General features: G+C 45.2%; 1 protein-coding gene across 2 annotated transcripts; it reads right to left on the minus strand.

Moving 5' to 3' along the window:
* Positions 1–57,803: 57,803 nt before the first annotated feature.
* WDR31 (WD repeat domain 31) lies at positions 57,804–227,759 on the minus strand. 2 transcript variants are annotated; one of them, XM_078642128.1, is made up of 10 exons: positions 227,581–227,759; positions 192,127–192,273; positions 191,525–191,654; positions 188,192–188,266; positions 173,350–173,494; positions 144,099–144,199; positions 123,779–123,846; positions 111,378–111,519; positions 105,924–106,086; positions 57,804–63,308 (listed from the first exon to the last, which is right to left on the minus strand). In XM_078642128.1, the coding sequence occupies exons 2-10, from the start codon at positions 192,171–192,173 to the stop codon at positions 63,148–63,150; spliced, it is 1,032 nt and encodes a 343-aa protein (XP_078498254.1). In that variant the 5' UTR covers positions 192,174–192,273; positions 227,581–227,759; the 3' UTR covers positions 57,804–63,147. The 2 variants fall into 2 exon arrangements, with proteins under 2 accessions (XP_078498254.1, XP_078498255.1); XM_078642129.1 differs by having other exon boundaries at positions 227,568–227,745.
* Positions 227,760–288,358: the final 60,599 nt, after the last annotated feature.

Below are 288,358 nucleotides of genomic sequence, written 5' to 3' on the forward strand. Positions count from 1 at the left end.
TCATCTGACTCAATATCAATTAAGGGAGATTGGGTAGATGAGTCTATTCCCAAAGAAGCTCTCCTGCCAATGTTAATTTTTTCTACAACTTGTACCAAGTAGTTCTCAATAGAATTGCTAGGAGTGAGTAACTTTTTAGGAGGCATGATACTCTTTACACACAGCCAAAGGTAAGGACTTACGATGGAATGTGTCGAGATGATGATGTGCACAAAAACGTCGAAATACGGACAACAAACCAAGGGACTAGGCCCAACCCAACCGTGGCCAACCTCGGACGGCCTCAGACGGCCCGCCCTTTGTCCGGGCTTCGTCCGGGCGTCCCGCTCGCGTCCCGCGAAGCGGGTGTCAGCGGCGCTTTTGTGCGCCTCCTGGCGCCCTCGCGTCGCTGGAAAGCGCGCCGCCACGTAGGCTGCCGGGAATTGAAGTCCCGGAGCGGCGGCGCGTGTAGGCTGTTAGCTGGTGACTCTCGGCGGTGGCGGCTTGACTCCGTGTGCCCCCGCAGCCCCAAAGAAATGCTCCTGGCTTGTAGCGGCGTCAGCAGGTAAGTGTGCAAAGGCTCCCCCACTCCGCCGGTGTCAGCGGCGCTTTTGTGCGCCTCCTGGCGCCCTCGCGTCGCTGGAAAGCGTGCCGCCGCGTAGGCTGCCGGGAATTGAAGTCCCGGAGCGGCGGCGCGTGTAGGCTGTTAGCTGGTGACTCTCGGCGGTGGCGGCTTGACTCCGTGTGCCCCCGCAGCCCCAAAGAAATGCTCCTGGCTTGTAGCGGCGTCAGCAGGTAAGTGTGCAAAGGCTCAATAATCATATAATATTTCACTTGTAAGTTTGTTATTCCTATCTGGGTCTCGCTGTGTTATAAAAGACAGGACTGAATAAATACAATACTTGTCTCAGAGTATATAGCAGGTAAAGTCAATTTCACTGCTAATGAGACTTGATCCAATAGCGTTAGTGCAGAATTGATTTTTCATTCCCAAGTTCTTTATTTTCACAGGAGAAGGAGCGAGGTCTAATGAGGCAGGCTAGTCGGGAAATTACAAAACTCTGGGCGTTTTAGGGAGCACAAAATCTTCAAACTCACATTGATGTTGAAGGAGTTTCTGGCCATCCAGCCCTGAATACAAGACGGACAATCATGTAGTTTGCTTGTTACAGAAGCTGGATCACCCTCATGCTCAACCACTATTTGGATATTGTCTGCAGAAAGAAAAAAATTGAATCCAAAATATTCAATCATATGGACAAGGGGCAGCACGTACAAGATAACGAGCAGTGGGGAGAGTATAGATCCATGGGGGTACACTACATTAGCAGGGTCTTTCCGAGGACTCTAAGGGTGTCCAGACTACTTTGGAGACTCTGTGATAGAAAATTGCTGTCTAAGACCTGTACAGCAATATCGACATGGGAAAGTCTTATGTTATTACAGACAAAAATGAAATCTGACTAACAGAAAAATAAAACCTGTTAAAATGTCATTGGCTTCGCAGCTACTTCCTACCTTTGATGGATCAATCGCTTAAATGATGAGTCAAGGAGGAGTCCCGGGGGTGAAACTGGACGCACATCTCACCATAGGTCAACCCATTAATAAGGTCCAATTAACTTCATCCTATCTTACTAGAGAAGGGTTAAACACCTATCTAACCTTCCCTGCCAGCTGCAAGGCCTTTTTTATTATGGAAGTGTATATTAATTTAATACCAGATTACACAAAGTTCTGGCCCCAAAATGTCCAACGCGTCATTACTAAAAGTGCAAAGAAGGCATAGTTCTTTTTTATTTGTACTCACTGAATATCCACAATTTAGATGTTTTGAGGCTGCTTCACAAAGGCAAAGTAGAGTACATATAGGAATACCACAGGAGCACTACTTCATAAACTCCAAAACGCCTTTGTGAATTGGCCCATCAGTTTGGGCATCATAAAAGAACTGCTGGCCAGACTGCAAGTAACTCAAATTGTAGGGTTCCAGACAGAAGAATGAGGTATGTCACCATGTCTCCAGTGCCAGAAAACACCTGCATTAGCTACTGTTTGAGAACTATACTCTACACAAAAATGTATTCATTGATTTATCCACTTAAATCTAAGAAAAATAACGTTTTCAGCAAACAAATAATATGTGGTGGTCCACAAATAAGAGAATCGCGTTCCCATCCCCCTACCAGTTGCCTGCTATGGAAGGCCTAGGCTAATTTGTCAGGATGCAATACATTGGAACTCTTTACCAGAACCACAGACCAGAGCCTTCCTTAGACAAGTCCAAAGCCGGCCTAGGAACTGTCTTGTTTGAGTATATGGTTCCCTGTTTGGTCTTCACTCTAATATTTTGACCAGTGTCTAGTGATGAGCTAACCTAGGGCACTATACATCTTAACACCCTCAGTGGTTATTAAACAGCGTAGCACATGGGAGTGCCCTTCATCAGTCTGTATGTTGTTTTACTGTCTGGGCTTCTGCTTTGTGCAGCTTTTATAGGTGTGCGATGGGTTGTTGATTGCAGTAACTGGGAGATGTGACATCAGAGTTCATTATGTTGGGTAGGTGTTGAAGCCTTTCATTTGGTAGACACAATCACACTGGAATTGTGTCAATTAGAGTTGCCTACTTTGGGATCTTAGCCAATTAGCTAATTCAGATGTTTTTCGGTTTGTATGTGTTGGCACTACCCAATTTGTGTTTTTTCGTGTGACAAAGACGTAGGGGCGGTGGGTATTGATTTACCACCTAGTCTTGGGTGATGGTATTTTTGAGTGTTGATTTCACCTGTTCCAGGGGTGATTTGTTCACGTGTAATTGTCCTGTAGTTACACAGCTGCTCTTTGTGCTGGCACTACTTCTGCCAGCGCAAACCCACACAGCGTAAACACCACTGCCGCAATATGGCTGATGGCTTTTGAGGTTGTTCTTAAATTGTCAGCACTGACACTGTCGGCTCAAAAAGCAAGAAACTTTACAATCTGGGCAGGCACTGTTTGTTTACGACATTCCCATTTGCACATGTTGAGAATACTGCCAACCTCTAAATGAGGCCACAACGTTTTATGGCTGTGAATGTAATTTACCACTGCCGAAAACTTTTGTGAATGAAATCCCAATGCTCTTGTGCAAGGTCTGAAGAACTGCAGAAGTGGGAAACAGGTGAACTTTGGGTTAAAAAGGTGCATGAATGAATGAACTGTCTCCCTACGCGTCACATTATTCCCCTTCAAAAAATAATAAATTGAAGGCAGATATAATTCCCTTTTTTTTTATTTTGTTGCAAACAATGTAACTATTGTATCCACAGTGTGTTTCTTTTTGCCACGAGAAGCCGGTGCCCTTGCGGTGTTCTCGGGGTGTCCTCTCCGCAGCCCCTGGGGCTGCCAGATACGGATTGGGGAGATGATTTATGGCCGTGTGCCCTTTCTGTCACAGGGAGCTGGCGCTGTGTGTTTGCAGTTGAAGTTGCTATGTGAGTCTGGGGGGGGCGGCGGGGGGAGGCGGCACAATGGGAGGCAGGCTCGCTTCCGACTACTGGAGCCTCGAAAGAAAACTTTCGGCTGCACGCTGGTTACCAAGCGCGAGACAACTCACAACAGTCCGGCTGCGTGCGCGAGCGCAGGCAGGGCGGCTGGCAGGAGGAAGAGGAGGCAGGTGCCCAGCGAGGCGGAAGACGTGCCAAGAGTCAGAACTGGACTGGACCTGCAGCACATGAAGTCCAAGGGGCTGGGCTGCATGGGCAGGCTGCTGGCACCTCTGCCATGCTGCGGCTGTTGGCAGGTGTCCTGCAGGCGGCCTGCTGTCAGCTGGAAATGTCTCATGTGAACACAACTGGTATCAATGGATCCCTCTTTTAGGCCACTAGAGACAGCGGGATGTGGACCTAATAATATGTGGTGTTCAATGGCTCTTGGATTTGGCCAAGTGACCTGCAGATACAATAGCAAGTGCTGGAGGTGGCTCTTGGAAAGACATTTGCCATCATAAACCGGCCATGGATTTTGGGCTTGTCGCTCTGCATCAAGCAGGGCTGGAGGAGACCGGCCACGAAGTTCAGGTGGTTGGGCTGGTGGCCCAAGGGGTGGCAGGGGACCCGGCGCACCAAGCGGACCCAGAACAGCCTCCCGATTGCCCTGGACCACAAGGGGTTCAACAGGAAGATCAGCTGGAGGAAGAGCCCAGGGTTATCCCGGAATGCCCCATCTGCTATCTGACCTATGATAATGTATTCAAAACTCCCAAGCGCCTCGGCTGTGCACACACCTTCTGCCTGGAGTGCCTTGCCAGGATGTGCCTCTTCTTGAAACAGCTGCAGATGTTCCAGTGCCCCCTCTGTCGGGCCGAGCAGGTCATCCCTCAAGGTGGAGTGCCCAAGCTTCCAGTGAATGTGGACATTTTGGCCGAGCTTGATCCTGGGACCCAGATCCCTCAGGAAGTCTGGTTGGATGGACATAAGCTTTGCTGCACCAGAGACCAGGCCTCACAGCAAGGGCAAGCATCAGACACTTTGGTCACAGTTCAGCTAATAAGCAATCCGAGCTCCCAGAATGCTGGGCCCGAAGGGCTAGTTGGTGTGGGCCACGACACCCGGGTGTACTGGTGCCGCGCCTCTTACAAGGCGATATGGAGTATGTGCTTTCTGATCTGCACTCTGTTTGTTCTATTTTTTTGCATCATATTTATACCCATGTACGTCAAACAGAAATGATGTAGCTATCTGGCTTAGTTGCTAGTGTACATCTGGTGCTTCACGGACAAGGTGGCGGTGCTTGTTGTACTCGCCCATGCACTAATCAAACTTGGTACAAACTTTGTGAAGCCAACAACATTCTGGCCCACTGGGAGGCTTGAGACTCGTGCTATATAATATAAACCATAGGGAAGACAATGGGAAAGGGAGGGAAGAGTACTGGAAAATATGGTAGGGAACTACCTAGAGTTCCTGGAGGCATCACAAATATAAATGTGTACCATACATGTTACAGGATGCGATGTTGTTGCAAAGGGAAGTACAGATCTTCATCTTAAAAAAATCAAAAATAAATGAAACAAGTTATGTATGTTAGGCCCTCTGCTTCTTCTCATACATTCTCCAAACGCTTGCTTTGATATTTTCTTGTGCGTCCTGACTATTGAAACATTACTGCTTGTCTCACTCTCCACTCTTAGCAGCCATAACTGCACTCATTTGTCTGTTTGGTGACTGTCTGTCGCCTTGGCCTGAGTGGTAGTAGTAAAGTACTTTATTGGTATTGTGGTGTTGGACAGCCAGGGCCCGTGCAGGTAAGAGTGGTGGGGCCGAGTGGGGGAGGGGGTGATTTCGATGGACGATGACGAGAGAAATGATTTATTTATTTTATTTTCCCTTGACCATTAAATCCCCTCCTCCCCCTCAACCTGGCCCCCACCGCTCTTATCTGCATGGGCTGCGACTGGTGTTGGGGCAACAACATGTATATTATATGAACATAAGAGCAAGAAAACAGGTGTAGCTACCAATGGGGCAGCAGGTGCAGTGGCAGTGGTGACCAGGGATGTGAGAGGCCTACTCCACTCCAACTGTAGTTAATGTTTATTACAATACCAGAGGGCTGGGCCAATTTTTCTTGCTTACTGTGGGCTCATGGCATCCTTGCTGCATCACTCTAAGAGAGAACACATACATAGTCATATGTAAAATAAAATACTCCTTACCTTACAGAATCAGAATAGTGCAAGTCACTGATGAGTCTAGTGACCAAATAGAAGATCAGAGCTGATGGCTGCTATATTACAAGCTCACAGACCTCTGAGGCGGCTTACAATGTCATTGTGATGTATGGTGGGGGTTATTTTAGTCCTTATAATACATGGCCAAACGATCACTCTCCTTTCAACCCTCTATTAAACTTCTTGGTCTCTGTTCCTTTTAATGTGATTATTTCTCTAATGAGAGATATACAGATTCCATATTAAACCTCTGCTCCAAAACTAAGTACACTAATATACACTTTGTATGTTGTTGCACACATGTCAAAAGAATTTGCTGACAGTCATTGTTAAAGCCAGCTCAGTGATTTAAAAAGTTCATGTAACATGGGAACAGGTTCCTGCTCTCCTTTACTAAGCTCCCACAGTGCAATAAATACACACCACTATATATGACTCTTTTCAGCCAATGAGTGAAAGAGCTATACTAACCATAATGTGCTTTAATGTTCGCATTGTCATTGAATTTTAGGAGTGCAGTAATAATATATTGTAGATGGAAGTAGAAGATACTGCTATTTGTAAAACGTAGTACCTCTCTTTGAAATTAGTTTATACATTTTTTAGAAGTACTTGGTATTTGTTTTGAAGTTCTCAAAAATTCATAAATTCTACCTTACTTTTTTTTGTTGTGGCCAATATGGTCATTCCTCCCCCCTGGGATTGGCTGTGATGTTGCCGCTATGTTTCTATGGTTCCTCCACATAAGCCACATTTCTGGCTTTTGAGGTACATTTAATCACTTTCGGAAAAGGCTTGAACTTCCAACGTAGCTAAATAAGAGAGTGTTCATTTCCAGTTGGTGTTTAATGCCAATCAACCAATCAGCTTCCACGATATCAGAAAGCCTTCCAATCCCAGAACTAATATTTCACCAGACTACACATCAATTTTATTTCTAAATTTACAGCAAAGCCATCAAATTTGGAAAAGCAAAGGGAGAGTGGCCCTTGTATAAATATGAAATTGTGTGCCATCTGGCAATCATGTTTACTCTATCTGCAACCAAAAACCGCATCCACAGTACATAACAGATAATTGGGCAGTAAGGTCCAGTACATCCGTCAAGGTGTTCTTTGGGCATAATAAGTCCAAGTGGCTTGTAAATGTCACCAGGATCCCATGATGGTTTTGTTCAACCACAATGCGTGTTAACCATTGTGTAATTTTAGGTGACATACTAATTTCGTGTATTTAAAGTTAAAAATATGTTTTTTTAAGCAGTGAAATGTTTATGGAAACCCTAAGTCAAATTCGAGACTACAGTGTTTGGTTGTCTTTGGTAAAAGATGAGAACATGTTTAAAGACGTACAAAAGGTGAGATTTTAGCAATGAATTGGTTTGCTGCATTAATACACACATACAGAATGTGAGAGGTTTTGAAGATTCTCTTAGCAGGTAACAAATGGTTCAGTTACAATTAGAATGTTCAATTTTTGTTTAGCTTTCTGAAGAAGGCACTGATGAAACAAAAGTTCTTGTCTGATTAATCCCCTGAAACCCACCTGACACCCTTCGGTAATGCAATATCTCAAAAACTACGGAATAGAACTACATCAAAGCTAAGAAAATGCACTGAGTAAAGTTCTAGTCTCATGCCAAAGTGTGGTGCAATTTATTCTGTGGTGTTTGCTTTCGTGCAAAGCAACATTTCTTATAGGAGATAACATTGAAAATGCAACTTTTTTTCCCTTCTAAATTCCTCCTACGGTTAGATCCGAAACCTTCACATGCCACTATGTAGCCACTTACACTAAGTGATTGTAAGGTTTTATTCAAATTCCGGAAATGTGCAAAAGTTAGAAGCACATTACAAATTAATTAAAAACATGCACTTTCAATGGAAACGATGATTAACCACAACCACTGATTTGCTACATATTAGAATCAGTGTCATAACTGTTTAGTTATTATGGTTCAGCCTCAGTGGCCTCCCTGGGCAACCAACACTATTGACATTCTGCCACATATGCACACACAGACGTGCCTCCCACCATGGTGTGCCTGCCCATTGTCTACCCCCACTGCACACCTCCTCCTAAGTTGTGTAATTATGTGTTCACCCTTTTTGCTTCTTAAACCTCCTCTGAGTGCAGGCCCTAATGGGAAGAGAAGAGTTTGGCTGACAGCAGATCCGTGCAGTGAGAATTGATGGCTTCTGCTTAGCAGTGATTATGTACTGAGATAATTGAGGCTAAGCCTTGAATTGTTCTCTGAGAGTCCTCACTTCCTCCTCCTAAAAGAGGTGTCTCCTTTCTGAGAACTGTGCTGCCATGGAGCTGCAGATACATAGATAGTGACAGAATGATGGTTGGGGGGAAACATCTGCCTTTATTACGGATGTAACTGACGAACCTATCCACCACTCAAATACTTTCATATTTCACTATACTAATTCAACACTAATTCTTCTTGGGTTCTGGAGTAGTGTGCTATTCGCTGAAAAAACGCTTTGACGCCTCGTCAGGGGTAGTAAGCGCTATATAAATGCAATTACAATACAATGTGGAGATGGACATAGAAGTGCAGAATGCACTCACTCAGGGCCTGGTGTACAGAACACTTTGCAAATCACATGGTTTGCAACAGCAGAAGAGTCTTTTGCTATGTACCAAGTGAAAGAAGTCTTTCTGACCTGCAAGGGGTTCTGCAACTCATTAAGAATCACAGCAAGGAGGGGGTGTGAGGGCAGCATCTCCCCAAACTGTGATTCACAATTGCATGCGTCAATGGTTTGCTACCGCACCTAATCTGATAATGAAGCCCGAGTGGGGAAGTGTATGATTTGGAGAGGGGAACCTGGCTCCCCGGGGGCAGCTTCTCCTTTGTTGCCAGGCTACCACTGCAGGCTAGCCTAAAGTCTTTCCAAACTGTCTTTCTTTTTTTTAAAATATAAAACAGCGCCTGCTTTTTTTAAAAAAAAATAAAAAAAAGGATTCCTCATGGGAACATGAATGGAGTCCTGGTTCCCTTGCAGGTCACCACCCCTGTTTCTGTAGCCAGTCGTGCGGCCTGCCTAAAAAATATAAAAAATATTCATTAGAGAAGTCATTTTGTGACCCACTGAGAATGGGTATTTTACAATTAAACCTATTGGTAAATAGGGTGCAAAGGACGGCAGATCACACAACATCAGTACGCAATTAACACCCTCTACGTGCCACCTGAATACACTTGCATCATGACGCCACAATTCTTTTTATTTAGTGTTTGTGACTTCATTTGCATAATGTGCTATAACTCAGGATACATGATTGGTCAGGACTCCAGAAAGTAGACTTCAGAAGTGCGACGACAAATTGTGTGACCTTCTGGTGCAAATTGCCCACCTGATAAATACCTGTACTGTATTTGTATTTACCAGGTGTGTAATTTGCATCTCATTCTACTTTACATATGTTGCACAGATACGTTATTTGCAAGGATCATTTGTTTCAAGTTTGACCATGTGAAGATCGACAGGGCAAGAAATCCCTGGATACTTTGCTTGAGCAAACTGAGTTATAACTGACCTATAACTCGCGCCCTGGCCATGCACTGCTTATGACCTCAAATATTACATCAATCATGGCATGCTGAGTGGCATCATTGATGACAGCACTGAGGACAACTGAAATGACATAATTGATGACAACACTGTGCATAGAGGCATGGGGCGCAATCTGAAACCCCTCTTGTGAAGGCTGGATTTTTTTTTTTCTGACAGCGCTTAGAGACCTGCTGGTGATAATGTGCTTGATAAATAAAAATTGACATAACATAACATAACATGGCAGCGACACAAGTTATAGTTAGTTGAAATAACTATAACTGGGAAATGTACTTGCTGGCTAGGGAAAGTGAGATGGAAGTAAGGGAAAAGCGACATTAAAACGAAATACATCACTAGACGAAAAGAAAGATGGCGAGGTGAGGAAAAAGCAACAAAAAAAATGACAGAAGGAAAGAAAGGGGGAAAAAGCAATCAAGAAAAAGAGCATGGACAAGACCGAAAGAAAGATTGAGATGGAAAGGAGAGCAAAACAGAAGAAAAATGAAATAGAGGAAAACTAGAAATAAAGGAAGAAATCAACATGTATTTTTAGTGAGGTGGGATACTAATAAATGAAGAAAGAAAAACTAAATCAGAGACAATGGAGGAATATCAAAAAGGAAGGGAAGATGGAAGGATATCAAAAGAACGCTGGGTAAAACAGAAAAAGCAAACAAGGTACTCATGGGCAAGGTAGAACAGAAAAACCAAACAAGGTAGTCATAGACAAGAATGTGGATGGGTAGGATGGATTGAGACAGAGAACAAGAGAAGGTGAGAAAGCCATAGGAGAGGTGAGAAGAACACTATTAACACAATTGAAAAAAGCTCAAGCAGGAGGCCAAAGATGTGCATTAGTGGGACAAAAACAGTAGTTTGGGGGCAATAAAAGGGAACAAGAGATATACATGTAAAAGATAGGTAGAAATTCAGGTGAGGGAGAAACTTGGACAATGGAGGTGGGAGAAACTGAGATACAGAGGTGACTGAATGGTAGAGAGAGGAAGTGACAGGAAAAAGAGATTGAGGTGACAGTGACCTAATGGAGATTGAGGTGTGTTTTCTAGGTAGCACAGTGGCTCTAGCATACGATGGCTATCTCTAGCATCCAACAGACCTTTTAATCACTGTAATGGGCCTCAGTGGCATATTATATATATCGTTGGCATCTCACAGGCATTCTTGGTATTATTGTAGATCTGCCATAGTTGACCTCCTTGGAATTGTGTGGGCACTGGAGGTATTATCGAGGCTCTGGTATAAGTAACACTTCTTTGCATATTAAAGGCTTTCGTGGTCTTATGGTGGCCTTGGCATATGGTGCTCTCTTTATCACATTGTGGGCTTCCTAGGTAAAATGATAGCCGTGTCCATCATAATAGTGGTTCTTGCAAATATGGTCATTTCTGATCTATATACAGCATCTGTGGTATTGCGGTGATCCTACCAGTCATAATGGCGACCAGGCATCTAGTTGTTACTGAAGTCTTCAGATGGGCATTCTCGAATAAGATGAACCTTCTTGACAGGAGGTGGCATTGCCTAGTATGTATTATGAATCTATGGCCTTTGATTGTGATACATGGGCATGTGAGGCACATTCTGTCATTGTGGGGTAGTAGTACATGTGAATACTTGATGAAATGACAAGTTGGCATTTTCAGACCACACTTGTGGGGTTTACAAAAAAATGAAAAGCTGGTATATAGGTGACAAAAAGATATTTTAACAAATGTACTAGATTTTGTTTAGGGGAATTGAGCTTATTCTCCTAAAATGATAAGCTGGCAACTGATAACAAAATGTGTTATTTTCAGAGAATGTCAAGCTGAAGTTTGGAGCAAAAATATTGCATTTCCACAGTATACCCAAATATGATATTTGAACCATAATTATTGCTGAGCTGGGGAAATGCAATGCTGTTGGTGAAGAGGACACATGCTGCTATGACTGTTATAACCTGATTCAGATGATTCCTAACATAAAAGGGGCAGTAGGAAGGAGAGAGAGAACACCACCCTGGGGACCACCCTCCCAACAGATTTATACCATTACTGAAATGCCCCGGAATGATCTCAACAGAAACCAATATACCTCAAGAACTCCCCTATAGTTGTATAGGGTTGTAGCTCACATTGATATAGACTTATATCAATGTGAGATGGAGCCCTTTGATGAAGCATGACACCCTTCAGGTGGGTAAGGGCTTTCATCCTACAGAGGGAAGAACACTTCTCATTCATCCACCCACCACATACTGAAGTTTGATACATCTTGGTTTCTGCACAGACCATTCCGGGGCTTTCTAGTAATGGCACTGATTCTTATGGTGGCCTGGAATCATGTATAATACATGAGATTATGAACTCGTTGTATAAAAATGCATCTCTAATTTCTTTATAATCAACGACTTGTGGCGCACACAGTCGCTGATTAAAAATAAATTACATCAGAACTCAATTGTGATAGCTTATTACAGTCGAGTTCTGACCTCACATCGCCTTCTGTCAGAGACAGCAGCCAAAGGGCACGGCAGGTCAGGACAGGGAGCACAATTGAAGCAGCTGTTAAAAGCAACAACATTTTTGCTTTTCTTTCTTCAGCTTTATGTGTTTTTTAACTCTACAGAGCCAAGTCGAAAGTAGATATTCATGGCATCATGTTTATTTTTTGCACACCCTGGGATATTAAAGAAAAGTTCGAATCTTTCTGCATATTCTGCTGTGCCTTTTTAAAACAAAAATAAGACTTCTATTCAACTGCTTCTAATATTTCCTTACAACAACAACCTTCTTTCATGTGTTTAATTTTGCACTAGGGATTCTATTTTAACTCTTATGTTTGCAAATATGCTCTCTCTTTCAAATGAAAGAGCTATGTGCCGAGGATTCAAGTGGTTTGTGGAAAAGGTGATGGCATGGCCATGTATTATAAGGGATAAAGTACCCCCTGCCATACATGATAAGGATATTGCAAGTCATCTCAGAGTTCCATAACCTCATAAAGGAACCCCTCTGTGACTAGCAATATCCTTATAATTTACAGTAGGGAGTACTTTAGCCCATATATATAATTCATGGGAGCCTACAATCCCTATATAAAAGTCTGTCTTTAATTTCCTTATTACAGGCGATATGTGACACATCTAGTCCCTTGTAATAATTAAATAACGTAGCCGCTCAACTGTAATAAGTTATTACAGTTGAGTTCTAACGTCACAATAAGGGCTGTTACAGCCAGCCGCCAGTGTCAAAGGCTGGTCACAGAGCAAAATTATAGCTGCTGTTTAAGCAACAAAAACAGGAACTACATTTTCCTTCTTCTGATATGGTTTTCTCAAATATTAAAAGCAGTTAGAAGAAAGGAAATATTTATGGCATTGTGTTCATTTTTCCCCCACGCAATAGGTATTGCAGGAAAGATAAAAGCTCAGCATGTATCAACACAGTATGTTTTAATCTAATTCACATGAAACTGACCCTAATATCTTTTGGAAAAACCTACTAGACTATGAGCTTAATTTCACAGTACGCAGTCTGCCAGGAGCATGAAACAGCAAGAGCTAAGGATTAAAGTGTTTTGTGTGAACGGTAATGGTCTGACCATGTGTTATAAGGAATAAAATACCACTGGCCGTGCATTTAAATGAGTTTGGTGACCTTATTAATGAACTTTGCTTTTGGTCACTTTTATATGTTCATGGAACTCCTTGGTTACCATCAATATCCTTATAATGTACAGTTAGGGATCATTTATCTCATATATATTGATACAGTTATTCATGACATTATCTTCATTATTTTTGCCTCAGGACACAACCCATGACATTTTAAACTGAAGCTGACTGGACCTCTGTAAGATCTTTGTAAAGTATGCAGTAGTGTGACCTTCAGCCTACTGACAAACAGGATAAGATTTGTATAAATATTTTGTATTCCCTTTCTATTAAATTTTTAGGCAGGCGTGGAAATGTAAGAAACATTTTGGTAAATGGTAAATGAAAGGAGGTGGAAGTTTGAAAAGAAACAATATAAATCTTATTCTTTTGTTTAATTTTTTTCACAATTATTTCATGCATGTCTATTCAGAAAAAAAGCATTTTGGCCAAATTCTTTAAAAAATGTCCTGTGCAATGCACCACATGGCCCTATTTATTTTCACTGATGTTTCTGTTGGGGATGGCAGCCCTCCTTCAACTCCGGAGCTCTCCCAGGAAAGTTGCCATTCAATGTCCAAAGAAGAGGTTTTCCATTTTTCTAGCAACCATCTTGAAGTAAAGTAAACAAGAAGAAAGCATTCTGAAACCTCGGAAATTTTTACTTCCTATACCGTCTGTGCAGCCCCTGTGGTGTGTGTGTGTGGGGGGGTCCTTCCTCACATTCTGCAGGGATGGCCCATCATTTTGCGCCACGCCACTGATCATGGGCGGGCACCAGAGACACTCCAGTGTGGGGGTGTTTGGGAGACCAGCTGTACGAAGTGAACTCAATTTGAGTAAGGTGTCCTCAGGGCAGCAAACAGGTCCGGTCATCAGTGGAGCAGGTTCGCAGTCACTGCCACAGCCCACACTGGCACGTGTTGACAGCACAAGCCTCAACTTGCCGCGCTCAATGGGGCGAAGTACAGGAGTAGGGAATGTGCTGTGAATATCCTGTCTTTAAAAAGAATACAATTGTGTGAGCCAGAACATTTGGTTTTAAAGCAACAGACACTTGCAGAGAAACCAGCAGTATTAATTTATGACAACGGTCTGTGTGCAGTCATTTTTATTTTTTTGCACCTGGGGTTAGTATAAACATATATGCAACCTTAAGGATGGGGGAGTGGATCATCCCATTTCAGCCATTGGTTAACTTCATTGTGAGTGATGTTATTCTACTCTTTCACAAGGAACACATCCACTTGCAATTTTGTTTCTTTAGTGCGAGGGTCTTCTACGTAATATGCGTTTATAAAACGAAACAATATTTTTGATTTTAGCTAATATTTTTTTAATGTTGGTGTCTGCCCAGAATCTCCCACATCGATAATGTATTTAAAAAAACATGACAAACCAAAATAAGACCTATTGGCTTTGTCAATGCTTGTTTCAAATGAATATAGAAGATGTGTAATACATACCTGCATTTAGTCTATGCAAGTGAAAATAATCTTGTCCCAATAAAACATATTATCTGGAACATTTACTAATAAATACACTTTCAATTATCTATTACTACAATGCAGAGGTCAAGTCAAGGCAACTTCATTCGGTTTCTATAACCCTCCCACCCCGCACACAAAAGGAAAGAACACAAACATTAATTCCACATGAACACATTCATTAAAAACTAATAGATCCAAAACATTGAAACTGATGAGCTCCTAAAAGTATTAGAAATATACAAACACAGTGCAAACTTCCTGTTTACTCAGCTCTTACGTTAAATAACTCCCATTGCTTTCCTCTGGTACCTCAGGCAACATTTTTCTTTTAAAAAAGGCTTGATAAATGCCCTTCTCTCCATACCCACAAATGTACAAAAACATGAAAAATTCAGGGTACTCTATTTTGAACACCTATCACATGGGCAAGGAATTAACTATCTACCCCAGTCATTTTACTCTGGAACGCGACTAGTCAGTGTACCAAATTAAGTCTAAATCCCATTAGGAGAAATCTATGGCCATTATTTGTCATGATCTCAAGATACTACTGCAGCCCGCCCCTATCATAATAGAAAAATAGCCAGCTGTGCTGCATTTAATTTCCTTGTTATTACCACAACACCATGTAGTAGGCTTGAGAAAACAATGCTTATGTCACAGAATGTTCTTTTTATTTACAGATCCAAGATGCATTGGTAAGTTTAAAAAAGTAGCTTTTTTAAAACAGTGTGAAAGCACTTAAAAAAATGTATTGAATGGGTAGGGTAGCGTGTTTTGTGGCGGCTTGTGGAGGAGAAACAATATGGCAATGGAAGAAAAGCAACACGAGGAAGAGAACATGGGACATAGTGAGAAACACAGACCACTGACAAAATATCGAGATGGAAAATATCGACCTACAGGAATATCGATGCAGAAATATCGAAGGCAAGAATATCGACATCCTATCTACAACATGGTAAGCACAAAAATATAGAAAAAAATATATAGATGTTATAAATATCGTTTTTTTCTGTAAAAAAATAAATGTAAAATAAAGTAAATAACACTAATAAATAAAATAAACATAATTAAAAATATCTAATGTTTAAAATAATAAATACATATCTAATAATACATTAATTAAACATATACAGAAAATATATATTATATACATACTGAACAATAAGTTGTAATAATTATTTTAATAATTTATAAATTAATATAAAATATTATAAATTAAAAATACATTTACAAACATAAAACAAAAACATAAATAACAAGTAAAGAATTAGGTTTAATAAAATAAAAAAATTAAATATACCTTTAATATTTTTAAAAATAATTATATACTACATATAATCTAAATTTATACAAATAAAATTAAATAGCTAAATAAATAAAAATACTATTCAAAATCCATAAGTAAACAAAATACAGTAATAAAAATGTTGGATAGCATAGAACTTAACATTACCATTCCCACTCCAGAGAGCGCAACAGTAGAGAAACCGTCGTATAGCGTAGAGGTAAAAATTACTATTCCAACTCCAGAGAGTGCAACAGTAGGGAAAACATTGGATAGCGTAGGGGTAAAATTTACTATTCCAACTCCAAAAAGTGCAACAGTAGGGAAAGCATTGGATAGTGTAGGTGTAAAAATTACTATTCCAACTCCAAAAAGTGCACCAGTAGGGAAAGCGTTGGATAGCGTAGGGGTAACAATTAGTATTCCAACTCCAGAGAGTGCAACAGTAGGGTAAGCGTTGGATAGCGTAGGGGTAAAAATTACTATTCCAACTCCAAAAAGTGCAACAGTAAGGAAAGCGTTGGATAGCATAGGGGTACAAATTACTATTCCAACTCCAGAGAGTGCAACAGTAGGAACGCGTTGGATAGCGTAGGGGTAAAAATTACTATTCCAACTCCAGAGAGTGCAACAGTAGGGAAAACATTGGATAGCGTAGGAGTAAAAAAGACTATTCCAACTCCAGAGAGTGCAACAGTAGAGAAAGTGTTGGATAGCATAGGGGTAAAAATTACTATTCCCTCTCCAGAGAGTGCAACAGTAGGGAAAGCATTGGATAGCGTTGAAGTTAAATATAACATACTTATAAATAATAAATAAAATAATTAAAAATTAAATTTTTAAATAACTCTACATAATTTGCAAATACCCACTAATAATTACTAAAAACATAATTACAATTGAATAATGAATTAACAGAAAATTTACAATAAATATCAATAAATATTAATTAATAAATAAAAATTACCAAATAATAAATATTGAACACTAAAATATTTTTCAAAACAAAAAACATATTGATAATTAAAAATTGATTAACAAATAAAAAATGGTAAACAAGAAATTTATTATTTTTAAATAAAAAACATTTTGTTATGAAAAATTAATTACCAATGAATAAAATAAATTTCCAATTAATAAAAAGTAATTAACAATAAAAAATATCAATTACCAATTGTAAAAAATTAATTACCAATTAAAAGAATTAATTTCCAATTAAAAAATGTAATTACCAATTACAAACCTTAATTACCAATTAAAAAAATTAATTGCCAATTACAAAATGTCATTACCAATTACAAACCTTAATTACAAAAAAAAAAAAATATTTAGCAAATAAAATAATTAATTACCAATTAATAAATCATTAGAAATAAAAAAATTATCAATACCAATAAAAAATAAATAATTACTTCATTACAATTAAATTACTTCCCACCCAATTCCCCTATAAACTCACAACCCGCTACAGAACTTAAACGCAAAAATTAATTAAAATTAATTTACAATTACTAAAAATTAATAATTAATTTACTATATTTAAATTACTTCCCACCCTATTCCCCTATAAACCCACAACCCGCTCTAGTACTAAAACATAAAATTAACTTAAAAATAAATTTTTTAATATACACAAAATAGTGCACACATAATTTAAAACAAATAACATACATAAAAAACATACATATAACACATACATATAAAATACATAATAGAATACATAACAAAAAACAAACATCGATATTAGTAACATCGAAATTAGTAACATAGATATAATTGATATCGATATAACTAACTTCGATATTACTTACATCGATATCAAAAAAATCGATATTACTTACCTTAGGGTCGATATTCTGTCCAACGATATTCTTGACCTCGATATTCTTCACCTTCGATATTTTCAAGTCGATATTAATGTAGGTTGATAAATAGGAATCGATATTTTGACTGTGCACCGAGAAACACATGGTAAAATAGTGCAATGTGGAACGGGGGCGGAGCACACCAGTGAGAGAGTAACATGAGTGGGGGTGGGGGAAGAAAGCATATGGGTGAGGGAGAACAACAAAGAGTGGGGGGGAGAAAAACACATGAGCGTGAAAGCTGCAAAACACATACTCTCTCATTGAGTGTGTGAACAAAAAGAAATAAAGTAGTTCCCCAAAAGCAAGCAGGGAAAGCATAGGAACTATGCTCCAGGGTGGGACAAATACAAGATTGACTCACCGGGACATATAAATCCATCGAATAAGAAGCAGGCAAATGAGAGTGACAGTAAAGCCAAGCAATGGTAAGCAATGGGTGGGCTGCAAGACCCTGTATATTTAGGTAAGCCCAAAATGTGTCTTTGAGTACGAAGCAACTTGCTCTATTTGGAAGGCTGAACCTAAACTAAAGTATAGCATAAACCTTATATACATACCCTCTGAATGTGATATGCTATTTATTACAAACGGTGATGAAGTTGAGGGGCATGATGAGTCTCTTTCCCACCCAAGTGTATATATGTCTTTGGCCGGGTGTCAAAGGTTCTGGGTGCAGTGCCTTTCCATTAAACCAACTTGACACAAACTTCAGTCATAAACCGTGACCTCTGGATGCAGAACCTCGCCATTGCTAAGCCCTGCGCTACCCACATCAGCTGTGCTCTGCATTTAGCCCATGTGACCACAGTGCTCACTGTGCACAGCCTGTAATCATATGCAGTTGTACGGTGCTGTTCCTTTTTGTTCACAATACAGAAATGATACGTAAATTGAAAATTGAATTGAAATTGATACGTAAATATATTTTTTGCAACTTTTGCTGATATGCCAGTGGTTTTGAATCTGCAGGCCAAGAACCAAAGATCCACAATTTTAATCTTAGTGAAAAATGTCATCTTACTGGATCTGCAAATCTGCTCGCTTAACTGCCTTTTATTCTGTAATGGTTTCAGCATCAACAATTTCCACATGTACTATCCTGAGATGTAGTCCCAGTGCAGAAGATCTGATGCAATGTGTATACACCGATCAATGACTAAGGGCACACTACTTGGTCTTATTGCTCTCTTAAGCCCACATAGCATCCATCTTGAAATACCACTTACAATATATAGTTGAATAATTTTCATGTTAGCTCATCTCTTGTCAACATGTTCTTGCATCTCATTTACCAAATGCTGTGAGCACCCAGTTTAAGAAGTGTCTGGGTCAATTTTATGCATCAAATATCTTTGCTGATTGTTCAGATTGTCTCTACATCAACTCTTTGATTAGTATTACTCGAAGCAACTCTGATTAGCAATAATTCCCATACCTAATCTACTTCCAACTACGTACAGTCGCACCTCTGTTGGTTCACCAATTAATATAATGCAAGAAACTTATTTTAAAATTAACTTTCAAATCCTTATTTTTTCTGCTTGCCCCTGTTTCTCAATGCCATCCATCTTTAACCCCTTACATACACTTACAATCCACCAACTCACATTCTTCACACTTTCACAGCTGTTCTTATGCCTTCTTAAGTAGTTTTAAAATTCACAGCAGGAAGTGGCCATATGTGGAGAAGTGTGGCTCACTGGTTAGAGCGGCAGACTCTGAAGCAGAGAACAGGCCCGGGACCAGGGTTCAAGTCCCGACGCGGCAGGGTCTTGAGCTCAATGTCCGCGGACTCGATAATTCTCGCCTCGGCGCCTACTTTAATCATGGGTCCCACGCTGCAACTCTGGGCAATAGCTTGCTTAATCTCCACAACGGCCCCAACAACACTGGGATGCCTGGCTTCACCTTGGAGGTGCCCAGGAGGGGCTTCTCACAGGGAGAGCCAGGAAGGGTTCCACAGCGTTATACAGCGCCGGGACTCCCCGTTGGGGCAGCTGTGCGCTTTACAAAATACACTACATTTACATTTACATATGTCTCTTGTTTACCCACATTTCCTAACCCTATTCTCAAAGCATTTCACAATCCCCCCTCTATCAACTACCTTCAAGCCTGCTAAGTATCTCATAGCTAAATATCTCATCCATATCAAAACAGAGAAATAGCACACCCCACCCATCTAGTCACCCTTTTCTTTTTCCTTCCCCCTGCATTCACGCTAATTAAACCTTACTTGCAGAGACATGCATCTGAGATGCTGACCTGATCACCCATAACAATCTTGACATTCTCTTTGCTACCTGGCTTACACCCACATCAACACATGTATTCGATGAACTCAAGTCTGACAATGACTCTATCAACTACCAACCACATCCATACAACAATGGAAGTGTCCTCCCTCATAGGGTCTCCATGCAGGGTCTCCGTGGAAGCTACAACTCCCACCTTTTCCTCCTCTTTTGAACTGTCTCCACCACATTTCATCTTAGTATCATTCTCCCTGCAATAATCAACACTTAGAGCATGATTGAAGGTTAATTGGGATACCTCTCTAATCAATCACAAGAGATTTAGCTTTTCCAGACCTGGAATGACTGGGTCTGACAATACCAGACCTGGTTTTACTGGGCGTGAATCCACACCTGGTAAAAACCATGGTACCTCTAGAATGGTACTGCCTGTAGAAGCACAGCCGGAACCATGCAGCACCCCTTTGCCAATGCAGTGGATGCATGCAAAGCTCCCCCAACACCCCAGGAATGTGTTGAGGCCCTGTTGCATCCACCATTCCTTCCCAACATGCAGAAAACTGCTTTTATTAAGACATTCCATACAAATAAACCAAACATTGACAACTACTTCCTGGCACTCCTTCAAACTATTTGCAACACTGTATACTTATATACTTGCTTAATAAACGACTTCCTATGATAATCTTCTTCCATCATCCTTCATTAAATCACTGAATCCTGAGGTACAGACACATATCTTAAACATCACTAACCCCTCACGTCCTACAGGCACCTTCCCATTATCATTGAAGACTGGAAAAATGTGCCTCTTACTTAAAAAACTACCAGCCTTCTCCCCATTGCATGCCTTCTCTTCATTGGAAACTACTTGAAAGAGCAGTGGCTAACCACCTTAACCCCTTAGCTGCGGCGGCTATTTCGCCGCAGTGCTAAGGGGGAAGGGGGGCCGCGCGGCGCTCGCGTACTCGTGACGGAACCGCTCCGTCATGGCCCTCGGGTGAGCTGTGCTTATGACGGAACGGTTCCGTCACGGCCCCGCCCGCCTAATAGAACGCGAACGGTTCCGTCACGAGCACGCAAGGGGTTAAAGAGAACATTACTCTTCACAGCCTTCTTCAACCCTATAAAACACTGCCACCATCTAGGTTGTAGAAGACCATCTATTCTTGTAGTTACCTGATAAAGGTGGCCCTTATCTCCTGGTATTGATTGACCTCTCAACAGCCTTTGATACAACCAACCATGAGATTATAGCTGAATCTATCCATGAAAGGGCATCTCTGACACCATTTTACGATGTTCCAACTAATACGTTGACTCTCCTCAGTGCTGATATCCTTAAGTTTAGATCCTGTCTAGACTTCATGTACCTTGATGCAGTTAGTATATCTTGAGCCCAAACTGAGTGTGTTCATCAAAAGGCCACTACAGTAAGCAAAGACCGCTTTGTTCCAGCCTAGATTACTACGAAAAATTCAGTCCTTCCATCCTGGTCTTTCTGCACCCCCTTTGACATTAATTAAAGCAGTTTTGTACACAGTAACTCACTAAATAAATAACAAAAGAAAACCAAAGCATATCTCCCCCAGCTAAACACATTTAACCTGGTTCCCTCGCCAAGCTGCATGATGCATGATGCATGATGCACTCCACCTCAGAAAAACCATATTACTTGGCAACCATAATCAATGAGCTAGCAGGTAGAAACACTCCTTGAAGCTCATCTCTTGTCATGTTGGAAATCCAAAAGCCTCACAAAGAACCTGGAGTGGGCGACAAATTCCGCTCTGCCTCTGGAGTTTGCAAAGCTTTGTCCACTCTGCGTTCTGCTTGGAATGCGGAGTTCTGGGAAAACTCTGCCAACTGCTACGTGGCTGAGTTTCTTCTTGCACGTGGCTCGCAACATTAAGTTGGTGAGCGCGAGTGAGAAGTTTCACCCGCAAGCGCGATTTTTAGGTGCTAGAACCGCCACTGTTCACGTTGAGAAAGCTGCCGCTCAAGTAGAAAATGTACTCAAGCGACATAAAGAAGCAACGCCCTCTGGTGTGCCGCATTGTGCTGTTCATGCTGATTTTACAGCGCGGAACAAGCTCCAGGTGATAAAAATTAGCTTGCTGGATTGCGCCCCTTCGTGGGAGTCTGCGGAATCTTGCGGAGTTTTTGTGTTACTCCACGGAATTCACAGAGTGAAACTCTGTGACTTCCGTCTACCCCTACAAAGAACACACTGGCCAACAGGACCAAAACTATTTCCCTTGGCTCCCCAGACTTTCCACTTATTGATACCATTTAGAAAAGACCAATCTCTTTACATTATTTCCTTCTGTCTCTAAACGTTATCTTCCTCGTGTGCCTTCCGTCTGAGATAATCTCTGTCATTCACTGTGTATTTGCACTGCATCTACTTTGTTATAAGCACACCCTTATTTCTCTCATATGGGATATGAATTATGTTTGGGAAGCACTGCTCTTTGTAGCCCTTAGGAACACAGTCCATGCACTATAAATATCTCCAACAAAATAAATAAAAGTGAATACATAAAAACCTAACCTTATTCTTAATTGAATTGAAATAAGATGAAATTACATAATTAAAATTAATGCTAATCTGAACACTATTTCTGTATTAATTTTAATTTTGAATTCAATAAAATAAAAATCTACTTTACTAATCCTTTTAACTAACCCTTAGTTAATCCCAACACTATTCCTGCATTACTTTTCATTTTAATGAAACAAAATAAAAATCTACTTTACCAATCCTTTTACCTGCCCCTTAGTTAATTTAAATGAAATTAAATCGGTACCTTAACCTACGCTAATATTAAACTTAGCCGTAAAATGTTTTATTTTAATTTATCTAAAAAAGCAATCTCATTCTAACCACCATGTTGCCCCTTAATCTAAACCTAATTGGTTTACATTAAATTAACCATAACCACTTACTTAAATTATTTTGAAATTAACCTTAGTCATATTTAATTTGAATTAACTTGTCCTTTCGATGTAGTAGAATCCTCTGTAGTTTTAATTCCAGTAATGCATTGTGACATTTATTTGGCAGTTTTTACCTTTTTTTGAGACAATGTATCAGATAAATCATCCAGAACCGGATTTAACACCCCTGTGACCTCAATGAATAGTTGCAATATTCAAAATGATCCTTCTAGAAATAAACACTATAGATGTTGTTTCTACAAATTGATACAGTGATCTAGACGTTACAGCTGACGGAAAAGTTAAAGGTCATGCCTCCATAACTGGATGCAACACAACAGTTGAGATCTGTGAAACTGCACATAATACTCCAGGTGAGTGCTCCAGAACTGGACACGAGTCTCCAGATGAGACCCCTGCAGCTGATCGAGAAGGGCAGAACAATAATTCGGTTGTCTACAGAACTAGAGAAGTACGGATTTATTTAAAACGATACAACAACGTTCCCATGTTGAAGCACTGAGACTATAACATAATTGTTCAGATGAATCCCACAGAACTGTACACAACAATCCAGGTGAGGCTTCCATCACTAGGCACAAAGCAAATATTGACAACTTCAGACTTAGACACTTTATTTGAAGGGAGGGCTTCAGATTTTGGTACAATGTTTGAGGTGAAACATGAATAACTGGACAATGCTTAAGAACAAACCCTCATAACTGTAAGCAAGAGGTTCTCCTAGACTGCACCAGCAACACCCCGCCGGCCTACCCCACCCCCGCCCAACCCAAGATGAGGTGTTCAGAACTGAACTCAGTTGCTTAGTTTAGGAGGCCATCAGAGCTACACAAAATACTCCAGGTCACATCTTTAAAACAGGAAACGAGTGCCCAAACACCAACAGTGGCAGGTGAGGTTTCCAGAATCGGACACACATTTTGAGATGAGGCATACAGAAAGACATTTCTTTAAGTGAGAGACATCTGGAACGGTTTATCCTGCCTTATATAGGGCTTATACAACTACAAACAATACTTCAAGTGAGGTTTACAAAGCCAACAGAATAGGGCCTCCACAACGGGACACTGTAGCTCAACAATTCTTAAACTACCTCAATAGACTCATAACCCCTTGATCTCTTACCTTTTGCTTCAGCTTTAAGGAACTGAATTCATAGGGCTGGTGATGGTGGAAGATACTTTGGGGCTTATTTATGAAAACTGTTGCATCGCTGCGTGAAAACAGCGATGCAACAGTTTTCACTGCACCCTCCTAGTAACACAATGGATGCACCGTATTTACTGTACAGCACTCTATGTTGCAAGGAGTGACAGATGCGTCAGGAATCCTGACGTATCTGTCGGCGCAAAAGTCACGCATTGCTGGAGTAGTGTCGCAAGCAAGTGGCAACTTTGGCAATGCATGGGGGAGGTCTAACCTTAATGCACTGCACCACTATTATGCCTGCCATAAGGCAGGCGTAAGGTTTTGACGCAGTGGCGTCCTAATAGTGGCACAGTGAAATCTTATGGATTTCACTACGCCACTTCTACAAGGCTCACTTTCAGGGAAACGCCCATCCTGCATACAGTATACCTGACATAGGTATAATGTGCGCAGGGCTTTACAAAGTGACGCATCTGTCTAGATGCGTCACTTTGTAAATATGCTGAAACGTGGCGCATATGTTACGCAGCCGCTGCATCACAAAAAGTGATGCAACAGTGGCACAAAAGTATCGTAAGGGGCTCATAAATAAGCCCCCTTGAACGCGAATTCTGGCTTGTCTTGAACAGCAGTGAGCAGGGCATTAAGACAGCTTTCTCTCCATTGTTTCTAGCTGGTTAACAATGTCGCCTGCAACCAGCCTACGCACCAGGCAGGCCCACTAAAGACAAACTTATCTTCCAGGAGATAGGTGGACCTTGCATTCCTATTCCATGGCCCATCAACAGACATTGAAGTGCCAACTAGGAGGTTCCACTGATGTCTGTAGACAGGGAACTATATTCTATTTATTTACCCTGAATAATTTGCAGAGCAGCTATAGTCCCAATAGGTAGCTCAGGTCTACACACTGCATAAAGAGCAATTACACAGAATATTATGCACTGTTCTGATCATTGAGGAATAGTCCTCATCATACATAAATTAGACAGCCAATGTGGAGACACTGTGTTGATTGCCCAATGGGCTATCTGGCTTCCTACATCAACTAGAATTGCACAGGGCACTCTGCCCTCCCCCACTGGCCAAAACGTAACCCACAATGTAAAGAAGTTAGTGGTAAGGGAGTAGCCCAAAAATTAAAATGCCCCCTACTTTGATCCATTCCTCCAATGCCACTGGGTGAGCAAAGCGAGTAAGCCCTACCCACTCCAAATGAGGTACCTTCACCACATCTTCCATGCATCTGTCCATCCTATAAGCTTTTTATGCATCCATTCATCTATCCATCTTTTCATGCTTCCATCCACCCATACTGTCATCATTACATCTATCCTCTTGTTACCATTCTGTCTATCCACCCTTTCATCAGTACAGTCTTCCATCCATCCTTCTATCCTCCCACGTAAACTTCTGGTCATCATCTATCCTTTTCCCGTTAATGCATCCATTCTTTTTAATCCATTATTTCACCCTCCTTTTATCAATTCATCCTTCGATTCATCCCGCCACCCATTCATTCGGCCTTTCACCATTCCAGCCATTCTTTCACCCACCCGAGTAAGTGTTGCTTTACACTTCCATCCATCAGTCCTTTCACCCCTGCATCCTTCTTTTCATGCCTTTGGCCCTTACTTCTTTTCACTGTATCTTTCTTCTTTTCATATGTCCTTCATTTCACTCTTATTTCCCTCACCCATCTCTCTCCCTTACTCTCAGCATGGTAGACAGTGTATTGTGGGCCAGAATGCAAGGAAGGAAACAGCTCCAGCTGCTATTTGGATAATAAAATGCAGCAATGTCTCTTTCTGGCACTTCTTTGGGTTCTTTGAGATTGATACCATTGTCCATATTTTGGAATTTTGCAAATATCGAACAAGACACACTGTTTAATTATGCATTAATGCAGGTGGAATACTTAAATAGAATTAAGGCAAGTGGACCGCATTGTTTTTTTGAGACCCAGGTTAAGACCGTGTGCATGGGTAAGACTCTGTGAAAGAGGTCCCCCAAAGCACATATTGCGCAAAAGTGCATAAACTGTAGAAGATGTAGAGTGAACTGCTTTGTAAGCATCTCACATCAATTCCAACGTACAATATAAAGGAAACACTGAGTTTTGGCAAAAGGTGAACATGCTCCAATTGTTTAGAGAAATCCTATTTAGAAGACAGTTTTGGTCCATTCACTTTGTTCTCTTTGTTAGATAGTCTGAAAAAGGTGCTTCTCATTGTAGTGTAACATTGCTCTGTAAACTCAGACACATCTTCGGCTGTAAGTCCAGTTGTTTCAATTTTTGGAAGGATTTCCACTTTGATTGTACCTGACGTAAACAGCTGCTTGGATCGGTCGTAGAAGCTTGAGAAAGAGGAGTACACCACTTGAATAATCGGCACCTGTGCCTTGACCGCCAAATGAAAGGCTCCTTTCTTGAAAGGTAGTTAGTCCACTTCTTAACTTTATCGCAGTTGTTATAGGATTATGGCTGCATAAGCCCTGATGATAGAACTGGGCCCGAGTGTGTCTTATTCGATGTACCATCACCACTAATGCTCTCAAAGAGATGACAAACTATTAAATTATTAATGCCTATGTGGCACACCAATAGATATGAAAAAGTACACAGTTGGAGTAAATCATGAACTGCCCTGCAGCTAAAAGCAACAACAGTATTTAAAAAAATTTGACTAGTTTACCCAAGTTTTATTTTTGTTAACGTATTTTATGTACATTTTTGTGAATTTATTTTCTAACTCTCATTGAGACCCAAAATGCAAGGATTCTTATTGCTAGGGCCTGTAAATGCTGAAAATATTAGTAAGTGTTATTATACATGTATGGCCAACTCACACACCCTTGTGTGGCAGTGGGACCATGTGCCAAATTTTTCTGGATTGAAACATTCCATTTCCTATCCCTTGGGTCTCATGTAGCATGATGCCTCCCAGATTAGATTCCACATGCCTCACAGTTATTATAGTTTATTTATTCGGCCAGAAGCTACTCTGGTAGCAGTTTTCCCAGGGGTTGCAGATCATGATTCCCAACGTATAGATTTGGGAGGGTCAGTTTCAGCCAGTCAGTTCACTTACAGACATTTTGAATCGTTGGTGAATGTGTAATAAATTCACATTAAAACGCTGTTTTTTGGTCTTTTCACCTGTGCTCGAAATAGTGCCTTGGAATTTATGCTTAAATGAAAAGTAACCGGACAGGGCATAACAATCAATTTGCCTTCACGTTTGATTCATTAGTGTTAATCCTATTAAGACATTGCACAATAAACCAATTTATCTATACCTCCATTACAGTGATAACATAACTAAATTCATTAAGGTGTTTGCCGTTGATACACAAACTCAAAAGAATAATCACTGTTAGTTCAAGACCCTGGCACCACCTTTAAATATACAACTTCACAGTGTTGCAAAGATTATTACTGTGGCATCTGCACTGATGATATTGGAATATTGTGCATCTGTGTATTTTTTATTTATTTATTTATTTCAGATTTGTAGAACGCATGGCTGCCCGTGAGCGTCCCAGCGCTAGTGATAGAGCAAATGAGGTTAAAAAAGGGAGATAGTTAAGGGAACAGCCACGTCTTCAGCAGTTTACGAAATGGGAGACGATTGGGCTGAGCCCGAATGTCTATAGGCAGTAGGTTCCTATTTGGAGGCGTTATATGAAAAAAGACGGCCTCCAGATCGAGCCCTATGAATCCTAGGTATTGACGTTAGGTCAAGGTGTGTGGAGCGAAGAGTTCTATTAGTTTTATAGGGCGTGACAAGATCCTTTAAAATGGGAGGGGCCGTACCGCGCAAAATTTTGTGGGTGGTGCATAGGGCCTTAAAGTGTACCCTTTCCAATATGGGCAGCCAATGAAGTGACTTGAGGGCTGGTTTGGCTGAGCAACGGTTGTGTGCCTGTAAGAAGACGGGCAGACGTATTTTGCACGACCTGAAGCTTTGCCAACACTTTGTTGGGGGCCCCAAGATATAGGGCGTTGCCGTAATCCAAACGGGACAGTATAAACAACTTTTGGGATTGAGCGGGAAGTAGGAGTAGAATTTTTCGAGAAGTGCGTAAAAGGCTGTAGCAGGTTCCGGCAGTTTTTCTGGCTTGGGTGGTAAGTGTAAGGCCTTCATCCAGCCAGATCCCCAGGCTTTTAATTTCAGACTTTGGAATTGGGTGTGGACCCATGCAAGGAGGCCACAAGGTCTCCGAGCGAAAGTGTGATTGGTTACCCAGGACCAGGATCTCCGTCTTGTCGCTGTTTAGCTTAAGATGGGATCTGTCCATCCATTTGGACATGTCCCCAAGACAGGAATAAAGATTGTTGGAAGAATAGTCCTGCTGACTTAGGTATACAACCAGCTGGGTGTCATCAGCGTAGGTTAAAACGTTAATGCCAAATGGAGAGACAATCTTTTCAAGGGGGGACATGTACACATTAAATAGGGTTGGGCTCAAAGAGGAGCCTTGGGGAACCCCACAGTGTACAGGTATTGTGTTAGAGATGAAATTACCGTCCGCCACCTGAAAAGCACGGCTATGTAAAAAAGATTTAAGCCAGGACAAAACTAAGCCAGAGATACCCAGGTCCTCCAGCCTGTGGGCCAGCGTAGAGTGGTTAACGGAGTCGAAGGCCGCACTCAGATCCAGGAGGATCACTGCCACTGATCCTCCTTAGTCTATGATCTTTCTGGCCTCTTCTACTACAGCAACCATCGTAGTCTCCGTGCTCTGGCCAGGCCTAAAGCCCGTTTGAGAGGGTTTAAGTAAACCATTCGTTTCAAGGTAGTCAGATAACTGCAGGTTAATACATTTTTCTGCTACCTTGCTAACGCCTGGCAATAAGGAAATTGGCCAAAAGTTATTTAATTCCAAGGGATCCAGGTTGGATTTTTTGATCAGTGCTTTGTTGACTGCCTTTTTCCAACTTGGAGGTACAATGCCATGGGAGAGCGAGGTGTTAATCAAGTTCACCATGTATGGGAAGATGATGGGGGCCACTAATATTAAAATATTAAATGGGGCAGGATCTAACGGCGAGCCGCTTTTAATTGAATCAAAAATAGGGGAGAGCGTGTTTGTTGTTATTTGGGCAAACCTATCCAAACTAGATTCGAGTGACTGAGGTGCTGATCTAGATGAAACTTGTGGGTCGATAGTGTCAGTGGTGTGCAGAGGAAGATGGTTAAGGATTATTTGGATCTTTGAATCAAAGAACTCAGCTAATTCATTGCAGCGGCTGGCCGGGGGATCCACAGGGGAGGGGGGACCGGGGTTTTTAAGAGTTTTTTTGCAATTTGATAGGTTTCCCTCGATGAATTAGCAGAAGATCTGATTTTTTCTTCAAAAAAAATGGATTGAGCCAATTTAATGGCCTTTTTATATTTGAGGATCATGCACTAATAGTCATGCTTCTTGAGAGGATCAAAGTCCTTCCTCCAAGCCCTTTCAGATTTTTTACAAAGCTTTTTTAGGAGTCGAACTTCCTTAGTGAACCAAGGCGAGGTGGTTTTGCCTCGAGGTTTGCAGGTGGATTTTCTCGGGAGAACTGTGTCCAATGTCTTTTCGATCCACATTGAGAACTCAGTGTCTGCTATTACAGGATCCGACTCACAAGGTGGGGGTGAAAGTTCCAACGTACACTTCCATTCTTCCGGGTCCAGTTCGACCCATGGACGTTTGATCCTACTGGGCGCTGATCTAGGGCGATAGATGGTAGGAAATCGCCAACCTAACGATATAAAAAAGTGATCCGACCATGGGACCGGGATGGGAATGAGTATTCTAAGGTCGGGAATGTTGGAAAAGATGGGGTCCAAGAGGTGCCCAAGCGTGTGAGTGGGATGGAGGCTCTGCAACTGAAGCTGGTGTGTCGCTAGGTCAATGACAATTCGGAGGCTAGCTTGTCTCCGCCATTGTCAAAATGGATATTTAAGTCCCCAAGGACCATAAAATTGGGGAGAGTAGTGGCCAACGCAAATTAGTTTTCTACAAGTGAGCTGCAGAATTGTCCTATAGCGCCTGGAGGGCGGTAGATCAAAATTCCCGACAGGGATTTACATGGAGAGACTTGAATAGTAAAGTGGACATTTTCACAGTCAGATAGAGGACTGCCCTTGAATCGGCATAAAAGATGGTCCTTACAGATTATGGCAATTCCCCCTCCCTTTCCCTTTGTTCGATCCATATGCTGGATGAGGAAGCCCGGGGGTAAAGACTTAATGATGTCTGGGTCAGAATAAGGCCCTAACCATGTTTCTGTCAGGAAGAGGATCTCTAATTGAAGGTCTTCCAAGATTATATAGATTTCTTGAGCATGTTTTGGTAGTGATCTACAATTTACTGGAGCCATGTTAAGAACAGTATCAGGGGATGGGCGGGGTTCGACGGTGACTAACCTGTAGGGGCAGTGAAGGCAGTAATTGACAGGGCAATCCCCTGTTATTGAATGTATACAGGAGTGTGGGACCTGCTGTCTCAGTTGGAGCAAAAAATCTCTGGAGTATTCAAAAGGCACATAAGAGTCTACTCTCGGGGTGCCGAGCTCTGAGCTTGGCCTGGCGCGGACGGGCGCAGACGGGCTTACCTCTGGCGCACCTCCGACACGCCATCGTCGTGCCCGCTGCGCGTACGAGTTGTGGGGGGCATTTTGTAGTGCATAATGTTATTGGTTTCAATTATTCTTTTATGTTAGGTAACAACATATATTTGCCAAAGGTAACATTTAATTTGTTTAAAACAATGGTAATGTATAAATAAACATTTTGTAAACATTTTGTAAATAGAAAAAAACAAAACAAACAACAAAAAAAAATGCAGCAATAATCTGGGTTGAGTGGGGCATCAGGCCTCTGGGTCCTAGTGTCCCAGGCCTGCAGCACCAATGGAAGCTATTTCTCTGCATGTTCCTTTCCTCTCTTTCTCTCATCATTCCAACTTTTGGGCTTCTTTTATTGTGATTAACTTTACATCCCTAACCTGTGTTATTTTTAGGTCTCGCCTGGAATTAGCATCCGAAGGATGCGTCCAGGCTGGAGACTTATAGTTGCCTGTCTCGGGGGAAGGAAGGACAAGAGGGTGTTACGAGCTTGAAAGACGGATTTGGGTGCGCGAACGCGCACGCCCAGCCCGGCGCCGTGCACGTCCCCTGCCATAGATTCCCTGAACACACACATGCACACGCAGGCAGGAAGGCACACACACACACACGCACGCGTGCGCGCACCCCTCCTACTTCCCCCCACTCACCGGCACCCCCCGCCGCACACACACACACACGCATGCACACACACATACAGAGAGAGACACCCCCCCCGCCGCCGCCGCCGCTTACATACAAGCGCCCCCCCCAGCCCCACTTACCGCCATTATAAACTCTTGCAGCCTCCACGGGGCTCTCCCTCGGGCATGGGAGCCCCGCTCTCAGGTACTCCGTGGGCGCGTGCGCGGGACTTCCGAAGCCGGAAGTCCCGCCCAAAGGAACTGGCTCTAACGCGCATGCGCAGTGACCAGATGCTCCAGCCAAAGCAGCTCTGCGCCTCCTCGCACCTGGCCCATACAATTTTTTTTTTTTTTTACATTTGTGTATCGGTCAACAATATATTGGACGCACCACGCACGTACGCCCTCCCGGGGGTGTCAGCGCTTCAATCTAGTTAAAACACGTGCTTTATTATATCTAGTGGGCCAACCTCAATCCGCGTGTTTTCTTTCACTGCTGGACAGCTGAGGCGGCAAAAGCCGCTGTACACGTGTTTAGCGCTCACGATAAACAGGTCTTCTCTTTTAGTATCTCGGAGTTCATGTGTTGAACAACCGCCCAGGTCCCCCAATGTAGATTTGAAAACGCTGGAGGCCGCTGAGTGAAGTGTAAAGCACATGAAAGAGTTTGCCCTCCCCAAGGGATAGCCCCCCACTCCCCGCAAAACTATTCACTCTTATCGACTGTGTGTAGCATCTCACCACAGCCCACCCCTCTCCCTTGAGGAGCCACTGTACCCTTCGGCGAACATCAAAATTAGCCCGTCCCGTTTCAAATCCGGCCTCTACCACCGCCTCGCGCCCTCTCACGAGGCCGTTGCTCGCCCGCGCCCCCCGGCGGCTCGCGACAGAAAGGGGGAGGAGGAGGCGGAGGAAGGAGCGAGGGAGGTGCTGCCCAGAGAGAGGTTAGACACACACAGAAAGTTTATCTCCCGCGCCAAAAGCCCCACGCTCGCCACTGTGTGAGCTTCCCGCGACCCAGAACTACGTCAGGTCGCACCAGCCGCCACCGTCATGGCTCTCAGTAACGGAGACACCACCAAGGTCAGTCAGGGAGCGGGAGCACGGGGCAAGAGATTCACACGCAGTGTTTATGAGCCGGGCCTGATGCCTCAGAAATGCCTGGATAAGGCCTGTCAACTAAGGCTGGCTTTTTATGAATGTGTCGCATTTCATTCTGAACGTCAGCGCCCACCGGTGGAGAAGGAGGGGTGTTCCGCGCGGGCACTGTCTGCTGGGGCGGGGGAGAGGGCTACGAGCCAAGGGACGTTTTTAACCGTCAGCGCGCGCGACCGGAGCGGCTCACTCTGATCTCAGACGTTGGGGGGCGGAATGGTGAGTTGTGTCCATTCACCTCCCGTCAGATCGACTGTCCCTCCCGTTGTAGAGTCCCAGGACCTGTTTCGGCCTTGCCTCCGTAATTTCGCTGCTTCTCCTGGGGTGCTGCTATCGTACTGTCGTCACCCCAAAGATCACTCAATCGGTGGTTTCTCCCACCACTTTGGCTAAAAGTTGCTTAGCTCGCGAGCCGGCGTTTAAAACCATCTTGTGAGTGGCTCGCGCGAGCCCACGCACAGCAGTGGCATGCGAGAACTGCTTCGGGAGACACATGTTTATCTGTCTCCCTGTGGATAGGTGAGCTAGTTGCTCTACCTAATCAGATGTGAAACGCAGCTTCAATTGTAGACAGGTCTTCTGGGAGACGTACTCTTTTGCAGGAAAATATCGTGACAGCGTCACGGGAAGGCATGCTACTAATATTTGACACGAGACTCTCCAGCCTCTTTGTAATGTGAGCACCGGGACCTGATGGCTCGCTTGGGATAGTGCTGCCAATACTATGAAAACTGCTTACGAGCAAGCAGCCTCGTTAAATGTGGGGGGGAATTAAAATATTATTTTCGTTTTTGGCCTTCATCCGTCATTCTTTTACTACTAGGCCAGGTGTTCTTATCTAGGGTTGCCACATGGTTGGGTAAATAATAGGGCCTGAACTGTCAAAATATATAATTTCACGCTGTGTATGTTCACCAGAAGCAGTGTTGATTGTATACATCAACACTGCTTCTGGTGAAAAAAATCAAAACAGGTTAGACTGAGGTGATATCACTCGTATAGGGGCACGGTATTGATCAAATTGCATGTCCTCAACTAAACACTTAAAGGTAGTCAAATAAAAATAAGGCTTTGGGATGTAATCAGAGGTAGGTACCTCTAGAAAAACAAATGTCATTTTCTTTGTGTATGTTCCCGGCTAAAAATAATCCCCATAGTTTTAAAGTGCTAATCGCAGGAATCCAGAACGAAATGGTAACAAAGTCAAAGGTAGCATCATTTATCCATGTCCAGACTAAGTTTGAATTTTCTTGGATAATATGTGAAGTTTATGCTAGCATTCAATCAATTCAACCCTGTAAGGGCTGGAGTGATAACAGGTGGAATAACAATTGGTAAACTCTGGCGAGTTATGGAACAATATGATTTAAATTTAAACTTTTTGAGACAACTCACACAAGCTGCTTCCTTGCTAAATTATGTTTTCAAGCAGTGTGCGTGTGAAGTCAGTCTGAAGCACGGAGCCTTTCACGAGATCGTACAGGTGGGACCGTGACTATTGACGTTTGTCTCATCAGCTGCTTCGATAACGCCATGGCAGCAAAGAAATTCCACGGACATAAAAAAAGTAACGCAGTTCCCATGACCAGCATTTTACAGTTTCTGCCATCGGCCCCCAGTAGCTCGTTTACCGGTGGTGCCGGTGAAAATTAGACTGGGTGGTAACCTGTGGTCTGCGACCCCCTTTCAGGAAGTCTGCTACTGTTTAGAAAAATAAGTATTAGATTAATAACTAACATTCACATGAATGCAATTTTTTTTTAAAGGCTGGGTAAATGTTGAATTTGAATGTGGAGGCTAAATATTCAGTTGATTCCTTAAGCTTAATTTGTGAGACCAGCACAAGGGCATACAGTGATATCGACAATTGGCTTCAATTAAAACTCTATCATGCACTAACGAAAATAAAGTTCATTAGGAATGAGAAAGGCACAATGATATGCTAGAGTCTGGCATGTTGCTTTGTCTTTTAAACCAGATTTTGAAAATATGCAACCTAAACAGCACAATAGAAATTTAGAGGTTTGTGTATTTTGTTTGAGAGTAGAAAGAACAGTTGCATGGAACTCTGGTGTTTTGGTGCTACTACTCTGATAACTCCTCTTGTTGAGGATCTGGGCGTGGATGACTATAAGCTGGCTCTGCCATTGTATGTTCAGTCCTAGGGGTCAGGGGACGATGGCTGCTGCTAGCTGTGCAGAACAACCCCCTGCCAGACCCCTGCTTAGAGGCCTGCTCAGTCTTCACTGTCGCTCCTTGCATCCCTGAATAACCTTTTACTGCAGCATTTCCGATCTGAAATAATGTGGTGAAATATGCCACCAGGGGACCTGTGACCTCAGCAGCAGGTACCACGTCCAGTATTAATGGCTTCTATTTCTGACTCAGTTGGTAGATTGAAAAGGCTCGTGTGTTTGCAGGTAAATGTTTCCTTTCTGCTCGAGAGCTGAGAATGATTCTCCCCATATAACGGTGGAAGAGAAGATATCTTTTCTGATGTATCTGCGTTACCTATCTGTTTAAAGGTTAATGCCTTTCACTTTTTACACAATGCCTTTCACTCACTAGCCCCTTCTGTTTTTAGGTTTGGCTTGAGGTCCCAAGCACTGTAAATACAACACATATGCATTACAAATGCTATAGGTGTCACATTTGCGAAAGTTAAAACTATTGGCATTGTAAATGACAAAGCTATTAATTTCGCTATTTTCAAAACCAACACATAAATAAAAACTGTGTCATTTACAATACCAATGGCTCAAACTTTCCTAATGCGAGACCTAGTGCATTGCAAATGCTTGTTTATCTTACATTTATTTTCTAAGACTTGTTTTCTGCAGCGCTCTAGACAGAATAGACTCATAAATAATTATAAGTGGCATCCCCCTCCCCCAGGCCCTTGCTTAAGCAGTGAAAGCGGGGGTTCATGACACCACTGGATAGCGGTAAAAGATATGCACCATAGATCAAGCAAAAGTGCCCATAGGTTTCTGTGGCATACTATTCCTTCTCTCAAGCATTTCTTTCAAAGAACAGAGTATTGCGGCTTTCAGAACACAGAAGGAAGGAAGATAGGTGCTCCAAACCTTACCTCGAAAAGATCTTGTACCCATGGGTCTGTGAACATTCACATGAAGTGATTTAACAGGCATTTAAACTAAAACACACACACACACCCCTCCACATGTAGAGGCAGGACCTTTTTTTTTTTACTTGAGAGACCTGTTTATCATTCATTCTTATCATGTATGTCCTCAGTTGTGTCCAAAAGAGCAGATATCCGAAGATTCAGAATAATTGTGGCTAAAACAAGCATTTTGATGCACTTCGGCTTCATGACTTTACAATTTCGAAACTGGTCAGCCAATATTTGCCCAGTAGTGACATCACTGTAGTTTCACAACAACATAGTTTACTAAATGTACAACCTGGTGCCAACATAACTCAAGGCTAAAGGTTGAAAATTAGACAATTTTGTTTTTCACCTTCATGAAGGGCATTTGCTTGGAAAATATTTTTGGTTCAGCAGTGTGAGTTAAAGGTTTGTAGTGAGCACAAGACCATCACGATTGGTGAACGAAAGAGCCCGGGCACTGTCGAAGAAACGTCTGATGGTATAACATGCTCCCTTGACAATGTGGAAGGGATGAGTGCCCATGGTCCACCTGCCCTCGGATTACCAACCTTTGAAGACCTCGGAGGCCCTTATGGCCTATGATTGTCAACGTCACAAAACTGAGAACGCTGAGGCTAATGGGCTTACGGCTGCCATAGCTCACACAGCTGATTTCCCAACTTTTTGCAGGTTAGTGGAAGAGATGGCAGTACCCGAACCAAGTGAGCAGGTATCGCGGACATTCAACAAAGAGAAACTGCTCTCTTGTAGATAGATTGCACAATGCGCCTGCAGGCTCCATTGCTAGTAGGACCCTGACCATCGACGATGAAGATATTGAGAATTAGTGATTATGCCATTGATTTAATATTTTCAAGAGCTTAACTAGAAATTACAAAATGTAGCAATCCTAAATACTTAATTAATGTCCAGATACATTCTACGAAGTCCGAACAACCAGAAATATTACTTCTGTTTAGAATGTACATTCTGTGTATAGGAGGCTATGAAAGGGGACTGACTCACTCCAGCAGAAACTTAAGAGAGACACACTAAACCACAAATCCTAGTGAGCCAATACACAGTCCATTGGAGGCGTGATACAAATGTTTGAAACAAAATCTAATTATTGTTATTAAAAACATTGGACTTTTTACTTGTTTAACAACTGCAGTAGTAGTTATTTCTAACCATAAACATTTATTTATACCAATCAAGTGTTATAGTAAAGTTAAGAGCATTTGCCTCCTCTATTTATGTATTTAAATAACTTCATAGATTTATTTTTAAGAAAAGCAGAATCTCCCTGAAGTTTCTGGAATCAGCTGCATGCTCTTCTGGCTGAAAAAACAAATCAGCTGGGAAAACTCCTTTGAAAGCATCTGTTAACAATGTACAAACATTTAATACAATCTCTTGTAAACTGTACAACAGATTGTGGAATTGCTTCTAAAACTGTTTTCAGGAAACGTATTTAGCTCCCCTGGGTAGACCACCTCAAGTTGTCTACTAAAGAGTCAACAAGATGGCAGACAATTGTCCTCTTCCCAAGGATTCTATTATATAAAAGGAAATGTTTCTTTAAAAATATGAGATCTAAACTATACACAACCATAGATGTATACAACCACACCGACATCCACACACACTCAAATGCACCTAAATACCCTAGATTCACACACACGCACTCTTAGATGAAAAGTCAAACACACATTTACAAACACACAACTAACACACCCACCTACAGACTCAAGCACACAGAAAAATACTAAACTTGCTCAAAATACAAACATAGCTAAATCTAAAACCAAACACAGCCTTGCACATACAAACGTTGCCAAACATAAAATCACAAATACATACACATAAGCACTCAACCAAACAAGCATGTACGGACAAACAGAACTAAGCATTCGCAACATACTACAAATGTTGCACATAAAAGTTAACAATCGAGCCCACTTTTCTGAGTGGTAAACACACACACACACACACACACACTATCAAGCAAACAAAAATATACACAAATAATTGCAGGTGCCCAATATGCAGACTCGGTTATATGTAAATACACACACACAGAGAAAAGAGCAGTGTGTCTGACCCCCTCGTGTTGCATAAAGTTCATCAATAGCATTTCAATCTGGTTCATAAACTTTCAGCACCACACATCTCCCTTCTCCTGGGTGTAACGTTTAAAGAACCCGGGAAGTATTTGTCAGATGTTAAAGGGCCAGGAAAAGAAATCATGGTATTTACAGCATATGGAGAATGCTTTCAAAACCAGCAGACGAGCATAACTGTTCATCGACATCTAGGCACTAGGGATCTGATCCTGTACATATGTGGAATCCTGTAGGTTATGGTACCCAGAATGGATGTTGTAAGAAACCACAGTATCTCCATCTTTTTAAAGAATGTCAGAAATTAAAAAAATATTGCTGGACTGTTCATCAGGTTCCAAGACAAGTGCTGGATTACTGCTCACCAGTGGTTCTACATAATATTTAAAACAAAACATCAACTTCAGACAGTTAAGGTTCATAATCAGTCTACCGTTTGGCTCGAAAACGCTGCACCACTTCTGGTACTTGCTCATCCCCTCCAAAGGAATATATGACGTTACAACACAAACAATTACAATGCATGCCTTTACAATGCGGTCTGTACATCGCAACTACCATTACATTGAATGATTTTAAAACGCATGCCATTACAATGCATTTTTAAAAACTACCATTACAACACATACCGTTACAACGCATACCATTACAACGCAAACTACTTTTAGGGTGACAGTGGGGTAAGTGTTGGATAGTGTAGGGGTAAAAATTACTATTCCTACTCCTGTGAGTGCAACAGTAGGGAAAGTGTTGGATAGTGTAGGGGTTAAAATTACTATTCCCATGTACCCCAAAACCCATACCCACCCTAAAACAAAAAAAATACCCGTTACTTACCTTATAATGCGCTATAATGGCATGCGTTGTAATGGCATGAGTTGTAGTGACATGCGTTGTAATGGCATTCGTTGCAATGGCATGCGATGTAAAGGCAGTTGCGTTGTAACAGCTGCGTTGTAAAGGTAGTGCGTTGTAATGCCTGTGTTGTAATGGTTGTTCCCCTCCAAAGCAGCAGAACACGATCACCTAGGACATCCCTATTGTGTCCGACTGTGGCCTTGCCTCATCTCCAGGTATGCGTTGATGGTTCAAACTGAAGCACCTCTTCAAGTGCCCCATCAGTCTCTGTGTGCAGCAGAGGTGGTTCCTCATTCACGAAGAACGTCTGCCTGGTCCAGACCTTCTGAAAACAATACTGAATACAGCATATTTTCCCAGCATTTGACCCCCCCTGCAATGAAAAACTGTTTGACAGTTCGCATGTAAGATCCACAATGGTGAGAATGTTGAGAATTATAAACTTTAGTTGAGTTGCCCATAGCCCCGCATTTGAAGCTTAGCTCCATCAACAATTCTACATCGTTCATCCAGGCATGTTCTATTCATAACCTATGCTTGCCACTCTCAAATACTCTCTCAATTCCTCACAAGTATTCAGTTTTTAGGTATTATGACAATGTAAGATAGACCACTTCCTCTTCCATTAAAAAATAGCCATCTCAGTGTCAACACGTTTACCCTAGACCGATACCCATGAATTTCCACCAGCAAGCATATTGAGGTCTTGATTTATAATACTACAAGGACAAAACAAGATAGTTTGCAAAATGACAAAGAATCAACAAGACTTAAGGAAAATGCATCATTGCTAAGGTACCTGATATTCCTCCATGTAATTTCCATTGAAATCAATGGAAACTCCATGACGAGCTGGGCTCGTCATGAGCGTCGAAGAGGTTAACAATACATGACTATAGTAAGTGCTTTTAAATCACCTCTAACTGTGGTGAGTGCACAACCCAATGAGTACCTGGCTGTTCAGAAAAATGCCAGACGTAACAGGTGATGTAAGTGCATGTTGGTTTAAGGTATCTTGAGACAGTGTTTAGAACAGCCAATGCACACGCCAACTCGAAGTCTGCAGGTGTATGTTAACAAAGAAAATGTAGTCTTTGAATCAGAGTGGGTGACAAGGGGGTGCCCTAGGGCCCTGTGAACTATCTCAGCAGAGACAAGACACACAGGTATGTTTTCATACATAAGGCTCCGATGGACATGCTATGAAGATACGGAAATACAGATATTAAACAGGTGCGGGATCTGAAGTCATAGGAGAATGTACTAACCACCTTCAAACTGCTCCAGAAATGTAAACTTTTAGGACCTCATTTATGAGGCCCCTTGCACTGCCAGAACGTCACTTTTTGTGACGTTCCGTGGGGCAGGCGCCTGCACGATATTTATCAGGCAGCACTAAGCCATTAATGCTGCCTGATAAATATCGTTACCTTTAATGCAGTTTTCTGCGTTAAAGGTGCTTGCAATGAGTGTTGCTGAGGGCGTTCCCAGCAACATCCATTGCTTTTTGACACTGCCCCATATTTATGAGAAATCGTAAATCTGCGGCAGCGTCAAAAAACTACACCTCCCAATGGGAGTTATAAGTGAGGCACAAGGAGAAATATCTTTATTTCTCTCGTTTTTTCCATTTACTATGTGTGCTGCAGCAGCACACATATAGAAAGAGGAAAAACCCCTCTTGTGATTGTTTTTGTGAAAGAAGGTTTCAGTTCCTGCACAAAAACAATCATCCCCTCAACGCAGGCACCCTTGCATCACGGTGCAAACGTGCTTGCGTTGGCGCACGGCAGCTCATTGTGCGCCGGCGCAGGGCAAAAGAACAGGAATGAATCGTATCTGATAGATCCGGCCATTCCTGCCCTTGTGCAGCAGGGCAGCGCAGCAGGAAGGCCTGTGGCGCTGCCCTATGGTAACAACTAATAAATGAGGCCCTGACTGCTGAGTCAGCTATTAAAAATGTCTCACACATGAGAGCATGGAAGGCAATTCACCAAAATGCGTAAGTGACTTTACATGCCCTTTGAACTCCACTTTCACTCACACATACATATGCTTAAACAAACACAGGCTTACACATATTCACACATACACACACACATTCTGCCAATAAACACACACATTCACGCATACACACACTTTCTTACATAAACACACTCCAAACTGCAAACATACACACAACATACAATTTAAAAGCATTTTTTTTACGTGCCTCAGCTGCTAGGGAAAGTCATATTCCTGCTATTTATACTCCTTTTTTATGAAACTAATAGCGAATAATGTAATATTATTCACTATTTGTATAATTATAAAAATGACAAAAACAAGGAGAGTGAAGGTCCTCCAAAGTCCATAAGGACGAGCTGCTGCTGTTACTGGCACACAGTTTGCCACTGCTGACGCTAGGGGTCGCAAAGGCAATGCCAGGGGTCACAAGGGGCATGGCAAGGGTCGTAGCAGCGACCCCTGGCGACCGCTAAATGACGTCCATGCATGAGAGTGAGGCTATACATACCACAGATGGCTATACATTTGGCAGCATTGGTTATCATTGAGCAAAAAGTTGTCTGCCGCTATTAGTTAAGCTAATACAATATTTTTAATATCACACATGCAGTTAGGTTCAACTGCCTATGTCTAGACCTTATTCTAAACATGTCCAGGCTTTGTAAAGGCAGATTCAACTCACTTGTCAAGAGCCCTTTGGTTCAGAATGTTCAGCTCTGAATCAGCATCAGGGGTCCTATATAGAAAAGCGACTACTACAACACCTAGTTTTGCGGGACGAATTCCAACACTGTGCCAGAATCTCTGCAAATATTCAGACCACTTCCTCGCAACGTCTAGTGCTTAAAATGGGACAAAGCCTGTTTCCCTGGGCAAGGTCCTTACCCTGCTGGCACGTCTCAGCTAGGTTCAAATAAATGTGCAGGTCATTACCACAGTAACAAAAGTCAAAGGCTTTCAGTGGAGCAGGGCCTGTGACCCATTGACTGTGTTTTTGTACACTCTTGGGCATTTCTGAGATACTCAACTAGACCTGAAGAGTTGGCAATCTGGAGTTGGCTCTACATAAGGCTAAAGAAGGGTAACATCTACTATCCAGTTTCCTGCTAGCAATGGGCCGTAATGCACAGGTAGCTGGGGGACCAGTATAGATATCTTAGCTGAGGAACTGCATCTCAATTGCCTGTCGTCAAACAGTTGATAGCAAACAAATCTACCTGTACACAAGTTGAGGGGGTCACCCTGGGAGTTGTGCTCCCACAGGGCTCAAATCGCTCTCATTGCGAAGATAGCCTTTACTGTAAACTCCAGGATGGTAGTTTTAATGATGCTAATGGTAATTGTAGTTGTGGTGCAAGAGGTGGGAATGGTGGTTGTGTAATGGGAATAGGACATGTTCCAAAGCAAACATTTACAAGGCATGCTTTTACAATGCGGTTTTTACATCACAACATCCATTACAACGCATGATTTTACAACACATGCCGTCACAACGTATTTTTATAAACTACATTTACTACGCATTCCATTACAACGCATTCCATTACAACGCATACCATTACAACGCATAATACTTTTAGGGTAACAGTGGGGTAGGTTTTGGATAGTGTAGGGGTAAAATTACTATTCCCACTCCAGAGAGTGCAACAGCAGGGTAAGTGTTGGATAGTGTAGGGGTAAAAATTACTACTCCCACTCCAGTCAGTGCAACAGTAGGGTAAATGTCGGATAGTGTAGGGGTAAACATTACTATTCCCATGTACCCCCAAACCCATACCCACAATAAAACCGAAAAACCCTCCATTACTTACCTTATAATGCGTTTTAATGGCGTGCGTTTTAATGGTATGCATTGTAATGGCATGCGTTGTAGTGAGATGCGTTGTAATACCTGCGTTGTAATGGCATGTGATGTAAATACAGTTGCGTTGTAATGACTGTGTTGTAAATATAGTACGTATTAATGAGGTGTTGTCACGGTTGTTTCCAGTGTAATAGACATGAGGTAGTAATGATGGTAATAGTGGAGGTGGTAATGGCGGAAGCAATAGTTGTGGTAATAGTGGTGGTAATTGTGGTAATAGGGTGATGATAATTCTGGTAGTAGTGAGCTACTGCATTGTCAAGAGTGACCTGCAAAATAATGCATTGGAACAGTTTTACCTTTTGATAAGTATTACAGAGTAATGGGGATATTGGGCATTCTCATTATAAAATAGGTGACCCGGTAAGCATGTCTGATTTTTGGAAACTAATTACCTGTTCTACAATGATATAAGAAGCAGTGCCAGATGACAGAGCAGAATCCAACACTGCTGTGAGCTGCAATGAAGTGCTGACTAGGAGTGCCGGTACAGCAGACGCTTGGCATCAACGGCCCACTGAAACAAGTTATAGGAGCGCTGGGCACTCAATGTGAGGGAGGAGTGTTAGTACAATAAAACACTGTCAAAGAGAGTGGGGCAGAGAGTGGGGCAGAGCAGAATCTGGGATGGTCACGAGCCATGGTAATAGGGAGGGGGATGTTGAGAAGAAGCCAAGACCATGGCCAGACTGACCATAACGGCATCAGGCATTTCCCCAGGAGGCTGAAAGGTTGGGGAGGGGGCGGTTTTGCAGCAGTGCTTCACACGTGCCTCAAAGCGTCTATTGGGGGTCCATGGGCCAAGAAGAAGTAGTTGAGGTAAAATACTATTCTCTGCCCTTACCAACTCATTTGCCTTTTTATGGCCCCAAGGCTCTGTGCCATAAAGCCCTGCCGCATGAGCCTGCACTCGGTATGCCTCATGGGCGGGGCCAATCAATCTGGCTTTTAGCAAGCTGAGGACTTCACCGGTGTTTTGGCTCAGCATGACCTCACTTTTTAGGTCCAGGAATTTATTGTTCGAAACCTATTACATGTGACCAAACTCTCTAGAACAAGCCGGATTTCCTACAATGCATGTTGTGTACTGGAGCGTAAAAGCTTCCCTAGGCGCGTGCTTGGCCTCACTCACACCCCATATGCCTGCTCCCCTTCCCCCTCCCCCCACGCCTCACACCAGACTCCCCCACCGCTCTCCATATGTTCGTTCCCTCCCACCGGCAGCCTGCGGCCATTGATCACAGTAAAGGCTTTGATCTATCTCAGACCCCTCAAAAGGGCAAACACAGGCTACGCATTCTGCTCATATCAGAGCAGCAGGAGGAAATGCCACTTTTACAGGACGATCAGGTTTAGAATAGCACCAAATATCCTCGTTTACACGCTGCTAGTGCTGTAATTCCTGCAAATTACACTTACATTTCATCGCGCTTAGAATACTAGCTTATAAGGACGATTACATGCTGGTCACGCTTAATATATCAACATATTTCCACGTTTGCATGATGATCGTGAATAGCTACATATCATGTTTACAACCTGATTATGCTTAGTTTAGCAAGATATTACAGCGCTTCGCTGCTATTAGTGCTCAGAAACCCACGTTACCGCGATTACATGCTGGTCTTGTTTAGAATAGCGCCATAATGTCAGGATTAGATGCTGATCATGCTTAGAATTGCAACATATTATCATGTTGACGTGCTGTTCCTGCTTGGAACAGCAATACTTCAATGATTACATGCTGGTAGTGCCTAGAAATCCACATTACCGTGGTTAAGCGATGATCGCGCTTAGAAAAGCATCATGTTACAACGATTACATGCTGGTCATGCTTAGAACTGAAGTACCACTTTTGCGTGATCGGAACTACAGTCGAATCAGTATATTTACTCTGTGACGCTGCTTAGAACTGAATTCTCAGATTCACACACTGACAGGTCACATGCTTATCGTGCTGAAATCTGAGTGACGACATGTTCATGGTGACTGCCAAACACCTGTTTAATAGCGCTTCTATGTCCTCTTGAACCACAATGGAGCTACAGACGCACTGGCAGTCACAGTGATATGGCCAGGGTCACACAGCAGGTCAAGCTGATGAGTGGAATGCCACTCCTTTTTACCACCAGACCACTCCACAGCCGGGGATTCTTTCACCCTTGACTGTGGTGTGATAAATAGGAATGGTCACAGTTCACCAAATGCATCATTTCTAAAAATATAAAAATCCCAGGGTTTTTATTCTCACTTAAAGCCCTGCCTCACCCTGCATCTCTGACTGCCCATAGTAATCTTGGCCTTCTAATTCACAAGAGCTTGTTTTCTGTAGTGTTTCCATCCACCCCCCCCACTCCATCGATGCATTCATCCCCCACACTCCACCCTATCCACCACACTAGCGCCCACACTCTAGCACCACCACTCTACCCGCCCACCACTCTACCCTCCAACTCCACCCTCAAAATCCACCATCCAAATCCACCATCCAAGCACTACTACTCAACGCCACAGCATCACTCAGCGCCACAGCATCACTCAACGCCACAGCATCACTCAACGCCACAACGCCACAGCATCACTCAATGCCACAGCATCACTCAGCACCACTCAACGCCAGAGCACCACTCAACACCACAGCACCACTCAACGCCACAGAACCACTCAACACCACTCAACACCACAGAACCACTCAACGCCACAGCACCACTCAACGCCACAGCACCACTCAACGCCACAGCATCACTCAGCGCCACAGAATCACTCAGCGCCACAGAATGCCACAGCACCCCATGCCACAGCACCACTCAACGCCACAGCACCACTCATCGCACAGCATCCTTCAACGCCACAGCATCACTCAACGCCACAGCATCACTCAGCACCACTCAACGCCACAGCACCACTCAACACCACAGCATCCCTCAATGCCACAGCATCATTCAACGCGACAGCATCACTCAACGTCACAGCATTACTCAACGCGCCAGCATTACTCAATGCCACAGCATCACTCAACGCCACAGCATCACTCAACGCCACAGCATCACTCAACGCCACAGCACCACTGAATGCCACAGCATCACTCAGCACCACTGAATGCCACAGCATCACTGAATGCCACAGCATCACTCAGCACCACTGAAGGCCACAGCATCACTCAGCACCACTCAACGCCACAGCATAACTCTGTGCAACCATTCAACAACAACTGGTTCTAATATGTTCTCTCAATGTTTCACGATTTATTACAAATGTAACAAAAAGATGTTAGTATTTCACTTCTGTTCTTGGTTTATCATCACAATAAAATACACTGAACATAATCTTCCCAAAAGTTATTTACAAAAGTTTAAGCTATTGCCATTATAAATTACAATAACTTTTATTTAAGTATTAATTATTAAAAAAAATAAAAGCCATTGTTATTTGTAATATTAATACATCTAAGTCATGTAAATACAACACATATTGCATTACAAATGCTATAGGTGTCACGTTTGCGAAAGTTAAAACTATTGGCATTGTAAATGACAAAGCTATTAATTTCGCTATTTTCAAAACCAACACATAAATAAAAAATGTGTCATTTACAATACCAATACTTCAAACTTTCCTAATGCGAGACCTATTGCATTGCAAATGCTTGTTAATAAGGAGACTGACCAAGTCAGCTTTGAGTCAAACCTCACTCCAAGGTAGTCTTAACGTTCTACACAATCTAAAGGAATACCATAGATTTTGAAGGAACTCTTCAGCGTAGTATTGCTCTTTAAGATCATGTTTTTTGTTTTTGTGATGTTAATCTTGAACTTCTTTATGTATTGCAATAAAATTTGAATGCCTGTAAGAGTTTATACGTGTGTATGACAGGAGTACAGCATCATCGGCAAATTGCAAGATTGCCGTTTTTTGGCCCCCTCAAACTGGCACATCAAGGTTTAGCAGCTCAGGTAACTGTCAACATCGTTGATAAAAATATTAAACAAAACTGGGGCCAGAACACAACCCTGCCTGACCCCAACATTGATATCAAAGCTATAAGTTACTTCACTGGTGGTGTTGCAGAGAGAGAGAGTCTGTGAAGGACACCCTTGGTTCTATTATTACCTTGTGGGTGCAACTCAGCAGCTTGTAGGGAATGTAGCGTACAGCAGTGTCAGAGAAAGTATGGTCAGATATGTGAGTCCAGGAGGGTTGAGGGGGAGTATGTGGTGTGAGTGGCGTGCAGTTGTTCGTTTATGATACCTCAGGTGAGTAAGGCCAGAGTGGGTAGAGGGTTAAGAGACATTGGTGCTTCTTCAATCTCAGTATCTCAGGTAGGCGGCCCACCAAGGGTCTCCAGTTCAGTAGGTGCGGGGTGGAAAGTGAGGTATGTCCTTGAGGGTAGTGGCATGATGGTGGGTGTAAAGGGGTTGGTATTGGATCTGTTGATTAACTCAGGCAGGGACCCCAGACCCTCCCGAAGGTCTTCAGTTTGTCATGTAGTTTAGATGTAGTCTGTTTGAGGATTGCCACTTTATGATCCATTCGGGTGCTTGGGGCATGTAGGTCAATACCAATAGCGTAGAACACATAGTTTTACGGCCGTTATGGCTAGATAGCAGTGGGCATGAACGTCCAAATCTATGCCATCCAATACATAAGGAAGGAAGGCCAAGTGTGCGGAGGGATGAATGTAAGAAGGATGGTGTTGTTACAGGTGCACCCATACTGCCGCCTTGGGTAGCACCACAGAATGTGGTAGATGTTCAAGACTTATGCCAACACAAGGAGATGATGGACGGAGCTCTGAAACTTTTCAGACACCCACCCCAGCCACAGATCTGGGTTGAATCCATCATCATTCTTCAGCTCACTTCGCCACCTCAGTTCAGACTCAGCTATTTCAACTCAGTCTTGACCCTGTGCCTCATGGGAACAGTTCAATTCACACTGCGAAGCCAGGTCTTCCCTCAACCGGAAACAAGCATCCTGGGACCGGTTTCTGGGTAATACCCTTCATCAGCCAGGCTAGCTTGAATCCAGTGGCAAAGTGAGCCAGGGACCCACGTCTGGGCATACCCTGCCAACTTAGGGTGAACAAAGCAAACGCAAGGAGATGATGGACGGCGCACTGAAACTTTTCAGACACTCACCCCCAGTCACAGATCTGGGTTGAATCCATTATCATTCTTCAGCTCACTTCGCCACCTCAGTTCAGAACCAGCTATATGCAAATCAGGCTTGACCCTGTGCCTCATGGGAACAGTCCAGCCCGAACTGCCAAGTCAGGTCTTCCCTGAACCAGAAACAAGCATCCTGGGACCGGGTTCTGGGTAACACCCTTCATCAGCCAGGCTAGCTTGAATCCAGTGGCAAAGTGAGCAAGAGACCCACGTCTGGGCAAACCCTGACTTATGCCACACATCTCCAGCAGTGACTATGAGTCAGTAGTTGTGTGTGGTACAGGAACTTCAGATGGGATTTCCAAAGAACTCTACCATGAGACAGAAGGTCTGCCCAGTCATCCAGAGATGGTCTTTGCCGAGGATGGTTTGACACCTGGTTCTGTAAATGCAAGGGAAGGGCCCAAATGAGCACCTTTAATAAGCATTTCATAAAGGTCAGTGACCATATCCTTATAGTCATTCCGGAGATGTAAATACTGCAGAACTGGGGAAGATAATAGTTCCACCTGGAGGGTGCCCAGCACCGACCGGAGACAATGCAATATCTGCTGATGTTTCCAGTAGTCCATTGGAGCAAGGACAGACTCCCCCGTGAGGACTGGGAATGGCTTAAGTGTGCCTTCACGAAGAAGATGATGAAGGTAACATATTGCCTTCGTATTCCAAGCAGCAAGTAAAACAGTTTACCAGCAATGTGGAGAGCCGCATTGTACCATACAAGTACTCCACTGTGTTTAGGGCATCTAAGTCCAATAGCTTGCAGGCCACTCTCCAGGCCGTGGTCCTGACGATGAGGACAAGATTGCCTCAACAGGGGGAAGGAGAGGACAGTAGGTAGCACGGTTGTGAGACATACAAAGGCCACGTGAGGCCCTGTTCAATCGGTACAGATGTCATCACAGTCGTGGGATCATGAAAGGAAGAGGCCAGCTGAGAGAGAAGAAAGGCTATAGGATAACATGTGGTATGCTCTGTCCACTTGCTGTCATGTTGGCCCAGAGTTTGGCAGCTCGCAGCCTGTGATGTCGACCACTCCAGATGTAGGACCAAATGTCTGCTTCTATACCTGAAGAATGGTATGTGGAAGCCTCAGGGCCAGCATACAGAAATATAATTGTACCTGTGTGCAACCATCATTTTTATCATATGCACTCATTCCCAGAGGGAGTGGTTTAGATGTTGCCACTTGAGAAAGTCTAGTTTGTAGCACAACATGCGGTGGAGGAAGTTGGATTCCACCATTCGCGAGAGGCCTCTGTTTATCCAGATACCAAGATATCGGAGTTCCTTGGGTACCCATGTCATGTCACGGGGGTGGAGACAGGTCCAAGAGATTCCGCAAGATAGGGGGTGGGCCTCACATTTGGTACCGTTTATTTTATAACCGGAAAGATGGGACAATCTGCAAATAATACACATGCCTGCCTCCAGTGAGTCTGGGTGGGAAAGGAGGAGAAAGATATCATCGGCTTAGAGTGACGTCTCCACCTCTGCTTCGCCTGTAGGTATCCCTTTGACCTCTTCTGAAAGACGCATAGCAATGAACAAGGGTTCAAGAGCCAGATAATTACTGCATTGTGATGTAGTATTCTTTAAAGAAGTATGTCTTCAATTTGTTCCTGAATTGAAGCAATGTTGGGGCAGGCTTGATGAATATGGAAATGCTGTTCCAGATTCTGGGGATAGAGATGGAAATGGCCTGCTGCCTTGCTTTTCATTTTTACACTTCTTAATCAGTCATCTGATGGTGTCCAGCTGTAGGTGTGCTGAGAGCCACCACAGAGGATGACTTATCCTCAAGGTAAGCATGGTGGTGATGGCCTTAATAATGATGCTGCTGTGTTTAAAGATAGTGAAGAATGGCAAGGGGAGCCAAATGATTTGCATCATAATGGAGTGATGTGATCATATTTCTTCAGACACTGAATGAGTGAGCGGCAGCATGTAAGATTCCTTTAGGGGGGGTCAATGTGAACTCTGGGAGGTCATGAAGCATTGTGTTATCACCATCCATATTCATGAATAAGAAGCTTAAACAACAGTTCTGAATGCTGATTTCTGGAAGAGATGGTTTCACTTTTCTTTAGAGGAGAGAGATGGTACCAGGCGGCCTCTGTTTTTTGGCAATACGTTGCTTGAGGTAGAGGTTGGTGTCCAGGGAGAATCCAAGGGACTTGACATTTCTTGAAAAGTTGGGGTTCAAAGCTGTCAAGGTTTATGGCTTTGAGCCAGTTTTGTACTATTACTTGCTGTGTCTTCTCAGTAAATAACAGGAGTTGTATCTTAGTGTAGTGGAGTTTCAAGTAGGCTCTGGATATCCTGGCCTGGTTGAGATGGAGGCAGTGTTTTAAGCATTGGCTGTCAAGTAGATATGTGTATTGTCAGCAAACTAGAGAGCATTTGAAGCTGTTATTTGTCACTAGAGACTCAAAGAGTTCCATGTAGAAGTTGAAGGTGACAGGGGACAATATGAAACCGTGGGGGACTTCGCAGGTGAGAGGTATTGTTTTTGCTCCGGGGATACCCAAGTGAACAAACTTGTGTCAGTTGGAAAGGAAGGAGAAGAACCAATGAAGGGCACTGCCATTGAATTGCATGTGAGGCTCCAGGGTGCGGAAGAGGGTGGGATGCTCAGCTGTGTCCAAGGCAACTGAAAGGTCAAGCACAGCAGAAGTCAGGTGTCATTACATCTATGGCATGGAGAATAGTACCTATGATTTGTAAAGGAGCCGTTTCTGAGCTGCAGCATGATCTGAAGCCAGACTGGCAGCGAAGGCAATAAAGCTCCTGCCACCCCAGCTAGCTTTTTTGATTTAGGGAACAATCACTTGTTTTGCTGCTTCAGAGCGCAAGGTTCTTCGGGGGACGTACCATTGAAACTGTTGTTTTAGGTAGTCAGGACCTCCTCCCTTTAATGCCTTCAAGACTGTGCAAAGGGCTTTAAATTGGGCCCGATGTTTCACTGGGAGCCAGTGAAGATGTCTTAGTTCCCTTTTGACTGAGACAAACCTAGGAGTACCCATCAGCAGCCTGGTTGCTGCGTTTTGTACTAATTGGAGTTTGTTCATATTTCTCTTTTGGATATTCAAGTAGAGACTATTACAGTAGTCTAAGCGTGGCTTAATACGTGCTGTAACCACTATCCTCAGTCTGACATCCGAAAGAAAGGAACTTTATTTTCCTCAGAATTCTGAGGAGAAAGAAACATGAAGAGACAAACCCACTTATTTGATCTCCAAAAGAGAGTTTATTGTCCACAATCACCCCCAGGTTCTTCCCTTTCTCAGCCGGTTCTGGAAGTGTTCCCAATTCTTTCGGCCACCAGTCCGGTGTCCAGATATTCATGTTATTAACAAAAATAATCTGTTTTTTCAGAATTATTTCTCAGGCAGTTAGACGCCATCCATCCCGAGATGGCTTTCATACAGTTGTGACATTTTATTCAGGTTTCAGATTCTTGGCCACACTGAAGGGACAAAACAATTTGTGCGATGGCTAGCATTGATGTGATCTTGGAGTTCAACAGAGCCAGCTTTTTTGACTATCTTGTCAATTAAGGGTAGGTGAGTAATAGACTGCATCTAGAGTCTAGTTATGCATGAGGTAGACAATGCAAATGTGGTCAATGGGTACAATGATATTCCTAAGTCACAGAGTTTCAGAAGAATAGTGGATACGGGCAAGACACATACACCAATGACTCAAAAGTAGGAAGTATTTACGTTAAGGGCAAAGCACCACAGGAGACGAGTGAGGGCCCAGAGTAATGGCCGTGAGGCAGGCCAGTGGAAAACAAGAATGGCAGCATCATGTCAGGAAGTGAAAAGCAAATGAAGTATGTGATAGTGTGTATCACATACCAACTGTATGTTGTAGGTGGTCTACTCTTATTGTTTGAGTGAAGGGGCAGATGATAAACATTTTGATGCTGTAGTGTGTACAACTGAAGGACTTTGCAGTAAGAAGGAAATTAATAATGTTACAAAAGTCCCTATTTGCATCTCATATATGTAGTGGTGTCTGGGGGAAGCTGAGGTATCATGTCACATGTGGTTTCAGTGCATCTGTGACATATCAAAATGCTTTGCAGACAGATGATTGCAATAGGACAATTGTGTACCTAGCGACTCATATTGCACACAGCAGCTGCATCTTGGTTGATATGGCTTGCAACATGTTTTTTTCAAGTGTGAAATGGGGCAAAACCAGTTATACCAAGGTACTGTTAAATTTCGTGGTAAGCCGCAATCTTTACAGACACTGTGAGACCTTATAGACAGAGGGTCTGATTTAGACTTTGGTGGATTGAGGGTACTTCTTTGGGATAGAGGACATTGACCATGCCATCCTGAGGGACCTCCGCCCGAGGTATCCACCAGCCCTGCAGACAACTCTTTTAATATTGAAAGGTACTGCTGTAACAGCGGTTCTTTCAATGTTGTAAAGGTTTGATGAATAGCTCCATAAAACAGGATGGCTACCCGTCAAACCTTTACAGAGTTTTCAGATTAATGCTCACTTTCCCCTGAGGCGGAAGCCGGGGGCTCTTTATACTTTCCCTCTGTTATTCCGTGCACTTTGGCTGGTAATACTGTTTTAATAACTTTATATATTTTAGATTGTGCTTCTTTATTTACCATCCGTGTTGATCCTGGTACGCGAGACTAACGTCGCTCCAGGGTTCCCCGCACTTGATTCCCCACCGGCGCAGCCGATTGAGGCGCTGACGCCGGGAGTCAGAGGGATAGACGCCATCTTAGGGGAAGGCAGGGTAGCGGTCCAGCTCTTGGATGCCTCCCACCCTCCTCTCTATGTATAAAAATAAATGGACTTCCCGTCTGCGCAGCGGGCGCGCCGATGGTGCGCCAAAGGCAAGCCCGTCTGCGCCCGTCCGCGCCTGGCCCGCGCCCAGTGCCAGTCCCCCTGCCGGTTGCTCCGATGTCAGCCTTATTAAATGGTCTAGAAGTCAGCTGCTACAGTTGAGATTAGGTACGTGTGTGCCGGCCACCCACTGTTGCCCTTGTAACCTCGAGGGGCACCCTTTTAAATGTCCTCATTGTGACTACACTCTAAACTCATGGGGAAAATGGGCCTCTCATCTTTCGAATCTGGCCAGGCGCCCTAATCACCCTTCGACACTGAAGGCGGGCTTGGTTAATTGTCGTTCTCTCCCTCGCCACGCTAGCGAGATTTGGATGTCTCTCTCTTCTCATGCCTGGGATATCCTGTTTCTCACTGAGACATGGATAAAGGACACATCTAAACCTGATATTAACCTAGCTACTCCACCAGGCTATCATTTGATGGGAATTAATCTAGTTGGTGCAAAAACAGGGGGAGGTTTGGCTATCATTTTGAAATCACATTTTAATTTGACGATCAGGAAACTCACGAAAATCGGGCTTATTGAAGCCATGTATTTTACCATCTTAGATTCAGCTTCGGTGATTCTGGCTGGCATCTTGGTATACAACCCGCCCAATGCTTCAGCCTCCTCATTAATACTACTACTGCACTTGATAGCGGATCTTTCTCTTAAACATACGCCCTTTATAGTGCTTGGCGATTTTAATCTCCATGTTGAAAATCCTTTATGCACTCAGGCTACCCACCTATTAGAAACTCTGCAGGGTCTGACCTTAACTCAACTAGTTCAGGGCCCGACTCACATAGCGGGCCATACTCTTGATCTAATGTTTTCAAATCACCCTGGGATCACAGTGCATCCCTCTCTCCCCCTTACATGGTCAGATCATTTTTTTCTGCCTTTCGACATAACTCTCCCTCCATTACCCAGTCCTGTAGCTCTTGGCAGGGAGTACGGGAGAAAATGGCACAAAGTTACCTGTGCTGCTTTGGATTCTTTATTTTCTTACCAACCAGACCCTCTAATGATCTTGATGAAAGAGTGGTCAATTTTAATTCCTCCCTTCTGCGTGCCATTGATGCTATTGCCCCTTTACAACCTATTACTTCCGCCAGATCCCGGCCATCTGCTCCTTGGTTCTCTCCTGCGCTGCGTGAGGAAAAGAGCCGCTGTAAAAAGTTAGAACGCAAATGGCGGCAAACCTATGATTCTGAGTCTAAAATTATCTACAAAACGGCTCAAAAATTTTTTCATAAACTAAAACGGTCTACCATGAGAGATTTCTACGCCCAACAAATTAAGAACGCAGAGAATTCTTCCAAAACCCTTTTTAGTATTGTTAAGGATTTTGTTAACTCCCCGGCCATGGTACCTCAGAGTACCTCTAGCCAGGCTTTATGTAATGGATTGTCGGAATACTTTCAAGATAAAATTACCAATATTACTTCTTCTTTTTCTCCTGGTATGGCCCCCCCTATTTCCAGTGACAGGGATCCTGAGAAAGTGTCTTTGTTGTCCTTCAAAGAGCTTACTATTGAGACTGCAGTGAGTCTGTTTGCCCAGTGCAAATCTGGCTCCCCTTTAGATCCTGCTAATCTGGCACCTCTGTTGATCCACCCTCTCCTTTCAATTTGGAACACTTCGCTGTGCACGGGCCAATTTCCGACGTTTTGGAAGGAGGCAATGCTAGTGCCCATTCTGAAGAAAGTGGACGCTGATCCGGGGCAATTTAGTAATTACCGTCCCATTTCTCTCCTTCCCAAACCGGCTAAAATACTGGAAAAAGCTGTTCAGAAACAACTGGCGGATTATCTAGAAGCCAACCAATTGTTACATGATTCGCAGTCAGGATTTAGAACGGGTTTTAGTACAGAGACCGCTCTTCTAGAGGTATCAGAGACGATCCGGGAGTGTGTGGATAGGGGCGAGGAGGCCATGTTGGTCCTCCTCGACATATCCGCCGCTTTCGACACGGTATCTCACGAGATACTATTGGATCGTCTGGGTCAGACTGGAATGGGAGGTGCGGTTTTGACTTGGATTGGCTCCTTTCTCAAAGGACGGACCCAGAAGGTCTTTCTTAGACCTTTTGAATCAGAGGGCAAACCTCTACTTTGTGGTGTTCCTCAGGGCTCTGCTCTGAGCCCCCTGTTTTTTAATGTGTATCTTGCTCCTCTGGCGAAGGTGGTGGAATCTTGGGGGGGGTCAGAGTGGTCTCTTATGCTGATGATACTCAGCTTGTGTTTTCTTTTAGAGATCACTCTGACACTAATTTTGTCAGCTTTCGCCATTGTCTTAGCAATATATGTTCTTGGATGACCTCTAATCATCTCAGACTTAATACTGATAAGACTGAGGTCTTATTTTTTAATCAGAAATCTACGCTACCTGCCATGTTGTGGTGGCCGACTATGCTCAATCCTCCCCCCATTCCAGTCCAAACCGTACGTAATCTGGGCTTTCAATTTGATAATGCTTTATCTTGTAAAGCTCAAATTAATAAGGTCACGGCAGCTTGCTTCGGGAAACTGCGTATGATTAGAAAGATCTTTCCGTACCTGCCCTTGGATGCCCGTAGAACAATCATCCATGCCCTGATCACCTCACACCTGGATAATGCTAATAGTCTCTATGCCGGTGCCCCCTTGTACCAAATTGAACGTATGCAGATTATACAAAATGCGGCGGCAGGATTGATCGGCAATATTCCTTATCGCCACTCTGTCGCATCCTATCGTAAGAAGCTACATTGGCTTCCTATTGCCAGTCGCATTCAGTTCAAGGTTCTGACTCTTGCTTTTCGGGCCCTCAATGGGTTGGGCCCGGGATACTTGAGAAAGAGACTCATACTATCCCAGTCGGTCAGATCCTTGAGGTCGAATAACTTGCGTCTCCTGGTTGTCCCTCGCTTTCGCCGTTCCAGAGTGGGTGGCAGAGCGTTTGGTGTAATGACAGCTAAACTCTGGAACAGTCTCCCATTAGACCTTAGGTTTATTTCCTCTGAATCACTGTTCCGGAGCAAACTGAAAACATGGTTGTTCACCTGTTCTTAAATGGTATCTCCTTTCTGAGTCTGCAATCTATAGCGCCGGGACACCCCCGTCGGGGGTAGCCGTGCGCTTTACAAGCTTCAAAAAAAATATATATATTTTTTTCAAAAACAAACTCCGAAAGCTGGAGTTTGTTTTAGAAAAAATAAATTCTAATGATCCCCACACCATGGGAGTTTCCTCGTCAGGCCGTCGGAGGAGTGTGTCGGCAACGGAGCCGGAGTAGGCTCTGTTGCCGACAGACTTTCATTTGGGAAGACCGTGAGTTTGGTGGAGAGGCTACTTTGTCGCTGTTGCAACGGACTACCCTCTCCACCAAACTCTCAATCAGTTGCAGTATTTTCATGCATAAAATCCTTATGTTCCTGTCAGTTTTCCTCTGCCTTATCTCTTACATGTATTTGTGTGCCAGTAAAGTTGCTAGTCTGATGATCATTCGGTTGTGGGTTTGTTAAAATAGTGTTTCTGCTCGAAATGGGTTTGCATTGGTGCAGAGCTGCATCAACCTCTGGCTTAGTTGGAAATGCTTGGGATGTTGCACCCGTTACCATTTATGCGTCCACTGTTCTCTTGATGTGTGTGCTCACTGGTTTGCAATCTTCATTTGCTCCTCCTATTATTTTGCTATGTTCTTTTCTCTGAAAAGATGTTTTTTTCATGCTTCTCTTTAACTGTATAACTGTATGCAACTGTGGTTATGCAAAGCAAGTGTTTGCTTTTGTACTGGATTTGCTTTAGTTGTTCCTTTGAAATGTTTATGGGCATGGTCACCAGGGGCATAGCTTGGTAAATAAAATTTGGAGGTGGTGGTGGGCTTAAGAATTCCCAACAATCACACTGGCATATATTGTTAAAATACATTATGCCACAAGCAGGGTGCACAAGAGGGACTTAAGGAGCGGCGGAAAGGGAGAGGCATGAGGATTGGTGGGGGTACTAAGTGAGAGAATGCACATTATTTTGTGAAATAACCAAACTTTTTGAAGTCTTTCCAAGCATAAAGAGGGAAAGACTGTGTGGGCGTATTTGTCTGTGTGTGTATAAAAATTCCTGGAGAAATACCCGACTAAAAGCACCTATACCCAACTATTTATTACAAAATACATTTATTAGGGAAGTATAACACCTCAAACACCCCCCCTTGAAGCTACACACCTGATGGTCACACAAATACCTTGCCTTGTTTCCTGAAAGTATTGTATTGCATTTATATAGCTCTTACTACCAATGATGAGGCATCTAAGTGCTTTTTCGGCGAGTAGGATTGGTGGTGAATTAGTAAAGTGAAATATGAAATTAATTTGAGCAGTGGATAAGTTAGTCTGTTATTTGAATTAAGAAGGATAGTGGAGGGATAGAAGCAGGAAAATGTTGGCATTTATATAGTGCTAGCTATCCCGGATAAGGTGTTTAAGCGCTTTCAGCGAGTAGCACGCTACTCTGAAACCAAAAAAGGATTAGTGGTGAATTAGTCTAGGGAAATATGAAATTAATTTAATGGTGGACATGTTAGTCTGTTATTTGGATTGAAAAGGAATAGTGGAGGGATAGAAGAGGGAAGGGTCTAAAAAGTATATAGTTTTTCAGGTTTTTGGAGTTCATAGCAGTAGGTGGGGGTTTGTGATTAGTAAAGGGGTGGTGGAGGGTGCTAGGTTCACAAAACTCATAGGGACACCCCTCTCACCTCATAACACAACCCTACTCATCTCCTGACACAACCTTCAGATCAGACAACCTCAACACTACCCCACCTACCTCATAATACAACCTCCAGAAGAGACGAGCACACAACCTCACTCACCTCCTGGCAAATCCCAGATAAGACAAGCACACAGCACAACCCCACTCACCTCATGACACAACCCCCAGATGAGCCAAGCCAAGCACACAACACAACCCCACTCACATCATAACAACCCCCAGAAGAGACAAGCACACAACACATCTCACTTCCTGGCATAACCACAGACAAGTACACAGCAGAACCCCAGACGAGACAAGCATACAACACAAACCCACTTACCTGCCACCACAAAACCCAGACGAGAATCACACAACACAACCCCACTCACTCCCAGGCGAGATTAAAGCATAGAACACAGTCCTGTTCCCTACTTCAAACAACCCTGAGGCGAGAGAATCATACAGTCCTGCCCACCTCCTGACACAACCCCCAGAAACAATCACACAACAAAACCCCACTCACCTCCTGATACAATCCACTGACATGGGCACAACACAACCCCACTCACTTCCTGACACGACCCCACTCACCTCCTGCCACATACCCAAGGCAAGACTAAAGCACACAACACAACCTCACTCACCTTCTGACACAAGCATGTTTGCTGTCTGTATGCAAAAGCAGACAATTTTGAGACTGTCACTAGTTAAGCAATTCCATAATTTAATTGAAAACTGTGAATCTATTTGTAACATTTCATTTAATGAGGCCTTTTGCCTGGTTTATTTTTATTAGCTACAAACACAATTATTTCATTAAAGATAAAAAACATATCTTGTCAAAATAGCAACAAAACATCGCCTGGCTATTTATACAACTGACATAATGAAGGGTCTTTGGAAATCTGAAATGTTAGATCAGGTCTGCCTTGGATAATTCCCTGAACGGTGTGCTAACTTAGTGAGCATGAATTAGCTACCTTCTGAGACTGAAGTTTTTGTATGGCTCAAGTGCAAACTAAAACAACACCAGGCGATGTCTGTGTGGGTATAGTGGCAGAGCGCCCACGGAAGACTTAGCTCTTTCACCAAAATGATATAATCTTATACATTATAAAAACAAAATGTATTTCACTTCATCACAAACATTTTTCAAGTGGATGGTCTACTTTAATTTTACATGGGGTGGGGGAGCTTGTAAAAATAACAGTCTACGTTTATCCCCAGAGTCCTATAGCCTGTCTTCCCTTCAGAAACTGCCCTTGTGCCAGTTCTAAACTTGCCAACCCTTCTCTGCCTCACTAGAACCACCAGATGGTCAAACCCGCCGATTACAAGGTGGATGGAAATACATATGGGGATGGTAATTGGGTGGCCTCTATCTCTGCACAGAAGTCCAGCTAGCACGAATATTTGTCTCTAGAATAGGAAATAACATTTAAATGATCATATGGAGTCCCCATGCTCCAGTCATATAGACTTTCATTTACCACTTGCTGAAAGGCAGGGTTAATGGAAGGAGCGGGGTTGGCGAGGTGAATCGTGGGTGTGGGGAGGGCATCAGGGCACAGAAGAGTCTAATGGCAGGGGTGTGCATTCCATAGTCATCCGTATCATGGTACTGGGCTGAACAGGGGTCCGAGAGCGGGCTGTACTTGCAACCAGATTATACCGGCCAGATTTTCTGAAAGGGAAAATAGGGTCCAGTGTTCCTGCACTCAGGAAATCTGGGTGCTAGAATTCCAAGCTTGCTGTAATTGGGCATATTGGTCAGTGCGTACTTTTGTAAAAGAATGAGTGCCGGAGCCCAACGCTGCTCTGCTCAGAAGACAGCGGTTGGAACCATTAAAGGAGTACGCTGAATACCAGGGCTGAGCAGTTCTGAATCCACCTCATGCCTCTTTAATCCATCCCCAGACACTCTCTGACTCTTTATCTCACTCTTGCAGGTTTCTGCTTTCACCCCTTGTGATAGTTTTTCCGTCTTTCTCTTCCTCCATCTTTACCCTTTGTATGTTTTCCCTCTCTTCCTTTCCGTAAATGAACAAAAAAGTGCTGGTCCCCAAAATTTAGGGCTTGAGTCCCCCACAGCCTTACATTAAGCACTGATAGCGGTGTACCACCCAGAAGCACTGCTCTGCTAAACCTATAATCAGGAGCCTAATTTTTAACAACAACTTACTCAAGCTTTTTTTGTAGAAAATATACGTCTGGCCTGCTTGTTCAAAACAAGTTCAACTTTTTTTCCTGTGTTCATGTCATTCTGTGTAAAAGGAACCTCCAGAACTCACTCATGCTTGGTCTGGAAGCCAAGACATATGACATACACAGCAAGTAGATATGGCAACCATAATCAAGGGGGATATGATACATAAAAGGTAAAGGGATTTAAAAACAGGGCATTTGTAACACTTGCTGTTTTTCTTTTTTGGTTCTGCATATTTCTAGCCTATGAAGTCAAATACACCTATGCTTGCAATGACTTCCCTGACACGTTTCGGCCATTTAATTCCCACCACAATGAGCCACTATGGGAAATAGAAGAAGGACAAAATGGCCTAGGCGACAATACAGATATGTAGGCAGATGTTGCTCTCCTTGCCTGGGTGCTAGAAATGCAAACGTCCTGTTTATAGTTTAATTAAGAAAATCAGTAGTACTATCGTTGATGAAACAGAATGAACCACTGGCATGATGGTATATGCCCCAACTCTAATAAATAAATATAGAAATATAAAACGGGAGGCTCTACATCTCGCTTGGAGGAAGTTCTACCCAACATGTTGTTCCGCACTGCATGACCCACATTACAAAATAACCCCCCCTGCCCCCCCCCCAATAAATTCAGTCATTTTATATTTCTGCTGTCTTCCATCTTGAAGAACTGAAAGTAAACTCATGGCAGCCTTCATCTTTCTCAATTGTCTCGATTCTGTCTATTCTCTAACTTATTATAAGTGCCAAAGGCTCATAAAATTCCAAATGTTTTATCTTCACGGTGGCCATAAGTGCAAAACATTGGTGCTAAGTCTCACAGTAACTGATGACCTGAAGAGATATTGTACAGACTCCATTTTAGGAGGAGGTCAGTCTTGTGCAGAAGTGGCAGTGTAATTCCTTTCAGTGTCTCAGTGGCTGCATGCCACTGCTATCTCTGAAGGGGTCAGGGGACTCACAATGGGTGTCACTCTAGAACCTTTGGACCGTGCAAAATCTTGCTGAGCACGAAGTCTTGTAATAAAGTGGTAGCTGTCACTAGAGCATTACATTTGGAAAGTGCTCAATCTGTCCATCGATAGGTACCGCAGGCCTACAGAGATGTTTGACCTTTTCTCTTTAGGAGAAGTGCATGCAGTCCTGCTGACTAATCCAAGTGCAGTTCAGCTGAAAGTTCTGTAATCCATCTGAAAAGTGCTCAGGTGTACACAGGGGTTTGTTTTGTTCCTGTCCAGGAGGTCTGATCCTGTTCATCAATCATATAATCCAGTCCCACTGAGATTTGCACAAATGCTCCTTTGACCAAGTTCCAATCCTACTGAGATGAAGTACTGTTCCTCAAAACACAACAGAGATGTATTATTGTCCAAGTCAAACCATTACAATTCTGCAAAGGGTTTCAGTACTGGACTTTTGATCACAATCCTATCCCAATAAAAGTGCTACTAATGTCCCCTCAGCTATGTCATAGACCGTTGAGTTTCATGACTTCATCTTCATTCATATTACAGATCTGCTGTTGACAGTTTAGTGCTCTACCATCAGAAATACATTTTGACAGTCTGAAGGAATGGACCAGTGCTGTCCCTTTAACCACATTAGTTATTGATGCCTTTTTAGCTAGATTACAGTCATGTTTAATGCTATTACTGCTGCTTTAGCCACATTACAGACTTAATGGGTTTCAGTATTGTTACTTTAACAGTATTACGGTCTGCGGCATACGAGCACAGTCCAATTACTCACACTATATAACTACTAAGAGATCAAGTACAGTCTCTGTACTCAAGTCATAGTGCTACGAAAAGTATATGTGCCACCCCTTAGCAATGTTACAGTTGTGTTGAAATTTCAAGTACTGTCCCTTTACTCAAGTCATAGTGCTACGAAGAGTATGTGCGCTATCCCTTTAGCAATATTACAGTTGCGGTGAGATTTCAAGTATTGTCTCCTAAACCATATTATAGTGTTATTAAGCAGTGCTACCAGTGTATCACTAAATATACATATATTGCATTCCAGTACTGTTGCTTTAACTGAGGAGACCTCTGGTGTACTGGTACAGCCCATCTACCAACTTTAGAGGCATTCTAGAGATCAAAGCCCAGTGCTGTGGAGAGTACAATTGCTGTTCTAGTAACAATATAACAGTGCTAATAAGTATTGTTGGTGCTGTACTATGGAACAGTCCTGCTGAAACATGTTGGTACTGTCCCTTTAACTGTATTTGAATCCTGGAAGGATTTGCCAGGACTGTCCACTTAAAAACACATTTACTCAAGGAGGTGGCAAGTTGGATGACGGAGAACTGTCTCCAACTTAATGCGGCGAAGACAGAGGTCTTAGTTCTGGGCAAGCAGGCTCATCTCTGGGGAGACCGCTGGTGGCCACCGGAGCTAGGTCAAGCCCCTATCCCTGTGACAGAAGCAAAGAACCTCGGGGTTTGGCTCGATTCCAACCTGACCTTCATCCCCCACACAAAAAAAGTGGCCGGCACCTGTTTTGGTGTCCTTCAGAGCCTTAGACCCATTTTTAAATTTTTTGATGCTCCTACAAGGCAACTCATTGTCCAAGCTACAATGCTCTCTAGATTGGACTACGCCAGCTCGCTTCTTCTGGGCGTTAACCAAGCTGAACTGACACGCCTCCAGCGCGTGCAAAACGCGGCTGCCAGAATGTTGGTAGGCTTGCCTAAATTCTGTTCTGCCAGACGTACCATCTATGACCTACATTGGCTGCCCGTCGGACAGAGGATTAAGTTCAAAGCCCTGTGCCTGGTTTTTAAGATCTTAAAGGCTTCTTCCCCCCCCATTCTCGCACAGGCAATCTCCTACTATACTCCTTCTAGAGTTCTACGTTCAACGGGTCAATTCCTGGCCTTGGTCCCCCGCTTCAGGAAAACCAGAATTGGTGGACGCTCCTTTGGCGTCCTGGCAGCAAGTCTGTGGAACACCCTGCCCGTTGACATTCGTGCCTTACCGGATCTATTGTCTTTTAGAAGAGCTATCAAGACCTTTTTGTTCCCATCACTTTAATTCTGTCCCCTCGCTTATCTGGTCTTTCTATCTGGTTGTGTTATTTTTCTACATAGCGCCGGGACGCCACTTCGCTGTGGCAGCTGAGCGCTCTACAAAATTTATAACATAACATAACATTTACAAAATCCAACGATTTACACAATCCTGTTCATCTAAAAAATCGTAAAAATCATACTTAAAAAACGGAAACAATGGTAATTCGAACAAGTCAAGTGCAAAAAATATGCCCTCTGATTCCAGTCCTTTGATTTGCTTTCACAGTGAAATGTGGGGCCCAGACAGGAAAGGACTGGACACCTAGAACTTCGGAGTACTGAGGGGGGAAGAAGATGTAGCATTGCAGTTAGAGCTGTCGACTTCGAAGCTAGGGAACTGTGTTCGAGTCTCGGCAACAACGCTCAACATTCTGTGATTCTGGGCAAATCACTTAATCTTCCAGAGCCTAACAAAAATGAATGTGTCCGTCTGTAAGGAAACTGGTGCTCATGTAAAGCGCTCTGATACCCGATGTCTCGGGTCTATTTCGCGCTATATAAAACTCTTTAAAAAGGAAAAAAAAAGGGTACCAGAACCTTTCCAAACTGTAGATGTGCGACTCACTGGAGCCTTAGTGGTCCATTGTCACTGTTATATACACTGCTCTCAGTGATACACCCAAGTGGTCAAGAATTGAGTAGCGAGTATATGATATGGCTCACAAGACGATTTGGCTACCACTACGTCTGAGGCCTACTCAACTTTCTGGACTTTCACCCAGCAGTTCACAGTAATGATGGACCGAAGAAATGGTGGCCTCCCATGTTTTTTGCCAAGGTATACAAACTTTGCTCTTTAGAATTTGGCTATGTGGCGGAGCTCAGGTCCTTTTGCATTCTCCAAGTGGAGGGAGTGGATTCCTGTGTTGAAGCTGGCGCAGAGAATGGAGGTCTTGTCGCAGACAGCCAGGGAGGCAAGAGGCCCAGAGCCATCCAGAAACAATGTGTTCAAGCAAGCTGAGGAAAGAAACATGCAGTTAGTGTGTCATCTTTCTGTATCTTGCGTCTTTCCTCAAGAACAAAGTACAGTTAGGATAAAATACAAAACTCATTTTGGCTAGAACCTAGCCCAGAGACTTTTAATGTGAGGCTCACATGGTTTTCATTGCTTTTCATTGACGGATCTTCAAAATAAGTCACATCTACCTTGTGCAGGTCTAACTCGTTCTCCAAAAAATTGGAACCAATCTCAGTATCACTACACTAGTCTTAAGTCAACTTTTGCTAGGCATGCACAGTTTATTGCTTCTTCATTTACTAATTCCTTCTTAAGGGCAGGTAAATTAGAACGCGGATTCCCTGACTCTGTATCTCACCAACGGAGTAGTTGTCACACGTCACAAAATTATTCTTTTATAAAGACATCAAGATAAATGTAACATAAGAGGGGTAGAGGGCTTATGAAATTCTATGGCTCGTTTGTTCTTGGATTTAGAGGTACAGCTTTCCAAAATAAACCTAAGTCTCAGTATTTGTCTCCTTCAGTTCTGTACCCGCACATCGAATGCCATTGAATTAAACTATCAAAACAATGCTAACAGGGATAGGAAAAATCTATCGTTGGACACTGTTACAGAGGTGATGGTTTGCAAGACTGGTGTGACACATTTTGTAATCCTTCCTATGTGGGTAGGGGAAACAGCGTTTAGAACGCTGTTGTTACCCTGCAGGTTGTTACCACGCGTGGCTTTACAACGCAAGTAATTTCTACGACTTGCGCTAGGTGACGCGCAACACCAGGGAATGTGTTGTATAATAAATCCAACACATTCCCTGCTGTTGCGCTAACTGCAGTAGGAATAGTAATTTATACTATTCCTAAATCCAGCGAGCCGTCTAGCGCAAGTCATAGAAACAACTTGCATTGTAATGTCATGCGTGGTAATATGTGGCGTTGTAACATCACATATTCGTGGGTAGGGACTAGTGGTAGTCTACCCATAAGCACATTGGGGCACAGCCCCACCAGAAAGTCCGAACTTAGGGTGTATGCCCAGCTCCTGGCGTGTAAGAGTGAGTGCAAGGGCCTGCTGTGAAAGGCCTTAGCCCTTGGGCCTAGATGGACACCTCAGTCAGTTATGCATGTGCACGTCAGCAGGAATTAGACTGGGAGTGTGAAGAAGCTTTTGAGATGGTAAGTAAAATAAAACACAGATCCTGATTCTTTAGGTGGAAGAAGCCTATGGTGTGAAGTGTACAGTGGACATGTGTCTGTCTCTGCATGTAGAGCTGCATATGAATTCGAGATACTGTGCATGTGGATGGTGTAGTGTCCTTCTCAATGCTGACGAAACCCCTTCCTGGAGACCCCATGTCCCTAGGATCTGAAGTCATCTGGTGGCAATTCAGCATATGGTGCCATCTCTAACATCACAGATTCACCCCCTGAAGTACAGATTGTTGCAATATTGCAGCAATCGTAGGCATGGTGAAGGCCATCTTTAGCATGCCAACCACTGTTTACATTTTGTAGGCATCTCTGGAGTTATGAGTCCACACCAGGCCTAATGGTGGCCATTTTGGAGATACTGCGAAGTGGACTGACATGATGGAGCCCATTTCGGCAAACTGGTGGCATCGGCTTAATGTTGGCAGTCCTTGGAATATTGTGGCATCTCTGCCATTATGGTGCTGGTGATGTCCACGTCTGTCACATTGGCTTGTAGTAGGCATTCTTGGAACAAATGTTCATCAATACTTGGTATAATAATGGGTCCAGCAAATGATGATCAGTCTTAGAATATTGTGGGCATCCCTAGCATCATGGGACCACGCCCTGTCTCAATGGTGTGCATTCATGACATACTGTGAGCGTTCATGATGTGATTATGTCTGGAATAATGGTGGTGGAAATCCGATGGGCATCTAAAGCAGAATACGTTCATGAGTGCCAGTTGTACATGTTAGAACTTGTTTAAAATGATACGTTTATATTTGGGGTCAAATATAGATTTCCTATAAGGAAAATCTGGCTTATCAAGACAAATGTAGTGGTGTTCCATAAACAGGACAAACTTTTGAATAAAGTAATTGTCTTCATTTATTCAAACTGAAAGGGTTGCATTTACTAGCTATTTTGTTTTTCATTTCATAAACTGATAAGCTAATAGTTGGAGGCAAACTTATCACAAGTCCAAAAGATATGTAAAGCAACTTGAGTGAAAATTCATCTATATACCCATTACTGGAGTTTTAACCTTGTTGCGACTGCTAATTCATACCTTGCATGGAGGCATTTCCTTATCAATTTTGATAAAGCTTTATTTTTGCAATTGTTATTATATCTATATAGCCCTTACTGCCCCTGACGAGGAGTCGAAAAGCTTTCTTTTACAACATTACCGCTTCCATTGTCTGAGATCAGAGCCTCTAAGATTGGTGTTACCTGTATTTATTAAACATGACAGGTCTATGGAACCTCATGGTTAGTACTATTGCATGAGCTTGCCAGACTATGGGTCTGATCTAGTTTGGCTTGCGTGATACTTCACCACAAACATGGCACACTACCCTGACCATCAAGCAGACGATCCATCTGCTATATTTAGAGTTGGGTGGACTGTCATGTTTCTGACGGCAGTACCCTTACTGTCTGCAGCACCATAAACCCTACACTGATGACCGGACAGAGTTGGGGCTATTGTAGGTGCATCAAACTTTCCGATCTACTTAGAGCAGACCATCTGATGTACTTTTTCAGTTTGGGACTGCCACAGAAATAATGGATGTTCCAAACAGAAAAAGATAAACAATTACCTAAACATCCTGGGAGAAAACCTCCAGGTTACCAGAATCATTCCCGTTTTTGTTTTTAAAGAACATACTCTGGGGGTTTGTTTTTGAAAAACAAAAAAGTCTGCTGAATGGCTGCCTGAAATATTGGGCCGCTCAGCAAACTTTCAGTGCCTTCAGAGGAGCCGTGACGGTGGCAGCTCTTCTATAAATATGAAATAATGATCTATAAACATGGTGGATGGTAGTTCGGCCAGGGTGGTGGAGGTAAATATCATTGCTCCCCTATGGACATTGTGCTGGCTGCCATAATCTAAATGAGGCCCTATGTCTTGCTCTGCTGTCTATTCCCCGGGATTGTAAGACCTGTGCAATAACATTTTTCCACCCAATCTCTTATTTTTATTTTGAACAGGGTGGACACGGAAAATCCTCCAGTTTCTAGAAAAACTCCTAAAGTTGGAGTAGAACTCACCAGTGGGATTTCCTTTGGGAGATTTAACATTTTCGCCTTAGTATAACTGTAATTAGTGCAGCCATCTTTTTGAGCATGCTAAACATGCCTTTAAGTTGTGCCTATCTTTGAAGTGTAAAGTCTAATTTCCATGGCTGGTGCTTGAAGACTGAATCACAAAAGTTCTGATTAGCTTTCACAGCAGCAAAAGTTTACATTTCTGTATATATATTTGAAGGTCGTTTGCATATATTCTCATGACTTCAGAATCCTGCACTGTGATGCCTTTGTTTCAATTTCCTCTCATCATGTCCATTGGAACTCTGAATGCGAAAATCTATACATTTATCTCTCATCTTTGCTTGGAGTTCGGTATACAGAAATCTATAAAGCCCCCAATGTGTAGCCCCCGGGAGCTGTTCCCTGTTTTCGCATAGCTGGCAAAAAGCTTCATAACTAACGCAAAACGCAGGGGGGACAGAGGACAGCCCTGCCTGGTTTCCCGACCCACTGGGTATCCTGCAGAAATGACCCTCCCCATGCGGACATTAGCAGCCAGATCTTTATAAAGCAATCTTGTCCATGCCAGGAAGTTCCTGCCGAGTCCCCTATGTAACATCACCTCATACAGGTAGTGCCACACCAAGCTGTCGAAAGCCTTTTCCTTCTCGACAGCAGCGTTGCAATTCTGGGTGCCCAAGTCTATGGGTCTCCACGTCTTTTAGGTATTGTTTTGCAGTCATTACTTCCCCCCAACAAGGTATTCCTGATCTCTTTTGGTTCCGCTATACAATGGCTGCACACCACTGCTTTAAAGGCATCCCACTCCACTTGGGGAGAAGAGGCTATGTCAGCTTTGTCACCAAAGTACTGGGTTATTCTATCCTGAATCGTTTCCCGAAACACTTGGTCCTCCAGTGACTCAGGTTTTAGCTGCCTGGTGGGAATAGAAGGTCTGGGTTGGGCCCATTTCAAATGCGAAAGTATAGGGTTGTGGTCCGAGATTGTATGTGCTAAGTATTCAGTTGAATACACTAAACTATAGAAGTCTGGGGTGAAGAGGAATGTATCAAGATGGATGTTGACTCCATGTAGGCTAGAGAAGAAGGAGTTATCCTGCCCCTGTGGATGCATCTGTCGCCAGGAGTCAATGAGCCCCCATTTCCACTGCAGTGCACAAAAGCCTTGGCCATGCGGACGGCTGAGAGTCCGGCAACGGAGGGTGAGATCTATCAATCTGGGGGTCTGCCACACAGTTAAAATCCCTCTACCCCCCAATGGTCGGGTGAGTTAAGTGTGGGGCCAAGGGTCTTGATAAACTTGTCAGAAAAGCTCTCTGATCCATGCTTGGGTCGTATACATTTATTATTGCTACTTCTCAACCCTCTAGTCATGCCAGCACCACCCTGTATCTGCCTTCTGGGTCTATTAAATCTCCTGTTTGTTGAAAGGGTACTCCTACCCGAATCCATATCAGGACCCCACTGGCATACGCCGAGTATGTGGTGTAGTATGCCTGGCCCTTCCAGCGGCACTGCAGTGTCAGCACCTCCTTAGCAGTCAGGTGTGTTTCCTGCAAAAGTGCTATTTGAATGTTTAAGTAAGAAAACACTTTATAGCACTTAAACATAGTGTGAATGCCACAGATGTTACAGGAGAAGTGCAAGGGTGTGTAGCAATCTGTGCATGTATCTGAAATCTAGGAGTCTGAGCTTAATTGAAATGGCAAATGTGTGGGCTGCCCTGTTCATCTTGTACCAGTCACTTTCATCTAATAGACAAATGTCTGCTTCCCATGCTTTGTTAACCTCTAATAGCCCATCTGGGCAATTATTCATAAGGCATACATAAGTCAGTGGATTTGTTTTCCCTTTCCAGGGTACTCATTGTCAGTCTTGCTTCCAGGGGGCTCTATTATGATATATATGTATATACAAAGAACACACTGTGATCATCCACAGTGTGTCATGGCTGTAAATATTTGTAAATTTGAGATTTAAGGATTTCATATTCACTAAATCTATAAAAGACTTCATGTGAACTTTAAACCCAATATCACCAATTCTTGAAATACCTATGACTTTCCGACTCGAGAAGTCCTTATGGTTGTTGACCTCTTTCGACTATTTGTCATGGTTGGTTGGAGGGGAGGGGGCGACGGAATAGGGGTTTCAAAGGTTACACATACACTCCAACCTATCGACCTGACTGTGTTATGCCAACAATCAAAAATTACTTTTGTTTCCTACGGTTGAGTTGATGGTATCGGACCCCTGTATAACGCTCAGAGTAATACCTCAGAGCGCCCAGAGACCTGCCGGTGATTCGGCGCTATTCAAAACCCAGTTAACAATAACAATAACAATACCTGCTCTGTAAGTTTGGACAGCTCGAACCACACTGCTGGGTTATCTCTGGGACCAAACAGACAATCACGGAGGATGGTCCATGACTAAACACATTGATCAAGGGCCACTCTGGGTATTTTGGGCATACGTATAAAGCTACTGGAGGGCTCCCTTACCTTTTGGAAAAAAACTCTTTGGAAAGGTGAACTTGCAATACATAAATCAATTTTGGTAGGGAGGCCATTTTAAATCGAGCCACCCTGCCAGCAGCCAGGGACATAGGGCGGGAGGTCCAGTGCAGTAAGGTGGTTCTCGCTGTGCAAGAGTGGTGCCATGTTCATGTCCCATGGCTGTTGGGGGTCGTGGGAGACATGCATCCGTAAGGACCAACAGCCAGGACCGAGAGTTAATTGCTAGATCACCTCTTGTAAAGTGAAATTGACAGACTTCTTCCAGTTAAGAACCAGTTGGGACATTATTCTAAATGTTTCAAGGATCTCTATGAGTCTTTAACAGAACCATCTGGGATATATAACATATACAGCTAGATTCATCATGCCGAAAACGGCTCGCAAAGGGCCAGATTCTGAGAATCTGGCCCTTTGCAAGCGCAATTTTTGCATTTGGGATTCATCATCCCAAATGCAAAAATCGCTAATAGCAAATTCGCAAATTTGCGAGGAATAGCATTTAAGGAATCTCTATTTGAGATTCCTTAAATGCAATTCATTACCCATTTTTAAATAGCGATTTCGCGATTTTTGGCCGCTATTTACCACGAAGTCTGACTTCGTGGTAAATAGCGAAAAAATCGAAAAAAGCACTTTAGTGCATTTTTCTCAGTTGCATGTTACACACACACATGTCCTTTGGACATGTGTGTGCGAAACACCTGTGTACATTTGCTTTTCAGGGGTGCTACAGGGTGTCCTTTGGACACCCCTGGCACACTTGAAATCGCATCCTTATTTGCGATTAGCAAATTGCTAATCGCAAATAAGGAATAACTCCCCATTCATTCCTATGGGCCTGTCGCAAATAAGGAATAACTCCCCATTCATTCCTATGGGCCTGTGGCCCATAGGAATGAATGGGGAGTTATTCCTTATTTGCGATTAGCAATTTGCTAATCGCAAATAAGGATGATGTAGGAATCGCAATATTTTGTGCCATTCCTACATGAATCCCGTTTTGCAAGTCCTTAATAGCGATTCCTTGATAATCGCTATTAAGGACTCGCAAAACGGGACTATGATGAATCTAGCTGTTAGTAGGAGGTCAATTGTATAAAGAATCACAAGGCCCTCTCTACTCCTATCTCACCCCAATACCCAGGCTAAGCCTGCACCAGGCCGCCTTTGCAGATCACAGTGGCCAAGAGCTTGATGGTCAATGTGAAAAGTATTGGGGAGATCAAGCACCCCAGGTATTTGCCTATTTCTATGGGAAATGGGTATAGGGCATGCTGTTGATCTGCACTGCAGCAAAGGGCTCTGCAAGTAAGAGACCTATGTATTTAAGAAATATAGGGCCCAGGTTGGAGCATTTAGGAACCTGAAACAGATAATTGCAATTCAACATGTCAAATGTTTTTTCAAAGTCTATTCGACTTGGTATGGTGTTAGCAAGCTCCATAACCACTTACGCCGATCTCAAATTATATATCAGTCCCCACCCAGGCATAAAGCAAATTTGTTCAATGTGTATCAATTACGAAATCACTCTTTTCATTGGGTGGCCAGGGCCTTAACAAGTGTTTTAGTTTCAAAATTGTGAAGGGGAATAGGTCATTGACTGTATGAATTTGAAGGTAATTTTGAAAATAGACATCTGGGCAGGTGATCACGGGTTAAACCAGTCTCAGTAGGTAAGGGGGGGTGTAGTCCCAGGAGTCTAGGAGTTAAAGGTCGGTGTGCAATCCATAGTATACAACAGGAGATTCTAGAAAGGATGCAAAAAAGTTGGCAGAGGAGCATCTAGAATCTCTAGCAAAATTCCTAACAGCTGAATGAGCGAATGAAAGAAAGCTGCTGATCCAGCCACACTGGAACTTCTGTGACCCTCTACAGGCTAAGACCGTGGGAATTCAAAAGCAAGATTGTCAGTAGCCAAGCATTAAAGAACTCTCCTACCTCCCTCTACAAGCAGAGATGGTGAAGAGCTGTTAGTCCACCATTACGCCTAAACCCATCTACTCAACCCCATCCATGGGATGAGGTGTGCACAAGGTTGCTTATGAATGAGGGGATAGTCAGAAAAATTAGGCAGAAACATGGAAACTAGGGAAAGCCCTAGCTAAAGGGACTCCTGCCCATGCTATTTACTGCCAGCATGGAAAGGTGTGTGCAGGCATATTGAACAGTGGGTTAGACCACAAAAGAGGGTGGGAAGAAGTCCTTTGGCCTAGAATGCTTAAATACTCTTAGAAAAGATTAGAAGACCCCAAAAGCAGGGCAGATGCTAACCAATCAGCAGTTTTCCTAAATTGATGAGAGAAAGTCAGCAAACAATTATCTCAGACGCAAAGTCTGAAAGAAAAACATGAGACTTAAATACTAAACCAGTCACTTCACAAACAGGATTGAATCGTGTACCTCTTAGTGCTCCACCTGCTTCTTATTTATTTTCCCAAATCACATCCAAGAAATAAGAGTTATCAAAAGGAAAAGAGGAGGATGTACTAGATGTTAAGTTTTTCCATGCCAGCAGACCGGCACCATTGGTGGGACCCAGAAATGGAGCAGAACCAGCAATTCAGCTGGTGGAGCTGGTACCAGCCAATGAGACCCATGTGGGCATAGTTAGCGTCAAAACAACGAAGTGCAAGAAGATGGTGTGGCATGCGCGAAACAGACGCTGACTCAATGACAGCGCACTCCTACTCTATAGCCCATTCTTGCTCGGGACCCAACCTTTCTGACGTTTGCAATTGAAGCATTGGGGCAGGCAGCCTGAATATAATGTGAGATAGTTTTAAGCATGCGGCTGGACAGAAAGTGGGAGAACTTGAAAGAAACACCAAAAAAATCCAACACACCCCTTTTCATAGCATTAGAGACAGTGGCAATTCACAGAATACCCCATTTCACTCCACAGATGTCCACTTGCACTTGCAAAAGTCCCCCGGGGCTGTGTGCCATCACTGTCCCATAATCCCTTGATGACCTTCTGAATACCAAACACTTTCCTAATATTGTTGCCAATACTCAGAAAATCTAAGTAGAATTACAAACTGTATTTGAATGCTATATTCTAATTGGGCTGATGTGAATTGATTGCAGTGCCTGATTGTGCCAAGTGAAGTCAAGAATCGTATATTAGGAAAAAGTACTTGACAGGCCGCTGGTACCGCAGCCACTCTCACTGCTATCACAGAAACACTGGTAAAGTAAAAGCTGCTATGGATGTGTTTCTAGTCAAGAATGACTGGAACAAAACTAGCTACTCTATACAGAATAAGGATGAGTCTCCCAATGATTTTCTTTACTGTTTAAAAGATGTTTTTGAACATTATTCGGGTATTGCCTGGGCTGCGGGGAGTGTTCAAGAAGCTGTTGGTGCTGCCCTTGTTCAAGGTTTGCTGCCAAACGTGCTAGAACAACTTTATACCATCTGTACTGGGTGGCAAATCAGGGGCTTTACTGAATCATGTTCTACTGCTATCTACTTTGTCACTGTACAAGAAAGGAAAATTAGTCAAATGAATCGAAATTGATGTATTAGGGGGCAGAGGGCCCACCAACCCTTCAGTAGTGGAAGAGAGACATGGATTGGTGTATGGTGGCAGAAACATCAGTCTATGTGAGTAGAAGGTGCTCAAGGAAATGGGGGGGGGGAATATGGGACAAATCGAATGCATATAGAGGGAATCCATGCACTGTTTCCAAGGGAGGGATATTACATCCTCTGACTAATCCGGTAAATGACTAAAAGGAGTCCCAGTTCTGATGAAGGCAGGAAGGTTTCACGCTAGTCTCCAGTGGGTTGAGGTCAAACAATACTACAATTATGAAAAACACGACAATAGATTATTATCTATTGTCGTGCTTTTCATAATTGCAATGCAATGCTTGTTTCACTGCTTTGTCTTAATGAAAAGATAAATAAAAAATAAAAAAATAATTGATGACTTTACAAATATATTAAGTTCAGCAAACTGCCACAAGTAGGATCGAAGGAGGAATTGGGAGACAGAATGACTAGGGTAGGCGGGGACTTGGGAGGTCGGGGACAAGTCAGTTGAAGGGAATTCAGCTTCCGCCGGAGGATTTCTCATGGTTTAACGGTGGGCAGTTGGTACATTGGAAATGATAGTGTCCTAACTTAAGATCTAGTGCCTACACCAACCCTTACAACTTCAATTTACCCAAGACTCCAAAAAACCAATAGGACTGCCTAAGTGAAGCCAACTGCACTGTAATGCCTGATTCAGGTAGATCAAAATGGGACATATCTATGATAGGTTATTAACTGAAATCCCATCTCATTCCTTACCTGATACATGTACTAGCTATTTGGTGCTTGAGACCTCTCAGGTCCTTCCCTAATCTATCTTGGGAATATCCATTGATGCAGTTGGTATTTCTATTTCCACCATCACTTATCATATCAGGGATCCCGTATTCATAAGCTTGGGTCCCATTACAGACCACCTTGTCTTTTCTGTTAAGCTCCAACTCTCCTACGAAACTTTTGGGGAGAGTTATTTTGTATGAACTGTACTCCACAGTATTTTGTACTGGTGATAATTAACCGTGGGCATAGTAGCGCTACGCGTAGCTACGTGAAGTGCACTTCGCGAGCTACGCGAACTGCGTAGTGGACTGTGCAAAATGCTGTTCCCACTGATTGCACAGTGCAGACGAGCATCCAGCACTGTGCAATCAGTGCAAACCGCATCTTGCACAGTACAAGTGGTCGTTTTCTGCTGCTGGAGTAGTTTTCTACTCGAGCGGCAGCTTTCTCAATGCGGACTGGTAGTTTCTCATCGCGAGCATACGCAACCACTCGCAATGAGAAACCTGACCTTCCCGCGTTGAGAATCTCGCCGGGAGGTTTATTTTCCACGCTCGCAATCGGCAACTTGATGTTGCTGATCGCGAACGAGGAAAAAGTCTCGCAGGGATGTCATTTTGCTCGGTCGCAGTCGCCAACTTGACAGTGAGGACCGCGAGCAAGCAAAAAATGACCTCTACGCTACGAATGTTTGCACTGTGCTACGTGCAATTCACGTAGTGCGAAGTAGCGCAAACTTCGCAAACTACGCGAGCTTAGCGTAGTACTTCACCCAGGGTTAATGATAAGTACATATTTCAGTGCACTGAAAAGCAATCGAAAATAACACATTAACTGTACTATGTGAAAACATAGGATATACTGATGATGTTGATTGTAAAAATGTAATACCAAAATCTATAGCCCATATACTTGCTCATGTGCCATCTACCTTATGGTTCAAACATGTGAATAATGTGGATTTTGTTGAACTGGTAAAGATGAAGGTAAATCCAATGAAGAAACTTTCTTGCATCCCTAAGTGCCCGATATGCCCTGAGGTGGAAGCGGGAATCCGAACTGTTATTAGTGACTGATAAAACAAGGGGTTCTAGTGCCCACTGTGAGTGTATGTAAAATCCCTAATTTAAATATCATATAGCCTGGTAAAGACACATATAGATTTGGGCAAGACCTGTGTGCCATCCATGCTCTTGTAACTGGAGCTTTCCTGTTGTTCGGAATCCTGCTACCACACTGCCTTGTATTCCAAAAACCACCATTTCTTTCACAGGCGTGGATTTTTGTAGTGCTTTACTTGAAGTAGGTGGTAAACTGCAAGTTTTTGTACATTGAAGTGCGACTCGCTATTAGGAAGGGACACCCTTGGCATGCCCCTTCCTAATAGCGAGTCACAATCCCCATTTTCGTCGGCAATAGGTTACCGATATGCAAAATAGGGTTTGTACTTGGGGCAGTAATATTTTGAGGTCGTAAACGGGACGATTTCTAGTTGGCGACCACAAAAAAACGGTCGCACATCTGACCCAAAGTTCACGAACACTTAACAAATGGTTGTTTGTGATTCCATAAAAAACAAATTTGCAGAGTACCATTACTGAGAAACCATTTCATCTAAACTGTTTAATGGAACTGTTCAGAATGAACGACATTTACCTTTTCGTAGAAACCAGTTCATAGAATGTCTTTTTGGTCAAAATTGGTTTTGAATGCTTATTTTTTAAGTGTCAACGCAATGGTTGAAGGTCTTACTTTCATAAACAGTTTTGTCGGAGATATTTATTCCAGTGCTTTACTTCAGGGGAGACTATTTCATATTTATATCTATGACACTGTCAAACAATTACTTTGGATGCGTTTATTTCGCTGACCCATGCCCACCTGTGAAAATGAATATGGTACTTACCAGTATGCATCTGTTCTTGGCATGTAGGGCTGCTAACATTCATATCTTAGCATTAGATCGCCGCCTAGTGTTGGGTCCGGATGATCGCACATTGTTGTCCTGGAAGAGTCTTCGAAGTATCCTGAGATAGGTGGCTCCTCCCCTGGACTACAGTGCGCATGGGCATCGGCTCCATCCTCAGATTGTTTTTCGCCATTGTGGCAGAAGATGGAGTGAAAAGTGTAAAGGATGTCCATGCTAATGATTGAATACAATAGTATATCTGCAGCTGCGACAGGCACCGGGGAGGAGGGTGGGCGATATGAATGTTAGCAGCCCTACATGCCAAGAACAGATGCATACTGGTAAGTAGCATATTCAGTTCGAGGCATGTGGGCTGCTAAATTCATATCTTAGCATAGAATACATAGCAGTCCCTCCATTAGCGGCGGTTGCCCGTGCCAGCTGCAGAAACTTGAAAAAGTGTCTTGAGAACAGCCTGTCCTACAGCAGCTTGCTGCTTGGAATGTACATCAACACAGTAGTGTTTTGTAAAGGTATGTGGTGTAATCCACGTGGCTGCTCTGCAAATATCCTCTAAAGGAATGTTTCCTAGGAAAGCCATGGATGCCCCCAATTTGCGTGTGGAGTGCGCCCTTGGGGGTATTGTTAAAGTGCGCTTGGCCTTTTGATAACATATTTGTATGCACTTAACAATCCACCTGGCTATTCCTGCTTTGGAAATAGGGTTGCCTTTGTGTTGTGGTGAGAAGGCAACAAAAAGTTGTTTTGTTTTCCTAAAGTGTTGTGTTCTGTCAATGTAGTACATCAACGCCCTCCGTACGTCTAACGTATGGAGCATTCTTTCCGCCACCGTTTGTGGGTTTTGGAAGAATGCCGGTAAGTCAATAGTTTGGTTGAGATGAAACTGTGACACCACCTTCGGAAGGAATTTGGGGTTAGTACGTAGTACTACCCTATTTGGATGAATCTGAATGAATGGCTCTTGGATTGTGAGCGCTTGCAGCTCACTAACACGCCTCAGTGACGTAATAGCAATTAGGAAAGCCACTTTCCACGTTAGGAACTGGAGTTCACACGAGTGCAGTGGTCAAATGGTGGTCCCATCAGTCTGGTGAGGACCACATTGAGGTTCCACACCGGAGCTGGCGGTGTTCTTGGGGAATGACTCGTTTCAGACCTTCAAGGAAAGCTTTGATGGCCGGCACTCTGAAGACAGAGAGGTGCTGCCTATTCTGAAGATATGCTGCGATGGCGGATAGATGTATCCGAATGGAAGTGTACGCTAGATTGCACTTGTACAGATGTAGCAGATAACAAATGATGTTAGGGATAGATGCATCTAGCGGGGTGATGTCATTAGCCGTACAGTAAATGACAAAACGCTTCCATTTTGCAGCATAGCATGCTCTGGTAGTCGGCTTCCTTGCCTCCTTGATGATGTTCATGCATTCTGGAGGTAAGTTAAGGTATCCGAACTCTAGGACTTCAGGAGCCAGATCGCCAGGTTGAGCTGTTGCGGATCTGGATGCTGAATTTCTCCATGGCTCTGCGTTAAAAGTCTGGGCGTGAGGCGCAGTCTTTGATGCGTCACCACTGAGAGTTCGAGGAACGTGGTGTACCATGCTTGGCGCGCCCACGTTGGAGCAACTAGGATGAGAGTCATCGCGTGCTGCCTTAGCTTTCTTGCCACCAGCGGTATCAGAGGGGCTGGCGGAAATGCGTACGCAAATTTGCCTGACCAGTTCATCCATATCGCATTCCCCTGCGACTGTGGGTGAGGGAACCCGGCGGCAAAGTGTTGGCATTTTGCGTTTTCTTTTGTTGCAAACAGGTCTATCTCCGGATGACCCCACTGCTGGAAGTACGGGTGGAGTACAGATGGGTGTAACTCCCACTCGTGCATTTGATGGCTGTGTCTGCTGAGCAGATCCGCCATTAGATTGTCCTTGCCCGGGAGGTGTTCTGCCATGAGGAAGATGTTCCTCTGAATGGCCCACTTCCACATGCCCTGAGCCAGATGAGACAGCTGTGGCGAGTGGGTGCCCCCCTGCTTTTGAATGTAGTACATCGCGGTCATGTTGTCCGTCCGGACCAACACTACCTTGTTGCACAGATGTACAATGAAGGACTTGAGTGCCATGAAGATTGCCATCAGTTCCAGATAGTTGATGTGCATCTTCTGTTGCTGCGTCGTCCATAGTCCCTGCACAGTGTAATTGAGCAGATGAGCTCCCCATCCCTGGAGAGATGCGTCCGTTGTCAGGGTAATCTGTGGCACTGGCTCCTGGAACAGTCGGCCCTTGCAAAGGTTGTGTGGAGTCCACCAATGCAGAGAGTCGTATGCCCGACTGGTAACCAACACTAGGTCTGTTAATTGTCCCTGAGCCTGTGTCCACTGATTTGCTAAGCACTCCTGGAGCGGGCGCATATGTAGCCGTGCGTGAGGGACTATGAAGATGCAGGAGGCCATCATGCCTATCAACTGCATGAACACTCTCGCTGGAAGTGAGTGTTGTGATCTGAACTTTTGGATCAGAGACTGCATGCTGTCTATCCTGACTTGGTTTGGTTGAGCCACGGCTGTCAGGGTATTGATCGTCGCGCCTAGAAACTGCCGGACATGCGCCGGTTGAAGGTGCGACTTTGGGTAGTTCAACGAGAAACCTAGATCGTGAAGGAGGTGAATGGTAGTCGACATGTCCGCGGCACACTGTTGTTCTGACTTGGCTTGAACGAGCCAGTCGTCCAGGTAGGGGTAGACATGGATGCCCTGCCTCCTGAGGTGCGCCGCTACTGTCGCCAGACACTTTGTAAACACCCTTGGGGCTGTGGTGACTCCGAAGGGTAGGACTTTGAACTGATAATGTTTGCCTTGGATAGTGAACCTGAGGTATTTTCTGTGGGACGGGTGTAGTGGTATGTGGAAATAAGCATCCTTGAGGTCTAAGGTTGCTAAGAAGTCCCCCTGGTTTAATAAGGGAAGAATCTGTTGCAGTGTGAGCATATGGAAATGTTCTGACAGTATATACAGGTTTAGGGGACGTAGATCCAGAATGGGTCTGAGAGATCCGTCCTTCTTTGGGATAAGGAAGTACAGGGAATACACCCCTGTGCCTTCCTCCTCCACTGGCACGAGCTCGATTGCGCCTTTTTGCAGCATCACCACTACCTCCTGCTGCAATAAGTGCAAGTGCTCTGCGGACATAGGCCTTTGCCTTGGCGGGATGTTGGGTGGAGTGGATTTCAACTCTAGGCAATAACCATACTGGACTAGTTGACGCACCCACCTGTCTGTGGTGATGTTTCTCCAGACGGGCAGGAACTGCAGCAGTCTCCCCCCGACAGGTGTTAAGTGGTCGGGGGGCAGTGACAGAGAGTCACTGTTTGCTTGGGGTAGAGGAGCGGGAGCTGTTGTTTCCTCTGCCGCGACCTCTGTTGCTGTTATTTCTGTAACCTCCCTTGTTCTGTTTTGTGAACGAGGATTGTGCTCCACCTTTTGAGAATTGAGATTGTTGACCCATTTGTCCTCTGGTGACTCCACGTGCACCTGAGCGACGAAAATTGTTGCCACGAAACTGTTGTGACTGTAGGGCCCCCATGGACTTAGCAGTTTCTGTGTCCTTTTTTATCTTTTCGAGGGTGGTGTCAACATCTGGACCAAACAGTCGATCAGGATTGACTGGCTGATTAAGGATGGTTGTCTGAATATCAGGTTTAAACCCAGATATGCGGAGCCAAGCCTGTCGTCTTAGCATGACGCTAGTGTTGATCGCCCTAGCTGCTGTGTCTGCGGCGTCAAGTGCACACTTGATGGCTGCGTTGGAGATCAATTTTCCTTCCTCTATAAGCAGTTTTGTGCCCTCTTGAAACTTTGGAGGCAGGTGTTGTACAATTTGTTCTAGGGTGTCATAATGCGCCCTATCGTAACGTGCTAAGAGTGCTTGTGTATTAGAAATACGCCAAAAGTTGGCAGCCTGTGCAGCTACTCTTTTGCCCCCTGCCTCTAGCACTTTGGACTCCTTATCCGGGGGAGGAGCTTCACCCGTTGTTTGGGAGTTGGCCCGTTTGCGGGCATTGGCGACCACCAGGGAGTCTAGCGGCAACTGTCCCCGAATGTATGCAGGGTCTGCAGGTGCTGGTCTGTACTTTTTTTCAATACGTGGATTGACCACTCTCGCCCTAGTGGGTTCCTTAAAGATGTCCGCAGCATGTTTGAGGACTCCCTTGAGCATAGGCAGTGTCTTTACAGTCCTCTCAGAGACTGAAAACGTGTCAAAGAGAAAGTCTTCTTCAACCGGGTCAGCATGCATGTCCACATCATGATTAGCAGCTGCCCTCTCAATTAGTGCATGAAAACCTGCAGAATCCTCTGTTGGGGATGCACGTGCACTGAATGGTTGTGGATCTTGCCCCACACTCTGGGTGCCTTGGTCACCAATGTCATCATATGCATCTGGATGTGCATCTGGTTCATTGATGGGGAAGGTGTATTGGTCCTGTTCATCATATCCCTCACCCTCAGATTGGTCTGGTGAGGGAGTAGGGCTTCTTCTAGGAGGAGGCTGGATAGGCTCTATCAGGTTAGAAGCGTCCAGAGGCACCCTTTTCTTCTTTAGTGGGATGACATAGGAGTCCAGAGGCTCCGAAGTGATCCTCCTCTTGTATAGGGTTAATTTGCCTGTGTTGGCGTCGATGAAGTGCTCCGAATCGTCCTCTGATTCGAGTTCTCGACCTGAAGGTGCACCTGCCGTAGAAGAATCCGACTTCTTTGGCGTCGATTTCGTGGAAAAAGCCTTCGGAGCCTCTTTCGGCGGCAGAAGGAAGAGAAGCTTACTCTTAGGCTTTGCCGGAGCGTCCGTCGGCGTCTGAGGCGACGGCAACGGAGCCGACATAGCAGCGGCCTTGTCCCTGATTCTCTGTAGCGAAGCGGCGATGGGGGACGCTTCTCTCACAGTGTCTTTTGGCGCTGACGAGGGTGTCTTGACCTTCCCCTCGGATCCGACGTCATGGTGGCCTTTCTTAGGTTTGGACGCCGATGCAGTTGTCGCCGACCCAGAGTCCTTGGATCGATGCGCAGATGTGCCAGCTGTCGATCCGTGCGCCTTCGTCGGTTCCGCGTCCACTACGCGACCGACCAACGGAGTCCCAGGCGTAACCGGAGCCGTGCCGCTGGCCTTGGCGTGCTTAGACGGTGTCGCCGCGGTCGATCCGTGCCGACCACCTTTTGTAGAGGATCCCTCCTCTTGCACCGATTTTGACCCTTTGGAATCGACCGGCTTCTTCGACTTCTGCGGACCGGAGGTCGACGGAGCCGATGCGGCGGCGGGTGCAGTAGTTTTCTGTGTGCCGGCCGCCATTTTAGGGACGCTCGAGTCCATAAGTTTCGGTTTCGTTTTTGGGTCGGCCATTTTAGGTGTAGTCGACACTGTAGGTTTCGGTTTCGGTTTCGATGTGGCCTGCTCAGCAAGTATGTCCGTGGCCGGGCCTGATGGCGGGGCCGTGGCTTGCGGCACGGGGTCTTGGGTAAGGCCGACTGGCGATCCCGTGACCCGATCGTGATCTTCGAAACCTTCCGGGCATAGCTCGTCCCCTGAGCTATCTTCCGCGGCCCCATAAATTTCTTCGACGTCCCCTACCTCGTCGACGTATTCAAGGCCTTGACCCGCGACTCCGTCGTCGTCCGCCGGATCCGCCTCGACCTCCGTTTCGGGTGGGGATATCTGGAGATGATGACCCTGTTCATCTTCTTCTTGGTCGCCGAAGATGTTTTCTGGATCCGGGGCCGCTTGTCTGGCCTCCAGGCGCACCGCGCGCCGGAGCTTAAGAGTTTTCTTTGACCGGAACTGAGCGCAAGCCTTGCACTTGCCGTCGTCATGGTCCGGTGAAAGGCATTTGTTACAGACCGGGTGCAGGTCTATATGTGGGTACTTAGACCCACAGAGCGGACAGTACTTAAACGGACTCCGCTCCATGCTTGAAAGTAGCGGTCGTGTCGCGATGAGAAGGCCTCGACGTCCGAATAGTGAAAAACTCCGCTGAATCCGACTCCAAGAGTTGGAAGAACTCGAGACCGTGCGCAAACAATACCGACGCTATAAAATATAAGACCTTTTGGTCTTAAAAAGTAAGTTTTACTCGGTTCCGACAGAGAGAAGTCGAGACCGCATCCGAACCCAATGGCGGAAAAAAACAATCTGAGGATGGAGCCGATGCCCATGCGCACTGTAGTCCAGGGGAGGAGCCACCTATCTCAGGATACTTCGAAGACTCTTCCAGGACAACAATGTGCGATCATCCGGACCCAACACTAGGCGGCGATCTAATGCTAAGATATGAATTTAGCAGCCCACATGCCTCGAACCTATCCATCGCTGACCCCTCACAACCCTTAGACACCATCAATGCCTGCCCCCTAAAATTCCTCACAGCACTTAAACTACACTCATCTCTGAAGCATAAAAACCCTTTCTACCGTAAAAAGTTCCACCATCCCTGTACCATAAAATGACTCCCTAACTCCACCCATTCTTGAACCTTAAAAACCCTTTCTAAGCTTAAGCCCCACCCATCAGGTACCCGTTAAAAGACCTCAGCACACTCGAACTCCACCCACCCCTGACCTGCAAGAACTCCTCATCACCCTACACTACTCATCCCTAAACCCTAAAAACCCTCTAAACTCCACCCATCTCTGAATCCTTAATCTTCACCACCTTAAACTCTACTCCATCTTGAACCCTAAAAACTCATCACCACCCCACATGCAACCCATTATTGAACTTTAATGACCTGCAACAGTCCTAAAACCCTCCCTCCTCTTCCATTCTTGGATACTACAACCTGATCTGCGCAGATGAGCTGCGCCCACAGCCATCACTTTCGTGAACACCCCAGGGCACTGGTAAGGTCGAAGGGGAGCACGGTGAACTGAAAATGCTCCTGCTTAGTCAAAAAGTGACTAAGGAGCAAGCTCTCTCCAGGTCTGCGCTAGGCTGGCGTGGAAAAGAAAGAGCTGACGTCAGCGTGCAGGAGAGGTGTCTTAGTAGTCATCCCTACGACCAAGAAGCTGGCGACTGACGCTCAGTCGACCAACGCCACCTACCGACCCGCAGGGGTATTGATGAAGAAAAAATTCTACGGATCCAGTCTGACCCCTGGGGGTATTCCAAGGAGGGGTATCTGTTCTAAATTAAGGAATCTATAACTAATAGTCTCTTTTAGATACAACATTCACACCTTCTAGCCTGAGCCAGTGATAAAACTCTACTCTACTGCTCAGCGATTGCTTTCAATGATACAATCTCTCTCACTTCCTCACCAAACTAATACCCTTTCCTATTTTTTTCACCTACAGCCTCCACTGATCTCTGAGCCAAACCTTTAGCCACCCCCTCTGACACCACAAACCTTATTCCCACTCCCCCTTCTACTACCTTAACCGCTAACCACGCTTTCACTTACCCTTCCACTACACCCTCCTAGAATCATCTTTAACAGACCCTCTCCACTCCCTACATATTTCCACTGGTTCCTGTATATTTCTACTCTGGTTCCTGTATGTACTTTAACCTCTAAACCCAACGGGAATGCAGATTCTTCTTTACAGACATTAACACCTGTCTCCCTCCTACATTCACTTATGCGCCAATTCAGATGATTACCACAACTAACATTAGCACAGATGCTCCTTATACATTTCATATTCTCTAACTTCAGGATTTCTATCCACCCAAATCCTCTCCTTCTGCTCTCACCTGTTCCCCAGCCTTCAACCCTTCCTCCTCAGAACCGTCCTTCTCCAATTCCCTAAATGTTATTCCGTGTACTAACCCTTCTCATCTTATGCTATCTGGACCTTCCTCCTCCATCCTACCAAAACCTGTAAAATCTTTGAGTATGCTTAAATCAGACAGTGACTTAAACTTACCTTCTTCTTCTCTTCAACCCAAAAAAACCCTACACACTTCCACATTGCCCCATAATCTACACATTTTTTCAGCTGTGTACTCATTAAAGCTAGATCGATAAATAAATAGCATCCTAAAATCTATTAGCAAGTAAGAATCTGGCACTGCCCAACTGCTCGTCACTGAAATCTGGCTAGGTGAAGATGCACCGCCCATTCTACATGAAACCATGTCTGTTGGCTGTAAAATACTTCTAATAAATTATCCATCCAAACAGACTAGTGGAGGGCTAGCCACAAGTCCCAAAACCTATTTTCTAACCAAATGGTTTTGGATTATACAATCTCTGAATGCCAATCTCTATTAGTTCAGATCTCTCCATTGCCAAGCTATACATGTGATTTCATCCCGATTAACAGACACACCCACCACACAACCTTGCATTATGAGCCCTTTCTTGACTTCATTGTGGAGATTACCTTGGAACATCACAATATGTTTATATTTGGAGACTTAAATACATGGTTTTGCAAACTATTTCAAACAAAATGCTACTCTCTGACTTAGAATTGATAAACTTTCTTATCTCTCCTAATAGCTTCTCAGTGACTAATAACTATTTCACTGCCTGGACTGGCCATCATGTGATACAATTCAGTTCATCCATTCGTTCAGCACTGAAAACAAGCAAAACCACAAACTACTTAATATGTGGCAGACCATGAAAAACTAGACACGTCCTCTGTTTGCTCAAACCTATCCACTACTTTTCTTTCAGATCTTTGTATTATATTTTCATAGAAAGAACAAGCATTTACAATGCAACGGTCTCACCTTTTCAAAAGTTAGAGCTATTGGCATTGTAAATTACAAATTTTTTATTTATGTGTTGGTTTTGAAAACAGATAAATAAATGGCATTGTCATTTACAATGGCAATAGATTAATCTCTCGAAAATGCGAGACCTATTGCATTTGCACCCACCCACACACACACACACACACACAGATGGGGTGGTGGTGAATGTGGTGGTGGTGAATGTGGTGGTGGTGGTGATGAGTGTGGTGGTGGTGAATGTGGTGGTGAATGTGGTGGTGGTGATGGTGTATGTGGTGGTGGTGGTGGTGGATGTGGTGGTGGATGTGGTGGATGTGATGGTGGTGGATGTGGTGGTGGAGGATGTGGTGGTGGAGGATGTGGTGGTGGAGGATGTGGTGGTGGAGGATGTGGTGGTGGAGGATGTGGTGGTGGAGGATGTGGTGGTGGAGGATGTGGTGGATGTGGATGTGGTGGTGTTGGATGTGGATGTGGTGGGTGTATGTGGTGGTGGTGGATGTGGTGGTGGATGTGGTTGTGGAGGTGGATGTGGTGGTGGTGGATGTGGTGGTGGATGTGGTGGTGGATGTGGTGGTGGATGTGGTGGTGGATGTGGAGGTGGTGGATGTGGTGGTGGTGGATGTGAAGGATGTGGTGGTGGTGGATGTGGTGGTGGAGGATGTGGTGGTAGAGGATGTGGTGGTGGTGGATGTGGAAAACCAAGAAGGGAGAGCTCAAAGCTCAAACCACTGTGAGATGGAGAATCAAGGGTCACCCAGTCCTTGCAAAGGAGAGAGTGTCCCTCCAACCAAACCCAACCAATGATGATGAATCGCCAGCCCCACCGCGTAGAAACGTATTCATCACCGGAACTAGCAACATTGATTTACTTTAAGGTTGTGCTGTCCACAGCACAGACTACGTTTCAATTAATCAGAGAAAAACAACATCCCTGACTGGCTAAATCCCAATACTGAATTTGGAAAAAAAAGCCATTAGATCAAAACGCCTTTGTAACTTGTGGTAGCACTTCAACCAATGACTGAGACGTACATGAAAGTCCAAAGAGCGACTTGGGTAGTATTGGCCTGTGATGTCGATATAAATGGACGTACTGTTTACTGGGGGTGTCCACTTTAGCTGGGAATGGGGAAGCTTTCAGTTGATGAAAGAGGTTGAAGATGTCTTTGTGTATTCGAATAGCGACCCCTACCGGACAAAAAATTGCCAGATGCGAATATCCAGTTTTCTTCAGGTCTCATGTCATCCGTGCATGTGCATGACGCATCTCGAATGTACCTCTCGTTTAACCCGGGCAGGAAGTACCCAATTTGGGAGCAGTTTTAATTGCAGGTCGAACCAAACTGCAAACCTCTGTCCCTTTGAGATAAATTACGGAGAGGGATCAGAAAACCCCAATAAGGCCCTTCATTCTTACAGAGCCACCATACGGCACAAGCAGACACATAGCTGGCTATGAGAGCAGTAGGGCTAAACATGTATGCACACCAATGCTATTTAGAAAGGAGAGTCCTTCTGATTTTAGCAAAATGCGGTGCTATATATCAGCTTTCCTAATCTCTTTCCCCTTTATTAGTCATCATAAACGGCAAATTGACAAATAAGAGTTAATCTCCTTCGAATTCCGAAATCACCTTCCCGGGTGTTCCCGGATGCCAGGCTGTGTTATAATGCAAGGAAGCATTGGCCTGGATTCACTTATCTGAAAGTGAGATGCTGTAACAATTGGATCTCCTGCGCGCTCTTCGGGGTGCAGTAGCCGGCAGCGATGCCTCCACGGGCTGTGGGTGTGTACGGGGTGAGGGTTGTGTTCCAGCCTGCCATCTAAACTCCTGGAGGCAGGCCAAACCTGTCTAGTTTCCCTCCTGCTTTCTCCTGATCTGCCTTTTACCGAAACGGAGAAGCGCGCAACTCCCTAATTCAAGATGCGGGCTCACCCACCGCCTGCAGGGTGTGTTGCCCTCAAGGTGGAACGGTGGGCGAATACACCAGACGCCCCCTTGTCCGGCCTGCAAATAATGTATGCGCGCCGACAAAATAGTTCCACCACACACAAGATAGTTCTGTGGGTCAATGCCCTGGCTGCAGAGAACCGTGTGCATGTTGCAAGCCACACACATCCGGTCCCAGACAAACTCTCAAGATTCCCAGGTCTAAACAAGATCTTGTTTGCTATGCTAACAACACTCTCATCTGGTTGGCATTACATAAATACAATTTGTGTCTGCGTCAGGGCACCTGGCTCCTCATGCCACCTCCCCCCTCCATCCTACACCCCTCCCCCAGGGTCGCCAGCTCGAAGGGGACCCTTCTCCCGGCTCTTAAAACAATACTTTGTTCACCCCGCAGTCATTTCCGGCAGCCTGGTCTCCATCTATAATTGCACTACAAAGGCCTCGCATCCCAATTAGTTTTCATTGGGAATGAGCAGTGTTTTCGGCTGGGTTCATTTTGCATGACAAACCCAACCAGAAGGGCGTGACAGAAGCAGCTGTGAATCTCTCCCCGTTCGCAAATGAAAAAACCTGTTCTGCGAATGGCCTGCAGGAATCAGGCAAACTGTGCGCACGGGAGCGGTGGGGAGCCGAGGGGACGGTGTACCAGAGGGCGGGCAGCAGCAAAGTGGAGAAGGAGACAGAGGGGAGGGAGGATGGTAAAGGATCAGAGAAAAGAGAGAGGGAAAGACGGAGAAAAGAGGTGAGCGAGAGAGAGGAAAAGGGAAGGCATAGATGAGAAAGGAACGAAAGGAGAGTAAGGGAGAGACAGAGTTGTCGAAGACAGATGGAAGCAGAAACAAAGGGGCAGAGAGAACAGAGAGTAGAAAGGAGGAAAAGGGAGAGAAGGGAAGGACGAGAGAGACATACCCGCAGAAAGAACAGTTAGTAGGGCGGAAAGGGAGAATAACATAGAAGGGGGCAAAGCATGGACAGAGAAAACGAAGGGGAAGTAGAAAGAATGGTTGAGAGGGGAGTGGGGAGTGGGTAGGAGATAAAAACAAGAACAAGCCGTGAGCGTGCACATGCAAATCCCGAAACCGGAAGTTCGGGAGCGTCACGCCTGTCGTGGGGCGGAACTTCCATCTTCTGCGAGAAGCCCAGAAGCCCGCGCCCATGGAGTGGATGGCCCAGGAGCAGTGGTGACGTGGGGCTCCTATGCCTGAGGGAGAGCCCCGCGGTGGCAGCAGATGTCAGGAGTGGCGGCTGAGGCCGCTGATACGGTAAGTGGGGCTTAATTGGGGGGGTGGGGGCGGCATGTGTGTGTGCGCGCGTGGGGGGGGCGGCGGTGTGTGAGTGTGTGTGCGTGGGGGGCGGCGGGGGTGTGTGTGTATGTGTGTCTGTGCGCGTGCGTGTGTGTGCGTCTGTCTGTGTATGCGCGTGTGTGCGTCGGCCTCAGTAGCGCTGTGTGTGTGCGCGCGCGAAGCGCGTCCACACACCCTATGCGGCTCGTGCACCGGCCAGTCTCCCTTGAGAGGCATCTCGGTAGCAATAGGTCTCGAGGACGAGACCTAAAAAGGCCGTAAGATCTTACTGTACCGGCCTTGAAAGAAAATCTGAATACAAATCACAGGAAATGGCATTTGAAGAACAGAACCATGAACAAACATTTCTCTAAAGGAAAGCAAAACACAAATGCTTCATTGGAGTGTCATTTTGAAAACATCAGAATACACATACATTAACTGGATAACTATTTTTCACAAGTAAGACCCTTTCAGATTGGCAACCCTATAACAAATACCTGTTTCAGTTAATCTGGTTTCCCTCTACAAACACATTTACAGACTGCCTCAGTGATTGAAAGTGAAATATTTGTGTTCCTAGCTGTGCTACAGTAATTAAAACGTGATTTATATGTTTTGCTTCTTCCTGGGTGCAATTCATAGAATAAGAATCTGCCTGGGACTTTTAAGAAAAATTGCATCTTAGTAGGTCAGCTCTTGCCTTCAATGTAAATAATGTTTTGGTAAGATTATTTGTAAATCAAAATGACTCATTAGATTTGTGTATCTTTGTGGAAAATAACATAACCTTGAGGATAACACCCATGTATGCACTCCTTTCAAAATTATATTTGTTTAGATCTGTGCGACAGATAGCATGAGATATCTCTCCTGAGACAGAAATAACAATAATCATACATGCATGCAGGAGCAGCCACCTTAAGCCATCATTTGCTTGACCTGTCATTCATATTCTATATCAGCCCACAAGCAACAAACCTTAGTGTGGGACAATGGGTCAGTCCCCACCAGCCATCCATTTGTGGGAAGTGCCAATCACATTTTGTAACACCCCCAGGGCAACCCTTTGGTGCTTGGAGAGTCAGGCATTGTGAAAGATGGCATGTTGACTGATTACATTTCATTGGGAAGGCAGAGTACAAGAGAAAACAAGCGGTGTCTCCTCGTTCTCCATCTATTACTCTGGCAGCTAGGTGATAAACTCGAAATAGCTCCCATTTACGATGTGATTCTAAAGCCTTTGGTTGCTGCTTGGACTGGAAAGCAGACAACGTGCAGGCGCTGCTGAATGCGTCCCAGTGTTAAATCATTCCTACCGTTATGGAGCCTTGCAGACTGCGCAACCGAACTTCAATACCCAGAATGGAGTGCGGGGTTGCGCCGGTGAATGCGGAAGTAAGAGGCGGGCTTTGAAATTGACCTGTTTATGTAAATAGCTTCTTAACTATAATCCCTAAGAGGAACTAAGGAAGGAGGAACTAAGGAAGGAGGGTTAGAGATAGACAGGGAATTGAGAGGCAGTGACCTAGAGGGGAGTGAGTCGGGGGAGAGACTGACAGCGAGAGGAAGGGCTGAGAGAAGAGAGGGCAAGGGGGATAGAATTAGATGAAAGACACAGGAGAAGGGCGTGGAAGTGCTGGGGAGGGAGGGTGAAGAGAAGGTAGACTAGAAAAGAGTGGCAGAGGTTAAAGGAGCAATACGGGCAAGCGTAATAATTGAGAAGTGATTGACAGGATAATACGAACTCTCTGAAGACTAACGGTAGAAATTTAACGGTGGAAGCACTGGCAGTGGGCATACGTGCAGGCATGACAGCGAGCTAGGAAGAGACAGGGACTGCCAAGGAGGAATAGAGACGCCCCGACTCGAGTTCCTTGGACTCCTCGGTGACAGCAAGAGAAACTGTGAGATTAACAGCAAGAGTGACAGTCGAGGATTAGCAGTGCAAAAATGTTAAGAATTGTAATTCGAAAGTGGCCGAAAGTTATAAGGTGTACAAGGACATGTCGCCAGCTAGTCGCATGCACTCATAACCACACCGACAGGCGACGCAACAGCACAGTGAACCCATCCGCCCAACACCGGACATTTTGCAACCTGCTTTTATATGGTGTACGCATAATTATACATTTGCCATACTTGCCTCATACCATCATCTCCTGCATATTTTTCCTTTTCCCGCAAAATTTAGCCAACCCTGCCATTTAGACTATAATAAAGTAAACAAACTAAACAGTTCACAGAACTTACCCCAGTAAAACAAGCGTCTTCAAATAGGTTGTGTCTCCAATGAATGTCGCTGATTCGCCTTCTTTGAAAATGTTCAGTGCTGCACGTTTAAATAGAGCATGCGCCCTAATTATGCAGCTTTTATGACTAATGAAGGCGTGGCAGTGGCGCCAGTAATACGCCTGCTCCCGATCAGAAAGTGAGAATTATCACAGCATTAGGCCCCAAAGTAGTAATTATCACAGCATGCCGAGAGGCGCCCCACGCTGCTGGAGCACTCAACTGCGCATTAATTATAGTTGAGTGCTCCAGCAGCCTGGGGCGCCTGTTGACATGCTGTGATAAGTGGGGTCTCATGCTCTGATAATTGTTACTTGCGGCGCCTGATGTGGTGAGCATTAATTAACGCACACAAGCTGTTCCACTGTGAAGCGCGTTCACAGACCTGAATCGGCTCGTGCCCAGGTCAGTCTCCCTTGGGAGGAAACACGGCGACTATAAGTCTCGTTGGCGGCAGCGCTTCACGCTGCAACGCCAGCGAGACCTAAAACAGGGATAATGAGAGGCAAATCAAATTATATAACCATTTGAAGATTATAGCTACTTTTTTAAACACCAGCCCAATATTCACAGTTCAATAATTATATCACAGACTGACAACTGTCCCAGGCAACCCCAACCATTCCTGTTCAAATCAATGACACCCAAAAAAATTGCTTAGTAAACCAATCTGTAGAAAAATTGCTGCAATAAAATAAAAGGACACTGGAAAACACTGGGATGACTCTTACAGAAATAATGACAAACTTGCACTCCAGTTCCATCCAGAATTATTAATGAATTCCAGATACTTAAATGCATAGCCTCAAAAGTGACTCACAACAAAAGTCTGTAAGACCCCACAACAGCCAAAGACCTGCAAACATACTGGCTGAAGAAAAGGAAGGAAACAATACATGCCTTATTGCCATCTCTGTTGCAATAAACACGTGAAAATCCAAAGCCACTCCTCTCCAACCCACTGACAACGGCCAACTTCACCAACTGTACAAAAGCATGGGGCTCAGTCACACCAGCTGATTTATGTCTGGCACATTTATTCAAGGACATCCTCCTCATCAGTTCTGTTGCCATCCCAGCCAGAGCCATCGCCAACCACCTCTTAGTGACTGGAACCTTCCCTGCTGAACTCAAAACTGCTTATGTAGGAGGAGGAGCTTCGCGCGCATCCGAGATGGCCGCATGAGCACAGGGCTCCCGAGGACCCTCGCTGCCTCCCACATTTATCCTGTACAATATCCTGATTTGATGGAAGATTATTGAAGGCACAACCCGGCTGATGTACTAGCAGGTTTTTGGGTCGAAATCGGACGCAGGGTCCCCGAGCTTTGCCGTCTTGAACTTTGTGGCCTTCTCCATGGAGCAGCCTGGACCTTGAGTGGTGGCAGTGCCCGGGTCGTAATTCAACAACGGCTTGCGAAGATTGGACCACAGCCTCACTTCACTTTCGGTTTCGTTTCTTCGGCGCACTGCCTCATATATGCGTTGTGTCTGTTGATCGGGCGAGCCCTGATGCCAGCTCATTGAGTTTCGGCGGGCGCCTGTTTGGCTGTGGTCTCCACTTGGCTCAATTCTGCCTCCTGTGTTCCCGTGTGCGACTTTAAAGGAGCCATTTGGACCAGATCCCAAGCCTCCCTCCGGGGCATCCGACTCGCCATGACGGGCAAGCCCAAGGGTGAGAAACGGAGAGTCAAAACTACTACCCGTGGAGGTTCTACCCAGACGAATGTCATGGACCGCTATACACTCTCTAAAGGATCCCCTGGTGGCGCATCTAAGACCCGGGAGGAGGTGGTCAATGATCCTGCTGTGTTGGCGGACTTAACGCTACAAGACGTGATGGGCGCCATTGCTGGCATTCAGTCTTCTATTGGCCAACAATATGAAGCCTTGGCCCTGAAGTTGGACACGGTGGCAATCGATGTCAACCTCATTCGCACTGACTTGGCCAAGACGAATGAGAAGGTGAAGTCGTTAGACCTGAAGACATCCAGCCTTACCACGGACGTGTCCGACTTGCAAACAGAAGTGCGCAATCTTCGGTCTGCTAATGACTTTTTTGCTCGTCGCTTGGAGGATTTTGAAGGCCGTGCACGGCGCTATAACGTGTGTATTATTGGGGTCCCGGAAAAATCTAGTCCACTCGCTACTGATCTTCGAGTGGAGGACCTCATTCTTAATCATCTGGCACCAAAGGGCCTGAGCAAATTCATTGCCATCGAACGTGCGCACAGAGTGCCAGGGGGACAGGCGAAACCTGGCTTTCCCCCCCGTCCGATTATTGCACGGATCTTCAACTTTAGAGATCGCGACGCCATTTTTGTAGGCGGCACGGACAAGCGGCCCTACGCAGTTCGAAAACGCTGCGGTGAATTTTTATCCGGATTTTTCTCAATCGGTCCAGAAACAACATATGGGTTTTCAGGGTGTGAAACGGCGACTAAGAGACATGGAACTAAAATATGCTATGTTATTCCCGGCCCGACTGCGTGTTGAATATGACAATCGAACATTTTTCTTTGACAGACCTGAGGAAGTGAGTGACCGGTTGGACACTTTGCCGAATCACCGTGCTGGCCAGGAACATGTTGGTGGTGCGGAAGGGGGTCTGATGGACCAAGAATGAATATGGTGCCTGTGTCCGGAACACTTTTCAACGTGATCGGCCGGAGTTTACTGACATTTTTGATCATTCCGTTCGTATCTTCGGAGGTAGCGGGGGTGGCGGGGACCCTTTCCTCCTCTGGGGTTTTCTTTGTGTAGATTAGTTCATGTTTGTAATTGCTAGGGCGACAGGCACACTGCAAATTGGGGTGGCTTTTGAGTCGGTGCAGGGTGGGGGGGGAGTTGTGTTGGGGACCTCGTGGGGAGGGAGGGACATGTTTCGGGATTGTTTGTGTTTGTTCTTTTTTTTTTTCAAGGCAAGGTACTTTCATTATCTTTGACATTGGTGTGATGCTCGTTATGCGACGGGGGTTCATTGTGAATGGAGGGTAGGGGGTTGAGGGTATTATGCTGGAATGTGAATGGGCTGGGTGATCGCATAAAGAGAGGGGTGGTTATGCAGCTGTTGCGGCGCCTTTCGCCTGATGTCGTTCTGTTACAAGAGACACACTTGATAGGAAATACTTGTCACGCTCTTAATAGATGGGGTTATCGTCTTGCCGCCCACTCTGGTTTTACATCTAGTTCTAGAGGAGTGGGTATTCTACTTAGGGTTTCCCTCCCCCTCGAGGTTGATGATGTGATCCTCGATGCCAGGGGTCGGTATGTTGCACTTGTCGGGCGGTGGGAGGGAAAACCTATCTCGTTGGTGTCAGTTTATGTCCCTCCGGGCTTGCAGTCCACGACATTCACGGACCTGGGGCGGATGGTGCTGGGTCTCCCTGAGGGTGTTTTGATACTGGGAGGTGATTTTAACTCCGTAATTTCTGGCAAGATAGATCGCTATCCCCCCCCCCCCCCCCCCTGAGATCTCCCTGCTGCGCAGTCCTGGTTGGGCGATTTCCTGGAAACATTGGGTCTCATAGACTGCTGGAGACTACTGCATCCAGAGCAAACACAGTTCACTTTTCACTCGGGGGCTCATGGCAGTCTTTCTAGATTGGATTACATCCTGATACCGGCGGCACTGTCCCCCTCGATTGGAGAGATTCGACATCTGGCCCAGGGCATTTCGGATCATTCCCCTATTTGGTTTCATTTTAATCTTAGCATCGGGGCTGAAGGCAGGGTGGCTCCGATTAACCCAGGGTGGCTCCGATTAACCCATGGTACCTCCTCAACCCCCAGACTCGCGCTGAATTGATTAAATCATTTGATTTGTATTTTACTGAAAATGTTGGTTCTGTATCCTCACCTGTCTTGTTGTGGGAAGCTTTTAAGACTGTGAGCAGGGGACAGGCATTGTCTTTGGTGGGGTGTGCCAAGAAACGTAAGAATGAGGCAATAGTTCAGCTTGAAACTGAAATCACAGCCCTGGAGACTGCATTGGAGCGGGGGGTGTCTCGGGATGCATTACATGTCCTCCACCTCAAACAACTAGAATATAAAACTATGGTCACTGATGCGGCAAAGACGATGAGTAGGGAACAGCAGGGACGACTCTATGATGTGGGTGATAAAGCAGGTAAATTGATTGCTTGGCTGGACAGAAGAGAGAGAGCGAATCGAGTGGTTCCGGTGATTGTGGCATGTGATGGTGTGGGCGTCACTGATCCCGTGGGCATTGTTGAATGCTTTGCTGATTATTTTCGAGAGGTTTATACCTCGGTGTCTGACAGGCCTGAAGAGGATTCGCACCTGTTGCTCCGTGACATAGCGCTACCCTGTTTGTCGGAATCGGAGCGTGATTGCTTGGATGCCCCGCCCTCGGTGGATGAGGTGGCTCTCGCGCTGCGCTCCCTTCGCTCCGGCAAGGCTCTGGGTCCCAATGGCCTTCCTGTGGAATTGTATAAACTACGCCCTGATATTTTGGCTCCCCATCTGCGTGCTATGTTTCTGGCTGCGCGAGATAATGGTTCCCTCCCCAGGGACCAGCGTCTTGCGACCATTGTGGTGATCCACAAGGAGGGTAAACCTCGAGATCGCTGCTCGTCTTATAGACCCATTTCGCTTTTAAATGCCGAACCCAAGATCCTCGCCAAATTGCTTGCTAATTGTCTGATTACGGTGATCGGCGACCTGATTCATCCGGATCAATCGGGTTTCATCCCGCACCGTAACACGGCATTAAATTTGCGACGTTTGCATGGTGTTCTCGCGAGGGCCCCGACGCTGCGTGAACCGGCCATCTTGGCGTCCCTGGACGCCACGATGGCCTTTGACACGATCGAGTGGTCTTATCTCTGGGCGGTACTCGCCAAGTTTGGATTCGGCGCCGGTTTTATCGGTTGGGTCAAACTCCTGTATGAAACACCGCTAGCCCAGGTGGTGGTTAATGGTCGCGTCTCCGCTCCTTTTACTCTTGGTAGGGGCACACGACAGGGTTGTCCGTTGTCCCCACTCCTTTTCGCTTTGGCGTTGGAGCCCCTCGCCGCCTGGCTGCGGTGGGAACCCTCGATGAAGGGAATACGCTGGTCGCCGGAATTTGAGGATCGCATTTCCCTATACGCGGATTATATTTTATTGTACCTTACCTCTCCCCAAAAATCACTCAATGTGTTGTTTGACGTACTTACCTCCTTCGGGAAGAACTCGGGCCTTATCATTAATTGGTCGAAATCTTACATTTATGTACTGGCGGGTGATGCCCCTCGTTTGCCACAGGGCTGTCCCATCCAGTTGTCGCAATCTGGCTTTAAGTACCTGGGTGTGTTTATCTCTATGGAACCGGCGGTTCGCTACGAACGTAATTTGCTCCCTCCACTCCAACGATTGCGCTCCGATGTAGCGCGTTGGCGTAAATTACCGCTGTCTCCCCTGGGGCGTGCGGCCCTTTTTAAGATGATGTCGTTACCTCGTTTCCTATATGCCCTCCAGAATAGTTTTGATGTTATCCCGTCGACGTATTTTCTGGAAATAGAATCGTTGCAGAGGCAACTAATATGGAATGGGCGTTCGCGCATAGCTCTTCCGAAATTGACGCTCCCCTGGTATGATGGCGGTATAGCGCGCCCGGATATTCGTAGGTATTATTGGGCTTCCCACCTTGCCGCCATCAACCACGGGATGTATGGCCCGGCGTTGAATCCAGCATTCGAAATGGACAAGTGGCTGCTCCCGGGTGAAGATTATTATAGGGCACTTTACTCGAGACCCTCCCGTTCACAACTCACGGGACCTACCGCTATAGCTGTGCGGGTATGGCATAGCGCGACTGCGGCTATGGGCTGGAATGATAAATTGACGGGTGCGACACCACTCTATGCCTCTGCGAAGTTAGGTGGCCTATGGAGGACGAAGTGGGACATGATCGGTATTAGTAAAGTGCGTGATCTCTGGGTCAAAGGAAAAGTTAAGGCCTTCTCTGACCTACAAACGGAGTATAGTTTGAGTGACAGGGAGAGATTTCGTTACATCCAGGTACGTCATGCTGTGAATTCCGTGTTGCTAGTGGGTAGTGCTGTTCCGGATTCCTCCCCCCTCGAAGATCGTATACTGGATGGCTATGTGCCGGATAGTACTATCTCGCTGTTCTACAAGAAAATGATTAATGACCGATCGGGTCTGCTCGATCGCCTCCGTGAGGCCTGGATTGCTGATGGTATTGAACTGGACGATGAGGATTGGCAGTCTGCGATCGCCTCTCCCAAGGAGGTGGCGATTCCGGCCCGTCTCCGTCTGGTCCAACTCAAGATCCTCCATAGAATTTATGTCACTGGTCCCCGTCTAATTCACATGGGCTTCTCTACGGATGGTATGTGTCGGCGTGGATGTGGTCTCCTTGGCACCTATCTCCACATCATATGGGAATGCCCTGTGGTGGTGCGATTCTGGAAACGTATACATGAGATTATGAGTGAAGTCACGGGTGTTGTTATGATGCCGGAAGCCCGACAATGTTTATTGAATGTATGGGGTCCGAATGACTATGACGTGTCGCAGCTTCGGTGGGTGACTTTGGCCAACATGGTTGCGAAGAGGGATATTGCCCAGTTGTGGGGATCCCCAAGGCCGCCTACAGTGATTGCTTGGAAGGAGAGTCTGGACTGGTGCATGTTTCGAGAGAAAATAGTGTATATTGCAAGAGGCAGGCCCACAAAATGGGGGAAGATTTGGACTCCGTGGAACTCATACCGTGGAGATATTTGTACACTCCCGCTTACCGCTATCCAGAGTCCTTCCCCATCGCCCTGACTTATACCCCTTCCGGCTGTGGTTTATCGTATTGTTCCTATGCAACTCTGCCTCTGCCTCCCTGCCCTCATCTGCATTCAATGACTTTTTGCTCCTGATTCATGTATCTCCCGTTCCCCATGAGCACAGATCTAATGACTGTATTATTGCTGTACTGCCTTGCTTGTTTGTTTGATGTTTCGTTGTTTTTGTGTTTCAATTAATAAAAAAGTTACCAAAAAAAAAAAACTGCTTATGTAAGATGTATTCCAAAACACAATTGTGGGCTTGATGTTTCCAACCTTTCTATTCACTTTTAGCTTAAGGAACACTCAATGAAAGATTTGCTTTGGGTAGTTGAAAAAATAACCTAATCTTAGACTTTGAAAATGGATTTCGTTCGGCTTGTGCTACTGAGTCCACAAAACGACAGTTGACATAAATGTATGATCCATCACCGTACAACTCCTACATAGACTTTAGAACATACAAATTCAAGATTTTTCTCAAAATGAATCACCATTTATCTCACTGATAGACCTTTCTTTGTCCAACTGCCAACCTTCGCCTCAGTTCCATTCAAATGCCAAGCTGTTATTCTCCAAAGCACGACCATTACTCAGCTTTGGTTCACCATCTAACTTAGCTCTCTACCTGAATTCACTTTGCATTTAATCTCAATTGCTATACTTACATTGATGACATGCATACCATAGCAAAGCTACTTATTTCCCTACCACTGGACAATGTTTACAAGCAATCAACCACTGGATGCCAGAGAACTCCCTCAAATTACATACCTTAGAAACATATCACGTGGGACGTTGGAAATGGACGAACTACCACAACCATCTTATTTGACCGAAGAGAGAAATCTAAGAGTAAATATTGCTACACCAAGTAAATAAAATCTCTATCGCCATTCACATCTTGACTACGCCAATAGCTTTTGCCTTAGAGTATCTTTGTTAATACTTTGGAAATTATAGAAAATTAAGAATGCAGTTGCCAGCTACTTTCTCTGTCTTTTATTCTGGAGTCATCTCACACAGGCATCTCACACAGGCAACATATCCTCAAGCTGGCTGTCTGTGGCTAAATGCATAAGTTTCAAAGCAATGTGCATCGCACATTGAGCAATTCATAGGATTGGACCACTCTTCCTTCAATATAAACTATACACCAATCACCAATCACCAATCAAAACTACCACATTCCAGGCTGGCACCACTATTAACCATCTCACCCTTCAAAAAGTAATTTACTGGCAGATGCTTACTGTCTGTGACCAAGCTCTGAAACTTAATCCCTGCATAAATGGGAACAAGTGATAATCACTTTGAATTCTGAAGGGTACTAAAAACCCGATCCTTGCCATGCACATAATCACAAGACACACAGGATGGAGATGACTAAGAATTTGAAAAGTAGGTATGTACATATCCATCTTTTGTCACACTCTGCAATGTTCATGCTTATGTCAAGCAGCAAACAGCACACCATATTGGAAGCATGTGTTTGAACATCATACATCTCACCCAACATAGCCCACAAAGGAACCATCTACATTCAACATCTTTTCAACCATACACTCACAAAGGGACCTCCAAAGCCTGATACAAAGTGGAACGCTTATTGGCCTTGTCGCACAAGTTACTACTTGTGTAACGATATATCTGTAAGAGACATTAGTTAGTGATAGATTCCTTACCTTAGAATATCCCCAGGCGTCAGACTGGATCCGGACATTTTTGCGTAGCAGTACCCTTGCGCGTCGGTAGGCGTCGACTGCGGCTCCGCGTCCGTCATCGGCGTCGTGGGCGCCGTGATGACGTCATCGGAGTACTTAGACACCGCCTCCGCGGGCTGTCAGTTCTTAGACACAGCTTTTCCGCGCCAGAAACGCAGAGCTATGCTAAAAACCAACACTGGTGCCTTGAAACTAGGGCCCTGAAAGGGGATGACCTTAACCCTAGATATCGGTTCTCAGAACGGGGAGGATGGGTGGGTCGGTAAGGAATCTATCACTAACTAATGTCTCTTACAGATATATTGTTACACAAGTAGTAACTTGTGCATCTGAAAGAGACACGTTAGTGATAGATTCCTTACCTTAGAATAGATACCCCAGCAATACCAACCCCGGTGGTGGGTCTGCGAACCAATAATCACACCAGAAAGTCCTGGAGGACGGAACGGCCAAAGAAGCCATCCCTCCGGACTTGGCTGTCCAGGCAATAGTGTCTTGCAAACGTGTGCAGCGAAGCCCACGTAGAGGCCTGGCAAATGTCCTGCAAGGGCACTCCTCGGCCCAAGGCAGTTGTAGTTGCTGTGGCCCGAGTGGAATGAGCCCTCAGCCCAGCAGGGGGTTCCTTCTTAGCCAAGGAGTAACACGCCTGGATACACAAGATGATCCACCGCGAGATGGTCCGCTTGTGCACCGCTTTACCCTTCTTAGCGCCCACGTAACCAACAAAGAGTTGGTCATCCACCTGGAACGGGCGTGTGCGGTCCAAATAGAACGAGAGCGCACGTTTTGGGTCCACACGGTGGAGCCTCTCTTCCTCTCTTGAGGGATGCGGAGGCGGAAAGAAGGTGGGCAAGGTGATAGACTGCCCGACGTGGAAGGCCGTGACAACCTTGGGCAGGAAAGAGGGCCTTGTCCGCAACACAACCTTGTCCGCATGGACTGAACGGAAAGGAGGTTTACAGGATAGAGCCTGGAGCTCACTCACTCTCCTGGCAGAGGTGATGGCTACCAGAAGGCAGTCTTCAAAGTAAGAAGGCGGAGAGGACAGTTGTGAAGTGGCTCGAAGGGAGCGCACATCAGAAAAGTAAGAACCAAGTTCAAGTCCCACTGAGGCATCACAAAGGGCACAGGAGGGAAAGTATGCGTGATGCCTTTCAAGAATCGATTAACAATAGGGGACTTGAACAAAGAAGGTTGATCAGGCAGCGTCAACAAGGCTGAAAGATCAGAAAGGTAGCCCTTGATAGTGCCCAGAGCAGAGCCTTGCTGGGCAAGAGAAAGAAGAAAGAGAAGAACCTCATAAAGAGGGGCAGAGAGAGGATCCACAGCCTCTGCTGTGCACCATGAGACAAATTTGTTCCACCTGCAGGCGTATACCGACTTTGTGGAGGGACGCATGGCTGCCAGAATGATGTTACAGACTTCAAGAGGCAAGTCAAATGGCCTCAACTGTCGCCGCTCAATCTCCAAGCATGGAGGTGGAGACTGGACAGGCTCGGGTGGAGGACCGTCCCCTGCTGCTGCGACAGAAGGTTCTCCTGAAGAGGCAGACGAACCGGGGGATCGACTGACATATTGAGTAGCTCAGGATATCAGTACCTTCGTGCCCAGTCCGGAGCCACAAGGATGACTTGTGCCCGGTCGCGCCTGATTTTCTTCAGCACTCTGGGCAGAAGTGGTATAGGCGGAAAGGCGTACAACAGACCGCAACTCCACTCGCGACGAAAAGCGTCTCCTAGCGAGTGCCGCCTTGGAAATTCCAACGCGCAGAACTGATGACATTGCGCGTTCTCTTCGGTGGCGAATAGATCTAACCAAGGCTCTCCCCACTGCAGAAAGAGGCCTTGCGCCACGTCCGAGTTCAGACGCCATTCGTGATCCATCATGCACCGACGGCTGAGTTCGTCCGCCCTGGCGTTCAGAGAACCTGCCAGGTGTTGAACCACCAGGGTCACGCCCTGATGTTCCAGCCATTGCCAGAGGCACAGAGCCTCCTGGCAGAGGGTCCACGACCCCACCCCGCCCTGTTTGTTGCAGTACCACATGGCGGTGGTGTTGTCCGTGAACACCTGCACTACACTCCCCCGGACAGAGGGGAGGAATGCCTTCAGTGCTAGACGAATTGCCCACAGCTCCAAAAGGTTGATATGGAGCCGGTACTCCGCCGGAGACCAGAGGCCTCTGATCTCCGCCTCTCCCATGTGGCCTCCCTAGCCCTGGAGGGACGCGTCCGTCACAACTACGTGCTCCGGTTGGGGAAGGGAGAGGGATCTGCTGCTGACCCAATCGCGGTCTGTGAGCCACCACTGCAGCTGTCTCGCAGTGCCCTCCGAGATCAGGACATGGTCGGATAGGTTGCCCCGATGCTGGGCCCATTGAAACTTCAGGTCCCACTGCAGAGCCCGCATCCGCCACCGGGCGTGATGCACCAGAAGGATGCAGGAGGCCATCAGCCCCAGAAGCCGCAGCGTCAACCTGACCGAAACCCGGGATAAAGGCTGAAAGATTGGAATCAGAGCCTGTATATCCCGAACCCGCTGTTCGGGTGGGTAAACCCGAAACTGCGCCGAGTCGAGAACCGCTCCGATAAAAAGGAGCTTCTGAGAGGGACACAGGTGTGACTTCGGTACATTGATGGAGAACCCCAGCTGGTGCAAGAGGTCTGCCGTCGTCTGGAGGTGGCTGACGACTGTCTGGGGCGAGCCCGCCTTCAACAACCAGTCGTCGAGATAGGGGAAGACTGAAACCCCTAACCTGCGCAGATGAGCTGCGACCACCGCCATCACCTTCGTGAACACCCGTGGGGCGCTGGTAAGGCTGAAGGGGAGCACGGTAAACTGAAAGTGCTCGTGGCCTACCGTGAACCACAGGTGACAGTGCGCCAGTGAGAGTGGTGATGGCGAACCCTGCCCCCCACTGGCGTCACATGGGCCGAAGAGCACGGACTAGGAGGGTTTTGACGCGGATGCTGCGGGGGAGGGTGTGGACTGGCCTCGCCGTTGTCCCCGACCGCCTCCACAGCAATTTCCACGGCCGCAACCGCGCTGGATGTTAGTCTGCGGCATGTGGCTGGCAGCACGTGTGGGGGCACCCCTTCCGTGGCCACGAAAGGAGCGAAAGGCACCCGTTTGCTGGCACGGGGCAGAGAGGCCCAAGGACTTGGCCATAGCTCTAGAGTCCTTAAAGCGCTCAAGCGCATGGTCTGCCTTGTCGCCAAAAAGGCGACGGCCATCAAACGGCATGTCCATCAGTGTGTTTTGGACATCGGCTGAAAAGTTGGCGGACCTCAACCAGGCGTGGCATCTGACCGCCACCGTCGTAGCCATCGCTCTACCTAGTGAGTTGGTGGTATCCAGCCCACACCGGATAGAATATTTGGCTGCATCCCGGCCCTCCACAAGGGCTTGGCCGAGTTTGGACACTCTGGCAGCACTTCCGCAACCGTATCCCACAGAGAGTGGGTTTAGCGGCCCAAGAGGCATGCGGTGTTGGAAGACCGCAGTCCCAGACTAAGGGAGGAGAAGATCTTTTTACTGTACTGCTCGTACCTCTTGGATTCCCTGTCCGGCGGAGTCGACGGGAATGCGGTCTCGGAATTGGAGGCCTGGATGACCAGGCTCTCGGGGTGGGGTGGGTGGACAGGAAACATGGGTCGCCCGGGGCCGGGCGGTGGCGTCTGGCCACGTTCCTATCTACGGGCGAACCCGTAGCGGGCCTGGACCAAGTTCCCAAAAGAACGTTGGTCAAGGCCTCATTAAAGGGCAGCAGAGGCTCGGCCGAGCTTGACTGCGGTTTAAGGACCTCAGTGAGGAGGTTAGTCCTCACGGCCGCGACGGGAAGCTCAAGGCCCAAGGCCTTGGCTGCCCTCATCAGCACCACACTGTAGGTTGCCCCCTCCTCCGAAGCCACGGTAGGAGGGGAGACAAAACCAGTGTCCGGTGAGGTGTCCAGACCACTGGCATCCCCAAGTCCACCTGTCCAGTCCTCTTGAGACTGACACTCTCTGGTCAGAGGGTCCTCAGACCCCTTCCAATACTACTCATCACCCGTCTCCTGATAATCAGGGTTGTCAATGGATGGGGCCGGCTCATAGAAGGAAAACTCCCCAAACGGCGTCGAAAGCGGCGCCCAGCGGCGCCGCTCCGACGCCGGAACCGGGTCGAGGGAGGCATCGGGGACGGCGCTGCCCGAGGACGGCGCCGGAGGTGACACTTGACGGACCGACGCCAGGGGGGCCGTAAGGTCCACCGGCGACGACCCAGATCCCGAAGCGGATCCAGTAGGTTCCTGCGGCGCCGGGCCTGAAGGCGCCGGCGGCGTTGGGATCGCGGGCCCCTGCGGCGCCGGGCCTGAAGGCGCCGGCGGCATCGGGGCCGAAGCACCCGACGGCGTCGAGGCCGAAGCCCCCGACCCGCTAGGGGCCCCAGACGGGTCCGCCGGGCCCGGAGCCCGACGGAGGAGAGAGGGACCTCATGGCCATGAGGAAGCGCTCGATCTCCCCCGGCGTCGCGTCTCGCCCAGGCACCGGAGGGTGTAGAGCTGGACGCGGCGCCCGCGACTCCGACGGAGCCGCGTGGGCGGTGTCACCTGAACCCCTGGCCGCGTCGCGCGAGCGTCGGGGGGAGTCAGAAGAGCGATGACGCCTCTTCAACTTCTTGTGTTTCTTACCTGACGACGACTTCGACCCGGAGGAGTGGTGCCGACTCTCGGAGCTGTGGTGGCTCCGACCCCGCGACCTGTCCCTCGACCTCCCGTGGGACCGGGACCTCTCGCGGTGCGGGGACGACTGCCGGAGTTCGAGTCGCCTGGCTTTCGAAGATAGGGCCTGGCAGTCGGGGCAGACCTTGTCGTCGTGCTCGACGCCTAGACAGAGTAGACACTGGCAGTGAGGATCCGTGACCGACATCGTGCGGTCGCAATCCTCGCAGTGCTTAAATCCAGGCATCCCTATGGCACCGATCGGAGTCGTTCGACTTCGAAAAGATGATCAAAATGATCCAAAAAAGTTAGTCAAAAAGTGACTAGAAGTACTGCTTTTTCCAGATCTGCGCTTGCTGGCGCGGAAAAAAGAAGAACTGACGTCAGCACGCGGAGGCGGCGTCTAAGTACTCCGACGACGTCATCACGGCGCCCACGACGCGGACGACGGACGGGGAGCCGCAGACGACGCCTACCGAAGCGCAAGGGTACTGCTACGCAAACATTTCCGGATCCAGTCTGACGCCTGGGGATATTCTAAGGTAAGGAATCTATCACTAACATGTCTCTTTCAGATTGCGGTATCCAGATATACAAATTCTTCAATTCAATACAATAACTCAGAACAGGAAAGGCTAGGCTGAGCTACTCTTCTACATAGCATCCAAAACAAAATATCAGTTGCCATTAATGGTACTCCTTCCAAGTGACAAGTGCATGAAGATTGCCGGGAAGACGTTCTCAATATTAATTGTAATAACGGAATGAAGGTGGTGCATATGAGTGATCTAAACTTGAAAAACCTTGAGGCTATTTCTGTCGCCTGTAAGGATGGCAAGCTAATCATAAAGAGTCCAACAGCAGAATACTATTCTCCTCTCAATGTGTTCTAAGCAATCACTGTACTCAAATTATTGTTTGGCAATTCGTCCTACTCAGCACATATTTTTTTTTCTTCTATAAATGTCAACCTGTCTGAAAAAGTGATCCTGCCAGAGTCCTAAAGAAATCGAATGAGTTGTTGCCCCTACTAGGTAACTCTGTAACAACACTGCCATCTTGTTTGATAGGTCATTGGCATAATCAACACCCTTTCCAACCTTCAAAAAACTCTCTAGTAAAAGAACCAAAGTGGATGGCAACTGGAAGCAAGGATGTCAGGTACCTAAATAGCTTCTGAAAGGAAATAACACTCACAGCCACAACAAAACAAGGGTGATAAGGCCAGTTGCACAGAAGGCATCACAAAGTGCAATCAAAACTAAAGCCTGGCAGAGATATGAATATGGTGCACCAACTGGAACGCAAAAATGGCCCACATTGTTCATATCTGTACAATGAGTCAGGTTCATAGGTCTACCCACATTACAGTGAAAAATACAACCAAGAATCCTCTCAACTTGGGCTTTACTCAATAGGACAACGGATTCACACAGCTGTATCTCCACAGGCTGAGACAGTCCAATCAGGGATTGAGATGGAAGACCTTCACATCATCCTGCAATTCTGTCAGATCACTTCCTCGTCACATGTTTCCTGCTGTCCTCAGTCAGCAGACACGAGCCTCAGTCACCTGAGTTGCAGATGCAGACCTCACTGAAAAGTTTGGGACGTAAAGCTTCCAAGAGGTCAAAAAAGCAAAAAATAAAATAAACCTACCAGCTACAAATATCTTGAAAGATTTAAGGTCTTTGGGTCTTATTTTGTATTTACCTTTATCAGCTTTTAACCTTGAAGTGGGTTTGTCTTGGAGGATGTGGGATGACTGTAGCCCAAGATGAAGTGAAAAATCTTAAAAAGCAACAAGAGCTGCCAGCCAGGTAAAGACAGATGCAGAACCAGAACAATGTGTGTGTTACTAGGAAACTGAGATTTGGGAACACATACCACATATTTACAAACATCGCCCAAAGAAAACTATTTTGAGACTTGTGATCACAGCTAAGTTGGCTAAAAAAGAAAAGGTATTGTAAGAGCAAAAATGAGCATTGGTTTGTCTTGTGAGATGGGGGAGGGATGTTGTTGCATTCAAATGATATCTGCTTTAAAGTGAAAATATTACAAGTTCAGAGATGAGTAAATTTATTCCAGGAATCAGCTGGGAAAAGATATACGTGATGGTACTAAATTGCTGTGGGGGTTAAAAACAATTGGTTTCTTTAGTAGCTTTTGTGGGTATGTAATCCTTCCCTATTCCATCTCTCCCTCATTTCTTTTCAAAAACGATTCTTCCTCTCTGATCACCATTACATTGTTGTTTTCTGCAGCAGCAGCACTCAGTAAGCGGTAAGTCACAGATTTCGAGTGTTCCAAGGAGCGATCTTCCTACCAGAAAATGTATGGGCCCACTGAGTACTTTATCAGCACTTCAGAAGCAGCAGTAGTATTCCTGCGGTACTCAAGGGGCAGTTCAGGTTTCTAAGAACCATCTTTTCTCATCGTACCTGAGGAAAGGCTGGAGCCTGGTTTGTGAGTCATGGTCGACTTTGACACTGCAATATTACTAGATCCCTTTAATACATTATTAGAGGTGACTAGTGGCATTGTCTTATCACGAATACATGTGCGTTTGGATATCAGAACAAGTCCGGAATAAGAAACTCATGTACACAGGTTTCTATTGAAAGGATGTAACAATGTCTCTTCCTTGTGGTGACTTGAGTGTTAAGAAACTGCCCGGTTCGTGGCCCACACTGCAGTCCTCCCATTCCCTGCTTTTATCTTGACATCTCTTTAACAACTTCCCCTGTGCTTTTATTACTCTCCTTCTCACACCTTTTCTCTGCTCTTTGATAAGGAAATCCACATTGTTTTAAATGTACCTACTTGTTTGCATTGCCTTAGCTTCTTCTGCTTCACTCTGAGCTTAAAAAAGAATCAGATATGGTTTGAGGAGTTCTTTTACTAACATTTGTTATTTTATTCTGTTTAAAGAGCACATGTCTATCTAAAATCCAGTAAGGCAAGTTAATTTTTCACTATAATCTATTTATTGATTACATTATCTGCCTGTTAAACTCTTTTCAAAACAGACAGTGATGGTTTACCATTTCAATTTTGGCCCGTATCGACCTCCCACAGCACCTTTCTACTAAGCAGCCAGACATTTCCATACCTCCAGTGTTTTGGTTCCAAAGCTTCACCATGCAGTCATGAGATGAGGTGGCCACTAATGAAGCTCCAGCCACGCCATTTGGCAAGAAGACGCAGGCAGCAGTTGTTTGCAGATGGCCCTTGTACTCCAGAACTCGGTCTTTGGTCTGTCGTAGATCCCAAAGCTGAAGATAAACGAACAGTGGGTAATTGAAACCAAATTGACATTTAGACGTTTCACAGCAGTAAATGTAAAGGGCTATCTAACATTTTATCCTACCAGCGTTTATATCAGGATAAGTACAGAGGATCTTAGCCATGACAAGTGAATGTGATGAGATGTACCGATTTTGTTTCTTAGGTTTGTTAGTGCCTAAGTTATCATCATGGAATATACATTTACAGCCCAATGGTATTCCTCTCAAAGTAATGGACGAAATGAGAGGCGAGTTCTTAGGAGTAATTATTTGTAAAACATTTTTTTTAGAGTTTTATATAGCTTGAACTAGACTTGAAGATATCGGGTATCAGAGCGCTTTACATAGCACCAGTTTCATTACATGAGGACACATTCATTTTTGTTAGGCACAGGGATATTAAGTGATTTGCCCAGCATCATAGGATGTTGAGTGTCGTTGCCGAGACTCTAACCCGGTTCCCCAGCTTCGAAGTCGACCGCTTTAGCCATAAGGCTACATCCTCTCTTGCAATTTGGAGCATCACTAATATCCAAACTTGGCCAGGAATCTGCAGGTCTGCCTATCAGAGAGGTTTCAATATGATATTCCCGGCTCCAATCTAATCCTCTCTAAAATGATTATACAGGTGAGGCTATCCTTTGTTCTGCGGTACAATGATCTCCAAAACCTATTATTTAAAGAAGAAGCAGGCACCCTTCTCTTATATTGTTGAGGGTCTTGAAGGGCGGGTAGGAGGGTCGCAGAGGGCTTAACCAAGAACTTAGTAGGATTTCCATGTGCACCTTACAGAAAGAGCAGTCAGACATTTGCAAACAGTCAGTCGGGAAGTGTAATGATGCAGTTAACAGTGAAAAGCAAACCTATTTGTTTCAATAGAGCTGATAAAAAGGGCAAAGGAGAAGCATTTTAGGTAGCCTGAGATGACAGGGGAGATGACCCACTGCTCCAGATGTTTGAAGGGGAAGAGAGGAGTGAGTTATGAAAAAAGCCTGTTTTTATGTTTCCTTTCCTTGCCGGTGTGGCATCATGTCTCATCATGTGGGTTCTGAGCTTTGTGCAAATGCAGTCAGGGAGAAAGAGTTTTGCAGCTATATATGCAATTTCAAAGGTATGGAGAGCTTTTCATATAAAGCAGAGTGAATTGAACATGATGGGAGCCTGGGTGAGCAGCTGAAGGAGGTTCAGGAAAGTGAGGTGATGTGGTTTTTGCACTGACCAATGATTAGGTGTTTGGAAGTGCGGACTACAGCCTTTACAGAGGATGAAATTAGACATATGCAGACCCATGAGCAGTGCTTTACATTACATTAATGCATTTGATGTAATACTTATTTCCTAAGTTTAGTACCGCACACAGATACAGACTCAATCTCATTGCTGATATAAAAACAAGTTTCCATTTTTCTCCCTGAGGGCATAAGATCAGACATTTTTCTCTCTTCAATATGGATCTTATCAACATCTAAGCCGCAAAGGCAGGTGACAAATTCATCTTCTAAGTCCAACTCATTTGATCCTGGAAGGCACTAGAAACATATTTTTGCTAGAGGTAAGGTCCTGAATCGGAAGGTAGCTAGGTACTTTGTAGAAAACAAAATGACAGAATCAGTTAACCTGTTGTAGGGCTCAGCACAGTTCTTTAAAAACTGTTTGTTCCAGCGGAAGAAACTGTACTTGGCCTGAAATATGATCAATACACTTGAACCTAAGCAGCACGTAGGCATTGCATTTTGTGTCAACTGAGGTCATGGGCATAAATATTTAGAAAGACCTCAACTGAGGTGAGCTTCTATATACTAAATTCTGGCAGGGACAGGTAATAAGAGGAGAATTTCCCTGATGGTACGTAAGAATGTAAAACATGCACAGTGGTAATAATTTGTTGGATAAACCAGAGGCTTTTACCTAGAAAGAATATACATTGTCTCTCCATTGTCACATGGCGAAATCCCATGTCAGAGGACTAAAAGGCTATTATCCCTGTAGTATTACACTACTAGCATCTCTGCTTGTGAGAGTTGCCCACCAACAAGCTTGCCACATCACTCAGACAGTTTTGTCCGGGAGTGTTTGGTAGTTACGTCTTTGTTTAAAACGTCTTGAAGCAATAATATTTTATAAACATTCAAAAACACTGGGCTGACAGATGATCCCCAAAGGCTGCCATATTTCAGGCAATATATTTTGGAGACATAAAAAGAGAGATATGCACACCTTGCTGTCAGTCGGTAAGAAACAATGCTATCTGTTGAAACACTGCCCCTGTAATAAATGAGTCATTCAGTTCACTCACAGTTGGGACGAACAATCGTACAACTCCAGGTTGCCCCTCCATCTACTTTTATGTCCTGATGAACACTTATATATAAGGTTGATAGCTACCTTCTCGCTTTTGGGTCAAAACGTCGACACCCTGATTTACTTACCCTGGACAGTGCGATCATCCTCAGAGTGGTAATATATGGACTCAAACCCACCTCTAATACAAGGACATCATTCTACATGTATGCACTGCTAATGTATTTATATATGTATTTTTAAATAATCACACCCACCTGTCACTTTTGCATGAGCACATTTCTCACACTTTCTTTGCATATTATGCAGCAACCGTTATTTCTTGGGAGTGTATATATTACTGTCTTTTGAAAAATATATCAAATAATTACATTGTGGGCTATGTTGTTTGCTTTGTCAACTCTCGTTTTTTCCTCATTTTTTGATCAGTTTTAGTGTCATTATACTATACGCAATACTGTGTAGTATATTTGAAATTGTCTTACTACATGTACATTTCCTGTTGGGACCATTTTGTTGATTGTATTGAAGTACACCCAGGTCCTACAGCTTTCAGGTAACCCCAATTTTTGTAATGAAACATATTCTTTGGGCTTGGCGGATGGATCTAATTGATATGAATTTAGCGAAGACCAAGGAGGAGTGTGGGAGTAAACATTGTGTTGAAGAAAATGTAATCATGGATGTGGTGTATGCTGAAGCTGCGAATGTCAGGTGACAATTTGTGTATTTAGTGGGTTGTGAAGAACATGAAGGCGTTTTGGGGAGTGAAGGCAAACATTGCGTGTATGTGGTTGGTGTGAATGTGAGTGAGACCGGATGGAGTATGCTTGTGAACATAAAAAATATGGGGTGCACTGACTTTATAGGGGGGGGTATTGTACTGTGGGTACAGGTTGGTGAGAGGGCCAGGTCTGGCACATGGTTGCTTACCCATGAACCTGTTCACATGCGCAGGGCGTGGCCTAAAGAGAGCCCATTCCTGGTCCTAACAGGAGCAAACAGGAGTATCAGGACAAGAGTCACCCACTGCACTTTGTTCCTTTACTGAGACATGTAGACTGGTAGCCTTTGGGCATGCAGCAAACAGGCAGATTGAGTAAGGCAAAGACCCCACAGAATCAATCCCAACAGTCAATGAGTCCTTTGGAAGGTAGAATTAAAGTTGTAGCTTCTCTTTTTAAGCAGGAAATTTAGGATGTCATCTCCCACTTTGTTTCTAAATGTACAAGTCAAATCGTAAGCACAGGCACGTTCATTAAACCAGGGATTCCCTATGACACAATGCTACAAGAACTATGAGTTCTTAGACTCTGTGAGTTAGCATGACTAAATGAGCAAATACATTTATTAAGCTCTCTACCACAGTAAAAGCCTGAGTCAGAGTTTAGTGGACATGTTACTTTGTCACAAACGTGTGGGCTATCTAGTCCGGTATACACCCGTTAGGACGCAACTTTTACTCCGCACTACCATTACAACGCGGGCATTACAACGCATGACATTACAACGCATTGCGCTGGGGGGCGCTCTAGGATAAGAGGTAAGTTTAATTTACTATCCAACACCTTCCCTAGGGTCCACGGGGACTGGAGTTAGAATAGTAAATTATACTTACCACTATCCAGCACCCCAAAGCGCTATGCGTTGTAACGGTATTCGTTGTAAATACCGCGTTGTAATGGTACGCGGAGTAAAAGTATGCGTTTTAACGTCATACATCCATCTAGTCCACCTTATTACAATTGCATTGTATTGTATGGAACTTGTAATAAGGTGAAAGGGATATCTGCCATGTTTGTTATGGAGTAACCCATTCCCCAAACTTTCAATCAGGACCCAAGTGTCTCAAAATACTGACCATTTTATCACGCATGGCAAGAAAGTGAGAAATGGAATTCTCTTGACAGGGAATGATTCTCAGGTAATTTGTCCTGTACTGAGGAAGAATCACGAAATGACAGATGACCAAGGCCTGCGAGAAGAGGCAAAACTATCTATTTTGCGCTCATGCAGTAAGACTTAAATCTTCCAGCCTTTAATTGTTTTATGTGGATCCTTTTGTGAGGTACTAAAATTACTGTGCATTACATTTCTAGCTCTCTGGGAATAATGTACACAGCTATTAAAACCCAGAGTGTGGCTGATTTTCCAGTTTCAACTATTGACAGGTTATTTACTCAGGTCTAAAAGAGTAGCCAAGCCCACGTATAATGCAAATAGGGGCTGATTAGAGTTTGGCGGGCAGAGGTATGTATGTCGGTATGGTGGAGTACTTTACTCCTGCTATGCCGGGGGTTCTATGCTTGCCAAATTTAGAGTTGTCCAACAGCCCTGCCTGCAACTCTAAACATTGGGTGGATCTGCTGTGACAGTAGTTCCTGCTAATGTTATAAAAGTTGACTGTCAGCTCCATCCAACATGATGGCTGCCTGTCTAACTTTTACAACAATTTGCTTTTTTTTTTTACCATCTCCAAAAGCAAGAGATTGTTTTAGTGTCTCTGACTGCCAGGTTTTACCTAGTGGTGACAAACAGCAAAAAAAACATTTAACATTGTCTACTCTAGATCGTAGTCGTATGTGAACCACTGATGGCCCTTAATCCGCCGGGCCATCGGGGGTGTATATGAGCAATGGAGCCAAAGTAAGCTCCATCACTGACATACTTAAAGTCCACCTGACTGTAAATCATGCAGATGGAACTTCAGCTTGCAAAGAGGGTATTCTGTGACTGTTGTGATAGAGTGCCCTCTCCACCAAACTGTAAATGAGGCATGTAGACTAGTGTTACAGAAGCTCGCCACTATTACTACTCACCTATGCAAAGCCTAACACAGTTATTTTAACCGTGGGATTTCTTTAATTATCTTTCTTTATTTCAAATATTTTTAGAAACCAAATAAACAATCACATTGCTTGTCTTCATCATCATGACACCCGTTGATACCTAAGCGTGTCGTCAGACCCGCCACTTACTGTGGCTTCACAGCCTTGGCCACCAAACCCGTTGCTGCATGTGATGCAGTAGCGCCCATCCGGGCTGGTGTCACAGTACATCTGAATGTACTGCTTGATGGGGAATGTGTGAGCCACCTGCAGGTCTCGACCGTCCCATATTCTGAAGAAAACAAAGAAGAAAGAACATTTGTTAAGTTAGGAGAGGGACATGGTGTTGGGACTGTATCACTCTAAGGTGCTTTACAACTGGAATCAGTGGTGGCAATACTATATAGGTAGTGGCGGTCAGAGAGAACTCGAGCTATGGGAAAGACTGAGGCAAGGTTTTATTGTGTTAATAACAACAACATTTTGCAAAGTACATGTAACAAACGAAAATGCGTCTGAAGGCACGAAAGTAATTGACAATTACAAGAATTGCCAGAACTACAGCAACAAATATATAAAAAACTGAAATTTTCACATGGAGTGAAATAAAGTGAAGAAAACTATTTTCATTACATACTATTTATTAAGGTTTCTAAATGCTGTCTGTCTGGCCTGTGCTGCCGGATGTATGACATCACAACGCATGCTTTTACTCTGCATGCCATTACAACGCAGTTTTTACAACGCAAGTCGTTACATCGACTTGCGTTGGGGGGCGCTGGATAGTGGAATAGTTTAATTTTCTATTCCAACTCCAGGCCCCGTGTATAGTAGGGAAGGTGTTGGAGAGAAAATTAAACTATTCCCTATCCTACAGCGCCCTCCAGCGCAAGTCGTTGTAACGACTTGCGTTGTAATAGCTGCGTCGTAATGGTAGTACGGAGTAAAAGTTGCGTTGTAAAGGATGTTCCCGGTGCTGCCAGTGAGAAAAGGTGGAGGAGGAGCAGGCTCGTATAAATATGATGTGGCACGATTAATGGGGCAGTCAATAAAGACTATGGTCATTATTCAGAATTTTATTGAGCAGGACATCCGCGAAATGTGGCTGATGACCCTTTCACCATACTTCGAGTGCTAATGACATCAATGCACTTTTAATAAGGCCACTTTTAGCGTGTGTCCCACGTCTATCCAACTCTAAATAATACCCTGTGTGACAAATGACCCAGCCATTAGACCAACTGGGAGAAAAGAGAGGCAGGATAATCAAAGGAGGGGCAATGAGCAGCATAGTCAAGAGGTTGTGGAAAATACAGAATTGATCAATTAATCTTGATACCCACTAGGAGGATTGTGGTGGAGCGGCATATGAACATAGGAATAATTACATGTGTTTTATGCAAGAAAAATGGCAAAGTTACAAAGGCAAAACATTTAGCGATTACAAAGGCAACTACTAGGGCTGACGGGAAGAAAGTGGAAAGGAATTTTGTTTGAAAAATGTGTGCCACAAGGTAGTGCTGGAGGTGGCATTAATTTGGAACTACTGCCAAATGAACTCTTCAGAAACAGATTTGCTCGCGGGCATGACTGCTAAAGCTGGTTTCTTTGGAGCCATCCTCACAAAAAGGGAAAAATCTCAAAGAGTCAACAAAAAGTCGGGAAACCAAACAGCTCAATCCGGATCAGCACTATCTGGCACGGAACGAAAAGAATGGACATCAGCTTGCAGAGGTGGCACCTATATAGGTATCGCGCACGTAACTTCCAGCTTGGACTCTGCCAACGCAGATCCAAATGATGCCACCAGCCTGAACGCTGGGATACTACTTCAAAATGTTCCAGATTCAGTCTGATGCCTGGGATATTCAAAGGTAAGGAATATGTGGCTGGAAGGCTCAATCAGATACAACAAATAATAAGCTGGTATTTTAAATCTGGTGGCCCATGTTTCTCAGACAATGAGGGTACCGAAGGGGCTACCAAATTAAGTTTCATTGTTCTCCTTCATTGACCTCAGAGGAACTTCCCTTTAACTCGTTTTCTCTAAAGATTGTGGGACAGAGCCCATTTTTGCCCCAGACAACGTGGCACGCACTGAAGTTGTAGTGGCTCAGTGAGTGCAGGTCTGTCTGTGGGTCCGGGCAGGCCCTCATTATAGCTGAACTGTACTGTTAACAGGCAGAGGCCATCACTAGTAGTATGCACAGGGTGGAGGTCACATAATTTAGCACAGGAGATTCAACCATAGGGGTGGAGGTCACATTATTTAGCTCATGATTTTCCAGCGATCTGGGAACAGTGCCCGCTAGTAGCCTGCAGGCTGAGGTATAGTCCACTGCTTGTAGCCCCAGTTGAGCTAGTACTTTGATGTAGAGGAGCATTAATAGAAAGATGTCAATCCTCACCATTTTTCAAGGGAGCTATATTTAATATCCCCTTCCCAATAACAAATATATTAGTTGTCTCATTCCTCCAGTAATAAGTGATCATAAATATTAAAATCAGATTGGTATCAGTTTCCCAAACCATCAAATAAATTATGTAAATAATACATATAAAGTAAAGTCCACATTTGTAAAGCGCACAATCACCCGTAAGGGTCTCTAGGCGCTGGGGGGCCGTCGGGAAGATTAAGCGAGCTATTGCCCAGAGTCACATGGTGCTGGGCTGACCTGCCGCCGGAGCCGGGGATCGAACCGTGGTCCCCAGATTCCAGCGTCAGTCGCCCTGGCCGCGGCGCCACACCTCTTGAAGCTTTGACCACAATCTACGTGTAGAGAATGGGTGGGGTCATTTCAAAGCCCACTGGCAGATCACCATGGGCACATTGGTCAGTGATGTCTGCACAACAAGTTAGGGACAAAGAGGGGCTGTAGGACAGATGTATTTGCCACTGCCATCTGTACAAAATGGCAACTACATTTAAGTAGAGCCAGAGATTACAGACACAGGGCAAGCCCAGTGGTGAACCTAAAACGAAAAAGGCATGCATTTGGGTATGGCAAAAGGCTTCACTGAACAACATCAGATGTGGCAGCGTGGAAAAGAAGAGGAGGAAACAGGCCAGCAGGTATGAGGCAGTTGTTCCAAAAATGAAAACATCTCAGTGTGTTGGGTTTCTCCTCAGAGGGTGGATCAAAAAACAAGGGGCACGGGGAGGGCTTCCCCTACTCAGACAGGTGGGTAAAACAACATCCAACAGGGAAATCACCACTGACTCCAGCAGGGATGATGGAACAGTGAATTGACCTCAAACGTGTTAAGTAGTGTTATTAAAGAAAGATATTTAGCATTGTACATATCTTCTTTCACTTCTTGGAAGCAATATGGCAGGCACAGAAGAAAGTGAAAGAAGTCTACACAGACGTTAGTGGTGGTGATGTCCATTTTGTCAACATTAAGTAGTATTCAAAATATCAAAAGAATAAGGAAGCACTTCCAAGAAAGAGTTATGTTGAATCAGTGGTAATATTGTTTAAGATTTTGAAGCACTATCTCCAAATCAAGGCCTCAAAAAGACCATACCTGTTCCTAGGAGAGTAAAAACCAGAGAAACTCGATAATGTCATACCAGCATTAGACTAAATAAGCTTCTACTGGGTAAGTTAAGAATAGGGAATTTGATATCAGCTTTCGGGAGTGATTTTACAGAATGAAATCAGTTGTAAAGAGGTGAAGATAATGGCAAAGATGTTTGCATGATGCATCAGCTGTTAGGTTGACAAGGAGCGTAAATGGGTTCACTGGACAAGAAGAATGGAGAACTAATCACCAAAGACTGTTTCACAATCAGAGCGTATTTAATGTTGTTCTATTTTCTAGTTGGTGATAAAACGAATGGAAAAAGCGCTGCTGGCTAGGTATTCTGGGCAAATGACAGCTGTAAAAGTGACCAATTTGAATTTTATACTAATGGAACCTCTTTGACACTCTAGGATTGCACTGCCAAATGCCAGGGGTGTAATTCCCCTGCAAATGGCATTCAATAAAACTGAGGCTGTTTGGCATAGATGAAATCTGTATTCAAGAGACTCATCTGATGTTAGTAAGTGAGGTTAAAGGTAAATATAGGAATGTGTTTATTAAGGGCTTGATTTAGAGTTAGGCTGATGGGCACTCTGTCACTAATGTGACAGATATCCTGCTTCCCTTATGACAAGTGCATTATATTTATATCCCAATGAGCTTGTAATAAGGTGGACAGGATATCTGTCATGTCTGAGATAAAATACCCATCCACTAAAATCTGAACCTTAGTTTTTATCTTCCTCGAACAAAAAGTCATAGCCTTTTTCTACAGCTCTCTTGTAGACGCTAAGAATAACATAAGTAGCAGGGATGAAGCTGCAGGTTCTGAAGGTCTGGGGGCATCAATGTTGATAAGGAAATTATTCCTTCTTGTACCAAAGAAATATGGACTAGGTGGTTGTGGAGATACGTTTCCAAAAAAATAAAAGTTGCAGAAGGTCACATTTAATGTCAGTGTAGACATCAGAGTAGTGCTGGACCCAGTGATTAAACGTTTTAGATTGGATGTGTCCAATGGGGTGGTGGGTCTGTGGTAGATGCTTCCACAACTAGTACGGTCGACTAGGTCGGAGGATATCTCACCAATCAATGTATAATTTTTTTTCCTCAAATGATCATTGGGAGTACACCTGAATTTATTATGTAAATTGAAAGATACCGGATGGGACCCTTGAGGTGGAAAATCCAATTAAGCTATCTCAAACCACTTCTACTTGAATTTTAGCTTGAGGCTGCAGAGGGTAACAGCAATAAGAGGTGGGAGCTGGAATCGTAAAGCAAAAAACTGTCTTTCAGGTAAAAACAAATACATGTTTAAGACAAATGATAATGGGGAATCTGTATATTAGAGTGTCTGGAAGGCATGCACGACAAAGATGAAAAGTGAATGCATTACGTTGGCTTTTGCACTTAAAAAGAATGAGATTAGATAGCGAGCTGGAGGTTAAAGTTGCCTAGTTAAAATGTGAGATGTCAAAATCGGCAATTGTGCGCCTTTGCAATATAAAATAACAGGAGAAGTAGATACATCACTGCTTAACAAAACTGAATTAAGATCCTTAAAAACTAGCCAGTTACATTACGATCAAAAATATCGCTAACTGCCTCTTAGAAAACAAAAGTGGCCACCCAGAAGAGCAAAAAGGTTATGGGTCAACAAACTGATTCCAGAGTGAAAGATCCATTATAAAGAATTGGAGAATGCAAAACATGAGGCTTATTTTTAGGCTACCCTGTCCCTACTGGTAGAACTGATGAAACAGAACAGTCGTAGCAGTATTTGGACCTGGTGAGCATAGAGGACAGAGCGAGACAGAGTGTAAGAGTAAGAAAAAGGGTAGTGTAGAGCTAGAACAACAACCTACATCTGAGGATGTTAGTTAAGGATTAGTTACTTACCTGTAATCCTAGTTCTCTTCCAGGGGTATCCTCATCAAAGTCATAAGCATTAGAATATTCCCGCCCATGTGCGGGACCCCGGAAACACTATATTATATGTGCCCCACATATATATATACTCATATATATATATAAATACATATATATATATATAACATGCAATAGCAGCCAATAAAAACAGAGCTGAAATATGCTGTGTAGAATTTCCACCATACATGTATAATAATAAGCATTAGAAACATGAGAAACAACAAAAAAGTTTGTTTAGAAATTGTTTTAATGCTCAAAAAGCAGTAGAAATTCTTATAACTCACTGGAAGCATAGAAAGCTCCCAGGCTGCATTGCAAACACACAGTCTAAAAAGACTGAAAAGCTAACCTGTAGCTGCATAGCAATAAACTGACACCGTGCCTTTAAGGCACTCATGACCCCCAGTATCCCATCATGCCTCAGGGGTGACAGTTAGGTCAGTTGTTCTTTTCGGAGACTGAAAATAAACCCAATAACAAATAGGTTAACAACATCTCCTTATTAAAGAATGTCCTTTGCCCGGGGAGGCGGGAGGGTTGCTTATGACTTTGATGAGGATACCCCTGGAAGAGAACTAGGATTACAGGTAAGTAACTAATCCTTCTCTTCCAGGGGATCCTCATCAATAGTCATAAGCATTAGAATAGAATAGCGAGCCTCACCTCATCTCCCTGCGGGCAAAGGAGTAACAATACAGTAATAAACCATATTAAGCCTAGAAAATACTAAGCTCGTATAGGCCGTAGGCTACCCAAATAGATTCCTCAAAGAGGCTTGTCCTACTTGAGTATCGGCCCTGGAATCAGACTCGAGACAGTAATGTCTCGTAAAGGTATGAACTGATTTCCAAGTCGCAGCCTTGCATATCTCCGACATTGGAATGTCGTGTAAGAAGGCTACAGTAGCGGCCTTCCCTCTAGTGGAATGCGCTTTGGGTGACTGCAACAAAGGCTTGCCTGCAAGCTGATAAGCCAATTTAATGCAAGAGACAATCCATCTCGCGATGGACCTCTTGGCCGCTGGAAAACCTGTTCGCATTGAACCATAGTTCACGAACAGTTGATCCGTTTTCCTAATCCCTTTGGTCATTTCCAAATAGAACTTGAGCACTCTCTTAAGATCTAAGGAGTGAAGTGACCGCTCGGCTGGGGTCGTAGGATTTGGAAAAAATGATGGAAGGGAAATGGACTGATTTATATGAAAATCAGAGATGACTTTAGGTAAGAAAGCTGGATGAGCCCTTAAGACTACCCTATTGTTATGAAAGATAGTGTATGGTTCTTTCGCACAGAGAGCTTGAATCTCGCTGACTCTGCGAGCAGAGGTAATCGCCACCAAAAAGGCCGCCTTCCAAGAGAGATGTTGCAAAGAGGCCTTGTGGATGGGCTCAAAAGGTGGTGACATTAACCTGGATAGCACCAGGTTTAATTCCCATGGAGGAGAAGGATTTCGCACAGGGGGATACACTTTCTTCAACCCCTGGAGGAAGTCCTTAACCACTGAAACCTGAAAGAAAGACACCTGATCTGGTGATTTTCTGTATGCTACTATGGCTGACAAATGCACCCTAATAGAAGCGTATTTTAAACCAGCCGTAGCTAGATAAAGGAGGTATGGCAAGATGACGTCCTCCTGTCCTTTAGTCGGATCTAGGTGATGATCCCTACACCATAAGAAAAACCTCTTCCACTTGAACGCATAGGACGCTCTTGTGGAAGGTCTTTTAGCCTCCTTTAAAATGTTCATGCATTCCGGAGGCAAGTTCAAATGTCCGTATTGCAGGACCTCAGGAGCCATGCTGTTAGGTTCAGTGATGGGAGGTTGGGATGCATTATCCTCCCGTTCATCTTGCTCAACAGGTCCGGCCTGCAAGGGAGTCGTCTGTGTGGACACACAGACAGATGCAGAAGGTCCGGGTACCACCACTGCCGCGGCCAATCCGGAGCTATCAGGATCATTTCCATGTTCGACCTGCAGAGCTTGGAAACTACTCTCGGAATCAGAGCCAGGGGAGGAAACGCGTAAGCGAATGTCCCTGACCAATCCATCAGTAGAGCATTTCCCTGAGTCCCTGGCCGGTGGAACCTGGACGCGAAGGCGTGGCATTTGGAGTTTTCGTCGTCTGCAAACAAATCGATGGTTGGACGACCCCAGCAACGAAAAAGCTCTTCCACTACTTCGTCGTTTAGCACCCAGTCTGGCTGATCTTCGAAGTGCCTGCTGAGTGCGTCTGCTTTTACGTTCAACTCGCCTGGAAGGTGCACCGCCACTATCGTGAGGCCTCGAGAGAGGAGCCAATGCCAGATTGCCTGAGCCTCTCGGGACAGAGGGCGAGACCTTGTGCCTCCTTGTTTGTTCAGATAGAACATGGTGGTCGTGTTGTCCGTCTGAACTAGGACTGAGTTGGACTCTAACGCTGGTAAAAAAGCTTTGAGAGCCAGGAATACCGCTCTGAGTTCCGGCATATTGATGTGGTATGTCTGCTCCTGCGCAGACCACAGGCCTTGAATCTGAAGCGGACCCATATGCGCTCCCCAACCCTGCAAAGAGGCATCCGTCACTATCGACTGGGTTGGAAGAGGCTGGGGAAACCGAACCCCCACCAGCAGATTCTTTCTCCGTGTCCACCATTTGATGGCGTCTTTTGTCGCTTGGGAGAGTTTGATGCGATCCTCCCAAAGATCTGTCGCCTGGTCCCATTGATCCTCCAGAGCCTGCTGTAGAGGACGCATTCTCAGCCTGGCGTTTGGGATGAGAAAGAAGCAGGACGCCATGGAACCTAGCAGGGATGCTACTTGACGGGCTGTTGGAAGCCGAGATTTCAGCAGGATTCCACATTTCTGGCTCATGGAAAAAAGTCTCTCCTCCGAAGGAAACGCTTTTCCCACGTTTGTGTCCAGAACGGAGCCTAGGTAGTGGATTGATTGAGTAGGCCGCTGGACTGACTTCTCCAGGTTCACATGAAGGCCGAGCCTGTGCAACTGGAGTAGACACAGATGTAGATCGTGTTTCACCTGCACTGGAGATGGACCTTTCAGGAGCCAGTCGTCCAGGTACGGGAAGATGAAGAGCCCCTTCTTGTGAAGAAAATCCGCCACCACTGCCATGCATTTGGTGAAGACTCGTGGTGCGGACTTGAGACCGAAGGGTAGCACTGTGTACTGATAGTGTTTGTTCCCTACGACAAACCTTAAGTACTTGCGATGTTGTAGAGCAATAGGGATGTGAAAGTACGCATCTTGTAGGTCCACCGAACACATCCAATCTCCGACTTGAAGATGTGGGCATATTTGGTGAAGTGCCAACATGCAAAACTTTTCTCTGACGATGACCTTGTTTAGAAGTCGTAGATCGAGTATTGGTCTGAACTTGTCCTCCTGATCTTTTTTGGGGACAAGAAAATACCTGGAGTAAACTCCCTTTCCTCTTTGAGCGAGAGGAACCTCCTCTATCGCTCTTTTTGTAGTAGGACTTTTACCTCTCTTCGGAGCAAGCTTAGTTGATGAGGGAAACGCTCTTTGGAGGAATGCTCTTTGGAGGGGCACGGAAACGTAGCCTGTATCCATTGCGCAGTATACTCAGCACCCACTGATCCTTGGTGATGCTGACCCACTCTGCCAGGTGTTGTGAAGCACTTCCTCCCACTGGAGTGGGCAACGGCGCCAGAGGAAGCCACTGATCAGGCTTTTCCTCCTCTCGTGGTGTTAGAGGATTGCTGATGACCTCCTCTACCTCTGCCAGGTTTACCTCGAAACTGGGATTTCCCCTGGTTCTTATTTTGGGACCACTGAGGGGTTTGAACCCTCTGTTGAGCCCCTCTCCCCCTGTTGGGCTTGAAACGGCGGTTGAACTCTTTTTTCTTTTCCAAGCCCACCGCTTTCACTGTGTCCAGTTCCGTCTTCATTCGGGTCATTTCTTCGTCAGCATGCTCCCCGAAGAGAGCGGAACCCGAAAAGGGGAGATTAAGGATGCGATGTTGAGCATCCGGCTTCAGGCCTGTCAGGCGCAACCATGCCGATCTCCTGGCACAAACCCCATGAGAATAGGAGTGCGCCGCCAGGACAGCACCATCCGCAGCCGTGCTTATCATCTGATTCGCCACCAGACATCCTTCAGTCACGGTCTCTTCAAAATCCTGCTGGTCTTCTTTTGGCAGCTTGGCTTTGAACCTTTCCATAGAGTCCCATAAGGCTCTGTCGTAGCGACCCAGAAGTGCAGCCGCACTAGAAACCTTAAGAGTCGACGCAGCTGAGTTGCAAACTTTGCGACCCCAGGAGTCTTGAGTCTTGCTGTCCTTGTCTGGTGGGACTGAAGAAGAACCGGCAACTGCGTGTGTCTTCCTCGCCGCTGCCACAATAACTGAGTCTGCTGGAGGGTCAGATCGTACAAAAACCGGGTCAGAAGAGGCCGGTTTGTATTTCTTCTGGATGCGGGCTGGCACAGCTCTGATAGCCGCCGGAGTTAGGAATACCTCCTTGACAGGATCCATAATTCCCGGGACTAACGGTAGTAAAGGACGGGTGATCGCCTTTTTGTGTAAAGTCTCAAAAATGACTGTCGTTGTAACCTGAGGGACAGACATTTCAATGCTCAGCTTCTGAGCTCCTCTTTGTAAGACATCCAGATACTTGCCAATGTCATCCACTGGGGAGGATCGGGACGTAGGACTGTCCGTCAAAGTAGGGGAGTAGTCCCTCTTGGAAGACCTAGTAGAAGAGGTAGACGAAGTAGACGGAGTTCGTCGACGACTACGGTGAACACTGTGCCTCCTCTCTTTTGATCGTTTCGAACGCTCTTCTCGTTGAGGAGAGCGAGACCTGGCCCGCTCCTGTGGTTCATTTCTGGGAGATCGGGGCCTGGGAGATCTGGTAGGTGGTCTCACAGGAGATTTGCGCCTGGGACGGCTATGCTTGTCCATCTCCTCCACCAGATCCTGAAGAGGAGACCTGTGCTGCGAGCTGACATAGTCTTGCATACGCTTTGCAGCCCCAGCATCTCTCCAATGGTCCAAAGACCTGTACCATCTAGGTGACAGTTTGACTTTATCCGCCGAAGGGTCCGTCCGACGCTCAGGTGATTTGCGTACCGGACTTCTGGACTTCGAAGATGCTGTGGAGGAGCCAGAGGACCTTGAGGTGGAATGACGGGAAGCTGACTCCGTTACCATCACCACATCTGAACATCTCGACGTTGAGCGATCTTCCCTCGTGGTCGAGTGCCTTCGTGGAGTCGGCGGATCAAACAATCTTGTTTTTGAATGTCTATGCGAGGATGTGTGGTCTCTCGACGTCAAGCGGCGATGAGCAGCCGCCGACAGAGTTCCATGCCTCGACGTCGAACGGCGAGTACTGGCCGTCAACGGAGCCCTCTCCCTCGACGTCGAACGACGATACCCAGTCGTCGACGGAAGTATCGACGTCGAACGACGATGTCCTGTCGTCGACGAAGCACCCTGCCTCGACGTCGAGTGACGATGTCCAATCGTCGACGGAGGCCTTTCTCTCGACGTCGAACGGTGATGATCAGCCGTCGACGGAGTTTTCTGCCTCGACATCGAATGTCTGTGCGACGACGGCGGAGGGGTATTGGACACCCTCGACGCCGACAGCTGACGAGACACCGACGGAGACTGCCTCCTCGACGCCGATCGACTCTTCCCTGTCGACGGCGGAGGGGTCTTGGTCCTCGACACCGAACGTCGCTTCTTCGACGACGGCGGAGGAGTCACACTTCTCGACGCCTGTCGACGTCTGGATGACGACGGCGGAGGGGTGACCTCCCTCGACGCCGGTCGTCGCCTGGTTGACGACGGCGGAGGGGTCTTGGAACTCGACGCCGACCGTCGCCCGGTTGACGGCGGCGGAGTTCCCTTCCTCGACGTCGCCCGGTTGACGCCGGCGGAGGGGATTTCGACGATGGAACTGGATCCTTCGACGTCGTCGACGTACCTGGTCTTCTCTTCGACGGCGAGCCCGCCGCCGACGGTAGTTTAGACGATGAATGATCCACCGGTGGTTCTTTTCTCAGCGCCGAGCCCGACGCTGAGGGTGAGGGATGTGAAGACTTCTTTCTGGAAGATGAATGAGTCTTCTTGGAGCCCTTCCTCACCGGAGATCTTCCTCTTGATGACCTATGAGCTAGGCCATAAATGCGAATCCTCTCCCTGTCTTTTAAAGTTCTTCCTGACAGGTGTTCACAATGAGGACAGGTGCCTGGATCATGTTCCTCAGGCAGACACAGGATACAGACGTCGTGGTTGTCTGATTTGGCCTTCTTGTTGCCACAAGAAGGGCATTTGTCAGAGTGAAGGCATTTTCAGGAGAAAATGCTCACCAAAATGACTGAAAAAGACAGTATCTTACTTGACTAGATGTTAAACGTCGAGTAAGAACAAAAATTTGTCAAAAGTGAAGAGTTTGTCTGTCAAAAAACAGGAAAATTAGTGGAGCTGTGTAACCAGGGTCCTTCTCTGAAGGAGCCGGAAAGAACAACTGACCTAACTGTCACCCCTGAGGCATGATGGGATACTGGGGGTCATGAGTGCCTTAAAGGCACGGTGTCAGTTTATTGCTATGCAGCTACAGGTTAGCTTTTCAGTCTTTTTAGACTGTGTGTTTGCAATGCAGCCTGGGAGCTTTCTATGCTTCCAGTGAGTTATAAGAATTTCTACTGCTTTTTGAGCATTAAAACAATTTCTAAACAAACTTTTTTGTTGTTTCTCATGTTTCTAATGCTTATTATTATACATGTATGGTGGAAATTCCACACAGCATATTTCAGCTCTGTTTTTATTGGCTGCTATTGCATGTTATATATATATATATATATGTATTTATATATATATGAGTATATATATATGTGGGGCACATATAATATAGTGTTTCCGGGGTCCCGCACATGAGCGGGAATATTCTAATGCTTATGACTATTGATGAGGATCCCCTGGAAGAGAACCCACAGATTTCTTCGCATGGTGCAGGATGCCAACAATATATTGTTGGTATTTTTCTATATAATGTTCTCAAGAGAACATTACTGGGTGAAGTCACTGATAAAACACAATAGCACCCACTAAACCGCACCAACTGACCTGATCATTTTATCCTCGGAGGTCTGGATGAAGTAGGAGTCATTGGAAACCCAGCACATGTGTGTCACCTAAGAAACAGAAGTCCATTAGGGTAAAAAGCATGCAACACAAACTGCTAACACGGTTTGAATGTACATAAAATGAAAGTTTGACACTGCCACACAACTGAAAAGTATTTGTATAATAACTGTTGAATCTGTCGAACAGTCAATTTGCTTGAGACTGACCAATATCTTCATTACTCACTCACCTGTGAAATTAATCATTATACGACACTGCTGGAGCCTTTCAGAGAGCAGCAGGCCATACTCAAGGTGTGGCGGAGCAGGGGAATGACTTAAACAGTAATCCTCTCACCCCACAGTTCCCCAGCTCTATTTAGATCCAGGGGAAACTGCTGGGTTACTGCGGCAGCGCCTCCGCTGTCCATGCTGATGGTAACCTCCACATCCCCACCTATTAAGGGTGTGAACCACTGACGCTCATTTGCCTTATGTGTAGGGTGACCAGGCTTCCCCGATTTGTCAGAACGGTCACTGTTTCACCAACTGTCTGGGCAGATTTCGAGAAATTTAGCTCATGTCCCGGTTTTTGGAGAGGGTCACGGGGGGAGGCGTTTTTTTTAATGTTTTACATGTTTTTATGTAAAGCAACTTAATTCACAGGCAAGCTACTGGGTTTAAAAATCGCATCTTATGTATGTTCTTACTGCCTGTTTTTTTAAATTCTCTGCTGAGGAGCGCTGTCATTCTGTGCGCTCGCTTGACGTAAAATTATAGTCCTTCTATTTTTGTGAAATGTCCCGTTTTTTTGCTTTAAAATTCTGGTCACCCTACTTATGAGGCATGGAAATTGTTAAATGGCTCCTATGTAGAGGGTAAAAGTTTCCATGGCCATTGGACCATTTACTGTTTGTCCAGTGAAAACATCCTACGTTGAAAGTTTATTTTCTTTGACCAAAAAGGTTTGCAGACTTGGCGCTTTTTTGCATGGTGCCTGCTCAGACAACATTTAATGCCACCTTGGTATCAGCTCCCTTCACATTAAAGAGATCCCGGACAGGCAGGAGAAAGGTCTCTAAATACGACAAATGTTCCTCTGTCAGGGTGGCAGAGGTCTTCACCTCTGCCCGACTGCCCCACAGGAGAAGAGTCCACCAATGACCATGATTGTCTCAAGAGACATCTTTTACTAGGATTCAGAAAACCAATTAGCTGCCAGAACAAGGGTAATGCAACAACAGTTATGTGCTAGACCAAATAAACATGATATTAATATCTTCTTTAAAGAGCTTACTAGTCAGTCAATCAAGAACCAATACTTTGGGACAAACAAAAGGAATAAAAAAAGCTTCACATTTGGAATTCTAGTCCTCCATCGTGGTTAGCTTCATCATACTTATAACCACGAGGATATTTCTGCAGGTCCAGAGGGTGTTCATTACACTTTGGAAAGAAATATTTAGAAATAGAATACAAGTTGCTTTCAAAACATATTTTTCTCTTTGTGAAAGCAGTCATGCAGAGGCTGCACAGGAACACATCGTTTTAAGGGCACCAGCTGCTAAGCATCACCAATGCCCTGCATCAGCCAATCGATATGCTCCATTTCCCAGAACACCAAGAATTTACACTGGGTTCTTTTAATCTTTTGGGAAGGTGTTTCTTTAGGTTAAATGATGTTCCTTGATAATAATCAAGAAGGAACACACTCTACTGCTTTTTTGTCACAAATGATGCAACTACATGTGGTGTTAAAAGTAGCTGCGATTGATGGTAATTTGAATAATGTGATAGAGGCAACTACAGCCGTATCTCTTGAAATTGTGGTCTAAATGATTTGATAGAGTGAATACTTTGGATGCTGTATTGTCTATATATAGATTTGTATGACTCCAAGTGCCCACATACCCTCCCTACCAACAGCAAGATACAAGGTGGAACGGAGAGGAGTCATTGAGATTTGAGATGTTAGACTTGCACCTCTCTAAGAACTAGCTGGGAGTAGGGGTTCTACATTGTCCTGTGAGGTGTCTATGTCTCTGGCAGGTCTTTTGTTACAGGTAGTAAGATTCATGAATTCCCTAGTAACCGTGTCTCATCTGGGTTACTGATCAATGAAACTATTTCGAGGTACATTTGCTTCTTGTTAATCTTGTAAGGTGTCAGAGTTTGTCTTCATCCGGGTTATCTTTTCATCAGCTTGAGTTTCAAAGTGGCTTTCTTTAGAATCATAAACCGCGTTGCCTCAGGCCTCTCACCATTACCATGTAGGTCTGAGATCCCCATATGTAACAAATACTGACTGTTTGTTACAATACTGCCAGCACCTTGATAGGAATATTAGGAAAAAGCCAACCCTTCACCCATCCAACGCTCTCTGTAGTGCAATAGCCATTTTTAACATCACAATGTTTAAGGTTGTTTAGAAATAAAAAGTAAATGTACAAGTTCTACTCAATAATTAGGAGTTCAAATGAATCACATATTAACTCCTCCTTCAATGCAAAATCCTCAATTACTTTTGCACAACCTGAGAAGGTTTTACCTCAATATTCCACCATAGTAAACATCAGGCTCCCCAAATTATATTAGACCTGCGTGGTGTTTTAAGGATCTGACCATAAAACCAAAAGTGGCAAATGCCATAAAAACTTAATTAGCCAATAGTTAACTTCAAGAACAGTCACAAATTTGCTAAAAAATGCTCGTTCATAGCCCTTTAGAAAAAGGCCTGAGGGAATCCCATTATCTTTAACTAACATCTGTTTTTATCATTAAATATCTCAACTGCAACCATTGTTGAGAGTTAGTCGATTAATCCTGCCCAGGCAAGCTTTTTCCGATATTAGTACCTTGTTGATGGTTAGAAAAATCCTTGATGACTTGAGGATGAAGACGGATGGCACCGTTATGAGGACACTGGTCTTGTCGATCAGTCTGAGGACTTTGATAACAACGATAGAGACATTTTAGTTACAGACTCAAAGATCCTGGACTGCAGGGCCTTGTTCTAGAATGGGCCAAGGCCTTTCCCACACTCTGAACTGAAACAGTTACACTTCTAATTAACCGCATGCACGCTGGCGGTTTTCCCGCTGCGAGCTGCGGTTTTTAAAAACCTGCGTTACATGACGAGCTCAGCTCGTCATCAGTATCGAAGGGGTTAACCAATAATCTTCTGAGGCTGGTTGTCTGATGTTACCTTTAGCACCACTGTTCTTTAATATTTATATTCCTCCCTTGCTTGATTGAAGTGATCTACTCTTGTGGGAACCTCTTGTTCCACTAAAAAGACAATGCCCAGCGCAGGCTGAAATGTTTCCCATTAGACTCAGTGAGGCACAGGTAATTCTCCAACTATCTTCTTACAATTGATGAGCTGATGCGTAATAACTACTTACAATTGAATCCCATCTGTGATGCCTAGAGCCAAAGATCTGCCAAAGTATGGTAAGGAAGCAAGAGGCGCACCTCTGGTTACAAAGTGCAGATTCTATTGACTTGTGGGCAGGTGTGCCCCAGTGCCCCAGATATGCCAGAGGTCTACCTTCATTGCATCCCCCTTCAACATCACTTGTGATGTGATTCAACTGTCTTTTCCTTCCGGACAGATCTTTCTATTTGGACAACCCAACTGTTGGTTCTCCTCACATCTGTAAAAGTAGAGTCAATGTGTACTAATGGCTAACTTAATTTTCAACTTCAGGGTTACCCCTCAAAGTGTTCTCAGGGATCTATTACCTCCTTTGCCCTACCTCTACAAGGAGCCGCCAGCCTCAATCCTTTCTGAGGATATCCTCTCCAGAAGGTGCTGGGCATAATGCCAATGTCCACGAGAATATCTAAACCAGGATGTTTCACTGCCACCTGAAACCAAACCTTCTTGAAAAAAACAAGTTTTCCCTGCTTTATGCACTGCTTTCTACTATCTAGGTTCAAACTTGACTTAACTTACACCCAATACTTATTGTAACCCTTCAGTAACAGAATCAGCAAAGTTACTAGGAGGGTAGGGTGGAGCCATCCATCGATTTCTAGGGAGGAGCCTGTTGAACTAAAAGCTTTCTAACTTACTTTTTGATTGAAAGTGCATGACTTTTCTTTTCGTGGAGGGTCCTATAAGACATCAGTCTACAGTCTAAGCCTTTCAGAAAGGCAAAAGTACTTTGAATTAGCTTAACAATTTTTCTCTTGTCACAATTCCTAAAAAGAGATGATATCTCAGCAAGAACAATAATTTGTTTTAGGCTGTAATCAAAGAATTTAACACATAGAAATTGTGACGGGTAAAAAAGAGAATTAGAGAGAAAAGTCCTAGATCAGTGAAGAGAGTCAGTGTTCTAGGTTTGTCTTAAATTGAGTAAAAACTAGGAATGAGCCGTTTAGCTGATGTGGAGCACTGTGGGTTCTGAGGGGTCGTGGGACACATCTTGAAGCCTTGGTAGTCTCTACCAGAGTGCTTTTATTCGAAGAGAGAACATTATTTATTTACCTTTGTTCTTGATTTATTTAAAGTATTGTATTTAAAAATAATATAATATAAAGTGTCTTGGGTTTCCGACAATTCCATTCAAACACTCTGTGGTTATGAACGGTGATGAAAATGTCACAAAATAGAAAATTAATTTAATTCGAGCAGTGTTATTATTATGATCCCACAATGTAAACTCTGATAACAATAACTAAGAAAATAGTGTTTGGTCTCATATGATTTTATATATGCATTTAATATATGAATCTCCAGATTGATAAGTGTCGATTTGAAAGACACACAAATAGTCATTATGCTTTATTAACTGGAGAACATATAACATAGTCTGACTATATAAATATACTAGCAGCCTGTCCCGACGTTGTCCGGGTATGAATTGCTGCCGGCCAGTAGTATATTGTTTTGTAGGATTTCGTTTTGATAGCATTTCTTATCTATGACAGGCCTGTGAAACGCTCCGATTCACAGTGCACTGCTGATGCACTGAAGAGTGCGCGTTCAGTAGTGTGTGAACTCGAGTTTCCCTACTTTATTTTTCCTTGCAATATTATATAGCGCGAAATCGACAACATGGCACGAGCACAATTTACATTACAGAAGAGCACATTCATTTGTGGTAGGCACGGGGAGACAAAGCGATTTGCCTGGAATCACAGGATGTTGAGCTGATGCCGAGATTCGAACGTAGCTCCCCAGCTCTAAAGTTCGCAATTCTAGAACTTGTGGCGGGAGGTGTGTCTAAAAGTGTATGTCGGTGCTGGCCATCAATGAGAGAGACCTGTGCATTTTTCAAATTGGTGGTGAAAAAATATGAGAATGTTGCTGGAGATGTTGGCCGCCGTGCCACCAATGTACTTACCCGGGGAGGGTAAACACCCATTATTCCGTAACTTTCTTTCCGCATACCATCACTCCGCATACTTTCATTACGAAAGTACCATAACTCCGCAATGCCATTATAACGCATGGCATTACATTTTATATGCTTTTACCACGCATACATTTACAACGAAATTCATTGTAAATGCATGAATGGTAAAAGCATGGTTTGTTTTTTATTTTTGGATAAGGTAAGTATGGGTATAGGGGTATATGTTTTGGGGTACTGAGGTATATGTTATGGGGTGTTTGGGTACTTTAAGGGTTCAGATATAGTTTTGGGTTATGGGGTACAGGGTTATTTTTATGGTTCAGGACTAGGTTTGGGTTTTGGGGTACAGGGGTATTTTTAGGGTTCAGGGGTAGGTATGGGTTTCGGGGTGCAGGGGTATTAAGGGTTCAGGGCTAGGTGTGGGTTTTGGGGTACAGGAGTATTTTAGGGTTCAGGGGTAGGTTTGGGTTTTGGAGTACAGGGGTATTTTTATTGTTCAAGGCTAGGTTTGGGTTTTGGGGTACAGGGGTATTTTTTGGGTTCAGGGCTAGGTTTGGGTTTTGAGGTACAGGGGTATTTATAGCATTCAGGGCTAGGTTTGGGTTTTGGGGTACAGAGGTATTTTTAGGGTTTAGGGATAGATTTGGGTTTTGGGGTTCAGGGTATATTTATAGGGTTAAGATGGGTTCGTGTTTAAGGGTGTTGGGGTATTTTAAGGAGTAAGGGTGGGTTATGATTATGGGGTGCAGGGGTATTTAAAGGGAGCAGGGTGGGCACCCTGAGCTGGAATGTACAGATCCTGGGAAGAAAAAACAATGAAATATTGAGCACAACGCTCGCTTTTTTTTCCGTAATCCCGCGCCCCGCACACATCCACAGCACACGATATGAGACATGGCATAAAGGGTGGAACGTACCACACGCCCCCAGCATTTGTCACGGCCCCAGCCCACAGCACAACGCAGACACGCCCACAAGGGACTACTTTGCTAGCACGGTTCTTTTACCTTTTAAATGTATATGGTGGGCGTCTGCATAGCCTATGTCCCTCTGCTGCAACTGCCCCTTCCAACGCTGTATTGGGTGTTGTGATTGGTGCTGTGGTTCCTGAGATTACGCACTTCAAAGGTTTGGGCTCTCGCTTTATTATATTAGTATGGATATATATATATATATATATATATATATATATATATATATATATATATATAATAGAGTAAGAAATTGGATTTTTGGTAGGCTAGGGTGTGGACCACGTGGTACAAAGGGGTGTGGACCACAGCCAGGCAAAAAACACCACTCTAGTCAGGATAAGGGTGTTACAATTTTAAAATAACCCCTGCTCACCCCCTTGGTAGCTTGACACGAGCAGCCAGGCTTATCTTAGAGGCAGTGTGTAAAACATTTGCACATAACCAACAGTAATGCAGTATACGCACTACAAAAGGACACCACACCAGTTTAGAAAAATAGCCAATATTTTGATATTCTTTAAGACAAGACTAATTACGATAAAAATCCTCAATACTATACTTACAAATCTGCAGTTATCAAAATAAGTTTCAAACACAGTTCCTTGATGTCCATAGCTCCATCCGGGGCTATCACGGTGTCCTGAATAATAAATCCAACAGCTCTGGCTGGTCGCGGCCAGCTACAGTGTCGGGAAGACCCGCAAACAGTATCTGTGTAAAATGCAGTGCGCTGAGGCTCTTGAAGTCACTCGCGTTGCAGGCCGAGCTCCTTTCTGGTGGAATCAGGAGCACTGGCGCCGGCAGGTGTCGGGTACTGGGGTGCGAAGTACAGCAGTGCGGCGTGCAGCGGTGTGGCATGCAGTGCCCCCAGGTTGCGGTGCAAGCAGCTGCTCGGTGACAGCGTCAGATGGCGTCGTTGGTGAGACTAGGGTCGTGGTGCGAGATGAAGGCGGTGCCCGCCACGGTGCTAGCAGGTCACGGGGGCAGCAGCGTCGTCGTCGTTGCTGAAGCGATGTCGGCGGCTGACGAACTGGAGTCGATGATGCCGGGGTCGGTATGCCAAGGCTGTGTTGCGGGTTGAGGGCGGTGCGTCGTGTGACTTACGAGCGGTGCTCTCGAACCACAGTGCAAGCAGCGGCATTGATTCCGGCATGGAGCGGCGACATCAGGGAGGCCAAGACGTCCTCGTGAAGCAAGCTGTTGTGGAGTGCGGTGCCTACAGGTCGCGGTACGAGCAGCGGCTCAGTGGCGGCATCAACAGGCGTCGTCGTGAGACCAAGGTCGCGTTGCGTCGGTGCTCTCAGTGGTGCCAAAGCTTTGCCGTGAAGCGAGGCGGTGCGGAATGCGGTGCCCTTAGGTCTCAGTGCAAGCAGCGGCTCAGTGGCGGCATCAACAGGCGTCGGCGGTGAAACCAAGGTTGCGGTGCGGCGTTCCCCTCTGTGGTGCCTTCAGGACATGGAGTCGGCAGCGGTGTCGTAGACGTCGTCGTGTTGCTTTTCCTCTGTTTGCAGCACAAAACACGCAGTCCTGCAGGCAGAAGAGCTTGAAGTCTTTGCGGTTCATGAGACTTTGTGAACAGGGGGCAAGCTCTATGTGGAAAAGTAAATTTTGCCATGTTGTATGTGCCTACGTGTTCCCCATGTTATGTTATATGTGCATGACCGATATGCATGTATTCCTTTCTGATCGATTAAAGACGCAATTACAGTTGTGTCCATCTCTAGTATGCCAGTTTCCAGTCCTCGTGAATACAACGAATATTAGGCCTATGTAAAGCTACGTTGCCACGTTTCCCAGTGTGCACGTTAATTCATTGAATTGTCCCCGTTTCTAGGCCTCAAAAGGGCCCGGACTCAGATTCAGCTCCTGTCTCCTGAACCCTCTCCAAGGAGCGATACAGCCCCCACCTGTATCCCTGACCCTTCACTTACTTCATGCCTCGCAGTGCCCAGCTCGGCCTGGCTCTGCCTCCCAGTCTGCCAAGAATATGTTATGTTTCTAGTTATCAGTCCAACCCTCCTTCTCTGCATTCCTGAACTACTGAATCGCAACAATAGTTTCCGTCATGGTCTAGCCTTTATGTCTCCATGTAAGAGAAATACTGTATTAATATTCATAGAATATTCCTCACACACGCACTACATATAGAAATATGCATGCACCAGTCTTAGAGTCTATTAGCCTTTGCCCTGATAACTTTTGGATTCTATCAACATGTACTCTAAACACCAGATACTAGATATGCCTGGGTACATGTCCCTCTGACACTCCAGACTTTAGTCTCCTCTTCTAGCGCAGAAGTCATAGCCCCAGTCCTCCCTGGTAACACGTCATTGCCAGTTTGCGCGCACCACTAGGTTAGAGGTCCCAGCTGCTCAGGTAGCCCCCTCCATGTTTCCGCCCCTTTTATGACATATTCTGTTACGTTTACATCACATGTCTATGTATACGCCCTGTACACGCCTTCTTGTTACATCATTTTGCCCTTATCTTTCGCGACTGCTACGAAACCACGCCTACTGCTACGCCTACTGTATTGAATGTAATGTATTTTGTTTAACTATAAATATTGTACACTGTTATTAAAAGTTATCCCTTATGCTCCCAGATCCTGCCCCCGGCAGCTGCCGGGCCCTGCCATCCTATTCCCGTACAGGCTGTCCTGTTCCTGTCCTTTATGCCTGATTAAAGCCTGTACACTCCAGCTACCTCGAATCTTGACTCTTATTTATTGAGCTATCTGTTTATATGAGTATCCAGAAAAATAGATCCGGTAATTATTTATTTATTTACCACTAATGGCGCCCGAATAGGGACTTGCCCTTTCCCCACGCGCCGGAGAAGCCACGCAGGCCCCCTGATCCTCTGCAGCCGTGACGGAACCATACCGTGCACGTGCAGATATTTCTGCTTCAAGTATCCCTCAGGCCCACGGAGGAGACGGAGGTTGCGGTCCAGCGTCCAGACGAGGCGGTGGAGGAACGCGGCGAGTCCCGACCAGAGCCCAAGCCAAGAGTCCAAGGTCCGAGGTATCCGGAGGCCCACCTGTAACTGAAGTCCGAAGTTCGTCCGTCCGTCGTCGTAGCAGTCTAGTCCAGTCCGAGGCTTTCCGTTCTTGCTGCCCGGTGAGTACCGTTGCTGGGGTAGTATCTAGACAGGGTCAATTGATTTGTCTCTGGTCCGTGGGTTTGGGTACGCAGATCCAACACGAAGTGTTCACCTAGGTGGACGCGGGTCCTGACGTGTCTCTTTATGGGACCGGTAAGTTTCGTACTGTTTTAGCAGTGCATCTAGTCATTCTAGTAAGTTTCTGTTCCAGTAAGTTCTGTTCTCAAGAAATTTATGTGTTCTGTTTTCAGTATTCCAGGTAGTATTCTGTCCGAACTGTTATTATAAATGTTATTTTATGTGTTTTCAATGTCGTGGTATGAGTGATTCGTTTTTCAAGTTATTATTGTGTTTATCGTGTATTGTATTGTGTCCAGACTCCAGTCTAAATTATGCCTCTGTTCCCGAAATTACGTCAGTTAAGAACTAGAAAAGGTCTGCTCGAGGAAGCAGTTCCTGTCCCGCCTAGGGACAGTCCAGGTCATTTTATGTATCATAAACATGGCATAAGTGCCATATTATATCTAGACTTATGGGTGGAGTACACCAAGGAATTAGAAGAGAAATATAGATGGCCCGTATCAGGTACGTGGGATGCCGAGTGCATCATGCGAGTAGAAGAAGTATTATGGAAAAAGAAAGCCAGACAGTCCCAGAAAGATGCCATCGAGTTATGGCGCAAAGAATCTCATAAAAGAACCGAAAAAGAAATCAGAAAGTCAGAATTAAGCAGAGAATCCTCAGAAAGAGCCCAAGAAAGGGAATTAATCGAAATAGGTGAACGAGTTAAAACCGAACAGTCAGACAGACAGAGTAATGCTTTTATTAAGGGTATGTATCCTCTTCTTGCCGAGGGCTTGCCAAAAGCAACCCCGGAAGCACCATGTAATTTTCCGCCGCCATTAGTTCCGATTAAACTACGTCACAAACCGACCGCAGCTGATATTTTTCTCTCGTCCTACTTGGACGACACAGTCCCAGTATATGCAAATCCTGCTCCGCCAGCTCCTGTAAATAACGTAATTCCTGTTCCTCCAGTCACCGGGGCACCCGTTACAGCACCTGTTACGGTACCCCCGGTCCAGCCTACAGTACAAGTACCCGCTACATCAGTCACTCTGCCCGCCCGTACAGTACCCGTCGACGATTCTAGTTTAGGAGCCGCGGGGGGAGATCCTCCTCGTACCCCGCCCCAACACAAACGTGTGACACTACTTGAGTTACATGAACGTGCGTTACAGCGTACGCCCAAACAGCAGTCCGTTGCAGATATCAAACGAGCTCTTACCGAATGCCGTTATGATCCAGTCCCAGGCGATGATGATATGGTCATATATTCATTGCGTGTAAGACGGGTGACCGAATATTTGGACACCCTACCAAATATGAAAGAAGATCTAGACAGAATATATCGGTTCATTCGTACAGGAGATGATCCAGGAAGTATAGGCGTAGCCATGTCTCAAAGGAAAGCTGAGACTCAGCTCATGCTATTAAAGTTTCTAATTAATTGTTTAATAAGGGAACAAGATTATCCGACTAAAGATCCGATCGAAATGAGAGTTCTGACAAAGTGGAGCGATCATATAGCCGAGGGAAGACACAAGACACTAAGTAGTATAGACAGTATGTACAAGAAAATTCGTAAGGAAATAATAAGGTTACACGAGAAACGCAAAGCAGCACAAGTAAGCGAGAAAGAAGACGACTCTCCTACCGAAGAGGTAGACGACGAGAATCTCACCAGAATAGCGTATGTAGGTAGAACTAGACTTCCCGACCGACATTCACGCCTAGAACACAAGAAAGTTTTTCCTCTTCCAGTAACAGAACAAGGTTCTCTTGAGCAAGTATTTCAAGCTACCGATCACATTCTGAAATCACGAATCGGTTATAGTGAACTTAGTATCATGCATGAACAAGAACTAGCCCGATCAGCAGTCTGATGGACTACTGATTCTACCACTTTTCCAGACGAAATAGTGGCACAAATGTTTCTGAAACTGCCCCCAGCCAAGCAGCGACTGGTGGGTATGTATATGATCCAGCACCTCATTACACTGTATGAGGGACAGCATTCTGATCCAGGTCCGTTACATGATGTTCTGAACGAGTTACTCCAGTATAGATGGAAAGGTTTAGGTACCGATTTAATTAGTGTCATTCTAGAACAGCGCCACAAATATAGAACGTTTTTGAATCCGCATTTTGTTCATGTCTCACCTCCAGAAAGTAAATCATTTTACATAGATAGACAGCATCCGTTACGAGAAGTACACCCAGTTAGGACAGCGGGTGGTGAAATGCAACAAGTATTTGTTTACACCCCTATCACAAAAATGGAACTCTTAGAGATGAAGAAATTAATTCCCTGTCACGACAAAGATCCAGCAGGGTTCCATCGAGAATTAAAAGACATGCTCCGTATGGGAGAATACACGTATCCAGATATCATTAAAATGCTAAAGGTCCTGTTGCCCGCAGGGGTATATGAAAAACTCAAGGAAAAAGAATGGGAGGTGGGAGAGAAAAAGATTGATTGGGCAGCTTTAGAGGCTGAAGATAATATACGAGTACCAGGTACCGGTCTTGGGGATAAATGTAAAGAATTGCCCGAGTTATTGATTCAGGTTTTGCCAAGGTTACTAGCCACGAAAAAGGAAGATTGGGATGCAATCTCAGCATGTAAACAGAAACAGGATGAAGACACTAGTGATTTTTATTCTAGATTTGAAAAATGTTTTATTATTAACAGTGGTCTGAAGACAAGTAGCGAGTCATACCCTCATCTTTTTGTTACTAAACTAGTCGAGAATTCAAGTCCACAAGTTAAAAATCGAGTTTTGAAAGTCGAAAGTAGTTGGCAAGCTAATACTCCATCACAAATGCTTCAGATGCTCCAGTATCACCAGAACAGAATCAGGGAAGAGCAAGAACACGAAAAGAGACGTATGAAAGATACGAAAATGAAAGTATTAGTAGCACAATCTGTTCCACAAGACAGTCAGAAGAGGGGTCCAAATCAAGCCAGTCATTCTGCAGCTCCCATTAAAGGGACTTGCAATTACTGTAAACAGCCAGGTCATTTCATAAACGAGTGTGCAGTTCTGAAACACAACATAGCTACTGGTAAGACTAAAGAAAGACCACGTCCGCCTAGACAAGAACAAGTTTCACAGACTTCTCAGTCACCACAGAATGCATAACAGACAGCTCCAGCACCGCAGCCTATCGCTCCAACACAGCATGTTACACAGCAGATGTATCAGTATGCTCAGTCAGAGTATCCAGAGTATCAACAGTATTCATGAAACAGCCTAGAGAGGGAGGTAGGCTTGCCTCTCATCGAGATACCTGTAGATCAAGAGGGTCCCTATGTACACAGTCAAGTATTAGGGAAAGACAGAAAGTTTTTGATTGATACAGGGGCAAGTAGGACTACTATCAGTCATGACGAGGTTCCAGGGGCTCCGCTCTCAGGCTCTAGAAATGTTTCCCTTGGATTTTCAGGAAAGCCTATTGTTAACGAAATTTCAAAACCAGTTTCCCTAGAAGTTTGTCCATTGTCCCGAACTACTGATTTGTTACTTACGAAGTCATGTCCAGAAAATTTGTTAGGCATTAAAACACTGAAAGAATTAGGTGCAGTTATTTGCTGCTCCCCAGAAGGAATCCGATTGTTTTTAAGAGACTTTAAAGGTCACTATGTATTACGTGATTTTGATCCAAGACTCTTGAATGTACCGCAGCATTTATGGGCGCAAGGTCCAACTGATGTAGGTTTTATGCAAATCACACCCCATCGTGTGACTCTCAAACAAGGTATAGTTTTGCCACGAATCAGACAGTACAGATTGCCACCTGAGGCTGTAGCAGCCTTATCCAAAATTATTGACGAGCTTATTGCTCAAGGAGTGGTTGTAGAAACTGACTCCAATGTATGTAATTCTCCTATCATTCCAGTCATGAAACGTACGGATCCAAATGCACCTCCAGTATATCGATTAGTGATTGACCTTCGAGAACTTAACAAATGTATCATACCCCAGTATCCAGTAGTCCCAGATATTTCTTCCCTATTGACAGCCATTGATTCTGAAGCTACATTTTTTACTGTTATCGACCTCAAGAATGCATTTTTCAGTGTCCCCATTCATCCAGACAGCCAGTACCTTTTTGGTTTTTGTTTAAATGGAAGGAGCTATAAATTCACACGAGCTCCTCAAGGTTTCACAGAAAGTCCTAGTATTTACAGTCAAGCACTTAAAAGACAACTAGACAATATTCACATGCCAACTGACACTGCCCTGCTCCAGTATGTCGATGATCTACTGATCACAGCCCGTTCTGAACGTGACTGCGAGCGAGCGTCACTTACAGTTCTGTATTTCCTAGCCGAGCAGGGGCACAAGGTGTCCCCTTCCAAATTACAATTCTGTGTCCAGCAAGTGATCTACTTAGGCCACTTACTGTCCAAGTGGGGTAGGCAGTTGACACCAGACCGTATCCAGTTAATAGCGAGTCTACCACAGCCCAAGACACAGAAGGAGGTACGAGCTTTTATTGGCCTCACTTCTTATTGCAGACAATGGATTCCTCAGTATGCATTTCTAGCCAAGCCACTGATACAGTTAACGACACAGGAGGCAGCCGTATCGACTGTCCTCCCTTGGACCCAGGAACATACACTTGTTTTTAATGAATTAAAGAAAGCCTTATGCCAAGCACCTGTTCTAGCTACACCGAACTACAGTAAGCCTTTTACACTTTTTGTCACAGAACGTGATGGTACTGCATTATCTGTTCTCACACAAGATCAAGCAGGACAGTACAAGCCCTGTGCTTATTTTTCGAGCACATTAGATCCAGTGGCCCAGGCTTTGCCTGCGTGCCTCAAGTCAGTTGCAGCCACAGCTCTAGCAATCAGACAAAGTGATTCCATAGTATTAGGACACTCCCTGACAGTACAAGTTCCACATTCGGTGGAAGTTCTTTTAAACCGAACACAGACTCAGCACTTGACAATTGCACGTTTAACAGGTTATGAACTGACACTGTTCCAGCCACACATAGAAATCAGACGCTGCAACGTTCTAAATCCTGCTACACTGTTACCGTCCGTTACTTCAAATCCTGCCACACATGACTGTGTGGAAGTTATTAACACTATGACCAAGCCAAGACAAGACCTGACAGACATTGTATTACCTAATCCCGACCTGACACTTTATGTGGATGGTTCATGTATGAGAACTAGTACAGGAGAACTAGTAGCCGCGTATGCAGTGACTACGGACACCGAAGTTATAGAAACACACCGTATTGACACCCTGTCTGCTCAAGCAGCAGAGCTAGTTGCTCTGACCCAAGCCTGCATACGTGCCAAGGACCTGAAAGTAAACATATACACAGATTCACGTTACGCATTCGGAGTCGTACACGACTTCGGAGTGCTCTGGCAGGAGAGAGGTTTCATGACTTCTCATGGAACCAAGATTCAGCATGGTCTCCTCATTCAAGCTCTGTTAGATGCAATACATTTACCGACAGCTATCGCTATCATGAAGTGCAAGGCACATACGAAAGTTACTGATATCATTTCCCAAGGTAACGATCTAGCAGATCGAACAGCCAAGCTTACAGCTCAGACACCAGACATTCCAGTTAACACGACACAGACATCCATTCCAGAACAGACTACTTGTATGACAGTTAAGGACCCTACACAAGATGTCATAGACATACAGTTACATGCTACTCCCGAAGAAATCAAGAAATGGTCCGAACAAGGAGGGGTCCAGACAGATCAAGGATGGGTGACGAAGGGAAAAGCCACATGGTTTCTCCCCGACTCTATGGTTCAAGTCATTATTAATACTGCACATAGTCCAGCACATCTAGGAGAAAAAGGTATGTTAGACAGTATTCAGAACCTTTGGTTCAACAAGCACTTACGAGCTGCAGCCAAGCAGAAAGTCCGTACCTGTATGATATGTTGTCAGTTCAATCCAGGTAAAAGTGTCCCGGTGGAACAAGGTGGATTCCAACCTCCTGACCACCCTTTTGAAGTCCTCCAGATGGATTACATTCAGATGGAGCGATGTCGAGGTTTCAAGTATGTCCTTGTAGTCGTATGCGCTTTGTCCAGGTGGACAGAAGCATATCCAGTTCCAGATTACACAGCCGCGACCACTGCCAAGCAGTTGGTTCGTGAATTCTTTCCCCGCTATGGACTCCCTAGGGTCGTGTATTCTGATAACGGCCAGCCATTCTCATCTGAGTTAATGAAACATGTTTCCCTTCTGTTAGGGTACCAGTGGAAGTTCCATTGTGTGCGCCATCCTGAAGCAGCCGGTCTCGTAGAGAGACATAATCAGACCCTGAAAATCCGTATTGCCAAGATATGTAAAGAGAAAGGTGTAGACTGGCTAGTTGCCTTGCCAGTAGCCCTATTTTATATACGGATGGTTGCACATTCCAGATCAGGTCTGTCTCCTTATGAGGTCGTATTCGGCCGCCCCCCAAACATGTGGGGTACGCCCAGACCCCGCAGTATTACAGATGTTTCCAGTAATATGCTGACAGATTACCTAGCTTCCTTGATGTCTGCCCTACACTCTTGTCGTTCACAGGTTGCCGCTGCATTTCCAGACAATACCGAAGTAAAACCGCATGAGGTCATTCCAGGCGACCTTGTCCTCGTCAGGAACTTTGATCGTTCAAGTCCACTGGAGCCTCGTTGGAAGGAGCCGCGACTTGTTCTCCTGACCACCCGCACGGCCGTGAAGTTGGAGGGCCGCAAGGGGTGGGTCCATCTGTCCCACGTCAAGAAGTTCCATGGAGTTCGAGAAAGGACATTTTCTAAGGACTGTTCCATTTCTAAAGACTGCCTGAAACCAGACTCTGATCTGAATCCTGAACTGAAAGTTCCTCTGTTAGAGAAAACTCCGCAACAGGAGTATAAGTTAAAACTCCGGTCTAGTACAATAAGTCAGCCAGTTTAATTGTCTAAGTCCCTCTCGGGTGAAACGGTTAGACAGGTTTCTGACATGTATGAGATAGACCCCCATAGTGAGAGAGTTAGTCAAAACTCTATACGATGTATCGTTTTTCTAAGTTTTATATTATTTTTAAGTTTAATGGTTACCTGCACAAGTTATGCATTACATTTATGTTTTCCAAGTTCACATGTAAATAAGTTTGCTAATGCTACAGTAGAGCACACATTTAGTGATCTGCCTCCTCACGAGCTATCCTATCGTCTTGCTATGAGAAATAATACATTCATCAGAATGTTACACTATTCACACCAGACCAGCAATGCTACTAATTGTTGGGTGTGTGGTCGGCTCCCCCCTTTCCAGACACCGAAGGGAGTTCTGCCACTCTTTCCTTATCCATTCTCACATAATGGTTCGTGTGGAGCATGGTCCACGTTAACGTCCTCCTCCAATGATATGTCCCTTCTGAACAGGACATGTTTCCCAGACAAGCAAGGTCTCTCCCATAGAACAGGGTTAGATCTAGAAAATGAAGTATATGATTTGGGTAATTATTCTTCGAATTTTATGGTCCTGAATGTTCAGTCTGATACTACTCCAGATTTACCTGCTATTTCAGTACTACCAACCAAAGGCGAATTATGTGTCAGAAAGAATGGTTCCGCACATGTAGGACATAGTGATTGTACTGCTATTGTCGAGTATAGTGACAGTGGGAAATCTATTTTCAAAGCCTCACGTCATTCTTATTTTGTTTGTGGTCAGACCGCATATGTTCGTCTGCCCCTCGATTGGGATGGAACATGTTATATTGCCTTCCTACTGCCACCAGTTTTTCTAGCCCCATCTGATTATCACAGAAACACACATCTAGTACACGTCAGACATAGGAGGGAGATCGAGTCCCCAATTGTCGATCAAACTGAAACTACTCTAGAACAATATCAAGACTTTAATAAAGGTTTCTTCTTCTTTATAGGACCTGTCCAGAATAGTAAGTTAATACGTAGATTAACCAGAACCCTTGAAGCAGTAGTGAATGAGACTACTTCTGCTCTAGGTAACTTAACTGAAGAGCAATCTGCTATGAGATTTGTCGTGCTCCAAAATCGTCTCGTTCTTGACGTCATACTGGCCGATAGAGGAGGAGCATGTAGAGTCATCGGATCTAGTTGTTGCATTTTCATTCCTAATAACGGACCGTCTGTTTATTAAGTTATAACCAGACTTCATAAAATTGCCCATCAGTTACATCAGAATCCGGGCACCTGGACATGGTCCGGTTGGCTCTGGAGTATTATATCTGCCTGGGGATGGAAAGTATTGTCATTTCTAGGTATTGCAGTAATGATCATATTCAGTTGCTGCCTCTGTGTACAATGTGGCCCTGCGATTTGCGGCATTTGTGCTACCTCTTGTATTCCTAGTCCTAAGTCCCGTTCCAAGACAATTCGAGACGAGCAAATGATGCTATATGAAATGATAGATGGTATCATGAATATAGATGTTTCCTGATGGAAACGTAGGGCACAAGGAGGGAATGTGGAAAAGTAAATTTTGCCATGTTGTATGTGCCTACGTGTTCCCCATGTTATGTTATATGTGCATGACCGATATGCATGTATTCCTTTCTGATCGATTAAAGACGCAATTACAGTTGTGTCCATCTCTAGTATGCCAGTTTCCAGTCCTCGTGAATACAACGAATATTAGGCCTATGTAAAGCTACGTTGCCACGTTTCCCAGTGTGCACGTTAATTCATTGAATTGTCCCCGTTTCTAGGCCTCAAAAGGGCCCGGACTCAGATTCAGCTCCTGTCTCCTGAACCCTCTCCAAGGAGCGATACAGCCCCCACCTGTATCCCTGACCCTTCACTTACTTCATGCCTCGCAGTGCCCGGCTCGGCCTGGCTCTGCCTCCCAGTCTGCCAAGAATATGTTATGTTTCTAGTTATCAGTCCAACCCTCCTTCTCTGCATTCCTGAACTACTGAATCGCATCAATAGTTTCCGTCATGGTCTAGCCTTTATGTCTCCATGTAAGAGAAATACTGTATTAATATTCATAGAATATTCCTCACACACGCACTACATATAGAATTATGCATGCACCAGTCTTAGAGTCTATTAGCCTTTGCCCTGATAACTTTTGGATTCTATCAACATGTACTCTAAACACCAGATACTAGATATGCCTGGGTACATGTCGCTCTGACACTCCAGACTTTAGTCTCCTCTTCTAGCGCAGAAGTCATAGCCCCAGTCCTCCCTGGTAACACGTCATTGCCAGTTTGCGCGCACCACTAGGTTAGAGGTCCCAGCTGCTCAGGTAGCCCCCTCCATGTTTCCGCCCCTTTTATGACATATTCTGTTACGTTTACATCACATGTCTATGTATACGCCCTGTACACGCCTTCTTGTTACATCATTTTGCCCTTATCTTTCGCGACTGCTACGAAACCACGCCTACTGCTACGCCTACTGTATTGAATGTAATGTATTTTGTTTAACTATAAATATTGTACACTGTTATTAAAAGCTATCCCTTATGCTCCCAGATCCTGCCCCCGGCAGCTGCCGGGCCCTGCCATCCTATTCCCGTACAGGCTGTCCTGTTCCTGTCCTTTAAGCCTGATTAAAGCCTGTACACTCCAGCTACCTCGAATCTTGACTCTTATTTATTGAGCTATCTGTTTATATGAGTATCCCGAAAAATAGATCCGGTAATTATTTATTTATTTACCACATCTACCTCAAGCCCTTGGAGAGACTCACAGATTAAGTTGCAGAAAGTCCACTCCAGGCCTTTCACTGCCCAAGACAGAAGCAGCTACTGCAGGTCAGTCCAGCAAAGCAGTTGTTCCATTTCGCAGCTTCCCCGGCTCTTCTTTTTGGCAGTCTTCTTGTTCCAGATGAGTTCTAAAGTTCAGGGGTCAGGTACCCAGTATTTGTATCTAAAAATCCTTTAATCTTTCAGGCAGAGGATGTCTGTGTTGAGTAACTTGTAGTTACTCAATTGTACGGGACTAGAACTCTTAATTGATGTATTTTGATGCAGACCTACGGCAGGAATAGGAAATTCCGGGCACCCACTATCCATGCACCTAAACCCTGCCGAATTGCAATGTGAGTCTAGGTGGAGATTCCAGTACTTGTATTTTTTAATTATTGTGCATCCATGGTTGCAGAAGCCATTACCCTGTGGATTGCAATTATGGCTGCGACAGAAATCCTCAATTAAAAATGAAACCAATTAGAGTGCAAGAAAGAATTGAAAACATAACATTTACAAAAACTGGTACAGGATGTTATCTGAAGGCTAAATCAAAGCCATGAAACATGAAGGCCTGGGCTCTAATTCCAGCTTCGATGCAAGGTTAAAAACATGCAATTTTGGGCAATTTACTTAATAAGCCTTTGAATAAAATTATACATATCTATAATAGTAATACAAACCAGAGAGTGTGCAGGCTAGTAATGCCCCTATTTCATGTTCCCTCTCTATCGCATCCTAATGTCTCTAATCTGTTCTTCAAGTGGAACCCATTTATACCTTGTTCTTCTATTTCCAGCACTTCAAGTTTGGAATTCTCCTGATACAATAAAAAAAAAATCTTTTTAAAGCCCGTTGCTGCATCTTCCAGCGAGGTTGCCTCTAAATCAATTCTAAAATCATAATAATTCAAGAAATAACAGGAAAAGAAGTACATTTTGTAAAACTATTCAACAGTGTAGCCTTCATTTCACAAATGTGCCTGATATAACGATATAATTTGCCCTTAACATCTTCTAATTAAAAAGCTGTGTGTCTAGATAGATTATTACAGCATGGTACAATAATTGAAGGACCATATACTACACATACACCCTTACCAAATTTCTTGATATGGATGCTTTCTGAAGACACTGTCCGGTCTCTATGTCCCACTTGCAAATGGTGTTATCTCGGGAACCAGTGAACAACTGGGAAGAATCTGTAAAGTGGACATATCACATTGTGATAAGATTCAGTACTGAAATTATGATATGTCAATAATCAAATACGATCACAGTATCTCTTTCCAGTGCAAAGCTTGGTGAGTAACACAAAGTACTTCTGTAGATCTTATAATCTGCCCTCTGTGCACATGTATGGCGGTGGACAGAATCCATGCATGGTCAGTTGGATACAATTCAAGTGCAGTCCCTCCATTAGGCTCACAAGGTAGTTGTCACAATTATGTAAGATCATTTTTTACCTGAAGAAATACATCTTCAGAAAAGGTCATTCCTTTTTCGCAACTTCAATTCGAGTACTCAAACTTCGACGGGGAGCAGTCCCTTGAACATTGGAGCCCTGTTGAGCCAGGGAAATTTGAGAATAGCCTGAGCCATAGAAGCCATTTTAGTTATTTATGTACATGTAACAATCACTTCTGAGGAGCAAACTGACCAGAGAGGTCACATGTGATTCTGGGGAGGGCAGCCATGAGTAAGAACTCATGCTATTCCTTCTACCACGGAGCATCCTGTCTCGGTTAATACGCTTCAAACATACTAACAAGAAGCAGCAAGAAAACCGATTTTTACCACATGATGCATGAGCACTGGGGGGACTTTGAATGTACTGAACTATTGCATTTCCCAAGGCATAGTATAGTTCAAAATTTTAGCTACTTAATGACTGCCTTTTTAAGGGACACATTGTATTTGGAGGCTTGATATGCTTTCAATCAATCAATCAATCATGGCATTTGTAAAGCGCACTACTTACCCGTGAGAGTCTCAAGGCGCTGGGGGGTCTGGGGTGCTGCTACTGCTCGAAGAGCCAGGTCTTGAGGAGTCTTCTGAAGGACAGCAGGTCTTGGGTCTGCCGTAGGTGGATGGGGAGGGTGTTCCAGGTCTTGGCGGCGAGGTGGGAGAACGATCTGCTGCCAGAGGTCGCTCTTCGGATGCGGGGGACTGTGGTCAGGGCGAGGTCGGTGGAGCGGAGCTGGCGGGTAGAAGTTGAGTCGGCTGTTGAGTTACGCTGGTCCGGTGTTGTGGAGTGCCTTGTGTGCGTGGGTGAGGAGCTTGAAGGTTATCCTCTTGTTGACAGGGAGCCAGTGCAGGTCTCTCAGGTGGGGTGTGATGTGGCTGCGTCGAGGGATGTCGAGAATCAGGCGCGCAGAGGCGTTCTGGATGCGTTGAAGCCGTTTCAGGAGTTTGACCGAGGCTCCTGCGTAGAGGGCGTTTCCGTAGTCCAACCTGCGGCTGACGAGGGCCTGGGTGACCGTTTTTCTTGTTTCGGTGGGGATCCACCTGTAGATCTTGCAGAGCACGCGGAGGGTGTTGAAGCAGGAGGAAGAGAAGGCGTTGACCTACTTGGTCATGGAGAGGGAGGAGTCGAGGATGACCCCTAGGTTGCGGGCGTGGTCGGTGGGTCTTGGAGCTGTTCCCAGTGCGGTCGGCCACCAGGAGTCGTTCCAGGCCGAAGGGGTGGATCCGAGGATGAGGACCTCCGTCTTGTCCGAGTTCAGCTTCAGGAGTTGTGTTGAAATCCCAAAATATGTTGTTCAGCACAGAAAAAGGTGTAAAACATTCTAAAGTGCACTGACGAGAGGAAACAAATGAAGAAGGCTTCTTAATACAGTGGTCCCAAATCTAACTAGCTTGGAAAAGGAGGCGGTATTTATCACACTGTGTAACTACTTTTCCTCAGAATGGGGTATTTACTTGATGGGGTAAATACTTTCTAGTCTGAGTTTCTGCAGTGAAAACCATGACTTTAATGCTGAATCAGTCTGAGTAAATGTAACTTAGACCTGCCACTGCAGTGTCTATGCGCAGTTTGGTACTGCCATGTCGACCTGGCAAGTGCACCCACTTGCCAGGCCCTAACTTCCCTTTTCTTACATGTGAATCACCCCTAAGGTAGGCCCAAGGTACAATTATGGGCAGGGTGCAGTGTATGTGAAAGGTAGGGCTTGCCTTGATGTGTGTGGCATGTCCTGAAAGTGTTACCAATTTCGTTTTTCACTATTAAAAGGCTATTTGTCCCATAGGATAGAATGGGAGTTTATTTATTTATAACATCTTATAAATATAACTTCCCATTGGGACAAGAAGAAAGTTGGAGTTTAGTATGCCTGAACTCAGTATATAATAATGTATCTTTTAGTAAAGATGATTTTTATATTGTGTGTTTGAAAATACCACTTGTTGAAAGCGGGTATTTTCTTGCTTAGCCATCATGTGTGCCTCTGCTGGTTTGTGGATTGACTGTCTGGCTTTTGAATGACTGGACCTGGGGATGTGCATTCTCTCAGACAGCCATCGGGGGGAGAGGGTGGTTGATGCGTGTCCTGACTTTCCTGGATGAGTCAGGGCTGGGCTGAATAGACCTGGGCTGCAGTTAGAGTAGGGAGAGGACATTTCTTTCACACCTGAATGGGCCTGCCACCTCCACCTGGCAGCTGCACCAGAAAGGACCAAACTGGTTTTGGCTGGGCAAAGAGCTTCTCTGCCACCAGAGAACAAAGGAATTTGTGCTATAAAAAGTGGGGCCAAGACCCCCGAACTTTGGATTACTGCTGAACTAAGGAACCTGCCAGGAAGAAGAACCAGGAAAGCTGGAGGAGGAGTACTGCCCCTTTGCTGTTTGCTGTCTGGGGTTGGCCTGCAGTGGCTGCTTCTGCCAAGGAAAGGACAAGGACTTTGCTGTGTGCTGTGTCCCCTGCTTGAGGAAGATCTCCAAGGGCTTGAAATAGAGCTTGCCTCCTGTTCTGAAATCTCAGGGACACAAAGACTTCACCACCAGCTCCCCTGAACTTCCTTGCTGGGAGTTCTGACCTGCTAAGTGGTGCCTGCTGCTGTTTTAGGCTAGTTTCCGATGGGAGCTGGAAAAGTAACGCAGCTTCAAGATGCGCAACTTATCTGTACTTGTTTCCAACGCATCGCCGACTAAATCGATGCAGCGCCTGTCACGGCTCAAGAAATCGCACCGATCTCCGAAGTCTGAGATTACCGCACCGAATCCGACGCAGGCCCTGCTGTGCGGCTGCAAGAACCAACACATCGTGGGACCGTGGCAGGAGAGAACAATGCAGAATTGTCATGGCCAAATCGAGAACTGACGCATCCCCGATCCTCACGCATCGCATCTGGGCGCCACGCTGGCAAGAACACCGGGGTCACAGTAAGAAACTGACGGATCACCTCCCCTCACAGTAAGAAACTGACACATCACCTCCCCTTCAGTAAGGAACCGACGCATCACCGCCCCTTCATGGCAATAAGGCACCAACACATCACCTTCCCTGGGCATAAGGAACCAATACATCACTTTTCCTGCAACCGTTTTTGTTTGTTTGCGCGACGCATCCAAGGTACTTTGTGTGAAAAGTGTCGCATCAGCAATTTGCTTTGAACAGAATTAATTTTACCTTTTAAAAGTCATATTATTAGAACTGTATTGTGGATATTTGTCGTTTTGATCTTGTTTGGTTTAGATAAAGATGACTTATTTTTTTAAACTGGCGTGGTGTCGATTTGTAGTCTTTTCACTGTATTACTGTATGTGTTCACAAATGCTTTACACACTGCCTTTGAATTAAGCCTGTCTGCTAATGACAAGCTACCAAGGGGGTGAATAGGGGTTATTTAAAAAGTGTATCCCCCTTACCCGGACTAGGAATAAGGGTTCCTACTTGGACAAAGGTGCAAACCAATGCCAACTAGACACCCTGATTTCATACAATGAGCAACATGCCACAATCAGGTAGAGCACTGGTAAGGAGACTCAAAGTGCAGGTATTCTGTGCCAGAAAATGGAGTCAAATCAAACATTAAAATAAGGAGCAAGTTGTCACATGGACACTGCGTCATAAACTTTCAACCATACCAGTAGAAAAAGAGGCCTGGCATAGTGAGTGACCGCTCAGAGACAGTGGGGTATGTAGAAAACTGTTATTCCTGTAGGAGACCATACCAAGCACATAAAGCACCAAACTTGTTCATGCTCAAATTTCCCAGCCATCAAATCCCATGTTCTGAAAACACACTTGGAACACTGCACCCATAGAAGTCTAGGTAGAACAGTTATCCCCTGTTAACATTATCGGCAATATTTACTACACCGCTCAAGAGCTATTAAACCATTTAAGGTTTTCCGAGAAGCTTGTGCACCAGATATTAACATGCACACATTTACGTAAAACTTCTCTCTCACCATTAACAAATTTGGGAGCTGTCCACAAATAGTCAGGGGACCACTAGGGATCAGAACACTTTGACTCAATTCCGGCGCCACCAGGCTAACACTTAACACTTCTGCAAACCCACACTCCGTAAAACATATTGTTTACTTTATTCCCATGATCGGATTAGCTGGATCACAATGTTGGCTTGAAATCACATTTTCAAACCCACTGTCTTCAGCCACATTAATATTTACTAGTTAAATTCCACTATCATCATCATCAAATATTACTTGGGGGAGTGTGACCTGGGAACATGGCTGCAGTAAGCTCTGAGCTTGAGCTCCGAGAATCCCCATACAAATACTACATTGTGCAGACCCCTGATGGGTAGAAGATACCCTCTCGACCACCCTGGGATGAAGTCTCTCCTGTGGAGCCTAGTGGATGATTAGTAACTGTATCTTCGTTATCCACGGTGGACTGGCGAAAAGTAGGTGCCACTCTTTTACATGTATGGAATGGCTTCTGGTCTCAGAGTCAACTGGGATAAAACTTTACTGGTGCTCTTTTAGGGTAAATGAGCAACCCCAAATGTCCATATGTTAAAATACAACATGGTCTGTTCTAACATACAGCTGAGCTATCATTATGTCAGGAACTCATTCTGCCCATGTGGCTAATTTGACTTTGGGACAAATTCTCTTTCTGAAAATGATCATTCTCCCCAAGTTTTTACATACAATGCAAAATTACCCACTGTAAATTTTCAAGCAATTCTTTTGAGAGACTGGGTCTATTATGAGAAAATGTATTTGGTGCAGTAAGGCCCCTGGTTAGCTTGGGATAAATCTGTGCCATCTTCATTTGATGACAGACTTGGGTTCGCTGATATGAAGCTATATTCACTAGACTTACCGCACAAGTTACTACTTGTGTAACGATATATCTGTAAGAGACATTAGTTAGTGATAGATTCCTTACCTTAGAATATCCCCAGGCGTCAGACTGAATCCGGAAATTTTTGCGTAGCAGTACCCTTGCGCGTCGGTAGGCGTCGTCTGCGGCTCCGCGTCTGTCGTGGTGTGCCGTGATGACGTCGTCGGAGTACTTAGACGCCGCCTCCGCGTGCTGACGTCAGTTCTTAGACACAGCTTTTCCGCGCCAGAAGCGCCGAGCCATGATAGAACCAACACTGGTGCCATGAAACTAGGGCCCTGAAAGGGGATGACCTTAACCCTAGATATCGGTTCGCAGAACGGGGAGGATGGGTGGGTCGGTAAGGAATCTATCACTAACTAATGTCTCTTACAGATATATCTTTACACAAGAAGTAACTTGTGCATCTGAAAGAGACACGTTAGTGATAGATTCCAGACCTTAGAATAGATACCCCAGCAATACCAACCCCGGTGGTGGGTCTGCGAACCAATAATCACACCAGAAAGTCCTGGAGGACGGAACGGCCAAAGAAGCCATCCCTCCGGACTTGACTGTCCAGGCAATAGTGTCTTGCAAACGCGTGCAGCGAAGCCCACGTAGCTGCCTGGCAAATGTCCTGCAAGGGCACTCCCCGGCCCAGGGCAGTTGTAGTCGCCGTGGCCCGAGTGGAATGAGCCCGTAATCCAACAGGGGGCTCCGTTTTAGCCAAGGAGTAACATGCTTGGATACACAAGATGATACACCGAGAGATGGTCCGCTTGTGCACCGCCTTTCACTTAGCGCCCACGTAACCAACAAAGAGTTGGTCATCCACCCGGAACTGGCGTGTGCGATCCAGATAGAAAGAGAGCGCACGTTTTGGGTCCAGACGGTGGAGCCGCTCTTCCTATTTAGAGGGATGCGGTGGCGGAAAGAAGGTAGGCAAGGTGATAGACTGCCCGATGTGGAAGGCCGTGACAACCTTGGGCAGGAAAGATGGCCTAGTCCGCAACACAACCTAGTCCGGATGGACAGAAAGTTAAGGGGGTTTAGATGAAAGAGCCTGGAGCTCACTCACTCTCCTGGCAGAGGTGATGGCAACCAGGAAAGCAGTCTTCAGAGTAAGAAGGCGGAGAGGGCAGTTGTGAAGTGGCTCAAAGGGAGCGCACATCAGAAATGTAAGAACAAGGTTCAAGTCCCACTGAGGCATCACAAACGGAACAGGAGGGAACGTGTGATGCCCTTCAGAAAACGATTTACAATAGGAGACTTGAATAAAGAAGGTTGATCAGGCAGCCTCAGAATGGCTGAAAGGGCAGAAAGGTAGCCCTTGATAGTGCCCAGAGCAGAGCCCTGTTGGGCAAGAGAAAGAAGGAAGAGAAGAACCTCAGAAAGAGGGGCAGAAAGTGGATCGACAACCTTTGCTGTGCACCATGCCACAAATTTATTCCACCTGCAGGCAAATACCGATTTTGTGGAGGGACGCCTGGCTGCCAGAATGACATTACAGACTTCAGGAGGCATGTCAAATGGCCTCAACTGTCGCCGCTCAATCTCCAAGCCTGGAGGTGGAGACTGGACAGGTTCGGGTGGAGGACCTTACCCTGCTGCTGCGACAGAAGGTCCTCCTGAAGAGGCAGACGAACCGGGGGATCGACTGACATACTGAGTAGCTCGGGATACCAGTACCTTCGTGCCCAGTCCGGAGCCACAAGGATGACTTGTGCCCGGTCGCGCTTGATCTTCTTTAGCACTCTGGGCAGAAGTGGTATAGGCGGAAAGGCGTACAACAGACCGCAACTCCACTCGCGATGAAAAGCGTCGCCGAGCAAGTGCCGCCTTGGAAATTCCAACGCGCAGAACTGATGACATTGCGCGTTCTATTCGGTGGCGAATAGATCTAACCAAGGCTCTCCCCACTGCTGAAAGAGGCCTTGCGCCACGTCCGAGTTCAGACGACATTCGTGATCCGTCATGCACCGACGGCTGAGTTCGTCCGCCCTGGCGTTCAGAGAACCTGCCAGGTGTTGAACCACCAGGGTCACGCCCTGATGTTCCAGCCACTGCCAGAGGCGCAGAGCCTCCTGGCAAAAGGTCCACGACCCCACCCCGCCCTGTTTGTTGCAGTACCACATGGCGGTGGTGTTGTCCGTGAACACTTGCACTACACTCCCCAGGACAGAGGGGAGGAATGCCTTCAGTGCTAGACGAATCGCCCGCAGCTCCAAAAGGTTGATATGGAGCCGGGACTCCGCCGGAGACCAGAGGCCTCTGATCTCCGCCTCTCCCATGTGGCCTCCCCAGCCCTGGAGGGACGCGTCCGTCACTACTACGTGCTCCGGTTGGGGAAGGGAGAGGGATCTGCCGCTGACCCAATCGCGGTCCGAGAGCCACCACAGAAGCTGTCTCGCAGTGCCCTCCGAGATCAGGACATGGTCGGAGAGGTTGCCCTGATGCTGGGCCCACTGAAACTTCAGGTCCCACTGCAGAGCCCGCATCCACCACCGGGCGTGATGCACCAGAAGGATGGCCATCAGCCCCAGAAGCCGCAGCGTCAACCTGACCGAGACCCGGGATAAAGGCTGAAAGAGTGGAATCAGAGCCTGAATATCCCAAACCCGCTGCTTGGGAGGATAAACCCGAAACTGCGCCGAGTCGAGAACCCCTCAGATGAAGAGGAGCTTCTGAGAGGGGCACAGGTGTGACTTCGGCACATTGATTGAGAACCCCAGCTGGTGCAGGAGGTCTGCCGTCGTCTGGAGGTGGCTGACGACTGTCTGGGGCGAGCCCGCCTTCAACAACCAGTCGTCAAGGGGAAGACTGAAACCCCTAACCTGCGCAGATGAGCTGCGACCACCGCCATCACCTTCGTGAACACCCATGGGGCGCTGGTAAGGCCGAAGGGGAGCATGGTAAACTGAAAGTGCTCGTGGCCAACCGTGAACTGCAGGTAGCGCCGGTGGGCCGTCAGGACGGGGATGTGGAAATAAGCGTCCTGCAATTCCAACGCTACCATCCTCCAGTCTTCTGGGTCCAGGGCAGCTAGGACCTGAGCCAGTGTCAGCATTTTGAACTTCTCCTTCCGGAGGAAGCCGTTGACGTTCCGTAGGTCCAAGATATGGCGCAGGCCCCCTTTGCCTTTCTTGGGTACCAGAAAGTAGTGGGAGTAACAACCACACCCTACTTCTGGCCCAGGAACACGCTTGATGGCCCCCTTGGCCAAGCGGGCCGTAACTTCCTCCTACAGAAGTCGCAAATAATCCCCCGATACGCGGTGGTATTGCGGTGGCATGGCTGGAGAGGTCGTTCGAAGGGGAGGGAGTAGCCCCTTCGGACGATTTGCAGCACCCACCTGTCCGAAGTGACAGTGTGCCAGTGGAGGAGGTGATGGCGAACCCTGCCCCCCACTGGCGACACATGGGCCTGAAAGCACGGACTAGGAGGGTTTTGAGGCGGATGCTGCGGGGGAAGGTGTGGACTGTCCTCGCCGTTGACCCCGACCGCCGCCACGGCGGATTCCACGGCCGCCACCGCGTTGTGCATTACTCTGCGGTGCGTGGCTGGCAGCACGTGTGGGCACAACCCTTCCTTGGCCACGAAAGGAGCGAAAGGCACTCGTTTGCTGGCGCGGGGCCGAAAGGCCCAAGGACTTACCCGTAGCCCTGGAGTCCTTAAAGCGCTCAAGCGCATGGTCTGCCTTGTCGCCAAAAGGGTGACGGCCATCAAACGGCATGTCCATGAGTGTATTCTGGACATCAGCCGAGAAGTTGGCGGATCTCAACCAGGCGTGGCGACGAATCGCCACCGTCGTTGCCATTGCTCTGCCCAGTGAGTCGGTGGTATCCAGTCCACACCGAATAGAATAACGTGCCGCATCTCGGCCTTCCACTATGGCTTGGCCGAGTTTAGCCCGTACCTCCAACGGGCATTCTGGCAGCACGTCCGCGACCGTGTCCCACAGGGAGTGGGTGTAGCGGCCCAAGAGGCAGGCGGTGTTGGAAGACCGCAGTCCCAGACTTAGGGAGGAGAATACCTTCTTGCCGTATTGCTCATACCTCTTGGATTCCCAGTCAGGCGGAGCCGACGGGAACGCGGTCTGGGAATTGGAGGCCTGAATCACCAGGCTCTCAGGGGTGGGGTGGGTGGACAGGAAACAAGGGTCGCCCGGGGCCGGGCGGTGGCGTCTGGCCACGTTCCTATCTACAGGCGAACCTGTAGCGGGCCTGGACCAAGTGCCCAAAAGAACGTCGGACAAGGCCTCATTAAACGGCAGCAGAGGCTCAACCGAGCTTGACTGCGGTTTAAGGACCTCAGTGAGGAGGTTAGTCCTCACGGCTGCGACTGGGAGTTCAAGGCCCAAGGCCTTGGCCACCCGCGTCAGCACCACACTGTAAGTAGCCCCCTCCTCCGTAGCCACGGTAGGAGGTGAGACAAAACCAGTGTCTGGCGAAGTGTCCAGACCACTGGCCTCCCCAAGTCCACCTGTCCAGTCCTCCTGGGACTGACACTCCCGTGTCAGAGGGTCCTCAGACCCCTCCCAATCCTCCTCATCACCCATCTCCTAGTACTCAGGGGTGTCAAATGATGGGGCCGGCTCATGAAGGATGAACTCTCCGAACAGCGTCTGGAGCCGGATCGAGGGAGGCTTCGGGGACAGCGCCGCCCGAAGACGACGCCGGGGGTGACACCTGAGGGATCGGCGCCGGGGAGGTCGTTCGGTCCACCGGCGACGACCCGGATACGGAACCGGACCCAGTGGGGGCCTGTGGCGCCGGGCCCGAAGGCGCCAGCGGCGCCGAGGCCGAAGCACTCGACGGCATCGGGGCTGGAGCACCCGACCCGCTAGGCCCCCAGACGGGTCCGCTGGGCCCGAAGGCGCCGCGGAGACCGTCGGAGAAGAGAGAGAGAGACCTCATGGCCATGAGGAACAGCTCGATCTCCTCCGGCGTCACGCGCGGTCCAGGGACCGGAGGGTATGGGGCCGGATGCGACGCCTGCGACTCCGACGGAGCAGCGTGGGCGGTGTCATCTGAACCCCCGGCCGCGTCGAGCGAGCATCGGGGGGAGTCGGAAGAGCGATGACGTCTCTTCGACTTCTTGTGCTTACCTGACGACTTCGACCCTGAGGAGTGATGTCGACTCCCGGAGCTACGATGGCTCCGCTCCCGTGACCGGTCGCTCGACCTCCGTCCGGACCGGGACCTCTCTCGGAGCGGGGCCAACTGCCGGAGTTCGAGTCGCTTGCGGGACCGCTCCCGCCTAGCCTTCGAAGTTAGGGCCCGGCAATCGGAACAGGTCTTGTCGTCGTGGTCGACGCCGAGACAGAGGAGACACCAACGGTGAGGGTCGGTGACCGACATCAGTCAGTCGCAATCCTCACAGGGCTTAAAACCTGGCATCCCTACTGGCACCGTTCGGAGTCGAAGACTCGAAAAAGAATGATCAAAAGAGATCAAAAAAGTTTAGTCAAAAAAGACTAAGGTACCACTTTTTCCGGATCTGCGCTGCTGGCGCGGAAAAAAGAAGAACTGACGTCAGCACGCGGAGGCGGCGTCTAAGTACTCCGACAACGTCATCACGGCGCCTACGACGCCGGACGCGGAGCCGCAGATGACGCCTACCGACACGCAAGGGTACTGCTACGCAAAAATTTCCGGATCCAGTCTGACGCCTGGGGATATTCTAAGGTAAGGAATCTATCACTAACGTGTCTCTTTCAGATTTCTCCCTATTGGTAATTATTGGCTTTTTAGTTCAAGGGATGATCTTGTGATACAATAAGAACACAACTCTATCATGAAGAATAGAACATTAAACCTCTTATAAGGATCTAGATACTGATTTGCATACAGTTGGCATTTGTTTAGAGTGTCATGATGGATGAAAAACGATGGACTGGAATGTTGCCTGAGTGATTGATTGCCAGCAGGTGAGATTGATTAAAGCATTCCAACCATCACTTTGTTGTTGTTGCTTTTGATGCTTTAAGTGTAACGGGTATGGCTAGACGCGGGTCCCCCTGAGGTTACTGTGCCATTGGACTCAAGCTACACCCTAGTGATGAGCATCAAGTAGGGCAAAACGGGTCTGGGGTTGCTTGTGGTCCCCTCTGGAGGCCTCGCCTGGCAGTTCAAGGTGGACTGTTCCCATATGGAGCAGGGTTGGTACTAATTTGCAATAGATAGGCCTTTGTCTAAAGTGGTATGGTAAACGAAAAATGATGGCCTGGAATGTGACCCAGTGGCTGAGACTAATTCAAGCATTTTATCCTCCATCTTGTTGTTATTGCCTTAAGTACATCAGGTATGCTCAAACATGGGTCCCGTGCTCACTGTACAATGTGACTTAAATTGCATTCTACTGATGAGCACCGAATAGGGAATCCCGATCAGGGATTGCTTGTGGTTTCTTCTGGACGGGGCCTCACCTGGCATTGAAGGACTGACAGTTTCCATGAGGAAAAGGGTTAGTCCTGATTTGCACAAGGTCGGCTTTTGTCTAGAGTGGCATGGTGGGCGAAAAGCGATGAACAGGAATGAGGCCAGAGCAATTGCCAGTGAACAAGATTAATTAAATCATTCTATCCCTCATCTTTTTTTTTGTTGCTTTTTATTGAGCAGAAACATAGAGTAACCAATACTCTTCTACACAAGACCAATTTAATTATTATACAAACAACACCATTATTTTAAATATTAGAATCTTCTTTTAGCAGCAACTGTTATATTATCAATACTTTCCTATTCATTCATTATATAAAGTGCAATGAGTTAAATCGCTAAGATTCCATACTTCATATTTTATAATATACATAATTGATACAAAAAGATTTTAAAGTGCTATTAATGAGATACTATGCATTTTCCTGTCATCTTGCCCCGATTATTCTAAACCTTAATAAAGTGCATTAACTCACATTCTGCCCCTAGCATCAATGTTGTTTCTAGAACAAAGTGCAGTTGTGCTTCAATAAATTAACCTAGGGTTACTTTGATACGTTTACCCTTGCTGACTTTCTAACCTTTTCATATGTTTCCATACAAAAGTATATCTTTTAATAGCTCCAACCCTTTTCTCATAAGCTTCTTCAAATTTTCATACTCAAATAATTTTTTATACCATTCTAAGTATGCTGGTACTTTAATTATCTTCCACTTCTGGACAATCAGGGAGCGTGCCACCAAAGAAGTAATTGCAACAAAAATTTCCTCCCCTCTATTCATCGGCTGAGTTGGTCTCTGTTTTGGATAAACCAAAAAGTGCTAGTTCAGCCTCTGGTTCGACCCTTCTCTGCAAGCCAAGAATGAGTGCACCAAAAACTTCCTCCCAGAACTGCCTTAACAATGGGCATGTAAAAAAACATGTAGCCTGCCTCCCTCTTCCATTCACCGACACCTAAAACATTTATTCTCGACTTCTGGATACATCCTATGGAGCGCTTTGGGAGTATATTATGCCAATGAGATAAACATGCCATTCTGTTAAAGTTTGCTGGCCTTAATGCCTTGCTGCCAAATTGCGAGATAGCTTGCCACTCCCCATCTGAGAAACTACCTTGCGTTTCCTGTTTAAGCTTTTCCAAAAAATTATTGACCAAGAGTGACCCTCCTTGGTTCCGTCATAATCGATACCAATTTCCTACCCCTCTCAGCTTTGTTCTAAAGAGAGCAGCTAAAAAAGGGGTGGCACCTATGTTAGCGGTAAGGGAGTACTTATCTAATAAGTGTATAATCTGCAGATAGCCGAAAAAGAGAAGCTTATTCCGGGCTCCGAATCTACCTTGGACCTCCTGCCAACTTATACATCTCCCTACAAGTAAAAAAATGACAGAGCTCTTTAAATCCATTAGCTTCCCAAAATCTTAAATGACTGTTCTGGATTTTGATGCCCAAGCTTTTACATTCGTTAAGCTGCAGGCATTCGTACCATGCAAAACGAGCCTTTAAGGGGTAAAATGCCTGAAGTCAAGTAACGAACTCCTGCAGTGCCTTGTATCTAGCTTTTTGTGGACGTTTTGCTGTTTTTATGAACCTTGCGACCTTGCTTCCTGGATCATCTTGTCCCCCAAAAAATATCAAGTTGGAGTACAGAGAATTTTACCCGTGGCGCCTTCCGATTCCAGATAAACTGTTGAAAGATTGTTTCCAGCTCTTTGAAATATACCATACTGATTTTAATCGGGATGTTTGTAAAAAGAAAAAGAAGATGTGTCCATTTATCCAGTAGGTCTTTAATTTTTTTCATCATAGCCTCATAATTAAATGTATAAATTTCCACATATTGGCTTGTGACCTGTAGCCCCAAATATCGAATCGGATCAGGAGAAAGAGCTTGTCACTTCAGAATGTCTGTAAGAAAATCGCTAGGAGCGTTTAACACAAGAATTTCAGTCTTTTTGTGGTTGATTTTATACCTACCAATTAATTTAAACTGTGCAAATTCTCTTAAAATCATTCCGATATTCTGTCTATCAGGTCTAAGATACAAAAAGAGGTAATCTGCAAAGAGTTTTTGTTTCGATATTCCTGCTATTGGTGTTTTAAGCTCTGTTATCACAGATCCCCAGATGGCCAAGGGTTCAATAACAAAAGTGAATAATACGGGGGATAGGGTTTATATCAACCGTACCTGCTAAATTAGAATTTATAAAAACCTGCACCTGAGGCCCTTGATATATATTCTGTAGCATAATAATAATCTGGGGAGGAATCTCAAACCTTTCAACACCATAAAAAAACGTGCCCCAATTCACCAGATTGAACGCCTTCTCTGAGTCGACCATCATTATAAGAGCTGGTTATTGCTAAAAAAGTCAAGTGCTTGAACTAAAAATCCTGTATTGGAGGACATTGACCTGCCTGCCACAAACCCTGTTTGATCCAAATGTATTGCATACTGGGACACTGGGATGAATCGATTTGCCCAGATTTTCATTCGAATTTTGTAATCAGAATTTAGCAGGCTGATTTGCCTATTTGAGCTAACATCCCTGGGATTTTTCCCCTTCTTAACAAAACTAAAAATAGAGGATTCTTTAAAAATTGATGGGACCTCACCTCCTGCCTTAACATAGTTAAAATGCTCAAGCAAGAATGGAACTAACTTTTCCGAAAATGCCTTCTAAAATTCTGTCGGAAGGCCATCGTTACCGCAGGTCTTCCCTCCTGACATTGATGTTAAGGCCTGCAGAATTACAACTGCAGAAATATCTGTAATCAATGCTTCTTTCTGCGTACTCAGAACCTGTGGCAATTTTATATCATAAAAATACTGATGTATTTCTTCTTTCGACATCTTGTATTCAGTTGCATATAATTCATTATAATGATCTAAAAATCCGTTGCAGCCTTTTTTGGACACTTGGGTCCTCGTTCCTAGTTCCAAAAGTTCATTAATTACTGCAACTTCCTGCTTTACCTTTGAAGTCCAGGCTAAAAAAATTCCTATCATTTTACTTTTCTCGTAAACTCTCTGCTGAAATGATCGTGAACTATTTATTTCTTCTATAATGAAAAACTCCCTTAACCCTTGTTTTGCTTTATTCAGCTGCCTATTAACTGAGTTACCACCCCGCTGGGAGCTGCTTTTCTTCGACAGAGCTATATCGACTGCCTGCTGAAGTTCGGCTATACGGGACCTTCGGGTTTTTGTTTGTGCAGACATAAAAGCCATCATGTGCCCATGTACTGAAGCCTTAAAATCCCCCCAGACGGAAAAGTGCGTTGCTGTACCCTTATTAACCTGGAAAAACTATTTTATCCATTTTCTCCTACTATCCATCCATTGCTGGTTTGTTAAAAGGAATCGACCCATCTGCCACCTGGATCTTACCCTCTTTTCTTCATCGAATGACCAGAAAATGAGTTTGCCCATATTTCTGAGTCAAGACAGTTCAGGGAGCGCGATATAAGAAATAAAATCAATGCGAGAGGCAGACTGATATTGACGAGAATAGTAAGTATGTTGCAGAATTTAACCCATGACCCTTTCGCCATGAATCGATTAATTGATAATCTTTTTTATTATGTCTCTTACTCTTTTAGTCCTAGGCTTCAGAGGTTTCTTTGTTTTATTTGACATATCCTTTCCCAAGTCTTGAACAAAATTAGATCTCCCTCTAAAATTATGGGGCCCATTGCCCCTCTAGCTGGATCGTTGATCTTCATAATAGCTGTGGGGTCGTCTACGACAGGTGCATAATAGTTCACAAAATTGAATGTATTGCTTTTTACCCTGGCTGTAACCCATACCCATCTACCATGCGGGTCTCTCTGGACCTGAGCAATTTCCCAGTCTATCCCTTGACCAAAGTAAATGGCTACCCCCCAATTACTGCCCAAGCCGAAGCAAAATAAGCCTTAGAAAAGGATTTAGGGATAAAGAGCTTGGGTGTATTTGTCTTAAGATGAGTTTCTTGAAGGAACAAAATTTGGGGTGAAAATGTAGTAAACCATCTTATTAGCCCACCATATTTATGCTTATTGGATTTACATTAATTGTAATTATACGGACTTTAAGACACATATCTATAGTTATTGCTTATATTTAAGGTGTTGTCAACGATATATTTCTTGGCAGTATCCTTCCCTCAATGATTCTGCAAATTTATTTCTTACCATGCCACCCTCCCCCTGTGCCCACACTCCCACCCCCCAGAGGAAGGAGATTTGCCCACAGCGCCCCTCTCCTCTCCCTTCAAGTTGATACCCCAACTGAGTGCCATGGTGATGCACCCTGTGTGATCAATCCCTCCCGCCCCCACCCAAGAATCATGTTGTTGGGCACAATTTATCTATTTCTTGCCATAAATCCTGAGCGTTTTCTATGTTAGCAAATATATGACATTTTCCTTTCACTAGGACCCTCAACTTAGACTGCTGTGCTATCGCAGCCTGTGTGCACTGGGCTTTAAATAAATACAGGAGCTTGACAAACTCCTTTCGCCGTTATGCTGCAGCCGCTGTCATGTCGGAGAAAATACGGCAACTGTATCCTTCATCAGTAGAAAATTGCTTCTTTTGGATGGCTTTAGTAAGAATCTGATCTTTAACCGATAGTCTGCAAAGTTCACTAAAATTGTCTGCAGTAATTTTGAATTAGGAAATGGCTGAGATGGAACCCAATGGGCTCTTGGAATAGTGAGGTCCCTTGAAAAATCTGGCATTAAACTATGTTTAATTAATGATTCGACCCATTGAATAGTTTGGCCCCCTTCACATCCTTCAGGGATTCCAACTAGACGCAGATTAGACCGCCGGGAGTGATTTTCCAGCTCCTCCAGTTATTAGTTATTCATTATGTCTTTAAAGGCCCGCTGTATCAAGCCTTTTTGCGTTCGCTAACGGGCAGATTTGTTACGGAATCGCAAAATGGGTTTACGATTCGGTATTAGGAAGGGGCGTGTTTGGGCGTCCCTTCCTAATATCGAATCGCATAGTTATGTATGAATGTTTTGTGACCGCAATTGCGGTTGCAAAACATTTGCATTTTACCACCTACTTTAAGTAGGTGGTAACCCATTCGCAAATGGGAAGGGGTCCCCAAAGGACCCCTTCCCCTTTGAAAATTTATGTAAAACCATTTTAAGAGCAAGCAGTGGTCCCACGGACCACTGCCTGCTCTTAAAAAATGAAAAGAAAACTTTTCATTTTTCTTTTTGTAAAGCATCTTGTTTTCCTTTAAGGAAAACAGTCTGCTTTACAAAAAAAAGATAGCTTTATTTAAAAGCTATCACGGACATGGTGGTCTGCTGATCTCAGCAGGCCACCATCCCCAGGATTTTTGCGATTCAGAGGGGGTCGCAAATTGCGACCTACCTGGGAATCGCAAAAGGTGTACTATACAACTTCATACATTTCATTTTGTGATTGCCTAATTGCGAATCCTTGTGATTCGCCCATTAGGGAATCACAAAATGCTATCTTGATACATCTGGCCCTAAATTCCCATGCTTACACTTGGTGAGGAGTGGGAGAGTAACAGAATCTCTTCATTTTCTCTTCCCTACAATTCTCCCTTTCAGAACCCATCACACTTGCTCCACATTGTATGAAACTTGAGACTACCTAAGCTGAAGGTCTTTACCAGTTCCGCTGATCTGTTTGTTTTTGATTTTTAATTTGGTTATTGGGCTTTTACCACACATACTTAAAAACCAACAGCACGTTTTTCAATTACCTTTGTATTTCCCCTAAATCAACATTCTAAAGAGCTGATAGTAAGGGGCCTGATTCAGAAAAATAGCATACACTTTGAGTAAGTTTACTCTGTGGAGAAAGTTTACTACTTTCGGTATTCTCAAACTCCGAGTGTAAACTTCCTGCAAAAGTATATCACATGCCTCCACCCTGAGAGTAAAGCAATTGGCTCACTCTTGTGTGGGTGGGAGATATCCCTCCATAAATCCCACCTTAAACCCCTCTTACTCATCCCTTATCCCATTCCCATTAGGGGTAACTCTGCACACATAAGTATAGGTTGTAGTATTACAGAACATATTTACTGCAAAGTGCAGTTTGTAAAGTGCAGTTTGTGAACTAGGCCCTTTATTTTTAAGGCCCTCATTTAGAGTCAGGTGCAGTGGCTTCCCCATGAAGAACACCACCAGATTCAGAGTTTTACCTTGTGGGGCTTAATATTGGGCAAATCAAATGTTTCTTCACATATATTTCCCAGCTGCTGAGTTACAGGAGGCAAAAGTGCCAGAAATTGGAAACAGCAAGCCAAATTGGACTAATTAATCCAAAGTCCAGCATTCCATAATCTAGGACCAGGGCACTCAGAATTTTAATTAGGGTGGAGATATTATTCAGAATTGCTAACACTGACCCTGGTTACTCCACATCCAATTAGCATCTAGCTCGGAATGGGGGATAATATCTTGGGTATGTATGCACACAGCTGAAGGGATTTAGGTACTGCTCAACTAAAATCTAATTGTTGCCACGCCTCGATGTAAATTAAATCATAAGTGAAAGCACTAAGGACGCGAAGTAACAACGTATGTTGGGATCAACAGGCTCTTCTAAACTGCAATACTAATTAGAAAGCCTGGTGGAGGAGTCTATAGTCCTCTATACATACACAAGAGGTTGATCATGGGGGAGGGCTTTTTCTTCTCAAATGTTCCTGATAAAGTCCTTGGCAGACTCAACTTTAGCAAAGATACATGTTCTGTCCTTCTAGAGGACCCAAAGCCCGGCCGCCCATCATGATGTGGTTTTGCACCTGTAAATCCAACAACGATTTTTGTATTCCTTGCAGTTTTCTGCAGCTGTGCATTGTTCTAGTAGCAATACTTCAGAACCCTCTGCCCTCTGAAGAAGACCTCTTTCAATAAAGCCACCACTATACCAATCTGTAGTCTGTGCATAGACTCTTAAAAACTGACAGAACTATACCAGTCTCCACTGTAGAATCTCCTCTTTTCCTCATCAGTAGTATAAAAGTTCTCTTAGTATGTTTCTGTGGTCTATGGCCCCCATTTGTCTAAGGGAGTCCTCGATTATATCCAGTAAATTGTCGTCTGGTTTCAATAACCATCAGCCTGATGTTTCCTGCTTTGGATACATTTTCTAATCTTTTCACCTTATTCTCTAGCTGTAAACTGACTCAACAAGACACTGCTGAAACTAGCTGCATTTTCTCTTTATCTTCTTGTAATGAATCGAAATTTGCCTAGCAGTGTAACGGTAAGTTTAAATTCTATTAAGGACACCGAGGCAAGTATTATGCTTTTGTACCTTCTTCGCTGTTTTATTACAAAAGTCACAGCAGCTAAAAACAAACCAAATAACAACAGCCCTACCTTAGAACAAAGGATATGGGCAAAACAGAAAACAATGTCCATCAACTACAACTCCCATGAGTATTACTAGGCAATCCATATTATAGTCCTTTCTCAGTCTCCACTGTAGTTAGACAGGACGTCCCCTTCGTGACCACTTCCTCTTTCTTCGCGCGAGGCACGCTATATCATCACCGATCCTGCTTGGCACCATCATTTCCTATCAAGAAACAATGCCACAGCGTCAGCAGGGAAAGGGCATCCAAAGCACATACAATGCAACACTGTCAAGTCACATCGGCATAAGACTGGAAAACCTGAGTACTTACTGCAGTACGGGTGGGTAATCACCGCAGGAGACCGGGAGGGATAATCCTCGCCTCCGTGTCCTTAATAGAATTGAAACTTGCCGTTAAACTGCTAGGCAAATTTCGATTCTATGTCAGGACCGGAGGCTTCAGATTATGCTAGTTTAAAGCTTACTCACCACCAAATGAGCAATGTCAACCACAGGTTTAAAGTAGAACCTCTTAAACGTGGAGTCCGAAGACCAATCTGCAGCTCGCATCAAATCCTCCAATCGAGCACCTAAAGAGAACGCCTTCGAAGCCATGGCTCCCCTAGCTGAATGAGCACCAAACTGCTTCGTGTCAATGCCTGCTTCCTGCATTACCCACCGCACCCATCTGGCGATGGTGGGAGAAGAGACAGCCTTGTGCGGCTTTCGCAGCGCGATTAGCAACTGTCTTCCAAGGTTAAATTCTCATAAGCCTTCAAACACTGGACTACACACAACCTGGGCGTATCCACGAAGCATGGGTAGGAAATCGTACGTGAGCCACACTTCGTGCGACGCCCCAGCGTGAAAACCACCCCATCAGGGGAAAAAACTCTCGCCGCGACATCCAGGGCGCGGACATCCGACACTCGTCTGCACGACACCAGACATAGAAGCATCGCCAATTTCGCTGAAAGCTCTTTCAACGACAGATACCTATTCTGAGGCCATGACAAAAAAAGGTTCAGAACGACAAGGACATCCCAAAGAACCGAATAACGTGGCTCTGGGGGCAGGGAAAGGCGAATTCCCCGTAGGAGGCGACACACAAAAGGGTGATCCCCCAGCGGCACACCTGCAATCGGCTGGTGGCCTGCCGAGATTGCTGACCTCATCGCATTGATAGTACGGTAGGCTAGCCCGGCCGAAGCCGATTCTGCCAAATAGTTCAGCGTTGGAACGGCACCCGCGACCACGGGATCCAAGTCCCGTCGAAGACACCAACGTGACCATTTATTCCAGGCAGAGCGATAACGTTTCGCGGTGCTGCCTGCCCAGGCCTTCGAGAGGAAATTCTCAGCCGGTCTCGAAAGGCCCGGGAGCGACCAACGTCGCCCGAAAGCCTCCACGCCATGAGGTGAAGGGAGCTCTGAGTGAGCAGATGATGGGGATCCCCGTCCGCGTTGAGAAGAAGTCGCGGAAACCGGGGGATTAGGATTGGAGAATCCCAAGAAAGTTCCAGTAGAACCGGAAACCAAACTTGAGACCTCCACCATGGAGTCACCAGGACTACGTCCGCCTGCTGGCGGCGAAGATGGGCAGCCGCCCTCAGTATCATTGAGAACGGAGGGAAACCGTAAGACATCTCCTCGCTCCAGCTCTGGAGGAAAGCATCCGTGGCCTCCGCTAGAGGGTCCGGCCTCCAGCTGAAGAAATGCGGGAGCTGGAAATCCAGACGAGACGCAAAGAGGTCCACCGAGAACGGGCCCCAGACGGTAGACAGGCTTTTGAACACCTGAGGATCCAGTTTCCATTGACTGGAGTCCCGCAGGTATCGGGAATGCCAATCCGCCACCTGATTGTCTCGACCCGGCAGGTATTCGGCCGTCACTGAAACCTGATGCACCAGGCAGTAATTCCAGAAGTCCTTCGCCAAGTCCGAAAGGGCCTTGGAACGAGGACCCCCCAGATGATTGACGTAGCGCACCGCCGAGATATTGTCCATGCGCAACAAGACGCAGGAACGAACCGTGTCCTTGGTCCAGCAACGAACCGCAAAGGACCCGGCCAGCCGTTCCAGGCAATTGATATGGAGCTCCTGCTCCCCGGATGACCAGGCGCAGCATGTGGAAAACTCCCCACAACGGGCGCCCCAGCCGGCCCGGCTGGCGTCGGACTCTATCACCAAGTCGTGGACAGGCCCGAAAATCGCTCGGCCATTCCAGGCCTCCATGTGAGCAAGCCACCAACGCATCTCCTCCTTCACTTCGTCCGAAAGGGGAACCACCTGATCGTACGTCAGGCCTCTCCTGAGATGGTGCGCCTTCAGGCGCTGTAGGGCGCGATAATGCAGGGGCCCCGGAAAGATTGCCTGGATGGAGGACGATAGAAGGCCCACCACCCGGGCAATCTGACGGAGAGAGGTGTGCGATCGCAAGACCGTCTGGCGGAGGATATGACGGATTTTCCCCAATTTCTTGGAAGGGAGACTCAGGGTACACCGTACCGAATCCACGGTAAAACCGAGGAACACCACCGTCTGAGACGGAACCAGAACAGACTTCTCGCTGTTGATTACAAACCCCAGCTTCTGGAGTAAGGATACCGTCTGGCGGAGCTGAAGGTCCAACTGTACCGGGCACTGCGCCATCACCAGGATGTCGTCCAAATAGACTATCATCCGGATACCTTGGCTCCGCAAAAACTCCACTGCCGGCCGGAGGAGCTTGGTGAAACACCAAGGGGCTGAAGAAAGTCCCAAAGGAAGGGCGGTAAACTCGAACACCTGACCCCCCCACCGGAACTGCAGAAAGTGCCGGTGCGGGGGATGAATGGGCACCACCAAGTAAGCATCCTTGAGGTCCAACCGCACCATCCAATCGTTGGGAAGCAAGACGTCTCTCAGAAGATGGATACCCTCCATCTTGAAATGCCGGTAGATCAACCAACCGTTGAACTCCTTGAGGTTGATCACCAGGCGCTTCCCCCCCTCCGGTTTGTCCACCAGGAACAAATTGCTCAAAAAACCTGCTGGGTGTCGAACTGAAGGGCAAATGGCGCCCTTGCGTAGTAGGTCCGACACCTCCTCGTCTACCAGAAGTGCGTCCGCACGAGAGAAAACGATAGGGGGGAGGCCTGTCTTGGCGGGGCTGGTCGTAGAATTCTACATGGAAACCCCGTATTGTTTGCAAGACCCAAGCGTCCGTTGTGAGAGCGGCCCAGGCGTCTGGAAACAAAGCCAATCGTCCCCCCACGCGGACCTTGTCCGCCGAAATGACACTCACCGTTAGAGGCGTTTCCGGCAGCATTCTTGAATCCACCACGGCCACGGAAGCGTTGTCCTCTGGTGGGGTAGAAGGTATTGTAGTTCTGAGAGGAGTTATACTGTCCTCGTCCGGAGCCTTGATTCCTGTTGGCCGCCTGCTGACCACCACGGCCGGTCGCGCGGCCCCCTCCGCGACCGGCCCCCCTGGAGAAACGTTGGTGGAAGACCTTTTGATACTCGACTGGGCCCTATCCAGGGATGTGAATGTATTGACAAACTTCCCCAGTTCTTTAATAAATGGTTCTCCAAAGAGACCACCCTGGGCTACTGCTCCCGCTTCCGAAGAGGCTAGGTCACCCAGCTTAGGATCCAATTTAATTAGGAGGGACCTTCTACGTTCGGTAGACAACGCGCAATTCGCGTTTCCCAGGAAAACCACTACCCTTTGAGCCCAGTTAGACTTCAGGGGAGATGGCCGCCCCGGACTCCTTGGCTTCCTCCGCCATATCCAGAATCTTCGTAATGGGGCCAATGGCATCTAAGAGCTTATCCTGGCAAGACTGCCAGGAACGGTCAATGCCTTTGCGGGGATCCTTAACGAATTTAGCCAAAAAAGTGCCCATTTTTGGGTCCAACTCCGGGGTCAGGGCTACCTTAACCTCTAGTGTAGGGCTAGGGCATTCTCCGCGCAAACAGCTCCTTGCCTCCTTTTCCAGGGGCTTGCGGAGGCAGCCAGCGACGAACTTCACCACCTTCTCTCCCGGGGCCCAGGCAGCGGACCGCGGATGCATGATTTCATCCAGGTCCAACATCCCTGAGGTGTCCCGAGGGAGCTCGGCGGCGGAGCCCGAAGGGCGCCAAGAACGCTCCGACCCATCCTCATCATCAGTGTCCGCCGGGGAGGTAGGTGCAGGAGACAGAGGAGCAGCGCCAGCGGAACCCGAAGGGCCCGGGGAAGACGCAGGAGCGGGATCCATCGCCTTAGCTAGGAATGCGTCACGCAACCTCTCAAAGGCGTCCTTGTCCACACCATGCGAATCACCCGGCACCACATCCCTACAGGGTTTCTTAGGGGCCGGGGGAGTAGACCCCGTTGAGGCGGAAGAACCAGCAGCAACCCCTAGGTGCGCCTGGGTTACCCTCTCACACTCCTGAATAATTCGTGTGGAGAGGCGTTCCTCCATAGGCCCCACAATTTCAGAGACACATCTATAAATCGAGCTATCTACAGCTTGGTAGAACTCATCGTCGTTGAGGTAGCCCTGCGACTCCTCCTCCTCGTAGTATTCGTCCCCCATCACCCCTAGCTGACCAGCACCAACCTAAGGACTCTTTAAGAACGAAAAATGGGCAGGGGTCAGTCTGGGGCATAGGACCGCTGGTTAGAACCAGAAGAAATACGTGGGCAGAGCTATGCAGCTTAAATTAGGTGCCCAGTGGAACCGGGAATTCTGGGGGGCACTCACCCCACTAGCGCGCAGGCCCTCCTGAAAGGACCGGGCCTCAGTCACCTCCCAGCGCGCTAGGCTCGTGAATGGAAGCAGAACCCACACTGAGTGCCCTTAAACGCCCGCAGGCGGCAACGCGGTCACACTGCTATACAGACCCCCACCGGGGCGTAGGAATTATTTGTGGGGTAATACAGACTCTGCCGAGCGTCAGGGTGAGGCGACAGGGCACTTGACAGAAACGTTCTCCTCAGCGCGATTCCCCAACGGAAAACCGCGCCGAGGAGAACGAGACGCAACAGCACCCTCTAGTGGCCGGAGGCGGCCGAAATAAGGGCAAAGTCGCGTAGGAGCAGAAAAGGCTCCCACGACCGAACTGGGCTCTGTAAAGGAAAACGGAGCACACAGCAAAGCCCCACAATAAATCAATACACGAACATTACCAATTAAAATCCCAACAAACCCCAAATACACAGAAATGAGGAGAGAGGGCAGTAAAACCACTTAACTGGCTGCGAAGCAGCGAAGAAAGAGGAAGTGGTCATGAAGGGGACGTCCTGTCTAACTACAGTGGAGACTGAGAAAGGACTATAATATGGACTGCCTAGTAATACTCATGGGAGTTGTAGTTGATGGACATTGTTTTCTGTTTTGCCCATATCCTTTGTTCTAAGGTAGGGCTGTTGTTATTTGGTTTGTTTTTGGCTGCTGTGACTTTTGTAATAAAACAGCGAAGAAGGTACAAAAGCATAATCTGAAGCCTCCGGTCCTGACATAGAATTGTATTTCTCACAAAGATTACCTCTCATAGTATGTAAAAGTCACTTCAATTAAGCCTGAACCCCAGCCCCCATCTGGTAAACTCCATTCAATTTTGTGAAGGGTCTCAAAGGATGCCATCAAAAACCTCCCATGTCTCAGGAGGCTGTCACTTCTGAAGTATGGTTTTTCACCATTGGCCCACCTTGAAGAGGTACAAAGGTCTTCTTTTTACTAGCAAGACTATACTTCTTCTTTGGCACACTCTAATGCTTCACACTCAACCCTATCCGCCAGTAGATCACTCAACGCAAAGGAGTCAGACTCCATATCAGCCATTGGGCCGAGACTCAACCTTGACCTACCACATGCATGCTATTGGTCTTCCCCAGACCATATGCCCTGGCTATACATCCAGTTTCAATGTGCTCACTTTCTCCCGGTCTCCACTGGTGTGCATTTGCCTTCCCTACTCCTCTTCCACTGTACACAGCAGGCCACGCTGCACAAAATCCACTGCCATCTCCCAGTGCCACTTTTTGCTCTCTCCCTGGTAGACTGCCTCTTCCTTGAATTCTTGTGCACTTCTGCTCTGCTTGCAAACCTGCCATCCTCTTCTACCACACGTGAGGCCTGGCCATTGCAGGTCATGGCTGAAAGTAGCGATCTTGCTTCTCCTGCTTCAGTGGGCTTTGGCATTCTGTGTTTGTCCAACACTCAGGGAATCACCCACCAGCCATTAAGTTGGGCAGTACCCTCCTCTGAAGGTAAATGGTGCTGGGTAACCACAGACCTTGACTGGTCATGTATAGGAGGAAAAAGACTTCTATCTAGCATCGCATGGCGAGATCACAGACTTCGAGGAGCCTACTGAGCGCTCTCTCCACTCTGTTTTCTGTTTTTTTAAGTTTGCATCATATGGTCCATGCTCTTAATAAAACAGCAAACTTTCCCCTGTTGTAAGCTCCTGAAAAGAGACACATGGCAGTTTAAGTAACCTTTCTATAGTGTCGAGTACATGCAACACTAAACAATGACGATGAGAAGGGTTACTTTTAGTGTATTTCGTACAGGGAACTACCTGATGCAGGTTCTGTGCTCCTAAATGGGTTTTAATAAAAATATCCAATTTTTATGCTCATTACATTTTGCTATTTTTGCACAGTAAGAACATGACAACCAAAGATTTTGGAGCACAATTAATGTAGCTCGTAGTTTTTGTACCAAAAAGTATAATCTGTCACCGCCGCGGTCCTCTTCATCCATATCCTTATATAGGTCCCTATCTATAACAGGCGTGGCAGACGAGGATTCCTCTCTATTTTGCTGGAGGAGGCGAACACAGGAAGGCTTAGATGTTCAGAGCCACGAATCACTCGTAGTCAGAGATGCCATAACCAAGTGGATAGAACATCTGACCAGTTATTACAGATCATTAAAAACACGTTGGGCCAATTTGAATGAAGGCTCAGGCAGTAGGTGCTGGAGTCCAAGGTTATAGTGCGTGCAAGGACAAGGAGTACTTGAAACACTATTGCAGTCATTTTTGTCTTTTCGTGTTCAGCAGAGCCTAAGTAATCAAATGGAGGGTAGTGAGAATTGCTACTCCAGATTCCCTACTCCAGATTCACTTGCCAGGATACACTGAGCAAATGGCATGTCTGGGTTTTTTATGACAGTTTTCAAAATGACTAAGATGGGAGACATGGACCACAAACATTCAAAGAAAGAGGTGATCCACAAATACACAAGCATACATGCACCTAAACCCCAATGTACCCATTCCCCAAAACAAACAGACGAGGCACTGATACACCTTTTCATTTACATATTCACAGGTGCATTCTACTTGCTGTTCTGCCAAACAAGCCTCAAACTGGTTGAGCAGCTGATATATGCCCCATCCATGCTGTCCGGTACATGCCTTACAAACCATAAGTCTGTGGAGTCTACTGAATGAATATCTTTGTCCTCCTTTCTAGGGCAGGCTTATGTAATAACGAGGCAGGAGCGAAAATTGCATCTTTTGAGAAGTAAGGCAAAAAAAATACAGAGCCAAAAGGCTGCACTGGCAGCAACACGCATACAGTATGAACATGCATGAAGGAAGCCTGACAGGGAAGCCCTCGCATTGTGCTACGTTCAGAATGGTCAGGACACCATTTACTCAGCACTTGACCTCCCATACTGCACAAACACAACCAACCAGCACACATTCAGCTAGACGTAAACTTGCCATGCACTGTCCGTCTGCTTCTCCACTGGTGGAAAAAAACACATCCTCCCTATGGATGGGAGATCACTTTGTGTGCACCCACCGTCCAGTAACCAGCTCGTGGAACAAAACATCTGGAACACATCCAGTGAGGTTGCAGATGATGAGAACACAGCGGAAGGGGGGAAAGAAGTATTAGAAGTCTGAAAATTTGCAATATGGCAGTACGGCACAATGGACTGCAGTTTGGAGACCTAGGTCTCTAGATCTTTTAACAGTCAGTCATTTTTTACCAAATGAAAGCGGCCCCAATTCGATCTTTCCAAAAGAGTTTGTTTTGAAATTAAAATGTTACATCTAGCACACTGCCTGTGCAAAGTATGAAATAATGGGCATCTGTGCACATCTAGAATTCCCTTGCATGTTTCCGTGTGTGAAAGGCTACAAAGTAGTCTCATTTGTCACGACTACCATGAAAAAGTCTGGCCACCCATCCTTTTACTCTCTGGGGTGTGTAGAATTTCAGAATATATGGTTTTGTTGCATGTTTCCATGCTGCTGGGGTTAACATCTACTTAAAAGGAGAAGAGGCCATGGAGTTACTTTGTTATGAAATCGTTTGCCACTGCTGCATACACTTTAGAACTAATCAGGCCACCGACAAATAGAACAAACTACACATTTCTGACATCTCTCCACTTTCTGACATTGGTCTGGAAAATGCTAAAAGCTGCTACACATTCAAAGTTTCCTCTTAAGACTATCAGGGGGAATGAGGTCTGCAACCCACCAGTAAAAGCCTCAAGGTATTGAAGATTTGAACATGCATAGTGTTATTAGTTTTTTCCAAGTTCATATGATTGATTTTAGTCTGGAAGGGGACAAGTCCAAAACAGGTTTGTTGGTGAGGATTTGTTGTAAAATTGCTCACCGGAACTGTGTTGGGTTTAGCATCAGTTGGGATACTGACCCATGAAAAGGTAAGCGTATCGATATTCTCACTCTAAAGGAACATAGGGGGTTTACCTTCCTACGGACATGATCCTCTGTGAGGCAGGCTATGAAGACTTCTTAATTTATGAGAAATACATTCAAAGCTCTCAAAATGGGCATGTTCTGATCAGTATTCAGGTCAACCAATCAGGCGGAAGGAGCACCACCAATAAATTTCCTAGTGTGTGTCAAATTTGGAAATATACATAGGGTTTCTAGGTTTCACAGGCTTGGTGTTGGGTATTGATTTTCAACAGATGTAAGTTCCTAACCACCATTTCTGCTCCTCCTGAAATAGCTTGCTGGACAGCCTTTAGTTTAGCCCCCTTGTAATCCCCACAATCATTGAAAACCTATACCGGTCTTCCCTCATCGTGTTCAAAGGATGCAGTGAATACATATGTGGGTTCATTTTTCCAAGTATCTGTTCCTGCTGGAGGCAGGCGAACAAGAAATTCCATTAGTTGGGAAAGTGTTGAACAATTCCTGAAAATGAAAACATTCTTCATAGCCTATTGCTTTCCAAGTAAATAAGAGGGTCTGCCACTTGTTAAAGAACCGACATTGTTGCCAAAGAGAAGAAGCCTCAAACCAACATTTTAGTGAATGTCCTTCTGAAACTGATCACCTGTACTGCATCATATTCTGTATGTGAGCTACCTGCTGTCACATTAAAAACCTTCACTGCTGGCACTTAAGAGTGTACGGAGAACCACTTTTTGATTTTTGTTCTAAATGAGAAAACGAACATGTAATCATCATTTTATTTTAATTTAATGAACAAAGACAACAAACCCCTGGTCTGCAATCATTCTTAGCAGTCAATTTCGGTGAGAAAAGCTGATTTACTAATGAGAGCAGAATTTGTTTAAACATGTCTATGGTATGTTTGCCTAAAGACCAGGATTGGTGTGCACCATAACTAGTGGCTGCACTATCATTTACTAATATTTGGAAATAATACAATATTGCCCTGCAGTTGGATGTATAGCTGGTGTTGCTAACCTCAGGACATTCTTAAAGTATACATGGTTAGCATTGCTGGAAAACACAAACGAGCATTGAGCTATCTTGTTAAAAACACAATCTCATCCTCATAATTCCTCTTATATCTTTAGAGTGCAAACAAGTAATGACGTGTGCAGTGTGCACCAGGCAGCACTGAACATAAAGAAAAAATACATGGCCTGTCTGGCTGCATAAAAGAAAGGGAGCTAGTGATGCAAGACCAATGCAACATTTGCCTCTGTCTAAACTATGAATCTATCTGCTCAGCATCCAAATCTAGGCACTCTGATGCTTGAATGCTATCCATTCAGAGCTTATCTACACCAAATTCCTTCAATTCTGCATCCTTTATGATGAGTGGGCCAGGGAAGTAGCCTTCTTCTATGGAGCAAAAGTCAGAACAATCACATCTGTTATCATCTGGTGTACACTGTTCATTTTTATCCAGCACACACAGTACATGAGAGAGACTATTTGTCTTTGCCTTACCATAAACCATCTTTGGCGAGATATAAATCTCAGAACTGTGAATGCATGACACTCACTCACTGGATACAGATAACATGGAACATTACCTGGGCTCACTGTCAGTCCAGTCACAACTAAATGGTGCCCAAGGAATGTCTGCGCTGGTCCTGATTTTCCGTGCACCTCCCACATTATTACCATCTTATCGCGGGATGCGCTGAAGAGTCTGTTGGAGCCAAAGACTGAGGCCACCTGCAGAACATAGGAACACAAGCATCAGAATGCTGAGCTGCAATAACTGATTAACATCTCAGCACACAGCGGGTGGTAGGGCTGCTGGGCAGGTAGAAGAGGCACAACAAACAATAATTATTCTACTTGTTGAGAAGCAAGGTTCAGTGAAGAAGCTATACCCGATGCTGAATACCTTAACTCCAAAGTCAGATGGATAAACATTACTTGGTGCCAATGGGGGTGTAATAGTATACAAATCATCCCCTGGTGTTCTCTCAGCACCGTGACTTCAAATCATACTCCTGTGGTAGTTGTCTACTCGAATGCGTATATTCTAGAGCTTGTTGTGCCATGGTAAGGGTTTGCAATGACCGTGTTTGTGGAGTGCTTTGGAGCCCTTATGTAAATGATAAAGGTTACATGTGTGTCACAAGACATAATGTAGTTTCTACAGCTCACTATCATCCAAAATCTTGTTACTAAATGCGATTGAGAGTGATCAATATTTTTCAATGTAATTTTTCAGTGATCTGTGAGAAGGGAGTGAAGTGGTATCCATTATTAATGGCCTGAAAGAGCAAATGTTAAGAGCTATGCAAACATCCTGTTATTTATTCATACAAAATGTGTAACAACTGATCAGAGATCTATATAAAAAGACATTGTCTTTGATCATGTGCAGCGCTCTGCTTGCTTTTGGCTAGATGTGCCATCCAAATACCATATGCATACACACATGCATACTTAGAAAGTAGTCAAAACCAATTTACTTACCTGTGTAATAAAACACCTGGTAACAATTCACAAATACATGTAGAATGTTTGAAAATGAAATACACTGTGTGTTCTTCAGCATCTGAATGGATGCAATAATTCTAAGGTGACTTAACAAAACAAGCATTGACAAAGTCAATGCACCCAGATGGCACGGTGTGAAAAGCTCTGTGTAGCGCATTTAGCAGGAAAGGATTGGGCAAGTGCAGCTTGAGGGCTGTACACCTCTGCTGTGAAGCCTTTGCCAGGACTGGAGAAGCCAACTCTACCACTGACAAATCTCCACTGGCAGTGTGTGAAGCAAGGTTCTACTTTCCGCATAACCAGAACCAGAAAGTCAATGGCACATAGTAACTATCAGCAAAATGATGTGGCCCCGTAACGATCACATGAGGACTCACAGCAGACAGCTGTAGGAGAATATACGGTGTGCCAATTTGGTGGAACTTTACAAAGATTCTGGCTATAGCTTGTCATTCAATATCACCATTTATTGTCAGGTCGGGTAATAAAAATCCATCAACAAAACACAATTGGCATTTGTATTAAAACATTAAACATAAAAAAAATCAAAACGTTACAAAAGGTATTAAAATCATTAAATACTGAGCTTACAATTGGTGGCCAAACAAAGAGTTGGCGTTACTGAACATTTTCAATCTTATGAGCCATGCTGCATATAAAAACTAACAGCCAGATTCATGAAGCAAAAATCGGCTCGCAAAGGGCCAGATTCTGCGAATCTGGCCCTTTGCGAGTGCTTTTTTTGCATTTGGGATTCATCATCCCAAATGCAAAAATCTCAAATTTTGAAATCGCTAAATTGCGAGGAATTGCATTTAAGGAAAATATATTTGAGATTCCTTGAATGCAATTCATGAACCATTTTAGAATTGCGAATTCGCAATTTTTGGCCGCTATTTACCGCGAAGTCTGACTTCGTGGTAAATAGCGAAAACTTAGAAAAATGCACTTCAGTGCATTTTTCTAAGTTGGATGTTACACACACACACACACATGTCCTTTGGACATGTGTGGGCGCAACACCAGTGTAAATCACCATTTCAGGGGTGCTACAGGGTGTCCTTTGGACACCCTGGCACCCTTGAAATCGCTTCCTTATTTGTGCTAATCGCAAATAAGGAATGACTCCCCATTCATTCCTATGGGCCTTTGGCCCATAGGAATGAATGGGGAGTCATTCCCTATTTGCGATTAGCATTTAGCGAATCGCAAATAAGGAAGCAGTAGCAATCGCTATAAATTTTGCGATATCTACATGCATCCCGTTTTGCGCATCTTTAATAGCAATTCCTTAATAATCGCTATTAAGGACTCGTAAAAGAGGAGCATGATGAATCTGGGGGATTGAAACAGCAAAATCCACAAGCACAGTGGTGTCAAATTTACAAAGTCTCAATGCATTAACCCGATTGGATACCCTTGATAACTAACACAGAGGCACAATCCATCTAGCTCCATGTTTTAAGTAAGCAGTACAGAAGAGCTACAAGCGTTCCTCAGATACAACGGAGCAACAACATGTTGGGCACATATTAGACTTGATAGCAGAAGCCGACCAAGATGATGTAAAAGTGGCATTTGGTAGAACGGACATATCTCAACTTCACATAGAGTTATCACAAGAACGATGGGAAATGTGATATAAGAATTCCTCAAACCGAAATACACATTTATGGGACAAAAAAGTTGTGGTCCAACCAAGGGAGTCTAAGGATTCTCTTTGTTCCATCAAATTGCCCAATACCTTCCCTTAACAGTACCGACCAGAGTTGGCATGATAGACGAATGGTTGTACCAGCAGTCACTTAGGCCTAGAACAAGCGGAAAATACTTCGCATATTTCAACCAAGGAATCCTGCAAGCATTAAACAACTAATGACAAAGTGTGTTTCTATACGCTTCCATTCGTCGGTACTCCAGATACAAAGCAAGTAGAGGAAGGGCCTTAATTTTGCCAGGCTTGCAAAGGACTTATGGGCGAGGTCTAGTTTTAGTGACAGTAGTGGAGTGTCCTACCATAAATTCAGAAATTACCTGATAAAGTCGTTCTTGTCTACCCCATTGTTTGCCACATCGCAATATCCCCAGGGTTCTGTGTTTATAACTTAGGCTTTGTAGATTTCAATAGCTCGGGAAATCGGATAAAAGGATGCCCTCTTGGCACACCTAACTATCGATGAAGACCCATGCTTATTCAAAAGAGATCTGTTAATAATTTAGGATGCCCATGAATTAGAATCAGATAACCAAAGTCCTAGGTAATCAGATTATATTACCCTTCCAAGGATATTCTTGCCCAGGCTAATGTTCCCTATATAGTTTTTCCATCTATTGAAGGCCATGAATTTAGTTTTCAGCGCGTTTATTTCTATCCCATGATTTGGACAGGGTTTCCCGGCCTTTAGGAGAAGTTGAGATAAGGAGGGCATCATTTGCAAAAATTAACGCTTGTCTCCATCAAACTACTGTAGTTGGTGCATCATTTTCACAATTAGCCAGGAAACCAATGTAGCCATCAATTAAAAGTAGGAAAAATGTGGAAGCCAAAACACAGCCCTGGCGAACTCCTTTATTTACATTAATTTGTCGACTATGGCGACATAAAGATTATTCCCCCCACTGATGTCCACTGCCCTCTACTTGGTCATGAGAAAGCTGAAAACCTTGTTCACGGTTATAGTTCTTGCTCTAAAACCTGCTTGATAATGGCTTAGCACGTTATTATCTGTAATCTAGTCAGTTAGCTAAGCAGGAACTTGTTTACAAAAAATCTATTGGAGGTTATCCAAAAGACTAAGGGCCAGATGTACGACAAGTGTAAATTGCGACTTGCAATTTGCGCTAGAATGCAAGTCGCAAATTGCGAGTCGCAACTTACAATGTACAACTGTAATTGCGATTCCGAATGGGGTTGCAAAATGCGAGGCTCATGAATATTAATGAAGTAAAAGCAATTTGCGACCCCATTGGCAATGGCTGGCCCTCCCAGAGATGGTGGCCTGCAGGGCTCAGCAGACCTCCATGTCTGGGACTGCTTTTCAATAAAGCAGATTTTTTTTAAATACTGCCCGTTGTCCTTAAAGGAAAACAGAATGCATTTTTTAAAAAAATGAAACGTTTTCATTTAATTTTTTAAGGGCAGGTAGTGGTCCCTGGACAAGCGGGCTCTTCTGAGGAGGGTCGCAATGACTTGTTTTGCTTGCTTGGTGTCGTCACAGCTTTGGCTTAAAGTAGGGGTATTTTAGTTTTCTGATTACTCTCTTGATCAGAGTGCTAGGTCTGCAGCAAAGTGGAATAGAGCGATTTAAAATGGTCAACCCAATCACTTGGTTAGATGTGTACCTCTGGTCTCTTGGCAAGGAGGAGACCACCCTGGATGACTATGTGCCAAAAGCTTTTGATATCTTTGCTTTTGGAAGCAACTATGAGACCGTCCTAGATTCCCAGTTCCCATGGAGTCTTAATGATTCTTAAAGTTATTTTAACAGTGCTCTACATTCAGCAATTTTTGCCCTGTTGCCTAGCGTAATGCCACATAGAAGCACTGTCCTGGCTGCCCTACAAGCTGATGTAAACCATTCCTGGGACTGGGGTGCTCTATTAGCTCGCTTATAATGTATTTAAAAGAACTGCTGCAATTCCGAGAACAATGTGTTATGTAGTTCTAGGATCATTTTTAGATGATACACGTTCTCGACTATCATACCGGATAGATGGATACTGCATCATAAATTTTTGTAATAACATCAGGAGAGGTGCAAATACCATTCAACTTTACATTTTTAAGGTTGTTGCTTATTGTCAGGGCATCCATACCCAACAGGGTGGTAGTGGCAAGTTAGGAAGAAGAAAACACTGGATACTAAGTGACATGGGGTCGTGATCATTATTTTCTCTTTGGATCACTATCATGTAAAGCATTACTCCCCAGACCCTATAGCTTGTCATTACTTTAAATGTAATGTGTTTTACCTTACTGTACTTGCGGACAAAAAAGAATAACTGGCCAACTATATTCAATGTGTCGCCTAATTATGTTGCTTTCTATAAATGTTAGCATTCATCTATATCCTAAATTAATAATGTCCAAAACCAGCCTGCTAAGCTTTGTAATACCAATATTATAATGCTGTTCTTCCCACGTAATGTTGGGCGTGGTGGGGTGTAATGAGGATAGGAAAGAAACTTCCCCTTCCAAGAACACTTTCAAAACATGGCCATAAATACTGCATTTACATCACGATTTTACTACTACAGAATTTTAAGGCACATTACTGAGCTCATGATACAGTCCCAGGCCTCCCAAAGTGAGTGGAAGCATTGCTCCTCTGCAACAGCACATATATTTAATGTCCTACTTAAGCACTGTGCCCAGTAAAAACAACGAACAAGTTACTTACCTTCGGTAATGATATATCTGTAAGAAACATTAGTTAGTGATAGATTCCTTACCTTAGAATTACCCCCAGGTGTCAGACTGGGCCCAGAAAGTTTTTGTCAGCAGTACCCCTGCGCGTCGGTAGGCTTCGTCATGCGGCTCCACGTACGTTGTTGGTGTCTTAGTCGCTGGAGCTACTTAGACACGCCGACATGCGCGTCTAGTCAGTTCTGTACACTACTTTCAGCGCTAGGAACGCAGAGCCATGCAAGATACTACCACTGATGCATTCAAACTAGGGCCCTGAAAGGGATGACCTTAACCCTAAAAATCAGTTTGCAGAACGGGGAGGATGGATGAGGTGGTAAGGAATGTATCACTAACTAATGTTTCTTACAGATATATCGTTACCAAAGGTAAGTAACTTGTTCATTTGAAAGAAACACGTTAGTGATAGATTCTTTACCTTAGAATAGATACCCCAGCAATACCAACCCGGTGGTGGGTCTGCGAACCAAGATCACACCACAAAGTCACGGAGGACAGAACGGCCAACGAAGCAGTCTTTCCGGACTGGACTGTCAATGGAATAATGCTTAGTAAAAGTGTGCAGCGAGGCCCACGTGGCTGCCTGACAGATGTCTTGCAGGGGGACACCACGTCCCAATGCAGTAGTAGCTGATGTCGCCCTGGTAGAATGGGCGCGCAACCCCACCGGAGGTTCCTATTTAGCAAGAGAATAACAGGCTTTTATACACAAGACGACCCAGCTGGAGATAGTCCTCTTGTGTACAGCTCGGCCTTTCTTGGCGCCTACGTAGCCAACAAAGAGCTGGTCATCCACCCAGAACTGTTGTGTACGATTCAGGTAAAATGAGAGTGCACGTTTTGGGTACAGACGGTGGAGCCTCTCTTCCTCTCTGGAAGGGTGCGGAGTCGGAAAGAAAGTGGGCAAGGTGATAGTTGCCCGATGTGGAAGGCAGTGACAACCTTTGGCAAGAAGGAAGGAAGAGTGAGAAGCACAACCTTGTCCGGATGAACCGACAGAAAAGGAGGCTTACAGGAAAGAGCCTGGAGCTCACTCACGCGCCTAGCGGTGTTGATGGCAACCAGGAAAGCAGTCTTCAAAGTCAATAAACAAAGAGGACAGTTGTGAAGTGGCTCAAAAGGAGCGCATATCAAATAAGTAAGAACCAGCTTCAAGTCCCACTGCGGCATTACAAACGGAATAGGAGGGAAATGGTGTGAAATGCCTTTGAGGAATCTACTTACAACAGGGGACTTGAAGAGAGAAGGCTGATCAGGGAGCCTGAGAAAGGCCGCAATTGCAGAAAAGTAGCCCTTAATAGTGCCCAGAGCAGAGCCCTGCTGGGCCAGAGAAAGAAGGAACAAAAGGACTTCTGAAAGAGGGGCAGAAAGGGCATACACAGCCTCTGCTGTGCACCATGCCACAATTTTTTTCCACCTGCAGGAGTATACTGATTTAGTGGATGGAGGGACGCCTGGCTGCCAGAATGATATCACAGACTTCAGGAGGCAAGTCAAATGGAATCAACTGTTGCCGCTCAATCTCCACGCATGTAGGTGGAGGCTGGACTGGTTTGGATGGATGACCGTCCCCTGCTTCTGTGACAGAAGATCCTTCCAAAGAGGCAGTCGGATCGGGGGAAGTTGCTCGGGATACCAAACTCTTCGAGCCCGTGACCACAAGAATGACTTGGGCCTGGTCGCGCCTGATCTTCTTCAGCACTCTGGGCAGAAGTGGTATAGGTGGAAAAGCGCACAATAGACCGCAGCTCCACTCGTGACGAAAAGCGTCGCCAAGCGAGTGCCGCCTTGGAAATTCCAACACGCAGAAGAGATGGCACTGCACATTCTCTTCGGTAGATCTAACCAAGGCTTTCCCCACTGTTGAAAGAGGCCTTGCGCCACCTCCGAGTGAAGACTCCATTCGTGATCCATCATGCACCTGCGGCTGAGTTCGTCTGCCCTGGCATTCAAAGAACCTGCCAAGTGTTGAACCATCAAAGAAATGCATTGACGTTCCGGCAATGTCCAGATACGCAGAGCCTCCTAACATAAGGTCAATGACCCCCCTCCCCTCACCCGCTTGTTGCTTGTTTCAATACCACATGGCGGTGGTGTTGTCTGTGAACACCTGCACTACTCTCCCCTGGCAGAGGGAAGGAATGCCTTCAGTGCAAGTAGGATCGCCCGGAGCTCCAGAAGATTGATATGGAGCCTAGACTCCGCCGGAGACCAGAGGCCTCTGATCTCCGCCTCTCCCTTATGGCCGCCCCATCCCAGGAGGGACGCATCCGTCACCACTGAGTGCTCCGGTTGGGGAAGGGAGAGGGATCTGCCACTGACCAATGTTGGTCCATGAACCACCACTGCAACTGCTGTGCAGTGCCCGCCAAGATCCGGACGTGCACGGACAGGTGCCCTTGATGGTGCGCCCACTGAAACTTCAGGTCCCACTGCAGAGCCCGCATATGCCATCTGGCATGATTGGTCAGCAGGAAGCAGGAGGCCATGAGGCCCAGCAGCCTCAAGGTCATCCTGACCGAAATCCAGGACCAGGGACGAAAAATCGGAATCATAGCCTGAATGTCCCGGACTCGCTGCTTGGGAGGATAAACCCGAAACTGCGCCGTGTCCAGAACCGCTCTGATAAAGAGGAGCTTCTGAGAGGGAATTAGGTGCGACTTCGGCATGTTGATGGAGAACCCCAGCAAATGCAGGAGGTCGGCCGTAGTCTGGAGATGGGAGACAACTGCCCGGGGCGAGCCCGCCTTCAACAACAGTCGTCGAGATAGGGAACACTGAAACCCCTGATCTGCACAGATGACCTGCGACCACCGCCATCACTTTCGTGAACACCCGAGGGGCGCTGGTAAGGCCAAAAGGGAGCACGGTGAAGTGAAAGTGTTTGTGGCCTACAGTGAACCACAGGTAACGCCGGTGGCCTGGCAGGATGGGGATATGAAAATAAGAGTCCTGCAAGTCCTGCAAGTCCAACGCTACCAGCCAGTCTTGCGGGCCCAGGGCAGACAAGACATGAGCCAGTGTGAGCATCTTTAACTTTCCCATCTGGAGGAAGCGATTGACGTTCCAAAGGTCTAAGATAGGACGCAGGCCCTTGTCCTTCTTTAGGACCAGAAAGTAGTGGGAGTAACAACCACGACCTACTTCTGGCATCGGAACGCGATCGATGGCCCCCTTGGCCAAGAGAGCCGCAACTTCCTGCTGGAGCAGTGCCAAGTGATCCCCCGATATGTGAGGAAACTGAGGTGGCATGGCTGGTGGGGTAGTCTCTAAGGGGAGGGAGTAGCCCCTTTGGACTATCTGTAACACCCATCTGTCTGAAGTGATGGTACGCCAGTGGGGGAGGTGATGGCGAATCCTGCCACACACTGGCGTTTGGTGGGCCAGAAACACCGGACTAGGAAGGTTTGGAGGCAGTGGCGGCAGGGGAGGTGGTGGACTGACCAGCCTGCTGGCCCCGTGACCCACCTCTGCGGGTCCCACGTCCGCGGCTGCGCAGGCCTGTGGCTCTGAAACAAAAGCCACAAAAGTGTTTGCGCGCCCCTTCCTTGGCCACGAAAGGAGCAAAAAGCAGAAGTGGAAGGAGTGCTCGTGGCCGAAAGACCTAAGGACTTGGCCGTAGTCATTAAAATGCTCCAACGCACTATCTGACTTGTCACCAAAAAGGCGAGTGCCATCAAAGGGGACTTCCATCAGTTGTCCTCAGCCAGGTGTGGTGGCGCAGCGCCACCGTCGTGGAAATCGCCCTGCCCAGCGAGTCGGCGGTGTCAAGACCACAACGAATTGTGAACTTGGCTGCGTCTCTTTCCCTCAGCAATAGCTTGGGAGAGCACCATCCGGGCCTCCTCCGGACACTGAGGCAGCACCTGCGCAACCGTGTCCCACACAGAATGGGAATAACAGGCCAAGAGGCATGCGGTGTTCACAGACAGCAGCCCTGAACTGGCAGAAGTAAAAATTTTCTTCCCTGTCCGGAGGTGCAGAAGGGAATGCGCTTGGGAACGGAGAGGCTTGGACAACCAAACTCTCAGAGGTAGGGTGTTGGGAGAGGAAAATGGGGTCACCCGGGGCTGGGCGATGGCGTCGGGTCACATTCTTATCCACAGGAGCCCCTGTGTTGGGCCTGGACCAGATGCCAAAAAAACGTCAGAGAGTCCATCATTAAAGGGCAGCAGGGGCTCCACAGAAGAAGACGCCGGCCAAAGCACTTCTGTCAGGAGGTTAGTACTGACGGAAGCCTTAGGGAGCTCGAGGTATCTACGCAACACCACAGAATATGTACCACCTTCCTCCGTAGTCACGGTAGAAGGAGACTGTGTGCCAGGTTCTGGAGTAAAATCCAAGTCACCTGCATCCTCTAAATCCTCTTCCCAGTACAGTTCTAACTCGCACTAGCCTGCAAGAGGGTCCTCAGACCCATCCCAGTCCTCCCTGTCCTCCCCAACCTGCCGGACAGGCGGAAAAGAGGGAGGCAAATGGAGAATGGGATAGAAATTCCCTAATGGCGTCGGAATTGGCGTCAATCGATACCGGTCCGGCACTGTCTCCACATTGGGGTGGAAGTCGGGTACGGCGTCAGCGTCGTTGATGGAGGTTTTACGAGGACAACCGACATCTGCTGAGATCCATGCATAGATCCATGGGGGTCTCTCGGCATCGAGACTGGAGTCGTCGACGACGTTGGGTCGGAGCCGACGGCGAGGAAGAGCGAATACCCCCAGTCGGGCCTACGGGGCCCGAAGGATTGGCGAAGGGGCCCGAAGGATTGGCGAAGGGGCCCGAAGGATTGGCGAAGGGGCCCGACGGACCAAAGACTCATGCCATGGAAGACGGCAATTTCCTGCAACTGGGCTGGAGTCGCCGATGGACCAGGAAAGGGCAGGTAGGTCATCGGCAACTGCTTAGGCTCTACCGGAGCCGCTGGGGTGGCACCAACCGCACCCTCATCCGTGTCGCACAACAGGCTAGGGGAAGGCAAAGAGCGAAAACGCTTCTTCGCCTTCTTGAGCTTTGCCTTACCTGACTCCGAGTGCGAAGACTTCGTCAAACGATGCTGATGTCGGCTCCATGACCGGTCTCTCGACCTCCCACGGGACCGGGACCTTGAACGCCGCAGAGCCAACTCCCAGGCCTTCAGCAACTTTTGGGACCGCTCCCGCAAAGTTTTCTGAACCATGGCCCGGCATTCGGGGCACAACTCTGAGTCATGGCTGCGCCCCAGGCAGTAGAGACACTCACGGTGCAGGTCCGTCACGGACATCGTGTGGGGACAAGCCACGCAAGACTTAAAACCAGGCATCCCTATACACCAGAAGTCGAAGACTCGAAAAACAGAGACAAAAAGTCCCAAAAATAACTTAGTCAAAAAGTGACTGGGGGTACCGCTTTCTCCGGATCTGCGCTTGTTGGCGCGGAAAAATAAAGAACTGACGTCAGCGCGTCTAAGTAGCTCCAGCGACGTCATCTCGGCGACTACGACGCCAACGACGAACGAGGAGCCGCATGACGACACCTACCGACTCACAGGGGTACTGCTGACGAAAACTTTCCAGATTCAGTCTGACGCCTGGGGGTAATTCTAAGGTAAGGAATCTATCACTAACGTGTTTCTTTCAGATTAACTCCTATCAGACACATGTTTGGCACAGGAGAAACAGAATATAGACCAATTCGGCCTGATGCATTTTGCTTCACCAGAGAAAATGGCTATCACACTTTATGTGGTAGCAGAAACAAGTTTTGTGTTAAAAAAACACTGCATGTAGATAGATACAGTGCTAATCCCAGTTGCTATAAAAACTAAAATTCTGATCAGAATTCCTAATAATAAAATATTATCAAAATTGCTGTAATCGTTTGCGAGAGGTCCTACAACATCCTGTTTAGTTATGTTCAATTATTCCAAGGTGTTGTCAATAATATAAAATGCTGCTGTTGATATAAAGTTGCTGTCAAAGGTTAGGATGCAGCCAATGTATATCAGAAACCTGCTGAAATATTCCAATATGCTGCAACTAGTGTCTAAGTACTGTTGAATATATCAGTTTGCTAGCGAGGCTGCATATTTACCAGAGGTAATACTTGTACAGGACAAGACTTCTAATAAACAAGTTACTTACATTTGGTAACACTCTTTCAGGTGCCTACTCAGTCTAAGCACACACTTCCCACCTTAAAATATTTCCCAGGCGCCAGATTCGATCTGGAGATTTTTTTCATAACAGTGCTCAAGTGCACTTCTATGTGGTGTTGTGCGCCTTTGCACTGACATCTTACCTCCCTGGAAGTGAGGGAGTGCAGCCGCGCATAAGCAACACCCCTGTGTGCTGACTCTCTTCTTTTCTTTCCAGGCCTCCGGGAGCAGATCCGCATTTCCAGCTTTCGACTTTGTCGTTTTTCTGATGACTCCAAAACATTCCCATAGTGTGCTAGGGGATGATCCCTATTCCTTCCAGAACGGTGATAGAACTTTTTGCACCTCCTCATCACAAAAGGGAGAGGGGTAAAGGGGAGGGCGATAGACTCTATAAACAATCAATTACCCATTTTCATTTTCGAGGAAATAAAAACAGCAGACCCAATCACCACCAAATTCCTTCATATCTACCACTTTCTTGGGGACGGTGAGCTTTTGTTCATCAGATTACTGAACTCAACATTGGAGCAACGAGCAACAAGCAACATAAAACACAATAAATAAGTCAATTTGATAACCCACACAACTAACAAAGGATGTTTTGTGTCCCATACAACAAAACATGAAAGTGACAGTGACATTTTTCATCAACAAAACATAGACTCAAAAAAACTGAACATGTCCCAGTTCCAAATTTTGAAGACAGGAGGAGCCAGTATTTGATTATGACATTAATATATGCCCCTTCAATAGACCACAACCCGGGGTTTCTAATCAGGCCACGAGAGAGGACCCAGAGTATGTGTTACTCAGAAAGAGGGTTCCCTAGGTGCCAGAGTTCCTTTTTTCACAACAACTAACTGGTTTTTGAATTGTCAACGCGTTTTGAACCCAAGAAGTTCAGGGTTCTCCTCAGGACCAAGAACTGGTGAACAATGTTCTTCAATCTTTAGGGCTGACCTTCTCACATGAAATGTTGTTCTTGTACATTTCTGATGATTGCTATTCAATTAATTTTAGAACCAATGAAGAAATTCAGTTGGGACTTGAGTTTCATCATTTATGGCTGTTTTTAATTGAGGAAGTCAAATTAGCAAGCAATCCATGAAGAATTCGTATTCATCCATCAGAATTATTTAAGGTTTCTTGTTCATTTCCACTTCACTCCTTCACTCGGTAGGACCTCATTGTTTCATGGTAAACTGCGTCCACAGACTGCTGTGTGTCTCAGTTAGCAACATACTTACACTATACCCAAGCATGAAAGCTATTGCGTTCTGTCATTTGTAATTTTGAGTAAAGGTACTCTAAATTCTGGACCATCGATCCATGTAGACTTATTGCGAGATTTATGGTGCCTTTCTCCTGCCTCTTCTCAAATGACCAGTGGTCAATTGAGAAAACCCAAACAACGGGTGGTAGTATATAAGGCTATTACGCTAGACATCCTCGCTTGTAGACTCTCCTTGTCTCTTTATGATATCCCGACAATGCGCAGGGGCACCACACTAACCTACTGATTCACAATGAATAGAACAGATCTAATGGATAAGCTTGCCTCTCAAAGCTTAAAAGAAGAAACCCGAGATATCAGTCCACTGGTTCTGTGTACAGCTTAACAAGGAGTGAGAAGCACTAAGAGGCAATGAGAGGTACTAAATTCCCTATGCATCGGCAGAGAACCCCAAGTACTTAATTTAGGAGAAAAACAAAGGGTTTATCCTTAAGGCCAAATTGTCTTTCATCAATACGGAGTTCAACAGAGCTAAATAAGTGTCCTAAAAAATTGCTCAATACAAATGCTCCTTCCAATATGAAGCCCACATACATTTTAAAGAAAAATGCAAAACTTTCCCCTAATCTTTAACAAAAAAACTGATAAGACTAAACTCTTTTCCACTCAGTCACCTGATGTCCAAACAAATCCTGTACCAATTCATAGTGGGTGACTTCTTTGAACACTGACATAGTAAATAAGGTTTTCTGTGATGCTCAAAATGATTACAAAGCTGAGACCATTCCACAATTCACACATCAAATTCCCTGTCTCTTGCTAAAGACATTAGCTCTTCTTTAACATCTTCTGCACAAGCTAACAAATCCCTCCCTCTTACAAGAAGTCTTCTACAGACTTTCTAATGATATGACGGATAACAACTGCTGAAAAAGCCTGATAACATGAATAACATTTGCCCTGTGTCTAATTGTCCCTAACTTTGAAGACTTGGCTAAGCACACTTAACTTCTGGAAAATAGGCAGTCCATTATCGAAAGTGCAAATCCTGAGGCTTCATGTTAGACAATAATCTCAACTTCAAAATCTACATCAATTCCTTTTGAAACCAGTTGCAGTTTCAAATCAGACTCCGTTGAGGATTCAAAACATTTCTTGCAGAATTTAAACAATAGTCCAACAAGGAAGCACCAGAAAGCTTCAATCAGAATCCAATAGTGGGAAGTACACACTATAAATCTTTTGAAGTTTCAATATGTTCCTTAAAAACTCAGTATGTGATTAGATGAAACCCAGAAACTCCCCTTATCGCTCCAGGAATTTCAATAAAACAACTGCACCACTCCATAGTTTGCTCACTACTAGCCCTTGGCATGCACCATTCTGGCAACCCCCTGCAAAAATTAACAAAATGTTCATTATTCAACTACATTTACTCTGAGAAGGTTTAATATTTCGAACATCTCTCAATTATCATTTTATCCTCTGTGCTCAATGTATTTCCGGCAATGGGTTCCTTCTTCAGAAGAAACTTAATAACAATTCCAGCATTTTGTGGATAAAGAACACAATACATTCAGATCAAAAACTTAAAAAAATTAACTAGAGAAATGGTATTTAGTGTTAAAAAATGAAGAAAGCTCACCACAGTTAATGCTCACTATATGCTACATGAGCATATCAAACCGGCACTAACCACACCACATCCCAAAACTATTTGAAAACTCTGCTATTCCTGTTTGATGCTATAAGGCTATTTATCATTCCTTTAAGACTCATGCTTGAATGGTGTGCCCTTTGGTTCAGGTATCAACTCAGAAGGAAAGGTGGGGTATAAACTGTTCCTGATTCGCTGCTTGAAGAATTCCCATTTACTTCCAGCAGGTCAGTTTAAGTAAAGAGCATTTTGGTATTTACATGTGAGACCTCTGTCTCCAGATGACAGGTCTTTATTCATCTAGAATTCTTATTGGGATAGTTGGATTTTGCTCCTTAAATCCAAGCCTTGTCATGAGCTTGCTATTACTATGTCTGCTGCACGCGTCTGCATAGTAGACTGCACAGTACGTAGTTCCCATTCTGGTATGTTAGGTACTCTTTAGTGAAAGGGAGGATATTTACCTTAGTCACTTCTTTCTCATGTCCTAAGAACCGCTTGAGTGCCGCTCCTGTTCTCCAGTTAGAGACCACCACAGTCTGAAATTCAGCATAAAACGCAGAGGATTTAGTCCCATGTGAGTCAAATAGCACATCTTAAGGACTGTTCCTTCCTATATTTCACATGATTAATAGATGAATGACTGACTTTTATGATAGATCCACATTAAAAGTAAATTGAAATCACTTCTCATGATTGAAGATCCCATTTTATTTGTTTGTTTGGATTTTTATAACTAATACAAACACAGCAGGCGTATTACTACATGTGCAAAGGAGGCCTCTAAACAGTGACAAAAACCCTCCTCACCCTCGTAGTCCTCAAGTGTAAAATTCCAAAATCTACATTTTTAGGGGTTTACTGTAAAGGTTATATTTCAGACAAAAAGTTAATAAACCATTTTTATACATTTTGATGCAGAATTCTTTTTGATGTTTGCAATTATTATAAGCAGCCTTCAACATACCAGATACCTGTGTATATTTAAGAAACTTATGACTTAATTAACACGTTTACAGTACAGTGACACCTAAACATATATTATATTAAATCGAAGACTGCACATATGTGAATAGAATTGTTGATAGCACTAGCATTGCATATTTGTCTTTCTCAAGAAAGTATTTCTTGACTATTAATGTAGCTAATAGACGGTTATTGGATATTGCCAACATTGGTATTCAATTCTTGTAGGAGAATATGTATTTGAAATTAAATAATAGGAAACTGATTATGGATAACTTTGTTTTTGCTGAAAACAATACTTTTGAGGTTCTTTAATTTTGACTCCATCTTACATTTGTCTTCAATTTGTGTTGCCTTTACACAGACTGCTCTATTCATGAAGTGTTTCTGCCCTTTTGACTGCAACGTGTAGAAACCCCCCCTCTGTCCTTGCTTTGAAAGCAATCTCAGACACTAGCTGGCCTAACTGCATACAGACATGTTCTGCCATTACTGATTGACCTATAAGTGCTGTAGTTGATTGACTTATGGGTTGGGCAGAAACACGACGTAAGGGGGACATTCTGGTTACATGATGTTTTTCTATTGGCTAATATTTTGCAGATCTTGTATGTCCATATTAGGTATTTTGTATGCTTGCAGAAGCTAGGACTGCCCCTTTCTTTTATGCTGAGTTTGTAAATCCTAAGCAGATAAAAGACCTCTGTGTTCTGTATTCTTTAGACTGCCTCATTCAAGTGCTAAAGGCTCCTGTGCGACGTAGTCTCACTTATTACGTTTAATAAAGATGTCTTTTAATATTTCAGCTTCTGTGCCAAGTTCTTTTGTATTAGTGAGACCCCTGAGAATGAAGATTTCAGTTCTTCACTTTCAGCAATATTATTTAAATACTTTTTCCTTTCTCTTTCGTTTTAGTGCAATTTTAACTCCTACTGAAACATGCTATATGTTGTTTTGATCTGTGGGAGTGGCATATGCAAGTCAGAAAACACATCTCTGAAGGACAGATTGGAAAATTATTTTTAGGCTTTTCCGTGCTGATGACGGAACTGCTCCGTCATCAGCCGCGGTGGCGCTGTGCTGATGATGGAGCGGTTCCGTCATGGCCTGCCCGACGCGCCTGCGCGGCGCTGATTTCGCGCCTGCGCGGCGCGTTCTATTGAGCGGGCGGGGCCTTGACGGAACCGCTCCGTCATGAGCACAGCTCAACCGAGGCTGGTGACGGAGCAGTTCCGTCACCAGCATGGGCGCGCTGCGCGGCCCCCCCCGCCCCCTTAGCGCTGCGGCGGAATAGCCGCCGCAGCGAAGTTGTTAACCAATCGGCCAGAAATCTTGATTGTTTATTGTGCAACTGTTTTTGTGATGCCAAATAAACCAGACTTAGATCTGTAATAAACAACTTTACAATACCTACAACTGTCATTTGTAAAATTTATATTTGAAACAGAGGATATGGGGATGTTGCCTAAGGAGTGTCAAGGGCGTAGCTACCACTGGTGCAGCCAGTGCAATACAATGGTGCCCAGAGGTGGGAGGGGGCCCACTCTGCTCTGCCCCAGATCATGTTATTTCAGAGGCAGACTGTTCTGTTTTTTGTTTTTTTTAGACAGAGTGCGTGCTATAGGCATGGCTGTGTTTACTTTTCAGGGGTAGTGGTACAGAAGAAGTAGTGTTTAAGGGAACAATAAAAAAGAGAGAGGTAAGGATTCAAAGAAAAGGAGAGGGTAAAGAAGGGACAGGAAAACGTGACAGAATGGGAGAATCAAATAAGGTTGAGCGAGAAAGAGAAAGGAGATAAGGATGTCCGAAAAGGGCAAGGGAAAAGGAATAGAAAGAAACTAGAAATAAGGAGAGAAGTTATGATGGAGATGAGGATGAGTGAGAGACAGAAGAGGGGGAAAGCGACTTAGGAAGAGAATAGAGAGGAGGGCATTAAATGGATGAGGGAGATGAGAAGAGAGCAGGGTGGAAATATGGGCAAAAACGAAAGACAAGTAGAATGAGGAACTTGGAGACCCATAAACTGCATTAGTGTAGCAGGTGCAGTGGCACGGGGTGCAGGGGTGTGATGGCCTTCATTTATGGCAGCATTTTAATATCAGTCGGGGTGACAAAGTTTTATTGCTTGCACTAGGACCCATGGTCTCATCAAACATTTTCCCCGTCAGTGTACACCATAAATCCTACTAATTTAGGAAAATGTTTTGTCACATGTATACTCACACATGGGATGGGAAATCATAACCCAATGCTGAACCCTGTGTACTATTTAATAGAGATCTATAGAGGTCACAAATATGCAATCTTATGTTTAATATCAGTGGAAAGCTCCAGAAGAAAATGAAGTGGGTCTGTTATTAGATGTTAGCATAGCATACTACCAAGCAGAAGATGTCAGTTGGAACTCCTTCAACTATTAGCCAAGCAACCCAGGCTTTACGTCAGTGCCAAAATATTTCAAATTAGACTTCATTTTATGACTCTCAACGGTTACTCAGGATCTAGATCTTGTCTAAGGCACTTATTCCGTACTGTTGCGCTTTAAACTATGCATTGGCACTACATTTGATGTTCGAGTTCTGTGAACTGTGTGAAGGATCTCATTGCTTTTTACCTTACTATATGTAGTCTACATTTTGGGCATAGACAATATACATTAGATACATGATTTGTGCCACATCTTAATAGGAAATACAAATATAGAAAATGGTAACTCATACGTGTGTCAATCTTAGAATGAAGAGGTCTATGGTAGTCATGTACGTCAAGTCACCGTACCTCTAATTGCTCTTCCCACTGCACATTAAGAAAGGGAATCTTGAGAATCTTACCTTATCCTTCCCTCCTGACACACAGAGGTCCGATGTCAAGGCAGCCAGGGAGGTCACTGCATCATTGTGAGCTGGGATGTGTTGCTGGATGTTCTGCCCAGAGTAGTACACTTCCACATGTGCCTCCGCCCTGGAACATAAAAGAGGGATCAAACCGATCTGGATAACTTTCTAAGCATTACTTGCATATGGTTAAAGAAAATGCATACTTCACTATAAGAAAGTAGTTAACAAAAACAATCATACTTATAGAAAATGACTGTAAAATATATATTGAAAAAATGCAAACATGGAGGGGAACAAACTTCTGAGTGACCACAAATCCATTTTCATACTCAGTAGAATAAGAACAGGAGACTCAGATCAACAAGGTCTGGATCAACACCGTGTTTTAAGAATATTCATACTGGGTTTAAGGAGATTCATAAAAACTGCCTACTATTAGTATAAATTGAGATGTTTACAAAGTAGATATTCTGGCCATCTCTTCAGGACACATCTGCTAAAGGAATGAAACAACTTGTGGATGTATGGGAAGATCTATTTAGTGGACATGTACTCTCTTACTAGGTAGGTTATGGCTAATGTGCTAGTTTGCTCACCTGTATTTAGAGCTGTTGCGTTTGACTTTGCTCTGCAGCTTCCCCATTTTTAGTGAAGGCCATGGGCAAGCGACGGTGGCCTAGAATCACATGCTGTGCTCAGCTGCGGAACGTTGACTCTTCCAGACACCCCATGCAGGATGTGAGCTGCAAAGATATTAAGAGTTTAAGTTACCTTTAGTGAACACTAGTGATTAGGTAGAGATGCAGTGTTCATCTTGGTTACCTCATTTTACTAAGTTCCAATCAACACCAGCAAGATTAAATACATCGGCATCTTAAGCTAAAAAGGCATTTAAAAAGCACATTTTTTATGTTGAAAATGACCATATAATGAGAGGCTGCAAAAGAGAAAATTGCTTATATACATCTACATGAGTAATATCTCTACCGGCTACATACATCATGGCCGTGAACCACGGAAGTGATGCCATAGACTTGCAAGGGACAAAATGACCCTAACAAATGTGAAGCAACATGTGCTTTGGTTGCAAGTTCCCAACCATCATGCTCTGACCTAATAATGCTTCTGTGCGGAGTAAGCCTCTAAAGGTATTTATTCTCTTTGGTATGCAAAAGCCGGTGACCCCATCGTAGGACAGCGGCCAACCCCTGAACATATGTCGTTGAGCATTTCAAGGCATATTGCTTTGATCAGACCTAGTGTATTTAACTTAAGTTACAAACAATAGCATAAAGCAAATTTCTTTTTTACATTTAAGTCATTTAAAATGTTATTGTTTTCGTATAACAAAAAACACAAAGAACATTAGCTGCCAGGACTTAGTACTTCAGAGACAGACAATGATCTATGCATTGTGAATGTACAGAGCACCACACATCCTGGACACAGCACATCAGACACAGACAGTGATCTATGCATAGTGGTACCGAGTAAAACCGTTTAAGGGTATGCACATCTTACAAGCTCGTACAGCCTAAGTGCATAACATATTAAAACATGCCATTTCTCCATTTTAGCTAGCAACTAACAAACAACAACACCCAACATATTTAGTTCACCCTTTCCGAAATGACATATCTAGATTCCATAACCCCGTTGCAACTTAAGATCCCCACTGTAGTACTAAATCCCATCCAAAGCTTCTCCCTGCTAATATCAGTTACTTCCAGCAAAAGCTGGGAGCTGTCAGATGTATCTGAGCCAACGTCCGGAGCCAGTGAGTTCTCTACTAAATGTTCCCACGCTCTAGTCCTATCAATTTTTCCCCGCCCTCTCATCAATTCACCAAACAATACAGCGCTCTCAAGTCCTGCCGATTTAACCAGCTCATCTCGCCACTTTAACAGTTGGGATCCTCCAGCAGATTTCCACTGCATTGTCAATTCTATTTTTGCAAGTATCATTGCCAAATCAACAAATCTAGTAGTGTTTCTTTCACATTTTGGGACGTGGGTAACTCCCAAGAAGACAGGCCAGGGCTGAACAAGCTATCTCATGTTGTGTGATATCATTAAAACAGTCCACTACCACCTCCCAGAACCCCGTTAAAGAGGGGCAGGACCATACCATATCGAACATTTCTACCCCAAAATCGTGCATCTTGGACATGCTGCAGCAGCAGCAGCATAGAACCAATTAATCCTACCAGGCATAAGGTAAGCTCTATGCAGAAAATACAAATTAATTCATTTGAATCTGAAATTACAAAAGATAGTGGGTATGTGTGCTAGGATCTTTTCCCAACCCATGTCAGTAATCTGTGACTCTAAATCGGTCCAATTTAACTTTAAAATCTGTTAGTGCAGTTAGAATGTTAACATGTATGGCTTGATATAGTGACGTGTCCGTTTTTGCATGACCCTTCTTTCTACCAAGCAGTTATCAGAGTGTGCATTGCAGGTTCCAAGTCTCTATTTTCAAAATGATTCCTAATCTTGACTACCATTGCCCAGTGCAACAAGAATTGCCTGCTAGGAATATCGAAATCCTCCATCAATTCTTCAAATGAGTGGAATTCACCGTCTTGATACAAATCTCCGATAAAATGTATTCCAAAGGCAGTCCACCCCATAAACCCCCAAAACGCCCCTCCACAGGCCACCATCCTCACCACCTTAGTGGCAGGTCTGGCAAGTAGAGCTTAGGGGTGCGAGATCGCTGCAGACAATGCCACCAGCACCGCTGTATCACCAGGAGCTCCTGAAAGGGCTGCATGTAGTCATTGCCATGGAACCAAGAGGACCTGCAATAAGTCCCTCAAGTCAGGAGGTGCACTGATTAAACCCTGTACAGAATGCAACCTACTTTAAATCCACTGATTGAACCATTGCAGCTGTGCTGCCAAGCAATATGACTCAAAGTCTGGAACAGCAAACCCACCTTAAGCTACAGGATGCTGCAGCTTAGCTAGCAACACCCTATGTCTACCATAATAAGGGGAAGAGTATATCCCCCTGCATGAGCGCTGCTGGCCAGCGGCTCCATTGCAATGGCAAATAATAAGGGGAAGAGTGGACACCCCTGCCTAGTTCCTCATCCCACCTCATATGAATCAGATTTAGTTCTGCCAGAGAGAACCCGTGCTGTGGGTCCCGTGCAGAGAAGTCTGACCCAGTGTATAAACCCAGGACCCAACCCCATCTGACCCATTACTCGATATAGGAAAGCAAAGTTGGTGAAACTTTAGAGCTATACACAGCAATTAAATAGTTAAAATACCTTCCACCTAGTACCCTATAGAGTGACAAGAGTGCATTAGAATGTGCATCACTTTACCAGAGAGATGTGAGCTATTTTCCTTTACTGATAGGCTGTTGGAAAACATTTTACCCAAATAAGGGTATGTTTAACACTTTCAAACTCATCTCTTTCTAAATGCCATTTAAACTTTTTGGGCTTTCTACACCCCTTATCTTTGAAAGTCATCAATGTATTCTTAATAATGTTAATTTTCATGTAAAGGCTTTCAGCAAACCTATGGAGACATTCCAAGCGTTTCTGTAGGGGTAAGGTCCAAAATCACAATGCCCTCCGCATAGAGCAGTGAGGCTATATTGGAAGGCCTGATTTCAGGGCATCCCCTCCCAAATCATTCAAAGCCATGGCTAAATCATACATATATAGGGAAAATAATAAGGGGGCTAACAGGCATCCTTCTTTAAGACCATTATTCATTAACATTTTTGGAGATAGCTCACGCTTGCCTCAAGTAAAACATGGCACCAGTTAAAAGAATAAAGTGCTATTATATGATTTAGTAGCTACAATACAACATGGCTGAAGGGGGGAAAAAATGATGCAGAGCGCTGCTGTGTTATGGCCTTTTTTAATTTAACCCTCAGACATGTTAAAACATAGCTAAAATAATATTGGAAGAGCAAATATCTCTCATAAGCGAGACCGATGGCTTTGCCAATGCTTAGTTTTTCTTTTTTCAATTTTATTCCCGAACACCTGCCAACTCCATAGACAAAGCTACCCAAGCCACTTGTTTACTGCTCATTTCATCTGCACTGCTCCGCATTCCACATTACCACTGCTTTAAAATCGAGCAGCCATGTTGAGAGGTATTGTGCATAGTGAATATTTGTTTCACTGTTCCAAGGTGGTTGCCATCTTTAAAAGCAACTTGTCAGCCATACACAATATCATCCCAAGAAAGTCGCTCATGGCTACGTTAACATTTTTAATTATTGCTAATTGCAAGCACATTCCAGCCACATTTATGTGGTGGCAGCTTTCTTCTTTCTGCAATTTATATAAGTTAATTGATTAGATACTTATGGGTCTCTGTTTTATTTTATTTTACCTATTATAATGTCTAAATATAATCCTAACAATTGTATCTATAGGTGCTTCACTACTGAAATATTGGGGAAAATATTAAATAAATATAAACAAATACAAAGAAATACAAAATGCATACAATTCACCCCCCCAAAAACACAATAAAAATATACAAAAAAATGCTTATGTATAGCAACACTTGAACGTCTGAGTTTCTAACTATTTATCCATGCATGCACATATGGGACTTTATTTAGTACAATGTGAAATCTCTTTATTATTTTCCATATATATGTATACCTTTCTTTGTAGGTATGTATCTATATATTTATATCACTCTTAATGTAGAAAAAAAAACATTAAAAAAACTTCAACTCTCTCTGGTGCACTACTCTATGTCTCATCCTATACCTCTCTCAATATAGCCTCTTCTTCTCTGACTCATCCCAAACATCATTGTACTACTATTATCTCCCAATAACCCTTTCTAGACTCTTCCTTCCTCGATCCCTCCTCTGACTGTTCCCAAACCTCATTTTACTATAATCTCACTAATAACTCTTTCTAGACTCTTCCCTTCTCTATACCTCCTGTGACTCAACCCAAACCTTATTTTACTACTATGATCTCCCAAACAACATGTCATAGACTCTTCCCTCCTCCATCCCTCCTTTACCCTATTAAATCCAACTAACAGACTCACATGTACATTGCTCGAATTTGTAGGAGAGTAGGGTCTGCTATCCTATGGTCACCCCAAATTTTTGCTTTTTGCTTCACTGGTTTAGGACTTAATGTGGCTGTGGGCCTGCTAATCAGACCCACAGCCTGCTGTTCTCTCCCTATTGCCAATGCACTTTAGGTGCATTACGAAATTGGAACTGGTTCACCCTATTGGCCCCTGTAACAGTGTACCCCAGGTACCCAGGGCATAGGTGCTTCCAAGGCCTACCAGGGGCTGCAGCACGTATTGTGCCACCCCTGGCCTGGCCTCCATATTTGACACAACTGGCTGATCACTCAGCTGGGGTAAGTCGGTGTAACCACCCCTTACTTAGGTGTAGTATGCCTATGCCTAACCTAAAATGGACACATATGTTCCTATCAGCCACTCCTATGGAAGGCCTCTTCAATCCTGGAGGCAGAGTGCTTGGAAGTATGTGAGATGGTGCTCTGGCATGAGCTGAGCCTGTCTGCAGCTTTCGGAACCATGTCCTTTAGCTGTTTCATGATACTGCCATACCATATACTCTTAAGTGCATTATGAACCTCGCGGTTAAATGCTATCTTTGGTTTGGCTTTATCAAAACATGTCGAGTAAGGTGTCATACGAATTGGAATACTACCCCCTCGCCAGTTCTGGCGACAGGGGTAGCATTCCACCCTTCTAGAGGGATATGACATGTACCTAACCTGAACCCCGGTTAAAGTTAAACAGAGCCTCAGCATCACAAAATGGATGCTGCCACCACAGACACAAGTCTGACCTCCTGCTGCTGGGAGTCCTTCCAGCGAGGGCAGCTTGGACAAAGGGTTTCCTGACTTGGGAGGTGCTAGCACCACCCCAGACAGGATTTTGTGTATTGGGTAGGACAGGGCTGAATAGAATCAGACATGCCTGGGGCACACAAGGTGTCCCTGTGTATATGCCAGTTCAAACCGGTGCTGGGGCTTTCCAGCCCCAGTCTTGGCGCGAAGCTGGACAAAGGAAAGGGGGTGTAACCACCCCCCTTCCTGGTCCCACCCAGAGGAGGGACCTAGTAGGTGATCCGGCCCCCAGATTTGGAATAAGAGTAGGACCTGTGTCCTAAGACTTCAGATCATCCTGAACTCGACTTGAAATAAGAAGAAAACTGGACTTCGACATTCTGCTGCACAGAAGACTGAAGAGAATCTCCCTTGTGGCCAAGGAGTGACCACCCTGTGAATACAGGCACCAACCAGCAACTCGACATCTGCTTTGCCGCCGACTCCCGCCGGAGCCCGAGCCCAGAGCTTGACAAGACCCAGACTCCCAGACATCTCAGAGCCCGATCCACAGTCCCTGAAAAGAAGAGACCCGTGGAGGCACCGAGAGACGTGGGACCGGACATCTTGGAAGACCCCGAAGAGCTGACTGCGCAGCACCCGAGGCACCCTCGACGCTGTGCTTTGAGGTTTGAGAAGCCCCGACACAGAGCAGCATTTGCACCGAAGATCAGCCCCCCAGCATCTCCACGATCTGCGTGGGGCCCTTTTGCACTTTGCCACTCGACGCGCCATCCCGGTCACTTGCCACGCGGCTAGTGGCCATCTACGATTTGAACTGCTGGTCTGGTTGCTCCAGACTGGCCCTTGCTCCCCTGAAAAGGAGCCCTCGCTCTGACCTTGCTGGTCCGAGTGTTAAGCTTTTTCCACTTACTGCGTGGCTTGCATTAGCAAAGGCCTGTTTGCTCCAATCAAGTTGCCGACACCGCCATCAGCTAGAGCCTTCGTGGGACAGCTCGTGATCGACTCCTGGACGTCCTTGACCTCTTCGTGTCCACGTGGCTGCGGAGACAAGCTGCACCTCTTCACCTGTTTGCACCCGACATTGCCTGGTTCCATCCTGGTTCCACGGTAGTCACTGGCTAGTGACTTTGAACATTGTCCCCTCTGCTTTCAGGTCTTCACCTCTTCAGATCCACCCTTGGATCCACCGGAACTCTCCTCGACGACCCGCCTGCAGCATCTTCAGCTCCAAGCACCATCGACCTGCGTGACGAAACCCGACACAACTTCGCACCTGTGCACCCGCTTCTTGTGGGTGAGGTAACTCAGCAACGCCGGTGTTCCCACAATGGTATACACCTCTAGTGCCTGTGTCTAAAGTTTTGTTTTAAAGGGAATGAAGTGGAATAACCATTTTAAGATAAAACCAGTACTCCTCTGCAGGAGAATCGCAAGTAATAGTAGTTAGCGGCAGTGTACAATTTTCGAAAAATTATAATGATATTTTTAAAAGTATTTTAATAACAATAATTAAGAGCAGTGTTGCTAAAGGCAAGGGTTGGTGAATTTAAAGGTTTCCTAGTATTGAATGCAGCTCATGTCTCTTTCTTCCACCACCTTACATTTATTTTTTATCTCACTATGGTAGGTTCTTTTAAGGGCTGGCTAGATAGTGGATCTGTAGACGTATGGTTGCTAATTCTTTAAAATATACATAGAGTGGACTTTTACTCCACCCAGAGGACTATTACCCCATCACCCCCAATACTGTTGCGTATTTGGTGTACAATTCTGCCTTGCAGCAAGTGCTGTCCTTGGAATAATGAGGGACTATTTTACATCTGAAAAGTACGCTCAATCGGCCCACCGTTTATGACATTCAATTACTTATCTCCTATATGTATTCTATAATGAAAGCAATAGTTTTTTCTACTTTTTTTTACCAGCATAAGCAAAACAAATAGCGCATGCTTTAAAGTGATAAACAGTATGACCCAGTCGGAAGGGGTGAGGGTGGGGTGGAGTGTGAATGGGTGTTTCTTGTTTATTCATATGTTATGTTTAACTTGTTTTCTCTCTTTGATTTTCAACAGGAATGTACAATCCATAATGTACTCAGCAATGCCATACCACAGTCATGGACTTTCTAGTCACAACTGACAATTTTAACATAACGGGGCACTTGGTTTTTCTTCAGCCACTAACCCCAGTACGTGGTCGGCCTAGTCTGGGTTATAGGTGCCTAGCTGTGTATTTTATCCCTCACCTGCAATGATTCATCTTGTATCTCTTAACAAGTACTTGACTAACGTGGCTATCCTGAAAGAGGGTTGTAGGCAGCTTGCTGTGTATGTGATTTGCTTAAGTTTGCGTTAATAACAATAAAAAAGATTTGATCCTAAAGTGATAAACAGAGCGAGCTAAAACAAGTAAACAGCATTCGTAAATGCCTTCGTTTGCATGATTTAGAAGACTGAAGCCAAACCGTTTGGCTTTGCCAAAGCTTTTTCATCAGAACTTCCCGACTTTACAATTGTGTTCCTACATTCTTCCTCATTTATCTCTCTATTCTGAGTGTCGCTTTCTGACTCTTGGGCAAAGTCTGGTGATGACAAACAAGTTCCAGTCCACCACTTATACCACACACACAAATCAAGCACTGCTTCAGGGTCTCAAATAATCATGCATTTGGGGTCTACACAAGTGAACCTCTTCTGCAGAGGTTTTGCTACAAAACTGTGAATCAGGAGCAATGTATGTGGCATCAACATACAGTGAAAACAAATTCCTAATTCAGGCCCTGTACTTAGTGAACATGGCATGATCACTTTCTGGTGAAACTGTTGCAGACATGGCATTCGCTCAGGAAACGTTTGAGACAAGACAGTTCTATTGTCAAACAAGTCTGAAACCCACCAAGTTTAAAAGCATCCTATGATTTTGTTTTTCCAGCTATCTCCATAAATGTAATATGTTTGGTTTGGCAAAGCATTGCACATAACCAGCTCATTACATTTTGCTCACTTAAGGAACATTAAACTCTTGCATAGATAGAATTACTTTTAAATGATACAATACAATATTCTATAGAGCATGGTCACAACACACAATGGGAAAGGACCAGCACACACAAGAACACTCTTAATTTCACTCATCCACAATCTAATTTTAGGACCAGTTGGTAAATGACCAGACATGCTTACTTTCATCAGATTTGCTTGTCATCTAGCCCTATTGTTCATCATTTCTGAATATACACTCCATGTCCCAGCTTTTATTCCCCCCAAAATAGCAAAAGAGTACTCTTTCTGCAACCAAAACACAAAACTCCAGCAAATACAGTGCTGATATTGTGGGCTTGGAGGACCTAACTTTCTGGCTTTATAGCTAGCTTGCAAACAGATTTCCAGATCAGCAGTCTAAATTATTTTAATAACCATAGGAACTGTGACCACCAGTCTAATCCTTTAATTGTGAAATCTATGACCTGAAGGCAAATGTTACTGAGCTTAGCTTGTTACTGAATATGCTTAGCCAGGGATCTCTGATGTCCAGTTATAGCCATGACTGGATCCAGGATTGTGAACCATATTTGGCAACCCTGCCATCACCATGATGCGTACTCCCAGGTGTGTAGTACCAACCTGTATGTTGGTGCTTTACTTGGTGCTTCCTCTGACGTATGGCCACAGGGCCCTTGGCAGTTATACATGGGTAAAACTTATACTTATGCAGTGTCCACGGCTGGGTGGTGACCTTGCTGCTGGCTTACCAGAGGTGCTTACTTTCTGCGAATGACTGTGGCAAGCTGCAATCCTCCAAACTCATCATGTTGTGTACTCCTGGCTCCCTCCTCATGCGTATTCACAAGCACGAGTGGTTAGCAGTTGGCTTACTCATATTCTCAGATGCTATTCATCACTCCTTTCATGACCAAATCTAATAGGAACTGCATCCTCTCTCGGTTACAGACAGAAGATCAATAGCTGGAGAACACGTGCTGTGCTACCTACTGACTCGTTGCCTACCTAGCCCAGGCAGCCCTGGGACCACAGAATACTTCTTCACCTATGCAATGGTACAGCAGCACAATCCACCAGCAGGGACTTTACCTCCGCTTCTACCTGAAGGAGGGCAACAGCAAGGTAAAGTCCTGCGTTAACGACTGAATCAATCAAAGCTGATCCTCAGGACATTACTCTTCGAACGCTCCCAAAGTCAGACAAGAATATGTACATTGCCCACCCTGCAGAAGTCCTACACTTGCAGATCTCTGCTCAGAAGCATGGGAATCTTGAGTCCTTCGGCCATCCAGAAGCATCTGCTGCTAATAAGCAGTGAGGAAGGTTGCAGATAGGTTTCTGCTGCACTGCTTTCTTTTTGATGGACATTCCGTTGCCATAGTGAAATCCCAGCAATCCTATTAAGATAAGATTTAGTAAGCATGGCTAATAGGACACAAGCTACTTTCAAGTGTACTACAGTGGAGGTCTGCTCCTAAGTACAAGGCTTCAGAGGAAAGAAGGACAGAGGATGTGAGGAGCGCTCCAGCAGGGTGAAAGTTTCGAACTCATGTCCAGCCAATAGCGCTTTCCCTAGGGCCGGTATGCGTAAGCACTATAGAGAGAATAGGTGGGAAGTTTTGTTAGGGGAAATATTTCCCAATAGAGGGTACAGTTGTGTAAGAATACTAATAATTATAATTATAATTATTTATTGTGCAGTTAGTTAAAACAAATACAATAACGTTAAAACAGAAACAGCCGTAATGCTATCTGAGCTCATTATATAATAACTGTATCTACGATAACTACGTGGCAAGTCAATCAGTTCACATGATTTGATTCCGAACAGGAAGTGTGTAGAGTGTCAAACTCAAATTTTAGTTCACACATTTGGCCAAGGACCTTTAGTGTAGTGTGTTTTCCAGCCGTCCAATTTAGAACATCACCTTTGCTTAGCAGACTAAATTAGTAGACATAAGCTCTACCCTATCAGAAGAATGTTACAAAAAAGAAGTCAGAAAAAGAAGTTAGTGTTCTTAAGTGGTAAACTTCAAAAGCATACACCATAAAATGCGATATCGATTGTTTTCTTCAAATTGCCATACAAAGCAACTGCCCTGCCGCCATCTCAGATATTGTGTAGCAGCAATTTGAGAAATTTGTATTACTGATGAAACACTGTATGGCGAAAATGTGGAACACAAAGAAAGTGAATGAAATAGTGAGGTAAAATAAGTGCTTTAAACAAAAAAAACAGGACCAGGGCTTTGTTCCCATTGTCTGCACCTGCCGCTACTGTGCAGGCATGTTTGCTTTATGCGTGTCCCCATGTGTTTTCTGTACTGTGGGATGTTTAAGTAGAAAGTGAACATGTGGAGCACAACAAAGAGGCTAAACAGTGCGGGCCAACTCACAGAACTAATCTGAGACAAAATCCTAAACTTTTAAAAAGTTAAACCAATTAAACCGAAAAACCAATACAATAATATTAAAACAAACACAGTCATAATGCTATCTGAGCTCATTATAATATAACTGTACCTATAATAATAATAATCCACATTTGTATAGCGCACAATCACCCGTTAGGGTCTCTAGGCGCTGAGGGGCCGTCGGGAAGATTAAGCAAGCTATTGCCCAGAGTCGCATGGTGCTGGGCTAACCTGCCGCCGGAGCCGGGGATCGAACCCTGATCCCCAGATTCCAGCGTCAGTCGCCCTGGCCGCGGCGCCACACCTCTCCCTACAATAACTACGTGACAAGTCAATCAGTTCACATGATTTGATTCCTAACAGGAAGTGTGTAGAGTGTCAAACTCAAATTTTAGTTCACACTTTTGGCCAAGGGCTTTTAGTGTACTGTGTTTTCCAGCCGTCCAATTTAGAACATCACCTTTGCTTAACAGACTAAATTAGTAGACATAAGCGCTACCCTATCAGAAGAATGTTGAAAAAAAAGAAGTCAGAAGATTAAGTTAGTGATCTTAAGTGGTAAACTTCAAAAGCATACACAATAAAATGCAATATCGATTGCTTTCTTCGAATTGCCATAAAAAGTGACTGCCCTGCTGCCATCTCAGATATCGTGTAGCAGCAATTTGTATTACTGATGAAACACTGTAGGGTGAAAATGTGGAACAAGAGGAAAGTGAATGAAATAGTGTGGTAAAATAAGTGCTTTAAACAAGAAAACAGGACCACGGCTGTGTACCCATTGTCTGCATTTGCCACAACTGTGCAGGCATGTTGGCTTTATGCGTGTCCCCATGTGTTTTCTGTACTGTGGGGTGTTTAAGTAGAGAGTGAACATGCGGAGCACAACAAAGAGGCTAAACAGTGAGGGGCCAATTCACAGAACTAATCTAAGACAAAATCCTAAACTTACTACTTATGGTATTCACAGAAGGCATTTAGTAGTAGTGAAGTTAATTGTACGTTTTTTAAATCAGATAATGACTTGAGGAAAACCAGAGAGCTGACCAGACCTAAAAAGAAGCATGCAGCCTAGTGGTCTATGTTTCACATTCGGAATAAAAGAGTTTCATTCTTGAGGCTGAAGAGTCATTAGAGAAGTCACCTGAGGGATAGCTCATCTGATTTGCTGAGAGCCGTTTAATCTAAAGACACATCTATTCCATAAAAGATTTTATTCTTGCCCTAACCAGGGAGAGATACCCAGTATTTGTAACACAAGAGATGGCTGTGGTGCCTAAGAGATTTTTGGAGATCCCTTCGTTCTCCTGTGTTGCAGAGCTGAGTACCAAGCTGTCTAAAGTGAACTGAAAGCTGGGTAGTCTACATGCTAGATCTGCTGTCTAACTAGAGATGTGTGTTGTCTGAGGAATAGCTATGCCTTAGCAGCTACTGAGAGCTGTGGACCCTGAAGGTTGTACACATAGATTTGCCATGCTTTCTCAGGCATTATTGGTAGGGTTATGCTATCTCAGGTATTCTTGAGAGGTTAAACCAGTGGATTGCTCTGCTGTGTCAGGCAGTATATGGAGGTTTACTTAGGTGATTGCTAAACTGTCTAAGCCATTATTGGGAGGCTTAGTGAGAGGATGGCTCAGCTGTCTCCATCAGAGCTGACCAAAAGAACCTGGTCACAAGTACGTTTTATTCTATCAAACGGTCATTGATGCATATATTTATGTAGCAAGTCAGAACGTCAGAGATTTACATGGTGTCTCTTATGTTTGGAGCAGACTTTAAACCTTCAAGTGGTGCCTAAAAAGATCGAAAGATCACAGGATTACTCTTGGAAAACTGAGTTACAGACCTCCAGAAAAACCCACAGACCTACTATTTATGGACATTGACCTCCGACCAGGAGAAAAATGCCTTACATGTGGAAGTTTCACCAGATGGATTCGCTGGGTGATGCAAGACGCTGGAATTTGACGTTAAAATGTTTGGTGCCCACTCAGATAGAGGGTCAAAGCTATCTCAGGCATTCTCCTCGGGAGGCTTATAAACTCTTTTTTATTTCCCCAGCCGCAGTGGTGCTTTCATTTTAACTGCGGGGCATTAGGTGCCTTCCTGCATGAATGATGGTGGGCGTGGTATGGCTTAAGTGAATACAGGTTCAGGCTCGGAATCAGCTGGATCACATACTTTAAGTGAAGTGCGCATGGAGGGTTAGACAGGTGCCTTTCGCTAGCCAGCCCGACATGCGCACTTGAGGCCTCTTCTACCCGCGTAATGTAGTGAGCTGGGAGGATCATAGCTGCAGCTGCCCAGTCTCCTAAGAAGCTTTGGCTCTGCCTGACCCAACCAATCCTTGTGCTGCTCTCATGCTGTTTGAGAACATAAGCAGCAGGGGAGCAGCGTTTGGGTTGGCTCAAGAGACACAGGCAGGCTTCTTTACAAGCACATGAGAAGTGCAGAGGAAGTTCGTGATGGGAGGTAAAGAGGTCAGATAAGGCTTTCACAAAATGTATGCATGTTGCAATGAGGAGCTAAAAAATAATTTAGGATTCCTCACTGTGTTACTGTTTGGCATTTATTGCGGTCATAGTTAATGTACAACAGCTACTTGGTGGCCTGTTCCTTTGGGGAGTGAACCGTGACATTGCCTCTAAGTTAAAACAAACAAGTTATATTGCATTTCTCACTATATAAATCATCAATCCAAGTTATGTGGATTGTTGATTTATACAGTGAGAATAATAAGATCACTTGTTTTTTCCACTTACTCCCCATCATTATTGGCTCATTTTCGGTTGTTTACAGATGAACTTTCCAGCCCTGGAGCATAAACAACATTCCTTGCTTCATCATCCAAAAAGAGAAAAAAGGAGCTGCAGCATGGAGCTTTTATTATTTGTTTTTCCTTTCTGGATGATGAAGCGAAGTAGTTGGTGAATCCGCCAGGACTTGAAAGCATACCTGTAAACAGTCGAGAAATGGGCTCCTGTGGTAAGGTGAGTATGGGAGGCAGGCTTCAGTGACTGGGAAGAGTAGTCTGCCTGTATGGTGCTGTGCTGAGTGCAGCAAAGATGTAGTTAGTAGTGTCTGCCCCCAGGCAATCTGCAGAGTGTGTAGACGCTCCTAATTGAGTTACAGGCGACGGCACTGCGCCACAGCAAAACACCGTTCTTTAATATGATGTCACTTTTTGATTTTTCTGTGCACGTCACGCAGCATGAGCCAACAGGTGTGACAGTGGCGGTGAGACAAAAGGTGTGTTGTCTGGATAAAACTGTTGATTGCAGAAGGGTGGTACTTCTGAGTTCTGTTTAGATTACAACTTTTTTCACCACTTTCAAAATGCAAGCAGTTACAATTCAAACCATTTGTCAGGACAAACAGGTAACTTATGGCTGCATTTGATGGGTTTGGTGATGGTAATAATGCCATAACATATAGGTTCTGGCAGTAAACTTTAGAGATCCCAGCCTTGCCTTTGTGCATGCTGCTCTTGTGACCATGGGGTTAGCAGATATTCTGCCTCCATTCTGTCCTTTTGAACATATTTACTGTAGTAGCTTTATAAACCATCTTGCTTTTTCAAATTTGTTTTAAAATGCACAATTTGCCCACTCTTCTTGGGGGAGAAAACCTCCCAAACCACTTTTATGTCAGTCAGGCTTGCTAGCTTGCGACGTAACACCCATCCCCAACTTTTACACCTCCCCACTTAGAAATGCCACCAATCGCCACTACAGAAGTGCCTATCCTTCCTTGGCAAGGACACCACTCTGGTGGTGTTAGGGGGTCTGGTTAAGGGTGCCTGGTGTCTTAGCACAGTAACTGGAGTGCCACTAGCCCTGTAGCCACTGGGCTAGCTGAAGGAGGGTTCGTGGTTGGCCAGGATGCCAGCCCACCCTGATACTTTTAGATGATACAAAAGCAGTGGGGGCTGTTCCACAGAGACTACTTTTCACAGTCTGGATTTGCTAACATCAGGGAATGCACTGGAATTGTGCCACTTGCTACAAGTGCAGGCAAGAAGGGAAACAGCTGGAGACTATGCAAGTCCTGGGGCAGGGACCAAGGGTTCAAATGGTAAGATCCGTAGTGGGCCATTCTTCCCCATCTACAGATGGTAACTGGGAGCACCCATGGCACCTATAGCACAGTGGAGACGTTAAGGGAAAAGGAGTCCTACCTTCAATGACAATATAGTGCTATTCAGCTTCCCCTGTCTTCCCCAATGTTGATGTGCAGCAGGTTTCCTTTTTGTTGAGCAGCGGTCTGTAGTGTCCTTGTGCTTAAAAGCACCAATTGCCTACCCAATCGTCACAGGTAGCCCATTCTCTGCTGTGCTGCCACCTGATGAGCTGAAGCCCACCTCCTTCCATGAGACTGGCATATTCCTTGCACTGGTAATCTGTCATAGAGACACCTTCGTGACTTCGGCCCTGTTCACGGGTCTAGGGAGATGGACATCTAACTCTCCTGGCTTCCACTCCTGCATCCTGGCTTTCTCTATGACCCCTGATGGGTGCCTGTCAGAAGAGGAATACAGATTGAAACAAGCATTTGCAATGCAATAGGGCTCGCATTTATGCAATTGCAATAGGTCTCGCATTTACGCAAGTTTGAGGTATTGGCATTGTAAATGACAATGTGTTTTATTTATGGTTTAAAAACCAAAACATAAATAATAGGCATTGTCATTTACAATGCCAATAGCTCAAGCTCATGCAAATGCAAGACATACAGCATTGCAAATGCTAGGCATTACAGACAACGAGAGGGAGGGCGGAGGGGTAAAGAAGGCACCAAAGCACACCGTGCCTGCAGTAAGAGAAACTGGATAAAGAAAACAGTGCTCACAGCCTAAATAACATGTACAGTGTAACAACCGAAGTAAAGGGGGCAGTCACCATGGGAGATAACAAATGAAGAGGAGGCGGTACTAAGGAGGGACTAACAAGCCTATTTACGAATCAGAAGCCAGCATTCAGGACAGACAATGATACAAGCCGATGGCAAATATGGCCGGAGAGTGGGCGGGGCTTCTATTCTCTACTCCACTACAACAAGACTCGCAGAGCAGCGCATGCGCGCTGGCTGTAGGATCGACCTAAAAAGGGCACAGTGTAATATACAGCTGAAAGCAAAACTGTATGCTCATAGTATTTCTGAGAAGATATTTCCCTGCTGAAGGTTATTTATTACACAGGATGTATAAACTTATTTTATGCAGGCCCATGACCATGGGTGGATGAGGCCTGGTCACCTGAAGGTAAAATGTTCAATTCAAAACTACTAGTTTTGCTACAAAACGTGTGGACAGAAGTTAGTAATGTCCCTCATCCTTTTTGATTTTTGTTTCACAACTGCAGAAGTTTACTCACGTTCATCCAATTTTCAGGCCAGGACAATATTGCCCATAAACAAAGGTGCTATAAACTTTCCCATCAGGTTGTGATTTAAAGAGGAGCTGGAAACCATAATTCTGTTCGCAAGGGCATCATTAACCTGAGTCAAGACACATTTAGGATGCCAATCGCTATCACTCAGGAGATCTTCTGCGGTTACTACAAAGACTGCAACAGGTTTTAGTCAAAATTCACAACAGTGTATTCAGTTATTAACAATGCGTATTATTTGCCACCGCAGACTAGCTCAACTTAGCAATGGGTCAGTAAATGGCAAAAGAGGGTGGAAGGCATAGCAGGACAAAAACTGCATAAAGAGGTGTTTCTTCGAGGCCTTCCTTATAGTCATAACTGTGGGCAGAGTTTAGATGATAAAGGCTTCTATAGGTCAAGAGCCAGGGCATGGAAGTGCTTACTTCTGCGTGTTACGCTTCAGAAACTCAGGTCTGTAGAGCAGGTATTAAGGTGGGCAGGAGACATCTGTGGGATGTGTAGTCACAGTGTGGAGCAATCTAAGAGAGGCATTTGCAGGTGAGACAGGGATCACTTCAATTCAGAGTTTCACCAGGAGCCACAGGTGGTGTCTTTAGGAGGGGCAACACAGCTCGGCCTACGGCCAGCACTGAGTGTGCCAACTGTGTATCATTCCTCTTGGAATGCGATCCTTGAGGGAGTCCCTGGAGTCCAACTCGGAGTTTATACATTTGTTCTTGATAACTGCTGAGGGACCTAGTCGAAAGCAAGGGAGATACAAAGAAGAGTTAGCCAAGCTGAATGGCAGCTCCTTTGTCGCACTGATTGGTGTGTTGCTTTTGAGAACAGGAGGCATGGAGGTAGGTTGTCAACAAACTTGGGAGCTAGGAACTGTGCTTAAATATGGTGGATAACGTGGAAGATATTTGAAGGGAGATGTTATTAGGTCATAGAGTCCCAGGTTGACAAAAAAACGTTGTAGCAAGCAGAGAGCAACAGGCTCCAAACCAGCGGCAAGAGTTGTGGTTCAAAGCAACAGATTTAGTCTTCAAGCACCTCCCAAAGGCACCTCAAGCATCCTAGTGCCTCATGTATGCACAAACTGGTGCCTGGGCCCAAAGTTTTTCTTAGGGGGTCTTCTCGGGCACTGCTGGATGGCAAATACCAGAGCTGCATAGTTTCGATTCTACCTCGAGCCACTTTCTTCCACCACTCAACACTTACACTCGTAATCTCACTTGTGTGAGTTATTTTTCAAAACTACTTTCTCCCTTTTACAATCTTTTCCTATCTTTCTCTTCCCACCTTCTTTTTTTAAGCATCAGACTTTGACTTACAGTGAGTGGAACAAATGTAGTAAAAGCAAAAAGAAGTGTCCATATCCCAAAATTAGTGTGAGGCCCACCAACAGCAACCACTGGCACATACTGAACACTGCTTTAGGGCCTTGACACATTTGCAAAGAATTCTCAAGAACACATTCCTCCACCCAGTCAGGTTAAGATTTACACTATCCGGTTATACCTAGCCCTCCTCTCAGCTGCTTGTACATCCTTTAAATCCCATATCAATGTACTTAAGACAAGCCGCTGCTCTTCTCATAGCTCAACAGTGGTATCTGGGCCAAACACCAGTAGCCCCAATCCTGTGAGGGTTACACACCACCCAGAATCTTACTTACCGAAGTGACGGCAATGATGGGTGCCTTTCATCAGATGCCAGTACTCTCAGCACCTCAACATTCCTGCACACCAGAGTCTGTTCTGCCCTCACTCAGATATGAATGACTAAATCATAATTTTGGGTTTCTCGTTTCCTCATACTGCAAGGTACCAATGGCACGGTGACCAGGCTTCCTGGATTTTTCAGGACAGTCCAGTTTTCCCCCCCACTCTCAGGCCAAGCCAGGCAAATTTCATTAAATGTAGCTCCTGTCCCAATTGTCAGGGAGAGTCGGCTGAACACAGAGGGCACATTTTCATGTGTTCCACAGTCACACAGTTAACACACGAGATTGGTGCGTAAAAAAAAGGTGCATTGTCCCGTTGTGTGTTTTCTATGTAGCAGAGTGCCATCAAAAAAACAAAAAAAGGAAAGGAAATATAGTCCTACTTCAATGTTTTTGGAATGTTCCAGTTTTTGGTTTCCCAAATCTGATCATGGTATTTAATTGATTCTCTTCTATGGTGCAAAAGCTGAAGAATGGCACTGCTTACTGCCTACAGCGCTTTCAAGGGCTACACATTAGCTACTAATTGAGGGGGGAAAAATCTGAAATGTTCCTTTTCCACCCTTAATAGATTGGGTTAGGTAGTTTAAACATGGGTTTTAGAAGAAGCACCAAATTAGTTTCTGCTTATTCCCTGGCACAATGTGTGATCTTGGACGCAGCACTGCTCTTTCACAGCTGCCTGCATTAGGAATAAACACAGAAGCGGGTTTTGTCCACATGAAGCCCTTGAGAAGCTAAGTATCAGCCAACCCAGCATGAATCTATTTCACACCCAGTAATTTGCCGAAAAGCCGCATCCACATGTCTCGATAGCAATCGGGTTCTCACTGCCCTTGCAGCTGCCTGCCTGTTGCAAACCTCAGGGTTTCCCATCGCTTGAAGTGTCCAGAAACCGAGCTCTGCTGGAACCGCAGCTACACCTGACTTGAATGCAACTCCAAACTCACCGACCTTCATGCCAGGGTCCCAAAAACAAAATGCTATTTTCCGACTAAACCTATTATTTGGTTTAAGATCTACAAAAACACTCCCGCGTACGGAGTGCACATCTCCTGTCCGTACGAGTGCACATCTCCTGTCCGCACGTGCCACCTTCCGTCTCCCTTTGGGACAGAAAGCAGCAGCAATAGAGTCTCGTTAGCGAAGCAACTGCGCTGCATTCGCTAGCGAGACCTAAAAACAACAACCTTATGAGGCCAGACTTTTATCATTCCCTGATTGACAGGCGGACCCAATTTGTGGGGTCTGCTACTTTTGAATCCGGGGTGTCCCTCCAATCCTTGGGCATATTTATTGCATGCTCATTGATGGTTTGTGTGTGAGGAGGGTCTGTTGCCCTTCTTCCCAGTCTCTTAGTACCTGTCTGACCTAATCCTCAGAGAGGACTTTTAATTAACTCAGAGCAGGAGACAATAATCATCTCCTAGCAGAAAGGGAGGGGGTTGCCCCAGTAGAGGGAATATAAATTAAATACATATAACAGCTAATGCCTTCCCCAACCCGCCATGGAATAGTGATGGGCACAAGAAGCTTGAATGTCCACAGAACAGATAACAGCTAGGCAAACATTAAACACAATAGCTCAGCAGCCCCCACCAAGTGGACCCACTGGCGCTCATAACACACATCCCATATATAACAGAGGCAAGAAGAACCCAATTAAGGGAGACTGCACAGACTTTACCAGGAGGGAGGTGGTAGGCAACTCCTCTTAAGGGTAAAAGGGTACAGGTACCTCGGAGTATAGAGTAATGTTGCCACCACTGCCACTACAGGCTTGGTAGAGAAGGAAGTGGCCACTCTCTGTAAAAGAAGGGTGCACTATACATGCCCCTCGACCTCAGAGCCAAGCTTTAGGGTCTCAATCCATGTGAACATGGAGACTCACAATGGACACACATAATAGTCATGCTCACTGAGGTAGAGATCAAGAAAACTGGCCAGACCTTTCCAGTGAATTGCCAGTAGATCAACATGGGCAGGGAAGCACACTCTCCAGAGCCATGCAGACGAACGCCTGTCCCGACAATACGGCTGACTGGTCTTCAGACTCTACCTTTAAGAGGTTTTACATCAAACCTGTGGCCAGTATGGCCAATATAGTGGTTAAAAAGCTTTGAACGACTGTAATCCTCTTGTGCGCTCTTGACATAGAATATAACATTTCCTAGTTATTCTGAAGGAAATGTTCAATTCTATCAAAAGCATGGAAGGCAAGAATTATCCCACGCTCTGATTAGGATTAATCAGAAACCCACCCTTTTGGGAGGAGACGCTGCAATGCATGTGGCTTAGAAATCAGAAAGAAACACTGCTTGTACTCATCTTTCATTTATTCTATGATACCTTGAGAGTTGATAATGTATAGATGGATTACGTAATAGAGTACGTGAAAATGTATTTAGCAGGACAGCCACTAATATAATACTTTTTCCTCTTATTTGTAGAAAGCGAGACCACCAAACAGGATTGAACTGGAAATTGGGATATTGCTGTTGTTGCATAAAGAATGATTGGGCACAGGAAGCTGCAAAGAATAATGGGAGAGATTGAATGACATTTGATTGATTAGAAGTCTGGTGTCCTTTTCTCAAATGTTCATGGGAAATTGTTTTTTGGCTTTGTGCTGTTTCTGATGAGCTGCTGGAGAAAATAAAGTGAATGCAATAAAGCATAATCCTCAACTTGTGTCCTTAATTGAATTTAAACTTTCATTCACAATAGCCATAACATTTTATATTCTCTTCCTGGATTGGTTTTACCTCTCAGATCATTTCAATTGATTATTGAAGTTTAAATCTGAAGATTGATTGCCCTAATTCTACTGCACAGAATGTTGTTAAAAATATATCTCCACTAAGTAGAATTACTCTAAAATGTATATAACCTGAATGATCCTATCCATGTTTAAGAACGAATAAGAGAACAGTCCTTTATATATTTACCAAAAATGGATTTCCGGATTAAATTTAATACAACTGTTAATTATGTACAGAAAAAATAGAATTCTAGAAAATATTAGGGAAAGCTAATGGACAACCTTCCTGGAGCACCTTTTCCCCGGACTAACCAGAGGCTGTCTGGAGCCAGAAAAAGACTGTGCTCCCACGGAGTACTCACACGATGTTCAATTTGAATGTGGCGACTAGTGTAGTTGCTTGCTCAGTCGTTAATTTAGTTACTGTAGCTGTCTCTAGGTAAGAGCCAATCAATATGGGGGAGATATCCTGAGCAGTGTTTCGGTCCTTATAACAGCTCCGAAATCTATCTGCTATCTCCTCATCTTTATTTATTCTTCCTCCTGTCTCAGTTCCCAGTTCCTCCACTGTATTGGTTTGGCGTTCAGATTTAGACGCAACTAGCCTCCCACATTTATTTCCCCCAAGATAATATGCATGTTTCAGGCGTAAAAGCAAGTATTCTGCATGATCTAAATCCAAACCCTCAAGCTGCTTCCTGGCTATCTCTAGCTGCCTCCAGACACTGGGGGCCCCAGCGCGGTGGTGGATGCGTTCCAGCTCCCGTACAGGTGTTTGAAGCCCGTCTCGTTTCTCTTGTCTAGCCTTATTGTCAGCTGCCGAAAGGGCTATTGAGACCCCTCTAGTTACTGCCTTCAAGGCATCCCACACCATCGCTGGGGCAGTCCCGGGGAAACGTTGAACTCTAGGTATTCTGTGTTATCGCTTTTCCTACTTGTTGGATCGTCTCGGTGCGGCGGAGCATGGACTCTCTCAATCGCCAAACTCTGGGGCTGGGGTCGGAGGGTTTGCACTGCAGACTGCAGAGCGATCTGACAGGAATCTGGGGTCTATATCTATTGTACACACTATCAGCTGAACCTTCCTAGTGCCCAAAAAGTGGTCGAACCGAGCATATTATTTCTGTGCATGTGAATAAAATGTATTGCCTCTCATGTCAGGGTGTGACTTTTGCCAAAGGTCCATCATTCCGATATCCTGTAGCCACCAGGTGCCTCCACTGATCGCCCCAGTTACTCTCTGCCTCGGTGTTGAGCGATCTGGAACATTATTAAATACTAAGTTCAGGTCCCCGGCAATATCCAGGTATCCTGAGTCTTCAACACCTCCCTCATTGCGTCCTGGATAAATTGTTTTTGCCTTTCATTGCGTACATGGATCCCACCAATAGTGTGTTTGTGCCGATATCAATGCGGTATCCCAGGAAACAGCCCCTGATCTCCTCTACTTTTGTTCCTACTTTCCCCTGAAATGACTGACAGAGCAGTATGGCTACACCTGCGGCCTTCTGAGTTAGGGAGAAAAAAACTGTTGTGGAAAAGCTCTGCTCTTGAGTCTATGCCAGTCCCCGCATAATAAATGTGTTTCCTGTAAAAGGGATATATCTGCTTTTGTGTTATCAAGGTAAGAAAAGATTGACTTCCTCTTTATCTGGTTGTTCAGCCCTTTAACATTGGGTGTAATAACCCACAGCATTTGTGAATATGTCATCATGTAGGTATATATTTGGAGAAAGTCTTGTACCCAGCATAGCAAGCCCTCTCTGTCGTATATTCTGCCCAGGAAGGTCTATGTGGACTGAAAAGTAGGAGTGTAAACAAACTAACTAGCAGGCACCAGAAAACAAATTCCCAAACTAAACCTACTGTAAACCAAAGTCTCTGGACTGGGAACAGCAGTTGGTTTGCCATTGGTTTACCAGTAGGAAAGTCTATGACTTGGGGTGGTGTGGTGAATCTTATTGTACTCTGCCCTGCCCCCGACCTCCCCTGCCCACCTGTTCTGTTTGCTGTGTCGCCTCAGGCCGGATTGTTGCTACTCATGTCTTCGGTCAGCTTGGCCAGGAGCGCTTCCTTTCAGTCGCCATCGTTGTGGGGTGTGGACCAGATCCTCTGCTTTCCCTGTGTATTTGTTTCCATCGCTCTCTGTTGTTTTGCCTTCGGAAGTTGAGGGAGACATTCGGCCGGGGGTTGTCTTGAAGTTCTACTTGTAGGAGATCTGCTGCTTCCGTGAGGGAGCGGAGCTGTTGATTTGGCCCTGCCACTTGAAAATCAAACAGAAGGGGTGGTCCCAAGAATAAGTCACTTTCTGATCACGGAGAAAGCAAGTGATTGGTTGAAACTCCCTTCGTTTCGAGAGTGTTGAGGCTGCAAGATCTTGATACAAATGGATGGTATGACCTTTGAATTGAATATCGGGTTGCTCACAGGCCTTTTTTAAGATTGCTTTTTTGATTTGAAAGTTATGTACGCATGCGAGAATGTCTAGAGACCATACTCTTCCAGAGCTCCAACTCCCCACTCTGTGGGTTCTGTCTAAGCGACTGGGCGTTGCTGTAGCGCCTCCGAGGATATGTATAAAGAAATCGACAACATAAGACTCAATATCGTCTCCTTCTGTGTTCCTAGGGCTCCCCTAATGCGAATATTGTTTCTCCAGGAGAGGTTTTCTAAATACTCCGTATGGACTTGGAGGTCCAATTGTTGCTCTGACAACCTGATGATTTCTTGTTGCAATTGTTGGATCTCTTTGTCTTGTGAAGTGCCCAGCTCCTTTAAGGTGTCGAACATCTGACCAATGTCCGTCACCTCTTTGCGGACCATCTGTATTTTGCTTGCCAGGTCCCGCTTAACTGCTAGTAAATCTTCCTTGAGCCCTAGAAACAGGGCTTCGAGGTATGGGCGGATAACAGGGGCTTCTAGATCTTCCTGCGTTGGGGAGGAGGCTCTGCTCTGTCCTCCCTTGGTCTTGTTTTCCTGTAGCCCCCCCCCCCCATATTTTGCAAACATTTCCTTTATGGGGCCTGCCTTTTTTGTTCTTCCAGTTGCCATCTTGGCATGTGTTGGGCTTTATCCTGCAATATTCTTTAGTAGTAGTCCAGTTCTGACCCTTGAGATGGGATGGTATTGGTTTTCGTTGGAAGGCTCCACTTTACCAGTTCACCTCTGAAGACTCCTAATGTGGCTCTCACTCTATGTCGTGAATCTCCCCCAGAGCCCTTCATAGTTCATATCGCCTCAGTAGGCCTCCCTTCTTCCAAGGGCTAATCTCGCGATCGGGGACTGTGCTCCAATATATTAATACTGGCCCCTACCATCTACCAGGGTGCACCAGTACCCCCGGTGTGGCTCCCTCCTCTTTTATCTGTTTCAGAGCAGTAGCTCTCTGTGGGCCTTTCTTCGTGCACGGCCTGTCCTTTCTCCCTTGTATCTTTCATATGTTTTGGGCCCTCAATAGAATCTTCTTTTGGGAGGGGAGGGGTACCCCGCATAGACCCCCTCCCTAGCAGCTTTGGAGCAACTCTTATGGGTGTGCAGGTTGGAGAGGGTGTGTGGCCTCCAGTCCCCCTTTGCTGCCGCAACTCTATTGGGCTTCCTCACATTTCAATCAAGGCCCAAGGTACAAAGAAGGCAGAGATCATGCCAATCTGGGGCTTCGTTGCCGCTCCCGGTGTGTCCCTTGTTCGGCCTTGATACTGTCAGAGTTAGGGGTCTTTCCCAGTATCGTCTGGGCTTGTGATGGGGCAGGTGTGATAACTCCGTTGCCCTCTACTCCCTGCCGCCCCACTGAGCCCACCTCCTACGTCACACTCAGGGCCCGGACCGCGGTGGGAGTAAGGCCTTCATCTCCCCTCTCAGCTGTTGCCATATTTGATCCAGCTCTCTCAGATGGAGGCTTATCCATGCTTCTCTCGGGCGTTCACTCCCAGGGTCTTGTTGGATGCCCCTCTCTCCACTCCTGGGACTGCGGTGGTGTACCTGCATGTTCGTGGTGACGCGGTCCACGGAAGTCGGCCTCATCCACCGCCTGTCGGGGTGCCGCTATCTCCCCCAGTGCCACTCAGAGCTCCGGAGTCCGCATCTTCTGCTGGTCCACCTGACTGCAACATTGTACGAGGTCGAGCCCCTCCCCCGCAGTCTCCGACAGCTCACCCCGCCTCCGTCCCCACCTCCGGTACGGTCTTTTGCGTTTGGGATCCGGGTCTTCTCGCTATACGCCTCCTCCCCGGCTCTGTCTCGGACGTTACAGCAGGCTAGGTCAGGCCAAATTACAATTCTTTATGGCTGCTTGCTTACTCTCTGCTTCTTGACCATCTGGCTAAATCGGGGCAAGGCTATGCTCAGGGCAGGAGGTGAATACGGCCCGGTGAAGAAGGAGAAGGGGAGTGATGCGTCTTACTCTGTCGTCATCTTGGCCACGCCTCCCTGAGCTCGTTTTTAAACAGGAAAAGGGGTGAGGCCACTCAATAAACCTTTGCTTCTTAACATAAACATTGCACTTCACTTGCTCCTTACCGCAGCACCTTCAAGAGACATAACATCGCTATAACGCATGATTCTTCATCAGTGCTGGAACTGGAAAACATTTACTCCGGCAACCCATAGATTGAGGATTAAGGTGTGGCAGCAGAAATGGGATGGAGTCACAAGGGGCAAAGACATGAAAAGCGTAGTCTGACTTATACATTTTTTTTCTTTAACTCTGCTGTCAATAGGTGCAAACTTGAGTGTAGATATGTTCTGGTTTACTTAACTAGTCACAAACTGCCTGCGTTAAAAAAAAAACTTTGGGGTTAAGGTATCCGCTGCAGAGAGCTGAGGGCGCTCAGCAAGTTTTATGTGATAATAATAATGGTAAGATAACTCTGGCGCTTAATGCACTTGCTGGAGAGATCTGTGTTTGGTGTAGTCACTGTTATGACTCAAAGTAACACAGAGGATTAATGTATCTCCCGCAAAACACACTGTAAAACATGCAGAGCATAGATCTGTATTTGTGTAAATAGCTCAGTATGTTACTCCTTTAGATACAGAGATCATTTTGCTACTTGCAGTCAATAAGGTAAAATCCCTCTAGTACTGCACTGTGAGGTATAACCCGGCATCAAGAAGCTACATGCAAACTGCAAGGCATGGGTTTAGAGCTATGTTTTTTTCCTGAATCTGTTTTTAATTCTAAGGTTGCTTTGTTAGGTTATAAAGCAACACCAACCAATGTGAAACATTTTAAATCCTTTCTTTGTGTTTCCTCGACCATGCACTCTTAACAAATAAAGCCCAACAGGAAAAACAATATGTGACTCCTACACCTTGTAACCCTCATTGTCTGATGTAACACCCTCTACATTGATTTACACACTTATAGTATGTATTGTTGCTGTATGTGCACGTATGATATAAAGAGATCTGACCCTACATCGGGATGAGAAGCCCTATAAAGAAATTGAATTAAAAAAAATAGTAAGTAAGTGCCATTTCCATTATAGGAGTAATTACTTAAACAGACCAATACATCAGAAACTCTTGCAATGCATGCATCTGTCTTAATGAGATGGAACAAAGTTAAAAACATCGCTTAAAATCCTAGTTACATATTTGTGAAGTGATAACAAACTGTCTGCCATTATTTCCTGCCATTTCATGAACACCTAGGCATTACGTACCAGACAGCTCTCCGATAGAATGATACTAGAACAAAATGAGGGCACTTTTATTCAAGCCTTTGGTTTGAAACCAGCCATGAAACCCCCTTCACCGCCCGCAACCTGAAAGCCGACAGCATGCAGCGCTGCTGAATGTGCGCCGGTTTCAGGAAATTACAACGGGACAAATTAAGTATATTTCACTGAGGCCAGTCCGGATTCTGGATCCAGCTCACTATTAGCCTCTGGATCTGACTCGACCTCCCTCATTTCCTGCACTGCCCTTCATCAGGACCTACCCAGTTCGGTGAATTGTGGTAGAGAGAGGTTGAGTGCCCTGGAGAGCGCTCAAAATGGCACTTGAACTCTTTTTAACCAGGAAATGGGGCAGAAGTGGTGTGATGGTAGCACAATGGTGAGGCACAAGATGCATGTGATATACGCAAAGTGCGTTGCCGTTGTGCCATCAGGTCAGATGGACTAAGACCAGCCATGCTGCATAAAAGGTTTTTTTCACAGGCTCTATTGTTTCTAAAGTAATATGGTTCTGCAAGTCAACAATGGCTGGTAAAATAACTCACAAGGAGAACCTGGAGGGACTGAAGTAATCAAACTTGAAAAGTTCACTTGAACACCTCACAGTTCATAACTACAGGGGCAATAACATGGTGACGTTTATTAAGATTGCCTCTACACTGGAGGAAACCGCTAACGCCCCAAGTAATTAATCAGGTAAATTTGATGTACAGATGAAAAGAATCACTAATCGCTCTTAAAACACAGAAGTGTCCCTCCCTCTCCAGAGGCCAGTATTGCAGAAGAATAGGCTTCAAAGCATGAGGAATTGTCTTCATCGACACACACTAGTAGCCCTGGCTTAGCCTCAAAAAGAGAAGCCAGGAGAAACAGTCAAAATAAGGAGCAAACAAGTGAGGAAATAATTGTATATAGTACAGAGACTGTTTTAAATACTGATAAGTTAAGGGCTAATTAACAAACTTCAACAGCAAAACTGGATCTCACCCCATCGTCTAGTATAAATAAAGAAATAATATGACATCCTGACCTAAGAGTGAACATAACTAGGGGTGGGCGGAACCCACAGAATTTTACTCTGCAGAATTGCACAGAGTTACATAAAAACTCAGTGAGATTCTGTGCAATTCCACCAACAGGCGAAAAATGCATGCCATGCCACTTGTGCTGTGATTTAGGGCCGGTAGCGCGAATACCTAATCAAAAAAGTAATTTGTGTTGATTTTGGTGCTTTTCAAGTAGAAAATCTACTCAAGTAGCAGACCTCTGATGGCAACCATCCGCATTAGAAAATCTCGCCGGAAGTCCTCCTAGTGACCAGAAATCTCACTCGTCAGCTCCCATCCTGGAGCCTTGCATTGTTCTCTTTGTCATTGCGTTGCTCAAGCAGGAAAACGATGTGACGATTGGCAGAATTTGGCAGGAACTTTGGATTACAAGACTAATGTGAAGTTGCCAAATTTATCCAAATCTGCGAGTGGAATGAAAAATTCCGCCAAGGCCTAAACATAACTAAGAGTTCCTCAAAATGATTATTATGATTATGAGCGCAACATATTGCTCTTTGCTCCATAATATGTGTCAAAGGGGCTGAAAATATTTTTAAAAGAGGGAATGTACTCAGATTTTTTAACTCGCATCACACTCACATGTTTAACTCTGGTGACAACAAATCAATTGAAAGCGTCAAAACAACTGAGCATTCAATTTCTGAGGCCATTAAATTAATATGGCAAACTAGAAAAGTAGCCAACTTCATTTGTATTGAAAAATCGTATTTGCCCATTGGAGAATTCAAATGGAGAACGTTTCATGGGCTTTTATCCACCTGCTTTTTTTTTTTAATTTTCACCTTACACTTTAGCCCAGGATAGAGACATTACATCTCAACCCTTTGGCAATGGATACACATGGATGTCAGCAGCAGGAGTCGTAACGCCCTGAGCTTCCTCGGAATGCACTATATTTGTGTCCAATTAACTAAACCAGAGTTTGCAAAAATATAACATACACCCTGCTATTAAGTCTGCTCAAGCTCAATACACTGATCCTCGTGGCCCTTATACTGCCAATCCACTTAATGGTTATCCATAGTATTTTTTTCATGTCCAGCACTGAACCCAGTGCCTCCAAAAGTCTTACTGCACTTTGTTCGCCAAAAAGAAAACATAAAAATATCTTGAAACAAAGCAATATGTAAATAACCTTTAAAGTTGGAGAGTCTGGTAGAGTATATATACATATCGACTTAGCAAAAATGCCCCAATAACAAATTACCATCGTGTTTTTAACAGTGACACCATCCTATGAAGATCATTCATATGTAAAACAGGTGTCTTAAATGGGACTAGTACTCACAGGTGTCTTAAATAGAACAGGTGTCTTAAATAGAACTAGTTCTCTCCCCTTATAAATATCTGTCAGTTAAAGCACCGCGGGGGGAACATACTGGGTTAGAGTGCATGAACAGATTAAAGAAAAGCAGCACATTTAATATTAGAAATTACCACTCTCAATGCAAAAATCTTTACTTGAAAGGATCAAAGTATATGAAGTAAAAATAAAATCTGAGCGCGTGTCCTTTCGTACACATTGACTTCTAAGACCAAAAGAAATTGCCAGAGCAACCGGTCGACTAAGCCCGGGCCTTGGACAAAAATACATACACTCCAATGTCCAAAAGTTTTTGTTAATTAATTTTGTAGGAGCTTCTACTCGGGATGATGTACAGAGCCATTCGGTTTCCTGCTCAGGGCTTCAGCCTGTCTGTTTTATTTTTTTATATATGTTTTTATTAGCATTTTGAATAAGTAATAACATTGCATACATTCCACATCTGACATCAAATCGTTAACTTATCCATGTGTCTGCATACATAATTTATCTACATCCCCGCGCCCTCGCCACCTCACACACAGGCTCAGTGAACCTATAACTTGTGTAGGTGACTCCAGACTGCTGGTACCTGAGAGGAATCCTTTGGTGACCACCGCCATCATCTGTGAGTACTCTTGTGCGGGAATCAAGCACATTGAGGTTGAGGTACCTGTCTGCCCAAGTCTCCCGCTTCAGCCTGTCTCTCACATTAGCAGATGTCGGTAAAAGAAGTCTAGGTTAGTTTCTATTTCTGAATAGCCAGGGCGGGGACTGAAACAACCATAAGCCACTGGAAGACACCAACAGCCCTAAGAACTAAGAAAGCAGGCAATGCTTTCTGTGCTGGTCGATAGGGAAAGAATCACAAATTTGCTAGCATTCGCGACAAGAATTTGCAATTCTATTAAGGACACGGAGGCGAGGATTATGCTTCTCCATCTTTATTGAAGCTCACAGCAGCCAATGAAAATGCTTGCTTTTCATAGTAAAACGTTAAACAACTACACATCCCATCATGACTAGCCCAAAGGCACGCCCCCTCAGTCCATAAGAGGCCTCTGCCTGCCGCCATCTTCCTCTTTCTTTAAGGCGAACAGCTCCAACAACACTTGGATAACTTGGTAACTCCTCCAACGTGGAAGAAAACAACTTTTCCGGGCGTATTATCCTTGCAGTCGTCGACTTTCAGTCACTCTTCTTATCTGACCCTGCAATAAAGGATATGAGACCGTAACCACCATAACCATTGGGTGGGCAAGCATTTATACATAACATGCCGGGTGGGATAATCCTCGCCTCCGTGTCCTTAATAGAATTGCAAATTCTTGTCGCGAATGCTAGCAAATTTGTGATTCTATTTCAGGACCGGAGGCTTCAGATTATGCTTGTTTAACGCTTACTAAAAACAACAGAGGTAATATCCCCCACCGGCTTATAATAGTACGTCTTGAAGGTCGATTCTGAAGACCAATCTGCACTACGCATGATATCTTGTATGCTGGACCCCAACATAAATGACTTAGATGCCATGGCTCCTCTGACTGAATGTGCACCAAAAATGGTGATATCCACACCGGCTTCCTTCATAACATAACGAAGCCATCTGGCAATGGTAGCAGCCGCCACCGCATTAAAAGGCTTTTGTATGGCAATCAATAACTGAGAACAGCCCTGCGGTCTATTAGCCGCTGTACATTCCTCATAGGTTTTCAAACATTGTACAACACATAATTTATCGTTCTCCTGAAAAGCATTATAAGAAATATGACGAGATAATGTCTTTGTGCGTCCTGAAATGGAAAAAGAAACTCCTTCTGGAGTAAATACTCTACCTGTAAGCTCCAGCGCTCGCACGTCCGATGACCTCCTGCACGCCGATAAGCAGAGTAACATGGCCAACTTAGCTGACAACTGCTTTCTGGATAAAAGTGAGTTAATCGGCCATTTGTTAAAAAGTTCTAAAACCAAAGACACGTCCCACAACCCCGTGTATTTGGGTTCCGGTGGGTTAGCCACCCTTATTCCTTTAAGCAATTTGCACACCACTGGATGCATACCTATTGGTTTTCCATCCAGCTGAGCATGGCCTGCTGAGATGGCTGACCTAAAATTATTGACCGACCTGTAGGCCAAACCCTCGGAAGCCTTATCCGTTAAGAAATTCAGCACGTGGGATAAGTCTGCCCCCACGGGATCCAGGTGTCGTTCCATGCACCAATCCATCCAGTTCTTCCAGGCCGAGGAGTATCGCTTCCGCGTGGATGGTGCCCAGGCCTGCTTGATGAAATCACAAGCCCTGCTCGAAACGCCTGGCAGCTGCCACTGTTCCCTGAAAGCCTCCAAGCCATCAGCCGGAGCCTGCCTTCCATTATCAAGGGATGCTGCTCCTGATGAGGGCCCAGCAATAGCGTCTCCGATTCCGGGAGGAGTCTGGGGCGGTCGCAACTCCACTGCATCAGTTTGGGGAACCATGATTGTGACGTCCACCAAGGGGTCACCATGACTACTTCCGCTTGTTGCTTGATCACCTGAGACATTGCCCTCGGGATCAGCAGGAAGGGTGGGAAAGCATACTGCGTCCCCTCCGACCAGTTCTGGAGAAATGCATCCGTTGCCAGCGCCACGGGATCCGGTCTCCAGCTGAAGAATCTGGGTACCTGATACGTTAGTCTGGATGCAAACAAGTCCGTGCTGAACGGACCCCAAATGTTCTGCAGCCATCGGAACACCTTCGGAAGCAACTTCCAGTCGCTGTAGTCCCTGAGGTATCTCGAGTTCCAGTCCGCCACCTGATTGGACTGACCCGGTAGATATTCTGCTATTATCGATATCTGATTCCTTAGGCAGTAGTGCCAAAAATCCTTGGCTATTTGTACAAGCATGGACGACCTCGTGCCGCCCAACTTGTTGATGTATCTCACCGCTGACACATTGTCCAAACGCAGGAGGATACAACAAGACGTCCGCTTCGGGGACAACGTCCGCACCGCGAACGATCCCGCGAGCAGTTCGAGACAATTTATGTGAAGCGAAAGCTCTTCCGGAGACCACCTGCCACCTGTAGAGATGTCTCCGCAACGAGCTCCCCAGCCCCAACGGCTGGCGTCCGACTCTATTGTTATTTCTGGAAGAGAGCCGAAGATCGCTCGACCGTTCCAAGCGTCGACATGACCTAACCACCATTGCATTTCGGTTCTCACCTCTTCTGTGAGAGGAATGCTGTCTGAATACGACAGACCCTTCCGCAGATGTCTGATCTTCAACTGTTGCAGAGCCCTGTAATGCAGAGGGCCCGGGAATATCGCTTGCACCGATGATGCCAAAACTCCTACCACTCTCGCAATTGCTCTGAGTGACACCATGTGACTGTTCAGCAGTCTCCTGATCTCTTTCTTCAGGTCCTTCAGCTTGTCCTTCGGGAGGCTTAGCTGCGCTATCATAGAATTGATCGTGAAACCCAGAAAGTCGATCACCTGAGTGGGTACCATTACTGATTTCTTGGAGTTGACTACAAAGCCCAAGTTTTGAAGCAACGTTGTCGCAAGAGTGAGGTGTCGCAGGAGAGTCTGCCGACACTGATCTACTATCAGGATGTCGTCCAGGTAGATTATGAGGCGAATACCACGTTCTCTGAGGTATGCCACCACAGGTTTCATCACCTTGGTGAAGCACCAAGGTGCCGAGGAGAGCCCGAAAGGCAGAACCAAATATTCGTACCACCGGCCTTTCCACCGAAATTGGAGATATCTGCGATGCGGGGGAAATACCGGCACAGACAGATAAGCGTCTTTCAAGTCCAGCCGGACCATCCAGTCTCCCACTTGTAGTAGATCTGTCAAAAGATGGATGCCCTCCATCTTGAAATGATTGTACGTTATAAACTGGTTGAAATCCCTGAGGTTCAAGACCAATCTGTTTCCGCCTCCCTTCTTCTGTATAACAAAGATATTGCTGCAGAAACCGCGAGGACCTTGACAGACCGGTGCTATCGCGTGTTTCTGCAGCAATTCGGAGATCTCTTCGTCTATAAAACTGAGATCTTGTTGGGAAAAATGGAGATCTGCCGGGAGCCCCGATTGAACGGGACGAGAATAGAACTCCAAGCGGAAACCTTGCACAGTCTGTAGCACCCATGCGTCCTGTGTAAGCTCCCGCCACTGCGCTAGGCAGTGTCGTGTCCTTCCCCCCAAAGGAAGAAGAGAAACCTCTGAGACTCTCACCTGAGTTCTGCTGGTGCTTGAAGGTCCCCCTGTTGGTATTCGTCTGATAACGGCTCTTGTCGAACCTCCTGCGGGAGGGGTAGAAGGTTCCACCACGGGTGGAGTCATACTCATTTCTGCCCCTGCCGAAGTCGCCTCTTTGGGAACCTTGTTGACCTCCACGGCCCGACGAGCGGCCCCCGCCTCGTCCGGCCCTGTTAAAAACTCTCTGGCTGAGAGCTCTTTTGATGCCTGACTGCGCCTTGTCCAGCGCCGTAAAGGTCCCCACATATTTGGAAACATCCTTGACAAATTTGTCTCCAAATAATTGACCCGCTGCTAGGGGTCCCGGCTCAGCGTCGGCTAGCTCGGTCAAATTAGTGTCCATCTTCATGAGCAGCGATTTCCTTCTTTCTGACGAAATGGCACAATTCGCGTTGCCCAGCAAGCAGATGGCTCGCTGGGTCCAACCAGCCAGTACGTCCGGGTCCACAGGAGTGGAACTCTCCTTGGCCGCTAGAGCCATCTCTAAAATCTTCGCCAATGGACCGATTGCGTCCAACATCTTGTCCTGGCATCCTGACCAGGCCCTGTCCAAACCTCGTTTGGGGTCTTTTGAGAACTTCCTAAGGAAGGTCAAGAGGCTTGCGTCGATCTCAGGAGTCTCCGCAACTTTGTCTGGGATGTCCGGACGAGGGCATTCCGATTTAAGACGGTTCCTGACTTCCCTGGGGAAGCTCTTGCGTAGATTGTCGTGAATGTAAGCCGTCACCGCCTGAGGCGGCACCCAGTCCTGGGATCTGGGGTGCATTATTTCCGAAGGATCGAAGGTGAAAGGCGTATTCACCTGAGCAGTGGCTACCTGCGCCTTCTTCGGAGGAGGCTGCTCCTCCGAGGTATCCGTATCTGTACCTGAAGTAGTGTCCGTGTCAGTGTCAGTATCTGCATGGACCCTGCGCTTGGATGTGGCCTTAGCGCCAGAATAGGAATGATCCGCCGTATCAGGTAGGGTAGCAAGGGCCTGTGCATGAGGCCATGTGGCAGTGTCAACAGCAGGTTGACTGGAAGTGGATGCTTCCGCCTTCTTCTTTTGCGGTTTGTTAAAGCCATGCCTCTTGGCAAAGCCCTCCAATTGCTTCCTTATTGGGCGAAGGGCTGTGGCTAGGGCTTGCTGCACTGTTTGTGGGACCGTAGTCTCCATAGCCCTGTTGACGGACGACTGCACAGACGCGTCCAATGCAATGACTATATTGTCTTCAAGGACAGCCTCTTGCTGTCCATCATACACCTCCTCCTCCGCATACTCTTCATTGTACTGACCCCAGTTCGACATTTCCGGATTGGTTGGTCTGCACGTCAATGAAGAATTGCCAAAACACTGATCAGCCACTGGGAGGGTCAAGGGGGGGGTTAGCCCTGCAAGCACACTGAATGTCACCAGTTCAGAACCCCCTCAGCAAAGCTGTAGTCACAGGGGCCAAAGACCCAGGCCAAAACACTGTCCACTGAGCGTGTGCACACTCAAATAACTGGCCTTAATATTTTACAGCCTTCACAGGCGTTTTGATAGAGCAGAGGGGCCACCGTTAACTCGCCGTGCAGAAAAACGCTAAGACTGTCAGTTTGGGGTTCGCGCCGCGACATGCAGCCCAAACGCGACTGAAATCCTACTAAAAAGGAGCCCAAATTCAGCGCGTTTGGAAGCACGTCGCGGCCGAGAGCCACCCGGACCCTACTCGCGTCAGTGGCCTATGAGGGACGCCAATGCGCATGCGCGAGACGCGCCTACGGGGAAATCAGCCGGGAGAAGGCTCCAAGTGTATATTTCGGTGCCCGTCTGCCCCCGGTCAACGACCGTCGCTACCGCACGCCACTAGGCGATATTGACGCCACTGAGGAATGATTTTAGAGTCGCTAGGCGCCGCGACGCTAGCGAACAAGCACAACACACTCCCTGAAGTCCCAGTCACCCCACAAGCAGGTAAACTCGATATACCAACATACACATTAACAATTGTATGTAATAGCGGGCAATTATAACCACTCGTTCATTACTGTAACATATCTTAGCCTACATAAACATGACAAATATGCCAACAGCAGAGGGAGGTAACAAAGTGCACTTAGCTCTTGCTGTGAGCAGCAAAGAAAGAGGAAGATGGCGGCAGGCAGAGGCCTCTTATGGACTGAGGGGGCGTGCCTTTGGGCTAGTCATGATGGGATGTGTAGTTGTTTAACGTTTTACTATGAAAAGCAAGCATTTTCATTGGCTGCTGTGAGCTTCAATAAAGATGGAGAAGCATAATCTGAAGCCTCCGGTCCTGAAATAGAATCTCATGAACGAAAGACATTGTGCGCTTTTATCAGAAAGATGCACTATTCTTGTGACATCGCGACATCATTGGCGGAAAGAAGGCTCTGGCCTGGAGGGGAGGGACTTGGTTCACTGGTTGCCCATGGAAACCGACACACGCTACCCATTCTTTCCTACTCACACTGACAAACAATAGAAAGCAAATCTCATCAGACATTCTTACCCGTGCATATCGTGGCCTAAGCACTTGGCTCACAACGAAGCACCAATAAAGGGGCACAAAGATAAAAAGAACAAGGCGGCACCTGGGACTCCCACAAACACACCCTCCGCCAAATATACGAGGTTTGTTCTTACATCGGTGCCGTACCTTCAGTCCATCGGCAAAAGATCTAAAAAATCCCATAGCCTCTGCTTTGATTTCGAGTCCAACCAAGCCCTCTTCAAAGCGCAAACCAAGGAAACATGAATGTGATGGTTTCAAACCTGATTGACAGACTAAAGGCGGTCCAGCAGGACATTTTGTGTCTGTACTTCCTTGTCAACCCTAGGATTGGTCAGAAAATTATGTCCCGCCCTGACAGATACAGTCCACGCCCAATCAACACAGTAACCAAGCCTGCTACTGTACCGGAAAAGACCGGTGGCTGCTCCGGAAATGTAAGCCCAGCCGCACGTGAGCCGACGCTACATGCTTGGCGCCGCTGCCTCCGATGGTGCATTTGTTGTCCTCCTGAGGGCTCAGTTGTGACATGGATTAGCGGGCGTGTGATTGCTTTCGGCCACGTTAATTTACCGTGTAACAGTGCTCCCTGCGGCTCCTGTTAACAACACTAGCGGGCCGTGCTTGTTTGATAGTGTTGCCCACGGGGCGCTCTGCAATGCTTTAAACTTGGTATTCAGGTTGCCACCTTTCCAAAATAAAAATACCGGTCATTTGTTGTTGTTTTTGGAGTTTGAAAGGCACAGACATACTACTAAATAGGATTTAAAACAAAATCGTTTGCGTTGTGTTCAACAGGACTTTTGCTTTATCCTATACTAACTTTTATTCACTTTGTAACGATGTTCTATTTTGTTCTAGATGCTTATTTGTTCTTTTGTCTATTTGTTCTAGATATGTACTTTTATTATCTGTCTGTAAAGCGCTCTGATACTCCAGGGTCCAGTAGCGCAATATAAAACCTTTTAAATAAATGCCTTTATTTTCTAGTAAAGAACAGTTAACACTGCTCTAGAACGCATTGAAAAAAGCTTTCTATTTATGTTTGTTGTTTGATGTGTGTACAGGTAAGGGCTAGAAATACTGGGTTTAGGTGATGTGCTACTTTTTGTTACACCGGGACATTACATTACTGGTGGTGCTGGTATAAAACCACCCAGGTGGCAACACTTTAAAATCGACCACTGAGCCTCTTAATACAGTCACGATGCCTTCACGCCAGGAACACGCATCAGCTCAGATTTGCCTGTCCCTACAGTTCTCTCTCCTGAAAGCAAGGAGAGAAATAAAATAAAGCAGTGAAAAGTAAAATTAAACAGAAACAGAGACTTCGACAGAGTAAGGAGCCTAGAATATATTGGAATGAAGTGAAGCAAGTAAACATCAGGAAAAGAAAAGGAAAGAACATTAACATGGTCAGGGAAGACAAGAAAAGAGAAAACCAAAAGCAACAAAAAAAAAGCTGAAAGTGTAAAGAGGGCTGTAAAGAAAAAGACAAAGTAGGATTGGAAAATTGTGAAAAAAAATCTTGGCTTTTAAAAAAAGAACAGTTTTGCAAAACCCTCTCCGCCAAACTCTAAATCAGCCCCCATGTCTTAAAAAAAAACTACATTGCAAAGGTCCATATTGTATAATGCTTAATAATTGCCCTCTCTGCACTTACCTGTGACCCCTGTCTTGGTAACACCACACTGGAAACATTACATAACCTTTGAGGGGCCATATCTTGATTACTCTGTCACCTCCTGCAAACCACTTGGTGTTTAAAGCAGTTTTGAAATCCACATAGAGCATTTTGTGACTAATCCAGGAGTCCACATCTGGTGTATTGGTACATATTCTCCAGGATTTATCTGCCATGTTGTTTCCAGTTGTGGGAGATATCCATTGTGTCTTTTTATCAGTTCTAAGCCACATCTAGATTGTTGTATCCAATTCTGCAGGCTCGATCTTGAGCATTGTGTTACCTTTTGGAAGGCACTTTTGGATTTGTGGTGTTTTCAGTAGTATTGTGCCAAGTGATTATGGTTCCATTTAAAATAATATGGACGTGTTGAGAATTGGGAGCACTTATTATGCACTTTATGTCCCAACTGAATTGATCTGATTTATGCTTTCTTTTGTGGTGCAAGGTTCCTGATTTTACATTGACATTCGGTGTTCAGCCCTGCTCTGCACTTACAGACTGGCGCAGAGAGAGGATCCCAAACAGACATATTGGACTGTAACTTAAAAGAAAGGACACACTCTCTTATTTGCATAAAGTTCTTTCGGCCACTGGATTGATGTCAGAGTGCACTGACTACTGTGCTGACATGTGCCAAGTGTGATCCTTTCAAATGTAGGGCCAGATGGGCAGACAGTAGGAAAGGAAACTGAACCAGTCTGGGAGTCTGTGTCACATTATCAATAAATTGGGTACTTTGCCAGTTATTTTACAATCAAAATTAGGTGAGAGTAAGAAGTTTAGTGCTCACTCTATTTTATTTAAAGCGGCCACTTCTCATTATTATTTCAATGTCTGCAACAATTAAATGTGCACTGTTCTTTAAAGCAAGGAAAATGCTACATGCACCAGACTGCTGTTATTTGTTGGTCACGAGTTACTGAGCAAAAACTTGCCATATGGTGACATGAGGAAATGTTAGCTGGATTATTCGTATTATGGAGCACAGCTACTTGATGCCTGCACCTAATAACAGGTAGGCAAAATATAATTAGTAATTTAGTTGCATACGTCAATCATCTAGGGAGGCACCACTTTTTACAAATAGAGAATAAACACACAAATGGTTATTGTGCTCGTGATTTGAGATCAAAGAAACTGGAAGTTAACGGATCCTTTCATACAGCGTTCCATTATAAACTGATGTGTGAGTATAGAGAGGAATTATGGCAAGCACAGCAGACCTGGGTGAAGCAAACATTATAGAGATATTTCAAAATTTCTAAATCAAAAAATTATAGAATATTCTTGCAGCTAATATGTTATAGAAGCAAACTGTCACAACTTTGAATTATTAACACAGTAATTATTTACATTTACATAAAATGTCAATGACGTTAGTCCAGGGAAATACAGAACTGTAGGAACTTTGTGAATCCACCCCTTCCTAATTTTGCCAGTTACTGACACCAGATCTTAAAAATACTTTAGTGTTAGCATCTTTGCAAAATAGGGAGTTTTGGTGTGGAGGAGTGAAGTATTCAGGTTTGAAATTGAGTTCGCTATGTAATTCTACGGTGCCCGCCCCCTCTTCACCTAGCCCCCCCCCCATGTTGTATTCGTCGCTAATCTGCAGGGAGACATTTTTGGATCAGTTTTTCATGTTGTCTTTATTTTCAAGAACTAATACAACCATAAGAATGTGGCTGGACCCTGCTACAGTGGAAAACCCATCCTTCAACAAAGATTGTCTTCTTCCCTTGAAAAAGGGTGCAAGAATATACTAAGTATTTTGTTATCTGTTTTCCCCAAAGACAGAGAAACAAACACATTGTACCTTCCAAGTTGGATGAATAATTCACAATCTCACCTCTGAGTTACACCTTGTCAATACTGTACCTCACTTATAGTATTTCCCCATACATTTGAATTCCACTGAGTTACTATTTGTAAACAATTCTCTTACTCAGGGAACCAAATGATTTTTACCAGCATAGAAATCTGCTAAGCTACGGCTAAGAACATTACATGACGCAGGGAACCTCTCTTCTTGCTTGGCCTAATGGAACTCTGACACTTTCAGAGTCAGACAAGTTCATTTAGAGAGTCTGAATAAAATCAGAAAAGCAAGTGGTTCTCAATATCACCTAGCCATCTGTAACAGCAATTACTCACTAACCCTCTCATCAATAGTAGGAGCAAACTGACAATGGGAACGATCATGAGAATATGCCAGGAGTATCAAGGCTTCCAGAGTGAGAACCTTTACTCAATCAGAAACATGATACGCTAATCCTCAAAGATACAATGAGAAGGGAAGACAAGAGTCTCCCTTATACACACAGGTTATTTTAAGCATCTCCTACTCGTAGCTAGTGGCAACTTCCAAACAAGACGTGAGCTCACCCGAACCAGAAGTTCAAAACCTGATGTAAAATTGACTAGAATCACTAAATTAGGCCTCATTGAAGCCCTGTATTTTACCATTGCAAATACTTCTACCATTATTTTAGCGGGCGTTCTCGTGTATAACCCTCCTTGCGCCTCACCATCTTCGCTCTCTACACTGGTCGACACGATCGCAGACCTTTACCTTAAGCATCCTCACTTTACTGTCCTGGGAGATTTTAATCTCCACGTAGATGAGGCCACATGCACCCGGGCTAATAACTTCCAAGACTCCATGTTCAGTTTAAATTTGATCCAGTTGGTCCAGGGTCCAACACATTCAGCTGGTCACACCCTTGACCTTGTCTTTTCGAATCATCCTGGTCTTGTTATTCACCCCTCCCTACCTCTTATCTGGACGGATCATTATTTGATTCCGCTTGAGCTGACTCTGTCACTTCCATCTGCCCTCCCAGTAATAGGTAGGGAGCAAGGGAGGAAATGGTATAAGGTTACCTGTGCTGCCCTAGATTCTATCTTTCCCAAACTAATAGGGCTGCCCTCCTATGATCTAAAGGCAGATGTAGCCAAATGTAATTCTTCCCTTTCCTCCTCTATAGATCTTGTCGCCCCAATGGCACCTTTTGCCTCCTTAAGGTCACGACCATATGCGCCCTGGTTCTCTTCGACATTACGGGAGGAAAGGAGTAGATGCAAAAAATTAGAACGTAAATGGAGATTGACGTATGATCTTTCCGCGAAAGTCATCTACAAAACTGCATTAAAGAACTTCCATAAATTAAAGCGAACCACCATGAGGGATTTTTTTGTAGAGAAAATTAAGAGCGCTGAAAACTCAGCAAAAACCTTATTTAATATCATTAAGGAATTCTCCAATCCCTCAGTTTTGGCCACCTTGATTGCCCCCCAGCCAAGCCCTTTGCGATGGTCTCTCCAATTTCTTTCACGATAAGATTAAGAATATTTCTGCTTCCTTTAATCAGGAGAGGGCCCTGCTCCCTTCTAATCCCAAAGCCACACAGGAGGAGACTTTTGTATCGTTTAAGAAGCTAACCTTGGAGTCTGCCCTGACTCTGTTTGACCGGTGTAAATCGGGGTCTCCTCTTGACCCGGTCCCAGCAAAGGTCTTAAGTGAACTGGCCCCTTTGGTGATTAGCCCACTTCTTGCTTTTTGGAACACCTCACTACTTACAGGCCAATTTCCCTCTTCTTGGAAGCAGGCTACGTTGATTCCAATCATCAAGAAGGCTGACGCCGACCCTTTACTGTTCAGCAACTATCGGCCTATATCCCTACTCCCCAAGCCGGCAAAAATTCTGGAGAAAGTGGTACAGGAGCAATTGACTGACTATTTGGAATCTAAACATCTCTTGCATGATTCCCAGTCTGGATTTAGACGGGCTTCAGCACTGAGACTGTACTGCTTGAGGTGTCTGAGTCCATTCATGAGTGCGTGGATGTGGGCGAGGAGGCCATGTTGGTTCTCCTCAACCTATCCGCGGCTTTCGATACCGTGTCTCATGACATATTATTGGATCGCCTGCGCAACATTGGATTTGGGGGTACACCTCTGGCCTGGGTCAGATCTTTCCTTGAGGGTAGATCCCAAAAAGTCTTCCTTCGGCCTTTTGTATCGGAAGAAAAGCCCTTGCTCTGCGGTGTTCCACAGGGCTCTGCACTCAGCCCTGTATTTTTTAATATTTACCTTACTCCTCTGGCAAAGTTGGCTGAATCCTGGGGGGGGTCAGAGTGATCTCTTATGCTGATGACACTCAGCTTGTGTTTTCCTTTAGAGATCACTCTGACGGCAGCTTGACCAATTTTCGTCACTGCCTAATTAACATCTCCTCCTGGATGACGTCTAACAATCTCAAACTTAATACAGATAAGACGGAAGTCGTGTTCTTTAATCAGAAGTCCCCTCTCTCCCCTACACTCTGGTGGCCTTCGGAGCTTAATCCCCCACCTGTTCCGGTTCAAGCAGCCCGTAATTTGGGCTTCCAATTTGACAACGTCTTATCTTGTAAAACCCACATCAATAAAGTTACGGCAGCCTGCTTTGGCAAACTTCGCATGATTAGGAACATTTTTCCGTACCTCTCTCTTGATTCCCGCAGGACTGTTGTCCATGCCTTGATTACCTCTCATTTGGACTACTCAAATATTCTGTATGTTGGTGCTCCAGCTTACCAGATCCATCGACTGCAGATCGTGCAGAAAGCGGCTGCTAGGCTGATTGGTAACATCCCCTACCGCCATTCGATTTCCCCATACCTGAGGAAGTTGCATTGGTTGCCAGTGACCCGGCGTATTCAATTTAAAGCAATGGTTTTTGCTTTCCGGGCCCTCAATGGCCTTGACCCAGTCTACCTGCAAAATAGGCTTAAACCTGTCCACTCAATTAGAGTTCTCAGATCTAACAATCTCCGCCTTCTTGCTACCCCACGTTTTCGTCGGTCCAGAATGGGGGGCATTTCCTTTACTGTAGGGGCCGCCAAACTCTGGAACAGCCTCCCATTAGATCTTAGGCTGACTTCATCGGAATCACTGTTCCGGAATAAACTAAAAACCTGGCTGTTTTCCAGTCTCTAGCTGCTGCCATCATTATTCATAGTCGATGTCTGCAGCGCCGGGACACCCCTGGGGGTAGCCACGTGCTTTATAAGCTTCAAAATAAATAAAATAAATAAATAATAAACATGCTTTCCTGTCCCTGCTGTCTAGCTAAGCATGAATTAGGAGACAGTACCAGATGCTTTGTGGGCTTCCCTGATAAAGCCAATTTTCAAGAAGGGAGATTCTATTGAAACTTATGTGCTGCTGTCAGATAGTTTTATCAGACACAGATGATAATGTCTGTATTGAAATTCTTCAGAAAAATTCCCAAAGTGGTATGAGGATGAAAACCTATTGCCAGTAAAGTAACCCGTTTTCAAACAGGATGTGAAACAAAAAACAATCTGCTTGCTGTTTTAATGATGGCAAATGGGGCCATCTGCCACCAGATGATTAACCCCTCGGTTGCGCCGCCGATTTTGCGGAAGTGCGGCACTTCCGCAAAATGGGCGGGGCCGCGTCGGCCATTGGCCGACAGCAGCATGGAAGGGGTTAGTTAATCTGTAGGTTTTGTTTTGTTGATTTCGGATCTTCTTTTGATACAGTTAACAAATAACTCACTTGGAAAAAACTACCCAGATAAGGAATTGGTCAGAAACATTTGCAGATTATTGTATTGATGAATACCAACACTTGGGTTCAAGTTACGTTACATGTTGCATCCTATGCAACAAACAGAATATCCACAAATTGGGGGTTCAAGCCGGTGTGTGTCCCAGCACCGGTGCTGTTCAGCCTCTTCATAGATGATATTGGTGTCTTCACGAGGGTATGCAGGGCATTCTCTCCCTAACTTGCTGGTCACAATGTATAGCTATTCTTGTACGCTGACAACACCAACGCATAGAACTATGCAGACGTTGGATTACAGGAATCTGTAGTTCTTGCAGAATATATAACAATAAGAAGCCTGCAGGTCAACCTCTGTAAAACGAAGATTATTTCTATTGCCAGCAAGCAGTGTAAGTCATAAAGTTACCTGAGGTTAATAACCATTGAGGCATTAATCACGGCTGTACAGCATAGTGATTTTTTTAAATTGAATTATAAAACATATTTTTGCTTAAATGAGAGTGGAAGTCAAAACATAGGATTCGAATTTGGGTTTGTTAGAGTTTGGGTTGTAGTTCAATTAGTAATCACATGATTTTGTTAACACAAAGGTAATGTTGTGGACGTATGGTGGAAAATAAATTTGCCATTGATACACATTTTTATTCGACATTTGTATTCTTTATCTAGAAGCACCCAAAAGATATAGCAAGATAAAAAATAAAATGATAATAAATTGAGTGCATGTTCCTCAGAGACCCATTATTGTCAGTCCTGTGGTGTTCGGAGATTCTCTGACTTTATGAGGAAGCCTCCGGACATCGAATCAATAAAACAAAGTCCCTACTAGTGCCGGTGACTGGTGATACAGATGGAAACTCTGGGTGTCCCGCGATCCCACTGAGCCGTCTTCCTTTTAAATGCCTAGGTATACACATTTCTCATCTTCCGGCACTGACATGAAGACTTAATTTACTGCCCCTCATGACAGGGGTGAACAGGGACCACCAGCAGTGGGGCCAGCTTCTCTTGAACACCTAAGACACAAAGCATTATACACCATTATGTGCCTTCTGTGATTCCTATATGTCCTTGCAAACGTCCCCCATCCGATTCCTAGGCACTGGCTCTAAACACTGACGTGGAATATACCTTTCATTGGGTGGTGGGCCGCCCGCTAGTGGCCTTTGTTAACAACAGACACTTCTTACGATGGAGGGTGTGATTGCTGACCTATATGGCTACTGCATTGTCATCCGCATTGTGACTATAAATGGCTATCTTAGCGGGCGGGCCGACCCTGCCTATCGGGTAGAACTAAACCTCTTGGGCCTCGGCAGCCTTCTGGGCTGAATCTACGGATACCCTATCCCCCAGTCACTCCGTGATTGTACGTAAGTGACCCTACTCTGATGGAGTATGGCAGTTCGCTCATCAAATACTATCGTAAAATTACTGGAATTACCCTGTTTTGGCAAGGGATATGGCTTAACCACATGGCGAGCCTATAGAGCTTCGCATAGTGAGACAAATTAGGGATCATGCACCTAGAGTATGACTGATGTTCTAGGAGATGCCGAAGCAATGTCGGCTCTCTCATACCCAATTCTTTCGCTATCTGCAGATTTGACTTGCCTTATCGGAGCACCTACCCACAATGACACTCATCCCAGAATCTAATCCTCTAGAAGCCAAGAAGCTGATGGGGAAACTAGGTAAGGGCACTATCTCTAGAACATATCACTCATCATTAATGCCCTGACCACTTAACAGATTTGGTCCAGAGGTGGGAGCGGTGGGTAGGGGACCTTTACGATGATGAGTGGCAGGAAACACGTCTGGCTTTCAGGGAATTGGCAATCTCTGCCCGACTCCGCCTGATTCAGCTCAGCTACCTACACCTCACTTATTTGACCCCGGCAACTTGACTGAGCAGGCGGGGTCCTCAGGCCCAATATGCACAATGCTCCCTGCCACAAGCCAGTTTTTTTCACATGGTTTGGGCTTGTCCTGCCCTGACCTAGTTTTGGGAAGGGAACTTTTTCTGGTCCTGGATTGCCCGATTACTCTCACTCCCAGGATTGCATTGCTAAGTCTACTGGATGAGGTTGGGGGGCGAAAGATGGAACAGGCCTTTATTGGAGTGACTACTCTGATGGCCAAACGAGACATTGCATGCAAGTGGAAATCTCCAGAGTCTCCCTCACTTGGGGAGTGGAAGAGGGGTGTAGACTGGTGCACCCACCAGGAACTACCAATTTAAGAGGCGCAAGGCTGTTCACGAAAACACAATAAGATTTGGGTAAGGTGGTGGGAACGTCATAGGCTGGAAATGTGATAAGGGTGCATGTCATTTGACTTTGGGCTTCTTGATAGACGTGGACTTGCTTATCGTGTGTTTTGATGTTTTCTATCTAAAAATAAATAAAACTTGGTTATTAAAAAATAAAACGAGTGCATAGAATGTAAACAATATATAATGAAAGCATAGTCTCAGGACATAGGGCCAGATGGAAAACCACTGAATTTTGGGACTCACAAATTGCGACAAATTGCGTGTTACAATTTGCGAGTCGCAAAATTCAATGTACAACCGTGTCTCAGACACTGTTTGTGATTCCCAATGGGGTCGCAAATTGCATGCCTCATAAATATTAGTGAGGCTGTCGCAATTTGCGCCCCCATTGGGAATGGCTGGCACTCCTAGGGGATGGTGGCCTCTTGGGGTCAGCAGACCACCATGTTTGGGGCTGCTTTGTTAATAAAGCAGTTCATTTAAAAATACAGCCCGTTTTCCTTAAGGAAAATGGGATGCATTTAAAACCGAAAAATGAAACTTTTCAGTTTTATTTCTTAAAGGCAGGCAGTGGTCCCTGGGACTGCTGCCTGCTCTTAAAACATATTTGCGCATCCATTCACAAAGGGGAAGGGGTCCCTTTGATACCCCTTCCCGTTTGCGAGTGCTTTACCACCCTTCTGAGAAGGGTGGTAAACTGCGAGTGTTTTGCGGTTGCAAAACAATCATACATTGGGTAAGGACTCGCTATTAGGAAGGGATGACCTTGACACGCCCCTTCCTAATAGCGAGTCACTAACCCTATTTTGCGAGTCGCTAAAAGGTTAGTGACTCGCAAAATAGGGTTAAGTACATTGGGCTGACCTATTTTGCAATCGCAAATCCCCTTTGTGACCGCATATAACGGTCGTTCATCTGACCCATAAGGCTTACCATTTGGTACTTGGAGTGTGTGGGAGTGCTGTGCAGCAAGTCCACCTGTGCTGATTACCTTCCAAAGGCGTAGAATTTGGTGGTGTGAATCAAGTAGTGGCACAGCCTAGTAAAAGACTTTGCCCTCCTAGAGACTGCACTTTGCAACACTGCTTGAACATGAACTACAGTTCCAGGAGTTCCCAGACTCTCAAAAGGGTTGGAGATGGCGGTTTGTGTATAACATTCCTTGTATTTCACAACATCCATGATTGGCAATCAAGTTGCTATTTTGCTTTAGTAAGAACCCCTGCTTTGTCGATTGTGAATCATGTTTGAGGAACATACCTTCGCAAGAGTTTTGCTGCTTAGCTGCAATACCGACAATTATTCTGAAGGCCAAGTTGTTTAGGAATCAAACAAACTTTGTACTGTTTGTTTAATTAGACTCTTGTAGCCAAAGACTTTGGGACTATTTATGGTCTTTTTGAGTTTTAATCTTTTTGTGAAGCAACAGTAAGGATTTTATTTTCTATGTTTAGTCATTAGGATTTGTATGTGATTAGTATCAAAGGTGCAGCCATTGCTTAAACAATGATCCATGTGCCACTCAGAGTGGGAATCACATAATATTAACAAGTGTGCATTACTTTTCAGCTACTGCAAAGACACAGTCAGAACTGCAACCAATTGCTTTCAGAAGTGCATACATATGCAATTAAAGGTAGATACCTTACCAAGTGGGAATGAGTTTAATCATCGTTTTAGTGGTCACTCATATTTTGTTGTATTCTATTTTCAGGAAAGTGAGCTTTGTACCAAAAGACATAGAGTGTTGGTTACACAGACACATCCTAACTGTATGCTCTTTAATAGGGATGGGATATTGACTTTACAAAAGAAGATTGAAGCATTTGTATGGGAGGCCAAATGAGCCAGAGCGTTGAGATTCATACTTATGGCACATGCTCAATAGGGTGGGCTTTGAGTCTTACTGAGAATCTATAACTTTGTCAGCCCCTAGTAACACATGTATATATGTTGTATATATGTTTTATATACAGCACCAATGCACAATCTTTCACATATTTCACTGTTCACTGCATCATTTTTGGAGCATCTTTAATGTAATATAATATGCTGAAAAGAACGTTATGCAGTGAATAAAATTAACTGTATAATTGCATTCTCCTGTTTTAAAATCAAAATACTTTGCCTAGGAGGTTTAGGCTTAAAGTATGTCCTGAAGGGAACCCTTGTTTTTCTTCTGTATTCATTAGCCCAAGTTCCCAGGATTACAGGGTTGCCCCATAGTAGTTTGTTCAATAGGGTGGGCTAGCATTACCATGTTTGTTGAGCTATTACCAGGCTGCTCACTTGAAACTGCTCCCTGCATGGATTATGAGAGAAACTGAAAGGAAGTGGGTGTGAATGTACAGAGCAGCGATGGGGAGGACATTGTGGAGTGTTCTCTGGTTAGCTAGTTGCAATAGACCCAAACAATCATATGACAGCAATAGTTTGGGAACCATTATGAGAAAATGGGACACAGTAGACAGGAATCTGGAGCTTACTACCTTCCCTACTCACACCTTTTCACAAAACCTGAACTTAACACCAGCTATGGTGGGATAAGCCTTTGCATCTTGGAATGCTTCATTTCAGGAGACTTCTTCACAAATTGAACAATTAAATTGTTTCTACAATGCAAAACTGAGTTTAAAGTTACCGAACAGGATAGGTTGACATACACACGGATGAGGTACTGGACACTCCACCCCACTAAAGAGGGGCACACCAAGAGACCTCACATACTTTGAGAAGTATATTCTTACATGCCAGGAATCAAAAGCAGTGAAAACAAACATATACATTTCCAAAGAACAGTGAAAAGAATGAAAGATTATGTTACTAAAGAGGATGGGATAAAACTACCCTGTGAAAGAAATTAACAGAGAAGGAATGGGAAAGGATGTGAGAGTATATAGCAGCTACTACAAGAATCTTATTCACAAAGAAAAAAGTTACAAAATCATATATAATTGGTATCTTACTTCGCAGAGGCTAAGGGTGGTTTCTCAAATACTAATGGCCTGTGTTGCAGTCGTGGAAGGCAGAGAGAAACTGATTTGCACATATGGTGGATGTGTGCAAAATTATGGCATTTTTGGAAAGAGATACTTGGTAAAATTAAGCAGATAGTGGGATATTCCACAAGCGACTCCTAAGAAATGATTCTGTTGGGCCGTAGCGATCCAGAAGCGCAAGGTATATCCAAAAATAACAGAATGTCGGTGGGACATCTCAAATGGCTGCCAAGCAATTAATCGTTAGGGATTGGAAAAAAACAGACCATCCAACAATATCAAGATGGCATAACAAGTGTAGAAACACAGTTGCGATGGAAAAAATAATGTATGATATTCAATTCAATGTAGCTTTATTTGGTGTGTAAAATAACAACCATAAAAGCAATACAATAAAATACATTACAATAACCAAATATGAATCATAGACAGAAAAGTTTGCTGTTAAATTACAGAATACCAATTTCTTGTCAATTGTAAAATAAAACAATGCTTTTCTGTATGTTTATTGCCTTTAAAATAAACAGACCCCCAACATCATTAAATCAGACAAAAGTTTCATAGCAGCTTTATCTGTTCTCACATTGTGTTTTAAAAACAGTGGTTTTATTTAATAATGCCTAAAATTTGAATAAGAATCATAAAAGAGCATAACGTGGATTGTGCTTTGTTTGGACTGCCCATCACAAGGACAGGGGGTAAAAACTGACGGGCACGATTTCATTGTAGGGAAAGCAACTAAGTGATGGACAATTCCGAGTCTAAGTCTGGTTAGAACAAAACGATGTGATGGATTTGAGACCCATGTTAGGTAGCTTTGAAAACCCCTCTCAGACTGAATGGTTTGATAACATTTAATAGACGGTTTATCTGCTACCAATCGAGATTCCATTTTATAACTCATAAATTATCTTTAATTGACAATTTAGTTAGGTCAGTTTCCTGTGTGGGATTAGACTGAATTGGCAAATTAAAGAACTTGCCATATGTATTACTAATTGTATCTAAGCCAGGAGATATCCATTGCCTTGTCCAAAAATAGACAGTCCGTAATGATTGCCTTTGTGAAATTAGTCTCTTTCTTGGCTCAGATAGACCTCCATAGCTACAGAGGACACAGCAAAATAGTATCTGCTAGGTACTGTAATCCTAACTTCCGATGTATTAGTTTGGTTGGGGCTTAGGCTGTTAAACTTAAAAGGAGCTTTAAAAAACAATTTCCTTCACTCTGCAACGTCTACAATAATAACCCCACACTCCGGCTCTATAAGTAGCGGAAGCAACAGCTTTAGCCTTATAAATAGTTAACATATCCTTAATTGTTGATTACCCATTTTCACCGCAAACCTAAAAATTTAGTTTGAACTTCTGTGCATCTTAGATCGAACATTAGTAATTTCATTTGACCATGTTCCTCTACCGGAAAAAGTTATTCCCAGGCAGCAAAACATGTCAACGGAATCTACCAGGGTATTATCAATATAAAATGTTTTACATTTCCTTGGTTTAGACCCACATAATATTTTATATGTCTTAGATTTATTAATTACTAATTTCAGCGCAACAATGAAATCCCCAGATTTGCAGGGCATCTGATTGTACTGCTTGTAATTTCTTATCCACCTCATTGATAAACAATGAGAAGAGTAGAGGTGCACAGCCCTGGCTAATGCCTCGCTTCACATTAACATTTGAGGGCAGTCCCCCCAGTTCCAAATCGTACTTTACTTGAAAGGATCTCATAAAGCCTTGCAAGAAAAACATATAATTGGTTTGGGTGCACCTAGGGTAAGTAAAATTGGCCAGAGAATAGAGTGGTCAACAAGATCGAACGCGCTGCTAATGTCAGCGAAGCATAAACGCAATCTCCCTTCTTTGGTACAGGTGTATTTACCTATTAACAAATCCAAATGTATACACTTTTCAATCATACCCACCCCTTTTCAAAAACCAATTTGCTTTGGAGAAAGTATTGCGTTGTCATTTGCCCATTCTTCTAGTCTCATTAACAAGACTTTACTCATCACTTTAACAGATGAGTCTAATAGTGCTATTAGACTGCAATTGTTTGGTTCCGATTTATTACCTTTTTTTAAAATTGGTATAGTGACTGATTTCCCCCATGTAGGGGGGTGTCCCCTCTATCGCAGCAATATTTAAAATCCTAGTTAAGATTGGTCCCCACAAATCAATAGGAGCTTTGTAAACGTCAACTGGGAACCGGTTTGGGCCTGGTGCTTTCCCCCTGTGCTTCACTTCAAACCCATCTGTACTTCTTCGATCGTGATGTTTAATGGTAGGGGGGGCAGTCATTCCATTCTCTCCCATCTTCAGGCAGACTTTAAGGCCCATATTAGCAGTATTGATCAGGTCTTTCGCTTTGTGCTTATATATTTGCGGACAATCATTCTTGGCAAGGTTAGCATGTATGCTGCCTTTGTCAACCTCAAATCCGCCTTCAACCTGGTCTCAAGGAATAAATTGTGGGAGGTCTTGAAGGAGATGGGGATGCCTCTTGATTTACTTTCTCTGATCGCCCGCCTCAATGAGGATGATTACGCACAAATACAGTGGGGGGCAGCAGGAAATAAGCAGATCCCTTCCCCGTGCGATAGGGTGTTCACAAAATTTGTCTGTTGGATCCCACATTGTTTTCTCTTTTTATAAATGGAGTTGCAAATTTCCTTGACGCCACCCACACTGGTACTCTTATCCTAGCTGGAAGAAAAATAGCCATTTAATGTTTGCGGATGACACACTGATAATCTCTAAAACACCAAGTGGATTACAGCGTGCCCTCCATCACTATGAAGAGTTTTGTCTCCTGAGAGGTCTCCAGATTAATGCAGCGAAGACAAAGTTTATGGCATTCAATCAGCATAGATCATTCAGGGGTAAAATGATGATGGATGGGTCCCCCCTGGAGCAGGTTGTTGCTTTTGTTTATCTAGGCATCAAACTGCAAAAGGACATGAGGTGGAAGCCACATATTGAAGTTATGACACTAAAGCATCAACATTTAGCTGGCACTCTTAGAAAGGAATTTAAAACCTCTCTGACCAAGCCCCTGAGCCCAGCTCTTCAAATTTACAACAGCCAAGTGGTGAGCTCAGTCCTCTATGGAGCTGAGCTGTGGGGTCTAGAAAACCTGAACTACCTAACAATAGCCAAAAATGTGTTTTTGCATGCGATAACTAGAGTACACTTACCTTCCCCCTAAAGAATGACTTAGGTAGGAAAGCCCTGAAGGATTTAGCTATGTTACAACCAATTCTATTCTGGCGGGAATATGGTGCACGCAGGAAATGGCAGTATGTACAGAGGGCCTAAGGGACATCATTAATCTGGATTGCTTTCACAAAATTAGCTGGCTGCGTGATGTGAGAAGTTTGATTTATAAAATGGGCTTATCATACTTGTGGGATTCCCCTTCTACCTCAAAATTTCCATCAAAAAATAGCCTCAAAGAAACCTACTGGGAAATGGTTTGCACATGAAGAATTTGGGTGCTATGACCCCACTTCACTCTCTGGGCTATTCCTCCTGATAAAACCATGCCCGAGTCTTGAGCCTTGTTGGGATATTATTAAAAAGCCTTTGGATCGAAAACTCAGATCAGGAACCTTGTGCTTTTCATCCAAATGGTCACCCAACGGGGGTAACAAATGTCATATATGCGCCAAACACATAGAATCATACTCGCATGGGCTCTATGCATGCCCTGCTCACGCTGGCCCACAGAAAGCTTGGCTGGCCCAGCTTTGTAAGAATCTGGGCACAAGATCACAAACATAGCCCTGCAAATTCTTTTCTGTGATCCATCACCTAGGTATGCAATCCCGGTGGCAAAATGTTTGAGGTGGATGTGGCACATTCGTTCAAAACAAATTTGAGCTGGTAAATGATTATGATAAAAATCTTTTGATATTGAGTAGGTGCACGTGGGCATATCAGGACTTGTGGTGCCCATCACGTCTGCTAAGGCGCATGCGACTGTTGTCGTTGATTTTTGTAACTTTGTTTTATCATGTAATATTTTTTTTTTTGAAAAACTTTATTGTGCAATGCAAATATGGTTACAAGTATGGGCCTACAACCACAGGGGCCGGCCGCTAGAGTGTAGTAAGCATGTTAAAACATCAGAAGGCATCGGTCGATGACCCAGAGGCCTGGCTACATACAGGATTAAAGGCACTGCAACACAGGATGAAATAAGGATATCATGATTTTGTATTTTTAGAAAAACAAAAAAAAAGGAAACAAAAAACAAACAAACAAAACTCAAGGCGGAAACCATTGTAAACGAAACCTGCTCCAACGGGGGGGGGGACCCACCATTAGGATAATTGACCAGGAAATCGACGGAAATCGCCGGGGGGGGTAGGGACAGTGGGGAAGTTAGAAAATCAGGAGAGGAGTGGATTCATCCAGGAATGCCGGATCAGGGGGACGGAGAAATATCCAGAGTGACATCCAGTGGGGGTGTGCAAATGTTCCCTCGATAAGCATTCCATTGACTCCAGATTCTATTCCACGCCTTAGGCTTGCCCCTAGCCAGATACATGTTTTTTTCCCTAAACATACACCAGTCCATACTCTCCTTCCACACTGACACGGTGGGGGCCCGTTGGGAACAATACTACTAAGTAGGTTAGGCCAAGGCGCACAGCAATTGAATCGGAGGGGGTTAAATGAGAAGGGTAGTCAAATTTAAAGTACAATGTAAAGGTGCTCCTGCAGGTGACGCAACTGTTCAAATGCGTCCTAAAAGGTTAAGAGTTGAGTGTGCTACTGGGGTGTAAGCACATCCCTGCGGAGGGCACACTTATGTGGTTCAAAGTGCGGGAAGCAACAGTGAATTCCAAATGTGGTTCAATAAAGTTCCATAGGTTCAAAGTTTTCAAACTTTATTCAATCTTTAGCGTTGAAATGTATCTCATATTTCAATCATATGGATCAACAAGCGATTAGTTTTAACAACGGGCTCCAATGCATTTCGGACGAAGGTCCTTTGTCAAGGAGCACTGCAACAAAGGATATACAATGAATACGAATCAATGCAGGGACTGGGATAACAGCGTGAAAAAACGTTACAGGTAGTGTCCAAGTGAGTAGACCTCATGCACCCTTGATATGAGTTAAAAAATAATAAAGTTAAAAAAGTTGAATAAAGGAGGATGAAAGAGAGTCTTCCTGGTGTATTAGAAGTGATGGGAACGTTACGAAGCTGTGAATAGATGACGTGAAAACGTGCTGTACATGGGGAAACCATAAAAGTGTGCAACTTAAGTCGGGCTGTAAAAAGTGAAACGGACGGCTCGAGAAAACGAGGCTTACGTAATCATAGGAAAAAGTGCGGTCATGCGTAGAGTCAAAACCGAGAGGTAACAGAGTGAAAACTTACTAGGTCAGAGGATTAACCGGTGGCTCCGAGAAGCCGGTACAGGTACTACGCGGGAACCCCACCGCTGTGCGATGTCTCTCTTCGCAATCATGTTCCAGAGGGCCGCCCACCGGGTCTGGGCAACGCTGTAATCATTAGGCTCCCACACATTCAACAGACATCTCCGAGCCTCAGGTAGCAGAGCGACCCCAGTAACACACTCCATCACTGCATGCACACAGATCCAAAACGCAGCCACATCCCGGCACTCCCAAATGATATGAAGGAAAGTGGCACTCAAACCACACCCGCGTTTACACAACCCATCCGGGGAAAAGCCCATGGCAACCAATCGAGGACCAGTAACATACACCCGATGGAGAATTTTAAGTTGGACAAGACGGAGGCGGGCGGGAATGGCGACCTCCTTTGGGGAAGACACTGCCGACTGCCAGTCCTCGTCATCCAACTCCCGCCCGTCCCCAGTGCAGGCCACCCTGAGACGCACACGGAGATCAGCCGAACGTTGATCAGTTTCTTATATATTAGCGATATCGTACTATCGGGCAGGTGACCATCGAGTATACGGTCCTCAAGCGGGGAGGACTCGGGGACATCAGTGCCGGCGGCGAAGACCGTCGTCAGGGTATGGCGGATCTGCGCATACCGGAAAAACTCTCTATCACTCAACTCATACTCGTTCTGAAGGACCGCAAAGGACTTAACCGCGCCCTTCACCCAGAGGTCACCCACTCTGCTTATACCTATCATGTCCCACTTCTCAAAACCTTTCGATGTCCAGAGGCCCCCCAATCTATCGGACGCATACAAAAGGGTAGCTCGTGTCAATCGATCGGACCATCCCATGGCCGCATTCGCATCCTTCCACACACGCACCGCAATCCTAGTTGGTCCAGTCAATCACTCCCCGCTGCCCGAGAATAAAGTGCCCTATGGTAGTTACCACCCGGCAATTAATGCCTGTCCATCTCGAAAGCCGGATTCGGACTGGGGGCATACAATGCGTGATTGATGGCGGACAGCTGGGAGGCCCAATAATACCGCCTGATATCTGGGAGCGCGATGCCCCCGTCATACCAGGGGAGCGTCAGCTTTACGAGAGCAATTCGTGCGCGGCCGTCCCAGACGAGCCGTCTCTGTAAGCCCTCCACCTCCCGAAAATAGCTCGCTGGAATGACGTCGAACGAATTCTGGAGTGCATACAGAAATCGAGGCAGAGACATCATTTTAAAAAGTGCGGCACGGCCGAGTGGCGACAACGGCAGTTTACGCCACCGGGCCACGTCTAGTCTCAACCGACAGAGAGGAGGAAGGAGATTATGTTCATAGCGGGCAGCCGGATCCAGTGATACAAAAATTCCTAAGTACCTGAAACCGGAACGAGAAATTTGAATGGGAAATCTACTGGGCAGCGAGGGAAGGCCACCCGAGATGGCGTATACACAGGATTTCGACCAATTTATTATCAATCCGGAATTCTTACCGAACGAAGAAAGGACGTCAAACAAGACGTTGAGAGACTTACGAGGAGAGGTGAGATACAGAAGAGTATCGTCTGCATACAACGAAACGCGGTCTTCAAAATCGGGGGCCCACCGGATGCCCTTCATCGACGGCTCCCACCGGAGCCAGGCCGCGAGCGGTTCTAATGCCTGAGCAAAAAGAAGGGGGGACAGCGGGCACCCCTGTCTGGTACCCCTCCCAAGAACAAAGGGTGCGGACACACGACCGTTGACCACAACCTGCGCCAACGGTTCCTTGTATAAGAGCTGCACCCACCCGACAAATTCCGAACCAAAACCGAATTTCGCAAGTGCGGCCCAAAGATAAGGCCATTCAATCGTATCAAAGGCCATCGTGGCGTCCAAGGAGGCCAAGATGGCCGGCTCCGAAAGAGACCCTGCTCTCGCGAGAACACCATGCAGCCGCCTCAGATTGAGGGCAGTGTTACGATGCGGTATAAAACCGGATTGATCCGGATGAATCAGGTCACAGATAACAGAAAGCAAACGATTAGTGAGGACCTTAGCAAGAACCTTAGGCTCCGCGTTCAACAGGGAGATGGGCCTGTATGAAGCGCAAAGGTCCCGAGGTTTACCCTCCTTAGGAATGACCACGATCGTTGCCAGACGCTGGTCACAAGGGAGAGTGCCCAGGTCACGGGACTCCAAAAACATATCACGGAGATACGGAGCAACTCTATCAGGTCGCAGTTTATACAGCTCGATAGGCAAGCCGTTCAGGCCCTTAGCCTTGCCCGAACGGAGAGAACGAATCGCTATCGCAATCTCATCCACGGACAGCGGGGCATCCATGCACTTCCGATCTTCCTCAGAAAGGCAAGGCAAGGCCACGCCATGTCGCGCAACAACAAATGGGAATCTTCTTCATCCCTGTCAGACACCGGGGAGTAGACACCACGAAAATAATCCGCAAAACACTCCACTATCTCATTCGGGTCAGTCACTCTCACACCATCTAAAGTCTGAATCACAGGAACCTCTCGACTCGCTCTCTCCCACTTGTCAAGCCATGCAATCAGTTTACCCGCCTTATCCCCGACATCAAACAGTTTACCCTGCTGCTCCCTAGACATCGACTTGGCAACATCAGTAACAAGAGATTTATAATCTAGCTGCTTCAGAGCAAGGGCGTGGAGTTTATTCTGGGTGACACCGGATTCTAGGTCAGCCTCCAACCCCAATATCTCATCCTCCAGACGCACCACCTCCTGATTCCTAACTTTCTTGGCTTCCGCAATTAGGGATAGGGCCTGTCCACGGATAATAGTCTTGAAGGCCTCCCATAGTGAAACAGAGGAAGAAACAGTCCCCTCATTCTCCAGGAAATAGTGGTCTAGGGACTTTACCAAACTGTGACGGGTGTTGGGATTATGCAAGTGCCAAGGGTTAATAGGGGCAACCCGTCCCTCAACATTCGCCCCAGTATCCATACAGAACCACAATGGAGAGTGATCGGAAATGCCCCGAGCCAAGTGTCTAATTTCCCTGACAGAAGAGGATTGGACAGCTGGCATGAGAATGTAATCAAGTCTGGAAAGACTCCCGTGAGCCCCAGAGTGAAAGGTGTACTGACTCTGTGTCGGATGCATCAATCTCCAGCAGTCCACCAGACCAAAAGTGTCCAGGAACCCACGTAGCCATGACTGAGAATTAGAAATATCCCTGGGGGGGGGTGACGATCAAAAGTGCCAGACAGTACCGCATTAAAGTCCCCACCCATGAGGAGGATACCTTCAGGGAGCTCCAGTAACAGACGACCAATATCAGAGAAGGTAGAAGTCTGGAGACCCGGTGGAACGTACACAGTGAGCAAAGTAAGGGACTTACCCTCCCACCTACCGGTGAGGGCGGCGTAGTGCCCTCTACCATCGAGGATTACATCATCAATCTCGAAAGGGAGAGAAGACCGAACCAAAATACCCACCCCTATAGAACCAGTGGTAAACCCAGAGTGAGCAACCAGTCGATAACCCCACCTATTCATAGCATGACACATATTTCCCACCAAATGCGTCTCTTGCAAAAGTACCACGTCAGGCGACAAGCGGCGCAGATATTGCAGCACCACACCCCTTTTTATGCGGTCTCCCAATCCATTGACATTCCAAGACATTAACCTCAACCCACTACCCCCATCCCAACAGATAATGCATGAGTCACCCCACAAAGAGCAGAACATTCGAAGCTTGAAAAAAACCAATACGTCGCCTTGAGAAAAAAAAACTCACGATCACCCCTTCCCACCCCCCAACCAACACCCGTTACAACTCCCCCCTCCCTGCACCCCTGCAATAGACTAAATTGCCACCCCAACATGCAGTGTGCCTGTCGCCCTAACAGTCCCAATCTACAAAAAGACCCCAGAGGAGGAAAGAGGCCCATCCCCCTGCCACCCTAAGGAGAACAGCAATGAGAAACATACATAGAAAAAGCCCAGAATCCAGCTGACCAATGTCAAGTATCGGGAAATAGGGGCCGAGTCATCAGTTTTAGCGAGGCTCACCACCCTCGGCACCACCAGGGTGCTCAGTGAGATCGCTCCGGGCAGGCAGAGAATCCAGCCAGTCACTCACAGGTTCCGGTCGATCAAAGAAAAGTGTCCGTTCCTCATACTCCACACGAAGCCTAGTAGGGAAAAGCAGTGCATATTTCAGGCCCAGGTCTCGAAGACGTTGCTTTACCCCCTGAAAACTCATCCTTTGCCTCTGGACGAGCTGAGTAAAGTCCGGGTAAAAGTTGACAGTAGAATTCTCGAATTTCACCTGGCCGCCCACCCTCGATGCCTGCAGGATAGCATCACGGTCTCTGAAGTGAAAAAGTTTTGCGATGATAGGCCTCGGAGGGGTGCCCAGTTTGGGCTTACCACCCGGAACTCGGTGGGCACGCTCCACTGCAAAGAACTTGCTCAGTCCAGAAGGGGCAAGATGGTTCAGGACAAGATCCTCAACCAGGAGATCCATCGGGAGATCCCTGGAATCCTCTGGAACACCTATGACGCGAATGTTATTGCGCCTTGCCCTGTTTTCGAAATCCTCCAACCTTTGAGACAGGAGATCATTAGCCGATTTCAGAGTGCCAGTCTCGGTCTGAAGCTCAGACACATCAGCCGTGAGGCTAGAAGTCTTCAGGTCCAACGATTTCACCTTCTCGTTGGTTTTAGCCAAGTCGGCTCTGATCAGGGTGACATCGATCGCCACCGTGTCGATTTTACTGGCAAGAGCCTCATACTGTTGGCCTATGGTCTCCTTCATACTGGCAATGGCGCCCATGATGTCTTGAAGAGACAGATCCGCAGAGGCGATGGAATCGTCCTTGGGGTCCCCCGGGGGGTGGCTAGCGCCACCAGGAGAACCTTTAGATAAGGTGTACCGGTCCATAACGTTGGTTTGGACCGGGCCCCCTCGGAGGGGCGTCTTAGTCTTCCGTTTCTCGGCTTCGATCCTGGCAGCCATGCTGGAAGATGCGCCCCGGAGGGACCCGCGAGACCTGGTGAAAATGGCCGATGGCGGGCTAGGGAAAAACAGTCAACAAAAACAGGCTTGCGCGGCCGAGGCAGAGTCGCAGCCTGACCCGACTGCATAAGGGGCCAGAGGCACGCTTCAATTAAGCCGGCTGGACACCGATGGGAACTGCCCCGCAGTTCGACAATGCCAGAAATCGAAAGCACACTGAAAGTTGAGGCAGGGCTACTGGGGGAAAACCCCTCCGCCGATGTTTTTCAACTCCGTCCCGGCGTTACAATCCACCAAGACCCCGGCTTACCGCCGGGTGGGCCTCAAAAGTTCAAAACGACGTAGTTTCGGTTCCCAAAGTCCAAATCAAAATTTGAAAGGAGTTATGGCATCAGCTAAGGTTCCGCTGCAATAAGCCGTCCAGAAATTCAGGATTTCCTCAGGATAAAGTGCGAAGAGTGGCGAGGGTCCGGGGAGCTCTGTGCTCACGCGGCCATCTCGGACGCTCGCGTAGCTCCTCCCTATCATGTAATATTTGATAATGATTGCTCTGATTGCTTTTTTGCACACATGTTTTAACCAGATTTTAACTCTTGCACTGTTGATTCTTTTAAACTTTTTATCTGTATGTGCGTTTATGACTTGCATAGTCGAATAAAGCTTCTTTGATGATATAACAGAACCTCACATAACATGCCATGATGTTGCCACACACTGTCCCATAATACCGAAAAACATCCCTCCTTCAAATCAGATAACATCCCTCCATGATAGTTCATACTGTCCACCTTCTCCAAAGACCAAACATATTCACATCCCATCCTTACTTCCCAAGTCTACGTTCAAAACTTACTTGATTGTCTTGACACCCAATAATCAGGACAATAGCACACAACTCAATTTACACTGAAGAAGCTCTGCAAAGAGCAGTTGTTTCTCTTTTCTCCCTTCTGTGTCTGGAATAATCACTCTGATTAGGTGTTGTTCTCTTTTGTTGCCTCATAGACCAGGATGCATGGGTGGTGAACTCAGGGCTTGGACAATATTGGCCCTAGCACAACAAATGACAGCTAATGCTACTGGCAGTTGTATTCCTTGGCATTTCTGGAATTAAACTGGCTAAGTTCGACATCCTGCAGTAAGTCTTCTAATGTGTCCCAACGCATGTACAGCCATGGTCAGGTGCTGCCCTGGTCAGGCCTAGACAACAGCTCCATCACTGGAGCAGCTGCATCAGCAGTCCAGTGTACATTTTAAAATATTCCCTTAGTGTAGCTATAACTGCTGCAGCCATCTTTCTACTTAATGTTAATCATATCTCCAATCTCTTCTTGTCTGACTAGCTTGCTTAACACTGAAAGGTTACATTTCTATAGCTTTTTGAAGGTTGTTAGCACACACTCCCAAGATCTTGCACCTGAGTAATGCTTTAGTTTAGGTTTCATTATTTGGTCTACACTTGATCCCTCTGTATGAAACATATAAATGTGTGTCTTGTCTCTGCTCGGATGGCTTCATATTCATTTGAGGTTTTAGGGGGACCCCTTGTCATCCAATTCTGTGATTCATAAATTAACCTTTTTATTTTGTGAATGGAATATTTGCAGACTTCAAATTGAAGCATGAGTTGATTTTCTTTAACACTAGGATTAGAGCAAGGGCACCGTGACCCTGGGATGGGAGAATGATAGGGCTTATCTTTAACAACCTGATGTTTGTCTATGTCTGGAACTCTAGTGTGTAAATCCTCCAAGAAGTACAACATATTTAGGGAAATGGATAACTGCAAGTCACTTATCTCTCCCTCCTATCATATTTCTTAGTTACTAGATATAATAGGATTGACTGGTGAGAGAGATTAAGAAGGACTTCCTGCACCTACAGGTAAATGTTTCAATTAGTGAAAGGGAGCACCAGGGCTCATCTGTCCTTGCAGTCTCCTTAGGCAGAGATGTGAGAACACCAAATCGCTGGTAGATAATAAGCTGACATTCATCCAGAAACAGGAACAATAGGTCAAATGTTCACTTTCTACTGACAGGAATGTGATTTTCTGCTCTTGTACTCGCTCTATAGAGTTATCTCGTCCCTAGAGGTGGCAGTATATATATACCCCTAACTGAATGCCCAAGTGTTTGTGAACCCTGGCATCTTATCAGAGATACACCTCTGATAAGGCTCAGGTGCCACTCAATCACCCTCAAGGTGTATATGCACTCAAAATTCAGTTCACATTTCCTTTTGTTCAATATTCCTGCGGGAAAATGTCCTAATGCATGCGGCAGGTGTAAGATATTGGGTTTTTAGTTGAGGATGATAAATACCCACCTCAAGTAATAATCACAATCCTTGTCGGGGTGACGTACTAATGTCACTAAATAAACCTAAGCTCAAACCCTGGTAGCTATGGAGCAGAGCAGGCAGGTTTAACTTAGAGGCAATATGTAAAGTATTTATGTAGTGCTAAAACAGTATTAACGTTGAAATGCAAAATAATAGAAAACCCAAAAATAAATTAGATAACGTACAGTTTGAAAAGCAAAACCAAAATGACAAAGATCCAATGAGGAGAAGTGAAAATACGAATTTTTAAAGTTTTAAGTAGAAATAGTGCCAAGCAGCCCAAAGTGCCAATGATAGTCAATGGTCGTGGTAGAAAAGGACCTAGGTACAATTTGATGCTGACCGCGATAGAGCACGGGTCAGATACACCAACAAGGTTTGTCCTGGCCAAATATTTTACCTTTGACTTTAGTTCTTTAAGTCCCAATTCACCACCACAGTACACCTCTAAAGTTTCCCAGGACTCCAGGGGAGCACTTCTTAGAAACTCACAGGGTGGCAGGCAGCGGCCAACAGGAGAGCCTGGTTGCCACTGGACAGCTGGGCAGTTGCAGAGAAAGGCCTCTTGTAGCTTGTTGTGTCTCTGTAGCTTGAACAGGTGGTTATCCTTATGAAGAAAAACCAAAGGTGATGATGGACGGAGCGTTGACAATACAAACACTCACCCCCAGTCAACTGATCTGGGTTTAATCCATCACCGTTCTTTAGCTCACTCCGCCACCCCAGTTCAGACATGGCCATATGCAAATCAGTCTGACCCTGTGCCTCATGGGAACAGTCCAGCCCGAACTGCCAAGCCATGTCTTCCCTGGACCGGAATCAAGCTTCCCAGGACCGGTTTCTGGCATTACAGCCGTCTTCAGCCGGGCTTGCTTGACTCCAGTGGCAAAGTGAGCAAGGGACTCACGTCTGAGCATACCCTGCCAACTTAGGGCGAACAAAGAAAAACCAAAGGTGATGATGGACGGAGTGTTGACAATACAAACACTCACCCCCAGTCAACTGATCTGGGTTTAATCCATCACCGTTCTTTAGCTCACTCCGCCACCCCAGTTCAGACATGGCCATATGCAAATCAGTCTGACCCTGTGCCTCATGGGAACAGTCCAGCCCGAACTGCCAAGCCATGTCTTCCCTGGACCGGAATCAAGCTTCCCAGGACCGGTTTCTGGCATTACAGCCGTCTTCAGCCGGGCTTGCTTGACTCCAGTGGCAAAGTGAGCAAGGGACTCACGTCTGAGCATACCCTGCCAACTTAGGGCGAACAAAGAAAAACCAAAGGTGATGATGGACGGAGCGTTGACAATACAAACACTCACCCCCAGTCAACTGATCTGGGTTTAATCCATCACCGTTCTTGGCAGTTCGGGCTGTACTGTTCCCATGAGGCACAGGGTCAGACTGATTTGCATATGGCCATGTCTGAACTGGGGTGGCGGAGTGAGCTAAAGAACGGTGATGGATTAAACCCAGTTCAGTTGACTGGGGGTGAGTGTTTGTATTGTCAACGCTCCGTCCATCACCACCTTTGGTTTTTCTTTGTTCGCCCTAAGTTGGCAGGGTATGCTCAGACGTGAGTCCCTTGCTCACTTTGCCACTGTAGTCAAGCAAGCCCGGCTGAAGACGGCTGTAATGCCAGAAACCGGTCCTGGGAAGCTTGATTCCGGTCCAGGGAAGACATGGCTTGGCAGTTCGGGCTGTACTGTTCCCATGAGGCACAGGGTCAGACTGATTTGCATATGGCCATGTCTGAACTGGGGTGGCGGAGTGAGCTAAAGAACGGTGATGGATTAAACCCAAATCAGTTGACTGGGGGTGAGTGTTTGTATTGTCAACGCTCCGTCCATCACCACCTTTGGTTTTTCTTTGTTCGCCCTAAGTTGGCAGGGTATGCCCAGACGTGAGTCCCTTGCTCACTTTGCCACTGTAGTCAAGCAAGCCCGGCTGAAGACGGCTGTAATGCCAGAAACCGGTCCTGGGAAGCTTGATTCCGGTCCAGGGAAGACATGGCTTGGCAGTTCGGGCTGTACTGTTCCCATGAGGCACAGGGTCAGACTGATTTGCATATGGCCATGTCTGAACTGGGGTGGCGGAGTGAGCTAAAGAACGGTGATGGATTAAACCCAGATCAGTTGACTGGGGGTGAGTGTTTGTATTGTCAACGCTCCGTCCATCACCACCTTTGGTTTTTCTTTGTTCGCCCTAAGTTGGCAGGGTATGCTCAGACGTGAGTCCCTTGCTCACTTTGCCACTGTAGTCAAGCAAGCCCGGCTGAAGACGGCTGTAATGCCAGAAACCGGTCCTGGGAAGCTTGATTCCGGTCCAGGGAAGACATGGCTTGGCAGTTCGGGCTGTACTGTTCCCATGAGGCACAGGGTCAGACTGATTTGCATATGGCCATGTCTGAACTGGGGTGGCGGAGTGAGCTAAAGAACGGTGATGGATTAAACCCAGATCAGTTGACTGGGGGTGAGTGTTTGTATTGTCAACGCTCCGTCCATCACCACCTTTGGTTTTTCTCGGTTATCCTTATGACCCTTGGAGCCATCTTCTTTGTCCTGGATACAAGAGGTTCACTAGGTCAATTCTTCTAGGCTTTCTCTGGTCTCAGCCAGCAGGTTCAGTCCTCTTCTGATCTTCCACAGGTCCAGAGTGATTTAAAGTGGGTACCTGGAGGTGACACAGTTATGCCTGGCTCGAGCTAGTGGGTGGGAATGACCCCTGGGGATGCCTAAACTACCAATGGGGTGAAGTTCCTCAGGCTAACCCTACCCACTTTGGTAATTTTCAAGCTAGAGGAAGTGTTTAGCCACTCTAAACTTGGACTATAAGGGCTGTGTGTGTGTGTTGTGAATGTACTATGGTAAGTCTGGTCGCCTCCCCCATCTAACACCAAAATCCATTTATATCTGTCCCTGGACTCCCAACAGACTCAGAGATAGGAGTCTGGTAAAATCAAAGCTGAGTTTTCAGTAACCTTACAGTGGATAACGTGATTTGGTATTCTCTTTCCTACCTGTGAAGTGTGCCCCAAATGTTATATGTATACCCAGCAGAACTGTCAAACAGGCTGTGACACTGTAATGTCAAAAGCTCCGCTGTGATTGGGCATGGCTGGCGGCAGGACAAAGGAAGGTCTCTGTCCAAGTGTCAGCTAATGTGCCTGTGATAGGGGAGGCCTCTTTGAAGTGTCCCCAAGTGTCATGTGAAAAATCCCAGCCGACCTGTCAAGCAAGATGTGACATTCAAGCAGGACCCCACACCGGTAGTCCCCACCTCGGTGGTTACTCTAATCTGGTTGTGGGACAGCTCTCCCTCCCATTGTGGTTGGCACCTGGCTGAGTAGGAGAAATGGGGAGGCATGCTCAACTGAGTGCTACATCTGCTTGTGAAAGGGGAGCCCCCTTGGAAGTACACAAAGGGTCTGGGCACAGTCCCCAGGCCATCTTGCCAAGGGGACAACAACCCTTCCCCATATCCGTGGACAGAGACCCTTTGGAAACTCCTCCACCACTACTGTAGAATCTAAGGTCAGGGGACAATCGATATTTGCCCGGCGGTATCGCCTCTTAGACCCATGAAATATTGATCAATGAAGAGGCAGGCGCTGGAGGCGGGAAGGCAGGAAACAAGGTTTATTCTCTCCGGAGGAGAACACAACAGTTAGACAGCAGGTATCGTTCTGAGGTGCTCTAACTGCATCTCTGAGGCCTGGCCTCTTATATACAGGTTTTATTGCTTTATTATAGATTACATGTTCATGGCAATGCTTTGATGTACGGAAAGACATTCCCGGAATCTCCCCTTCGGGCCCGTTCCCACACACATTTACAGTAGAAGTCCCCACCCCGGTCACAACAGGTGATGATTATCGCGCAGCTGGATATTCCGCCGATTCATGGAATGTGGGGGGTTCGATCGGATCTCATGGGGTGGGGGCTTTGATCAACTCGGGGGTCCTTTGATGAGGGAATCTTTCTACTGTACGGGGAGGGGCGAGGGATAGTACCGGCAGAGCTGGGTGTCGGCCTGGGAACGAGGAAGACAAACGGGCACACACACAGGAAAAAGGGGGTTGGCATCAAAGGGCCTGGGACCATGAAAAGGAATGAAGGGAGGTGTCGCGCTGGGAACAGGATGGGGTTCTGAGGCAGAGCTGCGCTGAAGAGGGGTTTATGACTCAAAGCTGGTGCGAGCAGGGGGGGTTGGTCAGCGTGCAGGCTTGGTGAGGGCGAAGGGCTACGTCGGGGGCCAGTGGCATGCAAAAGGGCTATTCTGATCGAGGCACCTAAAATGGCGGGCGCGCACGACAAAAAGTGTGGCATCAGGGGGAAAGGCAAGATGGCGCAGATAATGTTTACCAAAATCGTACTAATTTTCCACAGTTCTCCCTTTAACATATTCAAGACATCTTGCTGGTCTATTTCCTATTCATGTCTATTGTGGTAGTCATAGGTAAAAAGTAGGAACTCAGGTGAAGGAGCTATAAACATTACATTTCAAAATCGCTCATCTTAGGAGGCGGGTCCATCGAAAAAAAACTCGTTTGCAGGAAAGTTATAGTAATGCAGACAAAACATTTCATAGCTACTTATAGTCGGTAGGAATGTAAACTGATAGGTTATTACATATCCGAGTTCTGTTCATTGTTGGTTGCTGCATAATCAATACATTGGTGGCTGGGAGAGAAATGAGACATAGTAGAAACGATAAATAAGGAATGTTCGAAGTTAGCGAGTTCTCAGCATTTTGGTTTCCGTCTTCCGTTGGCACTGTGGAGCACCGGCGGTGGAGCTTATGGGTCCAGCTCTGATCTAGATTCCGCGTTGCAGGGCATGACCTTTTTCTTGCTTTCCCGGTCAAAAAGGTCCTTTTCGCCCTGTGTCCTTTGGAGTCGGCAGTCAAAGAGTTCAGGTGGAAGAAGAGTGTGTAAGTAGTCCATAGGGTAGGTCGGAGAAAAAGGGGGGGATGGAGCAGGGCCAGATCGGGAACAGACCAGGGGGCGGAGAATTCCAGGTAGGCGGGCTCATGACTGAGTTCAGAGAGCGGGGACTTTTTCGGCACACATTTTGAACATTGAGCAGGGACATCAGGTCAGCCCTTTCCTCTCATTTTGTCGGAAATAGTGCCTTGTCCTGCAGCTCTTTTCTGCCGCGGTCTCGCCTTGGCCAATGTCGCAGATGTTCCATAGTCTGTAGTCAGGCCACGTGCTCCCACATCCGGTCCTTCTTTCCTCCGACGGTCGTACCCTTAAAATGAGTTTGAAAAGACAGTCTTTAGAGAATTGGTAGAGGAAGGTAATCACATAAGTCCATTTCTCTCCCAGCTCCAGGCAAAAAATGAAAACGTCCGTTATATTAGGGTTCACAACTAACATATAAATGACCGATGATGGGCCTGTTGGATTTACTATGACTTTCCTTCACAACTATTTATTACAGTTTACGACAGTTCATCTGATGGAGACCCCCCCTTCGTAATACGAGCCTGACAAAGCTATACCGTTCTCTAGGGCTTTAGATTTATAAAGGGTGCTGTGAGCTATCAATATGGTACTAATAGGTATCTTGCTGAGGGACGAACATAGGAAAAACATTTTTTTTTTCATTCTATCAATGCATCTTGCCTTTCAATTAAACATTTTTCGCTTTCAACGGTGTTCATTGCAATGATTTTCTTCGCTTCGGTCTAATCCTTTAACTTTGTAAAACATCATTCTGGTTCCTATGTGGCCTCTTATGGCCTGATTACTAAATTAGAAAAGACAGGGGTCTTATGGGAAACAACTAGGGACATAGAAAACTGAGGTAAGGGCGTAAGTAGACCCATCTCTTATGACCGGGGGTGAGGGACAGTTTTATAACTCTCGTCTGGGGCAGCTGATACGAAACAGGGGGCGTTCCTGGAATACGAGGATGTTCCGATCATTTTTACTGGTTTGGGTATTGCGACAATTCGGGACGGGGAAGGTCGCGCCTTCTGAGGCATTTTATTTCATCATAGGAGCCGCTGACATGTAGTTCCCTTATTACGGGTCAGATTAGGGAACCTCAGTCGTCTTACCTGTCCTTTCCCTCATCGCCAACTCTCGGTTTCGTTAATTTAGCAGAAAGGAGAGGCAATGACACGGTCTCAGGGTGATTGTATTAAAGACAAGTTTTGTGCAAATACTGGCGGTATTTGAAGCCAATTGGGTGGTGTGCTAGGGGTGGCGGTCTGCCAATTTGGGTGCTAGTCGTTCGGAAGAGTGAGAGTGTGGAGGAGAGAGAGAGAGAGAGAGAGAGAGAGAGAGAGAGAGAGAGAGAGATGTGCAACAATAGGCTAGATAGTACACGTGCAACATAGGGAGCGGCCGTGTATTTAAGATAGATTATTCAGCGCATTACTTGATACAAGACATCGCAGGTCTGTGTTAGTATTTTGAAAGCATGCGGTTCAGGACGGACGAGCATTAGGTCGGGTACGGGGGACATGCATTGTGAAAAAGGAAAAGGGCACCATTGTGTCGTACTCCTTACATTCTTGGTCCTTTGACCAGTTGAGTCGACGCTTCAGTCACACACAAACATTCTTTCATAGTTTCAGACATACGTGGCATGTGTCCACTCGCGCAACCGGGATTAAGGGTGATCATTTCTCAACAAGTCACACTATTGATTGGCTCGTTTGTTACATGAGCAGTTGGTGGGAGTGCTTAGGTGCCACCTTGCGGCGCTAGTCTGCTTCGCGTATCAGGCATGGCAAGGCTTCAGATCTTCGCCACACCTCGGTTGTGATCTCCGATGTAACCTGCAGAGGGAGGGAAAAGAGGGGAAGGGAGGGAGACAACATTCGCGCGTATCCAATACATGGATTCAAGAGTCCTTTACTTACCTCATACCCGTCTTATCTCCTCGGGATAGAATCCCTGAGGTTGTGGTTTCTGGAGTCAGGGGGGGGGGGGGGGGCAGTGTGTCCTTATAGGCTGTGAGTAGGAAAACGCTAGGGAATCAGAAGTACTTAGCGCGGAGTTTCTAGTTGGTAGGTGTATTTAACTATCGGGGTCCTTAAATCTCTTTCAACGCAGTGGTGTTCTAAGGTTTACTAGTTCTTCGATCAACTCTGTTCCCTAGTACCTTTGAGCGTTGGATTTTATAACATTTACATCGTTTCATTTTACCCATCTTTTATATTCCATCATTTATACCGTTTCGTTTTACCCATCCTCAGAAGTCGAGGTCTTCCTCCATGCGCGAGTTCATGGGTCAGTCGTGTGTCCGAAGGCAGAGTATCGTGTCTTAGATCCGATCCTTCATTCGAGGCTGGGCAACCACCTTCTAATAACCTTAAAGAGAGAATAAAGTAGGGTGCGCAAAAACTCTCCCGCCGATCCCACATTTTAAATAAAGCATGCAATACCCATTCATAGTTTCGAAAACCTTTATTTTTGCAAAATCATTTCAGTACGTAGATAATGAGGGTGGAGTCGTATTTGGCCGGACACGGCAATGGCGAAAGTGCGTACAGTGGGGGTGTTGTTTTGCAGCAATAAAAAACATTTAGAAACGTTTATTCAGTCATTCGTAGGTAACTAAAACGTCCATCAATTGGTTGGGGGGATCGGGGGCATTTATTTCATAATTTAGAAGCATAGTCAGACTAGCTGCAATCAGATTTCCTATATGCATACCGTGTGCGTGCGTCATAAGCGAGGTTATACATCAATTATAAATAAAAATATAATACATCGTACATTTTGTAACCAACATTTTTAACGGGATCCTTTTACATGTTCGTCGAGTGAGCTCTCCTTCTTTCTTGTTAAGTGTACAAAAGGATTATATATATATCTTGGAACATCAAGTTTGTATTAGTGCGAAGGAACACCACGAGGTGTTCGTAAGTTCCTATTGATACCGGCGCCATTTTGGGCGGGGCCGGGTTAGTCCGGAAGTAGCATCAGAGAAGGAAATGTTTCCTACAACTGGCAGTTGGACCAGAGTCCTTTTCGGCAGTTCAAGAATTCATGCTAACAGAAGGAGTGGCTATGCCATGCTTATTTCGTTTAGCGATCAAGGCAGTTGTCCCTTACCGGAAGCCTGCAGGGGCCGAGGGCTCCGGGGACTTTCGTAGAATCTTCAAGGCTGTGGAGATGCTGTCGGAGGTGGGGGCTCGTGCTCCGGTGGGCGAGCGATCGAGTTACATTGCCGTTCAAAGTTACTCTAGCGGCCGAGACCCGCCTTTCAGCGGGCCCAGACGCCATTTTGAGGCCCTGCAGCAGTCCCCTCTCGTCGAGTCTGCAAGAGTGGAAGAGACCTTTTGGAATGAACCCATGTCCAGTGTTGCGGAAGTATGGCCACCTGCGGTGCATGTTCGGTGCTGTGCAAGTATCGGCGCCGTTGCATGTTCGGTGCTGCGCAAGTATTGGCACCACCGCCTGGCTGGAGGAGTTCGGCGCTGGGTCGGGGGCTGGGAAACCTCCTATCCGTGGGGGTGGGAGAGGCTCGTCCGCGTCGCCTCTCCCTCCCAGCCCGACCAGGACTGGAGGTATGTACAAGACATCCCGCCGCCCAGAGTTGTCGCGGCCATTGTTCATGACAGAAGTGGCGCCGGGCGTGCTGCTGCGGCCATTACGGAGGGGAAAAGAAAGAAGTGTCCTGTCCTTCTCTGGACCGGGCTTCCGGCGGATGTCGGCCGGACGCCCCTTGCTCTGGCCCCATGAACGGGTTCTTTGGCTCATCGGCTGCAGCCGGATCCCGTTGGCCCCGGTCCCTGGCCCTTGGTGGCCGGACCGGGGGGGACATGTGGCGGGACTGCCTGCAACTATCCAGGGCCGCTGTGGCCGGACTCCGCTGGCCCCTGCCTCTCCTTCGGCTCCCCCATATGTTAAGATTTCCTGACCGAGTGTTGGCAGCAGGGCCCGCCTTATATGGTTGCCGCCGGCTGGGCGTAACCCTAACCCTGCCCTACTTTGGAAGGTTCCAGAATGGGGGGGGGCGAATGTTCTGTTGACTTTCATTTTCTAGTTTTACCGTTCTTGTTTCAAACGTTTTCTGTTGTTAGGGCATTATTAAGTGTTATTATTACATATTGTTATTTGTTTCTTGTTCGTTATGTTAAATAAAAGTTCAAGTTCATAAGTGGCCTATGGATTTCGTTTTCTCACTCCTTTCTTTCCAGGTTGTTCCATACTAAAGCTTCTGTTAACAAAAGTTTAAGTACCAAAGTAACACAGGCAGAGGGATGACGCAGATTCATGCATTACGTACACACAAACTCAGACGGGGAGACAGTACAAATATTATATAAAAAGACCCAAGACAAACATAAAACAGTTATTGGCCATAATTATCTTTTTCCGTCTGTTAATTTAGAGCTAGACTGGGTTCCCGTCTTAACGTTGTTCGATCTATGAAAACTCGAACATGTCGCTGAAATCAGTCTGGCGAAATCTGTGCCATCGGGCATAATCGAACGTGGTGGTTCTATCTGGCCTGACCATGTCAGTCTGATTCTTCTTTGTCTCGCGCTTTTTCCCTTTCTTCCGGGCTGCTATTCCTGTCGGTCCTCTCTTCCTACTCTCGCTCAGTAAAGTCGGACATTGGGCTTTCCAGTGTCCGATACATTTACAAAAAGCACATTGGTCTTGCCCTAAGTCTGGCCGTCCTGTGCGTAGTGTCGGGGGATAACTTTCGGGTCGTGGTGTCCAGGGGTTGTCCTGCTGATATATTCCTCTACCTGCTCTGTCCTCGTCTCTTCTCTTTCGTTGCATTGCCTCTTTTCACCACATACCGAGACTGTCGAGCATAATAGGCGTTGTCTTATTATTACGAAGGGCTATTTCTAACATTTCTATTTTATCAAGATCGAAGGATCCTACCAGTGGCCACTGTTTGTCTTGACTTTCTTTGGTATACCTGTGCCACAATTTATTATAGGCTATGGTAACTAATCCATAGTTTATGAACATGTCCTTATTAGGGGTGCCTTCCAGCGGAGCTAGATGATCCACCTCTAATAAACGGTCCGGGCTGAACCAGCTATCAACCAGTGGGGAGAAGACAGACATGACGGCTCGCAGCGAGGGACAAAAAGTCAGCACTGCCTATCTTATCACTGTGCGCAAAGACTAGACAGAATATTTCTATTCTACGTTGTTTGCAGGCAGTGAATACCTCATGAACCAATAACAAAGAACAACCAATAAAAATAAAATAAAAAAAATAAAATGAAATCAGTGGGGAGAATAAGTAGGGGCGCAAAAGTCTGCGTCCTCTACCCTTTCACTATCCGTAAAGAGGAATCTGTTATTTCTTGTTTGCAGACAGAGAATCTCCAGAAAACAATCCGTGAACAGTAGTTCGGGGTCAAAGAACCCAGTTAATCAGTGTGGGAGAGGGAATCTCCCAAAAACCGTTAATAAATAATAGAATCAGTGGGGGAGAAAAATAGGCACGACGGCTGCGTTACCTATCCTTCACTGTTTGCAAAAGGGAAAGAGCCTACTGTTTCTCCGTATGCAGACAGTGAATCTCCAAATAAGTCAAATAAAGAGTAATACTAGTATTTTCTGAACAACCAATACAATTATTTTGCGGTTTGTCGTGTTTACACGACCTTACCCGGACCGTATGGACAGTTTCTTGTCTTCCGAATCCAGCGCCCGATCGTCCTCTTTTTTCGTATTCCTCGCAGCACTCCTAATGGTTCCCAGTCAGGACCGTAGATCACTCGAGAGAGGTCTGTTCGGAACTAGTGAAGTTCGGATGATCGGCTGCCAGACGAGGGTCCATTGGGCAAGAGCTCTCCCGATCGTTGCAGTCGTTCACTCTGTCGTCAGGACCTCTCCCACTGGATCCACGAGTCGCTGATGGGCCCCACGCTTGGGACACCAATTGTAGAATCTAAGGTCAGGGGACAATCGATATTTGCCCGGCGGTATCGCCTCTTAGACCCATGAAATATTGATCAATGAAGAGGCAGGCGCTGGAGGCGGGAAGGCAGGAAACAAGGTTTATTCTCTCCGGAGGAGAACACAACAGTTAGACAGCAGGTATCGTTCTGAGGTGCTCTAACTGCATCTCTGAGGCCTGGCCTCTTATATACAGGTTTTATTGCTTTATTATAGATTACATGTTCATGGCAATGCTTTGATGTACGGAAAGACATTCCCGGAATCTCCCCTTCGGGCCCGTTCCCACACACATTTACAGTAGAAGTCCCCACCCCGGTCACAACAGGTGATGATTATCGCGCAGCTGGATATTCCGCCGATTCATGGAATGTGGGGGGTTCGATCGGATCTCATGGGGTGGGGGCTTTGATCAACTCGGGGGTCCTTTTGTGGAAAAGTAAATTTTGCCATGTTATATGTGCCTACGTGTTCCCCATGTTATGTCATATGTGCATGATCGATATGCATGTATTCCCCTATGATCGATTAAAGACGCAATTACAGTTGTGTCCATCTCTAGTATGCCAGTTTCCAGTCTTCGTGAAAACAACGAATATTAGGCCTATGTAAAGCTACGTTGCCACGTTTTACAGTGTGCACGTTAATTCATTGAATTGTCCCCGTTTCTAGGCCTCAAAAGGGCCCGGACTCAGATTCAGCTCCTGTCTCCTGAACCCTCTCCGAGGAGCGATACAGCCCCCACCTGTATCCCTGACCCTTAGCTTACTTTCATGCCTCACAGTGCCCGGCTCGGCCTGGCTCTGCCTCTTAGTCTGCCAAGAGTATGTTATGTTTCTAGTTATCAGTCCAGCCCTCCTTCTCTGCATTCCTAAGCTACTGAATCGCATCAATAGTTTCCGTCATGGTCTAGCCTTTATGTCTCCATGTAAGAGAAATACTGTATTAATATTCATAGAATATTCCTCGCACACACACTACATGTAGAATTATGCATGCACCAGTCTTAGTGTCTGTTAGCCTTTGCCCTGATAACTTTTGGATTCTATCAACATGTACTCTAAACAACAGATACTAGATATGCCTGGGTACATGTCGCTCTGACCCTCCAGACTTTCGTCTCCTCTTCTAGTGCAGAAGTCATAGCCCCCCAGTTCTCCCTGGTAACACGTCATTGTCAGTTTGCGCGCACCACTAGGTTAGAGGTCCCAGCTGCTCAGGTAGCCCCCTCCATGTTTCCGCCCAGTTTATGAAACGTGAGGCCAGAGAACGTCACGTTTCAGTATCTAGCCTGACGTCGTTGGGCCCTCGACGCCACCTTGGTGAGCACCTATAAAACTACAAGAGACTTTTGATCCTCATTTCAACTTTTTCAATTAAATAGCTGTGCATCTATCCGCTAAACAGTTAGTATCCGCCCAGTTTATGACATATTCTGTTACGTTTGCATCACATGTCTATGTATACGCCCTGTACACACCTCTTGTTACACCCACTTTATGCCTTATCTTTCGCGACTGCTACAAACTCCGCCTACTGCTACGCCTACTGTATTGAATGTAATGTATTTTGTTTAACTATAAATATTGTGCACTGTTATTAAAAGTTTGCTAGCCATTCCCAGATCCTGCCCCGGCAGCTGCCGGGCCCTGCCATCCTATTCCCGTACAGGCTGTCCTGTTCCTGTCCTTTTATGCTTAATTAAAGCCTGTCAACTTCAGCTACCTCGTATCTTGACTCTTATTTATTGAACTATCTATTTGTATGAGTATCCTGAAAAATAGTACCGGTAATTAATTATTTATTTACCACATAATGGCGCCCGAATAGGGACTTGCCCTTTCCCCACGCACCGGAGAAGCCACGCAAGCCCCCTGACCCTCTGCAGCCGTGACGGAACCATCCTGCGCAGCGGCAGATATTTCTGCTTCAAGTATCCCTCAGGTCCACGGAGGAGACGGAGGTTGCGGTCCAGCATCCAGACGAGGCGGTGGAGGAACGCGGCGAGTCCCGACCAGAGCCCAAGCCGAGAGTCCAAGGTCCGAGGTATCCGGAGGCCCACCTGTAACTGAAGTCCGAAGTTCGTCGTCCGTCGTCGTAGCAGTCCAGTCCAGTCCGAGGCCTTCCGTTCTTGCTGCCCGGTGAGTACCGTTGCTGGGGTAGTATCTAGACAGGGTCAAGTAATTTGTCTCTGGTCCGTGGGTTTGGGTACACAGATCCAACACGAAGTGTCCACCTAGGTGGATGCGGGTCCTGACGTGTCTCTTTATGAGACCGGTAAGTTTCGTACTGTTTTAGCAGTGCATCTAGTCATTCCAGTAAGATCTTTTCTGTTCTCGAGAAATTCATGTGTTTCTGTTCTCAGTATTCCAGGTAGTATTCTGTCCGAATTGTTATTTTAAATGTTATTTCATGTGTTTTCAATGTCGTGGTATGAATGATTTGTTTTTCAGTTATTATTGTGTTTATCGTGTATTGTACTGTGTCCAGACTCCAGCCTAGTTATGCCTCTGTTCTCTAAGTTACGTCAGTTAAAAACTAGAAAAGGTCTGCTCGAAGAAGCAGTTCCTGTCCCGCCTAGGGACAGTCCAGGTCATTTTATGTATCATAAGCATGGCATAAGTGCCATATTATATCTAGACTTATGGGTGGAGTACACCAAGGAATTAGAGGAAAAGTATAGATGGCCCGTATCGGGTACATGGGATGCCGAGTGCATCATGCGAGTAGAAGAAGCATTATGGAAAAAGAAATCCAGACAGTCCCAGAAAGACGCCATCGAGTTATGGCGCAAAGAATCTCACAGGAGAACAGAGAAAGAAATCAGAAAGTCAGAATTAAGTAGAGAATCCTCAGAAAGAGCCCAAGAAAGGGAATTAATCGAAATAGGTGAACGAGTTAAAGCCGAACAGTCAGACAGACAGAGAAATGCCCTCATTAAGGGTATGTATCCTCTTCTTGCCGAGGGCTTGCTGAAAGCAACCCCGGAAGCACCATGTAATTTTCCGCCGCCATTAGTTCCGATTAAGCTACGTCACAAACCGACCGCAGCTGATATTTTTCTCTCGTCCTATTTGGACGACACAGTCCCAGAATATGCAAATCCTGCTCTGCCAGCTCCTGTAAATAATGTAATTCCTGTTCCTCCAGCCACCGGGGCACCTGTTACAGCACCTGTTACAGTACCCCCGGTCCAGCCCGTAGTACAAGTTCCCGCTACATCGGTCACTCTGCCAGCACGAAGAGTATCAGTCGACGATTCCAGTTTAGGGGCCGCGGGGGGAGGTCCTCCTGGTACCCCGCCGCCACACAAACGTGTAACATTAGTCGAGTTACATGAACGTGCGTTACAGCGTACGCCCAAATATCAGTCCGTTGCAGATATCAAGCGAGCTCTTACCGAATGCCGTTATGATCCAGTCCCAGGCGATGATAATATGGTTATATATTCATTGCGTGTAAGACGGGTGACCGAGTATTTGGACACCCTACCGAATATGAAAGAAGATCTAGACAGAATATATCGTTTCATCCGTACAGGAGACGATCCAGAAAGTATTGGCGAAATCATGTCTCTAAGGAAAGCTGAGACCCAGCTCATGCTATTAAAATTTCTAATTAATTGTTTAGTAAGGGAACAAGATTGTCCGACTAAAGATCCGACCGAAATGAAAGTCCTGACAAGGTGGAGTGATAATATAGCCGAGGGTAGACACAAGACACTCAGTAGTATAGAAAGTATGTATAAGAAAATTCGTAAGGAAATAATAAGGTTACACGACAAACGCAAAGCAGCACAAGTAAGTGAGAAAGAAGACAACTCTTCTACTGAAGAGGTAGACGACGAGAATCCCACTAGAATAGCGTATGTAGGTAGAATCAGATTTCCAGACCGACATTCACGCCTAGAACACAAGAAAGTTTTTCATCCTCCAGCACCAGAACAAGGTTCTCTTGAACAAGTATTTCAAGCTACCGATCACATTCTGAAATCACGTATCGGTTATAGTGAACTTAGTACCATGCATGAACAAGAACTAGCCCGATCAGCAGTCCGATGGATTACTGATTCTACCACTTTTCCAGACGAAATAGTGGCACAAATGTTTCTGAAACTGCCCCCAGCCGAGCAGCGACTGGTGGGTATGTATATGATCCAGCACCTCATCACGCTGTATGAGGGACAACATTCTGATCCAGGTCCGTTACATGATGTTCTGAACGAGTTACTCCAGTATAGATGGAGAGGTTTAGGTACTGATTTAATTAGTGTCATTCTAGAACAGCGCCACAAATACCGAACGTTTCTGAACCCGCATTTTGTCCACGTCTCACCTCCAGAAAGTAAACCATTCTGTATAGACAGACAGCATCCGTTACGAGAAGTCCATCCAGTTAGAGGAACGGGTGGCGATCTAGAACGAGTATTTGTTTACACCCCAATTACCAAGATGGAACTCTTAGAGATGAAAAAATTAATTCCCTGTCACGACAAAGATCCAGCAGGGTTCCACCGTGAATTAAAAGACATGCTCCGTATGGGAGAATACACGTATCCAGATATCATTAAAATGTTAAAGGTCCTGTTGCCTGCGGGCATATATGAAAAACTCAAGGAAAAAGAATGGGAGGTGGGAGAGAAAAAGATAGATTGGACAGCTCTAGAAGCTGAAGATAATGCACGTGTACCAGGTACCGGTCTTGGAGATAAATGTAAAGAATTACCTGAGTTATTGATACAAGTTTTGCCAAGATTATTAGCCACGAAAAAGGAAGATTGGGATGCAATCTCAGCTTGTAAACAGAAACTAGATGAAGACACTAGTGATTTTTATTCTAGATTCGAGAAATGTTTTATCATTAACAGTGGTTTGAAGACAAGTAGCGAGTCATACCCTCATCTTTTTGTTACTAAACTAGTCGAGAATTCAAGCCCACAAGTTAAAAATCGAGTTTTGAAAGTCGAAAGTACCTGGCAAGCTAATACCCCGTCACAAATGTTACAGATGCTCCAGTATCACCAGAATAGAATCAGGGAAGAGCAAGAACACGAAAGGAAACGTATGAAAGACACGAAAATGAAAGTATTAGTTGCACAATCTGTTCCACAAGACAGTCAGAAGAGGGGTCCGAATCAAGCCAGTCATCCTGCAGCTCCCGTTAAAGGGACATGCAATTATTGTAAACAGCCAGGTCATTTTATAAACGAGTGTGCAGTTCTGAAACACAACATAGCTACTGGTAAGACTAAAGAAAGACCACGCCCGCCTAGACCAGAACAAGTTACACAGACTTCTCAGTCACCACAGAATGCACAACAGACAGTTCCAGCATCGCAGCCCATCGCTGCAACACAGCATGTTACACAGCAAATGTACCAGTATGCTCAGACAGAGTATCCAGAGTATCAACAGTATTCATGAAACAGCCTAGAGAGGGAGGTAGGCTTGCCTCTCATCGAGATACCTGTAGATCCAGAGGGTCCCTATGTACATAGTCAAGTATTGGGGAAAGACAGAAAGTTTCTGATTGATACAGGGGCAAGTAGGACTACTATCAGTCATGACGAGGTTCCAGGGGCTCCGCTCTCAGGCTCTAGAAATGTTTCCCTTGGATTTTCAGGAAAGCCTATTGTAAACGAAATTTCAAAGCCAGTTACTCTAGAAGTTGGTCCATTGTCCCGAACTACTGATTTGTTACTTACGAAATCATGTCCAGAAAATTTGTTAGGTATTAAAACATTAAAAGAATTAGGTGCAGTAATTTGTTGCTCCCCAGAGGGAGTTCGTTTGTTTTTAAGGGACTTTAAAGGTCACTATGTATTACGTGATTTTGATCCAAGATTACTGAATGTCCCCCAGCATTTATGGGCGCAAGGTCCAACTGATGTAGGTTTTATGCAAATCACACCCCATCGTGTGACTCTCAAGCAAGGTATAGTCCTGCCACGGATCAGACAGTACAGATTGCCACCTGAGGCTGTAGCAGCCTTATCCAAAATTATTGACGAGCTCATTGCTCAAGGAGTGGTTGTAGAAACTGACTCCAATGTATGTAATTCTCCTATCATTCCAGTCATGAAACGTACTGATCCAAATGCACCTCCAGTATATCGATTAGTGATTGACCTTCGAGAACTTAATAAATGTATCATACCTCAGTATCCAGTAGTCCCAGATATTTCATCCCTATTAACAGCCATTGATTCTGAAGCTACATTTTTTACTGTAATAGACCTCAAGAATGCATTTTTCAGTGTTCCCATTCATCCAGACAGCCAGTACCTTTTCGGTTTTTGTTTAAATGGAAGGAGCTATAAATTCACACGAGCTCCTCAAGGTTTCACAGAAAGTCCTAGTATTTACAGTCAAGCACTTAAAAGACAACTAGACAATATTCACATGCCAACTGACACTGCCCTGCTCCAGTATGTCGATGATCTACTGATCACAGCCCGTTCTGAACGTGACTGCGAGCGAGCGTCACTTACAGTTCTGAATTTCCTAGCCGAGATGGGGCACAAGGTGTCCCCTTCAAAGCTCCAGTTCTGTGTCCAGCAAGTGATCTACTTAGGCCACTTACTGTCCAAGTGGGGTAGGCAGTTGACACCAGACCGTATCCAGTTAATAGCGAGTCTTCCACAGCCCAAGACACAGAAGGAGGTACGTGCTTTTATCGGCCTTACTTCTTATTGCAGACAATGGATTCCTCAGTATGCATTTCTAGCCAAGCCACTGATACAGTTAACGACACAGGAGGCAGCCGTATCGACTGTCCTCCCTTGGACATCTGAACATACACTTAGTTTTAATGAATTAAAGAAAGCCTTATGCCAAGCACCTGTTCTAGCTACACCGAACTACAGTAAGCCTTTTACACTTTTTGTCACAGAACGTGATGGTACTGCATTATCTGTTCTCACACAAGATCAAGCCGGACAGTACAAGCCCTGTGCTTATTTTTCGAGCACATTGGATCCAGTAGCCCAGGCTCTGCCTGCGTGCCTCAAGTCAGTTGCAGCCACAGCTCTAGCAATCAGACAAAGTGATTCCATAGTATTAGGACACTCCCTGACAGTACAAGTTCCACATTCCGTGGAAGTTCTTTTAAACCGAACACAGACTCAGCACTTGACAATTGCACGTTTAACAGGTTATGAACTGACACTGTTCCAGCCACACATAGAAATCAGACGCTGCAACGTTCTAAATCCCGCTACACTGTTACCGTCAGTTACTTCAAATCCTGCCACACATGACTGTGTGGAAGTCATTAATACTATGACTAAGCCAAGACAAGACCTGACAGACATTGCATTACCAGATCCCGACCTGACACTTTATGTGGACGGTTCATGTATGAGAACAAGTACAGGAGAACTAGTAGCCGCGTATGCAGTGACTACTGAAACTGAAGTTATAGAGACACACCGTATTGACATCCTGTCTGCTCAAGCAGCAGAGCTAGTTGCTCTGACCCAAGCCTGCATACGTGCCAAGAACCTGAAAGTAAATATATATACAGATTCACGTTACGCATTCGGAGTTGTACACGACTTCGGAGTGCTCTGGCAGGAAAGAGGTTTCATGACTTCTCATGGAACCAAGATTCAGCATGGTCTCCTCATTCAAGCTCTGTTAGATGCAATACATTTACCGACAGCTATCGCTATCATGAAGTGCAAGGCACACACGAAAGTTACTGATATTATTTCCCAAGGTAATGATCTAGCAGATCGAACAGCCAAGCTTACAGCTCAGACACCAGACACTCCAGTTAACAAGACACAGACATCCACTCCAGAACAGACTACTTGTATGACAGTTAAAGACCCTACACAAGATGTCATAGACATACAGTTACATGCTACTCCCGAAGAAATCAAGAAATGGTCCGAACAAGGAGGGGTCCAGACAGATCAGGGATGGGTGACGAAGGGAAAAGCCACATGGTTTCTCCCCGACTCCATGGTTCAAGTCATTATCAATACCGCACATAGTCCAGCACATCTAGGAGAAAAAGCCATGTTAGACAGTATACAGAACCTTTGGTTCAACAAGCACTTACGAGCTGCAGCCAAGCAGAAAGTCCGTACCTGTATGATATGTTGCCAGTTCAATCCAGGTAAAAGTGTCCCGGTGGAACAAGGTGGATTCCAACCTCCTGACCACCCTTTTGAAGTCCTCCAGATGGATTATATTCAGATGGAGCGATGTCGAGGTTTCAAGTATGTCCTCGTAGTTGTATGCGCTTTGTCCAGGTGGACAGAAGCATATCCAGTTCCAGATTATACAGCAGCGACCACTGCCAAGCAGTTGGTTCGTGAATTCTTCCCCCGTTATGGACTCCCTAGGGTCGTGTATTCTGATAACGGCCAGCCATTCTCATCTGAGTTGATGAAACATGTTTCCCTTTTGTTAGGGTACCAGTGGAAGTTCCATTGTGTGCGCCATCCAGAAGCAGCCGGTCTCGTAGAGAGACATAATCAGACCCTGAAAATCCGTATTGCTAAGACATGTAAAGAGAAAGGTGTGGACTGGCTAGTTGCCCTGCCAGTTACTTTATTCTTTATGCGCATGGTCGCACACTCCAGATCAGGTCTGTCCCCTTATGAGGTCGTATTCGGCCGCCCCCCAAACATGTGGGGTACACCTAGACCCCGCAGTATTACAGATGTTTCCAGTAATATGCTGACAGATTACCTAGCTTCCTTGATGTCTGCCCTACACTCTTGTCGTTCACAGGTTGCCGCTGCATTTCCAGACAATACCGAGGTGAAACCGCATGAAATCGTTCCAGGAAGCCTCGTACTGGTCAGGAACTTTGATCGTTCAAGTCCGCTGGAGCCTCGCTGGAAGGAGCCGAGACTAGTCCTTCTGACCACCCGCACGGCCGTGAAGTTGGAAGGCCGCAAGGGTTGGGTCCATCTGTCGCATATCAAGAAATTTCATGGAGTCGGGAAAAAGACTTTTAATGACAATTCCAAAGACTGTTCCATTTTTAAAGACTGCCTGAAACCAGACTCTAAACCAGACATTAATTTCAATCCCGAACTGAAAGTTCCTCTGTTAGAGAAAACTCCGCAGCAGGAGTATAAATTAAAGCTCCGGTCTAGTAAAATAAGTCAGCCAGTTTAATTGTCTAAGTCCCTCTCGGGTGAAACGGTTAGACAGGTTTCTGACATGTATGAGATAGACCCCCATAGTGAGAGAGTTAGTCGAAACTCTATCAGATGTATCGTTTTTCTAAGTTTTCTATTGTTTCTAAGTTTGATGGTTACCTGCACAAGTTATGCATTGCATTTATGTTTTCCAATTTCTCATGTAAATAAGTTTGCTAATGCTACAGTAGAGCACACATTTAGTGATCTGCCTCCTCACGAGTTATCCTATCGTCTTGCTATGCGTAATAACACATTCATCAGAATGTTACACTATTCACACCAGACCAGCAATGCCACTAATTGTTGGGTGTGTGGTCGACTCCCCCCTTTCCAGACACCGAAGGGAGTTCTGCCACTCTTTCCTTATCCGTTTTCACATAATGGTTCATGTGGAGCATGGTCCATGTTAACGTCATCTTCAAATGATATGTCCCTTCTGAATAGAACATGTTTTCCAGACAAGCAAGGTCTCCCCCATAGAACAGGGTTAGATCTAGAAAATGAAGTTTACAATTTAGGTAATTATTCCTCGAATTTTATGGTCCTGAATGTTCAGTCTGATACTACTCCAGACTTACCTGCTATTTCAGTACTACCAGTCAAAGGCGAATTATGTGTCCGAAAGAATGGTTCCGCACATGTAGGACATAGTGATTGTACTACTACTGTCAAGTATAGTGACAGTGGGAAATCTATTTTCAAAGCCTCACGTCATTCTTATTTTGTTTGTGGTCAGACCGCATATGTTCGTCTGCCCCTCGATTGGGATTGAACCTGTTACATTGCCTTCCTACTGCCACCAGTTTTTCTAGCCCCATCTGATTATCACAGAAACACACATCTAGTACACATCAGGCATAGAAGGGAGATTGAGTCCCCAATTGTCGATCAAACTGAAACTACTCTAGAACAGTATCAAGACTTTAATAAAGGTTTCTTCTTCTTTATAGGACCTATCCAGAATAGTAAGTTAATACGTAGGTTAACCAGAATCCTTGAAGCAGTAGTGAATGAGACTACTTCTGCTCTAGGTAATTTAACCGAAGAGCAATCTGCTATGAGATTTGTCGTGCTCCAAAATCGTCTCGTTCTTGACGTCATACTGGCCGATAGAGGAGGAGCATGTAGAGTCATCGGATCTAGTTGCTGCATTTTCATTCCTAATAACGCGCCATCTGTTTATTCAGCTATAACCAGACTTCATAAAATTGCCCATCAGTTACACCAGAATCCAGGCACCTGGACATGGTCCGGTTGGCTCTGGGATATCCTATCTGCCTGGGGATGGAAAGTATTGTCATTCCTAGGTATTGCAGTAATGATCATTTTCAGTTGCTGCCTCTGTATACAATGTGGCCCTGCGATTTGCGGCATTTGTGCTACCTCTTGTATTCCTAGTCCTAAGTCCCGTTCCAAGACAATTCGAGACGAGCAAATGATGCTGTATGAAATGATAGATGGTATCATGAATATAGATGTTTCCTGATGGAAACGTAGGGCACAAGGAGGGAATGTGGAAAAGTAAATTTTGCCATGTTATATGTGCCTACGTGTTCCCCATGTTATGTCATATGTGCATGATCGATATGCATGTATTCCCCTATGATCGATTAAAGATGCAATTACAGTTGTGTCCATCTCTAGTATGCCAGTTTCCAGTCTTCGTGAAAACAACGAATATTAGGCCTATGTAAAGCTACGTTGCCACGTTTTACAGTGTGCACGTTAATTCATTGAATTGTCCCCGTTTCTAGGCCTCAAAAGGGCCCGGACTCAGATTCAGCTCCTGTCTCCTGAACCCTCTCCGAGGAGCGATACAGCCCCCACCTGTATCCCTGACCCTTAGCTTACTTTCATGCCTCACAGTGCCCGGCTCGGCCTGGCTCTGCCTCTTAGTCTGCCAAGAGTATGTTATGTTTCTAGTTATCAGTCCAGCCCTCCTTCTCTGCATTCCTAAGCTACTGAATCGCATCAATAGTTTCCGTCATGGTCTAGCCTTTATGTCTCCATGTAAGAGAAATACTGTATTAATATTCATAGAATATTCCTCGCACACACACTACATGTAGAATTATGCATGCACCAGTCTTAGTGTCTGTTAGCCTTTGCCCTGATAACTTTTGGATTCTATCAACATGTACTCTAAACAACAGATACTAGATATGCCTGGGTACATGTCGCTCTGACCCTCCAGACTTTCGTCTCCTCTTCTAGTGCAGAAGTCATAGCCCCCCAGCTCTCCCTGGTAACACGTCATTGTCAGTTTGCGCGCACCACTAGGTTAGAGGTCCCAGCTGCTCAGGTAGCCCCCTCCATGTTTCCGCCCCGTTTATGACATATTCTGTTACGTTTGCATCACATGTCTATGTATACGCCCTGTACACACCTCTTGTTACACCCACTTTATGCCTTATCTTTCGCGACTGCTACAAACTCCGCCTACTGCTACGCCTACTGTATTGAATGTAATGTATTTTGTTTAACTATAAATATTGTGCACTGTTATTAAAAGTTTGCTAGCCATTCCCAGATCCTGCCCCGGCAGCTGCCGGGCCCTGCCATCCTATTCCCGTACAGGCTGTCCTGTTCCTGTCCTTTTATGCTTAATTAAAGCCTGTCAACTTCAGCTACCTCGTATCTTGACTCTTATTTATTGAACTATCTATTTGTATGAGTATCCTGAAAAATAGTACCGGTAATTAATTATTTATTTACCACACTTTGATGAGGGAAGCTTTCTACTGTACGGGGAGGGGCGAGGGATAGTACCGGCAGAGCTGGGTGTCGGCCTGGGAACGAGGAAGACAAACGGGCACACACACAGGAAAAAGGGGGTTGGCATCAAAGGGCCTGGGACCATGAAAAGGAATGAAGGGAGGTGTCGCGCTGGGAACAGGATGGGGTTCTGAGGCAGAGCTGCGCTGAAGAGGGGTTTATGACTCAAAGCAGGTGCGAGCAGGGGGGTTGGTCAGCGTGCAGGCTTGGTGAGGGCGAAGGGCTACGTCGGGGGCCAGTGGCATGCAAAAGGGCTATTCTGATCGAGGCACCTAAAATGGCGGGCGCGCACGACAAAAAGTGTGGCATCAGGGGGAAAGGCAAGATGGCGCAGATAATGTTTACCAAAATCGTACTAATTTTCCACACTACAGTGTGCCAGATAAACTTGTAAGAACCATCAGGAATTATGAGGGAATGACTTGCAAGATAGTCCATAGAGAAAAACTCACAGAGCCTTCCAAGTGAGGATTGGAGTATGCCAGAGTTGTTTGCGCTTGCTTTTTCTTTCCTGTTGGCCATAGACTGGATCATGAAGACATCCACAGAAAGGAGAAGAAATTGGATCCAGTGGACATTTTGGTAGCAGCTCAACGACCTGTACTTTGAAGATGACTTGGCCCTTCTCCCCCATAACAATCAGCAAATGCAAGAGAAGACCAACAATGTGGCACCCACAGCAGCACAACTTGCCTCAACATCCACAGGGGAAAAACCAAGATCCTGAAGGCACAACTGCAGTCACTCGTGCAGGCGAGGCACTGAAAACAGTTGAGACCTTCACTACCTGGGCAGTGTCATAGACAAGCAGTGCGGCACAGATGCCGATGTCAAGGCAAGACTCAGCAAAGCAAAGGCTACCCTCCTTTAGCTAACGGAGCTCCAAGGACCAAATTCTGCAACCCAAGATCAGGCTTTGGTACCATAAAATCAGTCCTTCTGTATGAAACAGAAACTTGGAGGACAACAATGTCCACCGCCAACAAAATCCAGACCTTCTTCAACATCTGTCTGAGGTAAATTCTCCAAATCTGCTGTCCAAACATCATCAACAAGATCACCGTATGGCAGCAGACTTTCCACCTCCCTTCTCATAAAGAAATCATGAAACTATGCTGGTGCTGGATAGGTCAACCCCCTAACACAAGCCTGCATCAAACACCACCAGTCAAGCGCTGACATGGAACCATCAAGGGAAAAGGAAAAGAGGAAGGCCAAGAAGCACTTGGTGCTGAGGTCTCGAGGCTGACTGCAAGGAGATAGGTTACACCTGGAGTCACATTGAAAGAAAAGCCCAGGACAGCGATGGCTGGAATGTCTGGTTGATGGCCTATACCCCAGGAGGGGCAGGAGGTGTAAGTAAGTAGACAAACGTTGGCTTTACCATTGGGATTTGTTTAACTATTAAACAGAAACCTTGAAGTATTTCTCTAGCTGTTTCCTAGGTTGAGATAACATTTATTAAACTTAATATTGTATCCCAATCCTTACCTATGGAACAGCCAACCTTGCTACAGTGGAAAATGGCTTTGAGGTGCTAGTCACTATAAGGACATGTCCTTTACAGCTGCTACTTTTAAATATTATGCAGCCTGCCTTAACTGGCAGTAAGACTTACGTAGAGATGACTTATGAATATTTAAAAGGTGTTTTAGGCCTGTCAAAAGGGATTCTTTCGACAGGCCAAATTTGCATTTTAAACCTGTACCATTGTGGAACACATAGACGGCCTGCAGTCTTGTTTGTCCTGTCACTACATTGGGTGGCACAATGTATGTTACAGCCCACTGGTGACATTTAACTTACAGACCCTGGGTGCGCTTTAGGTATCATATATTAGGGCTTCTCTTCCTGCACAGTTTCTCCTTCTCCAGGCCCAGACACACTCCTTCCCTCTCTCAGCAGGCAGGTCACCTTCTTGTTTTTAGGGTGATCCTTAGCTCCACCAGCAGAAAGTGCAGATTTCAGTTGATGCCCTCACTTCTGCGATAAGGTCAGAAAAAGCAGGGTGTCAGGAAGGGATTGTCACAAGCTTTTAAGGAGGAAAGAGCCGCCCCTCCGCCTCCCTCCCCTACTCTTTTACTGGATTTCCACTTCATTTAGTGCAACTACAGGACTGTAGCGATTATAAAATTGTATGCTCCTTTTCATCGATGTTGGTTGGCATTTGATCATTCAGTGACTGCAGGGCAGTGGGGTCATGAAAAGTTGAGCATAGGTTCAACATACTGCTATAGAAGTTTACACTAGTGCGACATTATATGACCCTCACTGTCATTGCTATTCACTTTTGACTACCTCTGAGTGGTTCGCCTAGAAGTATGGGGGGACACTAGTGTGAATAATTTCTTTAAGGTTACTGTTATTTGTTTCATGTTTGCTTTTCAGTGTAATGTAATATATATTGCAATATATGTTATTTGTTTCTCCTTGAATAGGCGCCGTTGTCTGTGTGTGTTATAAACTGATTTTGATATATTCGTTATGAATAATAATGACTGCTGAGAGGGTAATTAAATGTGCTCTACTCGTAAAACCCAGCAACAGCCAGACATTACAATCAACTTATAGACTCCAGCAATGCAGTCTTTCCCCAACCACCCCACACTAACAGCCAACTAACACCTAGGAAAGTACAGTTAAACCCAAACAGATGATCTAACTGACAGAGCAGTGATGGGTTAGTCGGAGGGTCAAAGGACCTTCACCCCACCGCCATGCATCTAAAGGGGCATCCCTAAAACATCTCACCTTAAATGTGTATGGCTGGCAGGTCACAGTAGCTCTGTCTTTGGGAATCGACAGCAGGGAAAATCCAACATCCAACACACATTCACTCTCACTGTGTTGGCAACAGTTTTCCATGGACAGCCCCTGAATAAAAACTGCATTACATAACATGATATAACATAACTAGTGATCTACATATGCAGCTCTGAAGAACCATCTAATTTAACAAAAGAGGGAGAGTAGAGGTATAGACGATAGAATCGACCTCCTGAATTAGTTAATCAAACAATAGGTTCTATCATTTTGGTGCTTGTATTTTTGTTTGTATTTAGAATTTTAGAGTGAAATAGGTCTGGTGTCTAATTGCTAGTCTTTGTAGATTACAAAGGCAAGTACTGTGTGTTTTTAAAATACCCCTCACACACTATGATTTCCCATAGTGTCATGTTTCATCATTGGGGTCTTCCCGTCCCTCTACGGGGCGGGGCGTGCTGCGACCCACGAACTACGTGGGAGCACTTTTTATTTTGAAGGTAGGCTATGTGTTGTGTGACAGACGTGAAAGTGATAGGGGGTGTAGGGATGTTAGTGCAAAAATTAAAAAATTACAAATTTCCTGGCTAGTAGAAAAATAATTTATTCGCTTCTCTTGCTGGAAATATTAAAAAGGGGTTGTGGTAGGGCTAAATATTGCGCCCTACTTGGTCGACATGTTTCGTTAGCAGTCCCCTACTGCTAAACTCATCAGGACCTTTTATAATCCCTACTGTGCTCAATAAGCTCACTAAAGTATAGTATGCCTACTTTCCTAAATAGATCTAGCAAAAATCGGCTAGTCTATTTGCATCAAGGCTTGAATTTGGCCTTTACGAAAAAATGATGACCTAATGTGGTCTATTTTTCACAAAATATCGTGCCCCATGAGCTCAGCATCAGAGGTGTGTCCTTACGGTCATTTACCGCTGACGATATCTCCCCATTCCGCCTCTGTGCTGCTCCGTGGATGAACGTGGATGGAAATCATAGTGTGTGAGGGGTATTTTAAAAACACACAGTGCTTGCCTTTGTAATCTACAAAGACTAGCAATTAGACACCAGACCTATTTCACTCTAAAATTCTAAATACAAACAAAAATACAAGCTCTGAAGAACCAGCCTTTGCTGTTGTCTACTTTGACACCACTGCAGATGTTAACCACAACAGTATTTGCATTTTGGGCCACCTAAACCCCAGGGGGGACACCAGGCCTCAGACCACAGCCCTGCATTCAAATGTAGAACCCCATAACTTTCACCAACTGGTTTTGGGTGCGACATATATAGCCAGTCACACGTTTGATACTATCTTATACCTTCCAGGATCACTACTATTATAGTACGTCCATCCTTTACCTGGGCTGACCACCACATCAGTCACTTCAACACTAACCTCCCTTCGTATCCTTTTACATCACTCTTGATGAACAACAATACCCTCATCAGACCATGGAGGAAACTTGATCTCAACAGGTCTCCAGTCTCAGTTGTTGGATACATCAAACTCATGATTCAAGTACCCTCCAATCACAACTGTTAGATGATTCAACCTCATGATGAAAGAACATTAATCTTAACCTCTGGTTTCCCTTTGCTGTTTGATAAATCAGTCCGTCTCAAGACTTCTTCACACCCTCAATACTGATGGAAGACTGGCAGATTCTACTCGCACATAAAAACTTTGAAAGCAGGAAACAAAATTCTTAAAATACAATGTAACAAATGAGCCGACTATAAGGCAGACTCTGAATTCAGACCCACACAAAAACATGCAAAGCTCTTAGGTTTTCACAGTGTTCTTTAAATATGAATTCAATTCAATTCAATTAAGCTTTATTCGACCATGAAAATTACAGTCATGAAAGCACATATCACAATCATTAAATATTTAAGATAAAAGTTCATAGTTAAAATATCCAAGTTAAAAGGAAGAATAAAATAGCAAAGACACCTTGCATTAAAAATGTTGTTTACATAAAATCCAAACATAATTCAAGTCCCAATAATTCACCTAAAAGGCAGCCTCCCAAAGTTTGAATTACATACTTTTCCTCAACCGCAGGGCCTTTTTTAAAAAAGTAGATGCCGTCCAGGCCACGTGTTTAATCTCTAAAATAACGAACAAGTGCTGGACGGCATTGCCTAAGGCCCCTGCTGGCTTAAAAGGGGTGTAACCAGACTTTCCTTAATTCTTTAGAAAACTTGCAAAAAAAGACTAGGTGAACGGTGGACTGCCCTGAGTGGGTGTCACACAGACATGGAGGTAACACTCTTGACCACTGCTGTGCTGACTCTACTGAACGTTGATTGGCTACTGCTGTACTGATACAACCAGTTAAATTGTAGTTCTTACAACAGCCCAGTGCCTCCCCCTGACTCAGTCACAGACCGAGACAACGACGGACAGGTAGGCACTGAGTCTATGAGGACCACGCCGTATTTTCCTTTCCCTCTCTGATCCCGCTTTCATAGTAATTGAGGAGAGAAAGACATTGACTTCACTGAACACTGTGAGAACTAATGTGTTCAGATATAACTGTGGGACAAGTTTATGCTGTACCATCTAAAATCTAATACATTGAATGAATCTTACTGTTGCAAGCAGTAGCACCGGGTGTAGCTGTGAGGTTGAGTCCTACTCTGAGATAGGTGGATACTATGTTTTGCTCTGCGTGCAAATTATCATTGAACCCTAGGCACAACCACAGGACAGAGCAGGTCAGAGTTAGCTCTCTCTGCCCTTGATAAGTGCGGGGTTGTTTTGTTCTTGCAGAGCGGGGTCTCACAGTTCCTGAGCCAGGTCCAGGAAGAGGTGAGGTCCTTTCCCCGGGCACACTGGGTGAGTATTTAACATTCGAAATGACTGTAAAACTGTTAGTATCTAACAGACCTTGTTAGCTTATTTGGGTCCACATTTGTGTTTGTTTTCAACAGATGTTGTCTATACACCAGGTGCCAAGGAGGAATTCAGGCAGATGAAGGAGAATTATATCCTTTACTGTTGTTGATTCACTTGTGTGTTTTTTTGTACTTCTAATTACTTTTTCACACATTTAACCACAATTAGGCAGTAGCATCCACGTAGAACAGAGGCCCTGATGAAAGCCTATGGTCTTGTTCCATGATAGGCTGAAACATGTTGGCCCTCTCGCAGCTATTTGTTGAAACTGCGATCACTGTTTTGCACTGTTCTTTTTTAGGTTTTGCCTGGCGAAAAGATGCGCTCTGCGCATCTTTTTCGCGCAGGCGAAAACCTAATGAGAACTGTAGTGTGGGTTTGGGTCGGCCCTCGTCATTCATTGGCTGGCTCCATAAATGGAGCCTAGCCATTGGACGAGGGGCCTGTCCGTCAATGCCGGACCAGATTCGGGGGCGTTCCCGAGATTCTTTGGCTTTTGCCGACGTCACGCGACGTCAGCCGAATGCCGGGAACGCCCCCGAATCTGGTCCGGCATTGATGAATCTGAGGAATTAGATGCCCATGCAAAGATAATTAATCTCACTAGTTGGGACCAAACAGGGAAAAAAGTACACAACTCCTTACCTAAGAGAACATTTGAAAATAGTGTGCTGCGTTTATCTAAAACGGGGCACTTTGCACTGTATTTTGACTCCGCCTTCCTGCCGAAGGGAAGCAGCCGTCCGTCATACAGCCAGGGCCGCGCTGGGATTGGCCCAGCCGGCCGAGCCTCCGCCGTGTCATCGGGAGGAGGAGGAGTGGAGAGCAGGAAGCAGCCTGCGTCGTCTGTCCCGAGGCTCCCGAGCGAAGGAGGAGCCCCGGGGAAAGAGCAAGTCCCGCCTCGGCCCCAGAACGAAGTCCAGGTGAGTGCTTTGTTTGCTGGGGCTAGGGGAGGCTCCCTCCCGCTACCCGTGTGTCCGTTCCTGCCCCCGCCCCCCCCCTCTCCGTGTGTCCGTTCGGAAGCCGTCGTTGAGAGTGTCTATGGGAGGCGGGGGCTGCTAGGGGAGGAGAGTCGAAGTGGAAATTTCCGTGTAAGCCGGCTCCTTATAACACTAGTGGCTGCATCAGATCGCCTGATTGTCGTTGAAGGGAAAGTGAGGCATCGTTTGTGCTCTTTACACTGTCAGACGGCAAGCAGCACATCACAAAAACCAGGCAGCTGGCAATACACGGACAGTACAGCAGGCGACATTTTTTGTACCCCCTAAAACCAGAAATACCTCAAAATTAACCGCCTCGCCCGCGCCACCCTGCTTTGCTTTTTAAGACCCACCATGTCACATTACATTCATGTCCCTACCGGCTCCCCAGACGTGCCCAAGATGAACCTGACTGTAGATGAGCGCGGGTGCCGCGAAGGAGCGATGCGGCTGCTTAAGGAGCTACGGCCACATTGGAAACCGGAGGAGGTTACCACGCAGGTAAATACAAACTAATCGCCGCGGACTATAACGCCAGCAGCCCGTTTGACTTTTGAGTTGGGTTACGTATAATTGGAAGTCTCGGGCACAACCGTCAGATTAGGGGCGCCACGCCCATCCCCCCACAGGATCCGCAGAGAAAGTGTCTCCTTGGAGGCCCCACCTCTCGAGTCTGAAGCACGCATGTATAGACAGCGACAGAATATTTTTAATAATCATTGTTCTTTATTTTGTCAAAGACAATTGTAGAGAGATAATCTACCCTCCACCGTTGTGAAAACGTTATCAATTGTAACTCCTCTGCTTTAAAAAATACAAAAAATATTGCACCGATTTATCCGAAAGCATTGTTTGGAGGGTACGTGTAAAAATACTGTAAAACGTAAGATTAAAGTCGGATGCGGTTTCCGATAGTAATGACTCATTGTAGCAAGCCGACTAGCAATCGTGATGGGCGTGTGAGGCCATTGAAAAGGAGCGCTGCATTTAGTTCCGCCTTAGTAACGCGTTGGATGGTGACGTCTTCTTAAAGCCCCAGCCATGTACTGGTGTCCATCCCCGTTGTATTGAAAAACTTGTTGCTATAGCTCGTCAAGTTTACTGTGTATGAAGTGGCATGTTTTCGATGTGTTATGTCTTAAATCACTTTTAAATGCTCGAACTCCGTCCAGATCGTGGGTTCTGGTAGCAAGGTGAATGTAATGCATGTTGGTCCAGTAGCCCCAGCACCATTTTGGTCACTTTGTATCACATCTTAATGCCAAACAATACCAGGCGCACACACAGAGCATGCGTAATAACACATTATAATCTTACACATGACGTGTCATTTTGACAAAATTACTCATTTTAAGTACCTTATACTTGGGGGGGCTTTGTGTGGCTGTGTGTGTGGGGGGCTTTGTGTGGCTGTGTGTGTGGGGGGCTCTGTGTGGCTGTGTGTGTGGGGGGCTCTGTGTGGCTGTGTGTGTGGGGGGCTCTGTGTGGGTGTGTGTGTGGGGGGGCTCTGTGTGTGTTTGGGGGGGCTCTCTGTGGGTGTTTGTGGGTGTCATTTGCGAGATAAAGCTAGTGGCATTGTAAATGACAATGCCATTTATTTATGTTAAAAAAACATAAATAAAAATAATGTAAAGAGCAATGCCAATAGCTCTAACTTTAACAAAGGCAAAACCATTGCATTGTAAATGCTTGTTTTAAGCTGGAAGGGGCTTATGCTTAATAAATAGTCTTTCGATAAGTTGCCTATCCTTTTTTAATCACCACATTTATAATTTTTTGCACTGCACTCTCCCATCAGATCAACATCATATGGTTCAGGAAAGTGATTGTGGGTCTTTACCCCGAGCCGACCATGGGGGTATGCTGGATGTCTCAATGATCAAGAGACACAATACCCTGGCGGGATTACCAGATGAGAATATTGATCTATACAAGTCATTGATGGGAATCTTTAATGAGGTGGATTGACAATCACAGGTGGCCCATGTTTTGGTGATTTGTTCTGTTAGACAAATTTGGTAGTGACTTCCTTGTGTACTTAATGAGATGTTAGGGTAGTTTGAAAGAGATCCCAACAGGGTTTCTATTCTAGCCCCCTAAGTTTGTTTGTTGTATATAACACTCTTGACCAGTCATTAATTTTGGGTGTAGTCACTAATCTGTGTACCATGCCCAGTCTGAATCTTATCAACAGCATTCTATCATGTCCACTTGGGACACAATTTAAGTAAGGTTCCATACCCTAGAGAACTAAGCCTTAGCTGGTGATGGATAACTGTAGGGTTAGAGGCCTAATCTGAAATTCTAACAGAACGCAACATTTTGAGGCACTCTTTCTTCAGGGTTTTCCTCGAGACTCGAGCCATAGAGCTTGGATTTGAGTAAAACTCTGGGTATCCAAGATCGTTCATAAACCTATAAATAAACCTAAGCCAGGATATCTTCAGCGCCCCATCCAACTTAATACAGTCAAGCAGGATGTTTCTATTTAAGTTGGTCTGCTCACTAATCCAGATCCTATGCCATAGGAGAATTGGCTCAAGCCTGATAAGATCTGCTAAATACGGGAGGCCCAACTCCTCATGGCACACAAAAGAAGTCGTGCCAGGAGGGACAGAAAGGATATACCGGAGGAAAGCGTTTTCCACGGATGTATGACGTTACAACGCATACTTTTACAACGCCTACCATTACCACGCAATTTTTACAACGCAGGATCCATTACAACGAAGTACCATTACAACGCATGTATTTACAACGCAGGTACCTTTACAACGCATACCATTACAACGTAAGTATTGGTAAGTTTATAATATTTTTTTAAATGTAAATTAATTAAAATTAATATAATTTAATTTAATTTATTTTATTTTATTTTATTTAATTTAATCAATTTAATTTAATGTAATGTAAATTTAATTGTACTTAATTTTTACCCTGTACCCCTTTACCTAAAATCCCAAAACTGACCCTAAACCCTAAAAATACCCCTTTACCCAAAAACCCAAAACTGACCCTGAACCCTAAAAATACCCCTTTACCCAAAAACCCCAAACTGACCCTGAACCCTAAAAATACCCCTTTACCCAAAAACCCAAAACTGACCCTAAACCCTAAAAATACCCCTTTACCCAAAAACCCCAAACTGACCCTGAACCCTAAAAATACTCCTTTGCCCAAAAACCCAAAACTGACCCTGAACCCTAAAAATACCCCTTTACCCAAAAACCCAAAACTGACCCTGAACCCTAAAAATACCCCTTTACCCAAAAACTGAAAACTGACCCTGAACCCTAAAAATACCCCTTTACCCAAAAACTGAAAACTGACCCTGAACCCTAAAAATACTCTTTTACCCAAAAACTGAAAAATGACCCTGAACCCTAAAAATACCCCTTTACCCAAAAACTGAAAACTGACCCTGAACCCTAAAAATACCCCTTTACCCAAAAACTGAAAACTGACCCTGAACCCTAAAAATACCCCTTTACCCAAAAACTGAAAACTGACCCTGAACCCTAAAAATACCCCTTTACCCAAAAACTGAAAACTGACCCTGAACCCTAAAAATACTCTTTTACCCAAAAACTGAAAAATGACCCTGAACCCTAAAAATACCCCTTTACCCAAAAACTGAAAACTGACCCTGAACCCTAAAAATACCCCTTTACCCAAAAACTGAAAACTGACCCTGAACCCTAAAAATACCCCTTTACCCAAAAACTGGCAACTGACCCTGAACCCTGAAAATACCCCTTTACCCAAAAACTGAAAACTGACCCTGAACCCTAAAAATACTCTTTTACCCAAAAACTGAAAAATGACCCTGAACCCTAAAAATACCCCTTTACCCAAAAACCCAAAACTGACCCTGAACCCTAAAAATACCCCTTTGCCCAAAAACCCAAAACTGACCCTGAACCCTAAAAATACCCCTTTACCCAAAAACCCAAACTTATAATATTTTTGATAAAATGATATACTTACCAATACTTACGTTGTAATTGTATGCGTTGTAAAGGTACCTGCGTTGTAAATACATGCGTTGTAATGGTATGCGTTGTAATGGATCCTGCGTTGTAAAAATTGCGTGGTAATGGTAGGTCGTTGTAAAAGTTGCGTGGTAAAGGTTGTATACCGTTTTCCACAGTTTGTAAGGAAAGGGAATTGGCAACGCCCCATACCCATGCCCCGTATAATGCTGCTGAGGTACACTGGGCCTTGTAAATCTGCAAGAGTTTTCCAGGCGACTTCCTTCCCAGTCTCTTTGCAAAAGTAGCCTGGGCGCTAGTTGATCTACTAAAACCCATTTTTTTCTGCTCAATTGCTCGGGTCCATGTGTCATTATGACTGAAGAGGACGCCGAGATACGAAAAAGTAGTTGTAGTTGCTAGCTTCCTACAATCTAGATAGATATCCCAACCCGTAATGCTCCGGGTTCCAGTGGCACAGTTTGTTGTAAAAGTTTTGGAAATATTAATCTTTAAGCCCAAATCAATCATAAAGGTGTTAAAACTGGTCAAGACCCTTTGTAACCCATTACCTGTACGCGCCATTAAAACAACATCATCTGCATAGAGGAGGGCAAGTATAGGTCTCCCACCTACTTTGAGAAAATCATGGCCAAGCAGTGCCTCAGCCAGGCCATTGATGTATAAATTAAAAAGAAAGGGGGCCAGGACGCAGCCCTGCCTGACCCCTCTCCTAACAGGAAATCCTGCTGTGCACTACCCGTCCACCCCGTATCTTACACTGGCTGAAGCTCTCTCGTGAAAACGGTGCAGGAAGGCAATAATATTAGGATCCACACCAAGGTCGGCAAGAATCCCCCATAACCTCGCATGGATTACAAAGTCAAATGCTGCGATCAAATCAACGAAGACTAAGTATAATCTCCCTTTTTTGGCTCTTGTGTATTTCCTGACAATCATTGCCAGGTTTATACTCTGTTCCAGTGTTCCCAAACCCTCCCAAAACCCATACTGGAGATCGGACAGGACATTGTTTTCTATTTCCCAGTCCTGTAGTCGCTGCAGGACAACTCGGCCTGCCACCATCACCATGGAGTCAATAAGGGAAATTGGTCTATAACAGCCAGGATCTTGGCGATTTCCCTTCTTCATTATTGGGACAATGATGGACTCCGTCCATGTCTTCGGGAAGGTGGTACAGTCACTGGTGTTGACCATCTGGGTTAGTAGTGGGGCCCAGAGCGGGACATTTGACTTGAACAAGTCAAGTGGCACGCCATCAGGGCCCGGAACCTTACCCCCCTTGGTACGGGCAAGGGCCAGTACCATTTCATCCAGCGTTACATGAAGGTTGCCATTGTGTACACAGAGAGGACCCTGAGATGGCAGCTCATCGGTGCCTGGGCCATTATATAATGCAGAAAAGTGGGTTATCCAATCCTTTTATGGGATCGCAATCTCAATGGAAGGTCCTCCACCTCCACACAGAGCCAGGGTCCTTAAGATCTTCCAGAAGGCCGCAGAGTCCTTTTTTTGGGCTGCGGCATGTAGCGACTCCCAGGCTTCCTCCCTCAATGACCTCTTTCTAGCAGCAATTGTCCTCCTATAAGAAGCTCTAGCACTCCTTATCCCCTCCTGGGATCTAGGTTGTCTATGGAGCTCTACCTTCAGGCTGGAGTATGCCTTGGTGCATGTGCTATTGAACCAGCCAGTTGTTTTCAGTCCGGTACGGTGTTAGGCAGTCAGTAACTTCCTAACCTCTTTAGTTATCTCAAGGAAAGAACAAGTTAAGTCATCTGCAGTGGAGAGCTCATTTAAGGAGATGTCGAAAGCAGTATTACAGAATACAATAAGCTGCTTAGTCAATACCTCAGGGTCTACTTTGGACCAATGAAGAGAATACCCATTCATTTTGTTCAGCTTTAAGGACCCCATCACCTGGTTCATATGGTTCTTCCTCGCAATGTTTTGAGCTTGTATTTGTAACTTAAGACAAAGTGGATAATGGTCACTCAACGCAATAGTCCCTATCATAAAGAACAACAAACTCGGGACAAGGGTGTGTGAAACCAGCATAAAATCGATGGTGGAGACAAAGCCTCTGCCATTGAAGGTCGGAGACATAATCACAGGGGTGGGAACAAGTTCATTTGCAAATCCCAAATCATAACGAGACATTAAATCATTGAGATGATCCCTAGCCTTAGTGTGTGAAAAATG

This window comes from Lissotriton helveticus, chromosome 5_1, assembly GCF_964261635.1.
Source record: "Lissotriton helveticus chromosome 5_1, aLisHel1.1, whole genome shotgun sequence".
Lineage (NCBI taxonomy): Eukaryota > Metazoa > Chordata > Amphibia > Caudata > Salamandridae > Lissotriton > Lissotriton helveticus.

Excerpts from the sequence above, each read along its gene's own strand:
- WDR31 (XM_078642128.1), bottom strand. The coding sequence starts at position 192,173 with ATGGGGAAGCTGCAGAGCAAAGTCAAACGCAACAGCTCTAAATACAG. Across the intron at positions 173,495-188,191 it reads ATGAGAAAGAAGTGACTAAG|GTGGCCTCAGTCTTTGGCTC; the intron begins GTAAATATCCTC and ends TATGTTCTGCAG. Across the intron at positions 111,520-123,778 it reads TCCGAGGATAAAATGATCAG|AATATGGGACGGTCGAGACC; the intron begins GTCAGTTGGTGC and ends TGTTTTCTTCAG.